Source organism: Mus caroli, unplaced genomic scaffold (genome assembly GCF_978045245.1).
Source record: "Mus caroli unplaced genomic scaffold, Mus_caroli_1 scaffold_19, whole genome shotgun sequence".
NCBI lineage: Eukaryota > Metazoa > Chordata > Mammalia > Rodentia > Muridae > Mus > Mus caroli.
The window spans coordinates 23,432,747-23,721,104 of NW_028227274.1; the positions used below are offsets into that span (position 1 = coordinate 23,432,747).

At 38.8% G+C, this 288,358-nt stretch overlaps 2 long non-coding RNA genes across 4 annotated transcripts; both read left to right on the plus strand.

Annotated features, from left to right (window-relative positions):
• The first annotated feature begins 345 nt into the window (after positions 1-345).
• On the plus strand, positions 346-121,073 carry LOC115029845 (uncharacterized). 3 transcript variants are annotated; one of them, XR_003835403.1, is made up of 7 exons: positions 346-451; positions 1,339-1,389; positions 2,324-2,471; positions 57,027-57,148; positions 57,658-57,724; positions 58,626-58,700; positions 120,749-121,073. It is a non-coding gene; the product is annotated as an uncharacterized LOC115029845 (long non-coding RNA). The 3 variants fall into 3 exon arrangements; XR_003835401.1 differs by lacking the exon at positions 57,658-57,724; XR_003835402.1 differs by lacking the exons at positions 57,658-57,724; positions 120,749-121,073 and adding an exon at positions 67,187-67,236.
• A 1,574-nt stretch (positions 121,074-122,647) lies between these two features.
• On the plus strand, positions 122,648-128,449 carry LOC115029861 (uncharacterized). The gene is made up of 4 exons (XR_003835419.2): positions 122,648-122,733; positions 123,564-123,615; positions 126,913-126,996; positions 128,322-128,449. It is a non-coding gene; the product is annotated as an uncharacterized LOC115029861 (long non-coding RNA).
• The last annotated feature ends 159,909 nt before the right edge of the window (positions 128,450-288,358 follow it).

A 288,358-nucleotide genomic window follows, 5' to 3' on the forward strand; every position in this document is an offset into this window, starting at 1 on the left:
TCTCTCTCTCTCTCTCACACACACACACACACACACACACACACACACACACACACACACACACTCACACACACACACACACACACAGACACACACACACACACAGAGAATGAAAAGGAAATGTAGGACACCATTTAAAAAAAAAACCTTCAAATTGTAGGCATTGATGTGTGGAAGGATTCTAAGACCTCATGAGTCATTGATGGGAGAAGAGTTACTGTTCAAAGCAGTCATCCCAAGTCTAGATTCTAGCTTTCAAACACTATAGAGCAGAGAATATATCTGGACCTTGCACTAGTGTTCAGATGCTCACACACTGTGCATTTCATTTCCAGGACTGGCCAATATCTCAGCTGACTACAACTGAAGGGCAGAGGGACTATCCTGCCAAATGTTCCAAAGGCAGATAGATAGAACTACTTTACAGATACTGGGACTGGACACCACAGTGGTGAGTAAGTTTCTTGGGAAGCAGAATAGTTGACAGTGATTTTAAATGTTTATCTTCCTATCACAAGGAACTGGCTTCAATCGCCATTCTTTCCCTTTGTATTTAGAATCATCCAAGAATTTCCACTCCCTCTGTGAATCACAGACTGACTACTCAGAGTTACAGCTTTTTTATAGGGGAGAGAACTTTACTTTCCAGCTAATCTAGCAAACAGTGACATATCTCTGAAGAGAGTCTGCTGTGGCTCGAATGTGCTTTAGTGGTTTGGGTATTCCAGGGGTTCATTGTGATTGTAAGCCTGGTTTCAAGTGTGGTGCTGTTGGGAGATGGTGGAAAGTTTGTAAAGTGAGGCCTTCTGGGAAAACATTGTGTCACTGTGTGTGTCCTCAGAAGGACTTGTTGAAATTCAGTTTTCCCTACTGATTTGCTGCTGGGCACTAAGCTCTCTCTCACACATGTTCCTTTGTCATGATGTGGCTATAGCTTGAAGGCTTTCAACTGAACTGAATTGATAAAGACATTGTGCATTTGAATTCCCCAAATCAAGAGCTAAATAAGCCTCTCTACGTAAAGTTAGCTACCTTAGGCATGTTAATTATAGTAATAGGAAGTTGATTCATACAGGTTCCATAGGAGTATCTCCAGGAAAAGGTCTAAGAAGAACTGGGTTTATGGCAGGAAAGACCTAGAATAACATGCTCCCTTTGTTTCCTCTGCATTTCACATGAATTTGATGCTTCTCTTAGTAACACTTAGGAAAATCCAAGTGGTGCTATTGAAATAATGTAAAACCATGAGTGTGTTTTGGACAGGACACAGATGTTTCTACAGCAGTGCATCTGAACTCCAAAGCATTCATTCTTGTGTCTGTACTGTGTTGTACTCAGCTATTTCTTCTTGAAGGACACCCCAATGGCTTATGAAGGCTGATGCTGGAGGTAAGTTTTGGGATGCATGCTTGTCTGTGGAGCTGTGCCCAGTGTTCATTCATCATTCAGCTGATCCTCCATGACTAGTCAAGCATAGCTGGCCTCCTTCTGTTTACAAGCCTCATCCTTGGTTTGAGTCCAATGTATTTTGCAAAACAAACTAAGGAGGTTTTAGGATATCAGAGAGTCCCAGATTCTTAAGGTTTTTTTTTTGTTTGTTTGTTTTTTGTGTGTGCTTCCCTTTTGTTTCTTGGGGGTGGAGGGACAAGGCTCTTTCAGAACACACTGAGAAACTGATGCAATCTGCAGCACTTACCCCACGCAAATGTGGATGAGGGACAAAGACCTTGATTACAGCCTCATTAGCTTTATGCAGAACGTCAGAATCCAGTTTCAGCCACAGAAATCAGGAGAATAGACCCCAACAAGTCGGCCAGAGCTAGCAGGGAAGATGTCAGGTCAGCAACATGGTCCCACTGTTTTTATTGGGCATAACTTGTAAACTGGTAAAGGGAGATCTTGTGACTCCTGCGATCTTGTACCTACACAGAGGCCATTCCTGTCCTGTACTTTAATATTATGTATGTATTTATATATTATAACATCTCTATTTTATATATCATATAACATTTGTATGTTTTATGTTAATTTTTATACACTATGCATATATCTATCTACTAATTGACTGATATCCTTTTATGTCTTATTATATTTTCTTATATGATCAGCCTTATGTACCCACACATTTTTCATGCATAGATTCAGTCAACCTCAGCTCAAAATATTTGGGAAATACATTTGTGCTAGCTAGCTTTATGTCAGGTTGACATAAGCTAGAGTCTTTAAAGAGAAGGGAAACTTAATTGAGAAAATACTTGTAATATTGGATTTAAGTAAGCCAATAAATCCTTTCCTTAATTACTGTTTCCTATGGATGGCTCAGCACACCGTGGGTGGTGCCACCTCTGGACTGGTGATCTTGAGTGTTAGAAGACAGCAGACTGAGCCAGCACCATCTTCTGCCTCCAAGTTCCTACACTGTTTGAGTTCCTGCCCTGACCGCCTTCCACATTAGATTGTGATACAGAAATGTAAGCCAAAACCACTCTTCCCTTCCCATTGCTATTTTTCAAGGTGTTTCATCACAGCAATAGAATACCTAGCTAGGACAGTAGTGCACATGCACTGAAGGAACCTGCCCATGAAAGAAAGGCATGCACAGACTGTTTTCCCTTCTCATTAGTTCCTAAACAATGCAATCCAAACTACCATTTGTGTAGCATTTACATTGTATTAGATGTTCCAGGCTGTGGAGTGATGATTTATGTAGGATGATCATACTATATGCAAACCACATGCCAGTTTGTATAGACACTTGAGATTTCACAGCTTCTTATACTTTGAGATTTTCTGATGGATGATGATGGAGTGACTGCATTTACAAATTCATCTCTTAGGTTTTGTAAGTCCTTGTTGAAAAGTTCCCTATACCGAGCTCCATAGTTAAGCTGTCCTCATGTAGTATCCCCCGTGGGAAGGAGTCAATCAAAGCAAGTGTAAGGAGGAGGAGCAGTGAGTCAATGCACTGTGGTAAGGGTTCAGATGAATGTCTCATGTGGGTGGGGCAGGCAAAGTCAATGTCAGAAGCAGAAGCTGATGAACTCACTAGGCCTTGTTCCTTTGGAAGGGAGAACAGTAGAAAAGTCTCAGCTTTTTCTTCAACATTTATTTGTGCTAGACATACATGGCAAAGCCTAGAGGCTAAAAAGGGAGGTGTGTAGGTGTCTGGAATCCTCACCAGCAAAGATACCAGTTCATTAATTTAATTAAACATCTGACCAAATAGTAGCCATAACACATACATCTTCTCTAACAAAAGAATCCAAAACTCACTGCAAATTCCCTTGATTTATTAAACCAAATTATTCAACTCAATAAGTAGAGCCGAAAGGCCTTGAGCTAAGAGGAGAGGCATCTCTGCTGTATAGACTGCATCAGCTAGGAAAATTTAAAAGCTGGTTCATTAGGCTTAACACACACACACACACACACACACACACAAGCCTGGGAGCTAAAGGATGGTTAACAAGGGCCAGGGCTAAGGGCTGGATTTTCATATCAGCCACAACCCAACAGCCCTCTTTCATCTACCTGACACTGTACAGAGAGTAACAATGCACCATCTGGAAACTCATGCACTGATGTGAGCTGGTGAGTGTTGTAACACCACAGATCGTTGTGGTGTTAGACCATCTATGCCCTCCAAATGCTGCAGGTGGCATTCTGGTTTATTAACTTCAAGCATCACCTGTAAGAGGGCTAAATTTACCAGAAGTATATTTTTAAGAAGAACTTATTTGCTATTCCTTTGAGAAAAGTCAGGGCCTACTGACTGGAAACCAAACCAAAACCAAAAGCAAAACACTTGGCATACAGGACTTCTCAATATGTCATCCAAATAACAGGTTTCTTGAAGACAATCCATCAATATGTCAAACACATGTCTTTGCCAGCTTACAGTGAGAGCAACCTTGTGGACTTGTAGCCCAAACTGGGCACTTTGAAAAAGTGTATTAAAAAAAAGGAGGGAAGTGGAACCATTTCCCAGAGAAACCTGGGGAAGGAGGTCTGTGCCTATGATTTTTAGGACAGAGCTAGTCTAGAGAAAGGGGCAAGTGGCTCTCATCAGTTTCCTTCCTTGTTGCCTTTCACAACCTGTGAATTTGGAGGTGATCACATGGGTATCCTTGTCTGTGGGCTCCCCTCTCACCCCCATCAGCTGTTGTGCACCTGCAATCTCAGGATTGAAAGAAGCTAGGAATCAGGCAGCAGTGAGTAAGGTGGGTAGAACCCATTCAGGAGACTGTGATGGAGATAAGGGAGGCTGTGCCTGGGACAGCTCATTTATTAAAATAGCAGGGCTAGTTTATATGGCTTGAGTCTGGGGGAAGGGGAAGAAAAAGGACCAGGGAAGAGGTGTTGCAAGGAGAGAGGGCAATGTGAGGGCCTTGCAAGTGTACAGCTAGATTAGCAAACCACTGGTCACATGATTTCTGAGAAGCCAGTTCTCTGGCAAAGAAACAGAAGCCTAACCAGTTTTATGATAAGTTTAGAATGCCCAAGTCTGATTTGAGTAGGGTGTGGCTGCTTCCTGCAGTGTTCTCTGAGAGCTGTCAGAGGATGGGCAGTGCTCCTAACATCCCTCATCTGCCTTGGGAATCCACACTTGTCCCTCCCCTTGAGTGCATGAGAACACTTGTGTGATTAAATTAAATTTTGACAGGAGGCTAGCACCACCCCCAGTTGTGTGTGTGATACCAGAGTGCAGGGAGCTGTTTTAGTCTTGGCAAAATTGTGGGCATAGGTCTCTAAAGCATTTTCCTGGCCTCCTGCATTCTATGAGTAAGGTGAACATACAATATAATTTATGTGATAGCTAATTCCTCAGTGGTCCCAAAGAAAATGTGTCAATTACATATTCAACATAAATAAGTTTCAGTAGGTTCAATAGGATTATAAAATAATTTCTGCAGCTAGTGTTAAGGCACTGAGTCATCCTGCTGTCTTGCTTATGAAATCCCTTGTCTTTGCTGACTGCCTTAAATGTTGCTTAGTCTATGTCTTCTAAGCATATATTCTGGCTGTCCATGTGTTCAGATCACAGTAGGAAAATTTCAAGCATTTGAACAGGCATGTGTATTAAAGTCTTGATTCACAGCTTGTGAAACGATGCAAAGTTAAAAGGTAAGGTCTAGCTGGAAGTAGGTCACTCCAGTGTGCCTTTGCCTTCAAGCTCTTATATGGCTCTCTACTTCCTGTCCACCAAGAGGTGGTTATCTGCCAAATATTCCACTACCATTGCTGCTCGGCCTCACCACAGGCTCAGTATCAACAGGTCCAACAGAGAAACCTCCTGAACTGTGAGCCAAAAAGTAATAATTTTTTCCAATACGGTTCTGTGTAGGTATTGACTTGATATTTCCAACTTTAGCAAGTTATGTAAGTGTTCAGTAATGAAGTCTTGCGGTCAGTTTGTGTAGAGAAACATACAGTCTTGGCAACAGCCTGGGATGTTTAGATATTCCTGGGGACCCCTTTGACCAACAATTCAATTAGATATAATCCAATTTCTGTACTGTAAGCTTTGTTTGGTGACAAGAGATATTTGATTTGGGACTCTCTCTGTCACAATATTTGGCTATTTAATTTGGAAGACATTCATATATGTACGTATTTTGGGAAGTTTCTCCTGTATTGGGTTTCCATACTACCCCTCAAAAGCCCCTTAATTTTATTTATTTCTCCATTTATTTTCTTCCACAATCCTCTCTCTCCTCCCTGTCTCCACTTGGTGCTCTCTTTTCACTTGCCCCATCTTGCCATAGTTTTCTATTGTATTTCCCAATTTTAACAACACCCAGCTGTTCCCTATAGTATCTTGTTGTATACCTACACTCTAGGTCCTATAGATTGTGTATCTTGGGTATGATTGCCTTCAGAGCTAACCCCTACATATAAACAAACAAATACCATATTTATTGTTTTGGGTAGAGGATGACACACCCAAAATGATTTTTTCTAGTTCTCCATACCTGCCTGCAGATTTCATGATGTCATTTTTTTTTTAATGGCTGTGAAATACTCCATTGATTAGATACACCACAACTTGAGGTGTTGAGGGGTATCTAGGTTATTTCCAATTTCTTCATATTATGGACAGAGCATCAATGGACATGGTTGAGTAAGCGCCCCTTTGCTGGGATAAAGTGTTCTTTGGGTATATGTCCAAGAGTGGCATAGCTGGATCTTGAGCTAGATTAATTCCCGTCTTTATGAGGAACTGCCACAATGGTTTTCATAGTGACTCTATGAGTTTGTACTTTCATCAATAAAGTATGAGTGTCCCCCTTCCTCTCCTACTTCCTGACCTACATGAGATGCCACTTGTTTTGTTGATCGTAATTATTCTTGCATGTATAAGATGAAATCTCAAAATACTCTTGCATTTCCGTTACAGCTAAGGATGTTGAACATTTCTTTGTTTCTCAACCATTTGAGTTTCCTCTATTGAGAATTGCCTATTTAGATGGTATAACAATTTAAAAATCTTGATATCTAGTTAATATTGTTCTGCATATAATTTGGATATTAGTGCTCTATTAGATGTTGTGTTGGTAAGAATCTTTTTTTTCCTTTGGGAGGAAGCTGATTCATCCAAATGACAGTGTTCTTTGCTATGCAGAATATTCTCAGTTTCATGTGGTCTCATTTATTAATTGTTGATTTTAGTGCCTGTGGTAATGGCATTCTATTCAGAAAATCTTTTCCTGTGCCAATGGTTTTAAGGCTATTCCATACTTTCTCTTCTACCAGATTCAGTGTATCTGATTTTATCTTGAAGTCTTTGATCCATTTAAAGTTCAGTTTTGTACAGGATAAGTTTGGATCTCTTTTAGTTTCTTTTTTACAAACAGCCATCCAGTTTGACCAGTACCATTTGCTGAAGATTCTGTCTGTTCTTTCAATGTTTATTTCTGGCTTCTTTATCAAAAATCAGATGTCCACTGCAATTTGAATTTATATCCATGTTTTCAGTTTAATTCCATTGACCAATGTGTTTGTTTTTATTCCAATGTCTTGTGTTTTGTATTACTATAGCTTTGTAGTACAACTTGAAAACAGGAATGAGGACACCTCTAGCGCTCTCTCTCTCTCTCTCTCTCTCTCTCTCTCTCTCTCTCTCTTCTCTCTCTCTCTCTCTCTCTCTCTCTTCTCTCTTCTCTCTCTCTCTCTCTCTCTCTCTCTCTCTCTCTCTCTCTCTCTCTCTCTCTCTCTCTCTGTTTCCACATGAAGGTGAAAATTGTCCATTCAAGATCTGAGAATAATTATGTTGAAATTTTGAGGAAAATTGCATTGGATCTGTAGATTGCTATTTATAGAATACACATTTTAACTATATCAATTCTACCAATCCAGGAGCATGGGATATCTTTCTATCTTTTGATACTTCTTCAATTTCTTTCTTCAATGACTTGTAGATTTTATCATGCAGGTCTTTTACTAGCTTAGTTAGAGGTATCCTAAGATATTTTATATTATTTGAAGCTATTTTTTAAAAAGATTTATTTATTTTATGTATAGGAGTGCCCTTTATCTATCTTTAGACACACCAAAAGAGGCCATTGGATCCCATTACAGATGGTTGTGAGTCACCATGTGGCTCCTGGGAATTGAACTCAGGACCTCTGGAAGAGCATTCAGTGCTCTTAACTGCTGAGCCATCTCTCCAGCTATTTGAGGCCATTTTAAAAGATGTTGTTTCCCAGATTTCTTTTATAGATTATTTGTCATTTATATATAAGAGGGCTGGTGATTTTTGTGAATTAATTTTGTACCCAGCTCTTTGTTGAAAGTGTTTATCGCTCTAGGTCTTTCCTGGTGAACTTAAAAGGGAAATTGTAAGCATACATAATGCTCTCATGTTTTACAAAGTCTCTGAAACAGACTTTGAAAACAGAGCTCTCCAGTGCCCACTTCTAGCTGGATTAAAACTCAAAGCCTTACTATGGTTGCATTTTCATTATATGTTCTTATGGGTTTTGATGATCTCTGAGACACTTTAGAATTTACTTTATAGTGAAAGTACCTTAAGATATGTGTGCATTTTCATTGTGATGAAGCTTTTTGTCTGTACTCATGGACACTTAGATGGATTGATTTAGTTTACAAATAACTAACCTATATCTGGCTCTTGGTTGCCAAGGCTCAAGGCATGCATAGCCATGGAATGGAAATGTTTAAGACAATGGTAGGATAAAACTCTTTATGTGTTCAGGAGAGCTGGGGCAAGATTTAATAGACAGGTGGCAAGCAGAGCTGAGAGATATAGATTTCTGTATAATATGCACTTCTAAATTTTGTATACTTGATATGTTGGCCTCTGTATTTGCTCCAAATGTTCTGTCATGCACAGTTACTGAGTAGACAACTTTGTGTGATGATAACAGCAACTATGCCTAATGCTGACTCTAATATTGGTCCTAAGTCAGCATTGTGAACTGATGCCTCCAGCCCACATTACAGAGGTGGTCATGGATCTCATGTGAGAGTAAGCTGATATATTTTGTGCATTCCAAGTCTCAGTGTAGCAGAAAGTAGATTTTCAGCAAGCTGGTGCCATTGTCAACAAAGGCTTAATGCTGCCTGAACATGTTTGCACTAGCTCTTTAATATAGCCCCTCTGTGCTGGCTTAATGGCATCCCCGTTATCCCTAATATTCACAACATGCTTTTTGGCATGAGTCTCTTTTTTGTTCCCAGCATTTAAGCTGTGTCTCTTTATGAAGTGGAACTGGACTGTGGTTCAGAGACTGCCCTGAATTATTTAAGGCCATCCTGATGAGCTAGCATCCTTCTTTTGGGAAAGCTATAGTATCATGGGTACAAGTTAAAGGGACTACCAGGTGTCTGGGATGTGACACCAGTGATACCACCTCCTCTGGCAGACATTTTGATGCTTTATATATATTGATGTGTTCATAGCTTCTGATTCAGCGTTTTCCTTCTAGATTTAGCTGCATGACATGGACTTGTGAGTGTTATGGATACCTCTAGGAGCAGTTATGGTTGACTATAATTTAGCCATCTTCATTGTGTCAGTAGGCATTGTCTGAGGATCATTTGAGATCTTGATTAACATGCATTTATGAATTAGCATCATAGGCTTGGCTTGCTTAGGGATCATACCTCCCTATGGGCTTCTAAGGGGCTCATATGATTATGGATAAGTTAGCATAGAATAAGCATGTGTGAGTGAATGCATGTGTGCATATGTGAATGTGTGTGTGTGTGTGTGTGTGTGTGTGTGTGTGCGCGCGTGCGCGTGCATGCACGCTTGTGTGTGCTATAAAGAAAAAGTTCTGGGAGCCAGTCAGCATTGCAAGCAGGGACAATACAAAGATAAATGAAAACATCCCTTCTCAGGTTTGCTTAGGAGCATTGTCAGCATAGTGAGCAGCAGAAACTTTGTGCATTGAGTGCTGGTGCTAGTACTAATTCCATTCATTGGGTTTGAATTCTAGTATAATGTTCCCTATCTGGAGTCTTTCGATAGCTATTCAGTCTCATGGGATCTCCTTTTCCTCTCCTATGAAGTTAGTAGATAAATGCTTATTGGAAAACCCAACATAGAGAAAGAAGCCAGTATACCATCTCAGGTATAACAGGTAGAGGATGTGCTCACAGAATATTTTTTTTCTGTACCTGGTATGAATCTATCCCTGAAAAAAAAAAAAACAAAAACAACACAACAGGATTGGTAACCCATGGGCAATGAAAAAGAACGACCCTTAGTTCCCTCTTAGAGATTATTTGTGACCTGAATCACAAGAGACCCTCGAGCATGAGCAGGACTGCTACATCTGCGAAAAGACTATGGGATTTAAAACAAGTCTGAGACATGAGACAAATATCCAGGGTTCAATGCTTTGCTGCTCTTCCAGAAAGTGCCTTCTCCTCTTCAGCAGGAATGGGCAAAGAGGGAGTAGACTCATAGGAAATCAAGTGTGTCTGTGATTGTGTCAGTTTTACCCATAAATCAGCATTTATAAAGTTCTGATGGTTATTGTTCTAAAAGTCATTGACAGCCATCACACAGAAAGGGTTATTTCTGATCAAAATCACTCATAGCAGATTAATAGTAGACTCATTTCCTGGTTTCACTAACTACTGTAATGTAATCTAATCTTTCCTAATCTCTTATATTTGGAGACCATCTCTATATCTTTCCTTTTGGTGCTCCCATATCTATTCCACAGCTCACTGGTTTTTTGTTTGTTTGTTTGTTTTTATTTTTATTTTTGTTTTTGTTTTTTGTTTTTTTGACAATTCTTTTCTGTAAGAGACTCATCTCAATTCCTCTGGGTCTAGGATTAAAACAGTGTCAGGAACCAAGACGGTGTGTGTCTATCAGGCAGTGTGTCAGTGTCAGATTCTTACTTTTTCTTCTCTGATGTCATTAAGGATTTCTCTGGACAACTTCTAATGCTAAGAGATTCTAAGGGACGTTACAGGGTAACAGAGTTGAGGTGCACCGTTAAGCAGTATAGAAGGTCATAGCTTGTCTTATTGGCACAGTCTAGTCTGGATCTGAACTCTTCTTTTCCAATGCCTTATAATAGTCATTTAGCTATGTGTTCTTGTTTCGCAGATATGTACTACTTGACCAAGTTGTTGCAGATATGCTACAAGTACTTAAAGAAGGAGTCTAAACTTGGGAAGTGTTAATAGCTCCATGGTGTCCAAAACATCTGCTGCACAGGAAATGCTCTTGAAAAGATTTACAAATCAAACCACACTTACTGACTGCTTTTGTTCCATCTATACCAGAGACTTTCAAATTCCCAAACGAAATGCTGCATGGGGAAGAGTTATATTATCTGACTAGACTGGTGTGCTGGCCAATGTGAGCCACTGCAGGAGCCCAGCTATGTGCTTGAGTCAGGAAGACTTTTGCCCTGTCTTTCATGTCCTATAACATAGCTCCCCAACCACTAGTGATGCAGACTGATGAAATCCAGGTGATTGAAAAAAATCTAATTAATATGGTCTTAATTATGATAGCAATAATACCCACCTCTCAGCATGAGAAAGTAAGATATTAAGTTAGTAATACTAAATTTCCCAAGGGTGATAAGACCCTTTAAGATGAGTTAATTTGAAATTTACTGATATGATAGAGCAGAAACAGGCATATTTGAAAGATTCCAAAGGGGCCAGCAAACATCTCTATGTCAGCTAATTGTTCAGCCGAACAACTGGCAATCCAAGAAATGATGTTAAGCACTAGTTATAGGAAAGTAGAAGACTGCTGTTTTTTTTTTTTATTTCATATATAAGGAAGAATTACAGGCAAAATCATAGATTCTATTGGTCTCTCCCAAGTTACATTACAAATACTACTTTAGGATATTATCTTCTCATTATTATTCATGCTTTACTACTTTTTTCAAACTTGATTACTATGGCTGACTTAAGAATGTGCTCAGCTTCTCAGGTGTGTAGTCCTCTGAAAAGCAGAGTTTTTCTTATGTGTCTCTTCATGTCACCTCAACACAGTATTGGCATTTACTTTGTACCCAGTGATTTATTTTCTCACAACTGTATAAGAATTACCAAATTCATCACCATGAGGATTGATGCTTTTTTGAAAGAAGAAAGAACTTGCCAAAGGAAAGTTGAAAAATTAAAGGCAGAGGTGAGAAGATAGAATTGGCTTGTTTCGGGGCACCCAAGAAGTTAGGAGAATTTACTGTTCATTATACAGGAGATGGGGGAAGAAACAATATTATGGCTACCCTGGTGGAGGCAGTTTCTACTGTTCTAAGAATATTATACTAAACATGTTATTAAGATGTATAATGGGTTCTCTCCAGGTGGAACTGTGTCAGCCATTCAGCAGCATCCTCACAATTATCCTACTTACTGCTAGCTCAGCTTTGCTTAGTATTTCCAGGAAATCACAAATGAAGGCAAGAACTCTATCTGCCATCTTCCTCAGGAATATAGAATTGCCCTCAGTCAACATACATTTGGAACCATGGTCCAAATGATCATATATTATACCAGACTGTCTTCAGTTATCGTCTGTATTCTGCACCTAGAGCACAAACTATTATTATTTGGTTGTCTTATTTCCCATTCTTCCTCTAGTCTCAGATCTGAAATTCAGCGATGTAATTCAAGTCCTGAAATTAATTTTAAATATTATTAAAATTCTCCTCTAACAACTGTAGGTTTTGCAGAATCCTAAAGGGCTAATCATGAATTCTCCTGCCTTCATTGATTGTGACCATAGGAATATGGACCGCTGGGGCTTTCTGACTCTGAACCACCAACCAAAGAACATACATGGGCTGGATCTAGGCCTTCCTCCACATATGTAGCAGATGTGCACCTTGGTCTACTTGTGGATCCAGGACAACTGGAATGGGGGCTATCCCCAAAGCTGTTGCCTGTATGTGGAATATGTTCTAGCTGGGTTTAGTAGGAATGATGGTAACAAGCTGGTTCCTTTATTAGCAATACTTACTACTCTCTACCTGTTTTTCACCTGGGGGCCAACCCATGACATTACTCAAGCCAACCAGTAATATCTATCTGTAGAAACTACAGATTATCACTCCTTGTTTATGATGATAAAAATTGTATTTCCTACAGCTCCTTCTTATTTAGCTTGTTTCTGAATACAGGTCCTCTGTACCCCTACGTAAGCAGTCTTATTTTCCTTCTCCAAAACTGTGAGCTTATTTATTTTAATAAATTACTACCAATCTCTTTTATCCAGGGTGTATCATGCATGTTTTTTGGCCATTTATTATTACTGGGTCTGAGGGATCACTCCTTGACGAGTTGTATGAATAAAAAGAGTTCAGAGCCAATGTCACCCTTTTCTAGTGTTTTGATTGTGATGACTTTTCGTAACTTTCTGGCAGAGGAAAGTTGGTAGGATTTTTCTACTTGTCTTGATATCTATCTTCAGTTAGCATGGATCTTGTGTTAATGATTACTTTTGAGTGACCCTTACCTCAACTCCATGTTACTGGGATAAATGTGATATCTGTATGGAAACAGTCTATCCTATTCTGAATACAACTGTCACTCATTCAACCATGACTTTTATCCAGCAACTATAAAACCACAATTTTAAACATGCAAAGAAGTGTAGAGCATATTAGCTTGGTGGTCCCCACATTCTGGAAGGAAAACAGACAATAAGAGCCACGATTTTGATATAGAGATGTTAAGCGCTCTAAACATGAAATGGCTGCAATATATAGAAGTTCTCTAGAGAAATATTAAAAGAATCTCAGAATTCACTCAAGAATGTAAGATTTAGACTTCCAAGAGGATATTTTGAAGATTGGAGTAGAAAAGAACATATATAACTGGGCAGAATATTCTAGACCCTTGAAATACCATGTACTGGTGTTTGGACCCTTCTTATAAACTTTCTTGCTATAACCCTTTTTCTTTATTTCCCACCTTTTGAAATTATTTAGTTTATCAGCACAAAAGATTTATAGAATATAATGAGTTTCATTACAGCATTTTCTTTATTTTAATTTTTTTTACTTATTCATATTATATCACTCTCATTGAACCCCTCCTGTTCACCCTATCCCATGATCCTTTCTCCATCTCCCCTTCTCTTCTGAGCAGGTGGAGACCCCTGGGTATATCCCCACCCTGTCACTTCAATTCTCAGGGAGGTTAGGCACTTCCTCTCCCACTGAGGCCAGACAAGGCAGCCCAGATAGAAGAACATATCTCACACACAGGTATCAGCTTTTGGGATAGTCCCCAGTCCAATTGTTAAGGACCCTTATGAAGGCCAAGCTTCACATCTACTACATATGTGTGGGAGGTTTAGTTCCACCCCGTGTATATGATTTGGTTGGTGGTTTGGCTCTAAAAGTCCAAGGGGCCAGGTTAGTTGACACTGTTGGTCTTTCTGTGGAGTTCTTATCCCATTCAGGGCCTCAATCCTTCCTCCTATACTTCCATAAGACTCCCCAAGTCACATCCACTATTTGGCTGTGGGTGTCTGCATCTTTCTGAGTCAGCTGCTGGGTGGAGCTTCTCATAGGACAATTTGCTCCTGTCTGCAAGAATAATAAAGCATAATCAATAGTGTTGGGGATTGGTGCTTGTCCATGGGAAGGGCTTCAAGTTGGGATGGTTATTGGTTGGCCATTCCCTCATTATCTGCTCCATCTCCTGAGTCTTTACTCCTTGTTGACAGTATACATTTTGGGTTTCATCATGGCATTTTCATACACATACCTCACATATTTTGTTCATATATTGCTACTTTGTCCCATGGTCTCTTGCCTGTATCACTGGAGTAGTCTTTTGTGTCCTTGTTTATGACATTTCTTATATATGGTCTGCTTTATTCCAGTGGACAGAGGCCAAAGTACACATTCTAAAATCTGTAACTTAGAGCAGGTTCCTCTCTACAAGTGTTCTCCAGTTCATTCAAAGTGATGCCAAACTTTCAATACTTCAAGTTCTTATTTTAATTTTTCTTTAATTTTTTATAGTTGTCTCTGATGTCCCCTGGTTACTAATTCCATGTTGCTTCAGTAACATCTAGATGTCTTTGAGTTCCACTCCTTGTTAAGGGGATTTGCATTATCTTTTATTTTCGTCATTTTGGAGAGGTCTAAGAGGCTCCCTCCAACTGTTTCAAGTCTTTGATCAAATATTCCATTCTCTCTCTCTCTCTCTCTCTCTCTCTCTCTCTCTCTCTCTCAATGGTACAAAGCACAATATGATTTATTCTTTTTTCTTAGATATTTTCTTTATTTACATTTCAAATATTATCCCCTTTCCTGTTTTCCCCTCCAAAAACCTCCTAGCCTATCCCCAATCCCCCTGCTCAACAATCCACCTACTCCTGCTTCACTGTCCTGGCATTCCCCTACACTGGGTCATTGAGCCTTCACAGGACCAAGGGCCTCTCCTCCCATTGATGTCTAAAAGGCCATCCTCTGCTAACTATGCAGCAGGAGCCATGGGTACCTCCATGTGTGCTCTTTGGTTGCTTGTTTAGTCTCTGGGAACTCTAGGGGTACTAGTTGGTTCATATTGTTGTTTCTCTTATGGGGCTGCCAACCCCTTCAGCTCCTTTCTCTAGTTCCTCCATTGAGGATCCTGTGCTCAGTCCAATGGTTGGCTGCAAGCATCCACTTTGTCAGGCACTGGCAGAACCTCTCAGGAGACAACTACATCAGCCAACAAGCACTTGTTGGCATCCAAAATAGTGTCTGGGTTTGATAACTGTATATGAGATGGACCCCCAAGTGGGGCAGTCTCTGGATGGCCTTTCTTTCAGTCTCTGTTCCACACTTTGTCTCCAAATGTTCCATTCTCAATGTGAATGTTATTAAGTTGTAAACCATCAGAGTTTCCTCCACTTTACTTTCTTTTGCTTTTTAAATCTTTATTATTATATATTGTAGAAATCATTAGAGTTTTACTATTTTCTCTGCCTTTCTGCCTGCAGTGTATTGTATGCTCAAAGATGATGATCTTTTAGGTTTTCTTCACAACCATAGCCCAAGGCACCTTACACAGAGCCTAGCACAAGCAGACACTCAGTAGGTAGTTATTCGTCGAGGTTAATAACAAATTAACATGTACTGGGATGTCTCAAGGAGCATCCAACTAAAGGTTTTCAATAAAATAAGCTGAAGAAGTGCTTATCATTAGACAAGGATCAGATCATGAAGAACATTGTGTGATCTGCAGAAAAATTTCTGTCTTCAGCCTATGTAATTTGGAGAAAACTTTCCATCTTCATCCTGAGAAATTATAGAGGCCCTGAGGACATTTGAACAAGCAGATGGAAGAACAACTTCAAATATCAATCCTATTAATCAAGGCAGAGAATTCAGGGGGTCAGCACTTTAATGAAACCCTGATATTTCAATGTTGAGTTTTATGAGATACAATCTGAAAGAGTTTGTAATCCTCATGAGAAGGTTGACAGACACGTTGGAGAGATGATAGTACTCAGGAGTGGACTTGGATGGCAGACAAGCACATCCAAAGCAGATGTCTTTATGAAAAGGAGGAAACAATAGCAAGAAAGTATGCTCTATCAAGAAGAGCAACAGTGGACATTAGAGTTCCAGGAGATTACAAAATTACATCTTTGTGATTAGTTTCTATTTGCTTCATTCTTTGGATTGGATTTCATTTGTTGTTGGATGTGTGAAAAAAACCTGTAGACTCTCCCAGAAAGATCACACCTACCCATCTTTCTAATACAGGCCTTCTTCTACCATAAAGGGCCAGACTAGGTCTCTTCTTGTTACTCCCATTTGTTCTTTATACCAGGTGACTTAAATTTTCTCTTCTTTTTTTTCTTTGCTTTGCTTTGCTTTTTTTCTTTTGTTTTCTTTTCCTTTTTTTTCTTTTTTTGCCATTGAGCTCTGCAAGTTCTACGTGGTACTACAATGAAGGCTCTAGAAGGTTCTAGAAAAGACAGAAGGATGCTTTAGATGGGATACGAGATATCAGTGTGTTTTATTGAGAGAAGGTAGGACAAGAATATCCATTGAGACCCTCAGCCCACAGGCAGAAATGGAAGAGTCACAGTAGCTTTAGGAAGGGGGTGAGTGTAAAACTGGGATAATGAATCTACAGGTGTTGATGGGAATTATTAAGTCTCCATTAGACAGATGAGAAAAAATTCAAATGAGAAAGAAAATGCTGAGATTCTGGAGAAACGCCCATTTTGAAGGATGAGCAAACCAAAAAAAAAAAAAAGAAGAAAGAAAAGAAAAGAATTTAGGAATTTAAGATTGCTCGAGTAGAGTTCCAATGGAGCCACTTTAGTTCTCATTAGTAAAGTTTATAATTTGCCTTTTTCTTCCCCACATTTACAAACAAAATACTGCTCTCAGATTCAAGTTTTCGACTTCTGAATCATGGCACAACTCATTTTTCTGTACAAGTAACATATGTTTTGTATCTTTAAACACAATTACTTTTGTATAATAAAAGTGTTGATTTGATGATGCGACATTTTCTGCAAGTGTGTTTAAGAGAGTTTATGTTTTCATAAGTTGCAATGAAACTCAATTATGTATGTGTAATAAGGCTTCTGATTGTTACACTTAGACTTTCTGTATAATGAAGCCAGCAATTAGAATTTGCTTGCTCTATGGCTTATGAAAACACACTTGTTTTGGAGACAAAAGACTCTTAATGAGCCCCCTTTTTTGTTAATTTTTTGTTGTTGTTTAAAACCAGTCTATAACTCAAACATATAATTAGATTTCTTAAAGGTTTGGATTGTTGTTGTTGTTGTTGTTGATATTTTCTTTCCTCTAAACACAAAACAATGTAAGAAAAAAAAGCAATATTATCAAGGCAAGCATCATTTCAAAGCTGTGATCTTGCTAGGATATGCAGTATTACCTGGGAAGCATCTCCAGTGTTGATAGAAGTGATTCTGGACTTAGGAAGTAGATGCCTCCTAAGTGGGTACAGCAGCTGTGCAAGCTAAAAGAGACATGCTCCTTGCACATCTTGTTTACTACTTGGTCTGGACTCTACATTCTGCTTCATCCCAGTCTTACCATCTGTTTTGGCACAAGATTGGAATTCTACCTAATTGAGAGATGGCTTAGTCAGTCAAGTGTCTGCCACTCAAGTACAAGGACCAGGGTCTGAGTCTCCAGAACCTAAATGAGAGGCTACACAGGGCTGTGCGAACAGAGACAGGCAGATCTCTGAAGCTAATTGGCCATCCGCCCTAGTGGAATCAATGAACTTTAAGTTTAGTGAGAGACACTATCTGAAAAGGCAATGGTGGAGAGTGATCAAAGATGCCAGACCCTGACCTCTGGCCTCTGACCTCAGGTGCCCACTCTTGTAAATACACGCTCAAGTGCAAGCAATCACACCAAGGAATATATACATCACTCAAGACCCATTCACAAACAGCAGAATTCCACTTCTATCCTTGCTTACTGATTTCCCATTGAGACCTTCTGCTTTCCAAATGGACTACTAGCTGTTCTCTGTGGTACCTGGCAAGTGATTGTAGAATGAACTAGAAAAAAAAAATTCCTTGTCTCCTCTTTGTCTATCTCAGGGTCTGTACACATGTGGCAGACAATCATTACCTCCTCTTTACTGGTGCTTATTTGTTTCCTTGCTGGGCCATTTGTGCTGTGGGCACAGAAGGCATTTTCCATTTTAATTGATCCAGGTGTGGGAAAAGGACCAGGGACCAAAGCATCCTATTTTGAATGTTATTTTGAAGAAACATCTCATCTATATTAAGGGATTCTTCCTTTCAGCTTCTTAAAAAGACCTTAGTCTGAAAAGGATGCTTTGATATTTTACTCATGAGCCACTAAAGAAACTTTATCTATATAACTTATATTAAATTAGAGAAGGTTTTCTGGAAAATACTATTCAGTGTTCAGGAATGAAAAGAGAAAACTCCAGGGATTTCATATGGGTGTGGATTTAACATAGGCACTTGGCCACACATAGGTTGGAGCGATGGCAGGAGAAATTGACAGTGAATTTGCAGCCTGCAAATGTATTCACTTGTGCTGACAGAGCTTGAGCTGCACAGCAGGCAGACTTTGCTGTCATTGAGTCACCATCCTCCTCTGTCAGCAGGAACCCACAGGCTCCCATACTGGATAGTGAAACCCTCAGCAATATTGGCAGAGCCTGCAGTTACATCCAATTCCCCATGGTTGTTGGCAAAGCTGGGAGGAACACAGCTTCTCCATGCCTTATGTTTTCTACTCTCCAGCAAGCATTTTTCAGAAGCAGCTGGTCAGGGACTCTGGGTATCAAGGTTTCCCAACTCCAAGTCCCAAGGACGGAGAACAAAGCATGGTGGAAATAGTTCTGAACACGGGGCAATAGTATCTTGTGCACTGGGAGTGCATGACAAGGGGTGTAAGATGACATCCTTATCTGAGGAGAGTGAACCTCCCAGGAGCATTGCATGAAAATTGGGCAACATCTATAAGTCCACAGGTTAGGAGCAGACCATCAAAGGGGTGACCAGGAAGCCTCAAGTTGGAGTCTTTCTCCTGCGTTTAACTGGCTGGGTAATGTCAGGCAAGTCCTCCACATTTATGGGATTTATTCTTTGATTTTAAATTAGAAAAAAAGAAAGATCAGCAGCTTCTTAAGATTCATCAATAGGTGGAATTTCCTTGAGTTGTGACAATCAAATAAAAATATTAAAGGATTTTTGGGGGGTTTATGCTATATACATTTATAGCAATTTCCTTCTCATAAAAGGGAGTTCAATAAAATGGTAAGGACTATTTAAAAGACTTAGCGAGTACACATGTCTGTGTGAAAAAAACACGATTTTTGTGTTTATGTACATGGAATTATATATGCCAATATACAAATGCACAAATGTAACTGTCAAAGCATATGAAAATTTGTGTTTGTGATGTTTGATGGCATATCAGTATAATTACTAATGTCACCTGGGACATATGCATTTGAGCTTCTCATTGGAAGTGAGGTTTAGAATTTCACATAGGTGTGTGGATTGCTCCTCAAATCCTAAGGCTGATTTTCTTCTCTGCAGGGTGTATTGTGTGGTCTCTGTCCCATGGAAGTAATCTCAGGCAAAGACTCCTTGAAAACCTCAACTACAGCTGTGGATTTCATGTTCAATCAACTCTCTGAGTAGCAGAGGAAAGAAGCACAGTAAAGACATTCTGTCGGGAGTTATCAATATAAACGAATGACAGGTCAGGTCTGATCGCTGGAATTAACAATCCCCACACCCGAGAAGTATTTGGTTCAGCCTCCTCTCAGAGGCAGACTTTTAAATTTTAAACAAAGGATCCAATTAAATTTGATCCAATTTAAATCCATTCAGCTCAGAAACCTTTATTAAATATCTAGGATGGATGGTGCCCTGGGCTAGATAGTGCAGGAGTTACGCCTTTGTGGCTGGCAGGCAGGAGTGTTGCTGGCTATGGATTTCAGTAGCAATGCACTTCTGCTTCACAGAACTTTTAGTTTGGGTTCCTTTGTTATTTAATTGCACAGACTACATATTGCTTTGGGAGAAGCACTACCATCTCTGTGTTTCATATAAAGGTAATTTATGTAGAGAATTTCCTGTGTGAGAGGAACTATGCTAAGCACTGTCTCATTAAATTCTACCAGGATTCTGGGATTCAGCTATCACCGGAAGCTTTCGTGTTCTACCATCTTTAGGAGATGTAGAAACGTAATCTCTGTCCTAGCAAAAGCAGCCACAGGGTTGTCAGCAGGGACTACTTAACCTCAAGTCTTGTGGTCAGAACACTAAGGCAAGCAGTGGCCAGCTTGGTTGTTCTTGAGTCTCATAACCATCTTTGGCTTCTGTGGTCCCCGGTGATGAATAAGACATCAAGTGAAGAATATTCCCTATTACCTTTGACTACCTTTGACTTTCATGGATGCTTTCTGACTTGTTTAATCTCATAATTTGTTTCACATTTATTCCTGGTGGGTATTCTCACCAAGTGATTGTACTATTGTCTTCCACAAATGCTTGTACTTTCTTTTATATTTGGCCTGTATAGACTTAAGCCCCAAGCCCAGCCTCCTCCAGGTATTCTACTCTTATCGCACACCAATATTCACTGTGCTTTTGCCCTCCTCTGTGCTCCTTTCTCACTTTTTTCTCTGGATATTTAACTTTCTACCTAAACATGATAGTTCACTCACTGGGCATTCTTGTTAGCTTCCTGTGTGTGTATTGTTTGTCTTTAAAGTATTTGATGTTGGAAAGCTATGGACTGTACATATGGTTTTGAATTTTTGTTGTGCTTAACATGGAGTGGAGCACACAGGGGCATTGTTAATCATTGGTTGGTGATGGAAGTATAGAGTTAGCTTGATATTAGTGACTGACTCAGCCTAGGGAGGGGCCAGCATGGACTCATTAGGAAGGGAATCCCTGAGAAGGCAGATTCTCCATGTGGACTTTTAAAGTTTGAAACTCTTTCAGAAGGACATATGTGATTCAGGACAGATAGTAAAACTAGCATACCACAACAAGGAAGATAGAGAGAAAATAGCATGGTATTTGGCAGAGGCTGCTGAAAGACCAAGTCAGGTGAAGCATATAAGAAGACAGGGTGTGCAAAGGTAAGTTTGGGATGCTGAGCACACACACAGTAAGAGACTGGCATCAGAGATGCCTCATTAAATCTAGAGTTGATCAGCACTTTCTCTGTGCAAGGGAGATAAAGTTGAAGAAGGAAGGAATGGCCTCTTTCTGATGACAGGAGAGTTTGTATCTCTCACATTCAGCATAATATAATTTATGTCAACAGAAGAGATGTTTTGGGGAGTTTATTATTGCAATCTTTATACCTCATAGAATGGGGTACATACAAGACACTGGGAAAGGAAACTGGGCACATATCTCCAGAGCTTAACAGCTGTCTTACTGTCTGTGAATTCTTTTATTTCTGTCTTCTGTCCCCTCATCTATAAAATTGGACTAATAATAGTGTCTAAATGTAGGTTATTGTGAGAATTAATTAAGACTGTGAGTCTGAAGTTAAGGGCAATGGATGAATCTAACTTATAATGTTATTTTATCTATTATTAGAGGTTTATTTCAATGCATGAGATGATGACCTATAAGGGGAAGGCTCTATAGAGTATCTTGTGAATGTGTTCTATGTGGTAGACTTTGAGAAAATTTAGGGCTTAGCAGATGAAGACATGGAGCTGCCAATGATATGAATGGCAGATGACCTGAGGGGCTCAGTAGGGGGTTAGAGGTGCCTGGGTTCTGTTGAAGAACAACATGTAGCCTGGGGGACATTGAGAGAAGATAATAATTTGGAAAGATAGTAAAAAGTATACAGGGCCATATATGCTAGGGTAGTATGGGTACTTTTGGTGGAACAAGTGAAATGATGACTAAAGGTATCATTCTGGTATTGCTATGGACAGAAGAGTGACAGAAAGCAAAGTCCAAGAAAAAGTATGGGACAATAAAAGGGCAAAGGGGGCTCCATCCCTCTGGCCATCAGTTGTTAACCTATCAAGGAAAATTCACATTTTTTTGAAAGTCAGTCTCACAGAGAGAAAGACACGTGAATCCAAATATCCGGGCAGCAATCCCCAGAGGCACAAAGGTAATGAAACATCGGTATCTGCTGCTCCTATCTATTATTGCTGATATTCAGATAATGATGCCAATACCCAGCTTGGTAGGAGGAGGAGGAGATGCTGCCTGTCCAGCAGCCTGCTTAGCTCATCTCCTGAAGCGGCAAGAGGCAGTCAAGGATGAAGGTGACCCCAGAAAAACAAACCCTCTTCATTCTGGCCAAGTAAGTTATTCTATTTTCAAGACCACATGGAGAATGTTGCTGGCCGTGGTGCTTAAACTAGGGTAGTTGTGTATCTCTTGAATGACATTCATAATTTCAGGGGGTTTTTGCATGAGGTATCTCATTTAATGTTCAGTGTGAAAAACTCAGGAGCTGCTTAGACAAAGGGGCTCCATTCCTGTCTCATTTCCCATTATAACCCTTCATGGAGGATCAAGGCAAGGTAGGAAAAATGGTAGAATGATCATTCCCTAGAATGTATATACAAAGAACATATGAGGGATGAGGGGCAATGTGTCAAGCCTGCCTTTCTTAGCACTTCCACATCTATGTCAGAAAGTGACAATGGGGCATAATGAGCTTTCTCTAAGCTCAGATGAAAGGAGTCCATCTCTGGTTGGTTAAAGTTAGTGTTGGGGATAAAATCCATTTCAGTTCCCACATCCAAGTGTTGATCATAGTGCATCCTTGCTAAAGCATCAACACTGATAGGATGTAGGTGGATGAAACCATCACAAGCCTCTTGCACCTTCATATCAGTTCATTCATTAGATCATTATTACTTGCCATTAGCTGCACTGAAATGGGCTAGCAAAGTTTTCCTAGGAAGGGATGTAGGGGTAGAGTCAACAGCAATAACTCATCCTGCCAATTTTTCTTCTACCTCACAGTCTCTTTAGATGTACTGTCTCTACTCAAGACATTATTGGATGAGGCCTTGGGCTTAATCCCATTAGGTCCTATTTCCTCACCACAAAACAAACAAACAAACAAACAATAAAACAAAACAAAAAACAAACCAAAACCTACAACATCTACTTACTATATGTCTTAGAGGAAAAATGTCTTGGTGTAGTTTGTACATTATAAAGTATCATAAAATTGCAAGGTGTGATCATGTTGACTAAATCACGTTAGGAATAGATAAACCCTAGACCCCGGGTAGAGCATGAATGGGAAGGCAAGAGAGGGTGAAATAAGGTAGTATTTATTTATGGTGTTCTCCACTGTCATCTATCTTAAATGTGTTATCCCATTTAACTTCCACAATTCTCCGAGAGGATGTTATTTCCAAAATATAGTATTATAATAATTATTCATTTTTTTAGATATAGTTTTGAATTTAGGTGTATGTGAACATGTTTTGGTACATTGAAACTCAAGGATTCATCCATGTGTACTCTTCCTCTTGTCTTGAATTCTGTGCAGAATGAGACAGGTTGAGAGCGTGCTGTGCCCTGTGACAAGATACTATGCAGATAGGCAAGCCTGGCTAGAAATTTGAAGATATATGGAAAATTATGCGGAAGCCATAAAGGGACAGTCAGGGTGTTTCTTAGTGGCATGGACACAGACAGAGAATGACTTTGGGCCAGAGCATCAGGGAAATATTTGTACACAGGCAAGGCTGGACCTGTATGGAGCTAGAAAATAGTTGCTAGGAGTTAAGGGATGTACTCCAGGATGTACAGGAGTGGATTTCCTCTGAGAAGCAGCATGAATTAGTACTATGGGTTTGAGTGTAAATCCTGATTGATTTATAAAGTTCTTTGCAAACATGCTGAGCAACTTCAACATCTCTTTCAGTTATTATTATATTGTGAACACACATGACTGACTCAAAGAGTACATATTCACTGATATATTGAGTGGTATGCTCGCAGAAACATCTGTCACTTTTCTAAAAGAATTTTAGTTTATCTTTTGTATGTTGGAGGCATTGCATGGAGTTTGGAATACTTTGAAAAGCAAACATAAACATTTTCTATAGACCTTGTGTGTGACTTTGTAAGGTTTGATAGTTTGGGATAAGTGATGCAAATTAAAAACACCTTTATGCATTCCCAAAAGGCAATTGTGGTACAAGTGAAAAACTTGTGGCAGTATTAGATTTCCATGCTTTATGCCTAACGATGTAAATGAAAAATCTGTTTTGCATATTGGACCAATAACATGGGATATGTTTTTTCATATGCTGCTTATGCCATTGCTACCTAAGGCCAAAGCTCACATTATGAAGGAATGAAACACAGTGAAGAGTGGCAAGGGGATAGGGAATGTCTCCTGTCCTGCTGTTTTTGCTCCACACGAGGGAGAGAGAGCCAAGAATCATTATCCAAAGAGGAACTAGGTACAACTTGATCTTTCTGTGGCACAGAAAGTGGCATCAGCAGAAAGGTCATCTCTTTTGGATTTCCTGTCCACGTACAGATTTGTAGTGCTGCTACAGGAAAGCTCTGGGAAAGGAATTTGAAGGCTATAGGAAAGAAGAGCTGGAGTCCAAACAAGAAAAACAGTAGTTGGGATGGGCTGCTCTTGTCAATCATAACTTTAGAACAGGAAGTCTAAAGAGACACTGACTATGTGGTGTCAATAGGATTATACCTGGTTCAGCAGAGGTCACCATGGAAAGGAGTGTTTTGATTCATTATCTGCTACATCAAAGCAGAGTGCTCCAAACATAGAATAATTATACGGAAGCTCTTAACATCCCTGCATTCGGAGCAGTGGTGGTATGGGGCAGGCTTACTGATGGGGGTGGAGTGACAGTTTCCCACACTTAACTGCAAATCAGGATTACCTGAGAATTTTCCACTCCCAGTTGGAAAGGTACAGATGCTTAGTCTCTAGATTGAGATTATCTTCTTTGTAGGAGATGAAACAAAAAGTGAGGTCATACATTTTAGTAAGAGTCCCAAGTGACTTTTGTTTTGTGACATTTGTAGTAATGCTTTATGAATATTGCTTAGTGATTACATATCACGTTTTCCAAATACAGTCCCTCTCTGAACTCTAAATTAGTGAGAATTTGCTCTAAAATTACTCTGAATATTTGCTCTATGACTGTGGTCACATGAAGTATTGGGGCCTGCTTATATCCAATGTTTCTCCCTCAGATACTGTCCCTGTTTGTGGCTAAACTTGACCCCACCTCTCTAACTCCTTTCCAGGCTACCGCTCATCACCCCTTCTTTAAGAGAAAACTCATTACCACACATACTAGTACATCCACTGATAATTTCTATTATTTCTATTACTCAGAATTTTATTCAAAACCCTAATAGCTTATTAATGAACCACCAATGTAGAAAACAATGTACAATTTAATATTTTGTTATTATTAGTAATAAATTGATTACATGATTTTTAAAATGCTTTTGTGAAAGTATTTGTTTTGGTTTCTTCTGTAATTGCATAAAAAATTCTGTCCCTGTCTATGGTTGCTTTCCCTTTGTCACTTTCTCTAAACATGGAAGTCACCTTACTTTGCATGTATTTGTTTGATGGAGCCTAGTAACTTAATCCTTTTGTCAGCATATGTATTCATGTACAAAATAAATATCATGAGCTGTTTTCCTGAGAGATGGCTGAGCAGTGAAGAGCATGTTCTGCTTTTGCAGAGGACCCAGGTTCAGTTCCCAACATTCACATGACAGCTTTTGACTATTTGTAAATCCAGTTCCAGGGCAGCTTGATGCACTTTTGGGTTTCCACAGGTACTGCACACTCTTACTTCATTTACACACATGCAAACAAAACACTTATGCACATAAAAGTAAATAGCTCTAAAAGAAGAAAAAGAATGGGAGAGTGCTCTTTCATGATTTAATCATGTAGAATGTTATATCCTCCCTGGGATCACAGGAGGGACTCTTAACAGGACTCCAACATTCAGATAGAAAAACAGCATTGATCAACACCTCCTGCTGGAAAGACTTTTTGTGTTCCCAGTAGACAAGACTATCCTAAGTGCCATGAATGCCTCAGAGTTTCCTCAGCCAAACTCTGTAGAAATAAGAAATAGAAAGACAAACCTTTTGAACCATGGGTATTGCCTGGCAAAAGCCAACAAGAGAGAGAAATGAGATACAAAGAAGGAGGGAGGTAGGAAGGGGGAAAGGGAAGGGGGAAAGGAGGTAAGGAAAGATGATGAGTTATCCAGCATTAATTTCCAAACCCTCAGGCCCTAGACACTGGCAGCAGCAGTAGTGACAACAGCCAGATATTCAAACACTGAAGGCAAATGAGAAGCCAGCTGCACACCATGGGGAGCCTCACAGCTGGAGAGTCAGGTGGCTACACCAAGGCAAAGAGCAATTGACAGAAGTGGATGACAGCCATGCACAGTGTGAGAAACACCCCTTTCCCATCCTATTAGTGGTACTTGGAGAGAGAATAGAGCCAAGATCACCACTCTGGAAGGGGACATGCTGATTCTATCATCTTAAGGACAATGGGCACTTAGAAACTAGTGAGCATCACCGCAGGGACAGTCAAGGTACATGTATGATTGGTTCACCTCATTGAAGATGGCACTGGGGAAATCATGATGATAATGAGAGAGAGATGGTTTGACCTGAGAAATGAAATAGCTTCGGAAGGGTAAACATAACACATCTGAGTCAAATCATAATGAACATCTTTCCTGCTTTCCTTATATAAAACTCAATAGATCATGATTAAGTCAGTTGCCCATATATACATACATGTATCTGTATATGAAATGGCAGATATTTAAAAAGTGAAGCCATAGGCTTTCAAATTCCAGAGCAGATTCATTCCTTTATACATATACCTTTGTCTGAATTTCTTTGCTCTTCCTACATTTCATTTCAATATAACATTTACATTACAGAGTTATTCATTATGGTAATTCCATGAATTTATCCTTAATGTTGGCTCCTTAAAGCTACTGGAATATTTGATTGATCTTTTTCATATCCTGTCCATCTTCATGCTCTCTGCTCTCCCCTTTCTTATTTTCACAGTAATGACTTTGACTCAGCCTGTCTCCAGGAAAGTACGGGTAGTTACAGACACTCAGTCTACTTTGTTGAGAAAGACTGAACTGAAGTTCTGTGATCTGGGTGTCATACATAAACAGGATCCTTTCTGGAACAGTTGATGGTGCCACTGTTAATACTTGGAGCTTACTTTGAGCTCTCTTCTGACATAAAGATTGGAGAACAAGAACCTAAACAGCCAGACAAAGAAACATTTAGGCAAGATGTCTGAGAAGACAGATTCCAGAAAGTTCATGAGGGAGCAGGGAATAGGCAGGCATGGGAAGGATTGACTGGATTTGAAGTAGGGAGAGACAGCATAGAAGGATGATTTTGGCTCTCTAAGCTAAATATGTTTTCTAGAGTCTATGGGCAAACAATCTTGTTGTATGTGGTGAGTAAATCTACCCTCTAGTGCTTGGTTCTTTCACTTACAAACAGTGCAACAAAATTTAGTCAGTCTTTATTGTTTGATTGGGTCACATGCCAAAGCCTCAGCAATGAGTCAGATGCCTGGCAAGCATTGCTCTCCAGCAGTCAGCCCTAGTAGAGTTCTGTTTTGAGTTTGCAATGGGTTGGGCATTTTGGTTCTAAGAGGACATTGCCATGTCTGTTTTTACATTCTAGCTATAGCAAGTTTCTTCTGTGCTGCTTCTCTTGATGCCTTTTACATGAGGTGAGTCACTCGACCTCATACTAAGCTACTCTGATACAGATCATTTTATACACTCTCGTGTTTTGTGGGTATAAATTCTATGCAGCAGCACATCTAGTTGCAGCACTAATTAAGCATGGCTCACTCAGCATTTGAAGTGACAGAGGAAAGAGAATTTGATTACTCCAAGGGCACCAGGACCTTTCAACCAATAATAATTTACTGTCTCTACTAAGTAAATTTTAGATGTTCACTGTAGAGGGGACACCATATTTTATATACAAGTAGTGGAGTCAATTCCTAGTAGATCATGTGATCACAGAGTCAAGTATCTGATGGAAAACAGAGGGAGGCTAAAGTTTCCCATTCCTGACAAGGTCACAGTTTTTTCCCCCTCCTTTCAGAATATGAGACAGGACACATGGGAGGTAGCTGTACTCAATGAGGTTATAAGGAGATGGGTGGAATTGAAACAGAAAATTATTGGCTACAGGAAAAGGAGCTGAAGACTAAGGTTGATATACTCAGTATTAGACAGTTAAAGCTAGACTGTGCATGGATGCTTGTGTTTTTATGTGTACATACTTGTGGGTAGGAGTACATGTGCTTACATGGTACTTTTATATTTATGGGTATGAGTGTGCATGTGTTTCCTGCAGGTATGAGTATGCATATATAAAAAGCATGTGTGCACACATATATGTTTTGTATTTATATTTTATCTTATATCAATTAATTCTCTGACTTTACTTCTGAGCTATTATCTATCACCTGTTTAATATCATTTATATGCCTGTCTATCTATCTATCTATCTATCTATCTATCTATCTATCTATCTATCTATCTATCTATCTATCTATCAACTGTCTCTCTGCCTATATATCATCTTGGTCTCTCTCTATATATCTATCTGTCATCAATAATCTATCTATCTATCTATCTATCTATCTATCTATCTATCTATCTATCTATCTATCTATCTATCATCTATCTATCATCAGTCTAAATTTATTCAATAGTTACATTTTATTGAAAATCCCATATGTCAGGGACCTAGTAAATAAATTTGATCTATGTAACAGTCCACTATGATTGCTTTTATTACCTCAGATTAATTTGAGGAACCAAGATTTAGGAAGCTGAGTAATCTATTTAAGGTCAGATAACTTGTGAGAGGCTCATGAAGAGATGTACATGAAGCTGACATAGCTTTCTGTACTGAGTCTATGTTTCTATACATTTATATAATTTGCCTTAAGAAGCATTGTGCACTCTTTCCAACATTTTTTAAAAGATCAAATCCATGACTCCAGTCTCACTCTCATTCTGTGGATTGTCCAGACACTACCCAGACTACTGTTGGGCTACTTTTCCTTTTCCAGTGTAGCTCCCAGATACAAGGTGAGTGGCCATTTCTGCACAGTACTCACTGTCAAATTCCTTGACATAGTAAATGATTAAGACTCACAAAACCGTCCCCAATATAGGAAGCTTCCTCAATCTCTTGACCTTATCTTTCTTCTGTTTATAGTTCCTAAATAGTAGCTTTGATCACATACTCTACCCATTGTTCTTTCACATTCCAGGTGGAAGTCCTGTCTCCTAGATCATGATTTAGCTCTGATGGGGCTAAGCAGCATGAATGCCTTGACAGATATGTGATTGTATACCTATCCCGCTCTGCCTTACCATATCTTTTTTATTATGTGCTTCTCCTCTATGGAGATGAATTACCAAGCATCTTACAGTCAGATATCATACCTTCTGAGGTGAGGAACACATCTATACCATGTGTCCTAATGTATCTAAGTGGTACAAGAAGAGGGACCAATAGCTTATCACTTACCATGTCTTTCAGCTCTCACTGGAGTAGCTGACCTATATTTTCTACTGTGTGCCCTTACAAGTATTCCTGGTTTCTCTATTAGACATATACTTCATTTTATGCTTTGATCATCTGTGAAAATGTAGGATCCCAGAAAGAAGGAACATTTATTATTTTCACACCCCAGAAAGAAGTGAGACTATAAGAAAATGCCAGGTAGGAGAGAAAAGAGCTGTGAGAAACAGACAACATTAAGGAGTGTGGTGTGCAGATGCCTAAAAATACATTGCCTGTGTCTCCAAATTTCCTGCTGTATAGCCCTCTCCTGTGTCTAGAAAGTATTCATATCTATGCCTTTCCTTTCATCCCCCTGAGCCAAGGCTACAGGAACAAACCCAGTGACAGTAAATCAACAGAGCTGAGAGATCAGCCAGTCAGTCAATCTTGAGAGCATTCTTGGATTTGTGGATGCCTTGAGAAGGATGCTTAGAGAATCTGAGGATAGGGTAGTTATTAAAAGAGATTAAAGGGTATTAGCTTGTGCCTCGGTAAGTTATAATTAAAAAAGAAGCTGAAAAGAAGCAGGAGACTAATTTTTCCAGTCACTGAAATTTCAAGGAGGAATGAGCTGGCCTGTGAACCATTACCAGTTTATATTAATTCTCATGTATGGTTCAGACTAACCCAAATACATGTCTTTTTCAGTTTGAAATGCCCTAGTCAATTTCACCATACAATACTAAGAGGAGACAGCCTGGGAGACCAGGAAGCCATGATCACCTTCCATCTTCAATGTCATTATTCTCCAAAGTATTCTAAATCCTACTTTGAAAATAAAGATTTTTCGGACACACATGACATGAAGAAGGAAATTATCCTGGTGTCCATTTGGGGAATTTGAGTCTATGAGAAGTGGAAGAGTTGATTCCCCTGAGAATATTTGACAGTGAATCATATTACTAACAAGCTGTCCTGAAGCATGCATTACCATGTTGTAGTTATGTATGGAAACCTAGTCCTCTTCAAAAGTCTCTTGTGCTTCACACAATGTCCCCAAGATTCTGCTTGTGACTTAAGACCTCACTGTTTACATGTGAACAGTTTAGGTAGTGCCATATTTAAATGTGCCTTTTTTTGCAGTAAGACCCAGGTTTTTGAGAACATACTGTGGAGAAAGAAGCCCAAGGCATCAATCAGGCTGTCTGACTGTAATGTATGAAATAGATGTGACAAGTTGGCCATTGTCAATGTTGAGCAGAAGTTTAAACTTTGATTATGATTACATGAAGTTTTATTACTTTGAAAAACTGGAAAATACTTTGTACAAAGCAAAGCTTTTGGTGTCTCCCAGAAGGAAAGAAAAGAATCTGTTTGCTTTGTTAGTTTTTGTGTATGTGTGTGCTGGTGTGTATGTAGGTCCACATGTGTGTTTGTGAGGACACATGAATGCATGTGCATGCTGAGGCTGAAGGACACCCTTGCTGCTGTCCCCTCAGATTCTAGTCATCTTGTTTATTGAGGCAGGATCTTTCCTTTGGAGCTACAGAGTCAGATAATAGTCTGGCAAGGGAGCTTTAGGGGTCTGCTCTCTCTGCTTTTCCAGCTTTAGATTTTATCTGGGTTCTCGGTTCTATCTCAGAGTCAAGATAGAACCAGTGACTATAAAATATGCCTTTGCTGACTGAAGTCTAAAAACAATATTTTAAGTACAGGTATCCTAAAGTTTACTTAAAGCAATCAGGTTGTTCTAATTTTTTTCACAATTAATGCATTCATTTAAGGACTTCATGAATATGGTGCATTCTCTCAGTAGCTCCATGGCCTGACAGCAGGATAGGCAGAAATGGCAATATCAGACAGTGGCAGCTTGATGGACTAACAGAAATAGAAAAGGGAAAATTACAAAAACAAGGCAAACTGTTTTGGGGGGATGCAACTATGATATACAATAGAGCAGGTCCGAGTATTGCTTCTGGTGTCAAGACTCCCTCAAATATCAGTGACCTTGTATTGAAACATTCATGTTTTCATAAGGCATCACAATGCAATAGGGCCCATTTTCCTCAGAATGGCTTCCTTGCTTGAGGTGAGAGTGAGTGCAGGCAAGGGGAATTCTGCGTATGAGGGCTCTCAGCTGAGGTGGGTGACCTATGCATAGAATTGCTTTAATTCCTCAACATTGCTAAGCAATAGGTGTTAATGTCTTCAGTTTGGAAAATAGGAAAACAGACCTTAGAAAATTAATGGCCAGGTTCACTGCCTTTTTTCCCATCATATCTTCAGTAGGGTGTTATGATGATGTTATTGTTATGTGCCCATCATAATGATTATTTCTTCTTGCACTTCTTTTGGGTTTTTATTCCCCTAGCTCAGAATCTCCCCTTGTTTTGCCTGTACTGACAGATTTCTCTGGGGCTGAGGTAGGTCTAACTCAAGCTGCATCTTTTCACAAGACCATTTTCACCACAACCATATTTACATAACTCATGTAGCATCTGCATATTCTTTTTCTTAAGTAAATTTTTTTATTTATTTTTTTAAATACATTAGTCATTTGCTTACACGTGTGTCTATGTAAGAGTGGTGGATCCCTTGGAACAGGAGTTATAGACAGGAGTTGTGATCTGTCATGTGAATGGAACTCAGTCCTCAGGAAGAGCACAGAATATACTTAACCAGAGAGGAATCTCTCCAGCCCATATTTGTAATGGTTCTTTACTACACATACTTGACATTTATCGTGCTTTGTTCTGTACACCATTATGCCTGCTTTGTTGCCTTAAGTAAACTTGTGTCTCACACTTTCACCTTCTCCCTTTTTAAAATTCTCTATTCCATAAGAGACACAGTTCAGAATGTACAAAACTAATATTTTTCTGTACCTGAGTCATTGTGACCATCAGAGTCCCTGATTGTGAAGCAAAAACCTTAAAAACTGTATTCAGGATAGGTTTGACAACCTTTCCAATCTTTAGCTCGGCATAAGGACCTCATATTTTCATCTCTAAGTCCCCAGTGCTAGTAAATATGTTGAACATGGAAGATATCCGTTGCTGTTGTTCCTGAACTCCAGCAGAACTAATACAAAGCATTTCACCCATATTATAGATTGAAGCTGTGCTCCCTTTTCTCTGTCCATGTTCTCTGTAAGAGTAGTTCACCCGCTTAATGTTTACCCATGTTCCATACTCTCTCCCCAAGTCGAATGTCTGTGCTCTTACCTGCATCTTGTGCTAACCCCCAAAGCCACTGTCCGTTGCTAGCTTTGACCCTTTACTCCCTTCCGTTCTCTGCTGGTAAGGTCAGTTCGTCAAACCAAAGCTCATTAAGGGAAAAGGCAGAGAGGTGATTCAGCACCCTGACCCCAGATATTGTATCTGCAAAAGCCCTTTTGCCATTTATATTTCAACTTGAATAGGTGTGTGACTCAGTCGGGGAAGGATTTGTAGCTGACACTCAATAGAAGCTGCTTTCAAATTTTGACAAATCCCATCTTGAGCCAAGAAGAGAAACAGATATTGATCCTAAGTGTACCTAATTCATCTCTGCACTTGTAATCCCAAAAGAAAATGCTTCTATGACCAGAGGGCAGTCAATATTTTTTCCATCTTGTAAAATAAATAGCAGTTATTTTGGTGTGTCTTCATGCATCCCAGGCACCAGAAGTAAACAAAGAGTTGATTCTTCCTCTTTCTACAGTGGAGTTATAATAACTACAGAGCCTCTGGTTTGGGTTAATTAAAATTACATCAAATAATTGGGATTGATGAGTAACTAGGGGCAATTGTATCATTTGGCTACATTAATAGGGGATCCTCAATCCTCAGGCTAGGAGTGGTATATCTGCAGAGACTCAGCTGGAGACATACAATAAATTGCAAGAGAATACATTTCTGAGACTCTCACTTTGGCAGTATTACAGTTTTAGCCATACCAGGGAGGTGTTCAGACCAGCCAGGGGTCTACTTACAAACACGGTTTATTTATTGTCCTTCCTCTCCTTTACCTGTGAGACTGGAGTTAGAGATGGGAGAACCTCCAGGCGGTCAACAGGTCAGGCCAGACGGAGAACTGCTCTGTTTCCACAATCATTCTGTCTATTCTCAACCCAGATGGAAGGTCACAAGTTGTTGGAAATACTGAGAAACTGATTTGTGTCTATATTGATCCAAACCTCACATCATTTCCCCAGCACCCCAGGTCACTTCCAACCAACAAGCACAAAATTTCTTTGAAATGAGGCACGTCAAATGCTGAACTTACTTGTGGACATACCATCTGCTCAATTCCAGGTTTTTCTATCTGTTAATAATTGTTTTGGTTATTATATACGACTGGTTCACTGAGACAAATCTTGCTTCCTTGCTTCTTGAAGATTAAGACAATATCAGAGACAAAATTTAGATTAGTTAATATCTTGATTGGGTATTTTTTTATGTTACAAGACATTTTGCTTTGAATTTCTAGAGTTCCACACATTTTCTTTCAGTGAACAATAAAAGTTCTATTTGAATGATATATGAGCCCTATATAGATAAACAATTTTGGTTTTCTCTCCCTGTGTCAAGTCTCTTCTGCGTTGGGCAAACACATCATGACACGATGCTGAAGTGTTTTAGAGATGTGCACATTCCGGTTTCTCCTTTGTTCCTCCAAGGAAACCAAATAATCCCACTTGCTATTAGTGGTATCCTAAATGGTTTTTTAAATCTTGTCTTTCAGAGACCCACAGATTATGTATATAGTTCTGATGAAGGGTGAGAAGCCCTTATAATTGTCTGTAGCCTTGGCCTAAAGTAACTTTGTGTCCTTTTCTAATTCATTTAGGATTTCAGGGTTTGAGGGCCCTCATTGTTAAACAGAAGGGGGTAGGATTAAATGGCCTCCAGACCCCACTGAGGTTGTAATATTCTCTCAGTCTCTATCTCAAAGGCATGTAAATAAGCCATTTGGGGGATTTGCATTGTTTTCTTTATAACTGTAATGCAGAAATTGAGATATTGGGTTTATCTCAGCATGGTTAAAAGTTGAGAAATATCAAGCTTATGTTGAGAATCTCCTTAGTGAATCAAAGCATTTACCAAGACTCTTCTTCAACACTTTTCATCTTCTAAGGTCTCAGGGATAAAAATTTAGTGTATATTAGCAAAGCTTATATTCTTACAATGTTATTGTCTGTGGCATTTATTCTCATATCACAGGTGACATGCTGATATGTACATGCATTATGCATGTATATTGATGATCTCAAGTTTTCCCATATATTAAAAATAGCAACAATAAAAGGGACAGAAAAGAAATTAATGATAGTATCCTCTGCTCTCTTTGAAAACAGATGAGATTACAAAGCTCCAGTAAAGAGAAGTTGCCTAAAGCCACCTAAGTAATTAAAAGGAAGCAAAACCTTGAAAATGGAGGAGCATAGCAGCTATTTTTTGGACCTTTTGTTTGTTTATTTCCTCTGACTGCTCCATAGGATGTAGATAGTGTAGGCATGAACATTTGATATTGAGGTAATGTATAATCATGTCTCTATTTCATTTTTTATCCCTATTATATATACCTGGTGGTAAAAATGCATTTTAGATACCTGTAATGGATTATTAAATGCTATCCAGATCTTCTTCTCAATTTGCGTAGAAACTGACACTGCTGGTTTTTTAGGCTGTACTTTATCCAAAGTCACAGAATGAGGTCAATCCAAGTCTGGCTTGTCACTAAACAGATTTTCATAGCTGGGTACAGAGCAGGTATTTATTATGCTCAGACTGCTTTGTCTCTCAAAACTAGGTGGGGTCTTTCCCCATCTTTTGTTTTCCCAACATCTCCTTGGTATATCCTTGAATACTTACCATAGACGAGGTTCCCTGTGGAAATCAGAAATAGCCAGTTTTGTTATAAGAATGTTGTTCCTGAAACCCTATAATTCTCCATTCTAATCTGTCCTCCAGTACTTTCTGGAATGCTTACCTATACAATGACACCTATTACATAGTGGAAGACAACCGTGATGTTCCTTCTATGCTTATCCTCTATCACCAGAGCTCAGCTTTCCAATTCTATTCCTTCTTTCATTCATCAGTGTGTCCCTTCCTCTGTATTTCTCACTGTCCTTGGGAAACATTGAACCCCAAATAGAACACGATTCCCCACATGTTCTCTGATCAGTGTACCAATGTAAGGGAGATGCTGTCTACCAAGAGCAGAATACCACCTTTCCATCAGGCAGGGAAACTCATCAGCTTCCACTTATTGCTTTGTTAAGGGGTGATGGATTTGTTCAATCCTCTCCTTGGTTTCTTAGCAGAAGGCAGGCAGAGGAGCAGTGGGCTTGATTTCATGAATCTCTTTCCTGCTAGAACACAGAAGAGCCAGTCAATATCTTTTCTAGGTGCATTTTGTCAAACCAATATTCCAATAGACAGCCATTAGCACCTCACCCTGTGCTTCAGTGTCACATTTGGAGGAATTTACTTTGACTGATCACAGCTTGCAGGGATCATTTGCTTCTATGGATCCAATCTTATGTTTCAAAACCATTTTCTATCAGAGATGTGTATACCCCTTGCTCACACTGATTTGTAAAGAGCTGAATAGAAAGGAGTCCTTTGATTTTCTTTGAGTCTTATCTACAAGAAAGAACAATCTCTTGCTCCAATCCTTCCCCCACATCCCAATAAGAGCCAACCACTGAAGATAAATGATATCACACCTCCTAAGGAATCTGATGAAAGGAAATTGTCACCCCATTGACATACTGAGATGGCAAATTGCACAGCACACTTTCCTGGCCCCTGTGATATGGATGATTTTCCTTCTAGGAAGGTATTTGATTTGGGCAGTATATTGTTCTATAGATTTAAATGCAGTGATCAGTCAGATAAAACCATCAAAGGCAGCGTAACTCTGATGTGGATAATAAGCTGAGGATGTAGTTTTATCAGGGCCCCGAAGAAATAAAATTTCTAAGCAGTGGAGATTCAAAGACATAATTCTATTCCAGTAGAAGAACAGTGATAACATATGGGAAAATACAGCTTAATAGACCAAAGGAAACAAAATCCAATTGGTGATAATAACAATAGATTTTACAGGAAAATATGTGATAAGAAAGAAACCTTCATTGTTTGGGACACCTGTAGTTAATTATTTCAGCTAAAGACATTAAAATCAGTTTCTTGGCTCATATATCTTCATAGAGTGTTTGGCAATATTAAATGACAAAGGCTTAATAATCAAAAGTACTGAGTTAGCAAATGTTTTCTAATTTTAATAACTTCTTGTTGTAATTACCAAGTCTTAGAGTGAAATGATTTAATTAGAAAGTAATCAAGAAGTGTCTACAGTTAATTGAAGGAATTATAAAAGATCTACATTTTTAATATATTTCCGGGGTAATAAAATTAGAGTTTACCATAATTATTTTTAAACCTACCTGATGAGGAATGTTTGATGTGAGAGCAAGGAAGTTAATATTTCCAATAGTGACATTACCCGTCACTCACAGGGTGAAATATCAGAGCTTCTTCTCATCTGGGTAGAAATGATGGTGATAATAGTAATAATGATATGGTGATGGGTACAGTAATAATAATGATGATGGTGATGATAATAGTAATGATGATGATGGTGCTGACTATAAAGCCAAATGTTTTCTGGGACTTCACTGTCTGTCAGAAATAAGTGATTAAAAACAAAATTTTAAATCTGTTGATAATAATTTTTGTGCATATCATGGCCACCAACCCAATAAATAGTTTGAAATCACATTGAATGAATTCCACAGAATCAGAAAGAAGAGTGTGTACCCTGCTTTTCAGTCTCTGTTTAGTTCCCTGGGTCCCTTACACTTGTCCTCAGAGCTCTCTCATTGGACTGTGGCCTCTTGAAGTGTGTGGGTTTATCAGTACAACCCATGAATGCCAGAGTTGCGTGATTCGTATTTTCTTTTCACATCTTTATCTCAATGTTAAAGATCTTTCCTGAGACATTAGAGCACATGCTCTAATTGTTCCTTGTTTATCACCAGGAGGGCCAAGCATTCAAGTGCCCGAAATTAGTAGGACTTTGCAAGGTAGAAGCTGAAGAGAAAGAATTCCAAGGACAAAGGAGGGAATGGAGAGATACACAGAGAAGATAACAGATTCCATGACAGTGGGTCCTCTGACTACTACAAGGTTAAATATTCTAGATTTCACTGCTCTGTGCAGTTGAGAGGTAGAATTTCTTTGAGTATTTAACTATAGATAGCAGTCATTATTGGGGAAACTGGAAAATTCACCTCTTAACTAAACCACCCATCTCTTGCTGTCCCTCCCAGGCCCATATCTATGATATTCCTACATCACTATCCACAGTCTTTAGCTACAGAGAATTATCAGGGACTTAATAGTCATCTGGGGTTTAATGACTCTTCTGTGCGTCTTGGACCATCAACTCCTCCCGGACTCTCATTAATCCCAGGGGCAATGGCTTAGACTGTGATCATTATTGCTTTAACAAACACTTCTAGTAGATGAGAGTAACTCTCCATTTATCTTCCATGGAAATTCATCCTGCTGGACTGACACTGTCAGCTAGACACACACGCTTTTGTCTTGAAGTTCAAAGGAATGGTATTATTGCTCTCTGCATTTATTATATTGAAAGCACAAGCTAATTAAATGTTAAAGTTCCTGGCTGCCTAGTGACAAGGAAAGGCTGGTCAACTTTCTTTTACAAAGTTTTGTTAATATTGTGAGGAGACCTTTACTGTTGGGAAGATTAGAGGCATGTCACAGGTAAGCAGTAGGGAACTGACACCTTTAAAGTGGTAGTATTTCACATAATGAAGATCTTAACAGTCTAAGCAAATGAAAAATACTAATTAAGTAGCTTGCATATATTCTTTAAAATTCCTTTATTGTCATTGATCTTTAGTTTCATATTTATAGACTTAATCTAAAAACAAGTTGATGTAAAAACAAAAAAGTAAAGTTGAGTTCATGATTTACACACAACGTAGCAAAAACTGCCTGTCATGTTCATTTCAGGTGATTCATCAATGATCCAGATTACGGTGAGAAACTTCATAGTGTTTATTACAAAGTAACACACTGAATTGAATCATACACATTACATAAATAAAGATTATATTCAATATAGACTCTGAGGGTAATTTTTGAACAAGGGGGAACTCCAGTATAGAATCACATACTTATATACCAGTTTCTAGTATTTATTCTTAAATATTTCAGCTCTCTAGTTTCTTTTTTTAATTAATCATTTTATTCATTTACATATTAAATGATATTCCCCTTCCCAGTTACTGCTCCACAAACCCTTGTCCAGTCCTCCCTCTCTCCCCTCCTCTTTGCCTTTATGAGGGTGCTCCTCTACCCACTTACTTACTCCCCCCTAACTGCTATAGCATCCCCCTTTGCTGGGGCATCAAGCCTCCACAAGACCAAAGGCCTTCCCTCCCACTGAGATCAGATAAAGCCATCCTCTGATACATATGTATCTGGAGCCATAGATCCCTCTATGTACACTCTTTGGTTGATGGATTAGTCTCTGGGAACTCTGGGTAATCTGTTTAGTTGATCTTCTTCTTATGGGGTTGAAATATCCTTCAGTCCTTCCCCTAGCATTTCCACTAGGGTCCAATGGTTGCTGTGAGTTTCTGCATCTGTATTGGTCAGGTGATGGTAGAACCTCCAAGGGAACAGCCATACCAGGCTCCTGTCAACAAGCACTTCTTGGCATCAGCAATAGTGTATGGGTTTGGTGTCTGCAGATGGGATGGATACCTAGGTGGGGCTGTCTATGGATGGCCTTTCCTTTGTCTCTGTTCCATTTTTTTGTCCTTATCTTTCCCTTGGGCAGGAATATTTCCGGGTTAAGATTTTTGAGCTCCGTATGTGTCCCCATCCCTCAACTGGGGGCTGTGCCTATCTATTGGAGATGGTGTCTAAAGGTTCTATCTCCCCTTTGTTTCATATTTCAGCTAAAATCAACCCCACTGGGTTTGGAGAGTCTCTCATTTCCCTGGCATCTGGGACTTTCTAGTGGTTATCCCCAGTTTTCCATCCCCCACAGTTACATATAGCTATCGATTTCCTGGCCCTCTGTACTTCTCTCCTGTTCCTTCCAATAACTTATCCTGCCCTTCTTTTTCCTCCCCTCCTCTCTCTCTATCCCAGGTCCCTCCTTGCCTCTACCTCCTGTGATTATTTTGTTCCCTGTCTATGTAGGATTGAAACATCTACACTTTGATCTGCCTTCTTTAGCTCCATATGGTTTGTGGGTTGTATCATGGGAATTCTGAGCTTTTGGGCTAATATCCATTTATCAGTCAGTACATACCATGAGTGTTCTTTTGTGTCTGTGTTACCTCACTCAGTATGCTATTTTCTAGTTCCAACCATTTGCCTTCACATTTCATGAATCCATTGTTTTTAGTAGCTGAGTAGTATTTCATTGTGTAAATAACCTTATTAAAAATCGAGTACAGAACTAAACAAAGAATTCTCAGCTGAGGAATCCTGAATGGCTGAGAAGCAATTAAAGAAATGTTCAACATTCTTAGTCCTTAGGGAAATGCAAATCAAAACAGTCTTGAGATTCCACCTCACACTAATCAGAATGGCTAAGATCAAAAACTCAGGTGACAGCAGATGCTGGCAAAGAAGTGGAGTAAGAGGAACACTTCTTCATTGCTGGTGGGACTGCAAGCTGGTTAAACCACTTTGGAAATCAATCTGTTAGTTCATCAGAAAGTTGGAAATATTTCTACCTTAAGACTCATCTATACCACTATTTGTCATATACTCAAAAGATGCTTTAATATATAGCAAGGACACATGTTCTACTATGTTTATAGCAGCCTTACTTATCATAGCCTGAAGCTGAAAACAATCCAGATGTTCCTCAACAGAAAAATGGATACAGAAAATGTGGTAGATTTACATTGTGGAGTACTACTCAGCTCTCTTGTTTAATTCAGAATCTGACTATTAGGTTTTAGGCTGTTGCTACTTCATTGGGCACCAGAATAATCATACCCAGGGTTACAGTTGAACCTCAAGTACTATTTGTTTTTACTATCTTATAGTGGCTCGGTCACTGGTTAAAAGAAGAAGTCTTGTTTCCCTGTGTTTTCTTTAGCACATTTCTTTCATTGTATTGAAGAAGCAGGAAAAATATCTGAGTCTAGTCTGTTATTGCCCCTGCCCTCATATTCTCTGATGTGTAATATATAGGAAAGTATAACCTTTGTGTCTGTCCCTGACTTGAAGGAATCTTGAAGAATATACAAAAGGGAATTCAAGATAGCATTAAAGCATAAGGATTTTGCAAGAGGAGGAAGTAACTTTCTATTAGGCCTCTAAATTTGTCTGTTTGTTTGCATGCTTGCTTGCAAAAAGCATACATCTACCACAGCATCTGGTCAGATCATCAGACTATGGAACTTGTTTCTCCCCTTCTACCATGTTCGTCTTGGGAATTGAACTCAGGTCCTCAGGCTTGACAGCAGGTCCCTTAACCTGTCAGTTATCATTGACTCTACTTGGTCATTTTTTTGAGAAGAATCACTCTCTTATTCATTTGCTAACATATCAAGAACAATTCCACGATTTTTCCTTTATATGACATCATGTCTTAGAGTCAATCATTCATCATTCAATATTGACATTGAAATTTTAGAATTTTTTCCCAGCTTTCCAATAAACTGAGAGAGCTATTTTCAATATTTTGAGAATAGCCCTTTTTTGGTCAAGTTTGTGGAGACTGGATTATTAAGTCACTAATCTTATCTGACAAATGGTGTTGTCAAGAGTGCCAGGACAGCCGGGGCTACACAGAGAAACCCTGTCTCGAACAACAAAAACAAAACAAAACAAAACAAAACAAGTCATCTATAAGAACTTCGTCTTTCCCTGTTGCTTCCGTGTTTAGAGGGCTTTAATTAGCTGGTGGATTGTATTATATAGTAGTTGTCTGTTTTTTCCATGCTATTTCATTGGAGACCCACCTGACTTCCACCAGATTATTGACTAAGAATGCAATGATTAAATTTACTATCTACTTAATGTTCCTATTATTCCCATGCAGAGGAAAGAAATACTAGACCAAATAGCCCTATGACTGCGAATTTGATTGTCTCTCATCTAGTGTTTTGAAACGTGGCTGAAAATAGACTCTAAACCTCATTTCTATTTTAAAAGCCCCGAAGGTCTAAGTACCCAAGTAAGAGCCTGCCATTTGTCAGATCAGATTGGTGATCTGCCCAAGGTGACAAAACTCATCATGGTCAAGGCATATGTTTCCAGTTACTTTCTTTGACTTTGGTTCTAAACCCAAACATTGGGCAAGGCACTGAAACACTCACTCATTTCATATCAACTGCTTCTAACCATTGTTACATTCCTGTTACATATACCATTTCTTTCCACATCTGTTTCTGTAATAGCACCTTCTCCACCACTCCTTTCAATTTTTGCTATAAACTATTGTTTTTTCATTACTTTTCCTTAAAACTAATATTCATCAAACTCCTCTAACCTACTCTATATTGACCATCCTTTAAAAGTAGTCAATATGGTACTCTGATTCCATGGTACATTTGGCCAAGATGTTGCTTATTCTTCAGTGGAACCAGTATACCCACAGGTTTGTTTTCTCCAAGAGTCCTCAAATCAAATCAGATGAAGGTCACAGTGTCTTCGATTTTGATTGTATTGCAGTGTTTGTGATCAGTAATGAATATATATGTGCAAGGGTAACTCTGCTATTTTTAAATTTCTGGACAAACTATCTATGAAAACACTTATTAGAAGAATCACTTATCTTGGTTTATAACATCAGAGGTTTGGTTCATGGTCACTTGGCTCAATTTCTTATGTGTATGTGGTGATATAGACATCATAGCTAGGGGCTTGAGTAACGTCACTCACTCCAAGTAACAGAGAGTCAACAGAAAAGGGGGCTAGGGATTTTCCGGGCATACTGTCAATACCTTCCAAGTCTCATGATGCTATCAGATCACAAATACATTCACTTTCTATTGGTAAAGACAGCCTTGTGATAATTGGATCTCCCACCTAGGAATCAAGGATTCAATGAGCAAAACTTTGGGATTATACTACATATTCAAAATACAAGGAAGAATCGTTGTAAAACTTAAATTGATGGCTGAAGACATGGCTCAACATGTATTTTGTGCTATGCCTGAGGACATATATTTAATCTCTTAAACTCATAAAGTGCAAGAAAAAAAAAAAGAACCCTGAAAATTGGTTCCTCCAAGTTGTCCTCTGTCTTCCAAGTGTGCATTGTGGTAGACACATGGCACACCCCACACCTGCTTCAATAAATACATCCAAAATATGTTAGGATAATTATGCCTGACAATCATTGGAGAATTTCCTCTCAATCTTTCCAGGTATGGTAACAAAGAAATTTTCCTTGAATTTTGACACAGTAAATATAAACAACAACTTTTTGATATGTAGAAATATTTAGATACAAACTGAGTAAAGTTTCCTTTTGCAACAAGAAACATCTATAAAGTGATATATATAGTATATATATAATATATATTATATATATATTAATATATATACATTAATATATATATTACATTTTTGAAGGAAGATTAGGAACCGAGAAGGAACCAATCCTTTCCTAGAGGCAATGCCAACACTTGTGACTTTCCGGCACACTTTAGGAGACCACACTTGCAGGGGCCAGTTTATGCTTGGATTCAAGAGCAAAAGGGACCCGGAGAAGCAACTGGCCTCAGCGTGTTTTTCTCCTTGGGTGAATTTTAGCATAATAAATGTGAGAATAACCAGAGAAATTCTCTGTTAATGCTTGGTGATTTCTAGTTGTACTTATTTTTGGTTAGTATCTCTTCATTTCTTTCATATTAAATGTGCTTTTGTTTTTTGTGCCTCAAATCTAAGAATATATACCTTTTCTTTCTCTTACAGTTTTTTTTTCTAAAGAGATTTTTTTCCCACCTTGTGGGATTAGGTAAACTCTTTGTCAAACATCTTCAAGTTTATCAAGGAAAGCTGTTGTGCAAAACACAACACAATTTTAAAACTTTTTGCAATGAAATTGCTGAAATTATCTCCCTCTTGTCTAAGTCCAAAGTGGGATGATTGGTGTTTCAAAAGCAAAGCATGCTCAGCTGTCAGCAAAATGTTGCAGTGTAATTGCCTCTTTCAGAGACATGTACAATATATGGTTCTTTGGGAACATACTTTGGCCATAATGAAAAACATTTCCTTACATCTCAATTTTCCAAGAAAAAAAAAAAACACTTCAAAGAAATTTGGAATAATCCACAGCTTTTTATAAAGCTAGCAGATTTAAGTAGCTGTATTCCAATACTGTGTGTGAATTTAAAATGACCATGTACAGTTATAGGAATCTACATAATTTGGCTTAAACACTTATCAACCCTCAGACAGCAAACCAAGGCCCACTAATTTTGGAAACAGAAATTGACTGTATTCCTTCCTTCCTTAAGTTTCTGATCTTCGTGCTCCAGTTAAATATTTGTGTAGGGTGAACCACACAGAGCAGAGGACCCTTGCCTCCTGCTGACAGTGAAGCAGTCAACCTGAGGAAGTCATTTACCAGATGGTCATGGTGGTTGGTATGAGCATCTGATTGTCTGGATTCATCATGGCCTGACCTAATTTAATCACTGTGGGCAAACTCTTAAACTTGACTTCTACTCTGTTTTTTCCAGCGAGTAGACACACAGCTGCAAATATACTTTTAGAAATGAAAGGTTAGTGTAACATTTTTGTTGTCCCAAACACTTTCTATTTCCCCATTTATATTAGTCATTTACCCCAATTCAGTGCAGGTAGTGGCCAAATTTTTTTTAATAGAAAAAATCACATGTTCTGAGAACCCCAACTGCTTTTTGACCCTAATGAACATAACTCACTTTCTCCAACAAAATAAAACATGGTTCTGTTTTCCATCAGAGAGCTTTCTGAAGTTTAATCAAGCCAATGATCTTAAAATAACCTCCAAGTGACCTGGACCTAAAACAGATAGAGGCAAACTGCTCAGTTAGCAACCCAAGGACCAGTAGCCCCCGCCCTAGATAGTGAACTGTCTGAAGAAAACTCTAGGCATACATCTGAGAGCTGCAGTTGGGATATCATTGTCTTGATTAAATGTCAAGAAACCCTCTGAAGGAAAATAGAATTATGTTTTATTTTGTTAGAGAAAGTGAATTTCATTCACTAGAAAATAGAAGACATCAAGTTTAGCGAGTTTTCTTTGCCTGGGAACTGGCTTTTTTCATAGAGGACGAACTCCCCACACTCTCCAGCTTTGGTGAACATTACAGTTTCAATGTGAAATGTGCCCCATAGGCTTGTATGATAGAACACACAGTCCTCAGCTGGTGATGCTGTTTTGAGATGCCAAGGAAGGACTGAAAAGATTGAACAGTGCTTAAGAGCACATACTGCTCTCTCTTGCAAAGGATCACAGTTCACTTTCCAGAACCAGTTCATAGTCATCCTAAGCTCCAATTCCAGGGAAGCCAAGGACCTCTTCTGACCTCTGTGCTCACTTGGTATACTTGCGATTCATGTACAGAAACATAGGTAAAACACTCACACACATAAAATAGAAATTAAACATTTTAAAAGAGGTTGTAGAACTTTGAGAAATGGTGCCCAGTTGGAATAAGTGTGTTTTTGAGAATGGAAGTCTTAGGCATTACAACCTAGGCCAGCTTACATCTCACAGTTTGCTCTCTTTGTTTACTGGTCCTCAGAGAGGTGAACCAGCTGTCATAGAACCACCTGCTGCCATGATTTCCATCTGCAATGACAGAATGTATACACTCAAAATTGACAAACCCATCTTCCATTAAATTCCTTCCTGTCTTTTTAATTTTTCTCATTATTTTTCTTTTTTCTTTGTGATTTACTTTTTACTCACATTACATCTAAAACACAGCCCCTTTCTTTCTCTCCTCCCAGTTCTGCCCTTACAAATCCCTTCCCCTTTATCCCCTCTCAGAGAAGGGTAAGTCCCCTTGGGTATCACCCCATCCTGTGACATCTGGTCCTGGCAGATCTAAGCACGACTTCTCCCACTGAGACCCAGCCAGGCAGTTCAGGTAGGGGAAGGTGATCCAATGGAAGGCAATAGACTCTGAAGGTCAGTTCTCACTCTAATTGTTAGAGGATCCCCCATGAAGACCAATCTGCATATCTGCTACAAATGTGAAGGCAGAGGGCTAGGTCTAGTTCCTTCTTATCAGGTATTAATTTTAGAGTGATAGAAAACATCTATAATCCAATGTGGGTAACCTGGGAATGAGTATTTTTAATTAATTCTTTTATTTTTTAATTATGTATTTTGCCAAAGATGAGTAGCTTGAGATTTATTGAAAGACAATTCACTCAATTATATAAGGTCTTACATTTGCCTATAAGGGCTTTCTCACCTCAGCCCCCAGAACTGCTATCATTATGGTCTAGCCAGTGGTCCACAGTATAATGCAAGGCTGTCTTTAGCATCGCAAGATGCTTCACAGCAGCCATGACATTTACTTAGTTGATGCTAGTGATGCTGCCTCACAGTATTGACAACAGGAAAACATCTCCACATCTCCAGACCTTACCAAATGTTTCTGGGATGTGGGGAGACAGAAAGAAGTGGCAAATTGATTGTTTTTGAGAATCACTGATGTGGATCTTTTGTTTGTCCAAACACTTCTTTGTCACACTGGATTCTTACAACAAAGCTATCAGGACATGTCTTGTTATCTCCTCTGGACAGAGAAAAGAATTATAGATGCAAAGAGTTTTAGGCCCTGGGCTCCATAAAACACTTTATTGCTGGTGCTTGGGGTGCAATGCCTTTCTGTCTATGTGTGCTGAGTGGAATGCAGACTCACCACACTTCATAACTTTGTCTGGAGGAAAGCCTAGAAAGATAAAAGACAGAGTGACTTCAATAAGAAGACACAGAAATAATTTTCTTTCTGTTTAAGACTAAGTCGGTATTCCTCTTGGTGTACCAGATGTTCTACATTAAAAACCTTATATACTACTTCTTGGTCTTGTCTAAGAGAAGGTGAATTATTTCTTTGTTGTGATTATTTCTGAGACAATTAAAAGCACAAGACACGGTAGCAATGTCTCGTTGCAGTATATAATTCCCTTTTATATGCTTTAAATACACAAATACAAAGAAATCTATGTGCAGTGTAGAAGTATCATTTGTTTCCATTCGACATCCTTGCCAGTGTCACTTTTTGTACAAAGAGTGTCCTACAAGCTGTGCGTCTGCTCACTGTGTACTTATGTGTCTTTCCTCTACAAATATCCATCTGTAAGGATAAATCCACAAACCATGCAATTTATAGCTCTGTGTTCATTTTGAAATTTACAGAAGGACAAGACATTTTGCTTTATGTTTATAAAATTTTAAAGGTAACATGATTGTGAGGTCTGTCATCTATGAATTATCTATGAATCATGTCTTTGTATGATCGTCTGTCTATCAACTGGTTCTTTTTGCTTTCATAATATTCAGTTGAAGAATCATGCCACATTTTGTGAATTTTTTCATTAATGATCACTTTGCATAACTTTAATGTTATGGTATTTCAGTCTATGTTCCACTGTATATTTCTGAACCCATGTTATGAGATAAACATTATAGGTTTTCAAAGGGACCAAACTAGGGTTATGTGACCTGGGAACCTAATGTTAGGAGTAACTAATAAAAAGTTTGAAGTGTTAGTGTGGAAGAAAAAAACACATACATTTTAGAAAGAATGTACATTAGTATGTACAGTAACATTTGGCAATATCACAGAGTGTCCAAGGAGAGAAGATCAATACTGTTCAATCTTTGAGAAACATGAGAATCACAATGCATAAGAACATATGACTTAATCCAGTTGGCAAAATATCTGCACAAATACATAAAAGAATCATGACTGTTGTGTTTTATGAAAAGGGAGCCAAGGATATCTTTGTAGAGGCAGGTATATTGAGGTTGGCAAGGTGCCTTGGCAGGCACATGCTGAGGTATCCCTTCCCCCTGAGGTACCAGCGATATGAAAGGTATAGTGTAGAGTAGTGTTTATTTGAGGCCTGGGAAAGGGGAGTTGAGAAAGGAGTAGAGGCAGAGAAGGACAGAAATAGAGAAAGAGAGGGGAGCAAGGGAGAAAGAGAGAAGAGATCAGGGAATGTAAAAGAGTACAAGAGTAAGAGAGTAAGAGAGAAAGAGAATGGGTCAAACAAGCCCCTTTTGTAGGAATCCAGGTTTATCTGGCTTGTTGCTAGGTAACTATTGGGTGGATCCTAGAAGGAATGTTAACAATGGCTAATGTTTTTATATCAAGAAAGCAAAAATGGTTTATTATTTCCAAACTAATCAGTGTAATATACTACACTAACATTCTAAGGAAGTAGCACATTGACATTGCAATTGCTGTAGAAAATAAGCTTGTATAACCATCTACCTGATTTAAAAAAAAAACCCCACATGCACAAGTGTAGAAGAAACCATCTTTAGTTGAATAAAGTGATGTTATAAGAATCCTACAGATTACTTTATCTCAATGATGAAAATTGAGTGATTTATCTTTAAGACTTGGAGCCAGAGGATATTTACCTTATCTGTCTTATACATTATCATATTTGGAATGTTTTCTATTGCAGGTACAAAGACACACAGGGACACAGACATACAGACACATAGGTACACAGGCACACAGACACACAGGTACACAGAAATGCAGACACACAGGCACAGAAGCTCACAGACACACATGCACAAAGGCACACTGGCACACAGACATGCAGCAACAAAAACACACAGGCACACAGTCACACCAGCACACAGACATAAAGGCATTCAGGCACACAAAGACTTAGGAACACAGACACACTGGTACAAAGACACACTGGCACATAGGCATATAGACACAGACAAAAAGGCACATAGGTGTGCATGTGCATGTGCACACACACACACACACACACACACACACACACACACACACAGTGGAGAGACACAGGATGGAGAAGAGAGATAAAGAGTAACCTACACAGGGCCAAAGAGTAACAACAAAGGGTACAGGAGGAAGAAATTGCTATGATTAGCAGATGATATAATTGTCAATCTAGAAAAGTCTCAAGAACAACCCCGAAAACATTGAAAAAATTTAAGATTAATAAAGGTATACAATACCTACCTATTGGTTCACATGCTAACAAATTAAATTTGCATGTATCAGCAACATGTGAATAGATCCTGACATTTAAAAAGTAAGTTTTATTTAGAGCCATCAACAAAAGAAATTATTTTGTTGTTTGTTTTGTTTAAGTTGAGGTCTTACACTGTAGCCCATGCTGTTGAAATCTCACAGTGGTCCTCCTGCTTCAGCCTCCTGAGTGCTATGAGAACAAGAATGAGTCACCATGCCTGGCAATAAAGGAAATCTTTATAAGTAAATGTAACAACAACTAGTACAGGCTCTGAAGGAAAAGTAATGAAATCCTAATGCAATATGCTAGTGTTGATAGACATAATTAAATAGAAAAATGATTTGAGCATAGGCCAGAGGTTTGAAATTATCAAGACATCAATTATACCAATATTTATCAAAATCTGCCTTGGTTATTTTGTAGAGGGAGGCGTTTTAATTGGTTATTGATTGTGTCAATAAAGGAGGTGGAAGCCAGTTGCTGGGCGGAGGGGAAAGGTGGGACTTCTGGGTCTCAGGAAAAAGAAAAGGGATGCAGAGAAAGAGGATTCAGACTAGGTGTTGTAGGTGGAAGTTGCAGTCTTGTGGGCACCTAGAGTTTGTAGCCTCCACCACCAGTAGGAGCCAAAGAGGATGGAGAGAGCTAGTTGTTAAGATTAGGGCAAAACATTTTTCACCTAGCCATTGAATTATCTGGTTCATTTTAAAGTAATAAAGCTGTCTAGTGTTTTCTACTTGTGGGGCTAAGGTGGGTGGGAGGAGAAAGAGGGCAAGCCGGGTGGTTGTTGGTGACTTGGCAAAGCTAGCCAGGAGGAACAGGCAAATTAGAAATGAGGCCAGTGGCATCCAATTTTGGAGCTAAATGGGGAGAGGTCAGAGCAAGGCTCAAGCTCCCAGGAAGGAGATAGCTTGGGCTGGCAGGAGCATAATCTCGGAGCTAAGCCAGGAGTGCAGGCCGAGCTCCTGGGAAGGTGGTAGAGTGCTTTTAAAATTACATGCAACATATTTTATAAAGATAATGACAGTATAATCATAAAATATATAAAATACAATGTTAAAATAGTTAAAACAATTAGAACAATAGCTAGATTAGTTACACTATCATATTTAAAGATTTAATATTAATTTCTGATAATTAAAATACTATGATACATTGGTAACACAGTCAAAATGTTGGTAAGCGGTAAAAATAAATTATACAAATAGCTGCATAAAATATGACCATTTAATATTTGACAAAGGTACAGAAGATTTTCAGTGGAGAAATATGTCTTTTCAATAAACAATTTAACAGAAGAAATTTATCATTTTCTATAGAAATGGTTGGTAACATAGTCACTTAAGGTCAATGCATTTATGTTAGCTTCACTGTACAAATTTTTGTTACATTTACTTGTAAAAATTTCCTTTATTAAGTTTTTTTTTTAAATTCATCATAAATATGCTTCAGGGATGAAGTTTAATCCAGATGTGGTACATTCATGTAATCCAGGCCCTGAGAGGTTTAAACAGGAAGATTGCCACAAATTCAAAGCCAGGCTGGCCTGTCATGTTATATTTTGAACAGGCAGAAAACAAACAAACAAACATGAAGCTTCGGGTCCTTGAGTGGGTGGTCCTGCTATCTTCCACCATCTGCATACTCTAATCAAAGTTTGCTGCTAAAATTTTAACATTCTCTTTTAGAGTGACTTTTCTCTCCAGTGGAAGTGAGATTTGTTTGTTTGTTTGTTTTACTCTTTCCTGAGACAGGTCTCAAAATGCTTTTCTTCATAATTTATTTCTTGTTAGTTACCAAAATTAAATATATAAATTGGGTGTATATTTGGGTCTTATAAAAAGTTTTTAGTCAAATCTTCTGTGAATGGAAAGGAGTGAAAAAAAAGAAGGAAGACCAACATGTGGATACTTGGATCCTTCTTAGAAGGGGAAACAAAATACCCATGGAAGGAGTTACAGAGACAAAGTTCAGAGCAGAGACTGGAAGGAACAACCATCCAGAGACTGCCCCAATTGAGAATTCATCCCATAAACAACCACCAAACCCAGACATTATTGCAGATGCCAACAAGTGCTTACTGACAGAAGCCTGTTATAGCTGTCTCCTGAGAGGCTCCACAAGTGCCTGACAAATACAGAGGTGGATCTTCACAGCCTACCATTGGACTGAACACAAGGTCCCCAATGAAAGAGCTAGAGAAAGAACCCAAGGAGCTGAGGTCTGCCTTTATATGTTACCTGAACTTTCTTCCTTACTGATTTTCTTTGTTTTGTGAGTTTGGTGTTTTGATTATTAAGTGACAGGAGGAATTTCTTTTCTTACTTGGTGTTCTGTAGGCTTCTTGTATGTTCATAGACATCTCTTTCTTTAGGTTAGGGAAGTTTTCTTTTAAAAATTTGTTGAAGTTATTTACTGACCCTTTAACTTGGGAATCTTCACTCTTTTCTATACCTATTATCCTTAGGTTTGGTCTTCTCATTGGGTCCTGGATGTTTTAAGTTAGGATCTTTCTGCATTTTGTATTTTCTTTGGCTGTTGTGTCAGTCTTTTCTATGGTATCTTCTGCACTTGAGATTCTCTCTTCTATCTCTTGTATTCTGTTGGTGATGCTTGCATCTAAGGTTCCTGATCTCTTTCGTAGGTTTTCTATCTCCAGAGTTGTCTCCCTTTGTGATTTCTTTATTGTTTCTACATCCATTTTTATATCCTGGATGGTTTTGTTCAATTTCTTCACCTGTTTGGATGTTATTTCCTGTAATACTTTAAGGGATTTTGTATTTCCTCCTTAAGGGCTTCTACCTGTTTAGCTGTGTTCTCCTGTATTTCTTTAAGGGAGTTATTTGTGTCCTTCTTACAATCCTTTATCAGCATCATGAGATATGATTTTACATCCACATCTTGCTTTTCCAGCATGTTGGGGGAATCTAGGACTTGCTGTGGTGGGAGAACTGGGTTCTGATGGTGCCAAATAAACTTGATTTCTGTTGGTAAGATTCATGTGTTTGCCTTTCCCCAACTGGTTATCTCTGGTGTTAGATGTTCTTGCTTTGTCTAACTGGAGATTGTTCCTCTTGTGGGTCTGTAAGCCAGTGTTAGTACTCCTGGGATACCAGATCTCCTCTGGCAGGACCATCTACAGTGGTCTGTGGAACTGCCTCAGCTCACGGGTGCATATGGCATACCAGAAAGATCCTGCCCTTAATGGGTATTTTGGCTTGAGTATAAAATATCCCCTAAACTCATGTATATGAACAGTTGACTGTCAGCGCTGGTGCTGTGGAGGGTAGGGGAAATTTGGGACATGGAGTGTAATTGGATGACAGTCTATTCTGAAGGCTACTTAAGGATTAGAGCCTGCTCTGCTTCTGGTTTTATTCGTCACTTCAAGATCTAATAGATGAGAAACAGTTGTGGTATAAGCTTCCACTGCCAGGGACAAAGCAGGTCCAACAAGTGTGTGTTCTTTGTTACAATGCACAAATATGGTTTCAAATCATCCTTCCCACTGTAGACAGTTTCTGTCAATTAATTTGTCATAGTAATTAACAGAGGAGAAAGTCTGAAATCTATAACATGGTATGCAGATATCAAAATGGGACATGATGTTAATGTTCTTGACACCCAAATTAGGGAATAAAAAGTAAAACAAATAGGAAGATTGGAGGTACAATCATAAACTGATTAACTGGAAGAACATAGATAAGAGAATTCACCAAACTTGATGTGTTTCACAGAAAGAAATGTTTCTGGTACTGAAAATACTGGAAAATACACAAATGAAGTTTAATCCACATAAGAGCATATATGCCATGTTTTATATATGTGTGATATGAGTTTCTTATTCTAATTAATCTGAAATCTGGCTTAAGAACTGAACAAAAATGAATACTTTTATATACATAAATTGTTGGCAAAAGTTTCGACAAGAAACAGTGTGTTATGTGTTAAATAACAAAATTTCATTTAACTATGAAACAAGCACATACACGGGAAATATATTGCCAAAATACTTCATACCTATTACATAAAAGTAACTTATATAGATAAAGAGTGGACAATGAAGAGAAACACTGCAACATAAGGTGCCAAGGTGGATTGATATCCACTGGAGGCCTCCCTTCTCTGAGGACAAAGGGAGGAGGCATATAAGGAGGGGAGGAGAGAGAGTGGGATTGGGAGGAGGGAAAAGAAGCTCTGATCAGGATTTAAAGTAAATAAGCAAACTAATTTTAAAAAGAGATACTAAACTCATTTTAGGTGGCTAATGTAAATTTAACACTGGATGAACACAGCATGAGACAGAAAATGTATGAGGCTAAAATATACATGTGCACCTCAAATATAATATTAGGAAATCAGACTGGCCAGTGTATAAAGCTAGCTCTTACTGTCACAACCCTTGAAAAAGCAACCACAAAATGTTGTCATAAGATGTGGAAATAGTTTAGTTATAAAATATCAAGGTAATTCTTCACATTAATAGTTAGAGTAAAATCTCTACAAGATCAACTCAATAAATTAAGGAAAGAACTGAATAAATTAGAAGCCTGTTTTCAATTTTAAGCATGAACAATGACAGTGGAATTAAACTTTTTACATCTATGGTGATATTATGTTGGGGACAAACTGTAAGTCACTGTCATTGAATTGAGAGAAAAAGGAGCTATCACCATCCAGTCCTATTTAAAAGAATAGCAAAAAGAAAAAGGAAAGGAAAGGAGACATAAGGATTTGAAAGATATTGCCTTTATTTTACATTTCATAATTATCTATGTAGAAAATTAAAGAAAGTTAAAAGGGAACTGGTGGTGAATGAAAATGACCTCTATAGAATAATATATTTGAATGCTTTATCACCAGTTAGTGAAACTGTTTGGAAAGGATTAGAAACTATGGCTTGTTAGAGGGGATGTATCAATGGGAGTGGGCTTTAAGATGTATAAACCCAGTCTCCCTCCCTACCCCATCTCTTTGTGCGCGTGTATGTGTGTGTGTGTATGTGTGATGAGAGATATTAATCTCATTTCATTCTGATAAGTGTGAATATTCAGTTTTACTAGAATTTTTTTTAAAGGCTATTTTCCAATGTCTGACATGGATACTCTTTTCCCCAAATTTTTTTCTGGGTTTTCAATTGAGTCCCCTTAGGGTACATATTTGTTTCTCTGCCAGCTTCCATGCTGGTTTTGTTACTTTGATCATCCTGTTGTAGAATTTAAAATCAGCTACTGTGATACCTCTAGTAAGCTCTTCCTACCTAGGTTGGTTTGACTATTTGGGGTGTTCGATGTTAAAATCCAAAATTTAGAGCTATTTTCTAGTTTGGTGAAGAAATTTTTCTCTGGCATTCCAGCTATCTCATTTTCATTATTCTCCAATACTGAGGAGCTATGAGCTTGTTGCAATCTCACAAGAACTCTCTCATCTCCCCACCCCCAAATACACACACTGTTTGAGTGGATGCAAAGCAAAGTCTATCTTAAAAGCCTATTCCAGGGAGAAACAATTTGAAGCAACAACAACAAAAAATAAAATAAAAAAAAAATAAAAAACCTCGGGTAAAGCACAAAATTCTAAGTAAAATAAAAACATTGATTCTATAATCATAGTCAATATTTCTTATTGGTATAAGTACATTTTTTTGCCTCCTTACTCAGTGTCTTACAGGGAAGAAGTGGGATTCTAGTACAATTCAAACAACCTAATGATGTTTTGTTTTGAGGCTTTGAGGTAAAGATGGAAGCCTTCTTTTATTCTGCTTAACAATCTCTTGATCTCTTCCTGGCTGTTGAATTCATTCTGACCCCGGGGAAGACTGTTTAACACATATGTCATGGCCCAGGGTATGTGTGATTTCTTTTCAAGATATTCCCTTCATATGCTGCCTAGCCTTGGGTTCCCACGTTATGATTCTGCTAATGTCTGCACAGCCTGGGCACTCCTGCTGCATCTCCAGCCACAGCTTATCTACCCCACAGATCCAGATCTTAGCCCAGGCAGTATCTCTCTGCTAGTCTTACTATGCTAGTACATGGAGGGTAGTACCTCCTTGGCTGCTGCTGTGACCCTAGGCCAGTGACAACAGTGAGGGACTGTTGTTCCAGGCTGCTTTCTCACTGTGGCTTAATTCTGTCCTTAAAGTTTCCAACTATAACAATAGAGTTTAATATTGATATCATCAATTTTTTTAAAAGATAGGGTCTCATGTAACTCAGGTTGACTTATATCCTAGTGTGTAGCTAAAGATGATCTTAAACTTGCTAATCTCCATATACCTCCCAAATGCTGGGATTGCAGGTAAAACTACCAGAGCAGCTCAGTCTATAGTCTTTTTGTGCTCATTCATCCAGTGTGTAAGAGGCAGCTTTTTGTTTGCCATCAGACTTAGGAGTCCTGTCATTTGTTCTTACTGTAATGAGTTGGCCTGGTCTACAATGTTGAATAGAAACACAAAAACATGTTTCACTAATTTTCTCTAGCATTAATGAAATTGATTCTAAACCTTTATAACTAAGTTATTTGCAAGTGGTCTGCCTTTGATAAACAATATTTGTCAAGTTAAGGACAGCTCTCATTAACCCAGTTAGCCATAAGTGTTTTCCAAGATGAATAAACTCATGGATTTTCTATGGGGACTTGGTTAGACTTTTTCTTTTTCATTAAACTATGAATATATTAATACTTTCACATTTAAGATTTGAAGATAATTTTGAACCTTTTACATGTTACTGGCTAATGATATAACATTTTAAAATTCACGTCAAATTCAAAGTTTTAAAAATTTGTGTTGTTGATGCTTTATATCTATTCTAATAAAGAAGTTAATCTGCAGCTTAACTTTTCAAATGTCCCTGGTCTGTTCTCCGGCAAAATTTACATTAGGACAATATTTTTAAAAAATAGCCCCTTCACTCTTTTTGGCTTCTTCAAAGCAATTTATGCACAATTTATTTTCCTTGGTTGCTGTGTACTTTCTGTCTTTTATACTTTGTGTTCATTGTTATAACATTTTTAACTATTATTTTATTATTATTATTCTTTTGTGAATAAATAATGCTTGGATTTTAGTGTATGTGCCTGTTATTCTTCAAAATATTTTTAAACTAACCTATTATTGTTTTAATTTCATATATCTGTTGATTAACTCTCTTATTAATTAGCAATGTTGTCTTTTAATTATTTTTGTCTATTTAAATATTTATTTCTTATTTGTTCAAGTTATTTCACTTTTTAATTTTCTTCTAAAGAAACACTTTCTTAAAAAAAGTTGTTGATTCTCTCTATTGCTTCTTTGGTTTTTCTGCTTAATTATAAACATTATGAAACAGCAGCCAATTGTTTCATTAATTTCTGATCTGATCAATGTTATTTCTTTCGACTTTCAGTTTCTTCCTTTGGTTAACAAGGATTTGAATGGAAACTTAATTCATTCAATTTCAATCATTATTTTTAATTAATACCTTCATAGTTAAATGTTAGTTTTTAAACATGTTATAATTTCTATTGTGTTTTCCTTCTTCTTAATTGACAAGTAATTTGGCACTCTTTAAAGGAACTTTTGAACTCTTTTTTTTTTTTTTTTAAACGTTTTGTTCCTGTGTGGCAACATGTCCTGCCATCATCATCAATCAATATGGAATTAATGGTGTTGAGTATTTGAGGCTTTATAATAGTTATTTTCATTTGTATATCATAAAGTTAAACATGTTTGGAATGCCATTGAAAATGTATTGTATTTTTACTTATTTTACAAGGCAGAATTATACCAATGCTGATCAAATAAATATTTTTACTTCATTGTTCAAAACTTCCATGTTGTAAAGATTTACTGTCATTTGAATATGTCAATCCATGGCAGATCCACCTTAAAATTTCCTTTCTAATTATATATTAGTCATTTGTTCTGAAAATCCTGTCAGTTTTAGCATGGCATATTTCTTCCTGAACAACCCTCCATTCTAATTATTAATTTAAATGATACTTTTAGTTTCTAAACTAAAGGTTAACTTTGTTTATTATGCATAGCTAATTAAATCTACCCATTAAAAAAAAATCTACTTCTATGCCCATCCTAGTAAGTTTTCTGTCTAAGCCAACGGTGTTGCTGATAGGGAAAACTTTATGAGGTTGTGGGGTAGTAGACTCACTCCATGTTTCTGTAACTGAAACTGCCTTACAGAAATAATGAAGACTTATCTACATATTCTTCCTTTTCTCTTCCCCAGACTTATTGACTTCTCTCCAGCCAGACTTTGTTTACATCACTATTGAGTCTGCTTTTAATCAAGTCAGCAATATGTCAATGCCCAATCCAATGGAAATTGGTGGTTTTCATCTTGACCCATAGGTAACATTTGACACAATGCCCATGGATGTGTCTCATGACTCATCTTCAAGTTACAGTTCTCCACAGTGTTGTTTGCACACTCCCATCTTTCTATTTTCTTGGCTTGTTAAAGCAACCTGCATTGATGACTAGGAGACACATAGTTCCAGATAGTTTTCTGTAATGTAGAGTATCCTTTAGCCAACCACCACGGGGCAGGCCTAGAATCTTAATCTTATAACTGTAAGAAAATGAATTTGGACATGGAAGGATGTCTCAGTGACAAAGTACTTGCTTACCATGTTTCAACTCCAAGTACCACTAGGGGGTTGATGGGGGGAATGGGTTGGGTAGGGACACATCAACAGCTTGAATAAAAGTAGAAGTGGATTCTGTGTCTATTGAGTCTTTATGTAGACACCTATCTCCTATTAGCACCTTGTCTATAACTTTGCAGATGACGAACCTAAACTACAATGAGTCTGACATTCTTCTATGAATTAGTCACATATTTTTGTATTATGTCATAGGATTGGGAAAGTTGTTTAAACAAAGGAGATGAATAAAATGACAGAGCAGTGGTGGCCTCTTCTCAGGGTAACACACTTTGTATTGCTTGACTTCTTTTGATCCATCTAATGCTCATACATCTCAACTGTACTGTTGTATGGGTAATTCACTTATTTTTACTCATAGGTATGTAGCAATTTATGCTGCAAGTATATCACACTTTTAAAGATTTATTTTTAATTTTCAATTATGTGCATATCTGTATGTGGGTATATGCACAGAAATAAAGTATGCCTTCTTTTTCCAGAAGAGGTTTTTTTTGGTGCACTAGAGCTGTGTGATTATAGGAACTGAACTCAGGTCTTTTGCAAGAGTCATACCGTGCTTTAACCTCTGAGTTATCTCTCTATCCCTGACATTAAAAACAAAACAGAAAAAACAAAGCATTTTACTTAGAGTTCATCCATATGTTCATTGTTTTCAGCTTGGCTACCCTGAATAAATCTGTGATGAATAGTCTTCTATATATCTTAGGTAGACATCACTATTCATTTTTATTGAGTAGGTATTTATAAATGGGATTCTTGATTAATAAGTTACAGCTTTAAAAGAGATCACTAAAGTGATTTTTGATGTGATTACAAGGGTTTGCAATCCTGTCTATTAAAATAGCATCTTATTTCCTTCAAATCCTTGTCCAACTTTGAAACTGACAAGAGCTGAAATTTTACTTTCCATGTGAGTAGTCTTATCCATCCAGAAGTTTCAATCAGTATTTCCGTGTTAACTCTTGTTATCATGTTACTGAAATACTTGCAACAAAATAGCATTTTGATGTCCATTTTGGTGATGCACTTGTTCATATCTTTTGCATACTAGTTCATTGGTCTGTTCCCTTGATTACTTTGAGAAACTTAAAAATTATTTTGAGAAATACTTTATGACCATTCATACTTCAAATATTGATTTTATGCTGTTTTTTCACTAGGGTGAAAACCAAAACTGCTGATTAGAAGAAAAGTATGTTCATGACCTTGAACTGGGCATATAGTTGTTAAACACGGTAAGTCAGCAGCACTAAGAAAATTATTGATAAACTGATTTATATAGCTATTTTAATAACTCCTTGCAAGTCTCAAATAATCCCCTTTGCTTTTTCTGTTCTTGCATGTACTCGTTCTTTCTAATGAAGATTCAAGTGGATTTTAGTTTATAATTATTATCTATAGTTTTAGAATTTGTTTCCTGCTGAGACCCAGTCTTTTTTGTATTCTGGAAATATCCTTTAATAACAGAGTCATATTTTGTAACTTTGAGTCTTCACTTACTATGGGTCAATTTTCTACTTAGTCATAGTTTTGGGTCGTTATCCCACACAAATAAATGTGAAACCTATTTATGCCTAATGCAGAATTGAGTATCTAATATAATTTGAATGATGATAGCTTAAAGAAAAATAGCACTTGATTATTTATTTTCTACCCCTTGGGCTAAGTAATTCTTTAAATCTCCATCTAATGCATAAAACAGTGTTCATCCAGTGCAGAGTGGATGGCAAGCTCACAATTCTGATCAGTTCAGTCTATGCTACAAGGTTAACAACACTGTACAAAATAAACACTGTTTATGCCTGCATGTGATAACATTTCTTGAAAATATAATTCTGGGCCTTGGTCCTTTCTGTATCCATGTTCCAGCATATTGCCCCACCCATAGTTCATTAATTGTGTAAAGAAATGAAGTTTATGTCTAATCCAGACTGAAGTGTGAGGAAGGTGTGGTTGGAATCTAATGGTTCTGAAGACTGCTTTAAACTGATGTCATTCTCGTCTATGTAAGTTATGAGTATTTGGCAAGAGTCTATGAGAAAAAGACTATGATAACCCTTTTGTCAATACCAAGGAGGTGTCAATAATGCAAAAAAAAAAAAAAAACTCTGCTCTGCACCCTGTCCTGGGAATGACAAATCAGACAATACCTATTATCCACGTGTCATTTCCTGGTTGAGGACATAAAAACAGATCAAGGCAAAACCCAGTGCGTGTTTAAATTAGCGGTGCAGATCGATGCCCATATTTCTTAGTGTCATGTTTCATTATGTTGAACTCTTTATGTCATCGTAACCCAAGGCATCTTAATGTAACCTGACATCCAGGCTATGTTGCATTAGACAGATAAGAAGCTCTGCATTTGGTTAATGGTTGGAAGTCTGCTAGTGCTCTTTATTTACCAAGCAAAAGGTTATCACCTGCTGTATGTTGGTGGGGTCATTGCTGTCTCTCATTTAAGACACCACAGATTTAAATTTCTCAGTAAGATTCCCTTAGGTAGACTTCTCATCTTTTTATTTTCCCCTGATCTTCAATTTTGGTTTTAGGTAGTATAATTGTGCTTTATGAAAGCATCCTGGTGTGATTTATTGAATTGAGGCTATTACTTCCAATTTTTAAAATAGAATCATCAATTATCTTTTAAGATTTTGTTTAAATGCCATGACTTCCAATGTAGTTTTGCTTTTCACCATTTACTTTTATACTTCCATGATTTTTCATAGCAAATTATATGTGCTTCTATGTAATAGTCTGCATTCTGATAACAAATTTTGATGACATGAGGCTTAAGTTTGTTTAAAAAAATCTATAATCTGTTTTAAGATCAGAGATTATTGTGACAGATTCTGTTTAGCAATTCTGTAATCTGAGGCATCTATAAAACTCATTTGAGAAGCGCTCATGTTTATTACCTTGTTGTTCTGCCAGTCTACAAAAGGTCTGGGGTAATAATCAGTAGTATGCAATTATAAGAAAAGTCTGTGGGAAAGTAAACGGCAATGTATTACACTACCCCACTCTCTACTGAACTACACTACACTCTACCAGTGGACAGTCTAGTCAAAGTGGCTTATTCAATGTTGGCAAAAATAGCACCTTAAATACAATGGGTCAGTAGGAAAGGTGGGTGAATTTTCATCAGAAGCAATGATGAATATAAGACAATATAATGCCCAAGTTTTTATAACAGAAAGAAAAATGACAGAGAATCTGCTAACTAAGAATTTGTACACAATGTTAAGATCCTTAAAAGCATCAGAATCAGAATCTAGAGAAATGGCTCAGTAAATAAATGCACTTGCTGCTCTTCCAGAGGATCTGGCTTCAGTTTCCAGTACCTACATGGTAGCTCACGGTTGTCTGTACTCCAGCTGCAGGGTATCCAACACCCTCTTCTTGCCTCTGTGGATACCAGATATTCACATGTCCATCTCCACACCTAAGAAAAACACACATGTGTAAAATGAAAATAATTTTTAAAATGTCAGAAGCTACATTCATAAGCCAGTGTGACTATCTAAATGTGAGCTAAACAAACACAAAGCAACAAAACACATGCCACAATGGATGGAAGGAAATCAAGAAGCCTTAACCCTACACAAAGAGCCATGGGGAACTAAGGAATTATAAGAGCAGAATGATAATAGCCTTCCACAAGGAAGTGCACACAAGCACACCATCAAATGATCATCCCTGAATATATAGAAACAAGTAACAGCACACAGACTGAGAATGATGTAGCCATGTAAGAATTATCTGTGGCTATGAAAGATGTTAAGGAGGAATATATGGGAGGAATTTCAGGGAGGAAAGGGAAAAGAAAAATATATAATTGTATTATAATCTCAAAATCTCATTATGAGTTTATATTATATTATGAAAATTTATATATGATACTATAACCTCATAATCTCAAAAATAAAAATAAAGACAAATAAAGATGCTGCATATGAAGTAAGTTTGAGAAAATGAATTGCCTAATTTGTTAGTATAAAGATGAATTTTGTCACATTGAATGAAAGTAGTTCTAATGGAAGTCTGGGTCCACAAAAAGAAATGAAAGATGGTAATGTGATTAATGCAAGCATTCATGTACATAATTTTACAACTTTTCTTGTTTTTTTTTTTTAAGAAGGATGAATGAAAGCACGGATGATATTGCAATGTAGAGTATAAACTGGTAGCTATAAAAGATAGAAATAGACAGTACTAAGCTTGCAAAGTTCATAGTGGTTATATATTATGAGACCTGCTAATATGAAAATACTAAGGAAAAGCTGATAAGTCAAGGGTACAGATTTTAATTTTAAAGCAACAGTAAAAATAAGAATGACAAATAACATACTTTGAAATCATATAGAACAGAATATTAAAAGTAGTGAATTAACAAAATAAAAGACCACCAAATCAGAGAGAAAAAAAGAAAAAAGAAAAGAAGACACCAAAATGAATAGTAATACTTAAAGTGGAAAATTAAGCCACTAGGTTGAATGTAGATATAAAGTACATATTGTCTATAAAAGAAAATTTAAAAATAAATAAATAGAATGAATTTTAAAAGATTGTAAATACTTAGAAATGTAATCGCAGGTGAGTGTTAACATATCCTTTCAGTAGTTAGCATTATATACGTATAGATTATCTAAGCAACAGCATTTTATTCAAATTAATAAATTATCTTATTCCACTTGATAGCTCCAGAATACACATTATTTTCTACTGAGCATAGATTTTCAGGTAAAGAGTAGTCATTTATTTTCTAGCAAAGTGCATTACTGTCAAGAAACTGAAATCTTTTAAAGTATGTTTTCTGGAAAATAGCACTAAATTTAAAAGTTAATGAAAGCAGTTGTAAAGAAAATATACAAATATTTTGAAATTAAGGAATATGTTTCTAAAACAACCCATAATTGAAATATGAGATAAGAGAAATTAAAAGACATTTTGAGTGAATCATAATAACAATACTAAAACTTGTACTTATGGACAAAATAAGGCTTAACCATCGAAACTGTTGGCCTTAAGAAATGAAATTCAAAAGTTTGGTAATTTAAACAAGGATATTGAGATGCTGACACTTCCAGGTATCATTGGTAGAGCTATAATTAATATAACATCTTAAAAGCATGTCCCTTGTTTTAAAGATAAACATAGAATTATGCATGGCCAGCAGCCTCCATCCTACTTATTCAAGAGGAACAAAAGCATTATTTATTCTATACATGAATTACATAATGAAGTTCATAATGGTTTTAGTCACATTAGTTTTAAATTGCCAATCACTCAAGAATGTATACAAATGAATAATGGTGTGTAATATAGTGATAGAGAACATGAAACCAAAAGAAGTGGAAAACCCAGGATAATGGAAACACATTCTCAAAAATAAGAGAACTTCTGCTCTTTTCCAGTGTGTGTGTGTGTGTGGGGGGGGGGGGCGCTGAAGACAGCATGTTCAACAAATGGTGTAGAAGAATGCAAATTGATCCATTGCTATCTCTGTGTACAAAGTTCAAGTCCAAGTGGATAAAGGCCTACCACGGACCAGGCCTAATCGCCACCCACCCTCAACCCGTGGGAATCAGGGGTTCACACAACTGGGCATAGAGTCAGCAGGAATTGACAGACAGACATAGACAAGAGAGAGTGCTGGATCTGAATGTAATTTGTCAACTCGAGCATCAAACCTTTTATACAGAAGAAAATAGGGAAGTTATGTAACACACCTGCAAGGTACAGAGAGGTTAATGGATTCTTACACAAAACAGAGGAATGCAAACACAGAAGGACTGGCAGGAACCAACTGGGATAAAATTCAATATTTAACAACTGGGATCAAAAACAGCTCCACCTAAGGTCCACTTAATCTTAGAAGCCAGGGTCAAGGGCTTCGTGCCCTTGCCATAGTTCCTATAATAGTCTATTGTATAGTCCACCTTTCCCCTAGGCCATTGTAAATACTTGTGTATGGGTGTAACTCAGCTATCTATAGTTCTAAGGATCTACTCTGGTTCCTTCTTAGATCACAAACTTCCTTCTTCCTAGATAATGGTAAATCCCTGTATAGGGCAGTGACTTAGCTATCCATACCCAAGGTCAGATCAAGGACTGCCTAGGATCTAACTTAGCTATATGTCAAAAAATGAATCCTTTAGGAGCACTTGTAATAAAGCAATATTAAGGGAGAGCACACAGATCTGTTTACCAACTAAAGCAAGGACATTGGAGCATTCTTTATACAGGTTGCCACGATTCCAGGAGACTAAGTTTCCATGAACTTTTTGCCTCAGGATAGCGCCCAGGTTTTCAGGGCCTGTCGCGCTTGTCATTACTGGAGTGAATGTAGTAAAGGACCTCCACATACAACCAGTGACACTCAAACTAATAGAGGAGAAAGTGGGGAAGAGACTTGAACACATCGACACAGGGGAAATTTTCCTGAACAGAACACCAATGGCTCAAACTCTAATCCAAGATCAACTATAGACAAATAGGATCTCAGAAAATTGAAAAGCTTCTGTAAGGCAAAGGACATTGTCTCTTACCAACCTACAGACTGGTAAGAGATCTTTACCAATCCTACATCTAATAGAGGAGATAAAAATTTCGGGTGACAGTAGATGCTGGTGAAGATGTGGAGAAAGAGGAACACTCCTCCATTGCTGGTGGGATTGCAAGCTGGTACAAATACTCTGGAAATCAGTTTGGCTGTTCCTCAGAAAATTGGACATAGTACTACCTGAGGGCTAAGCTATACCATTCCTGGGCACATGCCCAAAAGATGCTCCAACATATAACAAGGACACACATACTCCACTATGTTCATAACAGCCTTATTTATAATATCCAGAAGCTGGAAAGAACCCAGATGTCCCTCAACAGAGGAATGGATACAGAAAATGGGGTACATTTACACAATGGAGTACTACTCAGCTATTAAAAACAATGACTTCATGAAATTCCTAGGCAAATGTATGAAACTAGAAAATATCATCCTGAGGGAAGTAACCCAATCACAAAAGAACACACATGGTATTTACTTACTGATAAGTGGATATTAGGCAAAAAGCTCAGAATACCCACAATAAAACTCACAGACCATATGAAGCTCTAGAAGAAGGAAGATGAGTGTGGATGTTTAAGTCCTTCTTAGAAGGAGGAATAAAATAATCATGGGGGGTTTAGGGAGGGAAGGACCTGGGAGGATGAGAGGAGAGGAAGAGAAAAAGGAGGGCAAGATTAGGTATGGAAGGAGAGTGAGGAAAAGTATAGGTATGGAAACTTAATGGAGGTGTGTAGCAGTCAGGGGTGGAAACAAGGGTTATCCACTAGAAAGTCCCAGATGCCAGGAAAGCAAAAGGCTCCCAGCACCCAATGGGGATGTCATTAGCTGAAATACCCAACAAAGGGGAGAAAGAATCTGTAGAGACCATATCTAGAGGTTAGGTATGGCCCTAGTATTGAGAGATGGGGCCACCCACCCATCTCAAAAATATTAAATCAGAATTGCTTCTGTTTAAAGGAAATGCAGGAACAAAGAGTAGAGCAGAGACTAAAGGAAAAGTCCATCCAAGAGACTGTCCCATCTTGGAATCCATCCCATCCCCAGATACCAAACCCAGACACTATTGCTGATGCTAAGAAGTGCTTGCTGACAGGAGCCTGGTATGTCTGTACCCTGAGAGGCTATGCCAGAGTCTGACCAATACAGAGGCAGATGCTCACATCCAACCATTGGACTGAGAACAAGGACCCCATTAGAGGAGTTAGGGGAAGGAATGAAGGAACTGACGGGGTTTGCAACCCCATAGAAAAAAACAATAATATCAACAAACCAGAACCCTCCAGAGCTCCCAGAGCCTAAACCACCAACCAAAGAGTACACATGGAAGAACCCATGACTCCAGTTGCATATGTAGCAGAGAACTGCCTTATCTGACACCAGTGAGATGGGAGCCCATGGTCCTGTGGAAGCTTGATGCACCAGAGTAGGGGAATACTAGGGTTGTGAGGTGGAAGTGGGTGGGTGAGGGTGGGGGTGGGGGGAGTACCTTCATAGAAGCAGGGGGAGGGATGATAAGTCTTGTGGAGAGGAAACTGGGGAGAGAGATGACATTTGAAATGTAAATAAGTAAAATAACCAATAAAAAACTTCCCCCAACCTTTTTTCTGCCTCATTTCTTTTGAAATCCAGTTTAACACAAAACCCTATTCCACTAAGCTTGATGGTTAGCATTTACCTAGTAATGTTTTCCCCTTCTTGAAATCTTGCTGTGTGCTGTATTCTGCCTGGCTCTTACACACACACACACACACACACACACACACACACACCACTGTATGGTTATTTCTTTCCCATTTGTTCCCTTCTTTCCTGTAATATTGCAAACACTTACTGAAAACATTCCTTCTCTTGTAGCTAGCTTTTCTTTTCCATCATCCTAGTTAAAAGTACAACACTCTGTAATACATTTTTATATTAAGAGCACAGGCTTTGCAGTTAGATAGGAATTTGAATTTTAGTACTGCAATGCACACACTATATAATATTGGCAAAGTAATTTTCATTTATGAAAGAGATTAGTAATTCTTCTTCCATTAAGTTATTTGTGGATTAAAAATCTCTTAGCAGAGTACCTCTTAAGCATCAGTCATGGTTGTTGACAATGCTGTTGGTGATGATTTTGTTATTGGGCAGCTACAACTTTGTAAGTTATGTTTATAGCCTTGTTATTTGAGACTAAATGTGAATTTATAAGTTATATAATCTAATCAACTTTTTAAGTGCAACTAAAATTCTCATGTCAGAAAGAAATTAGCCTATCATTATTTACTTTGTCTTAAAAACATCAGGGCTGGCGATGTGGCTCCATGGTTAAGAGGACTTGATGGTCATACAGAGGATTAGAGTCCATTGCCAGCAGCCATGCTTGATGGCTTACAGCCACCTGTAATTTCAGGTTAGCAGTTTCCCACAACCTTTTTTGGCCTTTTCAGGCACCCATACGTAAATGGGTTTATGGACTCACAGCTAAGGCATATACATACATACATACATACAAATAAAATCAAAACAAAACTAAATCTTTCAAAAAGGACAATTTTCAAGCTTCAAAGTTTATGATTTGAATTATGTATCCTCAGCCTCTAATGGGCCTCACTGAATAGACATTTACCATCAGGCTTGCAAACCCGAGTCTGATTGCTGTGATGGGCATGTTGTGTGAAGAGACTCCACTCTTTAAAGCTATCTTCTGTCTTTCATGCATACACGTGGCCTTGTTGTACAAATTAATAATTTAATGTAATTTAAATGATAACTAACATATACTACATTACAATTTAACAACACATTGCCTCTGTATATAAAGTATTTCACTATGTATGGAAGTATAGTGTATAAGGTGAAACTCAGAGTTTCCCAATTAGTTTTTTTCTATTTGCATGTGCAGTACAGAGCACATCTGTTCTTGTATACCCTCACATGTTCATTCCATTACAGTTTAAAGCAAAAACACCTGACTTAACTGTTGTCAGTCCACTGGGTACTATGACCTCAGCACTCAAAGTAAAGGGCCCTTGTCACACATTGATTGTGTAATTTCTGTGTCCCTTAGTTCTTGTCTAGTAAGCAAAAAAATCTCAACTAGAAAATGCCAGTCTTGACCTAGAAGCTACCCCAAGACCTCACTGAGTCCCTTTCTTCTTTGCTCTCAAGGATGAAATGCAATGCCATGCTGAGAAGTGTGTGTGGGCTTCTGCAGATGGTAAGAGAAAAACATCTGAGACTTGGAGTTTGGAAAATTAGCTCCAAAATGCGTTTGCATTACAGGATAATGGGGTCTGTGAGGGTGGTGTTTTCTGTGGCAGCTGTATTGTCTTTGCTAAAATCCTGTCCTGTTCTGAGGCACACTGGGTGGTGCTGGAGTCTCTCCTAGCTTGTCTTCTTTCTCCTGCCTTAGGATCCCAGGGCATCCGTGGTTAAGTGCACTAAGAGCTGCTGTTCATTGGGATTTCCTTTAACCAGTTTGAGACACATTCTTTGCCTTTCAATTTTTGATGTCAGCTCCTAATGTGTTGGGCCAAACACGTTGGAACTTGTTAAGATTCTCCAAATAGCTTCTTTGTGCTGGTGAAATCACACCAGTGACAGGCCCTCACTCCATCTCCCTGGAGCTTTTATGCATGTGTTATGCCCCCTACTGTCTTCATCACTCTGTCTCACAGAGGACCTGACATTTCCGTGCCAGAACTCAGACACCAGTAACACTTATTATTTTTTAAAACTTCACTTCTCATGTATTTCCCCCTTATTCCAACTCAAATGCCCAACACAATAAAGTTGCCAAACTCTGCCTTCATTGGAGTGAAAACCATTCATTTGTTGTCTCAATTTAAGATTCCTGAATCCAAAATAAAAGGGCATTCTCTATGGACTCAATGGAACATTTAGCAATTCATTCACTTTCTTCACATGCTACTTATTTAGGCACTCAGCAGTTGGTGGCTTTGATGTGGAGTGGTGAAATTATAAAGACATTATGTATCATAAAAATATAAATGAAAGAAAACACAGACCCTATTTTATATCAGGCTAAATTGATTGCTGTCATATTAAGGGTATTTTGGTTTATAAATTATTCCTGTTTCAACATATATTCTTGTGTAAATCACTACTTTGTCTTTTATTCCTGTTGCCTGCCTGCCTTCCTACCTTCCTTTCTTCCTTTCTTCCTTTCTTCCTTTCTTCCTTTCTTCCTGTCTGTCTGTCTTTCCTTTTAAAAAAATAAAAATGAAACAAATTTCACATTTCAGCACACTGAAGGCAAGAAATCTTAGGGTTTTAATATTTAAATCAGTACCACACTTTTTCCAGAATTTGGAAAAGGGGGCTTGTAAAAGATTAACAGCATGCATGATTAGGAAGATTTTATGCTGGGTGTATCTAAACGTTCTTGGAATACAATTAGATTTATAAACTATATTATTCAACATTTATTTTTTGGAAAGGGTCTACAAGTGTAGCTATGTCTTTGATATTTTCTGTAAAGCCAATAATGTTTTTTAACAATGTTACAGATTTTGTCTACCTCATTCTGTGTTTGTCCACTATCTGTTTTTTTTTTTTTTAATTGAGTCTCAAGGTTTGCTCCCTGATGAGTTTCTGACCTGTATGTGGGGAGAAAAGGCAGCTTCAAGATGAAAAGTAGAACCTTTCAGCACCAGGTTGTGTTAGGAACCAAGGGTAATCCTGGTGGGACAGTTAAGAGACCTGGTTTAGTTATTAAACTTAAATTGAGACAACAAATGAATGGTTTTCACTCCAATGAAGGCAGAGGAAGTGCATTCCCTAGTAATCCCATGAAAGTAAAGCTGTTGGAGGAGCCCGAAAGATGGAAAATTATTGACATCTAAGTAAAAATTTTCCAAGGAAAAGAATTCATTGCGAATAAGGGTGCCTTCTCCAACAGTGGGAATGAGAATAATATCAAAGTTGGGAGAAAGTGAGAACAGAGGCAGTGAGAAATTTGGGGATCACTCAGACTATCTATCTATCTATCTATCTATCTATCTATCTATCTATCTATCTATCTATCTATTAACTATTATTACCTAGATTTAGCCTTGTTTGTTTAGACAAAAAGAGATACCTAGAATGAGCTGGGATCAGGTGATTTGAGCTAATACCACAATACAACTACCAAGAAAAGCTTCTTTTGTTGCTACATTAAGTAAAGACCTACTGTCTTCTCAGTCTTCTATTGTCCTTTTTGTAATGGACCACTGCACTTGCTAGACATGTCCGCATAACCCTTGCCACAACATTTAATTTCTTGGTAACTTATGACTTCTTTGGCATTCTTTAACACACACTGAGCAACTTTCTACTAATTAACAACAGATTGTCAGCTAGCATCATGGCTCTTAACTCATGGCTTGAGCTATATTCCTCTCTCATACAACCTTCGGCTCAGACTAGTATACCTCAGTCATCCTTGCCCCCTCTGAAGTTGCTCCCTCCTGCCTAGTTAGAGCTTATCCAGGAACCGTGGCAATGATTTGCAAATTATAGTGTAATAAATTCTTAATCCAGTTTTATTTTAATATCTTCATTAATTATGTGGAAGACTGAGACAACCGCTTGCTAATTAAATTTTCAGATGTTGCTAAATTGGGAGGAGTTGGAAACCCAGCCAAGAGCCAAAATGCAATCTTGGGAAAGCTCTGAGGATACAAGTAGGAGTAGAAAGATAGCAAGGCCATTTATGAAAAAGAGTTCCATTATCCTGGGGAGAGAAGAAGCCTGGAGGATCCAAGCAGTCATGAACTGTGCTAAAATGGTGACAGGGGACTCAAGATGGGCAATGACATATTTTCCTTCTTTGAGTAAAAAAGTTGTTGCCTTCACTCTGGTTTAGTTCCCATGACTACCAAAACCAATAAAGAGCCCCAGGAAGTCAGTGGGTATACAAACCTTACTTTTGGCAACCCCTAGCTCTTAGCAACTGCTGGGGCTCACAGAGATCACTCTTGTGTGACAATGATTTAGATGGAACAGAAAGCACTATGGGAATAGAGAAACTTGTTGCCTTTCACAGGGTGACGATAATTATTACCAATCTCTGTTAAGTTAAATTTAATTGCAGTTGATTGGGGGTGGGGGTGGCCATGGCATGTGTGAGAAAAGAGTAGAAGAGAAATGGCAGCCAAAGTAGTCGACACGGGCTTCTCCCCCTACATGGACTTAGCCCAAATCATGGAAGTGGACCTAGTTTGGGGGGGATTTTGAAGACCCTTAGAGTCCAAGTCTTGTGCCAGAGGGAAGAAACACCTCCCTGGCTTCATTAACTCCTTCAGGCCAGGTTACAGGGAAATTTTAGTTAGAGGGAATGGAGTCTGGGTGCATGGCTGTGCCTTGAGTTCAAGCAGTGCTACCATCAAGGGAAGAATGCATTTTTCTGGAGCTTTCTTTGAATCCCTCTTCAGTAACCTCGTTGTTCTCAGTCTTAGCCACTAATTTGTAATCCCAAATTCCTTGCATATTTTTCTGCCAACTGGATGTTATCTGTAATGGATGCAGTTGATGTGGAGGAGGAGGGGGCTGAGAGATCAACATTCAGGGCTCACCATCCCCAAAGCCAAATAAAACCCCAATAGTAATAATGTCTGTCTTGCTAAAAGAGAGGAGGAAATTGCATCACAATAGTAAAAACTAACCAACTAACCAAAACAAGCAACAGCACCCGCCCACACAGTCACACTAAACACAGTAAACAAACAAGCAGGAGGAGCAGCAGCAGCAGGAGCAGGAGCAGGAGCAGGAGCAGGAGCAGGAGCAGGAGCAGGAGCAGGAGCAGGAGCAGCAGCAGGAGCAGGAGCAGCAGCAGGAGCAGGAGCAGGAGCAGGAGCAGCAGCAGGAGCAGCAGCAGGAGCAGGAGCAGGAGCAGGAGCAGGAGCAGGAGCAGGAGCAGGAGCAGGAGCAGCAGCAGGAGCAGGAGCAGGAGCAGCAGCAGGAGCAGGAGCAGGAGCAGCAGCAGCAGCAGCAACAGCAACAGCAGCAGCAGGAGCAGCAGGAGCAGCAGCAGGAGCAGCAGCAGTAGGAAAACAAGCTTTGGAGAGCAGCATTTTATCTACATTTTTTTTTCTCAAACAAGATTTTAATTGCCAGAGGTCATAGACAACTGTCTCTCTTTCCTGCACATTCCACATCCAACAAGTGGTCAGCACAAAGCTAGCCCCCAATCACTAACAGAAAACATCAACAAACCACTATTTCTCCCCATATAATTAGTCTCAGACATCACAAAACATGGGAATAAGTGTTTTTTTGTTTTTTGTTTTTTTGTTTTTTTGTTTTTTTGTTTTGTTTTTTCTGACAGTCTAGTAAAGAAAGGCAGAGGTTGGCCATGATATAATTTCAGTCTAAGGAAACTCAGGTATTTCTTTTACCAAAATGTATCTAACAACTCCTCCAAGGAAACACTGGATTATTACCTCCTGGTTGCTATCTGGTGACTCTCTTAGCAGAAGACTTGAAAAGAGCCAACCAATAAGTTGAGGATTAAACGAGAGAGGCTAATAGGTTTTTCACCTTATTTTTCCTGTCATTCCTTCATGGATTAAGCTAAGCCTCCATCTATGTTTCACCAGGGAGTCCTTGGGATTACAGTTTGCCTTTCTGTCTATCATGCTGACAGCGCTTCAATGTTGACTCGATTTTGATAAGCCCTACCACTCATCATGTGGCTCTTTTTAGTCAAAGCAGGTATATAATTTATGGTGCCCAAAGCAGTTGTTAGTGTGAAAGAATTAACTAGGAGGGAGGCATGTTCACTAAGACAGTCACTGAATCCTTAAGTGGCTGCTCCTGACTAGTTTATGAACATTAAGATTTTTCAGCAAGGGGCAGACACATTTGTCATTTATATATGTTTTTTCCCTGATTTAGTAAGAAAAAATAAATCTAAATCACTACAGGTTCCATATCAGGGTCTAAATGGATACAGGGGAATTATGGTTTGCAGAATCTAGTGTACACTGGCACCAAGAAGATGTTGGTGAGGTAAGAGTAGGATTTGAAACAGCAAATAGAATAAACAGGAGTCCAGATCCCACCTGGACAGTGAAGGGAATCTTTCTCTGGAAGTTATAGCTCATGATGGAAAAAGATACTGAGCCGGTTTGAGATGCTTGTTCAACCAGCCTTTGTCAATGTATTAAGGCTCTACTCTCTAGGCTAGGTTGTCATATGCTAACTAAGCTTCTGTTGTAGTTTTCCTTCTAGTGCTGGTCAAAAATCAACTTGGGGAGAAAGGGGCTTATTTCCCCTTACATTTTAGATCATAGCTTATCACCGAGGAAAGGCAAAGCAGAAGAGTGGAGGCTGGAACTTCACAGGGGCAATGGGAGAGCACTGACGACTGGCTTGCTCAGCTACCTTCCTTATGCTGGCAGGGTCTACTGCCTAGTGATGAAAGCATCTAAAGTGGGCTGTGACTTTCTCCATAAATTAGCAATTAAGACATTGTCTTACAGACATGTTCTTAGGCCAATGTAATGGAGGTAATGTCTCAATTGGGGTTCCCTCTCCTGAAGTGTATCATGTTGACAACCGAAGCTAACTGTGATAATCAGGTGTTATTTCTTGACTTATGTCCCATCCAAAAACGTTTCAGAGTGTTAAGGTCATGACCATAGTATCTCAAAAACAGAGTCTTCATAAATGTAATCTAATGAAAACTCATATCCTTAGGGTGGGAGTTACTCTAGAATGAGCAATGTCCTTATACAAGGGGGAGTGGCATAAAGACATGCACATGAAGCGTGAGTTAGAGGCAAGGTCACGAAGAGTCTTTTATAAACTAAGGAGTGCCAAAGATGGCTATGCATCTAGAGGAGATACATGAAGTAGGTTTCTCCCAGTCTTTGAAAAATGAGCCCTGGCTTTATCTTTATCTTAGATATTTGCCTTCCAGACACTAGTCCACTAGGTTTCCTTTGTGGTACTTTATTACCTTTTGGGATGTCTCACCTAAACAGACCTGCTGAATGTTGTCAAAGAGTCACTAGGTTGCCAAGGGGACTATTAGAGAATATTTGAATGCAGGATCACTGAAACTCCAACTTGTTCTTTATTACTCAGTGGGGATTCGGGCTTGATCTTTAACTAGAGTGCAAGAAAGGTTAAGACATTTTCTCTACATCCCACAGAAAATGAAAGGATGGGCTGTGGTTGGTATGCAGAGACTTCCTTTTAAGCTTTCCTATTCTAAAGCCATATGGGTCATTAGGTCATTAGATAGGTGGCCCAATTAGAATGCATTTAAGGTTCTCAGAAAGTTTGTCTTTTCTTTGTTCAAACCTTCTACTTCAGCTGTTTCCATTTTTTTAGGTTAAATTTTGTTGTCTTTTGTCTGCAAGCCATAATCTTTCAACTGTTTTTATTTTTTCCAGTGTTTTGATCTCAAGGCAGGAGTGATTTTCCTGTGTAACAACAAATCATTTGTCTAGCTTCCTCAGGGATGAAGCTTCCCAAGCAAGTCGATTGGCCAGGTTTCTGATACTGATCCTTAAAGTTGATCTACTGATATGCACAATTTTAACAAATTCCAATAGAATTTTGTCTAAAACATATCACTCAAGTTTTTAGCAGTGTATCTCGTTTTATTAAATAGCATTTAGGCCATCATTATTGCTTAATGTCATTATTATTAACATCAGTTGGTACACTGATATAATTCAAACTGTGTTAGGGTTTTCCTGTCTTAATAGGGACAGACAATGTTACTTTGTAAGATTTTCATTTAAAAGATAAAAATTTGGTTATCCATTTTCATAGTGAAGCATCATCAAACCTAGTGACTGGAAACCCACAGTTTATTATTTTTATTAATACTGTAGCTCAGCTACTCAGGTGGAACTCAACTAGGCAGATCTTTCACATCATTTGATGTGAGCAAGGCTTATTCACACAGCAGACTTTAGTGAAGGACTTGGCTCTATAAAGTGTTTAAGGTCTGTCTTTATGCTCTAAGGTAAGTGTCCAAGAATAAGAAGGCTAGTGCTATAATTTCTCTGGGCTCTAGTATGCTAGGATAAACTTATGCCCCATTCTTTTCATTAGAACAGTTCTCAAGGTTCTCACAAGCTCAAGAAGAAAACTAGTATCCACTCTTGGACATAGAAAATGCCACGGTTTATAAGCAAATGGAGGATTTGTGTAGCCACTTTTGGAGACTGTCACAGCAGTTGTTTAATAGCACTAGATGGTGTAATAACCAGAAATCTACACTCACAGGTCATTCATCTGATTCCTTTCTCCATCGTGGTGACTAAACTCACCTCTTCATCTGTTCCTCTTCTCAGTGTCGCATTGGTGAACTCTCCTTCCTCCAAGTTCACCAGCGCTAGCTCTTTAAAAAGTGTGCTGGACCAATAAGTGGCTGAGGCTAGCCTCTTGGGGTTGTTGGAACCAAGCTGGTGAGGTTGAGGACCAGAAGAGAACAGAAGCAGCACCATGTTGTCCCTTTCATCTGCTGGGTAGCTACAAGCCATGAACTCAGAGAATGAGACAGAAGGTAACTTGGATAGTTCAAATGAGAAGATGGAGGAACAGAAAGTGTTAAATCCTTTTATCCATGTCATTGTTTTCTAGACTCCTCTATAAGATTTAGTTTGTTTTACTTTTCTCTAATACACTGCTGTTTCTGCTATGAGCATTTAATGCCTCAGGTATATACCAAAAATGTCAATAAATTACCTTATTTTTGTTGAAATGGCTCTTTCTTGTGCTATCACTTTGCACTGAGACTAGAAAATTTGTCATTTCTGCCTTATTTTTCAAAGTTCCAGAGCAGTGCTGAGGAGGAAGCCTGTTACCTGTTTGATATGTAGCCTGTTTCATACATTACTATCTATAAATATATAGTAATATATAAAAGAATAGGTATAAATTTGGGTTCCTTCTCAATTATTTAATCCTACTCTGAATATAATTTTATAAAATGTGTTCCAAACACACATAAAATTATAAATTAATCTCTATGCATTAGAGTCACTTATACTTAGTACAAATGGGAAAGGCTTGAGCAATGACCCTGTTAAAAGGGGCACTAACAAATAAAATACATTTGTGTCAGAGTTTGTTCTAGTTCATCAAGCCCAGTGCATCATTCAGTGTTGAGTCAAAAAGAGAGAGAACATTCCAGTTACTTCAGAAAGACCAAGAGAAGTTGAATATATTCCTTTACTTTCTGGTGTCACAGTAAAGACATAAGAGTATGGGATGAAGTGTCAAGCTTGGGATGAGAGAGATTCTATGGTGTAACTCTTCCTTCTGCTTCTCAGCCTCCATACATAACTTTTTCCCCATGGATAATTATTTTTTTGTCAGTTCAGTCTTTACTGAAGCTTGCAAGATTCACAGCTGGGGAAGATTCTTACTAATAACTACCACCACCACCACCACCACCACCACTACCACCACCGCCACCGCCACTGCCACTGCCACTGCCACCAACCCAGCTATCACAAATAGCACCTTCAGCACTATTAAACTTAACCAGTAGGGATGAAGCCTCCAGGTAATTATTAGCTTGATTTTTCTATGTTCTATGACTCAAGTTTGTAGTTATTTAAGCAACAGGGTCTTGTCCAACATCTTCAAAAAGAGGTAACCATCCTGGCACTAGGCATTTTTGTCTTTTAGCTATCTAGTAGGCTAACATGTATATCCACTATAGGATGACTTCTCTTTTATTTTATTTTATTTTATTTTATTTTATTTTATTTTATTTTTTTTTTGGTTTTTCGAGACAGGGTTTCTCTGTGTAGCCCTGGCTGTCCTGGCACTCACTTTGTAGACCAGGCTGGCCTTGAACTCAGAAATCCGCCTGCCTCTGCCTCCCAAGTGCTGGGATTAAAGGCGTGCGCCACCACGCCCGGCTGACTTCTCTTTTAACTTAAAAATCATTAATGGGTCATCAATTGTGGAGACTCACACTTCAGTATCCAATCACACGTTTAAGAGTTCTCTTCCAGTGGCTTCCTGTTTAGGCTGTTACTTTGGGAGAGGGGTTGGAATGGGAGTAGGGATTGTGGTAGAAGCCTTCCATGTCACTCCTTCTCAACTATGCATCTGCAGTCATTGATATCACAGTAAAAGTAGCCTCCTTATTCTTCACAGTCAGGTGGGGCATGGACCATGGGCCTCCACATGGTTTCTCATGACAACCAACATGGCTCCCAGCTGTACTATGACCATAGACCCAGAAAAGACCCCTGACATCAGCCCAAACTACAGACATCAACCAGGCTGCAGGTGTCAGTGCAGGCTACTCAGATCAGCATGGCTCCTTGCAGCAGTAAGGCCCACAGATATCAACATGGATTTAGGCTGTAACACATACTCTGGGCTGTTGGGGGTAATATGGGCCACGGACATCAACATATACTCCAGTTACAGCAGAACCATAGACCCAGACATGGTCCTTGGTGGCAGTACAGACCCAGATATCATCACGGATCCAGGTAATAGCGTAGGTCTCTCATATCAATATGGTTTTCTGAGGCAGCAAGGCCCACTGACATCAAAACAGCTTCAGACTGCAGCACAGACCATGAACAACCAAATGCACTTTGGCAGTAACATGGACCATGGATGACTAAGTTTTTATATAATGATAAGATAATTTTGCCTTCACATAGGCGACTCAAGCGATCTTTTATGCTGACAATGGTTTTCCTTAAAAGCAAACACACAAATAATCATCAAATCATTGTGTTAGTTAAATTGTTAAATGGGACTAGGCATACTCAGGCTTGGATATTTTATAACCTGAAGATAAAATCACCAGACTCACCATCACCATCAATCCTTATAGATAAGTAGAGATGAATATGGACACACAAAAGAAGAAGGATTTCAAGTGTTATCACTCTCAGTTATGAAAAATGCTCATAAGTCTATAGTGGATATTTATAATTTCCTCTTTTTATTGCTCATACACTCCAAGTTTCCTTTGGCTTTGTCTGAGATCTCAGTTTGTAAGGGTTATTCCCCAGTGGCTAACCTACATTTTCTTTCCAATAAGTCTGAGTCTTTTGTAGTCTAGATTTGATTGGCTTGCTGCAGTTTTCATTTACCATTAGATGTAGATGCATCCCCCGAGGCTTGAGAAATGTTGCCCGTACTTAGAAACCCTGATTCCCGACCCATACCACATTCCTGAGTGGAGAAGGGGAAATTCCCTGTTCTGGGGGTTTGTGGCCCCTGATTTCCCTGCCATCCCACCATGTGATAGGCTACTTCTTCTCCAAGTAAGGATTTTGAGCTGCAAGCCATTTGCCATGATTTACAGTAGTTGTGCACTTGCCAGTCTTACACAGTATTTTTCTTATTACTTAATTGTTTTAGCAGTGCTCCAGCCATTAGTTTCTGAGTTCTGAAAACAGGAAACAGAAGTCTTCTATTATAGACGCCTGCCTAATTAGCTCAGAGGCTGTCTAATGGGGGCTATTAAAAATGCAAATGAGGTGTGATCAAACAGTGAAAAGTTGGGTCTTGACAGAGTACACTCATGCATCCACCCCTTGGAAAACCCACCACAATACTGTGTGCAGAATCCTCTGTCTCTTTTACCGTTGTAGACAACTGTCTTGACTGCTCTCTTCATTCCCTCCCTCATCCAGATGACAGTTTGAACAGGATTGGTAGTGAAGGCATCCTCATTTCTTGCCCCTTAGTCTATGTATATTACCTTGGCATATATCATTATGAACTGCAGGGATTACTGTACCTTCCAAGTCTACACATTGAGCTTCTAGTTTACTAAGTGCAAGGAATAACAGCCATTCCATCAAAGTCTTAGTAAAGGCAGATGGGTGATATGGGGATACTCAGTTTGAGCATCACTGATCATGCCTCTATTGTGAACTCACAGTTTCTCATTTTACTGCCTTCCATGCCATCATGCCATCATCCTATGGTACTTCTTTTTCTCATTTCTAAAGAGTGAATACACTGTCTTATGTATGTTAAGTATGCCCATGCCCATTGATCTGCACCCAGACCCACTCTTGGCATTTTCTTAATAAACAATGTAGTGTTGTTTAGCTAAGCCAGAGAATGACTTGGTGTAAGGCTTCTCTGGGAAAATAAAAACCTAAATCAGTGTCATAAACCCATTCCTTTTGATTACATTAATGTGCTGAGCAATAGGCATAGATATTGGTTTTATAATCTGAAATATGTAACAGGATATTCTCTTTCAATAGAATTCAATATATATATATATGCTGTGTAAAGACCTTAAAATTTCATAGTTATTTATGCCCACATCCCTTTATACCTATTTATTTCTGCAAAACCCTTACTAAATGAGTCTCTATGGGCTAGGGTAGCATCATTTGTGCTTTCAAGGTACCATATCCAGCTCAGGCAATGCTTGCTGACTCAACCAGTTTGTCTGAGTAGTAAGACCCTTTTCTATCTTCTAAGTGTATGCTTTTTCTTCATGATCAGAAGAACTTTTTTTTTAAAGTCAATCATGTGTGTGTGTGTGCATGTGTGTGTGTGTGTGTGTGTTATTTCCAAGTAATTTCCCTAGCTGGTAACAAAGAAGTTAGTGAATTAGTGAGTGCTTGGGTGACCATTCTCATTCAGATAAGCACATTAGAGTTTTCTAGATTTAAGGAGAGATAGATGGATGTTGCTTTTCTGTGTCATTATCAGTACATTAGTGAATGGAAGATACTCCATTGGCTATAGATTTTACGAAGGAAGTCCAACTGTTGTCAGTATTTATATTCTACTTTTTTATTACGTATTTTTCTCAATTACATTTCCAATGCTATCCCAAAAGTCCCCCATACCCTCCCCCCAACTTCCCTACCCACCCATTCCCATTTTTTTGGCCCTGGCGTTCCCCTGTACTGGGGCATATAAAGTTTGCGTGTTCAATGGGCCTCTCTTTCCAGTGATCACCGACTAGGCCATCTTTTGATACATATGCAGCTAGAGTCAAGAACTCCGGGGTACTGATTAGTTCATAATGTGGTTGCACCTACAGGGTTGCAGATCTCTTTAGCTCCTTGGGTACTTTCTCTAGCTCCTCCATTGGGAGCCCTGTAATCCATCCAATAGCTGACTGTGAGCATCCACTTCTGTGTTTGCTAGGCCCCGGCCTAGTCTCACAAGAGACAGCTATATCTGGGTCCTTTCAGCAAACGCTTACTAGTGTATGCAATGGTGTCATCGTTTGGAGGCTAATTATGGGATGGATCCCTGGATATGGCAGTCTCTAGATGGTCCATCCTTTTGTCTCAGCTCCAAACTTTGTCTCTGTAACTCCTTCCATGGGTGATTGTTTCCAATTCTAAGAAGGGGCAAAGTGTCCACACTTATATTCTAAAGAGAGTCCTTGTTCTAAAAGACCCTGGGTGGTAGCTACTATGTTTTATGTTTCGTTATATTAGATGCTTCTTTATGGAAGGAATGCAAAGCACGATATAGTCATTGCAGACCAGAGCCAGAGATATTAGAATTCTCACAGAAGCCTTTGCTCCAACTCATATTGAATTCTAAGGAAGAATTTTTACCTTGTCACTGATTTTCTTCAACGTCATTCACAAATACCTGGAACTGAGATCTGTCTGCCTTATGTTCTGCCTTTTGCTGGATATTCTGTCTCTTTGTTTGGAGTGGAACTGGTACATTGGAGTTCATGCATTTCTTCTCAGAAGCAGTATTTCACAGATGGTCAAGATATATTTCCACAGCCCAGGCAGGGATTCTGCATCACTTTGTGCATTCTCTCCTCACTGATCTGGCCAAAGGGCTGCCAAGCACAGAGGAATAGGAACAATGCAGTTATTGACAATGCATCCACTGTCCCCCAAGATGCCACACTTAGGATCACAGATTTTCACTGCTTTTCTCAAATGCCATGGGTATCACTTGTGGACATTCTATTCACATCTAATTTCCAACCCTTTGAAATCAGCCATTTTGTAATTGGACTCTTCTGTTTTGTGGTATTGTGGATGGAAACTAGAGATTTTACAATGTTCTAACCCTAGTCCATGCACATCTATATTGAACAAGATTTATCTGTACTTGACAGTTAAATAAAACCCTGCATTTAAGATGAAGAGAAAATAGCTATTTTATGCATGAAAATTTAAGGACAAGGGGTTTTGTTTTTGCTTATGGTGTGGTGATAGCATATCTCTCACTCCAACATGCAGATGAGATTCCCTATCAGTGACTGAGATGATGTCCCGGCCACACTGCAAGCAGACAGTGGACAGCATACTGTGGCTGTTTCTGTCCATGAGATAGATAAAGATTGATTTTTTTCCTGGAGTATTATTGTCCTTCTGAATTTACTTTCCTGATTTCTTTACTCATGGCAGATTTTCTTTCTGTGGTCTCTTGCTCATCTCAGTTTTCTGGGCTGCCCTGACTTTCTATGCATTTGATTTCCTGGTCTCTTAGCAAACATTGTCAAAAAGTGACAGTCCCAGGGGTATATATCCACGACAAAGCAGAATGGCAGAGTAGAGACCCCCTACCTGAATGGCTGGAGGATGTTGACAAGGAGAGACCCTTGAGACCCTAGGAATCATCTTCCTCAAATGATTCCAGGGTGAAAAACACTGGTTTGGTGCCTCTGACTAAGGCTTTAAGAGTTATTTTTGTCTTTGAAGTCTAATAGTAGGTTATTGGTAATTATAGGAAAAAACGAAGTGGAAATAAAGGGTTTTAAAGTTTTTTTTTTCTTTCCAGTTTTAGTGTTATATTTTGAATTTCCTATTCTGTTGGATACAACCTCTGGGATATTGACCCTCATGATTACACAGAACAAGTCTCCCATGGGTCAAGAGCCTATGATTTACACTGTTATGAACCCTTTAACTGGTAGATTGCAGAGAGCCCACAGAGAAGGGATGTAACCTGCTTTCTTGGCCTGCAGGACACCCTCTCCAAGAGATGGATTCACTTTAGGTCAATGAACCCAGGGGTCCAGTAGATCTCCCTTTGCTATTCCTTTTGTTGTTGTTGTTGTTGTTAATCATTCCATTCATTTACATCTCTAATCCAAGCATTGATGATAGTTCCTTCATCCCAAGGTTGCTGCAGCTCCATGCCCCCAATAGATGCAAAGTTTCCCTCTTCATCCATTCGTTTTCCTTTGCCATCAGGAGCTCATTGTATCTTATCCACCATGTCTAATTCATTCATGAAATTCTCTATTTATTTCATAAACATGAATTCATTATCTGTTCATTGGATTAACATAGACTAACAATTTCAAATATCAAATATCAGATGAGAGAGGAAATAACAAACTACAAGAAGAAATGCCTGTCTCCAGTTCATGGACATGAGAAGGGAGAGTCCATTTCACCCCAAAATTGGTTTGAAATATAGAAAAGGAATGTTGCATACAGAAATTGGACAGAGCTAGAGATAATATACATGTGGAATAGGCCTTTGTGATGGAGACATACTTGCTAAGCACACAGACATGTAATGTCTACATAGACATACAGAATCCATCAGCTGGACATAGGTGGCTAGATAAAGGGTAGATATGGGTAGGCACAAAGACCAAGTATGTCTAATAACACAAAGCCTACAGGAGGCAAATATTTACAGATGATCTGTGTGTGAGAGTCCTGAAAGTTTTCTCTCTTTACTTCTCCTTCTCCCTCTCTCCCCCATCTCTACTTGTTTCCCACCTCCCTGTGGGGTGTGTGTCTGTGTGTGTGTTTGTGTGTGTGTCTGTGTGTATGCAGGTATTCACCCTATAACTGGATAACAAAGAAAGATTACTTTGAGTATGTTAAGCAGTAGACATCTATAAAAAGTCATTTAAAAAATGTTGACAGCTGAATGGGTAAAGATACTTGCTGACCAGCTTGATGACTGGAATTAAATTCTAGGCATCTACATACTAGAAGAACAGGACTCACATTCTCTAGTTGTTTGCTGTTCTTCACACGTACACACATGCTCATAAATACAGATACTAAAGCATGCAAACAGGAAAGACCAATATTCTATAGGAAATCCAATTGATTGATTTAGTGAAGACCCATGAGCACAGGAAGGGCTCAGCAGCACCCTTTTGTAGGAACACTGGAGACATCATTATAAAGATTACTGGCTACACTAAAGAGTCACAGTGGAATAATAAATCAGGGGCTACCAGAGTTGTCTCACACCCCAGAAAACCATGCCATCCCTGCCTTTTGGGGCTTATCTTTATCTATGACTATGCCTGTTGTTGGTTTGCTGGGAACAGGGGCAGTGTCTTTACTTTTGTAGGCATGGAGCTTCAGAGAAACAGACCACAGCTTCCAGTTGTGCAAAAACCCTCCCTTCACATATCTGAGCACACAAACACAGGTAGATCAGCTCCAAAGGTAGCCTCATATAAGCCTTATTTAGAGGGTGCCTAGCTTACTTGGGTTTTGTCCCTTATTCAAAGTTGATTAGCAGTTGTAGCAGCATCAGTTCATGGCAGAAACTCTGCACTGGTAACCAACCAGTCTCTTCTCTCTCAAAATGCTGTGCATTACCTAATTAAACACAAATATGTCATTTGTTATTTGGATATCAGTAAACATTACCTGTAAAATGTACCAAAAAATCTGGCTTCCAAGCACATCTTCTTAGATGGGGGCATCAGAATGTAAAGAACCAAATCCATGCTAGAAATAAGAATCCTTAGAAACTCACCCTGCAATTGGCAGAAATCAAGTATCCATAAAAGAGGAAGGGTTGGTAATGTTAGAACAGCCACAGACTAGACGTATATTGATTTGATCTCAGTTTTGATAATTACAGAGCAAGGCAAGTGTACATTTGATGGATTATTGGAAATAAGAGAAACCATACTTTTTTATTTACAAAGAAGCACACAAATATACACAGAAATATTGTATCTACAGAATTACAGACAGAAAACCAAAGCAGAACCCAGACTTCTGAAAGTTGATAGATGTTGAGATAAGTAAGGGAGGGTACAAGCTACTTAAAAATTTACATGCCTCTTCATTCAATATTCAAATTGATCACTTCTCTGTTAGATTAATAATAAATTCAAGAGAATTCCCTAAACAAGATGGCAAAGGAAACAAAAGTTAGGAAAAAAAATCAGTGACTAAAGATAAACAGAAAAACAGCAAGGAAACAAATTACTCCACCAATATATGCATAATGAAAAAAAACTCGCATTATTTAGTGGTCAGAGAGGGTTGTAGAGATTCCATGTGCTTTGACTATGTCTTCTAGGTAATTATAATGGAGACTATTTCTCTCCAATGCTGCCTGTCATCATCTGGATTAAATGATGGTAATAACGGTGGTGAAAATGTTAGTGGTTATTACTGGTAATAGATAATCGTTCATTTTATTTATTTGAGTTTTCCTACTTTTAGTGTACTTACATACAGATTATTGCACTGAAAGCCCAGGAAACAGGAAAGGCATGAGGTAGGGGCCTTACCCTGAGTCACTAATCAACACAACTTCTATCAGTGTTGGAGTCTCTCACTCTATGACAGTTTTAGTTCATGAGAATGTAGGTCTTTTCTCATCTGCTTATGAGATGGATTCCATATTTGAGCATGATTATTTCTCCCTTTGTTTCTTTCTATCTCACTGCATCTCTCACATAGAGAGACACACATACCCAGTCATCGTCTTATGTGTTTCAAAGCATTTTCCAATGAAGAGACTTGATCATCCTTGGCTGTACTATGAAAAATATTGACAAATTCATCCCAGCCTTTTGGTTCTTTGGCACCTTCAGAGTAAGAAGGGGATGGAACTGGCAGCAGATTAGACTGGCAACCTGGATGTAGAAAGGCTTGTGTGTGTGTGAACGTGTGTGAGGTGCCACCTTCATGGCACCTTGGCTGGCTGCTACTTACTTCTCCTTGTCTGGGGTGGGCCTCAGGGATTATGTGAGCAGCTGTGCCCTGAGATGACAGCCAGATGGAGCTGGATCATAAACAGAGCAGGTGCATCTTTCTCAGCAGCACAGCTTCAGCCAGGGCTTGCTTTCTTGAGAGTCTGGAAGGTCTGACCTGGACTTGCTTTATTATTATATTTTTCTAGAAGTCTTCCCAATGATCTCTACCTACTGTGGCTGATGGGCAGCCATTTCCCTGCTTGTCCCTTTTTTTCCTGGCTGCTTCTCTTTATTTCAGCTTGAGACAACTTTGGAATCTCAGAACCTGTGAATTCACACCGTCCCTTAGGATGGGTTACCAGGAAGATTATCTACGTTATTTCTGTGCAGTTACTAACTGTCTCCTCTGGGTAGGTCTGTTGTGCACATCTACTCTATGAAAACACATATTCAGGAGAACACAAAGGGCTGAAAGTAGAAGGAGAGAAATAAAGATGGTGTTTCTGTTTTAATCACATTCTATGTTTGGTCTCTTACAACCTTCCCCCCACTTCAGATAAAGCAGTTTTCTAGAACTCTGCCTTCAGGGATACTCTCAAAACCCACTGCTTGCAAGTACAAAAAGATTGCCCTTTGTGAGTTGTTCAAAGTAGAGGTAGCAAAGTGTTGGCACCTTGAGAGAAGTCCTCTACTTCCTTTTGCAGGATCAGGCAGGCAAGGGGCATGCTGAGCATTTTGCTGAAGTGGGGTCAACTGTGTCTACCTTTACATTGGATGTAAACGTTTGAAATCCTTGAGTCTGTCCAAAGTGAACTCAGTGTTTAAAGAGACTAGAGACACAAGAGTGGCTGAGGAGTCCTGCTCACTGTGGCTCAAGGTCCCAGACCTGCCAGGATGGTCTATTTCATCTGTGTAGTCTCAGTCCAGCAATATGCCCACATTGTTCTCTAGCCATAACACTCAGTGGCTTCCCTTAGCCCTTCCCTCCAGACACCACAATATAACAGTTGGTATTCGGAATAATGTTGGTGAGTCATGCAGAGGTGGTGACAGAGGAAGGCAGTACTGCCTCAGTTACTGCCATCCTCCACAGTTGAGGATGCTGAGAGTAAAAGGATGTGTAGAACCCAATCTTTCAGACAGCAGAATGCTATGTACTAACATATAAGAAACCCTGATTTTATTCTAAACTGCTTCAAAAGTAAACATTGTCTTTCATTTTCAGTCATATTTAATGTTTTGTTCTTTTTTCTTCTTCTTAGTAAATACATGAAGGAAAAGATAGCTTGCCATTCTTTGGATGATCAAAGGCCCTGCTGGGCAAGGATCATTGTAGTACAGGGAAGCCTGCTGAGAGATGGAGATGCACCGTGGGTTTCTCCTGTGGGCCTCCTCTGGGACTCTGCTCATTCCTTCAGTGGTTGTTGATGTCACTGATCTGTAATCAGAAGGACACTGCTTTCATGTAAGGAGCCTCAGGGCATGGAGTAGGGCAGGACATTCTTCACGTCCAGAGAAAGGTCAGTGGCAGATCTGGGGAAGTAGCTTTCATTACTGTGTGTGCTAGCCTTATAGGAGTCTAGATGCCCATAGGACTAATTCAAATCCCTGTTTTTATTTTCAAGGGTGTGTGTCTCTAAACCCTTCAAGGTTGGCATAGAATTGATTCATATAATTATGGAAGACCATCCTATCTTTGAGCCCTTTGTACATTATATTCTATAATTGATTATTTGGTGAGGGATAATACATTTATAAGCAATCTCCAGTCATACTCAACAAGTACTCGGTGTTCGGTAATTGAAAAATACTTGGCTAGAATCACATATACTTTTGTTGAATTTTTTTCTCTTGCTTTCTGTTTCTCTGTGCCTTCTTCTTCTTCCTTTCCCCTCTTGAAGAGCTCCTGTTCTTGGTGTTAATTCTACAAGGATTTTGCCTTCTGCTTTGCTGCCTGGAGAGTCAGGAATCTGGAGGCTGTCAATTTCTTCCTTCCCTTTGTCTGCAGAACTGAATATACTAGATGGGTGATGGGGATTTTGTTGGCCACTTGAAAAACAGAGGCTTTTGCTAAAACATATAATAAGGAATTTGTCCCTTAAGATCATAATGGAAGCCACAGTTACAATATGAAATGGTGTGCCACTTTCCTAGAGAGCACAAGCCCCCTTGATCATGTGTCTTTTCTGCTGAACTCATATGAAGAGAAGGAATCATTCAGCCATAATATCTGGTGGTAGGGTGGGGCGGTTTTGTAATAGGAGACCCCAGCCAGATTGAATTTAATTCCTTTGTGCTTTGATTTGGATGAGTTGTTAAAGAGAATCTTATAGGAGTTTTATTCTCCTAAGTGCTTATCAGATGTATGTGCTTAGTTTACGGATGAAGGATCATAACTTCTTCAAGTTTCATTCCAGGTCAAAGGCAGCAAGAGGTCACATGAGGTTTTAATCCTCATAGTCTGAAGCTCATGCTTGCACTTCTAGATGGTTCTTGCCCTCTGTTCCTATTCATCAATTGTTTGCTAATTCAGAATTTGAGCTCAGAAAAAAAAAAAAGACGAGTTTGCAATAGATCTAAGTTGAACCATGAGACACAGAAGTCCCATTTGTTGTAAGGGATGTTGTCTAGATTTATTGCAAGTTATTTTCTTAGGACTTTGGAATCAAATGATTTTCACGTTCTAACTAGTTTCCCATTGATGTATAAATTTTGACTTATTTGTAGGCTTTCAGAGAGACTAATGTTTGCCCTTGGACCAGTAAGTTATCATTCAACCCAGTTTTCCCATCATAAATTAGCAGGTGTGCCTTACCAAGTCATGACATTGAGCCTGAACAGATTTTTCCTATTATTAAATAGGAATGATATATATGACATTGGACTCGTATGTGTTGTATGAAGAAGTGTAGCAGATATTCATGGCTCCTACTGCTGCTGTACTATTTATCAACTTACTGGTTTCTAGGAAACTCTCTTTTACTAGTTAACTTCAAAGAAAATCATGACTTTGTGTCTCACAAAGGATTCTGTGTGATGTTAAGGCACAACTATAAAATGTAAGTGTATGGCATGACAAGCCCCCTTTAGATGACTCAGAAAGAACATAATTAATGCAAATATTTTTAACTGAAGTACATTGCATGATATACATAAAGATTGGTAGTGAGATATATATAATATATACCAATTTATGCAATGTTAATAAGTTAGCATGATTGCCTCAGACTTGAAAAGAACATGTAGAAAATTGTTGCAACATAGGTCTGGGGAAAAGGCAAGTTTGAAGAGGTATCTGAATGGGTATTTAAAGGGAAATGTTTGTCTCATGTAAATGGTCAGTAAAGGATGACCCCAGGGATATAAGATTTCTATAACTATACATTTAGAATGATCTGTTCTGACTAGCTGACTTATTTTCCCAGCCACACCTGTCAGTATCTAATATGTTCATCAACAAAATGGCCATGGTGGCAAGGATGCAGAGAATACATAGGTACAGCGACATGTGCTCCCTCTCATAAAGCTGACCTGGCTACAGTCACTGCTGAGTGGCCAATCTGCTCGCAGCAGAGAGCAACTCTGACATGGCACCAGTCCCCAGAGTAGGCAGCCAGCTACCCGGAGGCAGGTTGATTGCATTGGCCTGCTTCCACCTTGGAAACGAGGGCTCATTGTTCTTACTGCAGAAGATACTGCCTGTATGGATTACCCCTGTATGAGACATAGCCTCCAAAACAAATTATAAGCATCAATTACAGAAGTCGTAGATTTGATGTAGATTTGATACATTTTGATGACTCTGGCCTAGAGATACAAGGTTACTTACAACTATAAACAAGGAAATACAAGATTTACTATTTTATGTTGAAATGTATGAACTATCAGAAGGTTCAAATTTCATAATGGTGGAGGAAATCTCTGGAATGTAGAAATAACTACACATCACTTGCAAATAACCACAAAGTCACATTGCTTCACCCTCTTTCTCTCCAGATATTTCCATGGATATTCTGGATAGCAAAGGAATTGGCTTTGGAATATTGCCAGTTATGACAGCAGAGAAAAGGCCTCATCAGGTCTTACACTTTTCACTACCCATGGCATGCACAGAAAGTTCAAAGCATCCAGAGCCAGAACACTGTGATCACAATGAGAACTTCAAAAATGAAGGATGGTAATATCTGGCAGAGTGCTTTCACCTCAACACTAAAAAGTGGTAGCTCTTTTTGAGGGAGGAAGCAATGGATGCAAAAACAATATGAACCAACCAGTACCTGCAGAGCTCTCAGGGACTAAAACACCAACCAAAGAGTACACAAGGAGGGACTCGGGGCTTCACCTGAATATGTAGTAGAGAATGGCCTTGTGGGACATCAATGAGAGGAGAGGCCTTGTGGAGGCTCAATGTCCCAGTGTAGGGGAATGTAAGGAAGTGGGAGTGAATGGGTTAGTGAGCAGGAGGAGGGGAGAATGGGATAAGGGAGTTTGGGGAGGGGAAATGAGGAAAGGGGTTAAAATTTGAATTGTAAATAAAGAAAGTATCTATTAAAAAAAAAACAAAGAGAAAGAAAAAATATTGGGCCACTTAGTTTAGGTGCATATGGTAAGATCCATAGTCCTGAACCAGTCTCAGCTCCTTGGCACAATATAATAATCTGGGCTCCAATCATCCTGATCAGTAAAATTGTGCATACTTTGAGAAGGCTCCATATTATAAAGCACATTTTAGAATTATTTCATGCCAAATCCTACAATGTGGATATTTCCTGTGAAAAGAAACAGTGTCTTCAGCTATTTATTTAGAAAAGACTGATAGTGGAGACAAAATGGAGCTGTCATTTGCTTGGCTTCCATCCCTTACAATCTCTACACCATGCTTAGTCCACAGGAAACAAGTAAGTAAGTACAGCTTTGTTGGAGAACATCCTCACATATAAGCATGGCAGTTGGATGTTTCCGGCAGCTCTGAGGATAATGTGTTGGGGTGACATGCCTTCCTGGGTAAGATTGTTTTGAACAATATGAGAAATCAGTGGCATTCAGGCCAAATTAAATCTAATTTACTCTACAAATTGCCAAACTATCAGTCCTATTAAATCTGTTTATTAAAAGGCAGGAGAGCCAGCCTGGGTCACAAGCTGTGGCTGGGATAATAAGACAACGAAGAAGCCCGCTAATGTAGATAAATCATGTTTGATTTGCAGGCTAGCCATAGCCAATGGAAGGGCTTTCACCTCCCCTCTCCTGTCACTGGAGGTGTCTGCAAGCCAGTTGAAATGTCCCTAGAGTCAGGCTGTCCTGATTGATTCCCATGACACTGGAAAGCTCATGTCATTGTCCCTAACCTGAGGTCATTAATAAAACTAACTTTATTTGTCTCTAGTTATCCATTCTACAAAGTGCTACTTAAGCAGGTCTTCATGATTTATGGATGAGTGGGTTCAGTGAGGTAGAGTGTCACAAGATGGGGATAGTGGCAGAGGGCTGGGAGGAAGGGACTGGATAATCTATGAATGCTGAAGTATAAGCAACAAGGTAAAAATATAACTTCACAGGCAAGTAATTTGGAGGTGCCCTTAAAAGTTGAGGCTTTTATATTTAAACTCACATCTTGATGTTTAATATACAAGGAAGACAAGGGCAGTGTAAATAAAGGCTTTGTGTCTAGAAACCCTAAGCCTTAACTTTAAGTTTTTTCTAGCTTGTATGTCATCTTTCAGGATCTGTACCTCAAGTTCGATCTCATTGGAAGTCCAACCTCATTGGAAGCCCACTCTCCTCTTGAGAACCTCTCATCTGATACTCTAGCTCATCTTTTTCGAACTGATGCCATGGTATTAACAGCATATGGATTGAGAACAGTGACACACTTCACCATATCACACTTTAATAAGCTGTTCTTAGACATTTTCTTGAGAAGTTCAAAACAAAATAACACAACTCAGTATTTTTCTCTAGACCACATCTCTGATTGCCCCAAAGTTCTACCTCAATATTTTAGAAGGGCATTTTGTTCCTGAAGAGAAGAGATCTCATTAGAGATGTGAGTTGCAGTGGGGTAGGGACTGGCTTGCAGAATCAGGACAGTTTGAATTCCTCTCTCTGGAGGCAGGAACCTCAACATATTAGATGTGTAGGCAGACAGGGTATGTTGAAGGTTCAGGATTGGGATTTCCAAATCAGAAGTGTTTTAAGTGTTGAAATGCATTTTGGAGACATAGTTTATGGAACCATATCAATGCCTTCTGTTTTCTGCTAGTACCCCACCACCTCAAACAACTTTACCATAGTTTTCCTAATCTAGGAAGGGGAGATGATTGAAAGTGAGAAGACTCGATTGAACACGGAGTCTTACACCCCAAATGTTAACCTGTGGAATAAACTTTTGGGCTATGGTCATCATTTTGCACAATCCAGTTCTGGGTCTTGGGAACCTCTGAAGAAGTACTGAGGTTGGAGCAGGAAGGGATGGAAATAGCTCACAGTAATCCAAGGGCTTTATTAGACTATAATTAGGAGTGATGGGGGAAAGCCAAGTGAAGGGAAATTTAAGCTGAATTGCAGGAAAAAACGAGTCTCTCACAATGAAGAGTATTCAACTGTGGAGGAGGATGACAGAGACAGAGCAGGGGCAGTCACTCATAATTTCTTTATTGGTAATTTGGTCTCTATATTTCGATGAAACACGTATCTGGGAAGCATGCCAAGCCATGCAAGGGATGCCCTTTAACCGGAATTCAGGGTGATAGCACTAATGGCTCAGAGAGGAAAATGAGATCATCTCAAGAACCAGCTGAGAATGAGAAGTCAAAAGAACAAGATGTTCTTGTAGGTTTGTGTCCGGGTGCCACGAACATCATTTCTGATATTCAGAGCTGAGAGCGCAAGCCATCAGAGCAGAAACTAGCCATCTTTCTCACCAATATTTCTACAGGGTATCTCTCACTGTTTCCCACTGCAAATAATTCTGAGTTTTCAGAAAAATCAAGAGTCTATACAATGAGAATTTAAGATGCCTCTCTATCCCATGCAATACACTCATTTACACGCAAAAAAAAAAAAAAACCCTGAGATGATAAAAATGAAATAAAACATAAACAGACTTCTCTGCATCACTATGGTACTTAAAACTTATTTAGGAAAACAAACCTTTGTTGCTTCCGAGCTAGTGTCTTAAATAGCAGCTTATTTTTCTTTAGTCTCTCAACCCAGGTGGATCTTTGAAGGCTGCTATTTTTATGTCTTCTCACTTTAGTCTTTCCAAGGACTTTACAATCTGTTCTCAAGTAACCACTGCAGCCATTTGTAAGCTAATCATCTTCTACTTTGCTTTTCTAACATGCTCAGAGTTTTTCTCAACATATAGGTATGAAACATGCAACAAAGTGCCTGCATATCCAACATATGTAGATGCACCTATACAATAAAAGGGAATGATTTTTTTTTATTTGCTTGGCTTTTAATAGCCCAAGAATCTAGTGTTTCGAGAACATATTTTTTAAACATGCTGTTTTTGTTTTTAAACTCAGTCTCCGTATTGTTCTTCAAGCTCGTTTCCCACCTCTGCTAAAATAGCACATGCACAGCAATCCTATTCTTGTCCTACCTAGAATCTTTCCTCTCTCAAGCCACTGAGCCACAGATCCAGCTATCCTATAAAGTCTGAAGAGTGACACTTCTCACCCAAACTCTCCTTTGCAGAGGGAATTCACCTTTCTGAAGCCTGTTGAGGGGTTCAAGACTGGCTTGTGCATCTGCCTTCTGCAGAGGCCTTTGCATCTTTGCCTTGCTCCCTGATTCAGCTGTACTTTACTAAGCTGAAGATTGTATTTCACATAGCTTCACACTCCCTGAAGCACAAGAAGGGGTCTATCTTACCCATTGGGTGATACTTTTAGTGGGGAATTTCGCAACCAGAAGACGGATCTTTTCACTGCATCCTTCATACACTTATCCTGTGCTTGATCTTTCCTTCAGGGTTGCTCTAGTCATCTAATCCCATTAGTAAGGCTAATTGTCAGCTCTCCACTGTCATTGACAAGTTCTCCCGGTCTACCTGATCTGTTTTTTCCACTTCTCTACTAGGCCAGCTAGTGCTTCCATTTCTCATGACTGGCTCCCAAGGCCATCCAAAACCTGACTTCTCTAAAATTCTCTCTGGGCATCAAGCTTCATGTTTCCCCAATCACACATTTTATCCTTTAAAAATAATAGTTTGTTTGCTATAAGCCAGACATTAATTGAAAGATATAAAGAATGTGATAAAAATGAATGATTATACCCTGGGTTAGAATCTGATGAGAGGCTCATCAGTTTGGGAAGTTGGGCAAGTATAGAGCACCTGTTTCTTGAAGACTCATTTACTTCATCTGTAAAATGGGAGCAATGCTGAAAATGCTTCACAGAATTACATGAAGATCCAATGGGTTGATACATAAAAGGCACATAGGTCAGTGAGAGGTGCAAATGGTGGCATATGTGTGTTGATGACTATCAGTACTATCAAAACACTTCTTGTTCTCTATATTCTCTTGCAAGAGCCTGGAAGAATCCTGTAATTTTCCAATTCATAACAAATGCATTCAATTAAAGCAATTTATTTAAAAAATGTTTACTATGCACCTTCAAGGTATAAGGATAGTCATAAGGACAAGAAGAGAGCAAAGAAAGCATTGTTCCTTTATTACATTAAGGAACTTAAAGTTTTATTTGGTCGAAGATAAATGATAAATAAATACATATAATTGCATGTAGTATAGTATACAAAGTCATGTAGGTTACTGCAGTACTGTATTGATTAGCCAATATATACCCAGTATATGAGAATATATAACATATAATGGTACAAGCACTCATATATTATATACAGAGGAATACAGGGCTGAAAAATGAAGCTAAGGTGTCTATTTTGCAAAGGGTCATTAAGGAATGGCTCTCTGCTAAGAAACAGAGCTTGCTTTGGATTTTTCTTACAGGCTTTTGACTTCACTTAGTGATATTTTCTTTAACATACACATGATCTCTTTTTGTAAATTTGGCACAAAAATATACACAAAGAAGGAACCTTGTGAATAACTGAGAGGAGGAAGGGTATTTCAAGAAGAAATAAACAGAAGAACAAAAATTGCAAATTCTCAAATATTGCAAAGTATTTTGTTTTGTTTTGTATTGTATTGTTTTGTTTTGTTTTGTTTTGTTTTCTGTAAGAAGCCAGTGTAAAGCAAGCATGTGAGATCTGGGGAAGAAGATAATAAGCAGGAAAGTTAGTGTCTGTTGGCATGCTAGGCTAGGTGATCACATTACAAGTTACAGAGCAAACAATCACAGCATTGGCATTTTAAATGGGAGCCACTTGCATCACTGTATACAAGTTTCCATTAACAGGGGAGCAAAAGTCACATACCTGATGTCTTGTCCTACATCTTGTACTTAGAAACCTGATGATCTTTGTGGTCCTCATCTTAACACAATCATCTCTTTCTAAGTGGATTCGTGTATACCAGTAAACAACATGGGCCTTCTCATGGCCACCTTCCATGCTGACCAGTGGGCTTCTGGAGTCAGGTGAACATGTCTACGTTGCAGCCTTGGTTGAGAGTTGTTGTGTTAGTCCTCACAGTACCATTGATTTCAAGTTACCAGTGGTTTAGAAGCCAAGGTGCAACGTGGCCAAAAACTTATCTGACTGTGATGCTGCCTTCGTCCTCACAATCGGCCACAAAATTTCCTAATTCAGAATAATTCTATTCCTATGAATAATATTCTTGCAAGTTTTTCACCCCAATTTCTACCTGTTCTTTCTGGGCTGCAGTTTTTATCTGTTGATAATCCCTTTCATATAAAAACTACCTAGTTTGTAAATGAATGTGTATTTCTGGTTTAAGTGTGTTCACAATGAGAAATCAGGGGCTATTTTAAATTTTTCAAAGACCTCTTATTTGTGTTGTTCAACCCAGAAATGTTCTCAAATAAATGTTTTGTGATTCTTATGTATGAAATCAATCTTATTCTGTTAGAAAAGACACATCTGCATTTATTTTCTGTTTCGATAAATCTGTATTTGGGATATGCTATGCTGGCTGTGACACATTTAGATTCCTAGATACATATGTTCTACTGCAGAAGATCTCTCTGGTGTCAATGGTGTCTTACAAGTTTTAACAAGCCATTTTTCAGTCATATCATTCCACACACACACACACACATACACACTGACACACATGAATAAAAACATAAAAGTATAGATATACAAAGTTATTCACACATACATAGTACATATAAACACATACACACAAAACAAACACAATACATACAAAAACACATACAACATGCAAAAATTCACATGGCATACACAGATAAATATAATAATATTGTACACAGCATGCACATACACAAACATATACACCATTGAGAAACATGTACAACATGTAAAGAAAACACACTCAAATATATGTAGTACATACAAACATGAGCATATACAGCATACACACACACACACACAAATGTACAGAGCAAAGAAAGGACACATACACACATACAAAACATACTCGCAAATACACACCATTTTCTTTCTCATACAGAGAAATGAAGTATTTTTTTTTTTTACCATTCTGTTGTACAACTTGCTCCATATGTCTTTAATATGTACTGAAAAGTTATTCTTATCTACATTTAATTCTACATGTGCATAGTTTGAAATATTCATTTTACATTTTCACAGATTATCCAGAGGCCTTCCTAGAAATACAAATCATTAAGCACATTTTCTATTTTTCAATTCCTGGTTAAAATAATTTTGTTAAAATTTTTGTATTGTGTATTTTAAAACTTTAGTCTCATGTTCAATCTACAACACACTTCCCAGCCAACACAACGTACTTTAAAGTCTACAATGAAAGTACACCATTCCTGCTATAAATTTTTCTACCAGTTATATATTTCTATCATCAATGCTCATAATCACATCTGTTTGCAGTAACATCACTTTGTTTACTGCCAGTCTGTGTTCTAGATCAGTAAATATTATTACTGGTTTAGTCTTGGCAACCCATGGTGTCTATAGTACCTTGGCAACTTAGAGACATTTTTTTCAGGACAGATGAACATAGATTACCTGGAAGTTGTCTATAGACATATCTCAGCATTCTTCTTCACATGATATCAACAGCTTATCAAGAAGAAAAGAGTATAAGAATGTACGTTAGTAAAATACTTAAATTTCTAACTTGAAAATCCATTAGACATCATCACTTTTCTCATTGTTGTTGCTATTTTATAAATGAAGAACTCTTGTCCACTCTGACCTTTATATAATCACATTCCATGTAGAATAGGCAGAGAGATACTTTACTGACTTAAATAATGCAAATAGTCAGCTTAAAAGACATGTACTTTTTATCATTGTTGTGAGAAAGACCATTTGAAATTAAGTGATTCACATATCAACATATCAGTTGCATGTTAACATTTGTTTGTTTAAGCCAGATGGATGGTTTTCCTACAGATTTTCCCATCATGGCTCTGCTGTATCCATCTGCTAGCTGGTGAACACTAGGTGGTCTTTGATGGCCTCTCATACCTGGATGGATAGTTTGACTGTCATGTAGGTTGTATATCTCCAAAAAATTGTCCCTTAACATAATATTGAATGCATTGTAAGACTGTGGGCTTCATTTCCTCTGTTTCAAGCTCCTGCTTGTGCCGCATGTACAATGTTATACTGCTAAAAGAAAGTTATTTGTTAATATAACAGAAAATATGACATTTAGTATGAAAGGGTGGAATTTAGATGATTTATAAAACTTTTCCCTCATGCCTAGTAGGTCATGTTTTTCTCACATGAAAAGGTAAACTCACTATTTCTATGCTACCAACAGTTTGATTTAATCATAGAACATGCTTAACAACACCATGGTACTGGGATCTTTGATTGGGTTTCTTTCTTCCTTCCTTTCTTCCTTTCTTCCTTTCTTCCTTTCTTACTTCCTTCCTTTCTTCCTTTCTTCTTTCCTTCCTTCTTTTCTTTTTCTTTCTTTCTTTCTTTCTTTCTTTCTTTCTTTCTTTCTTTCTTTCTTTCTTTCTTTCTTTCTTTCTTCCTTTCTTTCTTTCTTTCTTTCTTTCTTTCTTTCTTTCTTTCTTTCTTTCTTTCTTCCTTTCTTTGATATATTGTATCTGGAACATTTTTGAACAAGAAAAATACAAATCAAACAGAGAACTTGTGTGTGTCTTTAGAAAACATGGATTATAGAAGATACAGTACAGGAAAGACTCAGGGGAAAGATGAAAGTGAGGGAATGTAGACATCGGCAGTCATTAAGAAGTCTACATGACACTGAGAGATTTTTCTCGTGAATGGTTGTACACTGTGGTGTGAATGAATCCAAGGTGGAGTAGCAGAATAATTTGCTATAACCTAGAGAATGTGGGTCCTTTTTATTGGTTTATGTTAATCGTAAATTAAAACTCTTTCCCCTGGACACCTTGGAGGCAGCTTTCTCTAAGTGTATTACTCACATGCACTTGATTTTCTGAAAGTTTTGGATATAAGACACATTGACTGTCATGAGATAGTGTGTGCTGCTCTGTCTATGAGCATACTGTGAGAAAGATAAAAGCTGCATAGACTATTTTCAAAGCTGAGGAGAGGGTAGTGGTGGTGAGTCTGTATATGAAGACATCCCAGCTTAACAATGTTATAGGAAAGGTTACTCTAAGATACTTCAGCTTTCCAGAAGAAACTGGATTACATCTGAACATATTCAAAGGAGCCAGAGAAAATTTCAGAATGTGGGTGACTGCATATGCATAGGGTGTGGAAAGCCGTGCAGCGTGCAGCGTGCAGCGAGCAATCGCTGTGGAGAGCCGTGCGCGTGCCGCGAGCAATCACCATTATAAGATGGCGCTGGCCTCCGCTGTGACAAACTAGTAAACAAGCCTTGTGCGCAAGTGCGAGAGTGAACTCACTCCTAGTCACTGCCCATTCTCGGGGTGTAATAGTGGTGTGATGAGCGAGCAACAAATCAAGAGCTGTCACGCCACATCAGGTGCTGAAACGTCATGACTGAGTGCTATATAAGGGACTCCATTTTCTGGGATCGAGATCTTCCTGAGAAGTAAGCAATAAAGCTTTGCTGCAGAAGATTCCGGTTGTCCTGAGTGTGTTCTTGCCGGCGGGGACAAAAGCTCGGGATAAGTGGTGCCGAAGACCCGGGAACTACCATCACACCGGCGCAAGGAAGATCCCTCGTTCGCGGGGCGGAATCAGAACTGCGGGACACTACAGCTCTGCAAGGTAAGTATTGTCTTGAAATTTCTCCAGAGTTAGATGCCCTTTTGATTGTTTGCACAGCGATCGCACTTTCCCTTTCAGTTTCGTTTTGTTTCCACCGCTGGAACTGCTGACTGGTTCCCAGTCGCAGTCAGGCTCGGACAGCACCTGGACAGTGCCTGGACAGTGATTAGTTTCAGTCACGGTCAGGACTGGATAGCGGCAGAATGGGAATTTCTCACTCTGTAGTAGTGGCGTTAAGGTTGGTCCTGAAGCAGTGTGGCCTAAAAATCGCCACTAAGAGTATAGAGGCATTTGTCAGGGAGGTAGACCGTGTGGCACCATGGTATGCTTGCTCAGGTTCGTTAACTGTCACTTCTTGGGATAAACTGAAAGGAGATCTAGTTAGGGAACAGAAGAACGGCAAACTTAAAGCAGGGGTCATGCCGTTATGGAAATTGGTGAGATCGTGCTTAACAGATGAGGATTGTGAGCAGATGGTAGAAGCAGGGCAGAAGATTTTGGACGAAATTCAAGACAGTCTATCAGAGGCAGAGTGGGGAGAGAGATTGAAAGTTGGGAAGAAACAAGGTGCACCGAAGAATTTAGGCCTTTCCACGGGCCTTGAGCCCGAGGAAAAGAGATACAAAGGAAAGAATGCCTTGGGAGAGATTAGAAAAAGGGATGTAAAGGGAGAGAAGAAGAGAGAAAGAACTGGAGAGGCACATAAGGAAAGGAGCCTCTACCCGCCATTAGATGAGTTTAAGGCACTAGCTGTCAGTAGCTCAGAATTGGATAAGGAACTTAGCTCCTCTGAGGAGACAGACTTAGAGGAAGAAAGATACCAGCCAGATGAAAGACAAGTTAATCAGTTACAGAATAACATAAAGAAAGCAAAAGTAGCTAGAGACAAATGTCAAATCACTATGCGATCTTCAGATCCGCAACCTCTGGGTCCTAGTACACCTCCGCCCTACGTGCAGAGGTATCAATCAGACTCATTCATTTCAAAAGAGGAACAGAGAAAAGTGCAGCAAGCGTTCCCAGTCTTCGAAGGCGCAGAGGGTGGACGCGTTCATGCCCCAGTGGAGTATATACAGATTAAAGAATTAGCAGAGTCAGTTCGTAACTATGGAGTCAATGCCAACTTTACTGTAGCCCAAGTCGAAAGGCTTGCTACTCTGGCAATGACCCCCGGCGATTGGATGACTGTAGTAAAAGCCGCATCTCCTAACATGGGAATGTATTTAGAATGGAAAGCTTTGTGGCAAGACTCCTGCCAAGCACAGGCAAGGGCCAATGCCAATGTTGAAGGGGACCAAGGAACATGGACTTTTGAGTTGCTTACAGGTCAGGGACAACACGCTAATAACCAGACAAATTACCATTGGGGAGCTTATGCTCAGATCTCAGCTGCTGCAGTTAAGGCATGGAAGGCACTCTCTAAGAAGGGAGAGGCAAGTGGGCATTTGACCAAGATCACCCAGGGCGCACAGGAGTCATTCTCAGATTTTGTGGCTAGAATGACAGAAGCGGCAGGGAGAATTTTTGGGGATCCAGAAACAGCTATGCCTTTAATTGAACAGTTGATCTATGAACAGGCTACCCAGGAATGCAGGGCGGCTATTACACCTAGAAAGAGCAAGGGACTGCAGGATTGGTTGAAGGTTTGCCGTGAGCTTGGAGGGCCACTCACTAATGCAGGTTTAGCAGCTGCCATTCTACAAGGGCAAAAACACCCTGACATGGCTGAGCTCAAACTCTGCTATAATTGTGGCAAACCAGGACACTTAAAAAAGGACTGTAGAGCCCTTGTCAAAAGGAGAGCACCAGGACTGTGTACTAAGTGTGGAAAAGGATATCATTGGGCTAGAGATTGTCGTTCAGTCAGGGACATTCGAGGCAGGCCCCTGCAGCCAGGATTCCCTCAAGCAGTAGATAATGAGACCATTCCAAAAAACCAGTACAGGGCCCTCAGGTCTCAGGGCCCGAAAACATATGGGACCTCGACAGGCAAAAGGTGGACCCCACAGTCCGCAGGGCAACAGAAGGATCAGCTGGGTTGGACCTCCGTACCACCACCCGATTCATGCTAATGCCCCAAATGGGGGTACAGCCTATTCCTACTGATTATAAAGGACCTCTGCCATCCGGGAGTGTTGGCCTAATATTGGGCCGGGCCTCCCTTACCTTACAAGGTCTTATTGTTCACCCTGGAGTCGTAGATCAAGACTATGAAGGGGAACTTCAAGTTCTCTGTTCCTGTCCTCAGGGTGTCTTTTCTATTTCACAAGGGGATAGAATAGCTCAGTTAATAATTTTGCCAAGCCTACATGGCTGTTTTCCTTCCTCTGGTGTCCCTCGAGCTACCAGAGGGATTGGTTCTACTGGAAATGATTCTGCTTACTTAGTGATGCCTCTTGACTCCAGGCCATTCTTAGAATTAGTTATAGAAGGAAAACAATTTAAAGGGATTTTAGACACAGGAGCAGATAAAAGTATCCTGTCTTCCCAATGGTGGCCAAAAACTTGGCCCGTTACTCAGTCATCACGTTCTTTGCAAGGTTTAGGTTATCAGTCCTGTCCCACTATTAGTTCCCGTTCTTTGAGCTGGACAGCTCCTGAAGGTCAAACAGGACGATTCACTCCCTATGTTTTACCACTCCCAGTAAATCTCTGGGGGAGAGACATTTTACAGGCACTAGGACTGACCTTGACTAATGAATACTCGCCACAAGCTGTTCAAATAATGAAGAAAATGGGCTATAAAGAAGGAAGGGGATTAGGGAAAGGAGAGCAGGGTAAACTTGAACCTATCCCTCAAAAAGGTAATAATGGGAGACAAGGTTTGGGTTTTTTCTAGGGGCCGTTGAGGGCTCCATGCCCATACCATGGCTTACAGAGGAAGTTGTATGGGTTCCTCAATGGCCTCTCTCCTCTGAAAAGTTAGAAGCAGCTACAAAACTAATTTCTGAACAGCTACACTTGGGTCATTTAGAGCCCTCTACCTCACCCTGGAATACACCTATTTTCGTAATTAAGAAAAAATCTGGCAAATGGCGCTTATTACATGATCTTAGAGCCATTAATGCACAAATGCGTCTATTTGGACCAGTTCAGCGAGGGCTACCATTGCTTTCTGCCTTACCCAAAAATTGGGAAATTATAATTATAGATATTAAAGATTGCTTTTTCTCTATACCTTTATGCCCTCAAGATAGGCAAAGATTTGCATTTACCATCCCAGCCATTAATCATTTAGAACCGGATCAAAGATACCAATGGAAGGTCCTACCTCAGGGGATGGCGAATAGCCCCACCATGTGTCAACTGTATGTGCAATTGGCACTTAAGTCAGTTAGAGAGCATTTTCCATCATTACAGGTGATAATTTATATGGATGACATTTTGATTTGCCATAAAAATTCAAAGTTATTGCAAGATGCATACCCTATATTAATAAAAACGTTAGGGCAATGGGGATTGCAGGTGGCCACTGAAAAGGTGCAAGTTGCTCGAATGGGAGCCTTCCTAGGGTCACTCATTTATCCTGACAAAATTGTTCCTCAAAAATTAGAGATTCGCAAAGATCAACTACATACCTTGAATGATTTCCAAAAATTGCTAGGAGATATTAATTGGCTAAGACCATTTTTGAAAATTCCATCAGCAGAATTAAAGCCCTTATTTGACATATTAGAGGGAGATACCCACATCTCCTCCCACAGAGCACTTACCCCAGCTGCATGTCAAGCTTTACAAACGATAGAAAAGGCCTTACAAGATGCTCAATTACAACGCATTGAGGAGTCAAAGTCATTTGAATTGTGCATATTAAAAACTGCACAGTTACCAACAGCAGTCTTATGGCAAAAAGGACCCTTATTGTGGGTCCATCCTAATGCTTCCCCTGCAAAAATCATTGAGTGGTATCCTAATGCAATTGCTCAACTTGCACTTAGGGGGATAAAAGCAGCTATTACTTATTTTGGGAAAGAACCTCATATGCTAATCGTACCTTATACTTCTGCTCAAGTTCACACCCTGGCAGCAACAACTAACGATTGGGCAGTCTTGGTTGCCTCTTATTCAGGACAAATTGATAATCATTATCCAAAACATCCAATTTTACAATTTGCCTTAAGCCAAGCCATAGTGTTTCCAGTAATAACAGCCAAACACCCACTTCCGGATGGGGTAGTGGTGTATACAGATGGATCCAAATCTGGCATAGGTGCATATGTAGTAAATGGCCAAGTAACATCTAAACAATATAATGAGACATCACCCCAGATTGTAGAGTGTTTGATAGTTCTAGAAGTCCTTGAAACTTTTCCGGGACCGCTCAATATTGTATCTGACTCTTCATATGTGGTCAATGCAGTTAATATGCTTGAAGTTGCTGGCTTAATTAGACCCTCTAGCAAGCTTGCTCACATTTTTCAGCAAATTCAGTCAGCCTTGTTACATAGAAGACATCTTGTGTATATTACTCATGTTAGGGCTCATTCTGGCCTTCCTGGCCCCATGTCTCATGGAAATGACTTGGCAGACAAAGCTACTAGAATAGTGGCTGTTGCTCTGTCCTCGCAGTCAGAGGCTGCAAGGGAGTTTCATAAACGCTTCCACGTGACGGCTGAAACATTACGCCGCCGTTTCACTTTAACTAGGAAAGAAGCTCGTGACATTGTCACCCAATGTCAAAACTGTTGTCAATTTCTGCCTACTCCTCATGTAGGGGTAAACCCCCGAGGCATCAGACCATTACAGGTCTGGCAAATGGATGTCACTCATATTTCCTCCTTTGGAAGAAATCAATATTTACATGTTTCCATTGACACCTGCTCTGGTGTTATGTTTGCTACACCTTTAACAGGTGAGAAAGCCTCTCATGTTATACAGCACTGTTTAGAAGCATGGAGTGCTTGGGGCAAGCCCACAATTCTTAAAACTGATAATGGGCCAGCATATACCTCTACTAAATTTCAGCAATTTTGTCATCAAATGGATGTCACTCACTTGACTGGCCTTCCTTATAATCCTCAAGGACAAGGCATTGTGGAACGTGCTCACCGTACACTTAAGTCTTATCTCATAAAACAAAAAAGGGGAGTTGATGAGACTCTGCCCTCAGTGCCAAGAGTAGCTGTATCTATGGCACTCTTTACACTCAATTTTTTGAATCTTGACGAGCAAGGTCGCTCTGCAGCTGATCGACATAGCTCAGACCCTGATAGACCAAAAGAAATGGTCAAATGGAAGGATGTCTTAACTGGTCTGTGGAAAGGCCCGGATCCTATTTTGATAAGATCCAGGGGAGCTGTTTGTGTTTTTCCACAGAGTGAAGACAACCCATTTTGGCTGCCGGAACGACTCACCCGCAAGATATTCATCAAGGATGGTGCAGAAGATGCTGACCTCCCGAGGACTGCTCCTGATCCTGACAATGCTGAACTTGTCTCAGGTTCCTAGTATGAGGGGCGAACAGAGATGGGCCATTCTCTCGACTTTCCCTAAACCAATGCCAGTTCGCCATAATGCTATAGTTTTTCCAAAATTCTTTACTACTAATAAAACATTAGATTTGCCATATCTACCCTATGATCCCACCCGAGCACCATTAGGGGAAAATCGCTCTTTATTAGAACAGGGTTCTTTATGTTTTCAAATGAATGGACCAGGAAAATGTATCAACCTCACAGCTCGAGCTTTGGGGAAGTTTAATGAGCACCGAGGAGGTTGGGTAAGCACAACCCAAGATACTTCCAATGCAGATATAACCTTTACAAATCGGACCTTTTGGCAGGAGGCAATTTGGGTTAATGGTACATTTCTACCACCTAACTTTTCAGACAAAGAACGTCCCCACCAACCAAAAATAGCCCCTCATTGTAGCTTGGAAGATGAAGGGCTGATATTGCCTTGGTCTGATTGTCAATCCTCCATCACTCGTTGGGCAGATCAGAGTAAAACCTTTTCCTTTTCTCCCAACATGATAGATGATCCAGAGAAGGAATTTGTTATGAAAAAGGGACTTTTCATACAGGACTTTAGAATGCATCCCTTTCACAAGTGGGTGCTTTGTGGAGTCAATGGCAGTTGTACAGAACTCAATCCTTTGATCTTTATCCAGGGAGGAGCAGTTGGAAAAGCTTCTTTTAATGGCATCTCAAGATTTGCTCAGTATTGGGGAATACATGCTGCCTCCCAGGACTCTTATGGATATACTAATACCAGTGTAGAGATCACTGGGTTCAATAAAACTTTGGTAAACCAGATTAATTATCCATCTACCCCAGTCTGTGTTTACCCCCCTTTCTTGTTTATTCTTTCAAATGATTCATTTGAAGTCTGTTCCAATGATTCTTGTTGGATTTCTCAATGTTGGGACATAACAAAGAACACCCGTGCCATGGTAGCACGGATCCCACGTTGGATCCCGGTTCCGGTGGAAACACCCTCCACCTTATCCCTGTTTCGACAAAAAAGAGATTTTGGAATTACTGCTGCCGTGATCATAGCAATTTCAGCCAGTGCAGCTGCTGCTACAGCTGCAGGGTATGCTATGGTTAGTACGGTTCAATCAGGCACAAAATTAAAACAGCTTTCAGCAGATCTGGCTGATGCCATCACTGTCCAAACTTCTGCTAGTACCAAGTTAAAGGGAGGGCTGATGATATTGAATCAGCGCCTTGACTTGGCAGAAGAACAGATAGGAGTTCTATACCAGATGGCCCAGTTGGGTTGTGAAAGAAAACTGGAAGCCCTGTGTATTACCAGTGTCCAATATGAAAATTTTACTTATGCAGCTAATCTGTCTAGACAGCTTTCCTCGTATCTTGCAGGAAATTGGTCTGAGGGATTCGATGAGACTCTTGAGGCCCTGAGGGTGGCAGTTTTAAAGATCAACTCAACGCGAGTGGACCTGTCATTGACAGAGGGCCTCTCCTCCTGGATTTCATCTGCATTTTCTTATTTTAAGGAATGGGTGGGGGTGGGTTTATTTGGCGTTGCCACCTGCTGTGGACTTGTGTTCATGCTCTGGTTGGTTTGCAAGCTCAGAACCCAACAAACACGTGACAAGGTTGTGATAGCTCAAGCACTTGCTGCCATTGAGCAAGGCGCCTCCCCCGAAATCTGGCTATCTATGCTCAAAAATTAGTTGACATTGGTGGCTGGCCTCTTTTGTAGAGTTCGCCCTAGGTCATTTAGTAGTTACTGTCACATAGCACTGCGGTATCCAGGGACGGGCAACTTTCCTCATGCACAGATCATCCTAAGACACGGGGCCCAGTGGCGATAGGGTTACCCTATGACAGGAAAAGGCTGTGACATTGGAGGAACGACCTAAGACAGGAGCCACAGCGGATGGGCATAATTACACAGACCTAGTCCAGCCTCAATTTAATAAAATAAAAAGGGGGAGATGTGGAAAGCCGTGCAGCGTGCAGCGTGCAGCGAGCAATCGCTGTGGAGAGCCGTGCGCGTGCCGCGAGCAATCACCATTATAAGATGGCGCTGGCCTCCGCTGTGACAAACTAGTAAACAAGCCTTGTGCGCAAGTGCGAGAGTGAACTCACTCCTAGTCACTGCCCATTCTCGGGGTGTAATAGTGGTGTGATGAGCGAGCAACAAATCAAGAGCTGTCACGCCACATCAGGTGCTGAAACGTCATGACTGAGTGCTATATAAGGGACTCCATTTTCTGGGGTCGAGATCTTCCTGAGAAGTAAGCAATAAAGCTTTGCTGCAGAAGATTCCGGTTGTCCTGAGTGTGTTCTTGCCGGCGGGGACAAAAGCTCGGGATAATAGGGGTGGTTCAATATCCTTATTCCATTTAATTCTATGGTGTTAAATAGCAGCTAGGGAACTGGATATTTATTTTCTGCCCATCTCAGAGCCTTTTAAAATTACCCTCTGCCTTAGTCTATATGGGATGCAATGACAGAGATAGGAATTGTGAGCTCACCAGATTGTGAAGTTAGAGAACTTTTGGGGGGGAATGTCGCATGAAGGGCACATTTTTTTTACTGCAGTAACTGACAATTATCTTCAAAGAGGTTTCAAAAACTGCCTCATAAATGTAACATCCCAATCACATCCTGATTATTTAATGGGGAGATATGAAAAATCAGTTGACAGACCTGACACTTGCAGAAGGGTATTTTCATCTGGAATAGGCAGAAAATATATTGCTGGGAGAAATGGCCTCAGCAAGTATACAGCACACTGGTGCTCACAGGGCTAATCCTGATCTATTCGGCCTCTGTACCCCCCCCCTCCACCCCATCTCAGTTACACACACACACACACACACACACACCCCAAAACAATTGTTAATTGATCTGGAACTATTTTTTTCCTGTTAGCCTTGCAATGTCCAGTCACAGCTAATAAGACACAGGTAGCTTGTTCCCTTACTAATAAAGAATTCTCCATCCCCCTATCTACATGGTCGGGATTGAACCTAGAAGTTTATAGCTAGGCACTATATATACATATTTCTGAGTTTTATGCTCAGCACCATATCTATTTTATCTAATTCTTATGGCAATCAAAATATAACCCAACAAACCTCACATTTTAAATATTCTATTGGTATCAGTAACATGCTTTCAACATGACATATATTATATTCAAGTATACTTTGAGTCAGAAGAGTCTAAGAGACTCTCCAGAGAATATACCACCATGATCAGCTTCCATTAGACTTGAATGGAGGATTGTATTTCTCAAGACATCTGACACCTCAGACAAAAGAGTGGGAGGAGTTAAGTTGGAACTGACCTGAGGACAAGCTCTCACAGTATCCAAAGTTGCTAGGCAAACTGCTAAGGGAGAAATGCAATCTATAATCCCAGATGTAAAGCCTATGAAGTGCAGCAACAACCAGTTCTATAACATATCTCCAGTGATACAGCAGTTAAAATTCTATCTTTGTGGTATTCCTTAACTGTCTCATTGGAATTAAGGCCCACTCAAAAGGATGAAAGTCTTGCCTGGTACTACAAGCTGAGTTTACTATGTATGACTGGTGAGGTTACAAACCTTAGGGGTGAACTGGATTCTGCCACTTTTCTTAGCATAATAACTAACGTTATTTTAAATACCAACCCTCATACCCATCGGTAAGGGTAGCTCTCACCCATCATTAAAGAGGCTTCTTTGTGAAGTACGTGAAGACCATTATAGAGATCCTCAACTGATAAAAATGCAGAGAGCAACAGACTAGGTTGTGCCCAACTGTAATCAATACATCTACAACACAGCCTGAGGCCCAGAGTACATTGCAGAAGAGCACATGAAATGATTTTAAGACCAACAGGACAGAGATGTCAGCTACAAAATAGTGTCTTCTATGTATGACATGATAAGATATGGAAACATCAATCCTAAGTCTCAAGCATGTGGTCTCTTAAACAACACAAGTTGACATGTCAGTGTAGATAAGGAAAATCTCACAAGGCCTCATCGCAAGATGAAGTATTTCAGATAGTTAATAGCTGCTAAGAGAGAAGGAGAATACATATTCTCCATGAATGAGTCCAAGATAACATCTTCAAGTCCAAATGGTCAGCCATTTACACATACCTTTGAGAAATAGGCTCATCAGGTTGTATTTACACCACAAACACATACACACACACACACACACACACACCACCACCACCACCACCACCACCACCTCCCCCTCACCACAATAGTAATAAATTAGAGATCAATAACTTGAGAAGAGGGAGTAGAGATACAGGGAGAACTAAGAAGAGGGGAAGGGGAAATATGGAAGTTATATACATATAAATATGGTACTTAAATTCTCAAAGTTATTAAGAATTTTCAAAGGTTATAAAAGTAAGCACTTTTCTGAGAAACTTTTGTAACATTTTAATCATGCATTTCGAGGTTAGTCATATTCAGGTCATGGTCCCCTTTATTGGTTCTGTGTCAAAGCAACAACTTGCACCTACATATCAACATGTATCTTTGCCGATGAATATATCTCTGACTTTATTTTAGTCACTCCAGGAACAATGACTTTGAGTAAATTGAAATCTAAAATGTAAAATTCATACTAAAAGTTGGAGATAAGTTTGTATATTAAAATGGGGAGAGGTGATCAGGAAATGCATTGGGAAGGAAATTATAGAAATAGCTGATACTCTTCATCTGGGTTTCTGTCCTTTTTGTGCAAAGTTTCTTGGGATGCTTGGCACACAGCTTTGGACTTATGGGCACACTGACTGTGTCTAATGAAAGGGTTTCAAATGGTCATATCATCATAATCTATGGCTTGGGTATTTGCATCAAATTAAAACTCCTTTGTTTTGAGGTGTCATACCACCAACACAGTTACTATTTCTCAAGTGATTCTTTAGCAACAGAGGGTGACTACCAGAGTTAGAGTAAGAAAAATTAGAACTTGCATTGGTGAGTGAGTTGTTAAATGTTTTTTTTTTTTTTTTGGTTTTTCGAGACAGGGTTTCTCTGTGTAGCCTTGGCTGTCCTGGAACTCACTCTGTAGACCAGGCTGGCCTCGAACTCAAAAATCTGCCTGCCTCTGCCTCCCAAGTGCTGGGATTAAAGGTGTGCACCACCACGCCCGGCAAGTTGTTAAATGTTAATACTCAACTTGCAAGTTATTTTGAAATCCCACTCATTGCTTTGTCAGGTGGTCATTGCGCAGAGAAGACTTGAAGCTTTTGGAGGGTGAGGATTCAGTAATGTAAAGAGTTTGTTGGGGGTGGCATAGATGGTTTATTTTTACATGTTTGTATGTGGAGATGTAAAAAGATTTCAGAAGGAAACTGTGTTGAAGACATCATCAGGATTGTGGCTTTGTTATAGTGGAGGCAACACTTTTCTTCCTTGTACTTATTGCCAGGTATAATAAAAGTTAGGTCAAGATGTCTCTATTCTCTGTCAATACATTAGTTATTTTCCTCTTTGTTGTAACAAACTGTATAACAAGAAAAAACACAGTGAAGGAAGAAACTCAGTGTGTGTAGTCTGTCTTGGTGAGGAAAGCATACTGGATAGAGCATATATCCTGTAAGAATATGTGGTTAGCTCTGGAAGCAGAGATGAGACCCAAAGCAGGATGAGTCCATAACTATCAAAGCCTACTCTAATAACCTATACTTCATCAGAATGGTCCTGCGACACAAGTGGTTCCATAAACTCTCAAAACAGCACCACTGCTGGAGGCCAGATGTTCAAACAGGAGCAAACTGAAAGTCAGTGAGCAGGAAAGGGAACACTGTTTTCAGAGTGAGGATATATAGAGGATGTTTCAAGGCCACTGTGACATCTTAGCAAAAAAACAATGATAGAAATATCATAATTGCATCTTGGAAATACCAGGAAGAGTAATCTAATCTTCCAGATATTGAATAAACACAAATTTATTAAGCAAAAATCCCAGAGATGCTTGTTCCATGGAAACATGAGAATAAAAGTTGATTGTGAAATGAATGTTAGAGAAATAAACTGCTATTTGTTTAGAGAGGAAAGAGAAAATCGTGGACTGAAGCAAGTTAACTGACAAGACTGGATTCATTCCTGGGTCTTTATGGGGAAATCTCTCATACCTAGAACTGGAGTAGAAACCCAGAAAATCAGTGAGGCCCAGAAATCAGTTTATCATGAGGTGTCAGAAATGTGAAGCAGCTACAACCTCACAAGTTCTACTGAAACTATTACTATTATAAATAATTTCAATTTCATCAATAAGACTCACATAAAATTATGACTACATAATTAAATAAAATTGTAAATTTTGCTTATTTCATTGCTTTTTATTTCTAGAATTTATATCTAACCTTCACTTTTATTACAAATGTAGCATATTAATTTATATGTATTTGTGTGTAATGAAAATTGCTGTTTTTACATAAAACGGAAGCATAGAAGAAGAAGCATATGTGAGTGCATGAGTGTATGTGTGCATGTGTTTGTGTGTGTGTAGGTGTGTAGGGTTTTGTGTGTGTGTGTGTGTGTGAAGAACTGCTGAGGAGCACTGGATTCAAAGCTGAAGGTATGCAAAGGATTACTTAAAACATGCAAAACTGCTTTTGTAATTATTCCACATAGTAGATGAAGCTCTCTGCGAGGCAAGTACGAAGATGGTAACCAAACTACTCACTTGGAGGCATTAGCAATTAGCTGCCAACAATATGTAACCTAAATGACACATTTCAGTCTTTTAAAAGAATGCAACCCAAAGTTCTGCTCTGTCCACCTCAAGACCCTGCTGCCTAACAGTTTCTAATGTATTATATATCCCATGTATTATATATCCAAATGAGCTTTCATTTCCACCTGGATAAACTTCCCGTGTTTTGCCTCCTGAACAGAGCAGGATTTAATTCACCTGGACTTCTTCTCCTCCGTGGTCTATCTGAAATGTCTTGTTTTACCCTCTTGACCTCTTTATGGTGTCCAGACCATAGGCATCCTTCAAGACCAAGGTCAGCTCCCCTCTTCTTCAATCTTCTTGAAACACCTCATCCCACAATTTCCTCTTTCCTTTCTAAACTAATAGCAGTTTCTTTTTCTGCCACTCATTTGACAATCAAGTATATAATGCATTGTGACAGTTCTGATATTACATTGTGCCATATCATTATTTCCCTCTTCTGTTTTTAGTTTTTTATCTATTTGCGGTCGCATTTGACTTGATAACTGTAGCTTCACTCAAACACCCTTTATGGCTAGGACAGACTTCCCTTCTTTTGTTCTCTTCTTCTTTAATCTGTACTCAGCATACAATTAGATGCAGAGAAAGGGTTTGATAACTATTACTTGTTAAAATATAGGCCAGGGAGTGCCATTTGATGCTACATTTCCTCACCAGCAATTAGAATACCTAAATCCTGTCATAGGGCTGACACATGAATTATATAAAGAACACAAATAAAATGAAGGGTGAAGCAGTTGGTACTTGGTAAATCTTTGTAAACTCATAATGCCCAGGACGAGCTCTCTAATGAAGACTTATATCAAAAGCTCTGTGGTTGTTTTGATTCAGTAGCTGGACAAGGATGAATGATTTATGCTGTGTTTTGTTCTTTTAATCTCTTAAACTAGACATTAGTGAAGGAGTTGTATATTTTCATTTTGTGGACCTTCTTTGATTAGTATATCAATTATTAGTGTATCTAAAGTGTTCTTATGATCCAGAGAATGGGTAATATTTTCTTGACTCATTTGTAATTCATGTTAATAGTTGATAGTTTCTGACAATTCAATATACTGACCATCATGGAGAAACAAAAGAGGAGAGAAGTAGGCAGATACACCTGTAGTGGCCTTAATCAGACCTGAAGCTTCCTGCTGACAGATATTTAACTCATTAGTTCTGTTTGGCTGTTGGTTTGACACCATCACTATAATACAATATGAAGTGCTAATTATCACAAAATCCAATGATACAATTTACCAGGAGAGGAAAACCTTTTCCTCTTTTTATTGGAAGCTGCCTGCTCCTCTATTAAATTTGATCAGCATTTACTGTGATGGGTGAGAAGACCACAGCTCCACATTTGCCATCAGCCCTAGCTAATGCAAAGGACAATTCACTCTCAATCCATGTTATTTTTCAGATAATTCAGCACATCATTGCCTGCTTAAGAGTTTCTGTTGGTAATCTAAGGAGACAAAACAGATCTGAGATGCCATGTCTTTTCCAATGGGGAGTCTGGCTGAGGCTGTTGAAAAGTAGGCAGGGGCTGGAGCCTCAGTCTGTCTGTTGGCTCTAAATCCATTTGAGTGTTTAGCCCTGCGTACTTGCCCAACCATTCTATCCCATTTCCTAGATTAAATGAGCTGGTCAGTTTCAATATTCTACCCAGGTCCAGATTTCTTAGAAACAAAGTTACCATTATAAGAGGAGAGAGAGAGAGAGAGAGAGAGAGAGAGAGAGAGAGAGAGAGAGAGGAGACACAGAGAGAGAGACAGAGACAGAGATACAGATACAGAGACAGAGGAGACACACACACACACACACACACACACAGAGAGAGAGAGAGAGAGAGAGAGAGAGAGAGAGAGAGAGAGAGAGAGAGAGAGAGAGAGAGAGCTAATGTCCTCTCAGTCTAGGCTATGGCTTCTGAGCTCGCCTTTAAGGTTTTTTTTTCAAACCTTTCCTCAAAATCACTGTCTTCTGAATCCAGTCCTGTGGAGGCTTCACGTTGTCAACCCATCATTCTTGTGATGCAGTTAATCTCTCCTAAGCCCTGTAAGAGACACTCTTTCTTCTAGTCAATAAATACCTGAACATATTTGTAACCCACAGCATCCTTTACTCCAACTCATCCATTTCAGTTTTTCCCATCAGGCCTCCCTATGGGCTTTTCTTCTGTCTCTCCTTATCCACCTTACTTTGGCATTGGTATGGTAAAAAGCCAGAATGTCTTCACTAGGGATAAGGTATGGGGACACACTCTTGATATGTGAGAGGGTGTGGATTGGTGTGAGGAAGTAGATGAAAGGACAGAGCTTTCATGCTATTTCTGTGATGAACCCCTCATTTTCTAGACCACCAATGTACTTGTTTCTATAGCATCTTCTTTACTTAAATACAATGGGAGAAGAAAGACATTGCAAAATTTCAGTGTAGAAGACATCTTTAAAAAGTACACTTTAGCCACATGCACTGAATGAAATATTGAGTAATTGGTATATTATTTTTAAAAGTGACATTAAACAACACTGCAGGACTGACTGCTTACATTACCATGTCTGTCTTCTCATGTGTCAGCAACAAGTAACACTGAAGGAGGCCTAATTATCATATTCACAGGGGTAGAGGTAGTAAAACAGCTATGTTGTGCATTGCTCAGGATGCTCAGAGCTGAAATAGATAGACTATGTAGGAGACTGGTAATAGGTAATTATTCTCTACTTACATATTCAACCTCATAATTCTAAATTAAGGTAAGTGGAAAAAGCTTATAAAATATTCAAAGCTCCTTTATCTTTCCTCCTCCCTCTTATTAGAAACTGTGCATGAATTTGCATAGAATAAACTGAGCTCATAAATCAAAGAAGAAACTGCAAGAATGCTCTTTGTAAGTTATAATTTAAGGTTAACTGTAGCACATTTTGCTTACTGTATTATTAATGACTTTCGTTCACTCATGACAAGATTACATATTAAAAATTGTTGGTAGACAAAACTCAGCTCACAATCAATTTGCTTCTTAATGTGAGCAATCTGTGTGCATCCCCACAGCGGAAGCAGTTTTAGCGAGGATAATGGAAGGAGTTCCTTGGGAAGATCCTGTTCACACCACTGTGCTCCCTTAGGGGTGTGATTGACAGGTGGCTCCAAATGAGAAAGGGGGCACTAAGGAGAGACAGATCTTGAATGAGTTTTCTCTGTGGCTCAAAGTGACTATACCCACATGTGCCCTATCTCCCCTTTCTCAATATTGAATGCTTTATGATTTCCACACCTTTGCCTGCAACTTCATCTCTGAGTCCTTACAAACATCTTTCTGTCCCATACCTAACCCCAAATTATTTCTGAGTGGTTTTTTTTCACATCAAATTCTCAGGGACTCTGCTCATTTCACTTGCTTTCTCTTCTTTCCTTCTGCATGTGTCACATGTCATTCTTTGTTGCAGCATTTCTGGTTCTCTTCCTTCCAGTCAAACAGTGCCAATGCTGACTCTAGTTGCAGCTTCTGACTGACCAGTCCTCTTTGTACTTCCTTTGTCCATCTGAGAGGAAAGTTGTTCGGAATAATACATTTAGATATTTGTTGCTTTTTGTGGCAAACATTGTCCCAGTTTGGTTTCTGTTACTGTAATAAACATCATGACCCAAAGAAACATTGAGGGAAGAAAAAGGCTTTCTTTGGCTTACATTTCCACATCACAGAACATCTTGGAGTCAACATAGCAGGGACTCAAGCAGGAATCTGGAGGCAGGAACTGAACCAGAGACCATGGAGGAACAGTATTTACTGGATAACTTCCTCTGTCTTGCTGTTTTACCTACCTTATACAGCTCAGGACCACCTGCCCAGGGATGGTACTTTCCAAATGAAATCTTCCCTTCTCCATCAGTTAGCAATTCTAAAAACTAGCTTACAGAAGTGGTCACAGGCTGATCTCATGGTGACAGTTCCTTCGTTCAGTCTACTTCTTTTCAAGTATGTCAAAGTGATGACTAAAGCCAGCTATGACATACATAAGGACACCCTTCCTCACTTGGAGAATCAGAGAGAGTATTCACAAGGGTGGAAGTTAACATGAACAGTTTTGATACTGTACATGACTGAGGTTTGTGTTGTATACCTGGTCCTGCGTAGGATACATTTTGATTGGATTAGATTATTCTGAGTGCCTTTTGATGTTCTGAAACAAAAAATGTCATATCAAAATATTACTTTGCCTTACTTAGTGATTTAATCATAGTATTATAAATTCACACAAATTATCATTCATTTGTTAGGGAATGTGTTGAAGTTATGTCAAAACTTTAACCATATTTGAAACATTTGAGGTTTCTACTTGTAGGGTAATCTACCTTTGACTTCAGAATAATGACACTCGTATAACAGCTAAAAATTTGACAATGGATCCTACGATACCACAGAAGCAGATCCACACAGACAAGTTTCTTAACTGATGCAAAATTTTTAAGGTGACTACAGTTTTCATTTTAGTCCCCATAGTCAAAGATCCCAGTTCTGCATTGTTCTTAAGAACATCACCAGAGAAAGCTGGATATTTGCAGAGTAACTTGATGCATATTCATAAGAGAGAGAAAATGAGTGTGACAGGGTATGAGGTGAGCATGGACACATGAAAAGATACTTGACTCATCCTGAATGACACAACCCAAGACAGCAATTAAACTTTGATAAAGGTGTTGATATGGGAAGGCAATGGCGATTCTGTATTTTCTTCATCATGAGTGCTTTTGGGTTCTCATGTCACCATTTCAATGGCCTTGAGCTTCAGCTCTGTAGCAGAATCAGTAGCTCACAATCCCGAGTCCCTTGCTGAAGCTCTGAGCATGTGTTTTCAATGTTTTCCTTTCCATACCCAAGGTACCTCACAATTGTGATGTCCTGAGCAGATCTAGGTTTTTAGCACAGCCGAATAAACCCTCAATTTTTCTTTCTCCGTGCATGACACTGACATTCACTCAGCCCTTGGAACACCATTTGAGTCACTGCAGCCTCTGGGCTTCAGAATCCAAAATTCTAACCAACATCTCCCAGATCATCTATCAGTACAGCTGCTGGGTCTCTCCCAGCAGAAGTTTTTGGCCATCTGCCTATAATCTCTACTGCTATAAACTCAGCTATCTAAATCCAATCTTTGTTCATAGCACTCTCCTAATTTTAAACCTTTCACAGGCTCTTTATATGTTATAGCATACTTTCAGTATGTTATGAAGAAGCCTTCATGAGTTCGTCATGTCTGCCTTTGCATTTCTTCTTCTGCTTCTACTATACGCTGATTGAATTAAAATCTTTCTCTCATTTGTTTCTCTTTCTCATTTCTCTTTTCTCTTCTGCCTCTTAAATTTTAGGTAGCAACTCTATTTTACATTCAGCCAGAGGCATAGCTTTTATTTCTGTGATGTTACTAAAAATGTTAATTTAATTCATTAAAAATGTATTGTGCATCTATTATGAAATTCTAGGAGTTAGGAAATTGGGAGAATGAAGACAGCTGAGTAAAAGCCCAGAGGGTAGGAAAACAGAGATGACCCTGAGGACCCTGGGAATTTTTAGCAGTTCCTTTCCTTTCCAAGAGCAGAAGTCAGTAACCCTGGGGACCAGTTGTACTGAACAGAGGCCACTCTGCCCTGGGACCAATTGCTGGCCTGACCTCCTTTGAATGGAGACCAAGTAATGGATGCAAGCTGATTGACTAATATTTAAGAATTATTTCCCCAAATTTTACAACACAGGCCACAATACCCAATACCTAGAATCAACAATTGAAATGGCATTCCTGTTATTACGATGCTAGCTTTTCATATGGTTACATAACTGTAGCTGAGTTTGACTGTGAGATTTTAGGCTCTTTAATTTGTGGAAGTCATTTTGCTATGGGCAGGTGTTCAGTTACTCAATTGTCATGAGGTCCATCAGAGAAAAAACCTTTATGATAATTAAAGTGCTATATTACCTTTGTACCTTGGTGGAAACTGAAGTACATCAAGCTTGGAGAAAGAAGAATCCAGGCTGTATACCTAGAGAAGGATTTTGGATTCTTACTCTGTAGACCAGTGACCAGAGAAAAGAGGGAATCAAAGAAAAACACATACATAAAGAGGAACCTCAAGAAAGAGAAGGGACTCCTCTCAGTCTCCCACCTGTTAAAGAGTCAAGGTAAAATCTAAATATTATAACAGGGGAAAACCATATTATTTGAAAGCTACTCTCAAAAGTCACAAAATCATTCATTATTAATGATCAATTGATTAGAGAAGTTCTGAGAGGGTCAGATCAATGCAGACTGGGGAAGCACAAAGGGACTGGAGGAATAATGCTGAAGTGTGAGAGGGAAGACAAAGCCCTTGTCAAAGCAGGAAGGCAAGGGCACCCCTGCATTTTTGACATTCATACTTTCTGAATTGCCTCCCTCAGTGCATATGCTAATGGATGCCTGACCAGAGGATGTTCTGTATATGTGCATAGGCACATTGTACCTATACAACTCAGGGTTGAGCCGAAGTCCCCTGGGTTAGGTCTTCTGTTTCATGTTTAGTCATTTATATGCTAAAACACATTGAGGACACCTTCATTTCCCCTCCTCCCTAATTCTATTCCTCTAGAAGGTGTGGGTTAGTAGCTATGGCCATTTTGGTTAATTCCTTTCAAGTTCTCTTCCTATGCTGTCATCGGAGTAGATCAGATCAATTAATGTGGATATATTCACTCATGCATATTTGAAACTTAAATGACATCATTTGTATACATATAGGTGACCCCTGATTTATGATGACTTGACTTATGATTCTGTGGCTTTGTGGTGGTGCAAATGTGATACTCACTTGGCAGGAACTCTTCATTGAATTGTTACCTTTGTCTTCCCTAGTGATATGTGATATACTCTCCCGTGATGTGTTCCACCAAGAGTGAGTGAAAATTTCCAGTTCATGAGGTAGGGAAGACTCTGAGCTGGGATGCTTGCTTGGTTAGGTGCATTAAGTAGGCATCATGTTGATGGAGAGCCATGGTGTCTGTGTGTTCAACTTAGGATATCTTCGGGGATTTAGAGGGACCATCATGCCTTATATATTATGGCTCTCTTGGGTTGCTTATTTGTTGTGCGTACACACAATCTTGGTAATGCCTCCTTCTCACTTCCTATCCTTTTATCTTATGATGTCTGGTAATAAGGAGGTCTTGATATATATAGATAAATTTATACAGTATATTACTGACTCACATCGATGTTTACAGCTGCTTTTTCTATAATAGATAGTAATAATACATAAACATTCCAGTACTTACAACTTTGGACAAAGTATACTTTTTAGGTAGGACAGGTTAGCGAAAGTATGATTTTGAAAAGAGCAATTTGTTTGAATAATATGAAGATTCAGTTTGTGTTCCACTAAAATTTGGAATGTATATAATTCCCAAATCTTTAAACCAAAGTTATCATTTTTTGTTTTTGAAATCTATGTATAACACTGATATGTTACACTACTGTTTTAAGATATATCCTTTTTGGGTATCAGCAAAATTCAGCATAATTTGGGTAATTGCTCATTTTATTTTTCAAGTTTATTTGTATTGTTCTCAGTAATTCATTTATCTTATTATATATATTCCTTATTTTTAGAAGTAAATCAGTTTGAATTTCACTGAATTTTTTCCCTAAACATCAGGGACCTAAGCCAAGAGACACAAGTGTGAAGTGAGCTAAATAATCAATTAATCAATACTATTCACCAGGCAATTAACGTCTCTGGCCTGTGCTGGATGTTATTGTGGATACAAGTCTGACTTTTAAGAAGCTTATGTGATCTCTAAGAGTGATAAGACTCAAACTGCGATCAATGACATCACCACTGCTTATTAGACCAACAGACTAAGCCACAGAAAAAGGGAGGCTCTGTAGTCTGAACAAGCTGGAGAGGGATTATCAAAGAAGAGATGATTCTGCTTAGAGAAGGATGCTGAGAGATGCAGGGTCATTTTAAACTTAGAAGAATGATGTCGGTCCAAGTGTTAAGAGGCCTGCAGACGGCAACCAGTTTTGTCATCCAAAGGCAGAAATTATGAACACAAGATACCTGGGTCTGCTTGAGCTACTGTGAGGACTGTCCCAGACCCACTTCATCATGGGGTACTCACCTCTGCCATTTGTGTCTTTCTTGACTTTGGGAAGCTGTGTCAAGGTTCAGGAAGACAGATAAGGACAATGCACTCTTTTACTCTTCTGACTTCGCTAGGTCCCCCAGGAAGCTACTGGATCTGGGACCTGCCTGATTGCAGCCCCCCACAGCCTCATCATTTTGTCCAGAGGTGCCATTGCTGCAATTACAATCCAAACTCAGAGTCAATTACTCACTGTGTGAAGCACCCCCAAAAGATTGCTTTTTCCTTTTCTGTTACTATCACACATAATTGCACTCTGTGTGATTGCTAAATTCTTATTCCTGACTATAATGTCTACAAGGATCTTGGCTGATTATGAAGTTCTTCCATATCCTGTCACTGACCTCATTGACACATTCCGTAAGTTTTTTTTCTATTTGATTCATCAGTTGTACACTTATTTTCTCCTATCAATTATTCAATTCCTTGTGAGCAAAGAATCACTATGTTTTCCCTGCTGAGTTTTCCATATGTTCATCCCTTCTTCCCTCTTCCTCGTCTCTCTATTAATGTGAAGTTAGTACCTCCCATACCCTAGCTTTGTACTGATGTTTTATTTTGCTGGCATTGCTTTGTGTTTCACACCTGCTGTCCCTTGAGCTTTCTACTTCTTGGACCTCAAGGACATTATGAGCTGATCCAGGGCATGGACTTTTGTTTGATGCAACTTGAAGCAGAAGTTCTGATCCCTGTGCTTTTCAATGTCACTGTTCTGTGTACTACTTACCCTTGGGACCTATTTAATGAGATCAATCAATCAATCATCAATAATTTTCCAGCTGTTAAGTAATGTAGAATGAGATGAAAATGATAAGATTCAATCTGAACCCTCAAAGGCAGCAAGAAATGGAAACAAGGATAAGAATTTGGGGATAGCATAGACTATCATCTGGAGCATCACTTGATGAAGGGAGACATAGTGCCAGCTTCCAAACATTTTCCAAAAAAATAAAAATGGCTTTATTCAATACTTATGTCAGAACCAATGTTCTATAGGCTTGGTCTACTAAAAAAGATTGAATTGTGAAGAAGTTGGAGCATATTTCATGAAGTCAGCATCTACTGTCTTTTTGGAAAATTCCACATAAATACATCTACCACCATTGCAAAACACAAGTGTAGATAATGTATGAACATTTCAAATAGACAGTGAGACTTTAGCTTTATGCCTTAGGGACTAACTAAGGAAACTAAGCCAAGGTCTAGTCATTTGTGCTGAGCAAGCACAATGGGAACAAACAGGAGGAACTATATGGGATATATGGTTACTTAAGAAATACTACCCCATAGTCTTGAGTATTTATAGACATGAACCTCTAAATAAAATGGTAGTCTTGTCTGCTTCTGGTGCAGGAACCACTCCATGGTAATCTTAGTGTCTAGATTTTTCAGAGCTAATGTATCTATGTTATGTTTTGAGAAGAGCTCTGCAAGCCATAAAGCTTGAACGTAAGCAGGGTTCAATATAAGAAGTCTAGAAGACTAACAGTTAAAACATACTCCTCACTCTCTGAAATAGTTGGAGTTTTCCAATGTATAAATGTAGTGTGTGTGTGTGTGTTTGTGTGTGTGTGTTTTCTCTTGGTAAATAGATACTTTATGGCCTTTTTTGAAGGGAAGTGAAACAGAAGTGATGATATTAGAGACTGGATTGTAAATAATGAGGAATGTCTAATAGCACAACAGAGATGGCAAGAATTATTTTTTTTTATGTACTCTGGCCAAGAATGATTGGACTTTTAAAGGGTGGGATAAGAAGTGATTTAAAGACTGTTGCAGAAGAAGGAAAGAATCATGCTCATATTGAGAAAACAGCATGTTAGGAAGGGATGTTGGAAGATGCGAGGTCTAGGGATGGGCTAGATAGTTCATGTTTCCAAAGTAAAGGCAGTCTATGTAAAAATAAAGACTTCTGTTAAGAATGTGTGAGAAATGTCATGTGGTTTGCACAAGAAAAAATTGGCAGTACTCCCTGAGCTATGGGAAGTAACTGGGTCTGTCCTGACAATGCCTGGAAGATATCCTCCTGGTGACAAAGACATCATTTTACACATACTCTCAGGGCTATGCATACCTCAGTCATACCTTTACAAACAAATAAATGGTTGGTATAACTGTACCTTAATGTAATTGTATAAGCATTTTTGATAAATCAGAATTTATTCTGAAGATTGAGTTGAGGGTAGATCATGTATACAATCTCTAATGTTGTGTGTGTGTGTGTGTGTGTGTGTGTGTAAGGGAAAATTAATGAATACCATTCATAAGGATAATGATGATAATGTAATGCATAGAACATTTTATAAGAACTTTCAAACAACACTATTGAGTTCTCAGTGATAGACTTTATATAAAAACTTTACATAATTTAAAGATTAACCATCATTTTTTATGTGATTGAGCATTTTGTGTTTTGACTAACAACAGTATAAATTAAGTATTACTGTTCCAATTATTTTATTTAAGGTTATAGGAGCTTAAAGAAGGTAAGTAATTTGCCCAGGGATGCATAGACAATGAATGGTTGAGCTGGATTTAACATCACATCTGATGGGAGCTACTAAGCCCTTCCCTGCATCAGAAACCCTCACAAGAAGTATGATAAGGATTGGCCATTGTAGACTTATCAAAATATTTAAATGAATTTTCCAGTAGTAAATGGTCATTGGATTCTATTATCTCTGAGTCTCCTTTTTCAACATTTGCCTTCAGCTGAGAGGCCTGCTGCTTATTTTGTCTTCATGAGCCATATCGCTGCCTTAGTTTGGATTTTTCATTTTGGTCTCTGTAAAGTGATGATGAGTCTTATGAATAACAGCTCTTAGTTTTATGACTTCTCTTTCTCTGATAACCAATGCCTCACTTTAATTTAATAGGGCTTGTTGTGTTTTGTTCTTTCCAAATTGCCTGCATCAAATCTTTCCAATTTAGATCTCATGAAAGAAATGACTATAACTCTTTGTATACATATTTTATTGGTTGATATATTATTTAATTAAAATGTGTCATTATAATAATGTTCAAATAGAAAAACCATCTTTGGTTATAATCAGGCTGAGTTAATAAGTATGGAATTTGTGAGTTGACAGAGAAGTATGTATGACTAGTAGCCAGAGAATTCACTTCAAATCAGAAGCACAAAGGGTGAGCTGAGCATGATAGAATACCAACTAACCATAAGTGTGAGGAAGCCTTTGATACTATGACTCACTGTTTTTCCTCCTCCATAGAATTTGAAGAATACAATTTCATAAAGGATGAAGTCTCGAAGGATCATTAAAGGGATGCTACTGAAAGGATAAGTGTTGCTTAACCTTTTATATTTGTATAGTATAGTCTATATGTAAGCATAAGTATAGGTATTTTGGCAAACAAATAGTTTATGACTCTTTTCTTTTAAGGCAAATGAATCCAGAGTGGTAAAAACCAGATTGCAGAGAAGTCAGGGGTGTCTAAATGGCTCAGCAGAGACAGCAGGTGCAAGCTATTCTTTTAAGGAATTAGGTGCCCAGGTAGAGGAGAACTGGGAACTTAATGAAGGAGCAAGGAGAGATAAATGAGGCTGCAGTGCAGAGACAATGAGACCATGTTAATAATCTGAAAGAAGCATGCTGAGGGAGAGTGTTGTCAGGAGAAAAGGGGGAAATAGGATATAGAGAGGGTAGAAAAGATGTGCTATAAAAACAAAGTTAAATTTGATAAATACCAGCCCCCTGAAAGAGCAAATTCTCTGGGACAAAGGCTAAGTGTATTAGCCAGCTCTGTACTCCTTCGATAAAATGCTCAGGTAAACAGTTCAAAGAAGAAAAGGTTTAACTTGACTCATGGTTTCTGAGGAATCATTCATTATTCACTTGACTCTGTGGACTTTGAGGAAGAAGAATAATAAGGTAGGGGTTATGGATAGAGCAAAGATGTTCATTTTTTTCTGGATGTGAAGTATAAATTCAGAGTCAGGAGGGAGAGTCTCAATGTGCCCACTAGAGACTGAGCACTGGGTCCCCAATGGAGGAGTTAAGAGAAAGGACTGAATGAGTTGAAGGAGTTTGCAACCCCATAGGAAGAACAATATTAACCAACCAGACCCCCCAGAGCTTCCAGGGACTAAACCACCAACCAAAAAGTACACATGGGGTGACCCATGACTCCAGCTGCATATATAGTAGAGGGTAGCCTTGTAGGACATCAATAGGAGGAGAGGTCCTTTGTCCCATGAAGGCTCAATGCCCCAGTGTAGTGGAATGTGAGTGGGGAAGACAGAAGTGTGTGGGTGGGTGGCAGAGCACCCTCATAGAATCAGGGGAGGGATAGGATAGGGGATTTCTGGAGGAGAAACCAAGAAAGGGGAAACATTTGAAAGGTAAATAAATAAAATAAAAGATTTACTGTAATGACCTGACTGTTCACATTATAAGATCAATACAACAAAACAGGGACCAGTGACTACTCCTTCAACCCTTGGCCTTTGGGGTATATTTAAGATCCAAGACTTAACATGGTGTTGTGTAAAATATACTAAGAGATTATCGAGTTATGACTAGGATGCTGTGAGAGACCTGACAGCATCAACATTCTTCCCAGGATTTTAGTTCCATTGCTCAAGTCAGGAATACTCACTGTTATTAAAAAGACACAAAGGATCTGAGGCTCAGAACCCATAAATGCCATGCTTCATAGTAGAGGTCCCAGGATAATTCTCTGCAAGTATGTTTCTGATCTAGAAAATGAGATGGAGCCCAAGCATAAGGCTATAAAGCTCAGGTTAGATTCAATGTAAATTAAACATGTGGTATGCATGTGTGTTGTAATGTGGAAGCCAGAGGTTGGCAGGTTGACATAAAATGTCTTCTTTTGTGATTTTCCACTCTCTTAAATGCATTATTATTATTATTATTGTTGTTGTTGTTGTTGTATATGTGTGTGATAGATGGAGGGCATGAGAACAGCAGAGCACAAACATGTACAGGTGCAAGCATAGCAAAGCTGGTGATACATACAGGTTAGTCAACAGTTCTCAAAAGTCAGTCTGTCTTCTGTGTGTTCTGGGAATTGAAGTCATGCCATCAGGCTTGCATGGCAAGCACTTTTACCCACTGATCCATCTTTCTGGCTCTTCCCTTTAGTCTATGCTTCTCTCCATGAGCCTGCAGCTGGATGTTTCAGCTAAGTTCTCTGCCTGTCAATCCCCTGACTCACCCCCATGCTCATGTTACAGGTATACATCTCCAAGATTTTATTTTTAAACATGTGTTCAGGGGAGTCTAAGCTCAGGTTCTTTTGCTTGTGTAGCACAACCCACTGAGCTATCTAACAAGCTCTCAATGAACTATTTTTAATTTTCAAAAGGGAAAACAATGGAAGAAAATACTGAAGAAGTGTGTCTGTTGTGTCTGACTGAAAGGATAAGAGAAAAGTTACATTTTAGCTATTCTTGGAAAAGGTGAACTGATGATTGTTAACCAAGGCAGGCTAGAGATGTTTCAGAGGAGGGGGACAGGGCCGAAGATTTCCTGTAGTGTCTAAATCTTCTGTAAGTTTTCTTAAGTTTCTGGGTTGTCTTTTTCTTTTCAACATCGACCACAAGGCTTTGGTTTTTGTTTTTTTCTAGGAATGGGTGGTAGGATATCTAGCTGAATTGAAATTGACAAAACTGGGTAGCTCAGACAGGGCAGCCTCGGGAGCGGCCTTTAACCACAAAAGAGATATTGAAGGCAATATAATCAATAGAGTGTTGTGGATGCAGGAGGAAGATGATGAAACCCATCAAATTTGATACTGGGCAGAGGTCAGTGTCAGCTTCTTAAAGAAGGCTCACTTAATGTTACCCTCCACTCAAAGCCTTCCACACCTATGCTAATACTGTAGGCTGCCTGGCTTGCACTGCCTTGAGCAATTGGGAACCTCTGCGTTGTAGATGTATACATTTCCTGAACTTCTAGGTTTTAGAACTTTCATTTCAAGTGTCCATTTTAATCAGTCATTACTCACCTCTCTGAAGGCTCGTTCAATCACTCATTAGTTTGTTCTGCTGTAATTTATCCATAGCAACTTTTGGGAAATCTGACCAGAGGATCCTTGCCACTTTTCTTCTCAAGAGGTAGAGTCTGTTTCCCCATCTTAACTCCTGATGTGTTCTAAAAGTACAAGGCTATGATCCTTTAAGTCATGGCCAAGTTCCAGTGTTGACAACAGCCATGATGGCTAGAGGAGAGAGAAACTCAAGTGAAGTTAGCCCCAAATACTAACACACTGTTGTTAGCAAACAAAGGAGCTTATAATAAACTTTTAATACAAACATTTTGCGAGTCATTTATTATGTAATGCATGTTAATGATCAAATAGCTTGCAGACAAATACAGGAAAGCCCTTAGCTGGAGGGAGAGTGAAATCTCTCCTTCTGAATCTCTCAAATTTTCAAGAAGGCCACCATAAGAGTTTTAAAGAGGTAATCTTAAAATCATCTTGGTAAACAACTCATGTTGGAAGGGTCTCAGTTAGTCAAGTGCCTATTGTATAAGAAGACAAAAAATTAAGAACCTACATAAAAATCAGGGCACTTGTATTCCAAGCTTTGGGTAGACAGAGACAGAGCCCTACAGCTCTATGGATAGCCAGCCTAGCAAACTGGGTGTGTTTCAGGCTCAGTGAGAGAGCATATCTCACAAAATAGTGATAAAACATGATAGAGACCATTGACATGGATTTCTGGTTTGCAGGATCACAGAGACACATGTTGACACACCCACATACATGCATTTATATATCCACCATAACAAGCACATGAGCCCCACATATACACAATGCATCACATATACACACTCCAAAAACTCTCATTGACTATCAAAACCATAACATTTAGGCAAAACTTGTGGAAATGTTGGATGACACTTCAAAAATACCCATCAGACAAGTAAGCATTCTGTAAGCAGGCAATGGTGGTGGGAAGAATAATAATGCTCAAGACAGCTCAGGAGCAAAGGAGCACTCTCTGACACTGGGAGGGTATGGTAGTCCATGCAGTGGTAGATATACATCTTCAGCAGAGAGGATAGTCTTGGTGTAATCTTTGTCACAAGTTTGAGACTACTTATGTTCCCTTGCAAATGATGTATGAATTATAATTTGTCTAGCTGACTCATTTGTCCACAACTTGAGCACATGCTTATCCATAAATACTGACATTTCATCTCCTTAATGTTCTATTTCTTTTTGCAAGTGAATGAGTCAGGCTTCTGAGTTTTATAGATTGTTCCTCTAAACTTGATGAATGCATTGGGTGTATTGTTAGCCTGGTGTAGAGATCTGTGAGTTAACCAAAACTAGCCCTTTATTCCTTGAGTTCCAGTCTGGATATTCCACCACACTGATATTTGACCACACTGGTATCCTTTCACTAAATTGCAGCACATCCCAGAATCCCAGAGCTCAGACTCTCAGTTCAGTGCTTTTTTTTTTTTTGTTGTTGTTGTTCTGTTTCAAAGTAGCTAATTGAATGGTGGCTAATATTTCTTGAGGGCTCACTACTTGTCAGGCCTAGCTGTGAGGGATTTATATGGACCCCATTAAAATTAAGAATTTAGCATCTAAAGAGATATTTTTGCTCTTATTAAAGTCACAGAGAGAGAGAACAGAAATGGGAATCAGCCCTGATGGGTGTGACTCAGAATACCTTCATATTTCCACTAAGATAACATGTTTACCCAAGAAGGCATGGTCTTCCTCATCTTATATCTTCTATTTTAGTCACTTTTGAGTTGCTGTGATAAAATACCCTGACAAAAGTGACTTTAGAGAAAAAAGGTTGATTTCAGCTCATGGGTCCTGAGGGATGAAGCCTATTATGATGGAAACAGAATGGAAATATGCAGTTAGGCATGAGGCTGTAAAAGAGACAATGCTAGCTGGTCACATAGTAACTACATACAGAAAACAGCAAGTGAACAGGAACTGGGGATGGATTACTAAGCCTCAAGCCCCACCTCTGGTAACCTACTTTTGCCACTGAAACTTTGCCTTCTAAATAAATAGTCCATACCTGTCCTAAACAGCATAGCCGAGGACCAAGTGTTCAAACACACGAATCTGTAGAGGGCATTTCACATTGAAATTGTGTCTTCTGTTTCAGCACAAATAGAGAACATCTTCAAATATCTGTGTTTGAGTCCCAAATCCTTGCATCTTTCAAGGATCCACGTAACCTGATCTCAACCTATGGATAAGACTTTTACTCCTATGTTTCCCTTAAATCTAATAATCAGTTACTTTATGAAATACTTTATATTCCAGAATCAGCCTCTGGGGTGATAATCAAAGATGAGTGAAAGACTGTGTTACCCAAGTGTCAGAAGAAACACAAATCTGTAAAATATAACTAGCAAGATCATGCAGAGAGGAAATGATACTGTGAATATTTACAGCAGACGACTTCACTTCTGAATTGGAGACAGAGGTGACAAGAGGGGAGATAGAGTGTAAGGACATCTTGATGAGGACTGTGTTAGGACTGAGAGGAAGGATAAAACAATTCATTACAGATAAGAAGGACAATATAAGCAAAGACAAGATCTTAGAAGAGCTTTGGTTATTATGGGAGCAGAAAATGAGAGAGTCTGATAAGAGTAAAGAGGGTGACTGCAATTAAGGTGAAGAACATGCATTTCTGTTACATGGTGCATAGGTTAGAGGGGTTCATTAGTAATGATTGGTCTGCTCTGGGATGAGCAAGTATATACTACGATTTTAGCAACTTTGTAACTGCTGGAGTTGAGAACTATGGGGCTCTGCAATCAAGAAGGCAAAGCAGTTACTGAACACTAAGTTTTTGGCTTCCTGTCAAATTTGATAGAGAATAGTGGGGTTCTTAGCCACTAACATGTGTTTCCTAAGGGGCTTTCAGTTACTGCATTAAACCTCAGGTGTGTTTCATTAACAACTTTAAATTCATTTCAGTGGATGACATCCAGGCTCATACATGTTTGCATATAAGCATATATACCTTTTAAGTATTTGAAAAACTCAACACATTTTTAAAGACACTGAAACTTTCTGATTATGCATGCACCTTGCACCTTGAAAACACACACACACACAAACGCACACACATACACACACACAATGTTTATGGAAGTATCTGCAGAGGTTAAAAGAGGACATCAGTTTTCTAGAAGTGGAGTTAAAGATGGTTTGAGCTGCCACAAAAATGCTGGAGACTTAACTCAATTTTCTAATGGACCAGGTAGTGTTCTTAGCCACTGACCCTTCCTCTGCAATCTCTTCTGGAACACTATCAATATAGCATAGTTTTATGTTCCCGTCTTTGGAAGCTTTGGGAATTTTCCATCTAAGAAATCCTCTTACTAAGTAAACATCTCTGTGTGTCTTGTCTTCCCATTAGAGAATATTATGTAGACAGAGCTCAGACCTAGCAGTTGGAAAAATGACCTCCATCCCTTGGAGCTGACTAAGAAGATGACCCCAGGTGAATAACAGAGTGTCATCAGCATTTTCCCTTGAGTTGAGTGAGGCTCGTGGTGTTTGACTTGTTTTCTAAGATCATCAGAAGGAACATGTTGAACTGGTTTGTAAGCTGATGTTTTTATCTGAGTACTGTCAGGACCATGACAGCATTGCAATTGCATAATTTATTTGTGCCTTTGCCTTTGGACACATGTGATCTGAAATAGAATGTCTTTACAACTTCCTCTAGTCTTAAGAACTATGATAAAAAAGAACATGTTTTAGGAATATGGAAACAGAGTCTAGTCACTAGCTGGCCTAGATAAACATGCAAAATAGCTGTTTAGCTAGGGGATTAAGAGACATTACCCCTGATCTGTGACATTGGCCTATTGAATATTTTGAGTTAAATCCAATGAGATGCAGAAGATATAAGAGGAAGTCATCTCATCTTAGTTCTGTCTAAAGGTAGGCCATATGTTTTCCTGTGCAGAGATACCTTCCTCCCATGTGAACAATAGGAGAACAATTTTCCTTGCTAGGGATAAAACAAGTGTTCATAACATGCTGAGATAAATAATCTTTATCCATAATACAGTCTATCTTTTACCACTTCCCAAATCATCAGCCCATGGAGCTAACTGCCTCTGCAGGTGGACATCACTTTTCTGGGTAGCGTCCAAGGAGATAAAAATGTGATTATCAGCAAACATGGATTATTCTTTTCATCAGTTTAATTGACTTGTACAGAATCAGAAACTCCAGAAAGGCAGGAGAGCTTTTGCCTTTGCACTTGTATAGAGGTCTTAAAATGAGAACTCAGGTCACAAGGTGCTGATGTGAATTCAGGAGTTGAATATATTGCCCAAGACAAGTCCTTTCCCTTCTGTTTGCTACTACTTCACGGTCTTTGGAAGACATATTTTAGACTAAAGTGAGATTTTATTCTACAATTTATTGTGAAAATCCTTTCCATGCACACATGCATTAACGTGCTGATGATTGTAAAAAAGAAGGGACACAGGAAGGAGTGATAGTAGTTTGAAATCCTAGTGCATTCCTTACTACAAGGAATTCAGATTCAGCATGAGAGAGTGGCAGGAGAAAAGGGGAGGAGGCTTCATTGTTAGTTTCTTGGTAAGTTTATCTTTGGAGATCTGTAAGGTGCTTACTTGATTCATTGTTTAATTTGTCCACTCTGGTTTTATCATCTACCTTACTATCTGTTAGTGTCTTAAAATTCCCTCCTAACTTCTCCAGAAATTGAGGAGTATTGTCCCTTATCACCATGAAACCCAGGATCAATCCAAAGAATCTCAAATGTAAAGACCCTACCTTTTCTTTCAGGTCTTCCAATTTAAAATTTCAAGAGGACAATGGTTGAGGATGGCAGAGGAAAATGGAGACGTGGCACTGCACCCAGAAGAGAATGGATCCAGGAGCAGAAGTATTGAGGGGGGCGTCTGCTTAGAAGAACTGTGTCTAGCTCAATGTTAGAGATAAATCTATTCTTTGTTATGTCTCTATTGGGACTGAGATACCTTTTTTTGTTTGTGAAGACAGTTGGTGAAATCCTGGAATCCCAAATATGTCAAAAAGGAACCCTGTTTCCTTTATCAAATAAAATATTAAGTGGGCTTTAAAAAGCCAATGGGAAGTGACCTGAAGAAGGTGATGAAAAATTAATTTTAATGCATGGGAGACTAAGTAATTCATTTATTCACCTCTATCAATTTTAATATTTTAGTATTTAATGTGAATAAGGTGCCTTTCCAATAATACTTTTAGGAGTTGCTTCTTCCTTTTTGGCTTATACACTCCCATCCCTATTTTCGGGGGAGAGAATTTCTCCTAGTACCTTGATGGTACAGTTTCTTTGGATCTCAGGTCACCTAAAACAGGAATCTGCCTTCTTCTAGCCTGATCAGCTTTAAAAGTTGCAAGATTATTAAATAACAAATGAAAGCAGTGGAGGAGACTGAATCAGCTTTGCAACTGATTTTTTTTTTTTTGAGAGGTCCCTGAATTCCAAGAGCCTCTCCAGTCTTGCAGGCAGACCATTGTGTGGAGAGGGAAATTGAGTCATTTAGTCATTAGTTCCTCAGATATCAGCCTGAGAGGAGAAGCTGTCTGCCTTTTTCCACAATTTAGACACTTATCTTACAAATTCACCAAGCTTGGTGATTTCTGAACAATGCCAGCTGTTAGGGAGCCATTTCCCTGGCATTTTCCCCATAATTTGATTTGAAAGAGAAAGATTAAACTCAGTCCGACCCAGAACTGTCAGCCCAATGCCTTCAAAGAGTTTGACAGGGGAGAGAGAGAGAGAGAGAGAGAGAGAGAGAGAGAGAGAGAGAGAGAGAGAGAGAGAGAGAGAGAGAGAGAGAGAGAGTTTTCTTGGATTCTTTCAGATGAAGAAAATACCTTTCCAAGGGCATGAAGCTTGAAGGAGAGACAATAAAGCACATTCCACAGGGTACCAAAGGATCCACCACAAAAAGGTCTTCTCCAAAAAGGCAAAGCTAGGGTTAATCTCATAATCTTTCTCCATGATCAAATTTTGCATAACTTTAGGGAAAAACAGGGACTAAGAAGATGATTCAGAGGCTGTAGCCCTTTCTATGCAAGTGTGGGGAGCAAAGTTCAGATCCAAAGGATCTATGAAAAGCTAGAAGCAGATGGAAATGTCTGTAATTTCAGTTCTTCCACACTAAGATGGAAGGTGGGGACAGGACTTGTGGGAACACTAGATGTATTTACCTGTGGTCACCCATAGTAGCATAAATATAAATATATTCAGAAAGGCACATGCATAGATATGTTACATATGTGTATGCACATAGACACACATACACACACACATATCTACACACATGATTTACACGAAGAAGACAAATTAGACACTATTTAATTGGTAATTAGTTGATATGATTGTTTTACTTTATGGATTGATTTGGAGGCTCATGTCTCAGCCACCAAAGTGCTAGTATTTGCTGTCCTGCACCACCACCTACTTTATGTTATTGTTTTAAAACTTGTTTCTTAAGTGTTAGCATATCTCTTTCAACCTAACAACAAATTATAACATTTATTTGTATAAAATCAGAGTTTTTAGATTGTATATTTACTCAATCCATCAAAAGACTCAGTTGGGATATTATTTATTTGCAGGTTTGTTCAAATCAATAATTCCTGAAGACTTTAACTTTTCCAAAAGAAAATACACAGTCCACTGGGTCATTACTTACATTTGACTGCTGGAACACTTGTCTCCACACAGTGCATGTCCCTACAAAAGACATGCAGGAAAATGTGTTACAAAAGTAGATGCAATAATTTGGGATTTTTATTCTGTTACCGGAGTTTTGAACATGTGACATGATTCTAGAAGTCCAAACAGGCTAGTCTGGACTACTCAGTCTTTCTATGCACCTTCTCAAAAAAGAAAAAAAAATGTACTGAAAGAAGATGTCCCAACCGGTAAGAAGGACACATGCTCCACTATGTTCATAGCAGCTTTATTTATAATAGCCAGAAGCTGGAAAGAACCCAGATGCCCCTCAACAGAGGAATCAATACAAAAAAATGTGGTACATTTACACAATGGAGTACTAGTCAGCTATTAAAAAGAATGAATTTATGAAATTCCTAGGCAAATGGTTGGACCTGGAGGGCATCATCCTGAGTGAGGTAACACAATCACAAAAGAACTCAAATGATATGTACTCACTAATAAGTGGATATTAGCCCAGAAACTTAGTATACCCGAGATATAAGAGACAATTTGTAAAACACATGAAACTGAAGAAGAACGAAGACCAAAGTGTGGACACTTTGCCCCTTCTTAGAATTGGAAACAATCACCCATGGAAGGAGTTACAGAGACAAAGTTTGGAGCTGAGACAAAAGGATGGACCATCTAGAGACTGCCATATCCAGGGATCCATCCCATAATTAGCCTCCAAACGATGACACCATTGCATACACTAGCAAGATTTTGCTGAAAGGACCCTGATATAGGTGTCTCTTGTGAGACTAGGCCGGGGCCTAGCAAACACAGAAGTGGATGCTCACAGTCAGATATTGGATGGATCACAGGGCCCCCAATGGAGGAGCTAGAGAAAGTATCCAAGGAGCTATAGAGATCTGCAACCCTGTAAGTGCAACGACATTATGAACTAACCAGTACCCCAGAGCTCTTGACTCTAGCTGCACATGTATCAAAAGATGGCCTAGTCGGCCATCACTGCAAAGAGAGGCCCATTGGACATGCAAACTTTATATGCCCCAGTACAGGGGAACGCCAGGGCCAAAAAGTAGGAATGGGTGGGTAGGGAAGTGGGGGAGAGGGTATGGGGGACTTTTGGGATAGCATTGGAAATGTAATTGAGGAAAATACGTAATAAAAAAAATTAAAAAAAAAAGAAAAGACTCATTAGATGTGGCTGCCCTGAAAAGCAGGATAAATAGAAGTTTCTAGATATGTTTTTGGAACACCTGCATGTGCTTTAGAGTAAACAAGAAAGAATAGGGAATGAATAGGTAAGAAGAGTATGATACCCTGGTCAAATGTATTCTGATCAATTTCTGTATTAGTTGCTTTCCCAAGAGTATTTGAAGAAGTTCTGTTAATGTCATCACTTGGGGACATCAGTCTGGTTACTCTGTGGAGATTCCTTCTATTCCAAGATATAGCATCACCATCATGAATAAATGCCCTTAGTTAGCATATGATACTTGTGCTCTGACATTCTGCTATGTTTGTCATCCAAGTTGTCTGAAGAGGAAAGATTAAAGACAAGCTATCACTGTACCTTCAGCCAGAGTATAAGAGGAAGAAAAGGAACAATGACAGAGATAAAATACTATGATTCTGCTTCCCATTATCTTTTGGACCCAAGAGAAAAATCTGTAGTTCTAGCAAAGGAAAATCTAAATACGTACCTCAACACTAATGCTCCCTCTTTCAGAATGCAAACACTAATAGCCTGCTTGGGCAGAGCCCCATAGCCACTTTTCTTGGGTAACTTTGGGTTTTCAATGGATATGCAAGAGAGAACAAATTTCCTCTGCTAAGTCAACTTAATCTAGGAACAATTTCCAAATGTTTCTAATTTACTTTGATAAATAAGTCAGCACAGTACTCAGAATACCTCCTTTCTATTTAGAAAGAACACAATCCCTCTCTTTAGACAGGTAAAAATCTATACACAGATATTAATTTTCAAAGTTTCTCACTCTCTTTCTCTCTCTCTCTCCACACACACACACTCACACACACAAGTATACACATGTAGACTCACATACATGTGCACATATGTACACACACAGACACACATGCACACATACTTCACACACACCTGCACATACACTGACACACATACACAGATATGCACACACATGCACACACACATGTACCCACATTCACACACATGCACCCATATTCAGCCACATTCACACACACTCACACACATGTACCCACATTCACACACATGCACACACACTCACACAGACATGCTCATATATGCACACACACATGCATACACATGCATACACATACACACACAATGCACACACATGAACACACACATATATCCACACTCACACACACTTACACACACAGTGTACCCACATTCACAACATGCACATATGTGTATATAACATGAAAAGCACATAACTGATTTTGCTCTCCTCCCAGCTTCACTATATTTTCAACATTTCATGTCTTTTTTGTTTTGACAATTATGCCTCAAAAATCCCTCCATTCACTGCTGTGCCTACAATATACATAAGACCAAACTGTCATTAAAATTTTAATAATTTATCATTTGTGCAATTAATTCTCATGTGCTTTGGATATTACATTCTTCAGTATGTGATTTTTGTCATTTTTTTTTGTTCTTTTAAACTGAGGTGTTATCTTGTGCTTACATATGAAACTCATATCCCAAGAGCAACTTGGATAGTTTGGAATGAATGGAGTTCTGTTGTAGTTCATTTGTAGTTAAATTTTCAATGTTAATGTAAATATTCAATTTCAAGCTGGGAGAGTGGCTGTCCCAGGATTTGGGAGAAAGATGCAGGAGGATATGGAGTTGGAAGCCATTTTAAATATAATTCAAACCCAGAGTAAGACAAAAATATATAAAATGAAAAGCAAAAGGAACCATAGATGTTCATTACTTTATTTTCATTTTTTAAAACATGAAATGAATTTATTTTTTATTAGATATTAACTTTCCTAGTTTCCCCTCCAAAGACTCACTATCCCTTCCCCCCTCCTCCTGCTGACCAACACACCCACTCCTGCTTCCTGGCCCTGGCAGTCCCCTATACTGGAACATATAACCTTCACAGGACCAAGGACCTCTCCTCCCATTGATGGCTGACAAGGCCATTCTCTGCTACATATGCAACTAGAGCCATGAGGCTCACCATGTTTTCTGTGGTTGGTGGTTTACTCCTAGGGAACTCTCAAGTTACTGGTTATTTCATATTGTTGTTCCTCCTATGGAGCTGCCAAACCCTTCAGCTCCTTGAGTACTTTCTCTAGCTTCTTCATTGGGGACCCTATGCTCGGTCCAATGGATGGCTGTGGGCATCCACTTCTGTATTTGTCAGGCACTGGCAAAGCCTCTCAGGAGATAGCTATATCAGGCTCCTGTCAGCAACCTCTTGTTGGCATCCAAAATAGTGTCTCTGAAGAAAGGAATTGAAGAAGATCTCAGAAGATGGATAGATCTTGCATGCTCATGGATTGACAGGATTAATATAGTAAAAATTCCAATCTTTCTGAAAGTTATCCACAGATTCAATGCAATCCCCTTTACAATTACAACTCAGTTCTTCACAGAGTGAGAAAGGGCAATTTGCAAATTCATCTGGAATAACAAAAAACCTAGTATAGCAAAAACTATTCTTAAGAATAAAAGAACCTCTGGTATATTCACCATCTCTGACCTCAAGCTGTACTACAGAGCAATTGTGATAAAAATTGTATGGTACTGGTACAGTGATAGACAAGTCAATCAATGGAATAGAATTGAAGACCCAGAAATGAACCCACACACCTGTGGTCAGTTGACCTTTGACAAAGGAGCTAAAACCATCCAGTGCAAAAAAGACAACATTTTCAACCAATGGTGCTGGCTCAACTGGCAGTTAGTATGAAGAAAAATGCAAATTGATCCATTCTTATTTCCTTGTATAAAGCTCAAGTCTAAGTGTATCAAGGAACTCCACATAAAACCAGAGACACTGAAATTTCTAGAGGAGAAAGTGGGGAAGAGCCTCGAACATATGGGCACAGGGAAAAATTCATTTCTTTTTTTAAATTTAATTTATTTAATTTTTTACTTATTCACTTTACACCTCGCTCACTGCCCTGTTCCCAGTCACCTCTCCCAAAATCCTTCCCCTATTCCCCTTCTCTTCTCCTCTTAGTTGTTGGAAGAACACTGGGTTCCCCTCTCACACCCTGGCACTTCAAGTCTCTATAAGGCTAGGCACTTCCTCTCCCACTGAGACCAGACAAGGCAGCCCAGCTGCTAGAAGATATTCTACATACAGGTAACACCTTTGGAATAGCTCATGTTCCAGTTGTTTGGCCCCCACATTAAGGTTTAACTGCACATCTGCTACATATGAGCAGGAGGCTTAGGTCCAGTCTGTGTATGTTATTTTGTTGGTGGTTCATACTCTGAGAGCCTCAGAGTCTGTTGGGGTCCAGGTCTGTTGACTCTGCTGGTCATTCTGTGGATTTTGGTCCCTGAAGTTGATTTTCATTTCTTTATACCAAAATATCTCCCAATAATAAGGTTAAGTGAAGCTATGGCAAAGAACAGAAATACTACATTTGAAAACCTTGTGTCCTTGACCTTTTAGATGAATGGTGAAAGAGATGATCTGGCATAGGAAGATGCTAAATTGGGCCTTCAGGGATGATGCATGTGTTTAGCTTCAAAAAAAAAAAAAAAACTTGCTCAGGGTCATGTAAAGATTAAAATTTTCTTTCTGGGGCCTCAGAGATTTAAGGCAGGCTAAACAAGTCAGGACCATACAGTATAAATGTTTTCAAATAACAGGAAATACACATGCACACAGTGTCACTATCATATATAAACAATAGTAATGATAAGGTGTGTGTATCATTTAATTTAATTTTTTTTAAAATTTTTAATATTTTTTTATTACGTATTTTCCTCAATTACATTTCCAATGCTATCCCAAAAGTCCCCCATACCCCCCACCTACTTCCCTACCCACCCATTCCCATTCTTTTGGCCCTGGCATTCCCCTGTATTGGGGCATATAAAGTTTGCAAGTCCAATGGGCCTCTCTTTCCAGTGATGGCCGACTAGGCCATCTTTCCATACATATGCAGCTAGAGACAAGAGCTCCGGGGTTCTGGTTAGTTCATATTGTTGTTCCCCCTATAGGGTTGCAGATCCCTTTAACTCCTTGAGTACTTTCTCTAGCTTCTCCATTGGGAGACCTGTGATCCATCCGATAGCTGACTGTGAGCATCCACTTCTGTGTTTGCTAGGCCCCGGCATAGTCTCACAAGAGACAGCTATATCTGGATCCTTTCAGCAAAATCTTGCTAGTGTATGCAATGGTGTCAGAATTTGGAAGCTGATTATGGGATGGATCCCTGGATATGGCAGTCTCTAGATGGTCCATCCTTTCATCACAGCTCCAAACTTTGTCTATGTAACTCCTTCCATGGGTGTTTTGTTCCCACTTCTAAGAAGGGGCATAGTGGCCACACTTTGGTCTTCATTCTTCTTGAGTTTCATGCGTTTAGCAAATTGTATCTTATATCTTGGGTATCCTATGTTTTGGGCTAATATCCACTTATCATTGAATACATATTGTGTGAGTTCCTTTGTGATTGTGTTACTTCACTCAACATGATGTCCTCCAGGTCCATCCATTTGTTTAGGAATTTCATAAATTCATTCTTTTTAATAGCTGAGTAGTACTCCATTGTGTAAATGTACCATAATTTCTGTATCCATTCCTCTGTTGAGGGGCATCTGGGTTCTTTCCAGCTTCTGGCTATTATAAATAAGGCTGCTATGAACATAGTGGAGCATGTGTCCTTCTTACCTGTTGGGACATCTTCTGGATATATGCCCAGGAGAGGTATTGCTGGATCCTCTGGGAGTACTATGTCTAATTTTCTGAGGAACCGCCAGACTGATTTCCAGAGTGGTTGTACAAGCTTGCAATCCCACCAACAATTGAGGAGTGTTCCTCTTTCTCCACATCCTCGCCAGCATCTGCTGTCACCTGAATTTTTGATCTTAGCCATTCTGACTGGTGTGAGGTAGAATCTCAGGGTTGTTCTGATTTGCATTTCCCTGATGATTAAGGATGTTGAACATTTTTTCAGGTGCTTCTCAGCCATTCGATATTCCTCAGGTGAGAATTCTTTGTTCAGTTCTGAGCCCCATTTTATGATGGGGTTATTTGATTTTCTGGAGTCCATCTTCTTGAGTTCTTTATATATATTGGATATTAGTCCCTTATCTGATTTAGGATAGGTAAAGATCCTTTCCCAATCTGTTGGTGGTTTTTTTTTTTTTTTTGTCTTATTGATGGTGTCTTTTGCCTTGCAGAAGCTTTGCAGTTTCATGAGGTCCCACTTGTCAATTCTCGATCTTACAGCACAAGCCATTGCTGTTCTATTCAAGAATTTTTCCCCTGTGCCCATATCTTCAGGGCTTTTCCCCACTTTCTCCTCTATAAGTTTCAGTGTCTCCGGTTTTATGTGAAGTTCCTTGATCCAATTATACTTGACCTTAGTACAAGGAGATAGGAATGGATCGATTCGCATTCTTCTACATGATAACAACCAGTTGTGCCAACACCATTTGTTGAAAATGCTGTCTTTCTTCCACTGGATGGTTTTAGCTCCCTTGTCGAAGATCAAGTGACCATAGGTGTGTTGGTTCATTTCTGGGTCTTCAATTCTATTCCATTGGTCTACTTGTCTGTCACTATACCAATACCACGCAGTTTTTATCACAATTGCTCTGTAGTAAAGCTTTAGGTCAGGCATGGTGATTCCACCAGAGGTTCTTTTATCCTTGAGAAGAGTTTTTGCTATCCTAGGATTTTTGTTATTCCAGATGAATTTGCAGATTGCACTTTCTAATTCGTTGAAGAATTGATTTGGATATTTGATGGGGATTGCATTGAATCTGTAGATTGCTTTTGGCAAGATAGCCATTTTTACAATGTTGATCCTGCCAATCCATGAGCATGGGAGATCTTTCCATCTTCTGAGATCTTCTATAATTTCTTTCTTCAGAGACTTGAAGTTTTGTTTTTTTTTTTTTTTTTTTTTTTGTACACGTGTGGGAGGTTATATTGGCTCCCTTAATTTTTGTTATTTGTTTGCTTGCTTTTGAGATAAAGTCTCACATTCATGACAAACTCATGACCATTATCCTGCCTCCGCCTCCCAAGTGCTGAGATCACAGGCATGAGCTACCACACCTGGCTCAGGTTTAATTTTTTTTTTTGATTTTTAATATTTTTATTACATATTTTCCTCAATTACATTTCCAATGCTATCCCAAAAGTCCCCCATAGCGCCCCCCACTTCCCTACCCACCCATTCCCATTCTTTTGGCCCTGGCATTCCCCTATATTGGGGCATATAAAGTTTGCAAGTCCAATGGGCCTCTCTTTCCATTGATGGCCGACTAGGCCATCTTTCGATACATATGCAGCTAGAGACAAGAGCTCCGGGGTTCTGGTTGTACATCATGTTGTTCCAACAATAGGGTTGCAGATCCCTTTAGCTCCTTGGGTACTTTCTCTAGCTTCTCCATTGGGAGTCCTGTGATACATCCAATAGCTGACTGTGAACATCCACTCCTGTGTTTGCTAGGCCCCGGCATCGTCTCACAAGAGACAGCTATATTTGGGTCCTTTCAGCAAAATCTTGCTAGTGTATGCAATGGTGTCAGCGTTTAGAAGCTGATTATGGGATGGATCCAATTTGTATCCCTTTGATCTCCTTTTGCTGTCGAATTGCTCTGGCTAGGACTTCAAGTACAATGTTGAATAGGTATGGAGAAAGTGGACAGTCTTGTGGAGTCCCTGGTTTTAGAGGGATTGCTTCAAGCTTCTCACCATTTACTTTGATGTTGGCTATTGGTTTGCTGTAGATTGTTTTTATCATGTTTAGTTATGGGCTTTGAATTCCTGATCTTTCCAAGACTTTTATCATGAATGGTGTTGGATCTTGTCAAATGCTTTTTCTGCATCTAACTAGATGATCATGTAGTTTTTGTCTTTGAGTTTGTTTATATACTGGATTACGTTGATGGATTTCTGTATATTGAACCATCCCTGCATCCCTGGGATGAAACCTACTTGGTCAGGATGGATGATTGTTTTGATGTGTTCTTGGATTTGGTTAGCAAGAACTTTATTGAGGATTTTTGCATCAATATTCATAAGGGATATTGGTCTGAAGTTTTCTATCTTTGTTGGGTCTTTTTTGGTTTAGGTATCAGAATAATTGTGGCTTCATAGAATCAGTTGGGTAGAGTATCTTCTGTTTCTATTTTGTGGAATAGTTTGTGAAGAACTGGGATTAGATCTTCTTTGAAGGTCTGATAGAACTCTGCACTAAACCCATCTGGTCCTGTGCTTTTTTTGGTTGGGAAACTATTAATGACTGCTTCTATTTCTTTGGGGGATATAGGGCTGTTTAGATCATTGACCTGATTTTGATTCAACTTTGGTACCTGGTATCTGTCTAGAAACTTCTCCATTTCATCCAGGCTCTCCAGTTTTGTTGAGTATAGCCTTTTGTAGAAGGATTTGATGGTGTTTTGGATGTCTTCAGGATCTGTTGTTATGTCTCCTTTCTCATTTCTGATTTTGTTAATTAGAATGCTTTCCCTGTGCCCTCTAGTGAGTCTGGCTAAGGGTTTATCTATCTTGTTGATTTTCTCAAAGAACCAGCTCCTTGATTGGTTTATTCTTTGAATAGTTCTTCTTGCTTCCACTTGGTTGATTTCGCCCCTGAGTTTGATTATTTCCTGCCATCTACTCCTCTTGGGTGAATTTGCTTCCTTTTTTTCTAGTGGTTTTAGGTGTGTTGCCAAGCTGCTAATGTGTGCTCTCTCTAGTTTCTTTTTGGAGGCACTCAGAGCTATGAGTTTTCCTCTTAGAAATGCTTTCATTGTGTCCCATAAGTTTGGGTATGTTGTGGCTTCATTTTCATTGAACTCTACAAAGTCCTTAATTTCTTTCTTTATTCCTTCCTTGACCAAGGTATCATTGAGGAGAGTGTTGTTCAGTTTCCACGTGAAGGTTGGCTTTTTATTATTTATTTTGTTATTGAAGATCAGCCTTAGTCCATGGTGATCTGATAGGATGCATGGGACAATTTCAATATTTTTGTATCTGTTAAGGCCTGTTTTGTGACCAATTATGTGGTCAATTTTGGAGAAGGTACCATGAGGTGCTGAGAAGAAGGTATATCCTTTTGTTTTAGGATAGAATGTTCTGTAGATATCTGCCAGATCCATTTGATTCATAACTTCTGTTAGTTTCACTGTGTCCCTTTTCAGTTTCTGTTTCCATGATCTGTCCATTGGTGAAAGTGGTGTGTTGAAGTCTCCCACTATTATTGTATGAGGTGCAATGTGTGCTTTGAGATTTACTAAAGTTTCTTTAATGAATGTTGCTGCCTTTGTATTTGGAGCATAGATATTCAGAATTGATAGTTCCTCTTGGAGGATTTTATCTTTGATGAGTATGAAGTGCCCCTCCCTGTCTTTTTTGATAACTTTGGGTTGGAAGTCAATCTTATCAGATATTAGAATGGCTACTCCAGCTTGTTTCTTCATACCATTTGCTTGGAAAATTGTTTTCCAGCCTTTCATTCTGAGGTAGTGTCTATCTTTTCCTCTGAGTTGAGTTTCCTGTAAGCAGCAAAATGTTGGGTCTTGTTTGTGTAGCCAGTTTGTTAGTCTGTGTCTTTTTATTGGGGAGTTGAGTCCATTGATATTAAGAGATATTAAGGAAAAATAATTGTTGCTTACTGTTATTTTTGTTGTTAAAGTTGGCATTCTGTTCTTGTGGCTGTCTTCTTTTAGGTTTGTTGAGGGATTACCTTCTTGTTTTTTCTAGGGTGTGGTTCCCGTCCTTGTATTGGTTTTTTTCTGTTATTATCCTTTGAAGGGCTGGATTCGTGGAGAGATAATGTGTGAATTTGGTTTTGTTGTGGAATACTTTGGTTTCTCCATCTATGGTAATTGAGAGTTTGGCTGGGTGTAGTAGCCTGGGCTGGAAATTGTGTTCATTTAGTGTCTGTATAACATCTGTCCAGGATCTTCTGGTTTTCATAGTTTCTGGTGAAAAATCTGGTGTAATTCTGATAGGCTTGCCTTTATAAGTTACTTGGCCTTTTTCTGTTACTGCTTTTAGTATTCTATCTTTATTTAGTGCATTTATTGTTCTGATTATTATGTGTCGGGAGGTATTTCTTTTCTGGTCCAGTCTATTTGGAGTTCTGTAGGCTTCTTGTATGTTCATGGGCATCTCTTTCTTTAGATTTGGGAAGTTTTCTTCTATAATTTTGTTGAAGATGTTTGCTGGTCCTTTGAGTTGAAAATCTTCATTCTCATCCACTCCTATTATCTGTAGGTTTGGTGTTCTCATTGTGTCCTGGATTTCCTGGATGTTTTGAGTTAGGACCTTTTTGCATTTTCCATTTTCTTTGATTGTTGTGCCAATGTTCTCTATGGAATCTTCTGCACCTGAGATTCTCTCTTCCATCTCTTGTATTCTGTTGCTGATGCTCGCATCTATGGTTCCAGATTTCTTTCCTAGGGTTTCTATCTCCAGCGTTGCCTCACTTTGGTTTTTCTTTATTGTGTCTACTTCCCTTTTTAGGTCTTGGATGGTTTTATTCAATTCCATCACCTGTTTGGTTGTGTTTTCCTACAATTCTTTAAGGGATTTTTGTGCTTCCTCTTCAATGTCTTCTACTTGTTTAGCAGTGTTCTCCTGTATTTCTTTAAGTGAGTTATTAAAGTCCTTCTTGATGTCCTCTACCATCATCATGAGATATGCTTTTAAATCCAGGTTTAGCTTTTCAGGTGTGTTGGGGTGCCCTGGACTGGGCGAAGTGGGAGTGCTGGGTTCTGATGATGGTGAGCGGTCTTGGTTTCTGTTAGTAAGATTCTTATGTTTACCTTCCTCCATCTGGTAATCTCTGGAGTCGTTATAGTTGTCTCTGTTTAGAGATTGTTCTTCTGGTGATTCTGATTACCGTCTATCAGCAGACCTGGGAGACAGGCTGTCTCCTCTGAGTTTCAGTGGTTAGAGCACTCTCTGCTGACAAGCTCTCCTCTTACAGGGAAGGTGCACAGATATCTGGTGTTTGGACCTCCTCCTGGCCGAAGAAGAAGGCCCAAAACAGGACCTTTCCCAGATGCTGTTTTGCTTTGGTAGGTCACAGAAGCTGTCTGCCTCTGTGGTGCACACTCTCACCTGTGCAGACTAAGTTCCTAAGTTCGGCAGAGTCCCGGATCCAAGATGGTGCTCCCTTCTCCTGAGGCAGAGGGCTCCCGTGCAGGGCGGGACCACTGTCCTCCGGCTGGGAGGGTGCTGGATGTCTGCGGCCCCAAAAGGGTGCTGCCTCAGCGGCTCTGTGGCTCCCACCTGTCCCAGAAGCTGTCTGCCTCTGTGGTGCACACTCTCACCTGTGCAGACTAAGTTCCTAAGTTCGGTGGAGTCCTGGAACCAAGATCACTTAATTTAATTTTATATTTATCTTTCTTCTTGAAAGAATACAAGATGGCTTCCTGAGGATCAGAAACTATAGTATATAGTAGGAATGAAAGAAGAATACACACCAGAAGATATTTTGAATACATCTAAGAATTAAGTATGTCTAAATATGTATCTATTAAAATATCTATTCATATAGGCTAAATACTCTCACACTAAAATGGCCTGGTATCTACAAGCCCTGTAAGTTTGTACTAGTTTTTTTAGTGAATTTGGATAAAATTTTGTTTATGTTATATTTGTGTAAACACAAAAAATTTTCATTGCTCAATGGGAACTAGCTGTCTAGGTAAACAAGGTCCACCAAAAATAATCAAAATATATTCTTGAAAACATATTTACCATTCTTGTATAGTACTCACATCTCTATCTTTTCATCTTTACTTTGATCAAGTGTACTACTACTCCTTGCCAAATCGTGCCTATCTTGTGGAATATCTTATCACTCTCATACAAAACATTCCTTCAGAGAAATTACAAAGTCCACTTATATGGTTGCAGACCACTTCAGCTCCTTGGGTGCTTTCTCTAGCTTCTCCATTGGGGGTCCTGTGTTTCATCTTATAGATGACTGTGAGCATCCACTTCTGTATTTGCCAGGCACTGGCATAGTCACATATGAGACAGCTATAACAGGGTCCCTTCAGCAAAATCTTTCTGGCATGTGAAATAGTGTCTCGGTTTGGTAGCTGATTATGGGATGTATCCCCGGGTGGGGTAGTCTTTGGATAGTCCATCCTTTTGTCTTAGCTCCAAGATTTGTCTCTGTAACTCCTTTCATGGGTATTTTGTTCCCTATTCTAAGGAGGAATGAAGTATCCACCTATTGGTTTTCCCTCTTCTTGATTTTCTTGTGTTTTGCAAATTGTATCTTGGGTGTTCTATGTTTCTGGGCTAATATCCACTTATCAGTGAGTACATATCTAATGACTTATATTGTGATTAGGTTACCTCACTAAGGATGATGAACTTGTGTCTCTAGCTGCATATGTAGCAGAAGATTGCCTGGTTGGCCATCACTGGGAAGAGAGGCCCCTTGGTATTGCAAACTCTATATGCCCAAGTACAGGGGAATGCCAGGGCCAAGAAGCAGGAGTGGGTGGGTAGGGGAGCAGGGTGGAGGGAGGGTATAGGGAACTTTCATTTGAAATGCATATAAAGAAAATATCTAATAAAAAAAGAAATTACAAAGTCAGGGTATCACCCCCATGATCCCTTATTCACACTGAAATTGGAATTGGATGCTTAGATTAGGCAGTGAAGCAAGAACACACACACACACACACACACACACACACACACACACACACACACACACAGATGGGTAAGAGCCATGCCTAGATTAAATACCGGCTGCTGGAAATAAGGGTTGGAAGAGCCAGGTGGAAAAGTACCAGAAATACTTATCAGCAAATATAAGGCTATATCAGGAAGGGGGAGGAAGTATGAAACTCAAAGGTTAGAAGGAAACTGTATGTCTTAGGTTCCATTGGAGCTCATTCATTGGGCAACAATCTCCAAAAATACCTCATCTCTGCTAAACCATAGAGTCTGCCAGAAGCCTAGCACACAAAAAGCTCAGTGTGGAATTTCTCAGATCAAAGAAGAGACAGCAGGACTTTCTGAAAAGCTTTATTAGATTGGCCTTATCTGGCATCAATGGGAAGAGAGGCCCTTGGTCCTGTGAAGCCTCGATGTTCCAATAGGGGAGTGCCAGGGCAGTGAGGATGGATGAGTGGGTGGGTAGGAGGGGGAGTGGTCATGGGATAGGGGTTTGTGGAGGGGAAAACAGGAAAGGGAATAATATTTGAAATGTAAATAAATAAAATATCCAATAAAATTATATATATATATATATATATATATATATATATATATGTAGTAAAATTTTAAAAACAAACAAAAAACGTGATATGCTGGTTAAGAGCAACAATTAGCAAATGTCCTATTGTGTAGAACAATAGAAAATATATTGTGGGCACTGTGGGTCATATGATGTCTGTTACAACTTGTTTCTGTTTTACTACCACAAGGCAATATGTACATAAGTGAATGTAGCTTTGTCCTAGTGACAAATGTTTATCAGACCACTGTGTTCCAATTTGGCCTGAAAACAATGCTTGCTGATTTGGGGTTTAGATCAGTCAGTATCATCCTTTTCCCCAACATGGCAACATAATCCATCTTGAAAACGAGAAGGACAAATCCTTCAAAGTAGTATACACATTGCATTGAGTCACCTGCAGTTCTATAGATACTATTAAGAACAATCTATCATATCTTTGTGTTCAATTGTTGTGGAGAATGGGTACAGAGAGTCATGGTGGAAATTGACTCAAAAGGATTCTGATTTTTCAGGATCTTGCTAACATGCCTGCTCTAGTGTTAGAAATTTGACCTTCACTGGGTCAATTTTCATCTGTAACAAAAGTATGTTCCTTCATACTAAATTGAAACAGATGAATACTTGTTCCTTCTTTTACAGGTTAGGGCAAACATTTCCTAGCAATCTTTGAATACTCCAGAGAAGTTAAGCAGCCTTTGTTGAGAGCACAAGTGGCTTGAGAGAGAGAGAGAGAGAGAGAATGATGTCGAAAGATAATTCTGCCAAAGTGTATCAATAACATCTAAAAATAATTGTTTAAAATGTCCTTTGCAGTGAGGCAGAAGGTTTCCTGTATCATAAGGTGGAATGAACAACCTGAATTTCATGTACTTCATGTTTACTGGAGATAGGAGTCTCCCTATCCTCTCAATCTATCCTCCATGGAATGATACATTGGCTGTAGGACTTGAGACCTAGGAACAGCTAATTGGGTAAACCAATTGAGGAGAAAAATCTTTTCAAGTTATTTGGACTTTTTCAATCATGATATTTGCTTTTTATTGAGGGCTTTGTACCCTTTACCCACAAGAATTGGCTAATTGAAAATTTCATTAGGATATGATCTTACCCATTTGGAAATATTTGCGAACAGAACGCCATTGCTAACAAAAAGTCAGGAGAGATGGGCTTTGGTCCTGTCTCACATTTCTGACTTAGTTATAAAATATATTCCCATTATGGATCTCAACTTTCTCATTTTATGAAATTATAGTTTGGAATTACATGATTACTACTTTGCAATCCAAGATAAGCTAATTTACACTGAAGTATTAATAACTGACAGTTGCTTAGTTTGTTAAGCTTCTCAAGTACAGTAGAAATTAGAAAGCCCTCACACCTCAAAGCTTTTTCAATATTTTCACCTAGGTGATGCTGATCATGCACAAAGCTTCCAGAATTTTCTTTAAATTACATTCAAGGGATTGCAGATTCAACTGAAGTTGACAAAAGCACAGACCAGAAACTTCAGTTGATAACATGAAGATAATTATAGATAATGCTTCCTATAATTTCACTGGGGGAACCTTTGAGCAAAGAGGAAGAATTTATGTGCTGAGATGTGAATGAAGAGTGGTGATGTGAAAGAAGGTGGGATAAGCAAGTGGTATGGCCATGTTGAAATCACAAAATTAATATTATAGAACTTGCTCTAGTCCCCTTTCTACCACACATATCCCTCACATTTCACTTAGTGGTTTTTCTTTCTTATTTAGACAATCGCACTTTACCTACAGTGCCTGCTACTGAGAGGACACTGCATAATTCTACCTTCAGTTTTCATCTCTGTAATGTGCACACCATCAGGTTTCTCTTCTTTTCTTTTGTACATTTTAAAACTGAAAATGTATACTTCATAAGGTGATGATCAAGTGAGTATAAAATTCTGTTAATCTAATTCAGAAATTTGTATCCTGCTATCTTCCTGACTTTCTTATACTCTGTAGGAAATTTCTGGTAGAGTCTATGGGGTCTTTTATGCATAAAATCATATTTGCAAAGAGGGATAGTTTAAGTTCTTTGTTTTCCATTTAGTATTAATTTTTCTGTGGACTTGTAGTATTGGCATTTTTATTTTGAGATACATCCACTGAGCCCCTTAGATTCTCCAGGATATTTTGTGCCAAGTCTATTATAATGCCACACTACCATATTTGCTTTTGAGTTCCCCCTTTTTGCCTCCCTCACTTCCATAGTCAAGCAGGCTTACTTTCTCTCTGTTTCTCTGTAGCCTATGCTAAATAAACTCAAACAAAGCCAAAGAAGAGCTTGAACTTCTACTTCTCCTGCTACCTTAGTTGTGTGGTACCAAGAATAGTTCATGTCATGCTAGGGATTTGAACCCTATCCTTCATACATGCTAGACAGACATTTTTTTCAGCTCTTGTACATTTTGTTCATACTTGACTACTGAGTTTTCACCATGTGCCCCAAGTGAGTTTGGGATCTTCCTTGTAATGACCCTGAAAAGTAAACATTTAGAAGCTCATTTTGCAAATAAAAACCTTGAAGCCTCAAGAGGCTGGAGATTTGTTCAGGGTCGCCAGACAAGTCAAGCAGGGGTGAAGCCTGAATTTACTTCTGATTTGTCTAGATCTGATACTTGGACTTGTAAGTGTTCTGGGTGCCTGAAAGAAACCCAGAGAGCTAAACTGAATGCTATACAAAGAAGATGAAGGGAAGGAGGGGAAGTCAAGGGCAGTTCATGTGTTGTGCTGGTTGGTGGCAAAGCTATTTTTCTTTCTGGAAGGAAGAGATGAAAGTCCTGATATTCAAATGCTCACCAACCAGGCACCCTTCAGAATTCCCATCCATCAGCTGGCAAATGGACACATTTTAATGAGCACAATCACAACCAAGCAAGTTCTGGCAACAAAATATGCCTCCACTAATGATATTCAATTGTTGTAAGAAGACAAAATGGTCTGAAGTGTAATGAGATGCCAAAGACACAGGCGCACAAAACAGGCTGCTCATATTTAAGTCCTTATGTTTCTTGAAGTGAAAACTCATTTTAAGAAGACTATGGTGCATATATTATAAAATGGGATGATATTCCACATTCATGCCCCACTGGGGCCTTGACTGTATTAAAAAAAATGAAAACAAAACCAACAACAACATTTTGTTCCCACACAAGTACTTTGCTAATAGGACATGTGATGTGGTAGTCATTTGTTTGGGTTATTTTTATTGCAAGTTTTCTGGATGCATTCACTCTTTTGATACACAGTATGTTCAGGGAATTTTTCAGCTCGGCTTTTAGGAGGTGTGAATACTCAGGAAGCAAGGGGCAGACTGCCAGGGCCATAGAATCAAGCCCCAGTTGATTAGAAGAAATTGGAGACAGGAAGAGGGAAATTTGGGTTCAGATGATGTGTTTTCTCTGCCTTCTGGTTAGAACAAAGGGGTGTCTACTGAGGCAGGGGACTGGTTTTTACTCTTTATCAAATTCTATTTAACATGTTTACCAGTGGCAAAAATCCATTCATATCAAGCAAAAGTCTTTGTTCTGATGAAATCCCTCTGAGAAATTGGAGCAAAGCATACAGAGATGGAAATGCAGTTCAAGGGAATAGTCCCTCTGAAAGCAGAAGGTTCTGGTTATTCTTAAGTATGCAGGAACTTGGGTTAATACTGTTAATGTAGGCACTCAAATGTCCAGGAGAGACAGAACGAGTGAAGGAAATCATTGACCAGCAGGTGAAGAAAACATCCTACTTGGTTGGAAAAGACAGAGGCTAGGAATTGGGAAACAAGCAATCACTTTCTATATGCACGCTCACGCCGTGCAGAGGGGAAGGAGGATGGACAAGTGTGCTGGGCAAAGGCTACATAACCAGAGATGACTTCATGAAGTGGAGCGTCACAGCTGTGGTGGTTTGTCAGAGCTGAAGGCAGGGCTTTCGAGACTTCCTGAGGTACCACAGGACATAGAGGGAAAACAAAGATACCTCTCTTCCTTACTCCCACCCTTGATTTTATTAATCCCGCAAGGAAGCTGGTTGGGAAGACCCACACTAACTCTGGCCTTAATGAGCACATTTGAGAAAGGACAGGTAAGACACTCAGAAGCAGAAGTCAATAACTGACCCAGGCTGTTTATTCATGCTCACATACCTGGAATCAAACCAGGTAAATGCCAGGCTTCTGCTTAATAAAATCTACTTTCCCTTGACACTTTTTGGATAAGATCCCTTTTTACCTCAGCCATCTGGGTATTCTATAATTAAAACACTGTATCAGTTATTTTTCTCATCCCTGTGATAAAATACCTGGAGAAACAAACAGCAGCATAAGCAAGTGTGTCCTATAGCTCTTGGTTTAAGAACATAGACCACCATGATGGGGATGTAGGGCACAGAGTGGGTGAGGCAGTTGGGGTCCATTGTGTCTGCCAACAAAGGGATTCACCTGCCTACATTCAGAGTGGGTCTTGCATACTCAGTTCTTTGGATGTATGTAGAGATATGATGTGTCCAGGGGGTGTTTTCCATGTGACTAATTAAATGAGGTTGACAGCCAAAATTCCCCCCATAAAAAATTGAAACTATCCCATTAAAGTAAACCATGCATATTTTATATAATGTGATAGGCAGAAAGAAGAGGAAAAATGGGTATTTGTGTGTGTGTGCACATGTGAGTGTGCATGTGTGTGTGTGTGTGTGTACATGTGAGTGTGTATGTGCCTGTGCGTGTGCGTGTGTGTGTGTGTGTGTGTGTAACGAGAAGGGCTAAGGACATCCTGGTGCCTGCTGCAGCAGCTGTTGATGTGCTATCTTATGACAAGGGAAATGCTGGTTCTTTGAACTTCTTCCTTCTGTTACCTGTCCCAGGTTTTCGTTTCCTTCATTCACAATCTTCACTCATGAAAATACTTTATCTTTTAGGGTGATTCACATGCTTGCTTCTGAAGGGCACCCTCAGTGCACAGGGCCACACCTATATTGGATTGCTATGGCCTTCTATGACATTTTTATTTGATTTCGAGTTTCTTGGAGGTAGTAAGAGATTCCCCTGGGTTGCAGGAGCAGTATTTCCTTACTTCATCATGTAATAACCTTGTTTCACTTCAATAATCTAATTGGACAGTCAGTAACCTCTTCTATGTCTCTTGAATTAATGATGTGAGAAATCCCAAATGACCAGGTAGTAAGTTCACTTTCCAGCTCCAAGAAAGTCTTCTGATGGTCATTATTAATAGCATTCTGAGTATTAAGGAGCTTAGATGACTATAGACCAAGTTTATGGTATGAGAAACAGTCCTAAGGATGGTGGTGTTTATTACCTATGGAGGAGGGAGCAGATATACCACTTTTGCTACTCAATTCTAAACTCATGAATTTCAGCTATGAAAGAAATAGTACCATATTGATCCTTCATTCAAAGCGCATATTGCTTTCTAAATACAATCTTTCATTGGTCAATTCATTATTTATATTATCCAAGTATATCTACGAAATGTATAAATGATGCAAAGAAAAAAAGAAAGAATGTTGGGGAATTAGTTCATCGCCACACTATCAGGTTAAAATAAGTCATTCTATTGGAATGTTTATTTTTAAATTGTAGTGTGAGGCATTTCTTAATCTGTAAGTGATGGCACGTACATAAAAATATTAGATCAGGAAAGAAAAGCATTACTGTCATATTAGTGGTGTAGCACTGCTTTGAATACTGTAAGTAAGTGACAGGGGTGGTTCTGATGGTCCATAAGGGCCAGGGATAGGCTAAGGTGCTCATCATTGAAAGAAGCAGGTACTTGGTGATGTAATGAGGCATTCTTGATTTATATATAATTTTCTTTTCTTCTGTTATGTGTGCCTGGATTGGGCCCTTTGCAAAAGAGTAGGTGGGAAGGCAAGGAAGCTGATATGTACTCACAGAAAGGGTCAGCCGGTCTACCCAACCTTTGGGAACACATGACTACCCCATGCCAATCAGTAACAGAATAAATATGTCCTATTTTGTTATGACCCTCCAAATGTGAGCATAGTAATTTTCTCTCTGAACTCCTTTAATACTTAAACCTTTAACTCCCTATATATTGGAGTCCAAAACCACACTTGTGGAGTGTTTTTGAGTGAGTATAGATTTGTATCTTTGGTCATATTTCCTTAATTGCAAATTGGACCTGATAGGAAGATAGAAAGATTTCCCATCACCACTGTCTTCCATATACAACTTTTTATGTACTGTCTTTTCTCTTCTCTTCTCTTCTCTTCTCTTCTCTTCTCTTCTCTTCTCTTCTCTTCTCTTCTCTTCTCTTCTCTTCTCTTCTCTTCTCTTCTCCTCTCCTCTTCCTCTTCCTCTTCCTCTTCCTCTTCCTCTTCCTCTTCCTCTTCCTCTTCCTCTTCCTCTTCCTCTTTCTTCCTCTTCCTCTTCCTCTTCCTCTTCCTCTTCCTCTTCCTCTTCCTCCCCTCCCCTCCCTTCCCCTCCCCTCCCCTCCCCTCCCCTCCCCTTCCCTCCCCTCCCCTCCCCTCCTCCCCTCCCCTCTCTCTCTCTCTCTCTCTCTCTCTATCTCTCTCTCTCTCTCTCTCTCTCTCTCTCTTTCTTTCTTTCTTTTGCAAGCCTGTCATTTAGGTTGTAAAGGGACAAAGGAAGCATGGAAAAACAGGTAAGAACCTGGGAAGTTCCAGGACACCAGAGCATCTGGTCCTGCAGATCCCTTGAAATTGAAATTTTCTTTTGGTATGTGGCTTCCACTTGCTGATGGAGTGATACTGCATATCCCTAAATGATTGGTTAGTAAATGAGAAAGCACCCATTTCCGGATGAATTTACTATCTGTAATCAGATATTAAGTGTCTATCAGAACACATATCTTAAGCTAAGATTTTTTTTCTTGGTACAAATGGCATTCTCAGAAGGCTGCATTTCCACCCCCCCCCCCATAGATACTACCTGGGTTGTGTCTACTGATCCCATCTAGCATTTCTTCTTTTATATTTGTCACATTTAAATGTTTTCTTTCATACAATTTATTTCAATAATGTTTTCCCCTTTGCCAATTCCTGACAAATCCTTCCCACCTTCCTGTCCATTCGATTTCAAGATCTCTCTCTCTCTGTGTGTGTGTGTGTGTGTCTGTCTGTCTGTCTGTCTCTATCTCTCTCTGTCTTTGTTGGATTCTGTCTCTGTCTCCCTCCTCTCTATCTCTTGTTTAACTTGATACTTAAGACTCCATAGCATGACAGTATTTGCCACATTCTGAATCAGCTTCGGAGGCCCTCACAATGGAAAGCCAGTCATCTGTACAACTGAGGACAATGCCCTCAAAATCCAAAAGAGGAAATTTATGTACACCTATTTCAGCATGTTTTTTCTTGTATACTAGAAGTATTAATGTGTCATGTACTTGTATTTTAAGGGTTTTCACCTTAACAGTGTTACCTTTAATGCTTGCAAATCTTCTGCTGTTCTTTCAAATTCCTATTTGTCAAAATCAGTTCATTCAATTCCATCAGAGTAGCTCTACCATGGCATAGAGCTTCTAATATGGAGATATTTACTATAGTCTAGAGGACAGAATCCCAAGGCAGAATAGTAGGAAACATAAGATAAAGTCTCTTAACTTGATCTTTTGTTTTGTTTTGTTTTGTTTTGTTTTGTTTTGTTTTGTTTTGTTTTGTTTTTGAGAAACAATTCTTATACCAAATGATGTATAGTTGATACCAGGAGATGTTCTTACCCCTCTTTTTAAGGAAAAATACCACATCAGGAAAAAAGTTGCATTCTGAGCTACAGGCTGACTTATTTTGCACTAATTCAAAGTCACTTACCAGTATGTAGTTATTTCTGGAGAGTAGGAAGAGTAGTTAGATGGCAGCATGCTGGAACTGTTGCTTCCTGCAAGTATCAACTTTCTTAGTACAAATGTTGTTATCAGTCAAGATCAAAGGCTACTACAGAGACATGTGTATTTCCAAAGATGCTACAGGAATCATAGGGAAGTCCTGTGAAAATATCTCTTCTTCCATGGCTCTTTTTATCTTTATGGCTTGAGGGTCTGAACCGTAAGGGAAGTGCATGAACAGAGAGTCTGGACACTTCCTCAACTGCAGTGTCTCCAAATGTCCCTTTAGCCAATTTTAGTGGTGTTACACAGAACTTCCCAATAATAATAGGTTTAGAAAAGGAATAGTCACATCTAATTTCATTTTAGGAAAAGTAAATAGAAAACTGATTGGCAGAGGAAACTGGAAAATTTCATTTATAGTCACCAAACCTGAGTCTTACAGAGAAGAAAGGAACACCAAACTGTGGTAGAAAGACACTAACTATATCAGTAACTAGAAGTTATTCTTTATACAGTTTGTTAGCACTTTGAAAAGTCCTTATTATAAAAGTTCATCACTTATACAAAGAGGACAGTGAAGACAGAGCATATGCCTGAAAGATGTGAAAACTCTGTCATGCAAGTCTTGGGAAATTTCATTCTTCTAATAGGGGGTGAGAACTATTCAATACTTAAATAAATTTGAATTAAATCATCAATAATTATTTTTAAGAGAATCCAGTGTTCTTTAGAAACATAAAAATACAAATAAATGTATATTTATTTCCATTGTGCCTTTGAAAAAGGCATAAAGTAAGAGAAAAAATGCAACGTCCGTTAGTGATGGTGTGGGGAAAGAGGAACATATCTGCATAGCTGGTGGGAGTACATAATAGCTCAGCCACTATGGAAATCATGAAAATTGAAAATAGAGCTATTATATGGCCCAGTCATGTTGTTCCTGGCCATGTAATAAAACTAAATCAAAGCTGGAGAGATGGATTGGCAGTTAAGAGCACTGGCTTCTCTTCCAAAGGACGTGGATTCCATTCCTAGCACCAATATGGTAGCTCACAATAATCCATAACTCTAACTTTAGTGGATCTGACACTATATACAGGTCTCCACAGACTCTAGGCATCTAAGAAGTCTACAGACATACATGTTGACAAGACTCTCATACATACAAAAGAGATTTTATAGCAACATACCTTAGGAAACTTTCACATACACATTTATTACTCTGCCATTCATTGCTGTTAAAAGATGAAAACAGCTGCAGTCTACATCAATAGATAAACAGATAAAAGAAAATATGACATTTACAAAGTGGAATTTAGGTGAAAAGACAAATAAAATGATAATATTTCCAGGAAAGTGTATGGAACCCAAACAAATCATTGCTTTAAGCAAAATAACCCAGAATAATAAGGAAACAAACTGAGGAAACTCAAATGGCCAAGAAGCACCTAAAGGAATGTTCAACATCCTTAGTCATCAGGGAAATGCAAATCAAAACAACTGAGATTCCACCTCATACAAGTCAGAATAACTAAGATCAAAAACTCAGGTGACAACAAATGCTGGCAAGGATGTGGAGAAAGAGGAACACTACTCCACTGCTGGTGGGATTGCAAGCTAGTACAACCACTCTGGAAATCAATTTGGTGGTTCCTCAGAAAATTGGACATAGTACTACCTCAGGACCCAGCTATACCACTCCTGGGCACATACCCAGAAGATGCTTCAACATGTAATAAGGACACATGCTCCACTATGTTCATAGCAGCCTTATTTATAATTGCCAGAAGCTGGAATCAACCCAGAAGTCCTTCAACAAAGGAATGGATACAGAAAATGTGGTACATTTACACAATGGAGTACTACTCAGCTATTTAAAACAACGACTTCATGAAATTCTTAGGCAAATGGGTGGAACTAGAAAATATCATCCTGAGTGAGATAACTCAATCACAAAAGAACACACATGATATGCACTCACTGATAAGTGGATATTAGCTCAAAAGCTCCAAATGCCAAAGATACAATTCACAGACCATGTGAAGCGCAATAAGAAGGAAGACCAAAGAGTTGGTGCTTTGGTCCTTCTAGAAGGGGAACAAAATACCCACAGGACCAAATATGGATAAAAAGTGTAGAGCAATGACAGAAGAAAGGCCATCCAGAGACTGCCCCACCTGGGGATTCATCCCATATACAGTTACCAAACCCAGACACTGTTGTGGATGACAAGAAGTACATGCTGAAAGGAGCTTGATATGACTGTCTCCTGAGAGACCCTGCCAGAGCCTTACAAATGCAGAGGAAGATACTCACAGACAACCATTAGCCTGAATGCAGGTTCCCCAATAGAGGAGTTAGAGAAAGGACTGAAGGAGTTGAAGGAGTTTGCAGCCCCATTGGAAGTACAACAATATCAACCAACCAGACCTACCAGAGCTCCCAGGGACTAAGCCATGAACCATGGAGTACACATGGCTCAGGCTGCTTATGTGGCAAAGTATGCTCATGCCAGGCATCAATGGAAGGAGAGGTCCTTGAAGGCTCGATAAATGCCCCAGTGTAAGTGAATGGAGGTCGGGGAAGTGGGAGTGGGTGACTGGGTGGAAGAACACCCTCATAGAAACAGGGGGAGGGAGGATGGGACAGGGGGTTTATGGGAGGGAGGAAACCGGGAAAGGGGGACAACATTTGAAATGTAAATAAAGGATATATCCAATAAAAATGCAAAAAAGAGAATCAAACTAAAAATTTTACCTAAATGGTTCCTAGAGTTTATTTTTTATATATGTGTGCATGTGTATAGTCATGAAACTAGAAAGGAGGTTGCAGAGATAAAGGTGAGAGTTGTAATTAAAGATGATAACTGAAGGATATCAGTATAGAGGACCATACTGAGGAAAGAAAGGGGACCACTACTGGGGATAATAGGGAAGAAAAATAAAGTGGGGAGTGAATGTCAGCAAAAGCTCTATATAACAATTTCTAACATGAACCTAATTGTTTTTTCATTCCATTTAAAAGTAGAACAAATTGATATTCATGGCATTTAATCACATGAGATGGTCAAGATGTAAACTATACCAGTAAGAAGAGACTCAAGAGGTTACATACAGTATAGGAATGAAAGGATAGGCATTGTTGAATTTAAAACATACAGTGTTTTAGGTGATCACCTACCCAACAGCAACTGTGAGCATGTCCTGACTTAATAAACAACTCTTGTATACAAAAAGTGTTTGAAAGGTAGTTATTCTGTATCATCACACATGCCAGTTAGATCTGCCAGTGCTTTAGTTTTCCCTTTTCAGGACAATGTGGGCAATTGTAGTTCAGCATACTCAGGAGCCTAGAAATCACCAAAAATCTACATACTAGTTAATGAAAGTGAGAGGGTCTTAGATGGAGAAAGGGCAGGTCCCTTTTCTGTGAACAGAGATGTCCCCCTTGCCACTCTGCTGTCTGGAGTTCCTCTTTTGTTTTACAGAATGCTCCTTCATGAATCTATTGGTGCAGGTGTTCATCTGCACTTCTTCAAGCATCTGTAGAATTTGACATTATGATTTTGAAACTTTCCCCTTAGAAGGCCATTTTCATTCAGCATAGAGTTTTGAGTTGCCAGGTCTTCCTTCTGGCACTCCCAGGTCACATCTTATATGTGTTCAGCTACGATGTTTTCCAGGTCAGGGCTCATTTTACTGGTTTTTATTCAAAGTTGCTGCCACCATAATTTCTGTTTGTGTTTTTTGGTCTTTGGTTTTCAGAGTTTTTCTATACCCAGATCTTTGTAGTTTTCCTTCTGTAGAGCTTCTAATTATGGCTTCATTGTTTTCTCTTTTCTTTTTATTAGATATTTTCTTTATTTCATTTCAAATGCTATCCCCTTTCCTAGTTTTCTTTCTGAGAATCCCCTATTCTTTCCCTCCTCCCCCTGCTCCCCAAAGCACCCACTACCTCTTCCTGGCCCTGGCATTCCCCTATACTGGGGCATAGAATCTTTGCAAGACCAAGGTCCTCTCCTCCCATTGATAGCCAACTAAGCCATCCTTAGCACACAAGTCTATGTGTTTTCTTTGATTGGTGGTTTAGTCCCAGGGAGCTCTGGGGGTAATGGTTAGTTCATATTGTTGTTCCTCTTATAGTGCTGCAGCCCCCTTCAGCTTCTTGGGTATGTTTTCTAGCTCCTTCATTGAGGACTCTGTGCTCCATCCAATGGATGACTATGAGCAACCACTTCTGTATTTGCCAGGTACTGAGAGAGCTTCACAGGAGACTTTATTTTTTTCCCAGAAAACATTTAGCAATTCCACCTCTTGCATCCCTTCTCCTCCCTCTGCTTATTCCACTCCCAATGTCCCTTTCCTCATTTCTCTCTCTGTATTGTATATTTTTCTATGTTTTTTATGGTTCTCCCCCTCTCTGTCTCCTTCTCCCTCCTCCTCCCCCTCCCCCTCCCCCTCTCCCTCTCCTTTGCCCTCTCCCATTTAGCTCTGCCTCAATTATTTTGTAGTAAGCATATTCTCTCTTTCTACACTTCACTCTAAGCCTTAGTAACTTAATAGCTGTTAACCTTATCTATAGAATTCTTAATTTTACATATTGGACCATTTCCAAAATGTACATTGTGTTGTCAGATTTTTGAGTTCTGTAATGAAATGCTTCAAATTGTCTTCTGTCTCTCTGAACTAATCAATCATTTGTCTTCATACACCTGACTGACAACTGTTGCATCTGTGGTAACTACGGGTTTATCACCATAGCTGTATTTGCTCCTCCTCTGCTTCCATAGACTGCACAGTAATTTTCAATGGAGTGATTAACTTCTAAAAGCAAACATTGTGAAGGCTTTTGGATTTTGGCTGTCCTCTTCACAGATGACAAGCTTCATGCATAAGCATGCAGTAAAATATTACACATGAGTACAATTTTGTGATCAGCTGGTCCCACTCAATTGTATGTTTTAAGATTTTCTTAGTCTGGACCTATCTCTTAACTGCTTTCTCACACATAGTTGTAGCAACTCAGGAGGTGCTACTGAGATCCTGAAGACACTCAGGAACCTGTTCCTAGGAAAGTTGGGGACTCCACTTTTACTTCATAGAGGCACATTCTGCTAGATGCTCTGTTGAACTTCTTAGTTCTCCTCCTAAGTACAGGATGCCAGACTATTCTATCCACCATGCTCTTAAGAACCATAGGCAACGAAATCCAGCTTCTCTCATAGCTCATATCTAGATTTATCCTTTCCTTCTCTGTGCTGTAGCTCCAACCCTGGCCTTCTGTGGGCAAGATATACTGCAGTTCAAGTTCATGTTCTCCTACATAGATAATCAAGATCTTGCATGTTTCTAAGCTCTGTTTCTAGTTGAGATCTTGGCCTATTATGTCTTGTGAGCCTCAGAAGATCTCAATATATTCAAATAGATATTATTTGTTAGTATTTCAGCGGGATTTTCCAATTGCGTTTCGGGAAAAATTGTTCTAATACATGTTGGCCTAGCATAGTAAGCTGTAGAACAGAGTAAGTCTTCTATGAGCAGATGTGTGGGGACTGTGTGAACATCTGAATAAGGCTATTGGTGACCAGGTGTACTGGTATTATGATGAAATGCAAAGAGACAGACTCTATTAATTGTTTCCTTATCTTATCTTAAGTTGAGAAATGCAACTTTTGAGATGTTGGATCTATGATCTATAGTCATTATGAATGTGCAAAGCCATGTGTAGATGGCAATTATAGATGATTTTTAACGTTATTGAGAGTCTACAGTTATAATTTCAAAATTTGGTAAATATTCATTTAATATGCCAGCGAAATGCAGACTTTCAGAAAGCTTTATATAGTCTTGCTGATCCAGAGTCAATAATTCCATTGTTTGTAACTTGCAAATTCATTTAGTTATCAACCTGTCCCAGTGATAATTGTAAAGCCTGTGTTGAACTATAGCATACTCAATTGTTTCATCTTTTGTTCCTATCACTTTAATAATTTTTCTTTGGAAAATAATGTGTTCATTTTTTGAGGATATGGATGGGCATATTTGGATGGGGATATGGATGGGGATTTTCTTGTGGACATATTTATTTTCTTTGGTTTTGTTGCAGCCATGTCTCAAAATAACAATCTCCAATATAAAACCAATTGATGTGTAACATATAACACAGTGTTTGATGCATATGTGAAATTTTATATGTATATGATTCTATACGGTCTGACAAATTTGTATAATATAATGCATAATATAAATCTCCTGGTGTGTATATGTATGTGTTTATATATGTGTATGTATATTTAATATATGCATATTTATATTATATATACTTCTTAGTATCAGCTATATTAATCTTTTATTATTTCAATTTCTCTTTTCTGTCATTTTTTGTCATACTTGTCAGCTTTGTTTGTCTTTTTCCAGTCTGATCTCTTTCCTTGAAGTGACAGTACTGACAGAGAACAGCGCAGAGACTTTGTTTGCTGGGGTGAAGTGTTAGACCCTGTCCATCATGGTGGAGACTGGATCTGCCTTAAAAGCCACTGGGAATAAGAAGACCTGATCAAATACTGCATGTGCCTATAGTCATAACTGACATGCAAAGTCATGATTCCAAGCCTAAATGTGCCTTACCTCTCCCACCTGACTCCATCACTCTTGGATATTTAGGTGCAAACCATGGCTCTTTAAAGAGTCATCTTAAATCTGACATTTTCCTCCTGTGCCCCTGAATTACTGTGTCACTATCCATCACCGCTATTTATATCTTTATCTTACTTCCTAGATTTCACTATGAAATTTGCTAATCCAATGTTCATCTATCATATTAAGAATTGATGAAATTGATAAAGTGAGCAATAAGGACCTGAGTTCTGGAATTCAGTACTCATGTAAATAATTGGATTCTGTGGGATACACCTACATTTCATGTGCTTGAAAAAGCAGAGAAAGGAGAATCCTTAAGTCTTCCTGGCCAGGCTAACCAAATTGGTAAAAAAAAAAAAAAAAATTCAATGAGTGACTGTTTTTAAAAGAGAGATGAAAAGAAATTAAAGATGATATCTGACTTTAATCTCTGGCCTCCATACAGGTGTGTACACACATGAACATACCACACATACACACACACACACACACACACACACACACACACACAAACTACAAAACAGATTATCAATGTGTATGGTATGTGTGCATATGTGTATGTTTGTGTATATATATATATATATATATATATATATATATATATATATATATAGTGTGTGTGTGTGTGTATGTAGGTGCACATTAGTAGAGATTCTGAAACTAAATGCACATTTTACACAAAGCTGGGGCACTCTCACAACTTTGAAGATGCCACATTTCTGCAGTGTGAAATAGACCCAAAATCTTTTACCTGAAACTGTTGATGCCACACAGGCAAATATTCATGCATAAGCAGTAAAACTTTGCAATGAAAATTTGAAAATTCACCCCCTCAGAGTAGCCTAATGTTTAATTTGTTTGGCTTTGCTATCGAGTGAGTGAGTGTAAGTCTATACTAGTGGTTTTCATGTGCTAAACTGGGTCTTGGGTCACTTTCCAAGAAAATTCAATTGCCTATCACCATATATACATGGTGATATATCAGAAAATATATTATTGGGCTTTTTTGCTGGGTTGTAATAAATTATGGCATTCAATTGCCTATCACCATATATACATGGTGATATATCAGAACATATATTATTGGGCTTATTTGCTGGGTTGTAATAAATTATGGCATCTTCATATTTATCTTTGTTCTTTCTATTTTTTTCTTTTCTTACCAGATCTGTAATTCCTTCTTAACAATAATGGTTTTAGTTAGCACTATTAAACTTTCTTTTGGATTTTAATGTGTGGGGTTTTTGGTTGTGTGTGTGTGTGTGTGTGTGTGTGCATATGCAACTTCATCTAAGTGTGATTGTGATTTAGGTACACTAATACCTCATTGAATGACAAGGATGTGATCTGAGAAATGCTTTGTTAGATATTTTCACTCTGTGAACCTCAAGTCCACTTCACTGATGCACACACAGCTACCTGAATTCTCTGTATTGTGGCCATCCACTACTGTAGATGTTCTCTGTCATTGGCAGGAGCATATAGTATATAATTACATCTTAAAATTTACTGATTGGGAGTTCATTGGTGGCTTTTAGTAAATGTGTGCCACCATAAAATTGCTATTTTTCTAAAGGTTAAAAAAAATCTTTTCTTTTTCAAATCTTGTCTACATTGCTTCCAACATCCCCTATATTAATGTCAGCCTTAGCCCAAGAATTATGGGTGTCTGGGTTTTTTTCTTGTCTTAATATTTTTGTCTGTGTCCACATCTTTAGCACATCTGTGTTCTTTTATTAATATTGAGTGACATGTTCAAGTGTTCAGCAATTAGTGGATAAATCAGGAGGAGATTTCAATGACGGGAAAGTTTACAGCAATAAAAAGTTCTTGTACAATGAGTCTGTTCTTCAGCCTCCCAGCCTCCGAATTTTTGTTTAACATTAGATGCTTTCTCAGGTTATGTGTCCCTACAGTTTCCAACTGGACAACTAAGGCAGGTCATACAGCACCCAGAATACCTTAGAAAAATAGCTGCCCTCACTATGATTCCCATTGTCACAAATGTGGCCTTCACAATTTATACCAAGGTTTAGAAACATTCTGTTATGATTATTACTTTGGTCCACTTAAGTCTAAACCTCAATGATTTTTTTTTTATTGTGTTCCGGAAGACTTTTGGCCAATATATGAAATTCAGAGTTAGATGAATGCCTTGACTGAGTTCATAGAGGGGTTAAAACTGGATTGGAAACCTTACATAAAGTATGTTTCTCATTTATATAAACAAACACCCCCATTCTACCATATTTGATGCTAAAGTAGGTTGCTATCTCTAATAACAGAATTTGGAATGTGTATTTCCTTTACAATGAACATTGCTGCATGAGAAGTGGTATATACATCTAAAGGAGTCAGAAATAGCATTGGAGAAGACAAGAATGAAGGGTCAGTAGGTTGTGGGAATGTTATACAGACTTACGTGTTTCTGGAACCTACCTTAGTGTTGAGGCTTGTGTGTAGATCACTCTGTAGAATATTTGCCTACATGCAAGATACCCTGGGTTTCACCCTCAGCCCACAAACCAAACAGAACCCAAACACAGAACCAACAGCATTAAATAAGGAATGTCATTCTGTTTTACTACTGGCACAGACTCAGTGACAAGATGTCTTGTCCATATAAGAGGCCATTCATCACACAGTGAAAATGTCACTTTGGCAAGGTAAGACCTTAGCAAGTTGCTTTTAGAGGATTGTGTGGGGTTTCTGAGAATAGACATAGTCATTATTTATGCTTCACAGATAGAGAAAAGCTTGGATTGATTGGGGATAGGCAGGACAGGAGACGGGAGTGCCCTTCCTCTGAAACTGCATTAGGTGTTTTGGCCTACTTATCTTGATCATTTTATTTGACATTAGGTTACTGCTTCATTTTCTTGCTCTGGAAGAAATATGTAAATTTATGTTTCCATTTTTACTAATCAGAAAATAGAAATACTAGTTATATTACTGTTATCATATACGATTGTTATGGGCACGCAGTTAGTTCTCACATGTAAGACCTTTGAATACGGGTGACAAAAGACAAGGTTAGGGTGGATTCCTCAGAAACAGGAATACCTGAAGTTTAATGGGGAAGGGGGAACAAGCTGTGAGCATACTTTGAGCAAGTCTCAGTTCTTTAGATTTGAACCTACAGTATGATACTGGACTTTGACCCATTCAAATACAGGACTTGAACAGTGGTTAAATGGCTGTTAACAGAATACAGAGCTAAAAGTTGGTTGCTATTAGAATAGAAATCTCACTCTTTCGCAGTCTGTAAGGAACTCTGTTGGAATTTAAATGGGAATTGCATTGAATCTATAGATTGCTTTTGGTAAGATGGCCATTTTTATTATGTAAAACTTACCACTTCATGAGAATGGGAGATCTTTCCATTTCTGATATTATCTTTAATTTTTTGTTCAGAGACTTGAAGTTCTAGTCATACAAGTCTTTCACCTGCCTGGTTGCAGTTATACCAAGATATTTTATATTGTGTGTGGTTATTGTGAAGGGAGTTATTTCCCTAATTCTTTTCATAGGCCATTTATCATTTGCATAAACTAGTTTAAGTTTATTTTTGTATTCAGACACTTTACTATAGTTGGCTATCAGCTGTAGGAATTCCTTGGTAGAATTTTGGGCTTAGTAATACATACTGTCATATCATCTGTGAATCTGATTGACTATTTCCTCTCCAATTTGTATCTCTGTGATCTCCTTAGTTGTCTTATTGCTCTCTCTGGGATTTCAGGTACTGTGTTGAAGGAATAGGAAGAGAGTGGACAGCCTTGTCTTGTCCCTGATTTTATTAGAATCATTTTTAGTTTCTCTTCATTTAATTTGATATTCGCTTGCTGTATATTTTCTTTATTGTTTTTAGGTATGTGCCTTGTATCCCTAATCTATCCAAGACATTGTCAATAGGACAAAACAGCAGTTTACAGAAAGGAAAAAGATCTTCACTAACCCTATATTTGATAGAGAACTAATATCCAAAATATATAAAAAACTTAAGAAGGTAGATACCAACAAACCAGATAATCCAATTAAAAATGGGGTACAGAGCTAAACAGAATTCTCAACAGAGGAATCTCTAATGGCTAAGAAACACTTAAAGAAATGTTCAATCTTCTAAGTCATCAAGGAAATGCAAATCAAAATGACCCTGAGATTATACCTTATACCCATCAGAATGGCTGAGATCAAAAACTCATCAACTGCTGGTTGGAATGTACACTTGTATAATCACTCTTGAAATCAATTTGGCAGTTTCTCATAAATTTGGGAATAGCTCTACCCCAATACCCAGCTATACCACTTCTGAGCATATACTCAAAAGATGCTTTACCATACCACAAGGAAACTTGCTAAACTATGCTCATAGCAGCTTTATTTGTAACAGCCAGTAACTGGAAATAACCCAGCTGTCTCTCAACTGAAGTATGGATAAAGATAATGTGGTTCATTTACACAATGAAATACTATTCAGCTATTAAAAAACAAGGACTTCATGAACTTTGTAGGTAAATGGATGGAACTAGAAAATGCCATCCTGAGTGAGGTAGCCCAGATCCAAAAGACAGGCATGGTATATATTCTTATAAGTGCATATTAGTGATAAAGTACAGGGTAACCATGCCACAATCTATAGGCCCAAAGAAGCCAATAAGAAGGGCTCACAGGAGGCTGTTTGAATAATCCAAGACAGGTAGATGAAGAGAACTAGTGGGATAGGGGATGGAGAGAGGAGAAGAAAACATAGGATCAGGTGCAGGGAGAGTCTGGAAGAGAGAAAGAAAATTGGCAGCAAGTGGGGAAGGGGAAGGGAGGCATCTCTGGGATGTGCTAGAGACCTTAGATGGGGGCAGGTCCAGGAAGTCTATACGGGTGATTCTAGTTGAAACACCTAGCAGTAGAAGATAAGCAGTCTGATGTGGCAACCTCCTGTAGCCATTCAGGACTCCTAATGGAAGAATAAAACCTTCAACCCAAAATGTGTCCTGCCTATAAGATGTACAGGGACGAAGATGTAGCAGAGACTGAGAGAATGGACAACCAATTACTGGCTCAATGCCAGACCCATTTCATTGACAAGAATCGTTCCACAACACTATTAATGATACTCTGTTATGCTTGCAAACGGGAGCCTAGCATAACTGTCCTCTGAGAGGCTCCACCTAGAAGATGATGGAAACAGATGTAGAGACCCAAAGCCAAACATTTGATGGAGCTTGTGGAGGCTTGTGATAAAGCTGGAAGAAATAGTGAGAGACCTGAAGGGACTAGGAACTCCATAAGAACACCCATAGAGTCAACTAGCCTGTAATCTCCAGGAGATTGAAACACCAACCAAAGTGGAAGCATGGGGTGGATCTAGCTCCCCTCCCCCCTTGTACACATATGTAGCAGATGTGCAGTTTGGTCTTCATGTGGATCCCTCAACAACTGGAGAGGATCTGTCCCTAAATCTTTTGCCTGCCTGTTAATATGGTTCCCTAACTGGGCCTCCTTTGTCTGCTCTTAGTGGTAAAGGGTGTGCTTCATCCTGTAGTGAATTTATGTGCCAGGGTGGGCTGATATTCAGGGGGTTGCCTCTCTCTTCTCAAAGGAGAGAGGGACTGCAGTGAGGGAGGGGCTTTGAAGGAACTTGAAAGAAAAGGGGGATCTTCAATCAAGATATAAATTAAACTAATTAATGGAGAAAAAATAAATCTGACTCTACATAAAAGCAGACACAGTACAGATTTATGGTTCTCTCCATGTGTGTGTGTGTGTGTGTGTGTGTGTGTGTGTGTGTGAGTGTGTGTTTGTTTTCATTTTTCTCTCAAACAAGACTGCTCTAACATCTCAGTTACTTCTATAAACCACTTAGGTCTTAAAGAAGAGGTATGGGATGTGGAGCAGCCAGAGGTTGGATTGGGAGAGGGATAAAGGCTGGACTGTTAAAAACAGACTAAATGATAAAAAAAGAGGAGGTTAATCCTTTGGTTCTAATGAACACTCATCTGCAGATAAGACAAGTGATCTTAGCACTCATTTCTTAGCTGGTTTAAAATCCAATGACTGTATTATCTAAGGCAACAACTGGAGGTCTAGTTGCACTGGCTGCTTGAGGGTTTCAGAGATCTTCTGACCTAGAGAATTAAACAAATTTTAATGCACGGAGTTTGACAGGGCCAGTGTTACCAGATTTTAGCATTCCATACAGAACCAGTAGTAGCTCCAGAATAAACTGGCAAAATTAAACCCATTCTGTGGCAAGATGAGCTTTACTCTGTGTCATTTTGAGCTCGAGAATGGACATAGTTATAAATTCAATACTTCACTGAGGTGCTATTGAAAATTCTTCTTCCATATTCCAACACATATTTGCATGGATGTTGGGGTGAGAGTAACTCTTATCTTTATGCAAAGCCCTTAGTTTACTGAAGTATTGTATTGCAATCAAGCAGATGGGTTATTCTTACTATCACCATGTAGACCATTTTGTATATAAGTCTACAGAAAATAACAGGAAAAAAATAACTGGACACATCAGAAAAGAGAGGCCAGTTCTCATTTATAAAAAAAAAAAAAAAAAAAAAAAAAAAAGCAGGCACATGCTTCCTGTATGTAGATATGAGGATCTGGAATAAGTTAATAGAGACAAGAATATATTAAAACTCACCAGTATATTCTTTTATTTTTTTGGCATGTAGTAGATTTGTACCTTAGATAGACTAGGGTTTCTGTGACAACATTGCTATCAAGCAGAACACAGTCAGGAAAAGATGTTGAAAGTTCCCACTGAGTGCTATCTCATGATTCATCCACCACTGTGCCAGAGAGTTCTGTCAATGGCTTTGCTTATACCCCGTTCAGTCTCCTATTTAGTAAGGTAATATAATTGCCTGAAGTCCTGACATGATTACTGGTCACCATAGAGGGGAGGTTTCCAGATTGACCTGCAGAGTGTTTGACCCAGTTGCCATGGCAATTAGATAAGTAGGAGAATTTGTGAATAGTTCTATGTTGACAGTAATGGATCTACTAAGAATCTCTATTAAGAAGAGAGAAAGAGAGACAGTCATAGACCAGAGATTCTAGCCATCACTTTTTTAGACCTCTATCAATTGCATGGACAAGGGATGAAGAATGCTATCTGAAGTGAGACTCCATGATACCTCTTTTGTGAGGTTTTCCTCCATTCTATGTTGGATGTAGCTGTTTCTGAGTCATCCATTCACTCAATTCATTCATTCAAACTGTCTTAGTCACTTCTTTATTGCTGTGGAGAGCTGCTATGATCTAAACAACTTATAGAAGAAAGTTTATTAGACATTTACTTACAGTTTTGGAGAGTTAGATCCATGTGTATGGCAGCAGGCATGCATGCATGCATAGTATTGGAGCAGTAGCTAAGAGCTTATACCTGATTCACAAACACAAGGCATAAATAGAGCTAACTGGAAGTGATGTGTGCTTTTAAACCATTCAATATATTTCCTTTAACATGGCCACACCTACCAATCCATTCCAAAGAGTTCCACCAACTTGAGATCATGCTGTCAAAGATATGACCCCTGGGAGGGGGTCAGGGATTCCTACTCAAACCACCACATTCATCAAGTTGGACCTTTGCGAAATTATTTCTTCATTCTGTCATTGGTGAACAATGTAGGAAAAATTGGCCTTTTTAAATATACTGATATATATTACATCACTCTACATGATTTTCAGTGTTCTAGAAATGCAGATAACTACTATGCTTCCTTAGAAGGATCCCTCAGAATGTAGGTACTGGAATTTTTCTAATTTTGACAATGAGGCTGCTTTAAGGATATCATTCTTTGTACCTGGAATTTTAATTGACAAGGCTGAGAGGCCCATTGCCTGTATTTCTGAGACTTCAACTTCCCTGGTTCACTGGTTTTCCATAGCTAACTTCTATTTGACCACAGAAGGAATTGTGCTCAACATGGCCTGAGAAAGGAATATGAGGCACTTAGGATCATCTCCCTGACTCTCATCTGCATCCCATCTCCTTACACATAGAAGTATTTAGGGAAAATATATTTAGATGCCTGGAGCTCTGACTCTTGAGGACTCCTACATAGATCTCTGAGGGGAGTCTATCCATTACCTAGCAAAAAAGGAAGGAAATGAGAAGAGAAGAAAGATAGGATAATTCTGCACAGTGGATGGGGTTTTCTGTATGCAAGGAACAGGAGGCTCCCTTATGCTCTGCCATCAGGGGTCCTGGCTATATCCCCCTAACTAGTAGTACCTATGATGGCTTGTTGTGGACTCAGACTCTTGCCTTTTGATTACTAACCTTAATTTCCTTTTCACATAAGGATGACTTAAATCACCAGAACTATCCTGATGTCTGTTTTTGCACAATATTCTGAGTTGCAATAACTTTAAATGATATTCTGAAAAGGACTTCATCCAGTGAAAAACAAGTCTTCTGTTTATGTAAAGAATATGATGCCTAGCAAACACAGAAGTGAATGATCACAGTCAGCTATTGGATGGATCACACGGCCCCCAATGGAGGAGCTAGAGAAATTACCCAAGGAGCTAAAGGGAACTGCAACCCTATAGGTGGAACAACAATATGAACTAACCAGTACCCTGGAGCTCTTGTCTCTAGCTGCATATGTATTGAAAGATGGCCTAGTCGGCCATCACTGGAAAGAGAGGCCCATTGGTCATTCAAACTTTATATGCCTCAGTACAGGGGATTGCCAGGGCCAAGAAGTTGGAGTGAATGGGTAGGGGAGTGGGGGGGGAGGGTATGGGGGACTTTTGGGATAGCAGAGTGGGGGGGGGAGGGTATGGGGGACTTTTGGGATAGCACTGAAAATGTAAATGAAGAAAATACCTCTCTTCCGGTCAGAAAAGCACCAGGGCAGCTGGGGCGCAGGGTCTGCTGACACTCGCCAGCTACCCACAACACCCGCCACAGGATCTTAAGACTTCTGGAGAGTGGAACACAGCTTCTGCTCCAATCCAATTGTGCGCAGGACCTGAGACTGCATTAGTTAGGGAAGCAGAAACCAGCCTGAATAGGGCCACAGGCCTCATCCAGCCCGATCAGCTCCAGGGTAGCTGGAGCGCAGGGTTGCCTGACACCCGCCAGCTACCCACGACCCGCGCCGCAGGATTTTGGGACTGCTGGTGAGTGGAACACAGCTTCTGCTCCAGTCCAATCACGCGGGACCTGAGACTGCTCTGGTTGGGGAGAGAGAAATCCGGCCTACATAGGGCCACAAGCCTCTTCCGGTCAGAAAAGCACCAGGGCAGCTGGGGCACAGGGTCGGCTGACACTCGCCAGCTACCCACAACACCCGCCAGAGGATCTTAAGACTTCTGGAGAGTGGAACACAGCTTCTGCTCCAATCCAATTGCACGCGGGACCAGAGACTGCATTAGTTGGGGAAGCAGAAAACCGGCCTGAGTAGGACCACAGGCCTCTTCCGGCTAGACTAGCACCGGGGTACCATCAGCTACCCACGACCCCCGCCACAGGATTTAGAGACTGCTGGTGAGTGGAACACAGCTTCTGCTCCAATCTTTAAACAGTGACAACGACAACAACTAACCCCAGAGATTACCAGATGGCGAAAGGTAAACGTAATAATCTTACTAACAGAAACCAAGACCACTCACCATCATCAGAACCCAGCACCCCCACTTCGCCCAGTCCAGGGCACCCCGACACACCGGAAAAGCTAGACACGGATCTAAAAGCATATCTCCTGATGATGGTAGAGGACTTCAAGAAGGACTTTAATAACACACTTAAAGAAATACAGGAGAACACTGCTAAACAGGCAGAAGACAATAAAGAGGAAGCACAAAAATCCCTTAAAGAATTGCAGGAGAACACTGCTAAAGAGTTACAAATCCTTAAAGAAAAACAGGATAACATAATCAAACAGGTAGAAGTCCTTACAGAAAAACAGGAAAACACATCTAAACAGATGATGGAAATGAACAAAACCATACTAGACCTAAAAAGGGAAGTAGACACAATAAAGAAAACCCAAAATGAGGCAACACTGGAGATAGAAACCCTAGGAAAGAAATCTGGAACCATAGATACGAGCATCAGCAACAGAATACAAGAGATGGAAGAGAGAATCTCAGGTGCAGAAGATTCCATAGAGAACATCGGCACAACAATCAAGGAAAATGTAAAATGCAAAAAGATCCTAACTCAAAACATCCAAGAAATACAGGACACAATGAGAAGACCAAACCTACGGATAATAGGAGTGGATGAGAATGAAGATTTTCAACTCAAAGGACCAGCAAACATCTTCAACAAAATTATAGAAGAAAACTTCCCAAATCTAAAGAAAGAGATGCCCATGAACATACAAGAAGCCTACAGAACTCCAAATAGACTGGACCAGAAAAGAAATACCTCCCGACACATAATAATCAGAACAACAAATGCTCTAAATAAAGACAGAATACTAAAAGCAGTGAGAGAAAAAGGCCAAGTAACATATAAAGGCAAGCCTATCAGAATTACACCAGATTTTTCACCAGAGACTATGAAAGCCAGAAGATCCTGGACGGATGTTATACAGACACTAAAAGAACACAAATTCCAGCCCAGGCTACTATACCCAGCCAAACTCTCAATTAACATAGATGGAGAAACCAAAGTATTCCACGACAAAACCAAATTCACACATTATCTCTCCACGAATCCAGCCCTTCAAAGGATAATAACAGAAAAAAACCAATACAAGGACAGGAACCACGCCCTAGAAACAACAAGAAGGTAATCCCTCAACAAACCTAAAAGAAGACAGCCACAAGAACAAAATGCCAACTTTAACAACAAAAATAACAGGAAACAACAATTACTTTTCCTTAATATCTCTTAATATCAATGGACTCAACTCCCCGATAAAAAGACATAGACTAACAAACTGGCTACACAAACAAGACCCAACATTTTGCTGCTTACAGGAAACTCATCTCAGAGAAAAGGATAGACACTACCTCAGAATGAAAGGCTGGAAAACAATTTTCCAAGCAAATGGCATGAAGAAACAAGCTGGAGTAGCCATTCTAATATCTGATAAGATTGACTTCCAACCCAAAGTCATTAAAAAAGACAGGGAGGGACACTTCATACTCATCAAAGGTAAAATCCTCCAAGAGGAACTATCAATCCTGAATATCTATGCTCCAAATACAAAGGCAGCCACATTCATTAAAGAAACTTTAGTAAATCTCAAAGCACACATTGCACCTCATACAATAATAGTGGGAGACTTCAACACAACTCTCACCAATGGACAGATCATGGAAACAGAAACTAAACAGGGACACAGAGAAACTAAGAGAAATTATGAATCAAATGGATCTGGCAGATATCTACAGAACATTCTATCCTAAAACAAAAGGATATACCTTCTTCTCAGCACCTCATGGTACCTTCTCCAAAATTGACCACATAATTGGTCACAAAGCAGGCCTCAACAGATACAAAAATATTGAAATTGTCCCATGCATCCTATCAGATCACCATGGACTAAGGCTGATCTTCAATAACAAAATAAATAATAGAAAGCCAACCTTCACGTGGAAACTGAACAACACTCTTCTCAATGATACCTTGGTCAAGGAAGGAATAAAGAAAGAAATTAAGGACTTTTTAGAGTTCAATGAAAATGAAGCCACAACATACCCAAACTTATGGGACGCAATGAAAGCATTTCTAAGAGGAAAACTCATAGCTCTGAGTGCCTCCAAAAGGAAACTAGAGAGAGCACACATTAGCAGCTTGACAACACACCTAAATGCACTAGAACAAAAGGAAGCAAATTCACCCAAGAGGAGTAGACTGCAGGAAATAATCAAACTCAGGGGTGAAATCAACCAAGTGGAAACAAGAAAAACTATTCAAAGAATCAACCAATCAAGGAGCTGGTTCTTTGAGAAAATCAACAAGATAGATAAACCCTTAGCCAGACTCACTAGAGGGCACAGGGAAAGCATCCTAATTAACAAAATCAGAAATGAAAAAGGAGACATAACAACAGATCCTGAAGACAACCAAAACACCATCAGATCCTTCTACCAAAGGCTATACTCAACAAAACTGGAGAACCTGGATGAAATGGAGAAGTTCCTAGACAGATACCAGGTACCAAAGTTGAATCAAGATCAGGTTAATGATCTAAACAGCCCTATATCCCCCAAAGAAATAGAAGCAGTCATTAATAGTCTCCCAACTAAAAAAAGCCCAGGACCAGATGGGTTTAGTGCAGAGTTCTATCAGACCTTCAAAGAAGATCTAATCCCAGTTCTTCACAAACTATTCCACAAAATAGAAACAGAAGGTACTCTACCCAACTCATTCTATGAAGCCACAATTACTCTGATACCTAAACCACAAAAAGACCCAACAAAGATAGAAAACTTCAGACCAATATCCCTTATGAATATTGATGCAAAAATACTCAATAAAGTGCTTGCTAACCGAATCCAAGAACACATCAAAACAATCATCCATCCTGACCAAGTAGGTTTCATCCCAGGGATGCAGGGATGGTTCAATATACGGAAATCCATCAACGTAATCCAGTATATAAACAAACTCAAAGACAAAAACAACATGGTCATCTCGTTAGATGCGGAAAAAGCATTTGACAAGATCCAACACCCATTCATGATAAAAGTCTTGGAAAGATCAGGAATTCAAGGCCCATACCTAAACATGATAAAAGCAATCTACAGCAAACCAGTAGCCAACATCAAAGTAAATGGTCAGAAGCTTGAAGCAATCCCTCTAAAATCAGGGACTAGACAAGGCTGTCCACTTTCTCCATACCTATTCAACATTGTACTTGAAGTCCTAGCCAGAGCAATTCGACAACAAAAGGAGATCAAAGGGATACAAATTGGAAAAGATGAAGTCAAAATATCACTTTTTGCAGATGATATGATAGTATATATAAGTGACCCTAAAAATTCCACCAGAGAACTCCTAAGCCTGATAAACAGCTTCGGTGAAGTAGCTGGATATAAAATTAACTCAAACAAATCAATGGCCTTTCTCTACACAAAGAATAAACAGGCTGAGAAAGAAATTAGGGAAACAACACCCTTCTCAATAGTCACAAATAATATTAAATATCTTGGCGTGACTCTAACTAAGGAAGTGAAAGATCTGTATAATAAAAACTTCAAGTCTCTGAAGAAAGAAATTATAGAAGATCTCAGAAGATGGAAAGATCTCCCATGCTCATGGATTGGCAGGATCAACATTGTAAAAATGGCTATCTTGCCAAAAGCAATCTACAGATTCAATGCAATCCCCATCAAAATTCCAAATCAATTCTTCAACGAATTAGAAAGTGCAATCTGCAAATTCATCTGGAATAACAAAAAACCTAGGATAGCAAAAACTCTTCTCAAGGATAAAAGAACCTCTGGTGGAATCACCATGCCGGACCTAAAGCTCTACTACAGAGCAATTGTGATAAAAACTGCATGGTACTGGTATAGTGACAGACAAATAGACCAATGGAATAGAATTGAAGACCCAGAAATGAACCCACACACCTATGGTCACTTGATCTTCGACAAGGGAGCTAAAAACATCTAGTGGAAGAAAGACAGCATTTTCAACAAATGGTGCTGGCACAACTGGTTGTTAACATGTAGAAGAATGCGAATCGATCCATTCCTATCTCCTTGTACTAAGGTCAAGTCTATGTGGATCAAGGAACTTCACATAAAACCAGAGACACTGAAACTTATAGAGGAGAAAGTGGGGAAAAGCCTTGAAGATATGGGCACAGGGGGAAAATTCCTGAATAGAACAGTAATGGCTTGTGCTGTAAGATCGAGAATTGACAAGTGGGACCTCATGAAATTACAAAGCTTCTGCAAGGCTAAAGACACCAACAATAAGACAAAAAAACCACCAACAGATTGGGAAAGGATCTTCACCTATCCTAAATCAGATAAGGGACTAATATCCAATATATATAAAGAACTCAAGAAGGTGGACTCCAGAAAGTCAAATAACCCCATTAAAAAATGGGGCTCAGAACTGAACAAAGAATTCTCACCTGAGGAATACCGAATGGCAGAGAAACACCTGAAAAAATGTTCAACATCCTTAATCATCAGGGAAATACAAATCAAAACAACCCTGAGATTCCACCTCACACCAGTCAGAATGGCTAAGATGAAAAATTCAGGTGACAGCAGATGCTGGCGAGGATGTGGAGAAAGAGGAACACTCCTCCATTGTTGGTGGGATTGCAAGCTTGTACAACCACTCTGGAAATCAGTCTGGAGGTTCCTCAGAAAATTGGACATAGTACTACCGGAGGATCCAGCAATACCTCTCCTGGGCATATATCCAGAAGATGTCCCAACCGGTAAAAAGGACACATGCTCCACTATGTTCATAGCAGCCCTATTTATAATAGCCAGAAGCTGGAAAGAACCCAGATGTCCCTCAACAGAGGAATGGATACAGAAATTATGGTACATTTACACAATGGAGTACTACTCAGCTATTAAAAAGAATGAATTTATGAAATTCCTAGCCAAATGGATGGACCTGGAGGGCATCATCTTGAGTGAAGTAACACAATCACAAAAGAACTCACACAATATGTATTCATTGATAAGTGGATATTAGCCCAAAACTTAGGATACCCAAGATATAAGATACAATTTGATAAACGCATGAAACTCAAGAAGAATGAAGACCAAAGTGTGGACACTGTGCACCTTCTTAGAATTGGGAACAAACACCTAGGGAAGGAGTTACAGAGACAAAGTTCATAGCTGTGATGAAAGGATGGACCATTTAGAGACTGCTGTATCCAGAGATCCGTCCCATATCAGCTTCTAAACGCTGACACCATTGCATACACTAGCAAGATTTTGCTGAAAGGACCCAAATATAGCTGTCTCTTGTGAGACGATGCCGGGGCCTAGCAAACACAGGAGTGGATGTTCACAGTCAGCTATTGGATGTATCACAGGGCTCCCAATGGAGAAGCTAGAGAAAGTACCCAAGGAGCTAAAGGGATCTGCAACCCTATTGTTGGAACAACATGATGTACTAACCAGAACCCCGGAGCTCTTGTCTCTAGCTGCATATGTATCGAAAGATGGCCTAGTCGGCCATCACTGGAAAGAGAGGCCCATTGGACTTGCAAACTTTATATGCCCCAATATAGGGGAATGCCAGGGCCAAAAGAATGGGAATGGGTGGGTAGGGAAGTGGGGGGCGCTATGGGGGACTTTTGGGATAGCATTGGAAATGTAATTGAGGAAAATATGTAATAAAAATATTAAAAATCAAAAAAAAGAAAAAAAAGAAAATACCTAAAAAAAAAAATGAGTAGGATGATTCTGGCTCAGATAATGCTTATGTATTGGCCAAATTCCACTGATAATGGTAGAGAGAATTTCTTCCTTTCCAGAGCCTCTGAGACTTTTATGTTTTTCTCATGATTCCTTTTCTTTTCTTTCTTTTTGCTTTTTCTCTCTGCGTTTTATATATTGATCAGCCTTTACAATAGCAGAGAGAATGCTAGGTCATTTCTTCAGACTGATCACCCAAATATCATCTTTAATAGCCAGAAGCTGGAAAGAACCCAGATGCCCCTCAACAGAGGAATGGATACAGAAAATGTCATACATTTACACAATGGAGTACTACTCAGCTATTAAAAGGAGTGAATTTATGAAATTCCTAGGCAAATGGATGGATCTGGAGGGCATCATTCTGAGTGAGGTAACATATTCACAAAGGAACTCACACAATATGTACTCACTGATAAGTAGATATTAGCCCAAAAACTTAGGATACCCAAGATATAAGATACAATTTGTTAAACGCATGAAACTCAAGAAGAACGAATACCAAAGTGTGGACACTGTGCCCCTTCTTGGAATTGGGAACAAAACACCCATGGAAAGAGTTACAGAGATAAAGTTTGGAGCTGTGAAGAAAGGATGGACCATCTAAAGACTGCCATATCCAGGGATTCATCCCATAATCAGCTTCCAAACGCTGACACCATTGCATACACTAGCAAGATTTCGCTGAAAGGACCCAGATATAGCTGTCTCTTGTGAGACAATGCCGGGGCCTAGCAAACACAGAAGTGGATGCTCACAGTCAGCTATTGGATGGATCACAGGGCCCCCAATGGAGGAGCTAGAGAAAGTACCCAAGGAGCTAAAGGGAACTGCAACCCCATAGGTGGATCATTATTATGAACTAACCAGTACCCCAGAGCTCTTGACTCTAGCTGCATTTGTATCAAAAGATGGCCTAGTAGGCCATCACTGGAAAGAGAGGTCCATTGGACTTGCCAACTTTATATGCCCCAGTACAGGGGAATGCCTGGGCCAAGGGGTGGGGGTGGGTGGGTGGGGGACTGGGAGGGGGAGTGTATTGGGGACTTTTTGGATAGCATTGGAAATGTAATTGAGGAAATTACCTAATAATAAAAAAAAAGAGAAGAAGGTGGTAAAAGTACTGAGACCAATGGCTCAGAAAACACTGGAAAGGATTTTTATCTCATACTAAGGAATTCAATGTTTGTCTTATTAATGATGAAGGATTTTAACTATGAAAGAGATGAAATAAAATATGTCCCACAGATTACCTTGATTTCTGGTAAAACATATGTTGACTAACCATTCTTCAACTAGTTCGTGCATATTTGCTGATGGTAAATTTATGACAAATTTTAGAAATGAGTACTTATAATCACTGGGAGCACTGAAACAGAATCAAAGCTATGTCATTGACTTGGTAAGATTATAACATCTTTGTGGTCCATTTACTTGGAAAAAAAAACAAACACAAAAAACAAAAACAAAAACCAAACTCTTCGTGGTTCTTCCATGTAGAATACTCAGTCGTTTGGAAGTGCTCGTTATTTATTTGTGCACATACTTGTAGTACACATCGTATATTCTTGGTTTCTATTATGAATAGTATTTGTATCAGGTGCAACATTCAGAGATACCAGGAACACAGGTACAGCATTTGCTGCACAACTTGTCTCCTAAGTGCCTTTATACAGCAGTGAATGAGTAGGAGGCTATAACTGCAAATACATGTTAACATTTGGTACTTGGTGGGGACTTCATGAATGTTGGAATTAAGAAAAAAAAAACAATGACCCCCATAGACTCATTTATTTCAATGCTTGATTCTTAATTTAATGCTTGATTGGTTATATTGTTTTGGGAGATTGCAAAAATCTTCAGAGGTGGGGCCTTTCTATAGGAAGTATATCACATGGACTGGGGTTTGAGAGTTTATAACTTACGTTACTTCTGGTTCATTCTCTGCTTTGTGTTTCCATCTGAAGATTTAATCTCTCTGCTTTCTGGTCAGGCAATCTGCTGCTATACCTCCCCTAGACACCCCTCTCTCTCTCTCTCTCTCTCTCTGCAATTTAAGCCAAAATCAACTTTCCATTATCTATAAATTGTTGTTGCTCTTAGTATTTTATCATAACAATCCTGAAAGTAACTAACATACAATGTATAAATTATAAGCCTTGAGAAACATAAGGAAATTTTTAATATGAATATACATTAGAGAGTGTTATTATTCAATAATTATTTGCTTATTTTTTATATATGAAACTAGCTTTAAAATCTGATAGGGCAGAGAACGAGTAAAAATCTATATCCATGGATCTAGAGGAAAAAGCTCACCAGTGAGGAGCAATGGCTGGTCTTGTAGAAGATGTGGATACAGTTCTGAGTATTCATGTAATGACTCACAGTCATCTATAACTCCAGTTTCATGTGACCTGATATTCTCCTTGGGTATCTGGAGGCACTGCATGTACATAATGCACATGCATAAATGCAGACATAACAGTCACACACACACACACACACACACACACACACAAACACACACACAGATACATACATACACATTTAAAAATAATTCCTAGCAAGAAAATCATCTTAGAATGAATTATTGAGATTACAATGGCAGCATTTAATTTATTCCCCCACTGGGCATTAGAGAAATAAAGAATCATCCAAAAGAGAAATAGCAAGTTATTTAAGAATTTTAATAAGAGGTCTTTTCTCTTAAAACATCCTAGATTTGAATATAATTCAGTCAGAGAAACATGGTGGTATTCTTGCTGTTCCTGGGAGTTATGCAATTACCTTGATATTTCTTTGCACCATTAAATATGAAAAAATATTCTTGTTTTTTCTTTTGGGGACTGGTTTTAGCATCCTGAATATCAGCTTTCATTTTGACTGCTGCTTAACAGAATTTGATTTTAAAAAAATGGTAAACTAATTACAACGGAAATGCAGCCCTGTGAAGCTTTAAGAAAAACACATTATTTTGTTTTAGGGTTCAGTTACTATACATTCATTTATCATCTTTATAAGAGATGTGCAGGCGATGATGAATAGAGCCGGGCTTTGAATCAGGAAATGTAAATTCTTCTTCTTTCTTTTCTGCCCTCCCTCCCACTTCAGAAAATAAGAAATACTAGTGAATTCAATGTTAAGGGATGAGCCAAGAACTCTAGGATGATATAATACCAGTAAAGCAATGGAGAGTTGACTATTGCATCAATAAGCATCCCATGGCTGGAGGACAATGAAAGCCACCAATCACAATGGAGATAGAGAAAACAGCCCTGGTGTACTGAGCTAGAAAGCCTGGTATACTATCTGGCTTGAAATCTAAGGGAGATTCTGGAGGTGTAGGCCGATCTGTGCTTGCAGTTTACTAGCGTCTCCTGTCATATCAAATCCCCTTTGCCTTGGGAAAAGAAGCAAGTGTGCATTCTAAGCTCTCCACCATCAAGGTACTGTGAGTAAGATATAAGGTTTGGATTTTTCTCCTTTCTCTACAAGTATTATTATTCATCCAAAGGTCTCTCAGTTATTTGCTTCACTGGAAAGCCTCTTTAGTTGTTTCACATGACAACTTGACTTCAATTACTATAAATATTTTCCTTTCTGTGTTTTAAATTTTACTTTCTTTTGTGACAATACATCGATATGATCCATTTTGAACCTGTTTACTCTCCTTTTTTCTTCTCTTTTCCTCCTCCCACTCCTGATGACCCCTTTATTCCTCTCACCCAGATCTGTGATTTCATGTAATTTTTTTTATGAGCCACTGCATTTACTTAGGGTTCTTGGATGTTTATATGTATTTACCAGTACTCCCAGAGTTCGTGGCTCTAACTGCATATGTAGCAGAAGATGGCCTAGTCGGCCATCATTGGGAAGAGAGACCCCTTGGTCTTGCAAACTTTATATGCCCCAGTACAGGGGAAAGCCAAGGCCAAGAAGTGGGAGCGGGTGGGTAGGGGAGCAGGGGTGGGGGAGGGTACAGGGAACTTTAGTGGTAGCATTTGAAATGTAAATAAAGAAAATATCTAAACAAACAAACAAACAAACAAACAAACAAATGCGTTGTGGGGTGTTATGCCTGGAGCACAGGCCACTTACAAGCAAAATCACTAAGGAAAATGAGTCTCCATTCCCTAGCAACCATTAATTACCAGTAGTTCCTTATGGAGTCCTGCATCCTCCTATCAGTCTTTAATGAGATGTTAACAAGCTCCACCTTGTGCAAGTCTTATCCAAGTATCCACAGCTTCTAGGGGTTGATGGCTGCATTGACCCTGTCACATCCAGAAGACAGTCATTCCCATCTTCCTGGGCCAACAGTCTTTCTGACTCTTCTTTTACAGTGTTTCCTCATGGAAGCAGGTGATGTAGTTTCAGTTTGGGATCTGATTCTTGTAAATAGGACAAGAAGCAATATTCTATTTTCAGCAAGGAGCTCAATGTTTCAGGACAGACATAATGGCTTTCAACATTTGGTTAGGAGAGAATGTGGCAAGTGGGTTTCCAATGAAACAAAGGACTTTCCAGCACAGAGTGGGTATGGGAGTGAGGTACCAGGTGGTCCTACATGTGCCCAGGAAGGAGGTTTCAAGAAAATAGGACTCAGAGTGCTCATCACAAGAAAAATCTGAGTGTAAATTGTACTTATCACTTGGTATAGAAAAACAAAACTTCCTGATGTGTGAAAACAGTAATATGAATGTTAGCTTTATTTGGGCAGAAAGTTTTGCATGCTCATTTCCATTTTCAGGAGTTTTATGGTATTTACACTAACATGCATATACTGTGTTTAAATTATCTGCATGCATTCTGTAGATTGAATTTAAATCTGTAATTAGTTTAAGTTTGGGTGGCATTTACGGGTAAAGACATTACCCATAGACATTATTCACAGATAAAGTTATGTTTACACCATTAATTCCCATCTTCTTTGTAAATTAAATCAATTTGATAGTCATACAGTAATGTTACACATAGCCTATCTGAAAACAAAACTGAAGTAAAGCTATTCACCAAAGCCTTGGAAAAAATAAATAAGGCCAAAGATGGTGCCCTGCCACTTTAAATGAAGTCCATTCACACCAACATATTAAAAGTCTAAATATTTTATTGTCTGGGCACAATCTCATTTTTATTGCCCCAATCACAGCTCATTGGATAGAATATGCTGGGCAGAAGAGTGAGATGGTCAGCTAATGGCTTCCCTGCTGTTAAAATTAACTAATTGTTAAAGTAATAACCAAGGACCCTCATGACCCATTTTAATAGTCATTGGCAATCTGGGAAATTATTTTGCTCCTTTCATTTCAGTCAGGCCTTCTATTGGCCATTTGTACCTCTCTCTGTGGTCTTAAATGTCCTCTTGATGAGAAATATTTCAATGAGCATCTGCAGGGAGCTCTGACCAGTCCCTCTGAGTTGCAAATGGAGCTCATGTTTCCTCCTGTGAGCAGGAAAACATCTTATGATATAGTCACTCATCTGCATATAGAGGTGAACAGGCGGCCAACCTCTTCCAGCCTTGTCTCTCCTTTGTCCTGTGGGCCTCCCAAATCAGTGAGATCAGTGAGAGTCACACCTTCTTCTCTCTATTCAGTGTTCAAAATATGGCTTCCACATTTAACGAAATTCAAACCACAAGCCTTTATGGATGCCCCACTTTACAACAATGGCTTAGGTAGAAACCCAGACACTTTCTATCCCAGGACAGCAGTGTTCCCAACATTGACTTCCTCTTCTCCAATGGCCTTATCTGTATGGTTATACCACTTTGATTTTGAGTTTTTCTTTCTCCTTTCCCTGATAAATTCTTTTAGAATTGCAGGTTCTTCATTTTCGGATAAGCTTTATATTTACCACCACCAAACTATGTCCCAATTTTCGCCTGTATTCCTTAACTAGAAGTTGTGTTTAATACTTTCTATATTCTTTAGAATTAGATTTGGAGATTTCAAAGTTGTATTTGCTATTACATAGATGGCCCATGAGGATGCCTTATATCCTCCATGCCTTCAGAGCCAACGGTAAGTGCTATCTACTCATTTATTGAGACTAAATTTTAATGAATTTAGTTATTAGTACATCATTAATATGAGCTTCATAGATTTAGAAATGTATTGACATAGAATTTTTAAAAGCTTCAGATAAATAACAGTAAAAATGTGCTCTGAAGTAATTATTTTTTAAATCATTTTCTTTATTTTTAAGACTATAATAAATTACATTGTTTACATCTTCCTTCTCTTCCCTCAAAATACTCGGATCAAAGCAAATCCTTTGCTTTCTTTCAAACTCATGGCTTTTTATTTCATATATTGTTGTTGTCGTCATGTGTACATGTGTGTGCATGTGCACACCTATACAATCGTAAATACATAAATTCAACCTTCTCAATGTGTGTATATTGTTACTTGCATTTGTACTTTTTATTGGATAGGCAATTAGTGTCTTCTCTGGGGAAGACTATTTCTCCATCCCCAGTTTTACATAGATGCCAGTAATTCTTTGTGTAGGATTGAGTTCCTGTGGTCTTTCTCCCCCTCAAATTTAGCATGTTTATTATAGTTGGATTAGTTCAATTCATGCTTGGATACTCTCAATGGTGAGACTTTACAGATGTATCTTTTGACATTTTCAGGTAATTTTATAGCAAAATTCCTACTCCCTGGCTCCTACAATCTTTCCATCTCCTCTTCTGTAATAACTCCTGAGCCTTAGGTGCAAGGGTTCTATTGTAGATAATATCCACTGGTACTGGGCTCTATAAGCCTACAGTTTTATTGGTTGTAATTCTCTATAATGGTATGTTAGAAATAGGCATTTCTTTGAGGAAAGGTGAGGACTACACTTACCTGTGTGTATAAGAACAAATATATAGACTGCAATTAGAAATTATGTTGCTTTTTTTGCTAATATCCACTTATTAGTGAGTACGTAAGATGCATGTGCTTGTGTGTCTGTGTTACTTCACTCAGGATGATATTTTCTAGTTCCATCTATTTCCCTACAAAATTCAGGATGTCCTCATTCTTGATAGCTGAGGGGTATTCCATTGTGTAAATGAACCACGTTTTCTGTATCCATTCTTCTATCATGGGAAATCTGGTTTATTTCCAGTTTCTGGCTATCACAAACAAGGCCAGTATGAACATAGTGAACACATGTCCCTGTGACATGGCAGGGCATCTTTTGGGTATATTCCCCAGAGGTGGTATTGCTGGGTCTTCAAGTAGATCTATTTCCAATTTTCTGAGGAACCTCTAGATTGATGTCCAGAGTGGTTGTACCAGTTTGCAGTCCTACCAGAAATAGAGAAGTGTTTCTCTTTCTCCACATCCTCACCAACATGTGCTGTTGCCTGAGGTCTTGATCTTAGCCATTCTGATTGGTATAAGGTAGAACCTCTGGGTCATTTTGATTTCTATTTCTCTGATCACTAAGGACTTTGAACACTTTAGTTGTTTCTCAGCCATTTGAGATTCCCCAGTTGTGAATTTTCAGTTTAGTTCTAAAACACATTTCTTGATTAGGTTGTTTGGCTTTTTGGTGGTTAGCTTCTTGAATTCTTTATATTTTTTGGATGGTAGCCGTCTATCCAATGTGGGATTAGTAAAGAATTTTTCCCAATCTGTAGGTTGTTGATTTGCCTTACTGGTTATGTCTTTTGCCTTGCAGAAACTTTCCAGTTTCATGAGGTCCCTTTTATCAATTCTTCATCTTAGAGCATGAGCCATTGGTGTTCTGTTTAGGAAATTTCCCCCTGTGCCAATGAGTTCAAACTCTTTCTCACATTTTTTTCTATTAGATTCAGTGTATCAGATTTTATGTTGAGGTCCTTGATTTACTTGGAACTGAGCTTTGTTCAAGGTGATAAATATGGGTCTATTTTCATTTTTCTACATATTGACAGCCAGTTAGACCAGCACCATTTGTTGAAGATGCTTTCTTTTTTTCCACTGTATATGTTTGGCTTCTTGATCAAAGATCAAGTGCCTGTAAGTGTGCTGTTTTAGTGCCAAATACCTGATACAGCCCTCAGAACTCAAAAAGGTCAACAAGCTGAAGGACCTAAGTGAAGATGCTTCAGTCCCACTTGGGAGGGAAAAGAAACCAACCCCAAGGAGAGAGGGAGGGACATGGGACAGAAAGGGGATGGGGGGACACATTGGGGAACATGATCAGGTATTGGGTAGGAGAAAAGACTGAAATCACTGAGGACCAGCAGAAAGAAGGGAAACAAGCAACCTTGGGAGGTAAGAGGTTGGGGGCCCCTCCAGACTATACTAGAGACATGAGATTCTCAGGACTCAAAGTGAGGGACTTTAGATACAATACCCTACATGGGGGAGAGGGAACTTGTACAGCCCATCTTCAGCAGAAAGGCAGGGCATCAAGTGAGTGATGGGGTTGCCATCCCACAGTCAAAACTCTGACCCATATTTGTTCCTATATGAAAGAACTGCATGGATGAAAATGGAGAGGAGCCTAAGGAAAAGAAGGGCCAGTGACAGGTCCAAAGTAGAATTCAGCTTAATGGGAGGCCCTAAGACCTGACACTATTATGGAGGCTATGGAATGCTAAACAAAAGGGATCTATCATGACTGCCCTCCAAAAGACCCAACAAGCAGCTGAAAGAGTCAGATGCAGATATTTGCAACCAACCAATGCACAGAAGCAGCAGAAGAAGACCCCTGTGATTGAATTAGGGGAAAGCTGGAAGAAGTTAAGGAGGAGGCTGACCCTGTAGGAGGACCAGCAGTCTCAATTAATCTGGGCCCCGGATATTTCTCAGACACTGGACCACCAACCAGGCAGCATACAGCAGCTGATATGAGGCCCAGAACACATACACATAAGAAAACTGCTGGGTCTGGATTTAGTCAGAGAGGATGCACCTAACCCTCAAGAGCCTGGAGGCCCCAGGGAGTTTGGATGTCTGGTGGGATGGGGGGGGGGGTGGGTGGTTGGAGACATCCTCCTGGAGACAGGGGGTACAGAGAAGAGGTATGGGATGTGAGAACAGTTACAGAATGGACCTGGAAGACAATAAAATCTGGACTTTAAAATAAAAAATACATTAATTATAAAAAAGAAAAAGAAAGAAATGACATTGCTTTAGTAGCAGAAATGTAATTCTTGAAGAAAGTGTGTGTGTGTGTGTGTGTGTATGTGTGCATGTGTGTGTGTGTGTGTGTGTTGTACTGAAAACATGTTTGAAGGATGACATGGAGAACAGGCTTTAGTACAGAAAGACATATTATTCACTGTGACAATAAGAGGGCTTCTGCTAGACAATTTTAGTCTGAATACTTACAAAGGATTTTAATAAACTCTATTTGATACAGACACTAATTTGTAAAAGACTTATGCATTTTGTCTCATTAATTGTCAGTGTTTTCTTTTGTGTTCACTGACACATGATTATTATCAATTTTCAATCTACATGTACAACAATGTGGTATTTACACTAACTCTTAAGCTACCTAATTAGAACAAGAGACTAAAAGTGACTATGGGTATGCAAATCTATGTGAGCCATGGTACAGCCTCTTAAGACACTGTAAGGAAGCTTTCTGTGGTTATAGATGTTTTCATCATTGAGTGGCTAAAAATCAGTTCATGGACTAGAACATGTAATGTCTTTACTTGCCAGCATCTTATCTGGAAACATAACTATAATATGTACCAGCTTCATTTCCTTAGGGGTCAAGGATAAGACTGTCAGTTCTTTTTAGCTAATAATTATCTGGGAAAGAAGAATGATACCAAATGATCTTCCTAAGAGCCAAACATATGTCTGTTGCTTCAGGGGACTTTTGAAATCTATTCTGGTTGTACATATATCTTTTATTCTACCTTAACTCCATGTTTTGTCACTGTTAAAAGCAATTGAGCTGGAAGAACACTTCTGCATGTATTCCCCCTTGTCATCTTCTTGTGCTCACACAGGGAGGTGGAGATTAAGAGCAGAAAGCTGGGAGTTAGCCAGAGATGCCTTCAACCCCAGCACAGACAATTATTAGCTATATAATCTTGAAATTCTTAGCAACCTCTCTAAGCCTGAGGTTATTCATGTTAAACATGCGGATAATAGATATACCTTCTTCACCAGGATGCTATGGGGATTCTATGGAGTAATACAGCAAATGCATTTAGCATAGCACATTACACAGAGTAACAATAGGCATTTAATTAATACTAGATATGATTCCCAGGCTATTACAATGAGGACTACTCAAACAAGTGACACTTTGGCACATAGCAGGCACTAAAAGAGAATCTGGGCAGTGAGGCTGTGACTCCCTGAAAGACTTGGCATCTATAGCGGCCCGCGTTTTTGGAAGAAAAGAAAATGACCAAAAAACCCTGCCACCTGCCAGGGGCTCTGAGGATAAGCAATCACTTTCCAGGAAGAATCATGACTGTCTTTCCTCCAGGAGCCCAGGTTTGCAGTGTGAGCTTGAAGGGGGTGGATACAGGGAAAGAGAATCTTGCTGTGACACAGAAGGAACCTGACAGTGTCCAGATTCTTTGTATCCAGGAATGAAGCCCCAAGCTGTTGTGAGCTATGTAAATCCCAAATCAAACTCTACTGCTTTTAGAACCTTGGGGGAAGTGAGTAGATTCTGAAGAGCACTGCTCAACAATTCTGTATCAGATAAGTTTTCATTAAGATATATATATATATGAATAATATGCATATATGTATACATTTATAATTTATAAAATCACAAATGTATATGTATACATATGTACTTTATATATTTATATGTATATGTATATATATATATATATATTTATATTTATACACACACACACACACACATATGTGTGTGTGCTCTCCCACATGTGGCTATGTGGGTGAACCCACTTGTTTTCAAGGACTTGTTCAACTTTTGCTCCTTTGTGAGCTCCGAGGAGTATCTCTCCTAACCTCTGTCCCTCGTAGTCATATAATGCTTATGACCTTTGGTTGGCAACTGATCCATCCATAGCTCTAGTAGATCCTCACTCCTCCTCTCTCCTCCCCTCCCGACTCTTCTGGTCTTTTGGAGACAAGCTCTCACTTTGTAACCCAAGGTAGCTCTGAACTGATCCTGATGGTAACAATCAGCCTTCTTCTCCTGCCAGTATCCTTTTACCCGCACCTGCCCAACCACCCAGTACTCACACAGCAAGAATTCTTAGTATGCACTCATTTTAGCTCAGGCAAAGACTGTTTTAAACAAGTAAACAAACCAAAAAAGGAAGTGTTGTGAAGTCTGTGCTGTGCCTGGTGGTGTTCCCTTCTCCTGGAAGGTAAAGCTAACTTTGGGTGCTGCGGAGGAAGGTGGCCCATCTGGTTCTGTGACATTTTTTTTTCTGGAAATATCATTAAAAGGAAAGTGAGAAAAGTGTTATGAACTGAACAGTCATGATCCCCCTCGCACATCTGAAAAGCAGAATTCTGGAGTAATGAGCATAAATCAAGAGTGTGCTTGTCCTGCTTAAACTGAGGCAAAATAGGTTTGGCTAAAAGAAAAAAAAAAAAAAACATCTGCCATAAGGGGATTTAAATCGAGGATTCCTGTTTTTAGCAATAGAAAAAAGTCTCTATTCCCTCACAGGATGTCAGCGTTGATCACTAATCCCTAGTGGGGGAAAAAAATCTTAAGAGTGTCTGAGATTCACAGGGGCACTGCAGGGCTAGAATGGTTCCATGAGGGAGAGGGTCGTTGATTCTTAAGAAGATGAATTATTTTAGAAAAACAAATATAAGTCCCGGAAGCTCACGGCACTGATTCCTTCTGTGATTTTCCCAATAGCATAGCCCAGCGACACTTCTTCTGCAGGTCAGCACTTTTCAGGCTACCCCTCTCCGGGCCAATGGCATTAATGTGCGTTTGTCAATACTGAATTTCATTTGCTGCAGAGGGGCTTAGAGAGGGTTGCACATCGTGTTGCATTTTCCTTGCCTCTGGAACTGGAGTTTCTGGCTCTCCCCAGCTTTGTGCTGTCAGCACAACATAACGCGTTTACAATCGGTCTCTTGATCTAAGGTAATTACCTCCAAGAGAAATGGCAGGGATAAGAACCTAACAAGAGGCGCTGGATGTCGTCTCGTGGTGGGCTGCTGTCCTGAAAGTATATCGGACTTGTCAAATTGGTTCAAATTAAATTGACACGGTGCTCTTCCAGGCACCAGCACGTTATTATACATCTCAGAGCCCTTTTGGGCTATAAACGTCTTCAGAGTTAAGACGGAATGTGCAAGGAAATGGACTCATAGGAGCTACCAGGAAGGACAGACAGGGTCCCCAGTAGGCTGCCTTAAAACTAGATATGAACGTCCTGAAGGTTATTACTGCAGCTCCATTTTGGTCTTCTCTCAGCAATTTCTACTTCCTGCTCATGACAGAGTTGTACCTAGGTTTTAGAAAGAAGGCCTTAGTACCATCTTTCCTGCTGTCTCTGATTTTATGTATTTATTTACTGTAACGTTTATGAGCACTGTCTGGGGATGCTGCTGGTTGCAGCGGCAGCAGCTTGGACTGAAGGGAGGCAAGGGAATGCTCAGCCTTTCTCTGAATGGCCTGGTGACCTTGGCCTAGTCACTTAACCTCCATACTCTGGGGTCTTCTCCTAGAACCAAGCAGGGATGCAAATGGGGCCTGGATCACCTCACTGGGGCGTCAGGAGGAATAACTAATTAATGACTGTAAAGCACTTTGCAAACAGAAAGCGCTGTACAAAATGCTTAATATTAATAATAAAATGCACTCACTGCAAGCCTCTAGGCGTATGTACAGAAATAACGGCAGCAATTAAAGTAACATGCTAACAAAACTCATTAACCCCCAAACCCCTTTCTGATTGTAATTGGCTGTTGGAGCTTCATTGCTTTCTTAAAGCTGCCAGGTGCTAAGAGGGGAAGCCTGGGCTTGGTGCTGCTTTGGAGAGTTTCTACTTCGCTGGCCAGGCACATGCGCTGTCCCCTGCTCTCTGAACCAATGTCCCTGAGAAGAATCCTCCCCCAATAACTTTGTGACATTCTAGACCTCCCTCACACGGCCATGCTTCTTCTCTCTGTGCATAAGCACCCACTGTTCAGGCTTTGATGTTTGCCCTAAGTGACCATTTTAACCATATCACAAAATGGCCAAGGCTGTAAACTTTACAGAGAAATAAATTACAACAGCACAGCACTGGTATATGAAGAGGGGTCTCCATCTATATTAAAACATTCTGGATGCCATAACTTATCTTAATTACTTGAGTAGATTTGGAATCACCTAGGAGGCATGACTCCAGAAGAACATACACACCCTGGATGGAAATGATAGCATCTTGTGAGATGGGTTGAGTCTTAGAAGAAAGAAAGAAAGAAAGAAAGAGAGAGAGAGAGGGGGGGGAAGGAAGGAAGGAAGGAAGGAAGGAAGAAAGAAAGAAAGAAAGAAAGAAAGAAAGAAAGAAAGAAAGAAAGAAAGAAAGAAAGAAAGACAGGAAGAAAGGAAGAAAGAAAGAAAGGAAGAAAGGAAGGAAGGAAGGAAGAAAAGAAAGACAGTAAACTGAATAAACTGAATGTAACACACATACCTTTCTCCTTCTTAACAGAGGACAGGCTGTTACCAGACATCTGTCACATCCACCACCATGCTCTCTCTGCATGGTGTATGGCATTGTATCCTGAACAATAAATCCTAAAGTCACAGAAAAGCTACCTCCCTAAAGTTTCTGTCATGTATGTCATCACATCAATGGGAAGCCAGTGGGACAGCAGACAAGAAGTTGAGCACCTCTCTGGTAACGGTAGAGACGGAGATGCACTAGTCTATGTGTGTAACAGTAAGTCACAGGGTTGCTTCCCACTGAGCCCCTTTAGTGCAGTAATAAGCTTTAATGTAGGGACTATGATCTGTCTGGCCATGTGTGTTCTTGGATCTGATAACAGTGCCAGGTTTGAAGGTTCAATTTCTCCAGTAGGCCTGAAATCTAACCAACAGTGTTTGGTTATTCCTCTTAAGTCCTTGCGCTATTTTATCAGTAAGCATGTCTTTGGTCATTGTTGTAGATCACAAGGTTCACACACCTGAGTGAAACTGATAATTATTTTTATTCTCTGATAGCATGTATAACCACTTTATGCATTAGAAAGGTATCTAGTAGGGAGAAAACTTCAAGATGACCACCAGCACTATTTCTCCATGTGCTATTATGATTCAAATATGCAGTGTCTCCAGTAAGAAGGTCTTATTGTCAAGTTATAGATAGTGATCAATATCTTTGGCAATAGCTTGTAATGTTTGAGAATCTGAGGGATCTCATAGGTCAACCACTTCAAAATAAGTAGCCTATTCCAGACTCTGACCATTTTATTTGCTAGCCTATGTTGTGTGTTGTCTAGCAGGAAGATTTTAGTCACATTACTGATAAATCAAACATTGTGAGTGTGTGTGTGTGTGTGTGTGTGTGTGTCCATCTGCTGTAGGGTAGAATTCAGGGAAATATGCACAGCTGGAGATTTCTAAGTGTTCAAGGAAATCACGGGATTGGATAGTTGGTAAGATAAGCACATACAAGAATATTGTTTTGCCTTTTTTCTTTGTAATTATGAATGTTAACGTGAAAAAAGTTTTCCTTAATTCTTTCTCTTCTTACTAAAATGTCACTTTGCTTCCTGTTTCTCTTTAACTTTAAATTTCATATCTCACCTTGCTTAGAGTACTGTCTTCTGTCAGAAATTTTGTGCTGCAATTGCATCTTTTACAGAAAAATAGAAGTGGAGTACAAACAGAATTCCTGAGGCATGAGGAGTCAAAATGTAATCTGATTTCTCCATGGGTGCAATATTGTAATACAGAGTTGTGTTATGAACCTCTGCCTTGATAATCCAAATAGATTTGATAAAAACATGGCCCTATATACTATGAGGAAACTACTACACATAATGGAATAGAGGAAATGTAGCACAGCTTTTACTAGCTGTCACATAAAGCAACTACGCAAGTCAAGAAAAGTTACATATTCTACCTAACTTGATTATTCAGACCTTTGAAAAGAAGCTTGCTAGGACGTAAATGGGGTAGAGTTTTAGAAGAAAGAGTTCCCTACCTTCTAGGTAGAAGAGGACAGCTTTGTAAGCAAAGGGCTGGAGAGGATTTTGTGTTGTAGAGTTGTGAAAGGTTAAGAAGGTGTAGTGTCTGTGAGGACAATGTGTACTTGCTGGGAGGAGAGAGGTCAAAAATGGAAGGAAACTGCTAGTTGTACATAGAACCAATGCTGACTGACTCTCAGGTGTCTAGAGAAGGATGTGGTATGAATGAATTCAAAGATCAGGCAAAAGCTGAGTACAGCTATCCTAAGAGCTATCCCAGAGAAGTCATGTGGTGAAGATCAACTTTGATTTGGGACAGCCCTTCCACAGATGATTCCCTCCTGTGGAGAGCAGAGCAATTGTGGGCAAGTAGTTTGTGAGATTGCAGGTCTGGAGATGATTTCAGAAGAAGAAAAAAAATCCCCAAATTACAAGAACAAAAGAGAAAGAAAGAAATGGTATTGAGGGGCAGAAGCTTACATTTCACGGGCAAATAAAATCTCTCTGACCAGGACATTGATACTCTGCTTCACATAGTGTTGCTTGAAGTCTGGCAACAGCTTATGGAAGCGACAGCAGGAATGGGTATCACTGCGTGTCCTAGGATCCAGGCTGTGAGAAATGTGCAGTACTACCTCTGAGGACCACTTCATATGAGCCAGCTCATTTTTATCTACAAAGCAGACCTCTTCACTTACACTGTTGGCAGAATCATTTGGCCTCTCTTAGGTGATGTGTTTTATGATGTCAGATGTCCAACCAAGGCTTAGACACCCAATGGCTGAGAAGTTGCCTTGGGTGACGTTGCCCTTTCATTGAAGCCAGTATGCTCTGAGGGTTTTATTCCAATGGTTTAAAGAGATCCTCAGGGTCCATTTATTTTTTGCAGCTTCAATCCTTGGATGAAAAGCTGCCCCTAATCCTGCTCTTGAGGAGCTCACTGTCCAATTAGGGAATCACACTGACAAAGGAAAAGAAAAAATCACAGAGTGTAAGATACGTTACGAGATCCTTGTGCTCATTGTCAAGAAAGACTTAGACTATAGACTTAGAGAAGCATGTGCTTTCTGTGGACTGAATTTATAGGAGCAAGTGAGGTATCTGAGCAGCTCATTGTGATGATGACATACTCTCCCATATACACCAAGCAGAGATCCAAGTCTGTCGAACAATAGAGACCTCATCGAACTTGTAGAGGGCCATGACAGTGGTCACATTATGTCCTAGAACTCAACTGAACTAAGTTGTTCCAAGAAGTGAAAGGTTAAGTCGGGGGGAAGCACTGCACATGGCCCCATAGAGCTGATGTCCAAAGCAAGATGCTGTAAGCCATTCTTTCAAACTCAGAGTTTTGCAAAGGTTTGTTTTATTTCTCAAGTTTTATATTATCCCCAGGGATTTTTTTCAATATGTTCTAGTAGAATATGGTTATAATAGCAAGATTGGAAGCTAGGTCTAAATCTGAAGAGCCTCAAAATACATTGTATGAAATTCTCAAAGAATCAATAAAAAAACTTCTTTTAAAAATAAAGCTATATAAAAACAAATATGGGGTTAGAGATTTAACTTAGTGGTAGAACCCTTGCCTAATAAGAGCAAGGCCCTGAGTTAAATACTTAGCTCCAGAAAAGCAAATAAACAAACAAAGAAACAAAGAAACAAAGAACAAATACAAAATATACTTCAAGAGCCAACAAAGACATTGATTAATAAGAGACCTGGAGTAGGAAAATATGCCTTCTGCAAGGGAAGCACTTGTCTATTATTTACAGATAATGCTGATGTCATCTGTAATTTCCACTAGAGAAGTTCCTTCTGGAATTTTTTCCTACTGTGGCAAAAATAATAAAAAGGATGGTGATGATGATGATGGTGATGATGATGATGTAAGTATATGTCACTAGAGACTGAGTAGGGAACTACTGACAGCAAAAATAATGCTACCTTGAGAGCTTCAAGTATGTTTACCTGAACATACAACATCACCCATCATTTCCAACACACTGTCCATTCTTCTTTCCACATTTGGAAACTGCGTTGATGAAACCTCACCAGATTTTATTTAAGCAGAAACATAGCATGCACCAAATAAGATGGTTGAAAGAGGCAAATGCACACGATGCCAAGCCTGATGTCTTGATTTCAATCTGATCAGCCTGGAGGAAAGAAGCCAAGAACCACAATGTGTTGTCATCTAACCTTTCCACTCACTCTCACACTGAGGTATGCTCAAGCACGCGCGCCGGTGCACACGCGCGTGCACACACACACACACAGGAGAGAGAGAGAGAGAGAGAGAGAGAGAGAGAGAGAGAGAGAGAGAGAGAGAGAGAAAGAGAGAGAGATACACATAAACACAGAGATACACACACATATAAATACAAACACATGTGAAAAATATTCAAGCATATAATAAAATGAAAAACACAAGGTATAAGAATAGTACCCCGGAGCTCTTGACTCTAGCTGCATTTGTATCAAAAGATGGCCTAGTCAGCCATCACTGGAAAGAGAGGCCCATTGGACATGCAAACTTTATATGCCCCAATACAGGGGAACGCCAGGGCCAAAAAAAAATGGGAATGGGTGGGTAGGGAGGTGGGGGGAGGGTATGGGGGACTTTTGGGATAGCATTGGAAATGTAATTGAGGAAAATACATAATAAAAAATATTAAAAAAAAGAATTGAAACAAAATCTCAATGTCACAAAAGCAAAGCTCCAACCTATCTATAATGTCGGATGAGTAATACAGGTACACACATACAAGGGGAGTTTGTGTTCATATACATCCCCTAGCTAATTAATTCTTCAATCAGGAGTCTTAAGTATAGCTTTTGCTCATGTATATGTGTGAACATTTGAATCTGTCAGTTCCTGAGGGAAGGTGATTCTTGGATTATGATGCAAAAAAGGGTTGGGGGAAGAAGAGAGTGCTGGAAAGAAGGGTAAGAACTGGACACACACACACACACAGGAACACACACACACACACACACATGAACACACACACACACATGAACACACACACACACACATGAATACACACACACACATGAACACACACACATCATAAGGTATAACTGTAATACAGAGAGAACAGCATTGCAAAATGGCTTCTAGATAGCTACAGCCCATCAGTGGCTCTGTTACATGGAACATTGGTTTTCTGTCTTTCTTTCTTACAAACGATATCAAGAGAGCAATATGATATCTGTGCATGTTGGCATGAAGGAAGTAAACAATCAGAGTTATTTTAGCATATTTGGAGCAATAACTTTCCCCTTTGAAGATAGTGGCAAGTACTATGAAAAGTTTCAGTCTTTAAAATTAGCTATTGCATTTCAAGAAATACAAAGGCAGGCTTTCAGTGTTTAAAGCATGGGGGTGGGGCACCAAGCAGGCAGAGAGCACTCCCCACCAGTTGGGTGGCATGACAGGAGAGCCTATGTTGCTGACACAGCACAGCTGTCAATGATCAGAGAACTGTGTTTCCATTTGGAAGTGATTAAGGTCTTATTGCTGATGTCTTAGATATGAGAGACTTGAAATGCATCCATTCTATGCTACTAAGGTTGAATGACAACTCGATACATGGAGTTAGCGAAGTTCATCGGGAAGGAAAGAAGAGCCCTGCCTTTCAGGAAAGTTGAACTGTAACCACTGAGTACCTTGATTGAATTTGATAGCTCTTAATGGGAAACTGTACTGAACTAGGGAAAAAAATATATGGAATGGCATTTGGTAAAAAGAATAAAACTCAAATTTAGTTTTTTTTTAAACCCTCAAAATTAATCTTGCCCATTTTGTGCAGCTAATAGCCAAAATTATTGTACATGAGAAAAGACAGTGTCAGAAATAGCAGAGTATGATTTTATATGTAGAATTAGAGCAAGGTGGCAGAGGAAGCTCATTTTCTTCTGTGCCAAATATCTCCAGAAATCATGTCTTGGAATCAATTGAATTTTTTTCCATGAACAATGAAGCAAGGTAGATTTCTGTAGGAATATGTTGCCTGAGAGTCATTGTGAAAATATGTGTGACCAGAAGAAGAGAAAGCATCCTGGACTCTGCCCAGAACAGCCAGTGTTGTCTCAGGTGTTAAATGACTGGAGTCGAGGTTGGTCGTGGAAAAGGACAGACTGTGAAAGAATGTAGGGCTACAGACAGCCTTTTCGGGCTTCCAGAATTTGTTCTTGACAGGGTTTTGAGAAGCAGGGGAAGAGTTGTCTATTGGTGATGAAGGCCTGTTATCAGTTCTCTCTCTTGTCAGTGTGATCAAATTCCAGGAGAAAAAAAAAATGTAAGAGAGGGAAGTGTTTGCTTTTACTTGTGGCTTTACAGGCTCAGGCCATGTTCAGTTAATTCCATTTACCCAGCACAGCAGCATCTTGGCAGAAGAACATGGTAGAGCACTGCTGTTTACTTTGTGCTGGCAGGAGAAGACAGACAGACAGACAGACAGACACACACACACACACACAGAGAGAGAGAGAGAGAGAGAGAGAGAGAGAGAGAGAGAGAGAGAGAGAGACATGGCTCTTAGTGACTCACTTCTTCCAGGTAACCTCCATTTCTCAAAGCTTCCAGAACCTTCCACAAATGCATGAACAGAAGAAAAACATGCATGTAAGATATGAAGGGCATTTCACAGTAAAGTGAAAAGAAGACCTGAGCTGTATCTCTTGACGGGCCACACATGTTCATGTGGCGATACCCTATGAATAACTTTTAGACACTTATGCCTAGTTGGGGTCTTCATTTTCTTACAGGTTTAATTACTTTTTAAAGTAACAACTGATAGTGAGGAGTGGTATTCATTATCTAGTTTTCAGAAGTCATCGTGGCTTCCTATGGTAACAGCCATGACTGCTGGACTTGGATGAATTGTCATCTCCAGGTAAGACCTGTTTGTTTTGTTTGAAGTAACAAACCTGTAAAACTGCTCTGTCTCTCTACTTCATCTGTGATGATTTCCTGAGAAGCAAGAAGGGCAAAGGCCCATTGTGGCTCACTGAAAAGTGCATATGGTATTCCTCCTGCAGAGAACAAATATGGAACAGGAGAAAGGCAAAGCTGCAGGCACGCCATTTGCATTTGGAATGTAAATTCTAGATACATATTGATTTACATGTATAATTTAGTATCCAAAAGAAAAAAGAAAGAAAGAAACCCAGATAGTTAAGTAAATATGAATCCCCACCTCAAGCTGAAGGCTGGCTTGTGGCTGTGCTTGCAAATGGCACGGGATGGCAACAAGTCCCCTGCTTGTGTATGTGTACAAACTGATGACTGCTGCTAGGTTAAATACCACCTTTCCCAGGAAGCACATTGACAGTGCAGCTTGAGCAATACACATTGGTCTCCAGGGCAGAAGGCCCTTTTCCTCCACAATGCTTCTCTCTGCTTTCCTTGATGGAGTCTGGCTGCTTGCTGACACCTTCCGGCATTTACAAACACCCGTTTCCTGTGGTTTGGTCCATGCATGGAAGCCTTGCCCATGTGACTCTTCCCCACTCCTGGGATACATAGACGTATCCTTCTTATCCAAATTTACTTATTGTCTTCAGTAATCACTCCCTCTCTTCTGTCCCCTGAAGTCACTGCACATGGAGGGAAAATTCCTCACTGTTGTCTAGAAAGCTAAATTTCCTCTACTGTACTCATGTGAATCCATTGTCATCTAAAGGAATGCCTTTCCGTCCATCAAAACTTGCTTAGGCCTCAAGATAGGCTTGGGTTTGGTTACCTCTGGGAAGCTTTACTGAGAGCTGTAGCTACCGCAGTTCTCCCTAGAGCTGTTGTTTTTGAGCCTTGTTCAGAACACCCCACGTGGCTAAGGAGTGGACATATAATAATGCTGGTGTCTCTTTCTGCATTGAACTGAAGGAATAGAGCACTTCCCCGATTTAATTCTGTGGTTACTATGCCGGGATTTGCAGTCTGTAAACTTAATCACAATGGCTGTTGAGGAATAACTCGGCAGAGCAGGGCCGTGGGCACCAGGAGAGGAGCACGGAGAATAAGGATGCTCTGTTGTTCCTGCCTCACTGTGCTGCTCCAGCTTTTGGTAGTCAATTCTCTCCTTATACCTTGTGTGTTCAAAGTAGCTGACTTAGGTTGTTAGACAGGACAGCATGGACCATTTCCTGCTCAGCCAACTTGACATCCCTGAACAGAATCCATGTACTCATAAAAATCAACAAAATCCCAGTTTAGAAATAGGACGACTAATACAATGAAGTGAGAAGTTTATTTAAGGCCACACAGCTGGTGTGGAGCAAAGTTGGGACTCAAACCCAAATGCTCTAGTTGTAGAGTTTGTGCTTCATACTATCATGGATTTTTACCAAGGTGAAGGTCAATCTTTCCTGGATTAATTGGCTTAAAATGTGAACGGAATTTTTGTAAATTTCTACCAGTTCAAGAATGCTGTTCTGAGTATTAACTACAAGTCATTCAAGTATCCACAACTCTGGCCTTAACAACAGGTCCCATTGCAACCCTGTCATTGGCTGGAACTTGGACATATGCCCTCTCTAGGTACAGGCTGAAGAGCTGCCCATCTCTGGGACACATTTCACCCACCAGAGCTGAATTAATCTTCCCACTGGGGAGCATTTCAGACTGACTGTCTGTTGTATTTTCATGTGCTTTTGTATTGTCAGGGTATTCTAGCTCATAACCTCTAGTACACCTTTGCTTCTACCTGCACTAAGGCTAAATTCCTCTGACAAGGTTGGGACCTATCATGGTCCCACTGTCCCCAAGAAAGACCATCATCTTGCTATCAGACAGACATTATTACTCCTACCCTGACTTCTGCATGTCCAGCTTCTCTACCTGCCATTTCCAGGGACAGCACAAGCTCAATAACTCCTGTGCACTCCCAGCATGGATAGCTCTGTTTACATTCCCCACCCCCATTAGCACATAACCATGTCTATACCCGGGGATGAAGTCTTAGAATATACATTAATTTTAATGTTTTATTCTTGTCTCCCCAAGTAGGCTAAATAGGTCTTGACAGGGGTTTGATTTTTCTTTCTAGATAAATGTGCAATAAACAAATAAACATGTCAATCCATGGTCATTTTTCAGTAGTGTTCATATTCTTCTTTTCATGATGGGAACCAAGCCATGTTCCTCTCTTCATTGAAAGCTGAGCCATACCCCAATATCTTTCCCTGACTCAGTAGGAACGGTTACCTTCAGAATGCACAGTGTCTGAGAGGAGGTAAAGCCAGCTCTCAGACACAAGTAGCAAAATGCTCTTGCTTTCCTTTAAGTCAGAGATAGTAATATGCTTATAATCATAGTTTTTAAAAGGCAAGAGACAAGAGAATTACTTTTGAGTTTAAGGCTAGCTTGAACTACATGGCAAGTACAATGCCAGAGAAAGGCTATAGAACAAGACTCTTTCTCAGTAAGTAAGTAAGTAAGTAAGTAAGTAAGTAAGTAAGTAAATGATTACACATCTCTCCTGGCTTTAGAATGCATTGTGCTGGGAAACAATATTAGAGACATGTTTGTGTCATTGAGATGGGAACTGGGGAGTGGGGGAGCTGGAGAGATGGCTCAGTGCTTAAGAGCCCTGGTTACCCTTCCAGATGTTCAATTCCCAGCAACCAAATGGTGGCTCAAAACCATTTGTAATGGGATCCGTTGCCCTCTTCTGGTGTGTCTGAAGAGAGTGACAGTGTACTCATTTACATAAAAAACTACGAGAACTGAGATAGCTGCTAAGCTTAAGCTTATAAAACCAGGAATTAAAACCCAGCTCTGCATCTGGTATTTACTCTACTGGGTGATGATGGTGGGGTGATTGATTTATTGTTCATCATCTTGATGTGTCCAGTGTGTGACATCCCTCTTGATCATAATGTACTTAGGCTAAGTACATGTCAGGGATATCACCCTTGCTGTATAAAACTTCTAGTGATCCAAATAGTTAAAGGAGTTACTTGAGAAAAGACCAAGATACAACAAATTATTGTAAGTCCTCCTATCTGCCCCGCAACTCACTTTAATTTTAGAGGTAGCATAATGTAGGTGAAAAAGTCATCGGTGCTATATGTATTGGAATATGTAACCTACAAAACAACTATTAATTCAAAATGCTGAGATGCTGTGCTCATTGTTTTTCTGAAATCATAATCAGTTACTTTTTAAATAGTTAAAATGCATTGAAGGTTTTCTCTCTAGGCATCATGAGAACAGTTTCTTTTAATGCTTCAGGTTTTTACTTTTCTCTCATGATGTACATCCTGCTCCCAGTTTTCTCCTCTACTTCTACTACTCCAAGCTCCTTCTCTTCTTCACCTCTTCCCCAGAAAAATCCTCCTCAATTTACCTTTAAAAAGAAGGAAAAGGAAGAGGAAGAGAAGGAGAAGGAAGAGGAGGAAGAGGGAGAGGAAGAGGAGGCCTTCCAGGAATATCAACTGCACAAGGCATAACAAGTTTCAATGAGAGTAGGCACAAACCAAAAACCCTGATATAATTGCTGGGGAAGGCAACCAAGTAGGAACAAAAAGACCCAGGGAGCAGGCAGAAGAGTCAGAGAAGCCTAATCTCATTATTAGGAATCCCACAAAAACATGAAGATAACAGTCATAACATATATGCAGAGGAACTATCATAGATCCATGTAGGCACAATTGTCACTTCAGTCTCTGTGAGACCTTATGAACCCTGCTTAGTTGATTTTGTGGGTTATTTTCCTGGTGTTCTCAATCCCTCTAGGTCCTACAGTTCTTCCTATCTGACTTCTGCAGGGTTCCCTAGCCCTGAGAGAAGGGAACTCAGTGGAAATCTCTAATACGGGCTCTTTCTGTGCCTAGCTTAATGTTTGGCTGTTGGCCTCTGCATCTGCTCCCATCAGCTGCCAGAGGGAATCTCTTTGATTAAACCAGTCGCCAATCTATGAGTATAGCAGAGTATCATTAAAAATCATTTTTAAATGGAAGAAAACTTTTATAAATGGAAGAAACTATTCTCATTTAAGAATTCATTTAATTAAAGTGTGTGTGTGTGTGTGTGTGTGTGTGTGTGTGCGCGCACGTGCACGTAGTTGCCCATATCATGATGCCTGCATGGAAAGTCAGGGGAGAACATTTGGGAGGTGGCTCTCTCCCTCTATTTTTGGATACTATGGATTGAACTCAAGTTGACAAGTTTGGCATGTAGTGACTTTAGTCACCAGCCTTTTCACTGGCTCTTGAGGTTTAATTAAAAAACTATTACAAAGCCAAATGAGCATTATTTTACATGTTTTATAATGGCCTGTGTATTCTGAGTGAACAACTTAGTATTGGCCAGTTATATTTCTTATGTCTATGGGTGGGAAAGTGCATATATTTTTCTGTATTACTTATTTACCCACTGTTCATCTTTATTTGGAACCTTTTTGGAATATTCCACTTTTGCTATTCCTTACAGAAATCTCCATATGTTTAGTTAGTTCTGCTCTGTTATTTTTCATTGTTTACAGTGACAGTTCAGTTAATAACAAGTCCTAGTTAATGAGTTATGACCCACAGTAGCACCAGTAGATATTTCATGTTTCTCACCAGTTATTCATTTCATTGGGTCTTGCAGATGAGACCCTAGGATTTTCTGAACTTCAATACCTTTGTTTTTGGACAAATCCAGAAAAACAAATGAAATCATGTTTTACTTTAGGGCCTCACTCAGTCCCACAACCATTCTTGAGAAGTTAATTTTTATGTTAAGATGCAAGACAGTACTTGTACTACTAGAGCTAAGAGGACATTTCATATTTTATTTTCAGAAAGATATCTATGTTCTTAAAATCTAGTACAGCAGCCATGGGAACCTGAAACATACTTTGATCATGTGATCTTATAAAATTTCTTCTAAGAGAAGATGTATAAGAATAAATGTACTAGAAATCTAAAGCTAGAGAAGTATGGTTGTGTTCTGATATATTGGAATACAACGAGCTCCATGAAGTCTGTAGCATGCATGTCAACCTTATTAGAATTTGGTCATTATGACCTTGTGAGCATAATGGTTTAGATCAGTGGTTCTCAACCTCTGGGTTGTGACTCCTTTGGGGTAGTTGAATAACATTTTCACTAGGGTCACATATCAGATATTCTCAGTATCAGATATTTACATCATTATGATTCAAAATAGTAACAATGAAATAATGTTATAATTGGTGGTCAGCATGGCATGAGGCACTGTATTAAAGAGTTACAGCATTAGAAAGGCTGGGAATATGGAAACAGTGAGAGACTCCCAACTCCTCAAAGCCTTTAAGGATTGAATTTCACAGTCAGTAGTTAATTTCTTTAATTAAATTGGAGGGAATATAATAACCAAAGCATTCACTCATTCACCTAAATATTCACAAGAAGGTATTCAATAAAGCCACGTATGAGAAATATAGATCAAGACAAATAAATACAAGTTACAAATAACCTTCGAGCCAGTTGGCTAAGTCAAATGATTAGAAATCATAAGCCTATGTGAAGTACAATTTAGAGGCGTGATTTCAGAGATACATAGGTCTGAATTACTGTCAAGAATAGTTTCTTTTGCTTTTGAGGGAATCAACAGATGATAGCACAGATATTTTCATATTTTACCTTATGCTAATTATGTGACTATTTATGTGCCTATAATCATAAATTTTATGAGGCCAGCATCTGAGAACACAGTATATATTGGTTATTTTAAATTTGCTTGTGCCCTCTGTCTTTTCCCAATTAATTTATGAATAGATTATATGAATATAATTGAGGAAAATATAGTTTTAGAGCTCCAGCTGAACCATGGATCTAGACATGGCCCCTGATGGCAGAGCAGGCAAAATCATTTCCACCAAGCCTTCTGATTTTCATCTTCTTCTCTCTCTTTTTATCTGTTCAACTGAGGAGGCAATGGCAGGCCAGCACTCACCTCTCCTCTATAAGCCACGCCACCATTTCTTAAAAGCTTTCTCCTGAGAGTCTCTGCCAGTGCCTGACTAATACAGATGGCTCACAGTCATCCATTAGACATAGCACATGGTCCCCAATGAAGGAGCTAGAGAATATGCCCAAGGAACTGAAGGGGTTTGCAGCCCCACAGGAGGAACAACAATATGAACTACCTAGTAACCCCAGAGCTTCCTGGGATTAAATCACCAATAAAGAAAACACATAATGGGACTTGTGGCTCTACCTGCATATGTAGCAGAGGATGGCCTAGACGGTCATCAATGGGAGGAGAGGCCCTTGGTCCTGTGAAGGTTCTATGCCCCAGTATAGGGGAATGTCAGGGCCAGGAAGCAGGAGTGGGTGGGTTGGGTAGCAGGGGGAGAGGGGAGAGGTAATAGGGGATTTTCAGAGGGGAAACTAGGAAAGGGATAACATTTGAAATGTAAAAAAGAAAATATCTAATAATAATATTAAAAGGTGCCTGAGACCCATGCTACTACCAAAAGCCATGCATATGATCATGTTCTGTGCTGCTGCATGAAGGCATGTTGAAGTCTGTGGCCTGTCCTGCCACTGAAGACCAGCCTGAAGTCCATTGTATGCGCTGACACTGTAGGCAAGTGGATGTCCAGGGTCCGTGGTGTAGCCAGATACTGTGTAAAAGTCCATGATTTAAGTAAGTTCTGGCTGACTGTAAAGGACAAGGAAGCTTCCTCCACAGTGATATAGATAACTGTAGACTCACAGTTGAGAAAGAGAGATTTAGAAACCTCTGTCCTCAACTACCCAAAAGTAACAACTTAAAAATAAAGCCATTGAAGAGAACTCTTAAAAATTGTGATAAAGATGTTGAAGTGTAGTTTTCTGAAATAGAGGGCTACTCAAGGGGTGGTGGTGGGGAAGGCCTCACTTTTCCTTAAGTGGCTGGCCACTTGGAGTTAAAAAATGCTTTAGTGGCAACACATATTGGATTTTTTTAAAAAATATTTTTTTGGGAAAGGCCACAAGTGTGGGGAGGAGCAGACCTGGGAGGACTGGAAATTCATGGTGATAGGGAAGCACTAGGTGAAATTCCTTAATAATCAATAAAATATTATATTAATATAGAAATGTCTAAAGATACCTGGGCCACACATGATGATAAAGACACAGTTGATTGGATTTAAAGTATTAGGGATCTCAGAAAAGTAGTAATAAGCTGGGTGGTGGTGGTGCAAGCCTTTAATCCTAGCACTTAAGAAGCAAAGGCCTTTGAGTCTCTGTGAGTTAGAGACTAACTTGGTCTACCCGGGGTATTCTAGGATACAAAATTCAAGGCTACAGAGAAAAACCTTGTCTTAAACAGAGAGAGATAATAAAGAATCTGGGATACACACCATACACAGGCTCATAAGTTGTTTCTTGTTTCTCTGCCTACTTCTACCTACCAAGCTTTAGTTAAGAAAATAACTATAAGCAAAAGAGAGTAAATTTCTCCTTTGGTGGAATACATTGTAGAGTTGCAGGTTTGCTAGTGATATCATTAAGTACCCATCAATGGAGAAGCTAGAAATAGACCAAATATGTGTTCTGGTTGGTGATTGAGTTCTACTTAGGAATCTAGAACAACTTTTTTATTTTATTCATTTATGAATTAACTCATACACACCAATGTTCATCAGGCACCACACCATGGCCACCATGAGACTGAATATAAGGGAGGGTATGGCATCTATGCCACAATTAGCTCACAGCTCTATAATTTTCACCATCACCTGGTTGACAGTGGTTGAGAGTAGAAAATCACCCCTCGATCTAGAAAACCAATGCCCCAGAGAAATGCTAGAAGTGGATACAGAGTGCCTCCATCCAGTAGATTTCCTGTCAAAATTAAGAACAATTTTCCCTTGTCACATACTGCAGAGTTGCAGGTCCTTCAGGGTTGATGCAGAATTGGAAGATCACACAGTCACCATGAGTTCATTTATGAATCTTATAACAATGCTCTGACCGGAGGGGTAAATATTCCACCCTAATCCTATATTTTTCTTGCAGGTAACCACTCTACCTAACAAAATTGAGGATTCTTACATCTGAGTTATCAATGGAAAACAAACTTGTTTACCATTAATTAATTATCTAATTAATTTATTTATTATTTGCTTCAACATGGATATAATTCATGTTGAATATCTTCTATGTGCAGAAGCAATACAGAGAAAATACAGATGATTGCAGTGACTCTCCTTTAGGCAAATTTATGGAAACAGGATAAGATGATCTTAAATATTGAGGAGCCTAGAGTAATAACACAGAAGACAGTATGTGAGATATAGTCCATATTCAGGAAATACATAGTGGGGAAAGCATGACATATAATACGCATATGAAATGTGGGCACACTATCATGTTTACTCAGAAGTCCGAGGCATCACAGCTGACTGGCAGGGCGGTTATATCAAGGAAGAGCCTTGTGCATGCATGGAAGACAGATGGATTGGAATGAAGCAATAGGCAAGGAAAGGGCCTTTCAGAGGTGGAATGATGAGCCACAATGAAGAATTTGTGATATTTGTTTAGGATAAAACACAGGGCAGAGCATAGAGGCTGCTCTGCTCATATCATCTAGGAAATTGAAACAAACTTAATGACCTTCAGATTGAAGAACATATAATGAAAATGAGTTACATATACACAGTAGAATTCCATTTAGCTGTAAAGAAAAATGAAACCATAAAATTCGTAGGTAAATAGATGGAACTGAAGAATATTATGAGTAAAGTAACCTAGACCCAGAAAGATGGCATTCTGATGTACTCAAATGGTGCAGATTTCCGAGGTACCATATGATATTTCAATAAATGTATTAATTATTTTCTTGAAATACATAGTGGATTATTGTATCATTTTAATTTTCAATAGAAGAGCTTACCTCTCCTGTTCAAGTGTAACTCACTACATTTTAAGGAAAATAATCTTTATTCACCTTTTCCACATTACTACCTGGTAGTTTCTACTCTTGAGTTCTGTGTGATCCAGTGTTTTGATTCCACATGTGTCCAAGATCCTGCCATACTTGTCGTTTGGAGCCTGGCTTATTTGAATTAGTGTAATGACCTTGAGTTCTAGCCGTGTTATTGCTAGTGACATATTTTTATTCTGTAATTCAGAGTCAACTTACAAAATCAATGAAGATATTTACAAACTATACATGTGTTAAGGAGTTTATATCAACATAAAAAGGAACAACTCAAGAACAAAAGGGCCAAATAATTTAACTGAAAAGTAGTCAGTAAACATAAACCCACATCTCTCAGAAGGCAGAAAAATGTCCAAGAAGTACATGGAAAATGTTCAGTATAAATGAACTGCTGAAATACAACCCAAAAGGATAATGAGCTATTACATTACTCCAATTAAAATGACTAATATAAAAAGTCACAAACATACTAACCAGAACATGGAGAGATAGTACACCTATATACTGTTGGTAGGAATATAAATTTGATAGCTGTTATAAAAACACAAAAGGATGTATAACATACAAGAAATTAAATCACAATGTCACAAATTCTCACCCCATATCTACTGTAGAACGCCTCAAAATACAAACAAAAATTGAAACATATCAGACATCTGTTAGCTGAAAAGTGAACAAAATGCCTATGCATAATTAAATAATATTCAGTCATAACAATGGGAAAATTCATTGTTTTTCCATTTGTTTCTTTATTTAGTTTTGAGATAGAACCTCACCATGTAACTCTGGATGGCAGAGTTACATCTACAACTAACTATAAAGAGTTTGAAATTGACTAATATCCCTGGCTTTGTCTGTTACATGCTGAGATGACAGGTGGGATTGTGCCTTTCTCACTCTGCCTTTCTTACTTGGTATTGCTATTATTCCACTCATTTGTCGCTTCTACCTCTTTCATACTCCTAGGACACCTCTGCACCTAGCAATATTTCTGTAATAAAATCATTAGTCACTCTAAAGTGTGTCCAGTGGTAAGTCAGTTTAAAGATATACATAATGAGAAACTTGTATTTCAAACCAAACCAAAAACTGTAAGAAAAATCCCCTTGACAACACAGGATTGTGTTTCCTAGAGACCCTGTGTATGCTGAGATGATTGGCAGCCATTATCTCTGAGCTGTATATAGGCAAACACTCTTGGAAGAGTCATTCTTTGAAAAAGGGTTTTGCTATCAGATTGGAAGAGCATATCAGTCAGTCCTTGTCAATCAGGATTTTGCATTGGGTTCCAACTCAGTCATTTTAGATTCCTACTCTTCTTGTATCACATCCTGGTGATACCTCTCAGTAACCAATGTAGAAGCACCTGTGATGTAAATATGCCAACTATAGGCTGATAAGCAGCCAAGGTCCTTTATTGTTGATTATGCAAGACATTTTGGCTTTACTTTATCTTTAGTTCCTGATGTGTGTGTGTGTGTGTGTGTGTGTGTATGTACATTTTAATTTATTTTGTATGTATAGTGTATGCAAACATCAAGCATGTATATATAAGGTCAGAGAGAAAACTGTGGGTATTGGTTCTTAGCTTCCCTCATGTAGGTCCCTCAGATCAAACTCAGGTCATCATGCTTGGTGGTAAGTCCTTTATCCATTCAGCCACTTCTTCAGCCCAGTAGTAAGTATATTTTGTGACATTTTTTTGTGTGTGGGGGGTAAAGAGGTCTGTGAATATATGTTTGCACAGATGATCATGTACGTGTGTGTGTGTGTGTATGTGTGTGTGTGTGTGTGTGTGTGTGTGTGTGTGTGTGTGTACTTGAAGGCTGCAAGTCAGCCTCAGGAGAGGTTTCTCAAAGCATCATCCATCTTATTTTTGAAGACAGAATTGTTTCACTTATCTAGAATTCATTAATTTTGACATTCTGGCTAGCCAGCAAGCTCCAAGGATACCCAGCCTTTTCTTCCCAGTATGGCGATTATATATGTGACCCTATGCCTGCTATTTTTTTAACCCAAGTTCTGGCTATAGAATGTAGACCCAGATGAATGAGAAGCAACTCACTGACTCGTTTGTCTTCTCATTTCTTGTCTTATTTCCTATTTTAATTTCTTAATCAAAACTCTTTTCCTTACTCTCATGAACATGTTTCAGTAACATAGTTTTTAAACAGAATCATCTGTATTTATTCTTAAGTACTTTCTCTGAAATGTTAACTGTACCAGAAGACAGAATACAGAAGTTATAATGTCAGCCTTAACGTGTCTAGAGAATATGTCCTGGACAATGCTGAAGACAAGAGTGTTGCCTGGACACCTACTTTCTGCTCTTTTCCCTAAATCTATTCTGGGACCTAAAGGAAACACATTTGCGATCTGGCATACAGATGGGCTCTAATTCAAAAATAACCATAGGGAGGCCCGAATACCCCCAAAGCCACAGGATTACACCTTGTCTTGAACAGATGGCACAGCAGAGACATGGGAATTCCTGAAAGGCAACCAAAAGGAACATGTTGTCTTAGTACAAATGTGTTAAATATCAGCATTGTTATAGAGATTCTCTTTAGAAGCATATTTCAATATTGACACGATGCAGAATGATTAGAACCCCAGAATTCCTCATGCTGAAGTGGAAATGTGTAATTGTCCTTTGAGGGGAAAGTACAAGCCTTAGACAAGTACAGGGCACAGGAGCTAAATAGTACAAGCACAAAGTGAGCCTCATCTCCTCCAGGATCATAGGATAAAGATTGTCTAATTCCTTAAGCAAGCTAGAGTCTTTTGTGGCTTAACCTCATTGCTTTGTGATGTCCATCCTGGACTCTGCACTAGGAGAACAGACAAAGGAAGGGCCCGGGGAATAAGACATCATCCTCACTTTTCACAAAGTGCAACTGGGGTCTTAATTGGAGATAAGTAGGGGCGGAGCTTTGTCTCACGGATCTGCACCAATTGAGTGTTCGTATTTGCTTCTCTGTAGTGCTTCCAGGTTGATATGATTTTCCAGTTTTCTTACCTCATACATTGTTCCTAATCCTCAGTACCCTTCAAATCTCCAAGATCTCCTCACAAAACACTTGAAATACTTCTGACCACCAACTCTTTCACTTTTCATTTATGGACTTTCCCATGATTAGAAACATTCTCTTGGCCCATGATCTGTGGCTTATCTCACATGTGTTTGCTATCTATACACATTATGTTCTTAGTTCAAGAATACAGAAAAAATGTATTTTCTTTGATACCAATCTTGGTTTTCATGTTGACATGTCTGGCAAGAGGGAACCTCAATGGATAAGTTGTCTCTGTCAATCTTCACAGTGGGTGCATCTGTAGGACATTTTCTTGATAACTAATTGATGTGAGAAGGTCAATCCCTCTTTGGCCAGTACTCCCAGCAGGCACACATGTGGGCTTAGGGTTTATAATAAAGGTAGTTTACAGGACCCTGACTGCAAGAAAGCTGTTGGTATTTCTCCATGGTTTCAACCTCATATTCCAGCCCTTGACTTCTTTCCATGATAGACTATAATGCATAGGGTGAAATAAGTACATTTCTCTCCTAAGAGTTCAGCACACACACACACACACACACACACAAACATACCTAAAAATAAAAAGCAATACAATTCATTTTCCTGTTCTCCAAAATCCAGAGTCCAAAACAAAAGATAAATGAGAAGATTTTGTTTCTTTTTCCCTGATTTCTTTCCACTGTTTTCATCAAATATCTCAAGACATTTTGTATGTAGCCATCTTACTATTCTTGAGCAACATTTTTTTGAAACTTATATTACTCTTAATTCTATAGGCCCTAATACCAAAAAGAAAACAAATTGAACATGTGTGTACTCTTGGTCTAACAATATTTAGTGCCAAACCTGTCAGAAAAGAAGGGTTGATAAAGCCCACTCTTAATGTGCCACAAATACTGCATTTAAATTATTTCATTTATTTGTATGTGTGGAATACTTGTGAGGGTGCATTGTTCATGTGCATATGTGTGAATGCCAGAGATGGAATATCTTCCTTTATTTTTCTCCACATCGTTTATTAAGAAAGTCTCCCATGGAACCTGAAAGACTGATCTAGTGAGCGTGGCTGTCCATGGAGCCCCAGGATCATCTTCCCTCTGCCTCTGGTGCTGAGGTGGCAGAAATGTGCCTCCAAGCCCAGGGATTCCCTGTGGGTCCTGGACATCCTAAGTAAGGTTCATGTGGCTAGGTAGTTGTACTGGCTAGTTTTGTGTCAACTTGACACAGCTGGAGTTATCACAAAGAAAGGAGCTTCAGTTGAGGAAATGCCTCCATGAGATACAACTGTAAGACATTTTCTCAATTAGTGATCAAGGGGGAAAGGCCCCTTGTGGGTGGGACCATCTCTGGGGTGGTAGTCTTGGTTCTATAAGAGAGCAGGCTGAGCCAGCCAGGGGAAGCAAGCCAGTAAAGAACATCCCTCTATGGCCTCTGCATCAGCTCCTGCTTTCTGACCTGCTTGAGTTCCAGTCCTGACTTCCTTTGATGATGAACAGCAGTATGGAAGTGTAAGCCGAATAAACCCTTTCCTCCCCAACTTGCTTCTTGGTCATGCTATTTGTGCAGGAATAGAAACCCTGACTAAGACAGTAGTCATCTCCACATGCCCTCTCATCAAAGTTTCTTATAAATGTTTTGGCTCAGAAGTCCTCTTCTCTCCCTCAATGCTTGACTGTCTTCACACAGAAAAGGATGGACAATGACTACCTTGGACCGTTTTTTGCTCATATTATGAAAGAATATTAATATCTGTAAAGACTGTTATTCTTCTCATCCACCATTTCTTGGGGAGTGATGAGATGAAGGCTTGACCAGGTAATGAACCTAGAAGAGAACGTGAATGAACTAGAATTCAGAATACAAACACATTTATGGCACCACCACACCCCAAAAGAATCCAGAAACACACACACACACACACACACACACACACACACACACACACACACAATGCTGAAGTATTTAAACAAAGGTTTATGGTTGTTTCCTTTTTCTGAAATGATTTCTTATTGATTGGATTTGTTCTTTGACAATTTTATTTTGTTTGGATTTCCTTCTCTTTTTGTTTGTTTTTGATGGAAGTTAAGAACTTCCATAAAGGAAGAAAGAAAGACTAGAGACAATGTAAGGATCCAGTGCCTGCAGGAGATGTGTATATAGCCACTCTGCTCTTCCAGACTGATCCTCATTGGAAATTATACACAGTGCCAGTTGCGTACAATGCAAATGCTGTCTCCCAGTGAGCTTTACACGTATGCATTCTGTGGGTCACCCTTTCTCAATAGTAACATCATAACCAAGGATAACACTTCTGTAGGCCTGATTTAGAAAACCATAAAGATTTGAGCTTTGTAAAAGGAGATAAGAATGGATCGATTTGGGATTTGCATTCTTCTACATGCTAACTGCCAGTGGAGCCAGCACCATTTGTTGAAAATGCTGTCTTTTTTCCATTGGATGGTTTTAGTTCCTTTGTCAAAGATCAAGTGACGATAGGTGTGTGGGTTCATTTCTGGGTCTTCAATTATATTCCATTGATCTACCTGCCTGTCACTGTACTTATACCATGTGGTTTTTATCACAATTGCTCTGTAGTACAGCTTGAGGTCAGGGATGGTGATTCCATCAGAAGTTCTCTTATTTTTAAGAATAGTTTTTACTATCCTGGGTTTTTTGTTATTCCAGATGAATTCGCAAATTGCCCCTTCTAACTTGGTGAAGAATTGAGTTGGAATTTTGATGGGGATTGCATTAAATCTATAGATTGCTTTTGGCAAGGTGGCCATTTTTACTATATTAATCCTGCCAATTCATGAGCATGGGAGATCTCTCCATCTTCTGAGATCTTCTTTGAGAAGACGTTCTTTCTTCAGAGACTTGAAGTTCTTATCATACAGATCTTCCACTTGCTTAATTAGAGTCACACCAAGGGTTTTTATGTTATTTGTGACTATTGTGAACGATGTTTTGTTTTTTGTTTTTTTTTTTCTTATTTTTTTTTTTTGAGACAGGGTTTCTCTGTATAGTCCTGGCTGTCCTGGAACTCACTTTGTAGACCAGGCTGGCCTAGAACTCAGAAATTCGCCTGCCTCTGCCTCCCGAGTGCTGGGATTAGAGGCGTGCGCCACCACGCCTGGCTTTTTTTTTTTTTTTCTCTTTCTCAGCTTGTTTATCCTTTGTGTATAGAAAGGCCACTGATTTATTTGAGTCAATTTTATATCCACTTACTTTGCTGAAGTTGTTTATCAGGTTTAGGAGTTCTTTTTTTTAATTTTTTAAATTTTTAATATTTTTATTACATATTTTCCTCAATTACATTTCCAATGCTATCCCAAAAGTCCCCCATAGCGCCCCCCCACTTCCCTAACTACCCATTCCCATTCTTTTGGCCCTGGCATTCCCCTATATTGGGGCATATAAAGTTTGCAAGTCCAATGGGCCTCTCTTTCCATTGATGGCCGACTAGGCCATCTTTCGATACATATGCAGCTAGAGACAAGAGCTCCGGTGTTCTGGTTAGTACATCATGTTGTTCCAACAATAGGGTTGCAGATCCCTTTAGCTCCTTGGGTACTTTCTCTAGCTTCTCCATTGGGAGCCCTGTGATACATCTGATAGCTGTCTGTGAACATCCACTCCTGTGTTTGCTAGGCCCCGGCATCGTCTCACTAGAGACAGCTATATTTGGGTCCTTTCAGCAAAATCTTGCTAGTGTATGCAATGGTGTCAGCGTTTAGAAGCTGATTATGGGATGGATCCCTGGATACGGCAGTCTCTAAATGGTCCATCCTTTCATCACAGCTATGAACTTTGTCTCTGTAACTCCTTCCCTGGGTGTTTTGTTCCCAATTCTAAGAAGGGGCACAGTGTCCACACTTTGGTCTTCATTCTTCTTGAGTTTCATGCGTTTAGCAAATTGTATCTTATATCTTGGGTAGGTTTAGGAGTTCTTGAGTGGAATTTTTGGGGTCACAAGAATACTATCATATCATCTGCAATTAGTGATATTTTGACGTCTTCCTTTCCAATTTGTATCCCTTTGATCTCCTTTTATTGACTAATTGCTCTGGCTAGGACTTCAAGTGCTATCTTGAATAGGTAGGGAGAGAGTAGGCAGGCTTGCCTAGTCTCTGATTTTAGTGGGGTTGCTTCAGGTTTCTCTCCATTTAGTTTGATGTTGGGTACTGGTTTGCTGTATATTGCTTTCACTATGTTTAGGTTTGGGCCTCAAGTCCAACTGGATCAAGGACTTCCACATAAAACCAGATACACTAAAACTTATAAAGGAGAAAGTGGGAAGATCCTTGACTATATGGGCACAGGGGAAAATTTCCTGAACAGAATACCAATGGCTTGTGCTGTAAGATCAAGAATAGACAAGTGGGACCTCATAAAATTGCAAAGCTTCTGTAATGAAAAAGGCACTGTCAATAAGACAAAAAGGCAACCAACAGATTGGGAAAATATATTTACAAATCCTACACCTGCTTTAGGGCTAATATCCAATATACACCAAGAACTCAAGAAGTTAGACTCCAGAGAACAAATAACCCTATAAAAATGGGGTACAGAGCTAAACAAAGCATTCTCAACTGAGAAATACCAAATGACTGAGAAGCACCTAAAACAATATTCAATATCCTTAGTCATCAGGGAAATGCAAATCTAACAAACCTGAGGTTCCACCTCATACCAGTCAGAATGGCTAAGATCAAAATGTCAGGTGATAGAAGATGGTGGCAAAGATATGGAGGAAGAGGAACACTCCTCCATTGCTGGTGGGATTGTAAGCTGGTAAACCACTCTGGAAATTGGTTTGGCAGTTCCTCAGAAAATTAGAAATAGTATTACCTGAGGACCCAGCAATACCACTCCTGGGCATATACCCAGAAGATGCTCCAACTTGTAATAAGGACACATGCTCCACTATGTTCATAGCAGCCTTATTTATAATAGCCAGAAGCTGGAAAGAACCCAGAGTCCCTCAACAGAGAAATGGATATAAAAAATATGGTATACTTACACAATGGAGTACTACTCAGCTATTAAAAACAATGAATTTATGAAATTCTTAGGCAAATGGACAGATCTAGAGGATATCATTCTGAGTGAGGTAACCCAATCACAAAAGAACACACATGATATGCACTCACTAGTAAGTGGATATTAGCCTAGAAGCTCAGAATAATGAAGATACAATTCACACACCACATGAAATTCAAGAAGAAGGAAGACCAAAGTGTGAATACTTTGATCCTTCTTAGAAGGGGGAATAAAACACCCATGGAAGGATTTACAGAGACAAAGTGTGGAGTAGAGACTGAAGAAATGATCATCCAGAGACTTACACACCTGGGGATCCCTCTCATATACAATCACCAAGTTCAGACACTGTTGTGGATGCCAACAAGTACTTACTAACAGGAGCCTGATATAGCTCTCCTGAGAGGCTCTGCCAGTGCCTGACAAATACAGAAGTGGATACTCACAGCCATCCATTGGACTTAGTATAGGGTCCCCAATGAAGGAGATAGAGAAAGGACCTAAGGAGCTGAAGCATTTTCCAGCCCCGAAGGGGGAACAACAGTATGAACTAACCAGTATCCCCAGAGCTCCCAGGGACCAAACCACCAACCAAAGAGTACACATGGTGGGACTCATGGATCCAACTGCATGTGTAGCAGAGGATGGCCTAGTCAGATATCAATGGGAGGATACCTGTTACCTGATATAGGCAGAGAGATCATCTGGGAAATATCCTCCATTCTATCTTACATGTTATTGATTTCTGGTTACAGTTGATGAGAGTCAGGTTTTATTTTTAAAGACTTAAACAAATATGTATTTCTTTTGAGAAAAATTATCAGTCCTAATTTTACAAACTAGCTACAATTTCCCTTGAGGAAATACTGGCTAATATAGTGTCTGAGAATTGTTAGGATTTTGTTCTTTAGTGACTGTTCTGATAATAATAAGAGAAACATCACTTTCAGGATACCAGGTTTATCAAATATCCTCTGAAACACCCAAACTGTAGATTTTGTACCTTATTGGAATAGATAAACAGGATTCACCTTCAAGACAGAAAGAGAGTTAGGCAGTGAAGGGATTATTTAACCCCTGCCAACATTTATTCTTCAATAATTTTCTTTCTCAATTTTCCATTGGCAGAAGACAATATCACCATACTTAGGCTACTTTTTCTCTCATGGCTTCTCTCATGGCTTCTCATAGTTTAGCGATCAGAAATATTGTTCTGTGGCTCCAGTAGAAGCCTATATAATGGAACACAGAGGGTCATTTTGCTTAGAGAACACATAATTTTTAATTAAAAATTATTTTACTGCTTTTGTTAAGTATGTAAAATTTATGAAGTGATTTCTCACAAATATTTATTAATATTAAGTTGTTTCTGGCACACAGCAGTAAATAGCAAGCAATTGTTTCACTCTGCATATGTAATTAGAGTGACTAAGTAATGATATTTTTCTTTTAAGTGCAGTGGACACTCTCACATTTTTCAAAGTTTTGATTCATTTCTGTTTTCATGAGTGAATGTTCCATAACTTCAAGATAAGAGGCAACGGTGAGAAAGTTACTTCTCTAATTGAGATTTTGAGAAATACAAACAAACACTATGTGTCACATTCACATTTTTACGTAGGCTGTTCCTGTCAGTATTTTACTCTTCCTTCATCTATTGGGCCTGCGCCATGCCATTAGTAAATGTTTGTATTTAAAACATTTAAGAATGTATATATTTTGACTGCAATCTTATGCAGTTAGACTGAATTTAAATTGAAGCCCACAGTAGTTGTATCTGTTCACTACATTAGTTCTGCTCTGGCCTTGCCTTATCCTTCTGTCTGCCTTTCTCAGACATAATCAATGGGGTTTTTTTACTCCTCTTGATCATTAACAAATGGCCTTTAAGAATTCCCAGTGTACAAACTTCATGCCATGTACAAAATTCATTCCATGAATTTGGGTTTCTAATCCTCACCCACTGGGAGCTCAGCATCAGATAGAGGGAAATCTTTCAACATAATGGTTTCCCCCAAAGATAAAGGAGAACAGAAGAGGAATGCATGTGAAACAACACACCCAGGGAAACTGCTATTTTTTCCATCACACTGAGGAAGGTTATTGCTCCTGCAACAAAGGGTTGGTCATATGCAATGATGTTAAGTAGCTGTGCAGCATGCTGAGGGAACTTTCCTAGGGACTGTCTCAGACCATGAAGACAGAAAACAGGAGTTCAGTCTAAGTATCATATTCTGATAAGGAAACCTGCCATGCTTGCTGGAAGCAGCAAAGTCAGGGTGAGCTCACCTGGTTGCTGTTAGAAACAAGGTTGTAGAAGGGAGCAAGTTTAGGCTAAACAAAGAATGACACCACAGCTCTTATTTCTCTGAGTCAGATATTTTAGCCACATGAAGTAGCATCCTCAGGTATAACAGCACACCTTTTTAAAATTACATATGGATATTTTATTTTATTTTTAATATTTTTATTACGTATTTTCCTCAATTACATTTCCAATGCAATCCCAAAAGTCCCCCATACCCTCCCCACTTCCCTCCCCACCCATTCCCATTTTTTTGGCCCTGGCGTTCCCCTGTACTAGGGTATATAAAGTTTGCAAGTCCAATGGGCCTCTCTTTCCAGTAATGGCTGACTAGGCCATCTTTCGATACATATGCAGCTAGAGTCAAGAGCTCTGGGGTACTGGTTAGTTCATAATGTTGTTCCACCTATAGGGTTGCGGATCCCTTTAGCTCCTTGGGTACTTTCTCTAGCTCCTCCATTGGGGGCCCTGTGATCCATCCAATAGCTGACTGTGAGCATCCACTTCTGTGTTTGCCAGGCCCCGGCATAGTCTCACAAGAGACAGCTATATTTGGGTTCTTTCAGCAAAACCTTGCTAGTGTATGCAATGGTGTCAGCATTTGGAAGCTGATTATGGGATGGATCCCTGGATATGGCAGTCTCTAGATGGTCCATCCTTTCGTCACAGCTCCAAACTTTGTCTCTGTAACTCCTTCCATGAGTGTTTTGTTCCCAATTCTAAGAAGGTGCACAGTGTCTACACTTTGGTCTTCATTCTTCTTGAGTTTCATGCGTTTAGCAAATTGTGTCTTATATCTTGGGTATGGAGCTTTTTTTGTTTTTGTTTTTGTTTTTAACAACTAACAGTGATCTCTGTAAGATGAGAAATTATGAAGTAAGCCTCATGTATTAGTGGAATTACTCCTTACATGTCAGGGTATGGCTTGAGGAGGAGGGCTTTAGTGGATGGACTCCATTTATTGTAGAGCATGGGAAAGATGGGAAAGTTTGAAGGGAGGATTAATTGGGAGCATGCCAACCTAGAGAGAAAAACCATAGATGACAAGCTTTGAATGATAAGCCCAGCAGTAGTGACTAGGTCCTTGTGAGGAAATCATTCACGGCCAGATAAAGAACTCAGAAAAATTCCTGAAGGCATGAGAGGTCTGAGCTGCGTGTCTTGAGATTTCCTGTTCCTACCAGCCCAGACAAAAGCTTCAGAATTTATGTATCTGTGGATGTGTGCTCAGAAGAATCTTGCTTCAGTAAGCAAGGGAACTAACCTTGACCCCTCCAAAAGCTACTGTGCACTTGCATAGAATTTCTTGAGAGTAATTCTAAAACCATCAAGATGCTTCATGCACATACCCCAAAGTTCTAGAAAGCATGTCCCTGGTCAACTGAAGAAAAACAGTCAACATTGTGGAATTGTTATGATATAAGTGACAGATGTCATAAAGTCATACCATGTAACAGAGCTCACGTGGGAGGTTTACTGAGGGAGAGCATACAGAGACTGCCTCTGTGCAAAAGTGGAGATCACACGACATGGCATAGAACATAAAAAGAAAAGGAAAAAATTATACTCAAATGAAGTGTGTACATGAGCATCAAGGATGAGGAAAACTAAGGAGCACATATGTGGTGGCTATGATTGCTTGTCAACTTGAGTATATCTGAAGTTACCTAAAAACCCAAGGCACTGGGTACAGGTGTGAGGTATTCTTTTTACTTAGATCATCTAAGCTAGGAAAACCCTCTGGAAAACCATATTTTTGAGGTTGAAAGACTCTTGTTTAAATTGGACCACACAATCTTTTGACAGTCTAAGGAACAAGAGAAAGGATCTTTTGCCTTGCAGGGAATGTCATTAGTTCTCTGGCATCAGAGCCTACATTATTTGGGATTCCAGCATATTCTGAAGATCATCTGAGATATCCAACATTGTAGACAGAACAACTGCTGTATTCTTAGACTTTCTACTGATAGACAGCCATTTTTAGATTAGCTGGACCACAGCCTGTAAACCACTCTTATATATTCCATCGAAACACACACCATAGATGGGAAAAATGAAAAGATGGCTTTGAATGTAAAGCATTTCTTGTCCCTGAAGGAAAGGAAGTAAACACTAGTTTACAAAACTCAAAAGATTAAGAAGACTTTTCTTTTTTTTTCTTTTCTTTTTTATTCTTTGATCTTTTTTTAGAGTCCAAACTTTATCCCTCTCCTGGTCTAACCTCCAACTGTTCCACACCCCACACCTCCTCCCCCTTCCCTCATCTCCAAGAGGATGTCACCACCCCCACCCCACCAAACTTCCACACTCCCTGGGGTCCCAAGATTCTTAAGGGTTAGGTGCATCGTCTCTGACTGAGTACAGACCTGGCAGTCCTCTGCTGTATATGTACTAGGGGCCTCATATCAGCTGTTGTATGCTACCTGGTTGGTGGCTCAGTGTCTGAAAGATCTCAGGGGTCCAGGTTAGTTGAGACTGCTGGTCTTCCTCTAGGTTTGCACTCCTTCTTAGCTTCTTCCAGCTTTTCCCTAACTCAACATCAGTGGGCACCAGTTTCTGTCCATTGGTTGGGTGTAAATATATACCCACCACAGGGGCAAGTGCTCCACTATCTTCATAGCAGCTTTATTTTTGATAGCCAAAAGCTAGAAACAATCCAGATGTTCCACAACAGAAGAGAAGAATGGATACAGAAAATGTGGTCCATTTACACAATAGAATACTACTCAGCTATTAAGAACAAGGACATCTGTTCAACATCCTTAATCATCAGGGAAATGCAACTCAAAACAACCCTGAGATTCCACTTCACTCCAGTCAGAATGGCTAAGATCAAAAATTCAGGTGACAGCAGATGCTGGCGAGGATGTGGAGAAAGAGGAACACTCCTCCATTGTTGGTGGGATTGCAATCTTGTACAACCACTCTGGAAATCAGTCTGGCAGTTCCTCAGAAAATTGGATATAGTACTACTGGAGGATGCCGCAATACCTCTCCTGGGCATATATCCAGAAGATGTCCCAACCAGTAAGAAGGACACATGCTCCACTATGTTCATAGCAGCCTTATTTATAATAGCCAGAAGCTGGAAAGAACCCAGATGCCCCTCAACAGAGGAATGGATACAGAAAATGTGGTACATTTGCACAATGGAGTACTACTCAGCTATTAAAATAAATGAATTTATGAAATTCCTAGGCAAATGGATGGACCTGGAGGGCATCATCCTGAGTGAGGTAACCCAATCACAAAGGAACTCGCACAATATGTACTCACTGATAAGTGGATATTAACCCCAAAACTTAGGATACCCAAGATATAAGATACAATTTGCTAAACGCATGAAATTCAAGAAGAATGAAGACCAAAGTGTGGACACTTTGCCCCTTCTTAGAATTGGGAACAAAACACCCATGGAAGGAGTTACAGAGACAAAATTTGGAGCTGTGACAAAAGGATGGACCATCTAGTGATTGCCATATGCAGGGATCAAGCCCATAATCAGCTTCCAAACGCTGACACCATTGCATACACTAGCAAGATTTTGCTGAAAGGACCCTGATATAGCTGTCTCTTGTGAGACTAGACCAGGGCCTAGCAAACACAGAAGTGGATGCTCACAGTCAGCTATTGGATGGATCACAGGGCCCCCAATGGAAGAGCTAGAGGAAGCACCCAAGGAACTAAAGGGAACTGCAACCCTATAGGTGGAACAACAATATGAACTAACCAGGACCCCGGAGCTCTTGTCTCTAGCTGCATATGTATCAAAAGATGGCCTAGTCAGCCATCACTGCAAAGAGAGGACCATTGGACTTGCAAACTTTATATGCCCCAGTACAGGGGAACCCCAGGGCCAAAAAGGGGGAGTGGGTGGGTAGGGGATTGGGGGGGGTGGGTATAGGGGACTTTTGGCATAGCATTGAAAATGTAAATGAGGAAAATACCTATTAAAACTAAATTAAAAAAAAAAAAGAAAAACAAGGACATCATTCATTTGCAGGCAAATGAATGGAACTAGAAAATATCACCCTGAGTGAGGTAACTCAGACCAAAAAGGATACACATGGCATGTGCACATTGATAAGTGGATATTAACCCAAAATGTACAGAAGTTTCAGGATACAATCTACAGAACTCAAGAAGGCTAACAAGCCAAAGGGCCTTGTAAGAATGCCTCCATCCCACTTGGGAGGGAGAGAAAGCAATCACAGGACTGGGGGTTAGGGGGAGTGAAGGAGGGACTTGGGTGGAAAAGGCAACAGGGAGAGGAAGATGAAAACAAGATCAGGTATGCGGGGAGGGGGAAGAATAGGACTAAAGCCCTGAGGGCCAGCAGAAAGAATGGAAACAGTCAACCTTGGGAGATAGGACTTGGACGGACCTTCTAGAATGTACCAGAGACCTGGGAGTACTGAGACTTTCAGGATTCAAAGGGAGAAACCTTAAATGAAATGCCCAACAGTGCGGAGAGGGAAGTTGTGAAGCCCACCTCCACCAGAAATACAGGGCATCAAGTGAGGGATGGTAACCCACAGTAAAAAAATCTGACCCAGAATTGTTCCTGTCTGAAAGAACTGCAGGGACAAAATGGAGAAGAGCCTGAGGGAAAGGAGGTCAAGTGATAGGCCCACATTGAGATCCAGATCAAGGCCAGGCCGCAAGGTCCTGACACTGTCCCTAATGCTCTGGTGTGCTTACAGACAGGGACCTCTCATGACCACCACCCTGAAAGTCCCCCAAAGAAGCTGAAAGAACACTTTCAAAAGCAAAAGTTCTCCATTTTATTCACTAATTTGTTGACTTTCCAGAACAAGCTGGAAACTGGTCTCTTCCAGAAAGCTGCTGACTCACTCCACCCTGAACTTGCTGCCTTCTTATGGCACAGATGGGTATGTGCTGCGATGCATCTCGCCTCTAATTGTTAGGCTGCCTTTTGCTCTTGTTGTTTTTAGTTGGGTAGTTAAGCAGTTTTATGAGGAGCAGGGCTGCATCTTTCTGGTTTATAGTCCCTTCTGCATTTTGCTGTGGACTCTGCTCCAAGCCAGTACAGTGGAAATTATGGCACAAATGAATGAAACGCACATTTTCTTTGTGCCTTTTCAGAGCAGTGGCCTCTGGGTGCTGATTTGGCAGTGCAGTTCTGTTACTGACGTTGCCACTTAGCCCTGTGTTACTGACTTTCTGTTGCTCTCTTGAAGGTAAGTGAATAACTGGAGAAGAACAAATATTTGGTCAGGGCATTGGAAGTTAAGATTTACTTTTTGTTTCTGTGTCCCTATTGCCAAATATTCTAAGTCAATTAAAGACACAGGTACTGACTTAGAATTCTGGAGAAGGAACCAGGCTCTTCAGTCCCAGTGTAGGCCTGATGCTAGTTTATTCTGCTCCAGCTGATAAGTCAGTGTATTTTTGCTCTTCTGTGTTTTGGAGCTAACACAGTTCCTGTCTGGTTGTAGACACTTAATAATTATGTTTAGAATGAACAAATAATTAAGCTCTGCTTCCTCCTAGGTAAAATGAGGGGATGGCACTCTCATGGTCTCTAACTGCTGTTGCCATCATAAAATGAGAATGTCGCTGTTTGCTCCTGATTGGTGAGCATGTGTGCTATGCGATTCAATAGCAGCCACTCGGCAGAGGCCTGTTGTTTTTATGGAAGTTGTGTGTCCCACACGAGCTGTTTACCCGTTCCATGTAGATTTTAATGTCCATCCCAACTTGCACAACTTCTGAGAACAGGCAGGCAAAAAGTCCAGAGGGCACACTGAAGGATTCTTACAGAAGCTTATAGCCTGTCTCCTTTGGCTAATTTGCAAAAGCATTTTTTGATTTAAAACAGAAGGAGGGAGAATCCCTGGGAGAAAACGCAGATCCACTGATGTTCCTTCTGGAGTGAGTTATGAGCCGGAGCCCCAGATGGATTGCAGATGAAGGTTAAACTTGGAGACACTAATTTATTGAAAAGGTAATGATAGTGAAAGGACAGAAAGTGCCCCGAGTGCCACGTCCGTGTGTCCTTTCTTAAACCATAGTTTCCAATATTTTAAGGAATAGTTCTCAGGAAGGAATTTGTTCATCTATAGAGTCAATGTCACATAGAGGTAATGCCAACCAGCTTTGTAAGGAAAACCAACCCCCCTTGGAAACAATAGAAACTACATTTTAATTAGATCCTGTAATTAGACAAAAATGGATAAAGTTTAAGGAATACTTTTCATCCTGAAAAACTTGCAGGGTAATATAACTGTTTGGGGAGCATGCAATGCAGATGCTGGGTGTGTTCTGGAAACATATTTTTGCATACAGTGAGCACAGTTATTACATCAACTGAAATTCACATTTTAGCATTTCTGGAATCATGTCATAAACGATAGAAGACAATAAGTGTTGTGGGTCAGGAGAAACACAGGTCCAACGGTTACCACAGGCACAGATGCCCACTTGGTTATGCTTCTTGTGGTGTCAGTTGGCAAACAGCATGTCTCTGAGTTTGACTCAGTGCATTACAAAGGACTGTGAGTTATGGTACTCTTCTGAAAACCCTTTGTTGAACTTACCTGATATGATACAGTTTTTCAGCCATGCTTGAAGACAACACAGTGATGGGTGGAAGCTCCTGCAACACTCAATTCAGAAGTGCTTAGGGGGAACAGGGAGGCAGCATGTGCAAATCCTTGTGGATTTCCTAGCTCTCAGCACAATAGATTCTATTTTCAATTCTCCAAATTGTGGCAGGCAGAATGTTTATACACAGAGATCTCGCTTGCTGCTGTTGTTTTGAGGATTTGATGAAAGGGTTGTGGCAGATGAGACTTGCAAAGGACACTTTATACACCATTACAGGTCGCCAGACGATGTTAACCAGAAAAGTAAATTATGGTGGGTGGAGGATGTAATGGACCTACATGATGGCTTCTCTTTCTTGAAACCCTACTTGTTGTTGCTTTATAGCAGGACTTGAAACTGGTTTATTTTGTCATAGGACTTATTTTGCATTGTGATCCACTCTAACCAAAGAAAGGGAGGGTTAAAGATGGCATACTACTTCTAAGACTAGGCTTTGAGAGGCTGTGTAACCATGTATCTGATGTCACAATCTAGTTAGTTGTAGGATAGTCTGATGAAGAGTGAATGACCACATGGAGGAGAGCTAAGTCACCTCAAATGTTCTAAAGCACCTAATCATGGGCAGTAGAGTTGACTCACTAGGCTGAGCCTAGCTGAGCCCAGATAAAGACAAGACAATTACCCACCCAAACTGTAAACAGGTTCTGAGCAACAATAACAAAAATCTTGATGCTTAAACCACTGAAATGTGTGTGATGGGGTGATTTCTTACACAGTAGAAGCTAACTGATGCATGGGGGCAACATATGCTTCTGACTTAAAGCAGGTCAGCCTGAAGTCGACATTCTGATGTTTTTTCTTAAGTGATCTAAATCCCCGGAATCCCACATGTTGTCTATTTCTGCATTTCCTTGGAGAAGAAGCACTGAAATTCTGTATGACAGGCTGCTCCTGAGATATTTTCAACTTCGTTGGAATCAGAGTTTGCCAGAAATGTCGTGAGACAGCTTGTTTAAGTGAGATTTCCTGCTCAGTTTCTTTTCTTTTATTTTTATTTTTTTAAAAGGAAAAAGCAAAGGGAAAAATTAATGATTTTTTTTTTTGGATAGAGTTTATCTGTACTGGACTTGTTTGGATATGAGTGCGGTAGAACCAGTATATGTAAGTCATGAAGTTCCTAAGACATTTTGGCAAAATCCGGAATAACCCAAGAATTCACTAGCTTGAATTTTGATGTGTGATTCTAAGTTAAAAACTTGGACATCGCAGATCAATCTCTTGTTCTCCATAAACATTCTGTTTATAGATCAGTGCCTTCCTGTGGCTGTTAATTACTCGGAGGGAGAGTGTCTCCATGTCTTTCCAGGCTCCCATAGAGACTCTGGTTCTATGTAGCTTAATGAGTTGGTTAATATTTCAGATTTTAGGTTTTCCAACTCAAAACAAGAAGCTAGAGAAGGGTAGGAATAAATGTTAATCTATAGGTGTGCATTTAGAGAAAGGAGAAGAGGATGAATATGCATGAATCTCATTTTAAATGCCATTTTTATAAGGAGAGGAAAATAGTGGAGTCTTATTCTCCATTTACATATTTTCACAACACCCCATGGACTGAATGAGACCAAGTGGAAGTCTCAGTGTGCCGGGTATGGTGGATGTGTGTGTCAGTGAGGAGACAAGTTGGTGCTGTGATTCCTTTAGGGTTAGTGGCTAGGAAGACCATTTCTTTCCTATTGTGGGGGCTCAACAATATGGAATAGCACAAATTCTCTTATGAACTGTTTCTGTGCTTTCTTTTGTGATCAGTAGTGTGGATCCAAGGTTACAGGCCACCACTGCCACTCAGTGGATCAAAACTTGGGCTGACATTTGTCACTCTAGACCTCCTCTGAGCCTTCAATTAAATCTAGAGCTGGTGCTTTGAAATGCAGAGAAAGACCTGTGCAAATGACTGGCTACAGGGGTCTTAATTCAGTCAGCATTTAGTTCTGTCATCCTATTTTCCGGTCTACCTCTATTAGACCCTGGGAGTTTACAGAAAGAAATGGAAGATGATGGAGCTTCGCTAACACTAGAACTTTACAGCATGTCTAAGCAGGAAGATCACACATGCGCATAGAAAATTCATCAGAGGACAGAAGTTCTAGCTGAGGGAGGCATCTGTCCTGTTATACTTTGGGTGTCCCTACAGTTTAGCAAAACATGTATGTTTAAGTTTTTTTATTTTTCACAAGTGACACATGTGCCCTATAATTTAAGATTATTTGCTGTCACAATAAGCCAACTAGCCAAACTATACCTTTCTACCTTTTAAAGTTCATAGAGAAGGATTGGGTTGGCAGGAACAAAATAGTTCTCTCTAAAAAAAAGTACCAGGGTGTAGGGAGAACACAGGTCATGAGGGACCTGTTATCTTGTTTTATGACACATCCATTTACTCACAGAACTAAACACATTAAAGTAGTAAAGTAAATATATTATTTATTAACACATTACTCTAATACTTAGCATAGAATCAAACACATTCAGAGTTAGCCTTTATTTTCCAGTCAAAGAAAAACTCCTTTTTCAGTAAACAGAGACATGTTCTTTCTATGTTCTATGGTATTTTCCTTGTGTCCTTGTGTCTTTCGCACCTTTCTTCACCTCTCACTCCTCAGACTTTCTCCATTCCATATGTGGCCATGTTCTCTAAGGCTACCTACCCTTCCACTGCTCATCCTCTTTCTGGACGTATTAACTCGTTCTCATAGGAGCAAAGATGACCGCTAGCCGAATCCGAATCACTATCTCCATTACTAGTTCAGGCTTTATTTTCCATTTCAGAAAGGTTTGTCTCCTTGTGCTTCCCACAGTTTTGAATTCAAAATTTCTAAACTAAAATCTTTTCTGTTCCTGTATCAAATGGAATGAGATGTTCTCCTTGACGTCTGATTGTGGGTCAAAGAATTTTCCATTCTTCAGTTTTGCCTTCTCAGCGACCCAGTGCATTCTTTTGTTTTCTGTGATTCTCAGGATTCCTTACAGCCATGCATTCTTCCTTGCTGAAATCATTTGAATATTTGCTTTTTGTCTTTGACTTTCTTAGTTTTAATCTATAGTAACAAGTAGAATGAGTGGCTGTGTAATTACCATTTATATCACTGGGGCTGGTGATACAGGCCTAGACTCACAGCTACTGAAAGACTGAGGCAGGAGGATTGCAAATTAATGGGCTGTTGGATGAGTTGAAGAACACACTGGGAAATTGAGTGAGAGCTCTTGTCAAACTAAAACATAAAACAAGAGCTCACATTATACTGTCTGATAGGACAGAAAGCAAAGAGAAGCAATCTCTGTCCCAATTCTTCTATCATAGATACATGTTCTAACAAGAGACTGCTACCTTTTGGACCTGATTATGCTATGAATTCAGCTCTAAGTCTATCACATCAGAGACTCAACTCCAATGTGTGAATTCTGGAGAAACATTCTGTCCTTACAATTTTCCATGTGTACATTTTCTTTTCATATTCGCTCAACTAAATTGCAGCAAAATAAAAGTTACTTCTTTTCCTAAGTGAATGTTTATCTACTGGTGTTGTCCGATTTATGATGGTTATATATGAATTGCACATTTTCTGCTTTTCTCTTCTTATGTTTATTGTTCATGTGAGACACAGAAGACAGAGAAAGCACAGAAATTTCAGAAGAGTTAATTAATGAAAGGAATCATCATTATCTCAAAGTAATATGATATAAGTACAAAGATATGCAAAAAAATCCTGTTGAACCAAATCAGGGGTGCCGTTCCTGCTTGTGCACTTACACAAATGTTAAATAACAGTTTCTCTATGTCATACACTACTCTAGGAGCTGGGGATGGGTCCTGAAGTCCACAAGTAGGTCTTGTGGGTAACTTCTGCCCAAGTTCAGGGAAATAGATTACCATCAACAGGCGAGCCAACAAAGAAATTGTAGAGAGCGAAAACTACTAAGAAAGTCCTAAAGCATCATATGAACAAAATGGTGTATGGATAAAATGTAGCTATCAAGGTCAGGTTTGATTCAGATGTTCTTTGTCTCTTGACATATACTAAACTGAGAACATGGTCCCCAGTATGATGACTTGAGGACAAATGAGACTTTCTGGGAAGGCTACAGGTTTTGGCAGTCTCTCATTAGAAGGGAATGCTGGCCTCAGAATAAGTTGTTAAAAACATTCTGAGTCTGAAGTTGGAGGACATTATGACAAGTGAATTAAGTCAGGTACAGAAGACAAATACTGCATGATCTCAGCTTCTGTGAGCAATGTGAAAGAGATGATCTCAAACAAACAAACAAAGAAGAAAGAAAGCTGCCAGAAGCTGGGGGAGAATGATGAAATGGTCCAGCTTTCAGGTAACCTGGAAGGATAAGTTTTAATCATCTGTTCTATTACATTCTGTCCACTGGTAGTGGTAATGAATATCACAAAATTTCTGAAAGAGTAGATATTTTCATATTCTTCCTGTCAATTGGTGGGATGATGAATATGCTAATGTCTTGACCAAACTTTCCTTTAAAGTATATATAGATCAAAAATCACCTTGGATACCACAAATAAACATGATTTGCAGTTATAATTTAACAGCAAAATAGTTTTATTTTTAAAGCCAAATCTGACCCTATCCATCTTTCTCTGACTTCATGTTTGGATATATAATGTCTTCTCACACATGTTCCAACTGTTGTAAAATCATCTGTCATCAAGGGCTGATGGTTGGCAGCCCTGGGGCCATACACTTTAATTTCCTGAACCATGATCTACATCATAAAAATTTGCCTAATTTCTTTATAAAGTTACTCTGTCCTGGGTATTTTATTATAACTGACAAATTGACCAATAGAATAAGGGAACTTCTCTGCTGAAATTGTAAAAGAAGCCAACTTGAGTCAAAGGATATTTAACAGCTCATCTTGGTTATGATCTTCATAGAGGCAATGAGTTTTGATCTACACAAGGAGTACTTTCTGAGCAAAGTATGTCCAACAGAGCACTCTGCTTCCTCAACACATATATTCCCAAGGACAAGCACTTGAGTCAGATGGAGAAGCAAAGAACTAAAGAGGAATTTGCCTGGGAAGAGAGGAGCTAGGTGAATCTACATTTTCCTAATTGGTTTCCAGAGGCATTTGTCTATGCGAGAATGAGATGTTTGATATTCTAACTGAGTGAGTTCTTGATTTCAGGTCATCAATTATGATAATAGAACAAATCAAAAAGTTTGCAGCAAACAGAAATTCTTCATTTCCTGGCTTCTACTCAACTTTATTGATTGGACCATGGAGTATAACTATAATTTTCAAGTGGAAATGTTTGCAGTTTTTTTTTTTTTCTGGGATACTCATTCTTTCTAATTTCAAACAGTTCAAAATGCCTGAGCCCAGGTAAGATAAGTCACTCAACCCTCTCCTCTTCTTGTGAACAGGGCCAGGACCTTCATAAAGCCAGATTCTCTCTTGGCACAAGGCAAATGCCTACCATACTTTACAAAAGAAGCTGCTGTATATAACTTATTTGTTAAACGATTTCTTCCATTTTTCTTGAAGAATAATGCAATTGTAATGACTACAACACATTCCTTAGAGTCATAAACATAGGGTCCATTGTGCAGAACTTCCTTTACTAAGAAGTAAAGGAAGGCTTGTTGATATGACTTGCTCATCTCTAAAGCAAGTCCATTTTAATACACAAAAAGATTCAGTAGGCAGTATTTAAAGTTACAGAAGAGCTAAGACCCAAGTTCACGTGTGGCCAATACTTAAAAATTTGTGCTGGTCAATTACTTAACTTCTATGGAAAACTGTCTTTCTCTCTGGTTCCAGAATTCATCCAATGTTGGACTGAGAGCGTGTAAAAAAAGGCAAAAGCAACTAATAAATGTATGCCCTTATAAATATAGCCAAGAGGTTTAGTAGACGGCGACTTTTAAGGTCTATTTTCCTGATTATTTTGGCAGGTGCTAGAATTCTGAAAGAACTTTATAGAGCAAACTTCATAAGCTTGGGATAAATTTGAAACACAGTATAATATTGTTGAGTGGGTAGTGTGTACTAAAGAAGATACTAAGTGGCTTCTAGGCTTTTATTTCATCTTCAAATTAGCTGTGCTGGATAGTTGTGACCAGAGTACAGTGCTTATTATCAATTTATTGATTCCTTCTATGGCACCCATTGGTTACAAGTAGTTTTCAGTGCCTCTATCAGTCACATTTATTTGGTGTGAGCATTGTAGTCGCCACAGTTCCTCAGTGCTGGGTTTATAAAGATTATACAAAAGGAGAATAAGAGATAAGAGCATGTACTCATTTAAGGAGAAACACCTAACTCTGTTCCCCTCTCCTCTCATTTCTCTTTCAGGCATTGCTTTCTGATTCTTACCTTTTGTGTTCAAATAACCTTTTTTATTGCACATTGTGTTACAGCATTTAAAATATCTCCAAGTTTCCATTTTCTAAAAAATTCTTACATGGAGGAATCATACTGGCTTTACCCCTCATTTTTAATAGATCCTGGTAAATGTCATGAAGCATCCTTTGATAATATTTACCATTGCCCAAACTTTTGGACTCGCTCCTTAACTACACTTCTAACAGTGTAGTCTCTTGTTTTCTAAAAACACACCAAATCCAGATTGTGACACCCATATACCCTTTGATTTGTGGCCTTCCACAAGAGAATAGTCAACCCATGAAGATCCAACCCCTTATGGAAAACTGCCTCTCCCTCACCCAGTAAGTATCAACTACCAACAACTCATTACATAGGAGTAAGACTTTGTGTCCGGCTCCCCTTTCCTTGTCTGGCTTGAGCTTATACAAGTCTTGTAGATTCTGTCACAATTGGAGTAAGTTCATATGTGCAACCATTCTTTTTTTTTTTTCATATTTTCAAAAGCTTTTTTCCCCCCAATTTTTTATTAGATATTTTCTTTATTTACATTTCAAATGCTATCCCGAATGTCCCCTATACCCTCCCCCTGCCCTGCTCCCCTACCCACCCACTCCCACTTCTTGGATCTGGCATTCCCCTGTACTGGGGTATATAAAGTTTGCAATACCATGGGACCTCTCTTCCCAATGATGGATGACTAGGCCATCTTGTGCTACATATGCAGCTAGAGACAGGAGCTCTGGGGATGGGGGGTACTGGTTAGTTCATATTGTTGTTCTACCTATAAGGTTGCAGACCTCTTTAGCTCCTTGGGTGCTTTCTCTCCTTCTCCATTGGGGGCCCTGTGTTCCATCTTATAGATGACTGTGAGCATCCACTTCTGCATTTCACAGGCACTGGCATAGCTTCACACGAGACAGTTATGTCAGGGTCCTTTCAGCAAAATCTTGCTGGCATGTAAAATAGTGTCTGTGTTTGGCGGCCAATTATGGGATGGATCCCCAGGTGGGGTAGTCTCTGGATAGTCCATCCTTTCGTCTTAGCTCCAAACTTTGTTTCAGTAACTCCTTCCATGGGTATTTTGTTCCCTATTCTAAGGAGGAATGAAGTATCCACACATTGGTCTTCCTTCTTCTTGATTTTCTTGTGCTTTGAAAATTGTATCTTGGGTATTCTGAGCTTCTGGGCTAATATCTATTTATCATTGAGTGCATATCAAGTGACTTCTTTTTGATTGGGTTACCTCACTCCGGATGATATCCTCCAGATACATCCATTTGCCCAAGAATTTAATAAATTCATTGTTTTTAATAGCTGAGTAGTACTCCATTGTGTAAATATATCACATTTTCTGTATCCACTCCTCTGTTGAGGGACATCTGGGTTCCTTCCAGCTTCTGGGTTATTATAAATAAGGCTTCTATGAACATAGTTGAGTGTGTATCCTTATTACCAGTTGGAACATCTTCTGGGTATATGCCCAGAAGAGGTATTGGTGGATCTTCCGGTAGTACCATGTCCAATTTTCTGAGGAATCACCAGACTGATTTCCAGATTAGTTGTACAAACTTGTAGGAACCAACAATGGAGAAGTGTTCCTTTTTCTCCACATCCTCGCCAGCATCTGCTGTCACCTGAATTTTTGATCTTAGCCATTCTGACTGGTGTGAGGTGGAATCTCAGTGTTGTGTTGTTTTGCATGTCCCTGAGCAACCATTCTTTTATGTGTAGAAAATAGTTTCCTCATAGTTGTATACTGCCTTTTGTTCTTATGATACGTGTGCTTCTTCTGCAGTAATCCCCTAGTTGTGGGAGAAAGAGACAAAACATGTAGATGGGAGGAGCCTTAATATGCATATTAATACACAATACATATTAATACTGTACATTCCACCATATCTATTCTTTAGATACTGATCAGTACATCTGTGTAGACAGGTTATAAGACCTATAAGTGAATCTATTTCTATTAGTCTACTAAATCATCATAGTATTAATGTGTTCCTAATGACTTATTGCTATATCCACATGCTAGTGGATCTCTAAACCCTCATCCAAGAGCCTTTTTCTGCAGTAGATGTCTTGTTATCTTCTCTATCCTTACTCTCTATCCTTACTCTCCAATGTCATTCACTATTTGTTGTTTTGATTGCTGTTTTAAGTTTTGAGACTATAATTTAATTCCATTATTTTTCTTTTCTCTTTCTTACCTGCAAATCCTCCTGTAAAACCCACCCCAATCTCTCTCTCTCTGTCTGTCTCTGTCTGTCTCTGTCTGTCTCTGTCTGTCTCTGTCTCTCTGTCTGTCTCTGTCTGTCTCTGTCTGTCTCTGTCTCTGTCTCTGTCTCTGTCTCTGTCTCTGTCTCTCTCTCTCTCTCTCTCTCTCTCTCTCTCTCTCTCTCTCTCTCTCCCTAACCTTATTGAGGCAACAGAATATTATGTAGCCCTCTGTGGCTATTCTAACTCCTTTTAGAGTCAAGGATAACCTTCCACATCTACTTCCTAAGTGATGGAATTATAGATATGTACCACTTCATCTTATTTTTGTCATGCTAGGTATCAAATATTGGACCTCATGCATGCTAGGTAAGCACTTTACCATCTACACTACATACCTGGGCTCATTTTCTTTGTCTTTGAGCCATTTATATTATTCTCCTGACACTCTAAGTAAGCTGCCACTTACAAGTGAATGATTTTTCTAAGAACCAGAAGTGGTCTTTTCCCATAATTCTATTTCAGATATTAGCCCAAGTCTGGGAGTACAGAAGCTAATGGATAAATATTCATAGATGGGTTGTATTAAAGAGGCTAGAACTGTGAATTAGCATAAATGCCTCTTTCTTTATATCAAATATTAGATTTACTTTGGACCATTGTATGTCTTCAGAACAATTCCATATTAGAATTTTATGCAGTGCTGAAAGGAATGTGAACATGTATGAGTGGAGAATTTTTGACACTCAGGATATATGCGTTGTTTCGATATCTTGAATTTTGTCCCTGTTCAGACGACTGAGTGAAGATTTCCTTCCTACAGGGGTATAAACAAGCTTAAAGAAGTACATTTTTCTTTAGCTGTGTTGATTTCTCTTTCTAGAAACATTTTCCCATTGCATTTTGTCAGAAGCATTCTCACACCTTAACACTCACCTTAGTTTGGATACCATCTTATTATGAACTCTTAATGAATGGTCTCTCTCCCTCTAGTCACAGTAGCTGCTTATAGAACCCTTCTGTTCTTTAGAAATGAAAACTAATATTTCTCATGATTGCACTGATCAGTCTAAGGTGACAAAACCCACATCTTCTTGCCTTCCTTTGTCCAGAAGGTTCTACAAGGTCTACTTACCCTGTGAAGAGTGATGAAAGTCCAGTTTTCTTCTGGGAACCCAGTTTGAATATGTGTGCCCAAACATTTCCATCATTCATTTCTAAACCCTTGTGTATTTTAAATTGGCATTATTCATTTCATGTTCTTAATTAATTGGAATGTTTTATCTTCCATATTAATAATTTAAAATCCTTAAATATCCAGGCAATGGGTTGACTTCTCTGCATTTCTTGTGGTACCTTACAGTGTCTGAAAGAAAAGTGTTAGTTTTCTAGTGAATTCTGAGGACCAAATTGTATGCGTCCTCACATGAATCTTTCTCCCAGGGACTACATAGCCAAATGGCATTTATAATTTGTCCCCTGGTGTTTCAGAAGGCTTAGTGGCTCTTTAATGGATAATTGCTGCAGAAATTACTTTTGTTTCTTACAACCACCATTTGAAAAGTCAAATTTAGAGAGTAGAATGCCTGTCTGTTCTCAGAAATGTCTTTCTTTTACTCAAGAAAATCCAGGCTCTTAGTTCTTTCTACCTGTGCCTGGAAATATGCCCTCTCTCACTAATAAAAATGATTGAAAAGCACCTTGAAAATATGAAGTGTTATATAAATGCTAACTGAGGCAATAATAAAACAGTAATAATAACTATTTGCAGATAAACGTCACTTTCAAGCCCAGGGGAGACGTTTTGCAGGAGGGAAGCAGAACAGGTCCCGTATGTATCCCTGGGCCATGCTTCACTGTGAATCACACCCTTCTCCTTCCATTTGGATAGAGCCATTCACCATAGTCATGAAATAGTACTGGTATGTAAAACGATTGTCATCACCCACAGCGTAAACTGCAATGCCTTGCCAAGCCATCCATTCCCTGACAAGTGCCAGGGTGACTTTACTGGAGATGATCATTTAGAATATAAATGGATTTAGGCTAGAATGCCTGGGATTATTCATCTCCCTTTGGCCTTAGCTCAGCCCCTCATGTAGCTGCTCCATCCACTCTATCCTTGGACTAAGGTCTATCAAAGAGTGGATTCACTGGGGACCGAGAACAGTTATCATCAAATATGGGATGTGAGAGTCTCTGAGATGTCTCTTTAACATGTATTTTCACTTTACCCCATACATAGTGAAAATCAAATCAGAGATAGGTGCTGGGTTGCTGAGTAGAGATTAGTAGAATAGTGAGGGGAAAAAGGTATTACAGAGGTAAAAATGCAAACTGACCTATGAGTACATACATAAGACACAGCCATGCTGGAGTTGGTGAGTTGTTTACCAATTAAAGGTTATTATTGCCAAGCCTAGGATCCCTGAGACCCACATGGTGGAAGGAAAGAGCTGAATCAGGCATGTTGATCTCTGACCTCTATACATATACTATGCTTAAAATCTAAAAACAAAGAATCAAGCAAACATAGAAATGGTATTCTGGGACAGCAGTAATCCTATGAGAATTATAGGTTAAATATTAGGATTAGGGCCTCCTGGAACATTGTACTATGGTATTTCAAGGTGAGGAAAGAGATGTGAAAAAGAATCCCAAGCATGTCAAGGTTTGGAATGTTCCTGATAATTTTGTATGAAATTGTCTATTGTCAGTAAATATTTAAGCCAGATAAATCACTCTCTCCCTTTGTGGTCCCACTTCTTCTGCTGAGGTACCATGAGGTAGTCTTTATATTTTTCTACATTGCTCCTAACACTGTCTAACTGCAGGCCTAATACAACCTACATCACTGATTTACAAGGACTAATGACTTTAAACTTCCCCCAATGTGTTTTTTCCTTGATCCATTCTGTACATTTTCCATATGCATATACATACATATATATATTTCAAGAAATATACATATTTCATGTAGTTACAGTGGCTAATGTGTTTCTTCATTTTCATTTGGTAAACTGAAGATAATCAAAGCCCCTGTAGTTATTCAAGAGTTTGAGAACAACTGGTGATGGTTGCCCACCATAACTAAATGGTGGGATCCCACAGGTGAAGACGTAGAACATGTTGGTTATAGAACAGAGAGGAGTAACTGGAGCTGCTCTGGAAATATCCTTTTTTTTCTGAATAGTTTTCACACTGCTGGAGGATGTTCTACAAGTGTTGCTCTTGAGAAAGGGAGATACATAGCACTATCCATCTGTGGACAATGACTTCTACAATACAACACTGCCAAGAAATATGTGAGCACCAGCTCAACAATGGCATGAAGCTTACTGGGACAAGTGACCACTTACATATTGGACCTAAGGTCTGCTCACAGAATTCATGTGTTGTGTTATAAACCTGGTTAAAAGCCTGTGGTTCAGGAGGCCAAAGGCCCTAGGTGGAAACAAATTACTAAATTAATGTGCTGACAGACCATCTTTTAAACATTCATGTTTATGTCTACAGTCTAGTGCTATTCTTAGCCTTTACTAACTGATTTTTTTTTGCTGTCTTTGACAATGCAGAGACTCAAACAGATTAAATTGCTAAGTATTAGTGACTCAAATATACTTACCTCTAAATGTAAGGTCTTTATCATCCCCCAAAAGATGCATGGAATAGTGAGAGAATCTGAGATTCAGAGGACAGGTAGGTATGTTGTGAAATGAGGTCATTTTGATATGGTATGGCCATTGTACTAGTGAACTGCCTGTAGCTATTGTTACATGCACAATGTCAGCCCAATGGTATCAGTCAGCATTATAGCAGGTGGCACCAACTGAACTTAGTGCTTCTAAAAATAATAAATATGGTAGGGTAGTGGACATGTTGAGATGTCAGGGGGAGAGAGAATGGAGTTTGTAGTGGATCTGATAGTTATTAAGGCAGAGTATATACACACATGATGTTGTCAAAGTGTAAGTAATTAAAAGATACTTTATAAAAAGTATGTATAAGAAGCAGGGACACTGAGGTTAAAGGAAATTAACACCTCTGCTTCTTTGATCAGACAGGATGAAGATTCAATCTTTCCATTTATTTTCTATAAAGGACTTCAATCAATTGTATATCTACTTTACTCAGTCTAACAAGTCATCTCAAGTTTCTTCTAAAGACTTCCTTGCCTAGGCACAGAAAGAGTGTTGAGCCAAACCAAGTCATCATAATGAAAATGGCCTCTCATAGACATTTTGAGTTCCTCTTCTGCTTTCCAGTTTTAGATGTGTATCTGATTTAACTATTTGTCATGATTCTGTGGCCAAATCCTGGACAAGAAGCCACATAATGGAGGGACACTTTATTCCCACTTACTGTTCAAGCAAATGCAGTCCATTAAGGTAAGCACAGAATGACAGTGGGAACAAGAGGCAGATAATTACATTGGAGCACAGTCAGGAAGCAAAGGGAGAGTGAGGGAGAGAGAGAGAGAGAGAGAGAGAGAGAGAGAGAGAGAGAGAGAGAGAGAGAGATCTCATTTATATACAGTCTGTGATTTTAGCTCATGAAATAGTACTGCCTCATTTAGACAGTGTCTTCTCAGATCTACATACATACCACCATGCCTAGGTTTTTACAAGGGTCCTGGAGTTCAAACTCAGGTCCATATCAAGTACAGGACAAGTACTTAATTAGCTATGATTTCTTTCATCTCTGTCCTGACTTATCTAGAGACATGCCAGTTTTTTCAGATATCTTCTGCACACCTGAAACTGTTCTAGATCCAATGTTGGCCCTCAGCTGATATTTGTGGAATGAATAAATGACTGCTTTGAGCTCTTAGATACAGCTCTAACAAAAATAATTCTGACTCCTGAAAAGTTTTAGCCACAGGAGCCAAATACAATAGTTTCTCTACATACAAGTTTGAATTAAATTTCTTACCTTGCAAATATTAATTGGAGAGCTATGCATAGAAGCCCATAACTGATGTATATTAGAGTTAGACATCACTGGGTCATCCAAACTCCAAACCATCCCCTTTCTGGATAGCAGCATTCACCATTAAATCTGATCCATTTGCTTCATGTCACTTTAGTGTCAAGGATTTTATGAAACTTTTTTTTCTCTCCGTGACGATAACACATTGGGTATCTGGATAAGAGGTGATGCTTAAAAGCTTGTAATAAGAGACCACAAATAATTGTTCTTTGGTATGGTCAGGATATGAAGTATTTTATAACACTCCTTCATATTAATTCATTCATGTTTTAATTAAATCATGTTTTCATGGCTATCACCTATTTTATGGGGACATTTAATGATTTATTAAGAGTTCTTCATATTTGTTTTCTGACAATTAGTTTGTAAAAGTAAAACTAAAAACCACAAAGAACCAAGTAGGCTGAGGAGGTGACCATGAAATTTTTATTATGCTTCTCTGAGTGTGAGAGAAGGTGTTGTCACGGTCTACTCTTTCTGAGACTGGGGTTATATGCCAAGAGATAGATTATTCCATATACATTTGAAGTAAAATATATGACTAAACTAAATTTCAGTTATGGATATTGGTTTTATTGACTAAGCTCTCCTCCTACAAACTTCTTGGTTTGTCTAACAGAAATGTGGCCATTTGACCAGGATAAACTGATATGAGTCTAGAAGCCCCTGTGCTGAAAGAATTAGATGGCTGTTCTCCTCAGGGAATGCGAAAGAAGACATCTGACTTCTATGTACCTACCACTGCTTTCCATTCAGCCATTTCTCTGCTGGCTTCCTGTCCCTATCTCAGTGTCTGCTCTTTGGTACCTCATTTATACCAATACATGAATGGCCCAAATCAGTCCAACCCAGATTCCTCACAGGAGAAAGTTACACTCTCATTACAAAGAAGAATTACACATGACCTCAAAGTATACATGCCAATGGGAAGATTAAGAAATAAACTGGAATAGGACAAGTCACACCAGAGCTGTTCTTGTCTTTGAAGTCATCTCATGAAAATAGACTTCAATTCAGTCATCATCCTAGACAGAGAGGTTGAAAACTCAGTTCTCACGGGACTATGGATAGCACTTTAGTGATTTTGTGCCTAGTAGTATAAAGGCTTCAAGGTATTTTTGTATACCTGGAAGCTGCTGGAATATTTATGTGTGAGTTCAGAATGAAGTAGAGGAGGTCCCTGTGTTGGGATGACATCACTCATTCAAGATAAAGCACAGTGCTGATATGCTGAAAGTAAGGGTTGCAGAGCCCATTTGTACCACTTCTAAGAGGGACAACCTGCTGGCACTCTTTCTGGGATTTATGATGGTAGCTAGAAAACCTGTGGTTTTATTTTATTTTATTTTATTTTATTTTATTTTTATTTTTATTATTATTATTATTATTAATTTTTTTTTGGTTTTTCGAGACAGGGTTTCTCTGTGTGTCCCTGGCTGTCCTGGAAATCACTCTGTAGACCAGGCTGGCCTCAAACTCAGAAATCTGCCTGCCTCTGCCTCCCTAGTGCTGGGATTAAAGGCATGCACCACCACTGCCCGGCTCAAACCTGTGGTTTTTAAATTATTTATTTTTGAGATAACAGAATTCCATCTTATTACCCTTTCTTTTCTTCCCTCAAATCTGTCCCATATACCACCCTTTGCTCTCTTTCAAATCTTTTTCATTAGTTGTTGTTACTTGCCTATGTGTATATGTATATACTTATATAGTCCTGAAGACAACCTGTTCAGAATGTATGATGTTGCCTGTATGTATGTTTTCAGGGCTGACCATTAGGTATTGGATAACCATTTGGTGTTCGGTTTACTGGGGAAGGCTATTTATCATACTCAGCCCTCCTTATGGTTCTTTGTCTAAGGTTAAGGTCTCTGCCCCATTCATATTACAATGGCTATTGTTGTTTTGTTCAGCTCATGTTTAGGGAGTACAGTTGGGATGAATTTATGGATATAGTTTCTGACATTCCTAGAAGACAACCTCAGAGCAATCTCCCTGTTCTGGTTCTTAACAACCTTTCTGGCTTCTTTTGGGCAAAATTTACTGAGCCTTAGGTGTGGACGTGTTTTATAGATGCTTTCATTGGGACTGGACTCCACAACTCTGTATTTTGATTAGACATAGTTTTCTGTAATAGTCTCTCTGTGGAAAGAGAAGTTTCTTTGATGAGGACTACAACTATCTGTGGATATAAGTGTAAAAATTTTAAATTATGTTGATTTTATTCTCTCTATCTAGTATCTTTCTTCCTGGCTGATCTTTGAAGACTATTCATTCAGGAACCATTCTTTCAATCATGCCACATACCTAGACATATGCCTTCTGCCTATTGATTTTTACATTGTTGCATCCAAAGAGTCTTTCCATTGTGTCTTCTTTGCCTAGATTAATTAAACTACTTCTCTTAATATTCAAAATAATTTACATCCTTACTCCTGTCTCTCTTTCATTCTGACAATGCTTATCCTTTCTAATCTTTTATATAATAAATGGAATTACTAAGGAAAACGAGACCATGAATAACTGTTTTGGGAAATGAGTTGCTTACTACCAGTAGATCAGAATGTACTCCTGTATGTCCTTGTCTGTATTTGAGGTATAAACATTCAGTGGGTGGTAGCTCTTGGTGCCTGGGGATAGAGACTGTTCTGGAAACTAACAACATTGGGTTTTTTATTCTCCCTTCCCCCAAGTCCTCTGTACACATCTTTTAGCCTTTTTTTTTTTTTATGCCAAAGACCAAAGAAGGGAAACATTACGAAACATTACAAGGTAATGAGAGTGTAGAGTAGCATTCTTGGTGTCATATTTCTTAGTAGTCAGGTGACTGTACCAAGTTTCAGACTTTTCTCTGGGGCTTCAGTTCTTAATATTGAGCACCATCTTGTTCTTTAGGAAAAGCAAGATAGAGTTTGGATTTTTCTTTTCTTCTATTCTAGAAAATATTGTTCTCTAGACCTAACAACTTTTCCTAAAAACTGCCCATTTTTGCTAATTTGCAGCTTGGCTTGGCAGATAGGAAGACAAAAGTATATCCTAGAGTTACATCACAAGTGCCTCTGTCCAGGTTTCACTGAACATGTAAGAAATGGGGTCTCAGGAACATCAACAGCTACCCACAAGTGGGAACATTTTGCCCATTGTGATTTTCTTCCACTGTGTGTTTGTTCCAAACTCATCAGTATGGAATTCCAGCTGATGATTTCTCTGTATGTGGTAATTCTCAAACCTGATGTTTAACTTTTCTCTTTAAATTTCTACCACCTCCATCATTATTCCCTCCACCATTATTATGTCAGCCAAACTGTTTCTTCTTCTTCCCAAGGTAATAAAGTTCCTTGATTTGCATTTTAAATAGATCATTCTGGTGACAGCATGAAATTAAGAAGGGAAGCAATAATCCAAATGATAAATGATGAGAGTGTGGATAATTGATAGCAGAAAATAGAATGGAGTGTGGCAGGGCATAGATTGGTGGGAAATGAGATTCAGAAGAGAGAGAGAGAGAGAGAGAGAGAGAGAGAGAGAGAGAGAGAGAGAGAGAGAGAGAGATAGTTCAAGAGTTGGACACCAAGATAAGATGGCAGTACTGTTTGTAATGGCCAATCAGAAAGAAGTTGCATTTGGAGGTGAATTTACAGGTCATTGAAGATTACTAGACATAAAATGATACTATGACATAGATCAAGTGTGGCTTAAAATGTTGAAATAAATGACTTTATGAGCAGCATGTGCTAGGTGCCATATTGTCTGCTAAATGTACATGTGGTTCAATGTTGCATTTCCTCCTCTGCGCTATCAATTTTGAATCTATAACTCGTTTTGATTACTATTATTTTGATAAACTAATGAACAGATAGATATTAAGATCCATCTTGCACTTAGATTTCTTTTGAATTTCAGATGTTAGGTTTTGTTTTTTCAGCAGTGTTTCCGAACAGCCTACTCTTCAGAGACCTGAGATTTAGCAGTAAAAATTTCTAGTTCCAATTAATATATTGGTAAAGTACTCAAACATTTGACCTTAAATAATATTTGTGTTTATGTGTAGAGATACATGCTCTCAAGATTTTGCACTATGTTTTCATGAGGGGTTACCTGCACTGTCAGTCGTGGGAAGATTCTGTTGTGCCTCTCTCTGCATTCCTCATCATCTTTGTATGAGCCCAGCTGAGAAGCAAATATGTTTATCATCTTTTCTTTTTTCTCTTCCCTCCCTCTCCTCATTTTCTTTTTTCTGGTTGATTTTGAATAATGACAGCACTAATAATATATTTTTAATTAAACATTTGGTGTTCTTTCCTTGCCTAACAAATCTCACTTTTTGTAAGTAATTTAAAAGAAATATATAATCTGCTTAAATAAGTATGATATATTTGTATTTTCTTTGAATGCATTAAGCGGCCATTGATTTTTTGGTTAGTCAATATCTGCATTTATTAAACTGGCATTACTGTTCATCAGTCAACTACAACCTTCCAAATTAAATTATTTAAAAAATATTAACTATAAATTTGTCCCTGTATATATTCAGGAGCTTGATTCTATTAGCCAGAAATCTATGCTTAGTTTCAAAGAACAAAAACATTCATCCAACATGGCCTGTAAATTTATAGATTACTACCCATAGTAGCAGCATTCTTTGTTTGTAAAGAATATTTCAAGGTATGATAATTATACACTTGCTAGAGGTAAGTATTGGAGACCCATGGCCATCAACCTTGTCCTAAACATGACAGACATTCTCTATTTTCTATTGTTTGGAATGTTGGCACAGACTTCTCAGATACAAAGATTTTTCCTATCTGATAGTAATATTTTTGCTGAATTTTTATAGAACCATTATTGTGAAGGATCTCCCAACATCTAAAGCTCTCCTAACCTTCTATAATAGTGTTTCTAACCCTTTCTTTTGCTATGGTACTTTAATACAGTTCTTCACGCTGTGGTGATCCCAAACAACAAAATTATTTTGTTGCTACTTCATAGCTGTAATTTTGCTCCTGTTATGAATCATAATGTAAATATCTGATAGACAGGATATCTGTTATTCAACCCCTGTAAGAAGGTTATTTAATCCCCAAAGGGGTTGTGACCCACAGGTTGATAAATACTGTTCTAGAACATTTTTTACCCAGGCATTTACATGATAAACTTGCTATCACATAATTGTGTTGTTGGGGCTATAGATCCAGGAATTTCTCTTTTTGTAATCTTTTATAAGCAAAATTCGCATATGAGGTATATCATTTTTCTTTATTTTAAAACATTTTCATTTTTATTTTGTTCATGTAAGTATTTGCCTGCATATATGTTTGTGCACAATGAATATAAAGTGCTTGGAGAGACCTGTAGAGGGTATATCAATGCCCTGAAATTGGAGTACAGGTGGTTGTCGTTAGCTACATGGGTTGTGGGAATCACATCCAGTTCCTTTGCAAGAGCAACACATTCTCTTAACTATTGAGCTGTTTTAGCAACTTGATTTCTTTTTCTTGGAAATGTTCAGGGACACAAGAAACTAAGAATACTTTTTAGAATGAGAAAGGAATACTAGAGACAGAATAGTTTGTTCAGGGAGAATAAGAATGTTGATAGGAGAATGCAGGGAAAGAAGATAAGTTACCCAAAGTAAGTTATGGAGAAGAATCTACAGGGTTGCAATTATTTTGCGATCAAAGTAAAAGCTAAGTTAAAAGATGACATGTGGTACTAGAGAGTGGGAAATAGATTCTGGGCCCTAAAGTTTTAAGTATGAACTGAGGCAGAGAGTTGCAGAACATAAGATGTAAATCAGAGGGTTTATTAAAAGGTCTCATCAAATTACACTTGGTCATGAACTGATAAAAGAAAAAAAATTTCAAAAAGCAGGAAGTATTCCAGATAGACAGACAATACTGCTCGCAAAATTCAGTTATTAGATGGAAAAATCTCAGTGTCCAATACAAGTTATTTCCGTATAAGTTATTGGTCAGAATGCCTCAGAGACACACAACACAACAGCATATTGTCATTGCTTCTGGTTGTCCATCATCACTATACTGTAATATGCTGTTGCTGAGGACACCACAAACTTCAGTTGCAGGATATAGAGAAATAAATCTTGAAGTGGCCATAAAAGTCTCTACTTGCTTGCTAACTTTCATAGTTCTAGAAGGTGCTATTTAGGCTACCAGGGACAAAAAGACATCAATGGTTTTACCCAGTGAAGCACTATGCATTCTACATTATGAGCTTGCTAGGTCATATGTACTCACTGGTGTTAAAAAAAAGGTAAGACTATTTACAGGGGTACCCATTCACCCTGTTGAGTGTTTCTGAGGCTTCCTCCACAGGAGAGAATTTAAGGCTGAAAGTGTGAACATGGTCAAAAGTCTTAGGCCCTAGGGGAAAACCTACTGATGCTGTTTAGCTCAAAGGTCATGGAATCAAACTCCATTCTATGTTTATATTTATATTCATATATTTGTTTTATTCTGATCTCTGACCAGAGAAGTTGCTTATTAGAAAGGGTGAAGGTTATGTAAGGACTCATACCTGTTCAAATTTATGAGAAAAATTGATTGTGACTATTCTATTGTAGGCGGAAAATCTACATCCGTTGCTACCACCAGGCCTTGAGGATACATTGGAAGAATTGATGAAAGTATTTAAGACTGAGGGAAAGGAATATTGTAAAATGCTGTACTCTGCACATGAATGGCTATTAAATACAGGAACACACAGTATCACAGCAACAGTGGTTACCCGTGGAAGAAATCCAGATGTTCAAGAGAGTTAAAAACTCCTGCATGGGTGAGGGGCTCCTGATGTTTCACCCCTGCCTGAGGAGGAAGGCAAGATTCCTTTCGTGGATGGCAGCCATCCGTATGTTGCTCATAGCCCAATAGATGGCCTTGTACACATGAACATATGGGCAATGTAAATAGGACTAGGTGTATCATAAACAAAGTCATAAAATTGTGAAGGATATGGAAGACATGTTGGAGGAGAAGTAATGGGGATGGACATTGACAAGATACATTGTGTGTATGTACAAAATTTTCAAAAAAATTATAATTGTTTTTGTCAGAAAGTGATTCCATCTCTGGAGAATAGTAGGAATCGAGGTAGGATCTAGGGAGAGGAATGATGCATAGGGGATATTGTCTAATCCATTGACTTTTCAACCAAGTTCTAATAATCACATGGATTCCCATGTCTTGGTTACAAGATAGAAGTATTTGGAGAGTAGGGGCAGTATGATTCCCCAAATGCCATACATATGAAATATCAGAGTCTATAGTTAAACTATAACAATGATAAAATTTACAACATTATAAATTTTGCAATAGTAAAATACTATAAGTATTTTCTCAACAGGAAAATTGAAATGATAATCATTCCCTTAAGGAGTGACATGTCAGCTCTGCTTCACACTATATGACTGCAATCATTTCTACTCCTTTTGGCAAGTGTTGCTCTTCTTGCTCAGATGGGAAGATGTCCTGGGACTTGGAAGCTCAGGAACTACAGAGCTCTGAAATTGGACACTGTCCCAGTGGAAGAGTATCCTGAGACACAGGAGCGTGGGAACCACATAGCTCTGAGACAGAACCATGTACCAATGGAAGGGCTTCCTCAGACATGAGGACCCAGGAACCACATAGCTCTGAAAGGAATCCACCTCAACAAAGGGTTGCAGCTCCCAGAAGAGTATATCTACAGGTGAACCAAGGAGCAAGGGCGCCTCATCCCTGTCCTCTTCATTTTGTCCCATCCCTTGTTTTCTGCATTGTTTTTTGGCTTCTTCAGATGAGAGAGTCACACCAGGCAGGAAATCTCATGAAATAGATTTATTTAAGGATTTAGGGAAAGGAGGGACTAATCAAGGGATGGATGCCCCCTGCTCCTGGAAGGGAGAAAACATCAAGGAATTGGACAAAGGGCAGAGTTTCCACAGGTTTTCTTGAGGGGCAGCGCTTTCTAGGGCAGAGTTCTCTGTGGTGAGGTTTGGCGGTGTTTCTATGTGCTGAGCTTGGGGGAACTCTGGGATTAGTTGGTTTTCCTATTTAGAGATTGGTGGGTTTTCTTGCTCAGGAATTGGTGGGTTTCTGTGTGAAGATCAGGAATTGGTGGGCTTTCCTACTCAGGGATTGGTGGCTTTCGTTCATATTTTTTACATAAAATTAGCATAATCTGGGAAGGGTTCCATTGAGGGGCTGGAGATGACCTTTGTGAAAATTACAGAGGCTGGAAATGCCATTACAGTTACAGAGGTCTAGGAGAGGGGCCTGGCTCCTGAAGCTCCTCAGATCGGGACCTGGTCCCTTTCTTGCCCTTATGGTTTAAAAATTTACAAAGTACACAAAGTTTACAAAGAGAGCCCATGGCTGGAAAGGCTTTCCCTGTCACTTGAGTTGCATTAATAGCAAATAATAAGGGTGGGATATATTATCATGGCATACCATTGTGCTAAAACCATGTCTAGAGTAGTTTAGCTATAACTACAACATTGTGCTTTAAATATGACCTATACATAATAAAAGGAACTGTGGACAGTTATTTTACACAAATTCGATGTTAGAAATGTATGGTTTTGCTGCTAAACCAGAGTGTATGTACTATTTGATGTCATTAATATTATCAGCATAATCAACATCTACATCAATATCATCTCCTTCATCAGAGTCATCAGTCAGCATTGTCAGCATCAACAACACCTCCAATAGCATTGACATTATTAGCATCACCATTACAATATCATCAATATCACCATCAGTAGCATTGGCACCCTCATCATCAACATTATCTGTAAGTATCAATTAGTATCAGCAGCATCACCCACCTTCAGCAACATCCACCACTGTGATTTATCCTTCCTCTATTTTCATTTTTTCACATTATCCTCTCACCACTACTCATGCTAAAGAGTTCCTTGTTACAAACTTGTATGCAGATATAGTTTTTGCCATTTTATACAGATACCTAAAACCATTCTTTTATTCCCTGTTTCCCCAAATAGTCTCAAAAACAGGTTTCTATGTCCTATAACTTGGTTTGCATAATTTTGTGAACCCCTTTGTGTGTGTGTTTGTGTGCATCTCTCTCCCTCTCCCTCTCCCTCTCCCTCTCCCTCTCCCTCTCCCTCTCCCTCTCCCTCTCCCTCTCCCTCTCCCTCTCCCTCTCCCTCTCCCTCTCCCTCTCCCTCTCCCTCTCCCTCTCCCTCTCCCTCTCCCTCTCCCTCTCCCTCTCCCTCTCCCTCTCCCTCTCCCTCTCCCTCTCCCTCTCCCTCTCCCTCTCCCTCTCCCTCTCCCTCTCCCTCTCCCTCTCCCTCTCCCTCTCCCTCTCCCTCTCCCTCTCCCTCTCCCTCTCCCTCTCCCTCTCCCTCTCCCTCTCCCTCTCCCTCTCCCTCTCTGTGTGCTGGAGTCAAGGGAAGGGAAAGACTTAGAATAGTCAATTAGCTTATCTATGCTATCTGTCCAATGAGCCTCAGTGATCATCTTATCTCTATCCCCCTGTCCCCCAGTCCTGAGATTGCAAATGTGTGCCACTATATCTAACTTTCTTACATAGAGGCTGAGGGGTTGATCTCAAGGTTTCATGCTCACACAACAAGCATTCTCGGACTGCATTTTTTCAAGTCTTGTTTGCTTTGGCTAACCTTCCTTGAGCATTTCTATTTTTGCATATTGCTTCCTTTCCTCAGTAGAACATATCTATCTGCTTTTGACTACACTGTAGCTAGACAAGGTACTTACCTGGTGCCAGAGTCTTTCCTGCATTGAGAGACAGAGAATATCTTAATGAGATTAAGAAATCTGAGAGTGTTCCATAACTTAAGGAATATCCAAACAAGAAAATGACTATTGTCATGAGATTCAACAAGTCAAGTGTAGACCTATCAACCGCATATTATGTGTGAATGTCCGTGCAACAGAAGTAGGAATGGGAAAGGCAGGTACAGAGTTAGTTAGACTGGTGTTTGGCTAGCCATTCTGAATGATTAGCTCTTTAGGGATGCTGGAACATTTTTATTTCAGGAACCAGAAACCTGAAGGAACAGGTGACAATGACACATAATGGGATCGAAATTATTTTACTGTGGCCATTTTGGATCCATAAACAGCAAAGCCTATGAAAATATTTGTTTCTTTCTTACAACTGAGAACAAACATCTAATTTTTAATCACACTTTGGGGTATGATTGATATGGGAGAAGGTATAAATAATTAATGAATACATAATGGGGTAAGTAAAAATTTTCACTCATGAAATAATCACATTTTTTGGTTACTCTTGGTTGTCAACTTGACTATATATGAAATTACCTATAACCCAGAATGGAGGGGCAGTGTGCTGAGGTCTTTTTACTTAATTTGAAGTAAAAAGATCCATTTCTAATCCAGATCTTTGTGGTAGGAAGACATACCTTTATTTTCCTTATAAAAGACAACGTTTAATTGGTCCTGGATTACAGGTTCAGAGGTTTAGTCCATTATCATCAAGACAGGAAACATAGCAGTATTCAAGCAGGCATGGTATTGTGCTGGAGAAGATAAGAGTTCTATGTCCTCATCCAGAGGAAGCCATAAGTAGACTGTCCTCAGGCAGTCAGGAGGAGTATGTCAAAGCCCATGCCCACAGTCACACATTTCTTCCAATAAGACCAAACCTCCTCCAACAAAATCCCACCTCCATATAGAGCCACTCCATTGTTGCTGTTGTTCTTCATGGTCATTCCATAGTCCTGACATCTCCAATATGTTTGGATTTCCTGCTGTGAAGACATACCTTTTATACCAATCTTTTGAGATGAGAAGACCTACCTCGTACCTGAGTGACACCTTCTGCTGGAAGACTGTATAAGGAGGAAAGTTTTGATCTTGGCCTGTTGGTTTTTATCTCACTAATTAGTTCATTCATTCACTGGCATTAGAACAGACTTCTTCAAGATTCTGGAATATACTGAAGACCAGTGGAAAAGTCTAGCCTCATAGACTGAATTGGCTTCTTGGACTGTCTTACCTAGGCAGCCATTGCCATTGTTGGATTATTTGAACCACAGCTTTAACTCATTCTGATAAATCTCCTTTATATATATATTTATATTTATATATATATTTATATAAAGGTTATATATATATATTTATACTTATATTTATATAAATGTTTTATATATATATAAATTAAAGTGCAAGCATGTGTGCACTTGTGTGTGTGTAAGCTCATGTTTGTGATTGAACATGTGTGTGTATTCAGGTGCACACAGTTGTATGTACATATACGTAGAGGTCTGTAGTTACCATCAGTCATCCTTCTTAAAATGCCATTAAAATTATTTTTTGAAACAGAGCTCTTTCACTGTCATGGAACTCACTAAATATCCTTGAATGTCTGCCTTGGAGCCTAAGAAATATGCCTGGCTTTGCTTTCACAGTACTAGGATTACAAATATCTTTTCCCAGGTCTGGCAATTTTTACTTGGGTTCTGAGGATTAAACTCAGGTCCTCACATGTATAAATTCCCCCATTTAATTTTCTTATTCTTTGAATCATCTTTGTATTTTTAGGGAATGAAATATACCTTAGAAGCATCTTCCACTTACTGCCAAGACTCAGAGAAGGTTCACAGTGTACTAAGGCCACAAAGCTTGGGCAGCTGTGTGGTTATGTCTGGTCATAAATGACATTTTGTGCACACCTCTCAGCCCCAATATCAAATCGCCTGACTAAGTTGTGTAGAGAAATTTTGAATATTTGAGTCAACCCAAGAATGTGGAGTAGGTTACTAAGAGTTGCTATATATGCTATATATGCCTTTAGGACCAGATTCACCTTTCTTGTATTAAGATTTATTTCATTTTGGTTTGAGTTTTGCAAAATCTATGACACCATTGATTCTGCAACACAATGTTCATGAATAAAATGGCTATTTAAATGGAGATTTGGTATTTTCAAAGGGGAGTAAATCATTCTTCTCTAACAACAAGATCAGGCCCAGCTCCCTGCTACCTCCACACCTCCTGTGTCAGAAAGGCTTATTCAAGACACACAATTCAGGATGGATCTTAGGGACTATATTTGTATTATTCAATATTTAAATTTCATAATTTCAACATACTTAACTTCATAGATTTTATAATACAGTAATATTCAATCAAAAAAACACCCTAAATGCAGGGGATTTAAGCATTTCATATGCAATTAGCAAATATTTAAAAACTTTAATATTAGCATTATTTTTATGTCCCAGTGAGTGACATATTATTTAAATTGAGATGACATAAGAGCATATAAATAATTCCTAAGTGTAAATTTAAGCTATAATTTCAGACAGTTTGAAATCAGTAAGTATTATCAATTCCCTGTTTCCCAGCATATCGTTTATTACCAGCCTGAAGAATTTTTTTTCTCCAAGAGATTAAATTAACATTACAGCAATGATAAACATTATAAATAAATACAAAAATTTTTACTCTGAAAACCTAGTTGAAATAAAGTATATAGATTTGTGCACTATCTAATTCCTCTTTTCTGGAAGAATTCAGGTACATTAGTAATACGCTCGCATTTCTTTTCCAATGAAAATGAAATTCATTAAGGCTTTAAAGCGTCACGTCCTTATCTACTCTTCTAGATACACAAACGATGATGTAAAGACAACAACAGCCTGAGAAAAGATCTAATGAACATCACACCAACAGTGGATCAAGGCAGGATGAAATCCAGCTCTGCTGGAATACTACAGCTGACACTTAGACATGATCACCTCTTTTGGCCTTTCTACCGAGAGAAGCTAAAAATAGACCTCCCTTTTGCATCCAACCATCTTCACAGCTTCTGTGAACCTAGTGTGCATCTCATGGTTTTCTGATCTTCAGACTAAACTTTTCTAGTCTAACTTATTTTAGAATGAGCTCTACAACATAACACAGTTAGGATATTGAAGATAAAAAAAATTGAATCAACTAGGGTACTCCCTAATCTGTGGGAAATGAACAATTTTTCCTACCTTGTGTCCAGACCTCAGTTGTTTTCAGGTCAACATGAAAACATAAAAAGGAATAGAATAAACCCTAATCTAGATTATCTCTGGGGAATAACAATGTCCAACAATTCTGTCAATAGTGTGCATCCAGGAATACCCTGTTTGGAAATAAATAAAAAGAGGTTAATAGACTTATGAAAATATCTGTGTTCTCTTTAAAATGACAAGCTGTTGTTTAGTAGAGACTGACTCTCACAATCATACTGGGGTGTGGCTATGGTAATAGAGCCGTAAGTGGCATGACAGAGGAAAGATGGGGATGACCATGTGCTTGGTGAGAGGGACTGAGTAATTAGGGTACTATTCACTCTCTAAAGCCCTAGAATAGCTCAGAGCCAGTAGGCCCTATGCACAGAGAAACATGCCCTGTGGTCAGAAAAACATTCAAACTCTGTCCCTTTCTACTAGTGGAGATGGACTTCTTCATCTACAGCTTCTCTCCTACTTTATGTGGCAAGGAACTCAGTTTTAATCTTTGGCCTTTGGAGAAATTCATCAGACAGATAGATGTGAACACTGAAATGTCCAATAGAGCAAAGTCCAAAGACTTTAGAAAACTGATTCGAAAACTGAATGCCTGGAAGCTGGGGTGAGAAACCCTCGCCATGTTTCTCCTGCTTCTGTTTCTGTAACATGAATTGCCTTATGTCCCCAAGTAGGAGAGCAGAAATATCCCCCCTTGGGGGTGAGGGGAGACAATGACCTTTAATCATTATGTTTGCAACTTGTCCAATTTAGTCCAAAGATTTCTCATAAGAGAAGCTCCACATAACAGCCAGAGAGTTTCATAGATCAAATCTTCCCTTTAGTATAAATGCAGTCAGAAATGTCCAGACATGAGAGTTTTCAGAAATCAAGAATATGAAGAAGTAACAATAGAGTAACCAATATACATAGTACAACCTGAACTCAACATTCACTGGTGTCAGATAGAAGACAAGTGTATGTTCCATATAATTTAATAAAGAGTTGCACTGTAAAGAGATAAAGAAGAGAGGGAGATATTGCGGAGCCAACCCATTCCTTGTGAAGGATAACCACACCTATGACACATTGTAAACAACATATATAAGTGCAGAGACACATTAATTACTGAAAATATGCATGAAAATTAAAACTTGCAATAGGAAGTCATGAACAGTATTTCAAATATATAACATTAACAATATATATGAAAGAGTCTGCATTATTTTTTTCTAGAAAACGGGATTTCTGCTAGGACAGAGGGAAGAAATTCGAGCTAGTATTTAAGGGTTTGAGATAGCTTATATTTTAAAATTATCAATGTGTATTTCTAATATTAATTCATAAAGAGTTAAAAACAATTTAGTCTCCATATTTTAAGTCAACTTTGTGGATGTCTCAATGCTGCAAGTGTTTATCAGAACCCAAAGTTTTCTTCATGGCTGATCTTCTTATCATTCCTCATGATCCCTATTCTTATAGGCCTTTATGTTTTGGCAAAATCTAGCATTTGAGCTGAAAAAAAGAGACACATGATTACTCATACCTGAATGGAAGGTCCATAAATTACATCAGCTCTGGCCATTTTTCTTAGATGTAGGCCCCCATATATAAGCATTTCATCAGTTAACCTGTAGTGCTTTGAATGTGCTTCAGAACTCAACCTGAGGCTTCTAGGCCTCACAGGATATTTCTACATGGCTACTACCCCCCATATGCCCATGGGTCAATTTTTACTTTTGTTATTAGGGCACATTTTCATATTTAAACTACTTGGCAAAGTGATGCTGGGGCACCTTTAAGTTCTCTCAGTTTTTGATGGCTATGATCACTGGACTTAATCCATGGCCAGATTTTTTTTTCCTCAGACAGCAAAATATTCTTCAATGCAATTTTCAGATGTAAGAATATTAAGTTCAGGGACTGAAGAGATGGCTCAGCAGGTAAGAGCACCTGACTGCTCTTCCAGAGGTCCAGAGTTCAAATCCCAGCAACCACATGGTGGCTCACAACCATCCGTAACAAGATCTGGCGCCCTCTTCTGGTGTGTCTGAAGACAGCTACAGTGTACTTATATATAATAAATAAATAAATCTTTAAAAAAAAAAAAAGAATATTAAGTTCCCAGTTTTGAACACCTTTAACTAATTTAATGTTAAAGGCATAGCCCCTATGATGCTCGCTATTTTAACTTCCTCTGAAACACAGTCAACATTTTCAGGCCACCCTCTTCAATTTAGCATGGGCCAATTTCTCTTGCATGGCTGATTAATGTTCTGACATTCCTAATGCCTCCAAGTAGAATGCTCTCGAAAAAACACAGACTTCACTCATTCTTTCTTTGTTCTTAAAATATAAACGCTTTTAAAATGGAAAAACTAAACAAATACTTTATGTTTAAGGCACAGGACATCTAATTTTGCAAGTTAGAAGTCTGTGGATAGTAATAAGCAATGAGCATCTTATTGGAAATTGTTGGATAGTTTTCATTGTATTCCGTGTGCAGCCAATACCTATAATACTATTTTTTTCTTTATTAGTATTTATAAAAAATTTCCATCTGCACATAAAGTAGAATTCTCCTGTAAGCTTCCGACATCCCATTTAACCTTAGAAATGAAGAGAAAGCAATTCAGGAGGTGGTTAAGAATATGTCATAGGCACAAACTCAGCTTAAGGCATTATGAATTTTCTGTGGAGAAAATGCATTTATTCATTCTACTCCAAGTCAAGATGGAGGAAACCCATTATCTTAAAGTTTGAAAAAAATCCCCTTTGGGATGTGAATAGCCCATGAAATATTTCAGTCAAAAATGAAATTTTTGGATAAAGTGAGGGTCCAGGTGAAACTGGTAATAGAGTTTAGGCTTATAATCATCAAAGCTTTCTCTGAGCCTTCAAGATAGAAAGGAGCATGGAGAGTTAATGGGTGATATTATTCTAATTATTATTGTATAGCACGAGGGCCAATCTATTTCTGTAGAATAATAGAGCTAGGATGAAATTCGACAGCATCTGTCACAATAAATGCAAATATATAGAGAATTGACAATGAGCCCTGATCTCATAAGTGATTCTATTTTCCATCTGAATGACATCACTACATTTCATGCTCAGTTGGCAGATACCTTCACAGCTCTCTGGAGCAGCAGTGGAGACCCTTCCAAACTGCATTTGCAGAGGTGAAATGCATTTGAACTTGGACTTTTATAAAATTACTTATGTCTCTAGAGAATGATCTAGGTGCATTTTAAACTTAGATTGCGAAAGCATTCTCTCTCTCTCTTTTTTTTTTTTTTTTTTTTTTTTTTTGCTGGCATTTATTAGTTTTCATCTACTCACTTTTAAGATAGCATCTTAAAGAAATTTAGAAGGCATGGTTTGTACCCCAAAGGACCTTACAGTCTCATTGAAGGTGACACATCTAGAATTATCATGTGACCTTAGCACAATACAGGTGTTAAACACTCAGCTGTGGTTACTCTGGTCATGTCGGTACTGCCTACACTAGTACTGATGGGCTCAGTGAAGAGGTGGTAGAAGACAGGGCATAGATGCTACAATGTGGCATAGAATAATCTCAGATAGACAGGGTGTGGGGGAGAATAAGGAAGTTCCAAGGCCTGATACTATTACTGAGGCTATGGAACACTCACAAAACGTGATGTATCATGTCTGCAATCTGGAAGACCCAACAAGCAGCTGAAAGAGTCAGATGCAGGTATTTGCACCCAACCAATGTACAGAAGCTGATGACTCCTGTGGTTGAACTAGGGGAATTCTGGAAAAAGCTGAGGAGGAGGGCAACTCAGTAGGAGGACCAGCAGTCTCAATTAACCTAGATCCCCGAGATTCCTCAAATGCTGGACCACCAACCAGCTGATGTGAGATTCCCAACACATATACAGCAGAAGACTGCCAGGTCTGTGTTCAGTCAGAGAAGATGCACCTAACTCTCAAGAGACTGGAGGCCCCTGGGAGTTTGGATGTTCAGTTAGGTGGGGGTTGGGGAGTGGGAACATCCTTGTGGAGAATGGGGAAAAGGTATGGGATGTGGAACAGTCAGAAGGTGGGTTGGGGTGAGGGTGGGGATAAAATCTGACTGCAAATAAATAAATAAATAACAAAAAAAATTAGATATGCTAAACAAGTGCTCCACAAGAGTTGCAGAATACTGAAAGACAGATGTGTATGGAGCATCCACAGAGACACTGCAAGGTGAGCTTCTGGACTGTCCAGAACACTTGATCCTGCCCTGATATACATACCTTGGTTACTATAAGTCTTTGTTAATATTTTTTATATGCAACCAAAGAGAATATTTATTTTTTAAAAATTTTATTGGATAACTTATTTACATTTCTAATGCTGTCCCCTTTCCCAGTTCCACCCCAGACCCCCCCTAACCTATTCCCCCTCCCCCTGCTTCCATGATGGCATTCCTCTGACTCACCTACCCACTCCCACCTCCTCTCGCTCACATTCCCCTACACTGGGTGTACTGGCTATTTTTGTGTCAACTTGACACAGCTGGAGTTATCACAGAGAAAGGAGCTTCAGTTGAGGAAATGCCTCCATGAGATCCAACTGTAAGGCATTTTCTCAATTAGTGATCAAGGGGGAAAGGCCCCTCTTGTGGGTGGGACCATCCCTGGGCTGGTAGTCTTGGTTCTATAAGAGAGTAGGCTGAGCAAGCCAGGGGAGGCAAGCCAGTAAAGAACATCCCTCCATGGCCTCTGCATCAGCTCCTGATCCCTGACCTGTCTAAGTTCCAGTCCTGACTTCCTTTGGTGATGAACAGCAGCATGGAAGTGTAAGCCAAATAAACCCTTTCCTCCCCAACTTGCTTCTTGGTCATGATGTTTGTGCAGGAATAGAAACCCTGACTAAGACACTGGGACATCAAGCCTTCAGAGGATCAAGGGCCTCTCCTCCTACTGATGCCAAGGCCATCCTCTGCTACAGATGTGGCTGGAGCCATGGGTCCCTCAATATGTACTCCTGGCTGGTGGTTTAGTCCCTGGGAGTTCTGGAGGGTCTGATTAGCTAATATTGTTGTTCTTCCTATGGGGTTGCAAACCCCTTCACTTCTTTCAGTCTTTTCTCTAACTCCTCCATTGGAGACCCTGTGAGCATCTGCTTCTGTATTTGTTAGGCTCTGGAAGAACTTCTCAAGAGACAGCTGTATCAGACTCCTGTCAGCATGCACTTCTTGGCATTCACAGTAGTGTCTGGGTTTAGTGGTTGTTTATGGGATGGATCCTCAGATGGTGCAGTCTTTGGATGGCCTTTCTTTCAGTGTCTGCTCCACAATTTGTCTCCATATTTGCTCATGTGAATATTTTGTTCCCCTTTTAAAGAAGGATCAAAGCACCCACACTTTGGCCTTCCTTTTTCTTGAGCTTCATGAGGTTTATAAATTATATCTTGGGTATTCCAAGCATTTGTGTTAATACCCACTTAACATTGAGTGCGTGCCATTGGTGTTCTTTTGTGATTGGGTTGCCTCACTCAGGATGATATTTTCTAGTTCCATCCATTTGCCTGAGAATTTCATGAATTCATTGTTTTTAATAGCTGAATAGGACTCCATTGTGTAAATGTACCACATTTTCTGTATCCATTCCTCTGTTGAAGGACATCTGGGTTCCTTCCAGCTTCTGGCTATTATAAACAAGGCTGCTATGAACATAGTAGAACATGTGTCCTTATTATATGTTGGAGAATCTTTTGGGTATATGCCCAGGAGTAGTATGGTTGGATCCTCAGGCAATACTAGGTCCAATTCTCTGAGGAGCTGCCCTACTGATTTTCAGAGTGGTTGTACCAGCTTGCAATCCCACCAACAGTGGAGTATGGAATAGAATGCAATCAGTGGTTTCCTTTTAAATGTGTGATTATGGCCTAAGTTCATTATTCCATCGCATTGGAACATATTAGGAGGGTGGGGCAGGAGTTTCCAGAGAGGAGAGAGATCTGGGATAAGCTATGTTTGATAGTATCCAGGAATTACATGTCTATTCTAGGCTAGTGAAAGGTCAATTAAATATATATCGGCTCCTCCCTTTCCTGACCCTATAAGATCACGTATGTTTGCTCATCTTGTCTGTTTTCATTGTTCTCTACTTGGGTTTTCTCTCTGGAAATATTTCTAGCAGATTTTATTCTTTTAAAATCTTTCAAAAGAATCACACCTTGCTTTTGTTTTGTTTCACAGTTATTTATAACAATATCTAGACAAAAATTATATTTAGTTTTGAGGCTTAATAACTTGCTCCATACTAGGACACATGCAATGTGCATCTTAGCTCATTGTAACTCTCCGTAAATAGATAGAGTTTGTGATCTTCAGAAGGGGCTTTCCTTTTTCTAGGGTCAAAAAGCTGAAAAATGGTCCATCACTCCTAGACTCTTGAACTGCTAAGTGAGTGTTTTCCTTAGAGGAAAACACATGTACCAATGATGGGTTAGTTAAAATAGTCCACAGAGCTGAGAATATATTAGCCACACCGACTGTATTGGCTCCATTTCAGAAGGATCTAAAGAGCACGACATAGCTCAGGGTGTATATCATCTCTCTATGTGAAGTTATTGGAAGTGTAACTCAGCTTCAGTCCCTCAGCAGACCTCGGTCATTATTGCTCCCCTGCCCTTCAATTTGGTAAAAGAAAATTGGACTCAGCTGAGATGGATGGGAATGGCCAATTCCTTGTATCTGTGGAGGGAATGAGATGGACAAAAATCCAAACCAATAACATCAACCAAAATTACCAAGGCTTCATGAAAAATGGAAGAAATGCTTGGTTTCTGGAGGGCACAAAGGGACACAGAAACATGTCCTAGATTTAGGTGTCAATAGAACTGAGTCTCTCACAGGAACTTTGTCTATATAGGGGATTATTGTAGACCTGGTAGTTTACATGTAGTAAACCCATTCAGGATGCTGTTAGTTCTAGAAGTTGTTTTTATTTTTTTTTCCTTTTCTCAGAATTTGTTTCTTACTTATCTGAAGATGAATCTTAGAATATTATTTCCAACATGGACTAAGCCTTCCTGGATCTTTGGTGGGTCCCTGGGAGGATCAGGGATGTTTCATATTTTCATCCTTTGTGCTCTAGCATCTCCAGGTGGGTTCTGATATTTCAGGTTTCATTTCTTCAAGAATCACTGTACATTCCGGCCCCAAGCTTATTTCTTTCTTTCCTGACCTATTTCTCTCTGATGAAACAGAATCACTAGCTTGTTTTTTAAAAAGCAGATAAGAATATTAGTGTTTTCACAACTGTAAGCTCGTTTCAGATCTTCCACAGACTATTAATACATGTGACATTAAAGGAAAGTTTTGTGAGTAAACTTGTTTGGGAGTAAGTAGCCTCTGAAGAAGGTTGGGAAGATTGTTTTGAGTGTTCAATTGCACCAGGAAAGCTTCGATACTCATGAAAAGCATCTTAAACAGGAAAGCATGGTGTTACTTAATCTGAAGTGTGGGTTAAGGAGATTGTTTTTAGTATTATGCACATCTTCATATTTAACACCTTTCATACTTAAGACTCTTTACCTTAGGATACTTACCATTTGTTTGCATTTTGAATCTTCAAAGAGGGTACTGTAGCAGCTGGCGTTTTCTAGTTCATTGACCAAGAACACTTGCAGGAAGGATGGTGCTCAGAACCCTTTCTTCTCTAGGGCATACGTTATGAAGACCACCTAGGAAGACATCTATCTTGTTTAGCTTTCTGATTCCTATTCTAGTATATGACTAGCCACCCAGTTGTCACGCTGAGTATCATCATCCCAGAAGGTAATAGAATGCATATGACTTTAGAATCTTATCAAAGTCAGTTCTTGCCACTCATGGTTTCCTCATTCAAAGGGCTATGTCTCCTTACCTCCTAGCCTACTTGCTTTCTGAGCACTCTGCATTTGCATTTATTTCACAAGATGAGATGATTGGCATGTCTAAAATTTAAGGTGAATAATGTATCTTGCCTCTGTTTCCTCCTTCTCTACAGATACTTTGTAATTCCTTAACTAAGGTTGAGAACCTTCATACATACTTAACTTTTCCTTCCAGAGATGTTTTATAACCTGAACATATTTTAAGCATATAGAATCTATAATAAACCTAGTCTTCTAAAATAGGAGAAAAAATTATATTCTTATGGAATTCCTCTCTGTTAGTTTCCTGATCTATGTTGAAAGAATATTAGACATAAAGTAAGACATTTAAAAGTCATATACCAAAAAAAAAATCTTATAATTAAGTAATGAGGATTTGTGAAATGTTCTCAAATGTACTTTAGGAAATTAGGAAGTATATACTGAGAACTAAACAAAGTGTCAATACCCAGAGAAAGATGAAAACTTCCTCTAATGAGTTCGGTAGGAGGACAGGGTTTTAAAATAATTTCTAATGCTTACTGTATGAATCTGATAGTATACATAATACTTTTACCTCAAATTGACTATATGAAAACAAGTTATCAATTTAAACAACTGCCTTTTGGTCTTTAGTAGACCAAAGATAGAAATGTTGAAAGGCTTTTGATTTTTTTTAAGAAATGTTGATAAATAAAATTTGATGATCACTTTTCGCAGTTTCTTAAGATTATGAAGTTGGACAGGTGATGGCAAAGTCATTGCTCTGAACATTCCTTTTGTAAATGGCAAAGCCATAAAACTTTTATAGAAATCTTCACAGTTCATTTTTTTTCACCAAAACTCTTTTCTGAAGGGAGACGTGGTTAAGAGGATGGAAACACAGGTACATTTAGTAGACTATTTGGAAAGCCAGACATTGACACATTCATGTCATGTGGACTCTACACAAAAAGACCTCCATACCAGTCACCACATTAACTCAAGCCTGATCTGTGCCCTCACGTGTACGTAGGATGGATGGGTTGATGCTACTGATGCATACCCCTGTCTTCAATACTGGATGCCTTACTGATGAGCATCTCCCTGTTCATGATGAGTTAAAAGGAGACAAAACTGTGTTTCTACAGAAGCTTAGTCTCTGATGCACTGAGTCCTTAGATGTGCGGCCTTTGTAAAGTGGTTGAATAGTCAGTTTTCTGCCCTCCTTAGTGCAATCAAATGACAGCTTCAAATTTTGAACAAAAAATTGGCAGGGGGTGGAAACTTAAAAATTGCTGTCTGTGTAGGGGAAACATGTCTTTGAAAGTTTTTTGGTTTTTTTTTTTCTTTTTGTTTTTTTGTTTTTTGTTTTGGTGTGTGTGTGTGTATGTGTGTGTGTGTGTGTGTGTGGTTCTCCCTTATCTTTCTTGGCTAACACAGGCTAACAAACAACACTTGAGTCACTGTGATTGTTGTGTAATGTTGTTTGTTAGTTGAAAAAAGCTAGAATCCCCAATGAGACAAATGTCTGAGCACACCTGTGAAGATTGTGTTGCTTACGTGATTTATAGAATGAAGACCCAAACTAAATGTGAATATAACCTTCTCAGAAACTGCTCGATTACAGGGGAATCTGAAAAAACAAACAAACAAACAAACAAACAAAAACAAGGTCTTTTGAGATTCTTTTTTTCTGCTTGTCTTATATCTTATTCTGGTATTTGTCTGCCCTGTACTGTGACATTATGACACTGCCATTACCATTCTTCATGGACCCCGGAACCCATCTTCCTCAGCCGGAACCCATCTTCCTCAGCCATCCAGGAAGGAATGAAGACTAGTGGCAATCTAGAAACAGATTGTGACTGCTGTGTCACCTAATTTTATGGTGATCATTCACTGAGTTCTCCTGGCTTTCCAGTCTCTCTAGGATGCAGACAGTCATTGCTGGAATACCCAGCCCATATCATGTAAGCTAATCTAATATATCCTCCTTTGATACATTTTCATTTGATACATTTGGTTCTCTAAAATAACTTGATCAATACAACCATGTTTTCCTCCACTGTGATGGAGAAGCTATACTGCCAACTAACCATGGACTGAAAACTCAGATCTTGTGAGCCAAAATAAGGTCTCCTTTCCATGAATCATTATCTCAGATATTTTGTACCAGAAATTGAATCCTAAGACAAGGCTTTTGTTTAGAGAGGGAAGTGGCTAGGCATCTCAGGCTTAATTAAGTTGTGTGGTAGAACTTCACATCTCTGGGACACATTTGTGGATGGTAGGAGATGGAGGGTGTTTATTATTCTTTTCCATGGTGACCTACAAAGAAAAGATTTGCTAACATTAGCCTGTTGATATGAAGTGGTCCACAGATGGCTCTGAATGAAAGTTGCTGACTTAACTCACAGCCTGTGCTGTCATCACTTTATTTCTTGTTACTTTTTAATCACACTGACTCTAAAGTCAAGGGAATCAGGGGTAGTTTGCATTAACCCAGATTCAATTAATTTATAGTAGAAAATGGCAGGCATTTGATAAAATTCTTAGTGTTTTAAAATCATATCGAGAGTGAGAGTTGCTAAAGTGTATTTGGGGATGAGACTAATTCCCCTACTCTGTTGCACATTTTCCTTGTGTGCATACATGTGAATGTGCATGTATATATACTATACACATGTGTCGATGTGCATGCTTTTATAGATGTATATATGCATTGTGCATGTAGAGGCCAGCAGTTGATTTCAAGACACCTTCTTTAGTTTTTTATTTTTTGAGATGAGGTCCCTCACTGATTCATTTAGCCTAGTTCACTAGTGTTCTCCTGGAATTCTGCCTGTTTCCCATGTACTGGGATTATAGGAATGTATTACCATACTCAAATTCTTGTGTAAGTCATGAAAATTTGAACCCATGTTATCATGATTGTCTGGTAAGTACTTCATTGGCTGAGTCATTTCCCAGACCCCTCTAACACATATATTATCTTTGTCTCAGATTCCTTTCAAACATGGAGTAAAGTTATGAGTTGGGAAGATCCTGCTTATAGTTAAATCTGAGTTGGAGCATGGCTTCTTTGTAAATAAAGATTTATTGGAACATAGGTTTGAATGTCAGTTTTATGTTGTCCAAGGTTACTTTCATAACAGAATGCTTGGGTTGGTAAATCATTATAGAAAGTGTGTAGTCCAGTCCACTAAAATAGCAGTGAATCTCTGACTCAAGAGAGATATAATAGCTGGTGTTGGGAAACCAGCACCGGGCAGGGTAGCGTCTGCATTTTCATTACAATATCCACTGGCTGTTATTTGGGTTTCATTTTAAGTTTGAGTCAATTCACTCAGAAACAAATGAATAGTTGGAAGACTAAGATTGAGGTCTTTCGAACTCTCCATTCACCTTGCTTCATCCTGAAAACATATCCCTTTTTACAACAGAAAGAGTTGTGTTTGGAAAGATAATAAATAAGAAAAAGAAGGACTCAGAAATTTTAGTCAAATTTCTGGTTTAGAGTTTTGGTGTTCTTTACAATAGAGCAATTTTTAAGAGTCATTATTATAATATGTCCATTGTTATTTAACTATTATTACAACTCCATTACCCTTAGATCTACTTTTAAAAATTTTAGAAGACTTATTCTTTTATATGGATGCTGTTAATTATTTTTACAACTTCTAATACTGAAGTTGTATTATATTTTTCTAGGTACAAATACATTGAATCAGAAAATGTCCTTGTAATATTATGCAAGACTCTTAAGTTGCTGGGCGTCAGTTTTTTTGTTGTTGTTTGTTTTCTTTTCTTTTTAACTTATGAATGGGTAGTAAAAGTAACTGTCAAGGCTTAATAGGTGGCACAGTGGTTAAGAGCACTTGTTTCTCTTTCAGAGGACCTGGGTCAGTTCATAGCATCCACATCATGGGTTATAACCATCTGTAACTCCAGTTCCAGGGGATTCAAGTTCTTCTGACTTCCAACGGCACCACCAAGCCTACAGATGGTGGAAGACACACATGCAGGCAAAACAGACACAAAATAGTAACAAATGGAAACAAAAGTTAAAAAAAATGTAAGTTCAATGTTATTGGGAAGATTAAGGTTTGCCACAAACATAAACTCACGGATATACTTTTATCCTGGTTCTGGTTTCAATTGTGCACAGACAGACAAGAGTGTAAACTAAATAGTGAAAATATGAGCAACCTGAAGGCATCAAACGGAGGGAGGGGAAGAGGGAATGTAGTCCTAGAGATGTGTGCTAACGATAGACTTAAAGAGCTACCATTGAGCATATCATTAAGAATCAGCAGAGAGACTTAAAGCAGCATAGCTATGCGTGAAATCATGGAGTCAGCTCTGAGCCATCCATGGGAGTAGAATTTTGTTTCAATATATTTGCCATTGTAGAGTTGGCATGATGGTAAACCTGGGAGAGGCCCCAGAATATAGGTTCATAAGACTGACATTTTATTTCATCGAGCCCTTTCATACTCTCAGATTTTCTCAAACACTTTTGTCTCTGTGTCTACAAGTATCATTTGTTCCCATACTGTCATATTTGTAATGAAAAAAATCTAATTGGTAGTCTAAAGTCCATTGACTCTAGACATCTTTCTTAGGAACATACTCATTTAATGTGTAGCTTGCATACCCTAGCATCCTACCAAGGATATTTTTCCTTTGTTCCAATCTTAGAAAAGATATATTTGCCATTTTTTCTTATTGGGAAAGGTTTGCATCACTCAAACAGTTGTCCTCAACATGTACTTTACACAGAAATAACCTTGAGTCAATCATTAAACCAATGCCATGTCACTGCTGCCAAAACCCATGCTTTACCTTCTTTGAGTTACAGCATATACTTTTAAAAGTAATGAAAATATTTGTTCTTGACAAGCATATTATTCAAAAACCTCTCCATACGGACTGAGCTCCCTCTGATGACTCTGAATCAGTGAGATTACACAGTTTTACCTCAAGTGTCTGTTCTGCCAGGAAATTCACTGATATCTAAATCTCATTTAGGGAAACAATTCAGAATCTTTTGAGAGTGAGAAGTGTAATAAAAATAAATAAATCTCATTCTTTCCACAGTTTACCTTATGGCCTATATGTTAATCACTCCAAAATGTCCAGGAGCACATAGAGAAACAAGAACTTATTTAAAATCAAAGCTGCTTGAATTCCAGATGGCTCAGAGTATATCTTAATCTATCTTCAGCAAGTCCCCTAATTTTGCAAGAACAAATGGTGGAATGTTATTAAAATGTTAATTAGTTAAATTTAGTCCCCAAAGAATAAAGAAAACAAAATTGCACCTACATGATTTTATTTTTACTAATGGGAGAAAGAAATTCTGATATATAAAGAAATGAGGTTGAGAGGAAGGAGCTATACATAATGTGAGTTTAAATAAAAATATCCAGGAGTGTCAAGCAAGTTTGAGTAAAATTATTGGGGTGTATATATAAGCTATTACATGAAATTATTTTTGAAGTAAGCCATTTTTAATATTTTATGGATTCCTTACTTTTCTCAAGCAAAATTAATGAGATAGGAGTGTTAGGCAATGACAGAGCCATAGATATGGCATAACTTGAACCATTTCTTTTCTATTTTTCTATGTACTAGAATTCAAAAAGTACACAAAGGTTCCTGAAATCTTGTGGTCTATTGTAGAATATCCCTTCTCACACAAGGAGACCATCACTCCTGCCTAAATCTCTAAATGAATGGCAGAAAATATAGTTCCTTTAAGCATCTTTAGATTGTGAGTATGTAATTTAAAAGGAGTCAAACAACAAACTTCAAGATGTACTAATGCATCAGTGGCAGTCTTAAGGGCATGCCAGCTGGCCAAGAGCTCAACTTTCCTTCAGTCATTTGATGCTAGTAAGGAAGTTGTATTTGTGTTTATAATTGGTTTAACTGCTTTATTTTACTCATATGCTTGTACTTGGTTTATTTTTTAGAAGAACAGTAAAACTCCTTAGCTTGTCCTGTAGAAAACAGAGGCAAATTGGTTTCTCTATAGGATGATCCTTTCATACAGCCTTGGGAATAACTGAGCACCCATTATCTAGTTCAAGTCATGATAATCAGAACAAAAGAGACAATCACCAGCAAGACCACCAAGACAATATGCATCTCAGGGAAAACCCATATGTCTATTGGCTAAAAGTAGGTATAGAGAAAGACTGAGCTGAATTGGGGGCATTCAACTATCCACTAGGAGCAGCTCTTAGAGAGCAGCAACTTTCATTTTTTTTTTTTTTAACAAGGCTAGCATCTTTTTTTTTTCTCATTTTTTTTAAATTAATCTTTTTTATTAGGTATTTTCCTCATTTACATTTCCAATGTTATCCAAAAAGTCCCAATACACTCCCCCCCCCTCACTCCCTTACCCACCCACTCCCACATCTTGGCCCTGGCATTCCCCTGTACTGGGGCATATAAAGTTTGCAAGTCCTATGGGCCTCTCTTTCCAGTGATGACATACTAGGCCATCTTTTGATACATATGCAGCTAGAGTCAAGAGCTCTGGGGTACTGTTTAGTTCATAATGTTGTTCCACCTATAGGGTTGCAGTTCCCTTTAGCTCCTTGGGTACTGAGAAAAAACAACTTTCATTTTTTATTTGCCCATTTGATCCTTGATCACCATATATTATTGAACTGGGGAAGACAGAAAGATGAACAACAGAACTATGGTCTACTTTTCTACTTTCTATTCCATTTAAATTATTAATGTGAATTAATGGTACACCAGTAACTTTATTCTGAGATTTGAACAGTACTCAATGTCTAATAGGTGCTGGTTTTTGAAGGAGGGAGAAGAAAAAAGCCTTTCAACTCCTCCACTATGCATCATATTTAAGTACTATTTCTTCTAATGATTTAGTTACCTAAACATATTTTTGAATATCTGTTGAATATCTAAGAACACATATATAATATTGACTGGTTAATTGTTTCTTGAACAACAGTGACTTGATGATATTTATTATTGACGAGGAGAACCTAAGTAGAGGCTATGCTTATTGGCAAAATGAAGAGTTTTATCTTTTCTGAATGCAGCACCCCATTGTAGAATATGAGCCAATTAGACAGACAAAGGTAGCAGACAGACATTAATTCTTGGAAAGATGGACAGAAGACACCAATTCTAAGAAGATATTTTAAAATGTGTAGATTTGTCTTCATTTGTATATATATGAGACAGAGCAGATGGTGGATACTGAAGAGAGGAGCTATGTAGGCCTCACTGCCCCAGTTTAGCCTTAATTCTGGCCAGCCATTGTAACAGTAATTTTTATCACTCAGAATTTTTAACTTGAAGCATTGGCTGCCACAGAGAAGGGAAGTGTAAGGAATACTCTCCATTTTCACTTCCATAGCAAATAGTGCCTCAGTACAGTCTAGTTTTGATGAGGGTCATCAGACAAATTAGGTCATTCATATGTGGATAAAGGCATGAAGAAGATTCAACAAAGAAGACCTAGGGAAGCCTATGGATTTCTCTGTTATGTTATAGCCACATAATGTGACATAGTTGCCCCATCCATGACTTTGCATGGAGTCTTAAAAGAAGATAATACTGGAAGTTCCCCCATATACCAGTGACCCTGGAGGGAAGGACAAGGGATTGACTGCTTCCAGTTCAGAGCTTTGTTTTTCCTTGAGCAGTACTCAGCTTTCCAGTGACTAAGAAGGTAAACAGGTATCTGTTTAAATTTTTGTGGTTTGCTGTTCTGTTATACATCTTTATTAATGCATCCATTGGTAGAATGTACACTAGCACCTTAGCAAATGCTTATCTTCCCATAAGTGCAAAGGAATACTAGAGTGGTTATTTGAGACTCCTCTTTCATTAGGTGTCTGTAATAGCAGTGTCATAGAGTTGTGACTAATTTCATTACTCCATCCTATGAAATCTTTTCTAACATAAAAGATATAATAACAGAGGCCATGTTCAAGAAACTTGTGGTTTTCATGTTAAATAAATCAATGATAGATAGATAGATAGATAGATAGATAGATAGATAGATAGATAGATGCAGTTATCTATGGATAGACATCCTCTTAAGAAATTTTATAAAATTATATTTTTTCATAGAAATAATACATGTTTATTTATTTTTCAGTTTAGGTTTTTATTAGATATTTTCTTTATTTACATTTCAAATATCCTCTTTCCTAGTTTCCCCTCCTAAAATCCCCTATCTCCTACTCCCTCCAGTTATAATGTTAAGACTTGTTACTCAGTTATCTTGGAGAATACAATAAAGAACCTGCAAACTATAGCCGTTCTTCCTGAACTCATGTCTTGGTGGTCAAAATTAATAACCAGAACTCTGGGTTTGTTACAGTTAAAATAATAGTTAAAATAAATTACTCTTATAATAACTTATTATACCTTCAGGCTTTTAATGACTTTTTGCACCTTCAGAAATATTATCTGCATTTAAAAACATCCAAGTTTGCAAGTTTACCAATACCTCTTAATTATGCATCTTCAGTTTCTCTTCTGTTTGTCTAGTTCATTTTAGTGAAGTGATTATCTTACATGGATTCTTGGGCATGATACAGGATGTAAGCCTTAAAGTGGGGATTCAGAACATAGTCTTTGAATTGTAGAAAGCCAATTGGATTCTGCTTAGCCTTACTGTTCTTTATATGGGATATATTGCATATATGCTGGACCTGAGATCCTTAAAACTGTGTACAACAACTAATTGAGCTACTCTCTTGATCCCATTCGTATGATAAGAAACACTAGCTAACCTACACATAATATTCACTTTGAACCACCTTGACTTTGCAGAGTAAGTTGTCTCTAATCTTGCAGCCCCCTTCCTCACTCCTGTGTGTGAATATACTTACATTCTTTTTATGTGTGTGGTTGTTTTATGTACTCATGTCTATGTACCACATGGGTCCCCATATCCAATGGAGGCCAGAAAATGACACCAGATCCACTCTAACTAGAGTTGCAGATGGTTGTGAGCTGCCATGTGGGTGTAGGGAGTCAGTCTCAAGTCCTATAGAAGAGTGAGGGCTTTTAACTACTAAGTCATTTTTCCATCCTGTATTCTTCTTGTCAGTTCTCTCACTAATATCACTAATATCAACATATACATTGCCCTACTTCAAGTCTGTCCTTTTCCCAGTCAGTTATCTTCAGTGGATTCAGGGTAAAATACTTTGTTTAGTCTGGAACTTGTTGCGCCCAGCAGGCACCTTCTCACGCACAATTTTGTCTAGTCTATGAATGTTTTAGACTCCATCAAACGTTCTACGGTAATCATGAGCAAGATTTCTCATGATGTGATGAGAATGAGATAGAAAATCCTTTCCCTAAAATTTGAACTGAATATCGAGATGAATTTTATATATTATGTCAAGAAGTTTAATACTCACATGATAAGATTCTCTTGAGATCATATTTCCAAGCTGCTGTGACGATGCTTTGAAAATACATTTAAAAATTAGTTTTGGGTTTATTGTGGTTGTGGAACAGAAATGTTACTATGTTGGGATATTCATTGCTTGAATATTCTATGGAGTCCAAAGAAAAAGCAAATGTCATCTGATTCAGATAAGGGGCAAATTAAGAAGAGGGGGTAATGGAGATGAAAGTTCATATCAGTCAATGATAAGAAAGAAATCATTAATAATAATAAGTAAGTAATAAATAAGTAAGAAATCATTACCTTCTTTAGTCATGATTGTAGTTCTGTTGTTCTTTGGAACAATTTCCATTGTTTGGCTTCATATCTGTGACTTAATCACCTTTAAAAGACCAAAACCATAAGAATAAGAAGTGACCCTAGGATGTAGAATGTAGCAACCACCTTGGCCAATTCACACCATTTCAAGGAGCAGATATAAAACAGAAAATATCTCAAATATCTCAAAGGAAACATTTTAAGTGAAAGATGGACTAGATCCTTTAATAAGAACGTAATTCAGCAAAAACAAAGAGATTGTGTCTATTGTTTGTCCCAAAATGTTGTCACTATAGTATTCTTGAGATGTAATTCTTTAACAAGAGTGTCCAAAAGCCATCCACCCAGTTTTGTAATTTGTCCTACGGAGTTCCTGTGTGTCAGTTCTTGTGCTCTCAACCCCACAAAATGTAACTCAGAAGAGAATAAAAACACAAGACAGTCAAAGCTCCAACTCCCAAACCTCTAATCTGTGTGTGTAGAGTGACATACATGTATGTATGCAAATGCACAGCACATAAAAGAGAATATACTCGTTGGACAGGGAAGGGAAAGACAGACAGACAGGTGACCGCACTGAGATCACTTTCTTTGGAAGGATTATCTCACCCATGGATGAAGTGAATTTGGAGGATTTTTAAAAATTGGATATTTATTTATTTACATTTCAAATGTTATCCCCTTTCCTGTTTTCCCCTCCACAAACCCCATATCCCATATCCCACCCCACACCCCCTGCTTCTATGAGGGTACTCCCCTCACTCATCCACTCTCACCTCACTGCCCTGGCATTCCTCTATACTGGAGTATCGAGTCTTCAGAGGACCAAGGCCTCTCTTCCCATTGACACCATATAAGGCCATCCTCTACTACATACGCAGCTGGAGGCCTGAGTCTCTCCATGTGTACTCTTTGTTTGGTGGTTTAGTCTCTCGAAGCTGGGGGGGGGTGGTCTGGTTAGTTCATATTGTTGTTCTTCCTATGGGGTTGCAAACCCCTTCAGCTCCTTCAGTCCTTTCTCTAACTCCTCTATTGAGGACCCCATGCTCAGTCCAATTGTTGGCTATGAGCATCTGCCTCTGTATCAGTCAGGCACTGTCAGAGTCTCTCAGGAGACAGCTATATCCTGCTCCTGTCATCAAGTACTTTTTGGCGTCAGCAATAGGGTCTGTATATGGGATGGATCCCTAGGAGTGGCAGTCTCTGAATGGCCTTTCCTTAAGTCTCTGTTCCACACTTTGACCCCATATTTCCTTTAGGTAGGTTCAATTCTGTGTTAAAAAATTTGGAGGTAAGTGGGTGGCCCTATCCCTCAACCAACGGTCTTGCCTAACCTCTGGATATGATCTCTACAGGTTCTCCCTCCCCTTTGTTGGGTATTTCAATTAATGTCAACCCTGTAGAGTCCTGGTAGCCTCTTGCTTTCTTGGCATTTGGGAATTTCTGGTGGCTACACCAGTTTCCTATTCCCTAAGGGAAAATACCTTTTAATGCTGAACAATCAACAGGGAAAGCAAACAGGGGCACTGCTGGCAGAGATTAGACAGTAAGAGTGGAACAGGAAGGGGAGGCTGAGACGTCATAAGAAGCACCTATTCTCTTTGCCATATGTTAATTTCAAAGAAAAAATTAAATTCTCTAAGAAACATTTCAATATACAGATGCATTGAAAAATTCACACCAGCACACTTTCACCCATTTCCTCTGACATTAGGGGAGATATGTAATGGTAAGGCAAGGACCAGTGTTTCCTTGGACTTTCTGAATTAATCCTTGTCCATGGATAAGCACTTAACCATGGTCCCCAATGGAGGGGCTAGAGAAAGGACTGAGGGAAGGAGTGGAAGGGGTTTGCAACCCCATAGGAAGAACAACAGTATCATCCGACCAGAGATCCCATGGACTAAACCACCAGCCAAAGAGTAGACATGGAGGGACCCATAGCTCTAGCTGTATATGTAGCAGAGAATGGCCTTGTTAGTCATCAATGGGAGGAGAGGCCCTTGGTCCTGTGAAGGCTTGATGCCCCAGTGTAGGGAATGCCAGGGCATGGAGGCAGGAGTGGGTGGATGCATGGGGGAACACCCTCATAGAAGCAGGGGGGTGATGAGATGGAGGGATTGGGGAGGAAATCAGGAAAGGGGATAACATTTGAAATGTAAATAAAGAAAATATACAATTTTTAAAAAAGGCACAGAAGGTATTACCCAATTTTTCTATTTGTCTTATTTTAAGGATTTACTCAAATTACTGAAAGCAAAATTCTAGGAGAAATAATTTTTATTTCAAAAAATTTGACTTACTTTGAGCCTTTACTTAGGATGTTACCTCAGAAAATACCTTAAGCAGCTTGACCAGCCTGATGACTGACTGGGTAACTAAAAGCAATGTGGTTCTAATCCCATCACAAATGCTTAATAGCTGAGAGTCTTTATGGAAATTATTTCTCTGAGTATAGGAGTTGCATGAGAAAGCTATCATGTCCATTGCATGTATTAACTAAAGCTAATGCATACTGAGCACTGACCCTGTGCATACACCATTGAACACATCTCATGTGTCCTTTCATATGCCCATTGCAAACATTCAGATAAATAATGTTTTAATATGATACCTCAGATGAAATATTCAGTATAAATATACAGAGCAATTATTAAACCAGGCAAACAGATATGCAAGTTAAATTTTAGTTCACACTGGAGTCCAGCCATAACTCTCCACCACTGTGCTAAAGTGCTTTGCCACAACAGTTTCTACACATGGTGATTGATCTCTTTCTCTACAGCACACACATAATAGTCCACAGTGAAATGCTACCTGGGAAATTTCCAAAAGAAATGACTCTCACACAAATTATACTCTTCATCAAATGCAGAATACTAACTCAAGTTTCCCTTATATAAACTTCATGAAGTTATCATGAGAGGTTTATCAATCCCCTAAGAAATTTAAAAAGTATATAAACATGACAAATATATAATTTTACATGTTATCTGTTAACGGACAGATTTATGGTATATTTTTTTTCTGTTTTACCATTTTGAATTCTTTCTTAGAATGAAGTAAAAATCCTTTAAATGAAACTGTGGTTTTAAAGGTTTTGCCTAGCTGCCTGCATATAAAGTGGATTTTTTAAAAACTTTTTATTTTTCAGTCTTAAAACTGACATTAGCTGAGACTAACTCAGTTTTGTATCTTTACTGACAAATCCATATTAATAACAGCATCAATACTGCATTAAACCTGAACTATAGGAATAATTTGTAATCATGCCAAAATTAATAACATTGTATCACCCTAGAGTCTCTTTGGTAGCAGAGTGAAATGGTTATTAACTTGGGTTATCATCACAACATTATGGACATTTAAATAGGCTATAACTCTAGAAATTTAAAGGTCAGTTTGATTTATTCAATTTAGTTTTGTCGTATGTTTGGAAAACTAATTAAAATCACAAACAGCATGGCTTTGGCTATAATATTCTGGCTATCAAGTGAGAAGCCTGTGCTTTTGACTCACCATCACGAACGATTTCCTAGGCATGGTGACCTCTGTGTGTTCATGGAACAGTGTGTTTATAGCAAGGTTCAAGAAGGCAGGCTCTTAGAAAATCCCATTTTTCTGGATAAATAGCTTTCTTTATGTGAGTTTGTTCATCACAACACCATGCCTTTGTTGACTATGAGATTAGTTTTAGAAAGAATACAAAGTCATTTTATATAATTTAAAGATCTACAATGATTCTGAAGCCCCAAATGCCTGTGTTCCCATTTTTCTCACATTCTTTCCCGCTGAAAAACCATCCCTTTTGTTATTAATCAAACTACATATTTTGGCCAAATAGCTGTAAAGAAGTCCTTAAATTATTTGGATGACAATTTTATGATCCTCAAAGCAGAAACTTCAGCCATATCAATGTCTACTTGAGTGTGACTTCCTGACAACAGGAAGGATCCAATAAAAGGAGGAAAAGGTAGAAGGAATGAAGGCAGGAGTAGATTTCTTTATGCAATACCATGGAAAACTGGTAACCCTGTCACTGTAGATACAGTTTCTCCAGAATTTATATTCACTAAAAATGAATCTGTAGCTGCTCTCTGAAAAATTCTCCTATTGTATTGGTTATGGACAATATATACTTACACATTAAAACTGCTCCCCTTTAATCCACATATTTAAAGTGAGTATAGAAGAGACAATGGAAATGAATAAATACAACATGAGACTTAAGACTCATCAGGAAACATTTAACACTGAATCAAAACATTCAATATGAACTTAACATATTTTTAATAAATATTTGAGCATCTTCTAAGAGTAGTATTATATGGCTCTGATTTTAGGGCTAGATAAATTAAAGAATGAAGCTCATGAGTTCTAGGCAAGCATAAGCTGCATAGTGAGACTGTGCCTTACCCAATCAAGTACCTTTGTGTATTTGTATTTTTGTGTAAGTAGAATATAAAATGCAAGCCAAATTGCAAAGGAAAATAACTGCTACCCCTTATTCAATGTCTGATAGGTAAAAAATGAGACCACTGGAAGTGGGAGGACTTTCCTTTCTTAAAAAACTCCTCAACATCTCAGATATGAAAGAATGATCAAATTAATTATTGATAATTTAGTGGAAGATTATGTTAAATTGTACTGAATGTAAATAAAAGTAAAAGTTGACTCTTTTAAGAGGTCTTTGGAGACAATAACCCAACACTGTAGTTAAAGAGTGAAAATCTCAATTGCCATCTAAAGCTTTGAATAGTAGTAGAAGAAAGAGTAGAAGCAAAGATGAGAAAGTCCTTAAAGATTGTAATCTAGAGAACTAGAAAATTGGTGGTTCATTGCGTTCTGACTACTCTTGTATACAGTCAGTATGTCAGGTGCTGTATGATTCTTTTTCAGAAGTTTATAATGTAAGATAATCATGTCAAGTTGTGAAAGGTACAACAATACAAAGAATTACACAGTATTGGCATGACAAAACCAAGAAGTGGATCATCAGCAGAAAGTAGTGGCAGTTTTGAAATTGTATTTGGCCCCTAGAAATTCCTGAGCAGAAGCTTTGGTCAGTTGTCCTAGACAGTTACGAAGAAGCATCCGAAGTGAGAATGTAACAAGATGTGCACTTTCCATTGACACTTTCTAAGACATTATAGTATAGGAATTTATTTCTATCTCTGATTCATAAGATAATGAGGATTACAATGTAGGTATTTGTTGCAACCCTGAATCTTATACAGGTATTCAGGGAGGGGAATGTGAATAGAAAAAACACCTTCTAGTGGACTTACTGCTGTTAGATATGCAACATCTCTTGATGGGCTATTAGTGTACCTACAAAACAATCTTACGTTTATTATCAATAGGTCTTGGAATATGGGAAACTGTCCTAATTATTGATAATGACTGTGACAGACTAATTGCTCACATGTGTTTTAGAAATTGTAAAAAGTTGTGCTAGCAAGCAGATTACCTTAAACTTTATATGCACACTCTAGATTTTTAAGGTTATGAAACATTTAGTCCCTTGAGAGGTTTGCTTAACAAAACATTGTCATCTCCCACTTGAATTGCTCTAGGGTAAAGCAGTTGCCATCTTCTATCCAGTCAGCACATGGCTTCACAAGTAGTTGTTAAAAGTATTAGTTCTAGGAGGCGATCTCATTGTCTGGTAACAATGTCCCTTATTGATGTGCTTCCAACTAGCATGAAAAGAGCACTTAGACAAAAATGACAACCATGAGTTTGAAGAGTGTGTGTTCTGATCATAGGACTTTTGTTTTGTGAACAGGGCCATTTGTCTTTTGGCGAAGTTACAGACTTATGGTACTAAAGACATGGCTCAGTGTTTAAGCACACATTCTGATTTTGCAAAGGACCTGTGTTTGGTTTCTAGTACTCATATGGTGGCTCAAAAACCTTCTGCAGCTCCAGTTCTGGGAGCTCCAATGCCCTCTATTGGACTTTCCTGGAAATTGCATACATGCTGGTTGTGTACATACAAAAAGGAATTTAAACATAAACAAAAAGAGATTTTAAAAGTTACATTTATTACAACCAAATTTTAGGAGAGGCCTTTAGTATACAGATCATATAGTAAGGATATTCTAAGAAATACTATTAAATAAACATTTCCTAGAAATAATGCACACACATACACACATCACTACACACACACACACACACACACACACACACACACCCCACAATTTATCATTGGTAAAAAGTGGGAGGGAAGAAATTTGTGTCAAAATACAATATCAGTACATCAATGAAGGTAAACATGGAGTTGTATTTGGATGGAATATCCTGGAGTACATGCTAAGGAAGTCCTACTACAGAGGCTGAAAGTAAAATATAAGATTTTCTGAGACAGAAGTAGTGCCAACACAGAAGGACTGTGCTGATGGAATCACCTCGTCTTACTTTTCTATAGCTATTATAAAATATCATGGCCAAGACAAGGCAAGCCAATTTATACAAGAAAGCATTTAATTTGTGGCATACAATTTCAAAGGGTTGGTGACCATGATCATTGTGTCATGGAACAAGACTTTAGACATAGAATCATGGTACTGGAGCTTCAGCTATCTCTTGTGAGGCTATGCCAGTGCCTGGCAAACACAGAAGTGGATGCTCACAGTCAGCTATTGGAGGGAACACAGGGTCCCCAATGGAGCAGCTAGAGAAAGTACCCAAGGAGCTAAAGGGGTCTGCAACCTTATAGGAGGAACAGCAATATGAACTAACCAGTACCCCCTGAGCTCGTGTCTCTAGCTGCATATGTAGCAGAAGATGGCCTAATCAGCCATCATTGGGAGGAGAGGCCCTTGGTGTTGCAAAGATTATATGCCCCAATACAGGAGAATGGCAGGACCAGGAAGCGGGAGTGGGTGGGTTGGAGAGCAGGGCAGGGGGAGGATATAAGGGACTTTCGGGATAGCATTTGAATTGTAAATGAGGAAAATATGTAATAAAACTTGTTTAAATAAAAAACAAAAAAAATAGTTCACATATTCAAACATAACTATAGGTCACGGGGAGTGAAGAAACATGAGAGGGGTGGGGAAGAAGGAGGGTATGGTGGAACTGGGACTGGAAATAGTATAAATATTATGAAACCTCAAAGCCTACTCCCAGTGACATGCCTCTTTTAACAAGGTCCTTCCTACCTTCTAATTCTTCTCAAACTGTAGAACAAAGATTCAATTATATGAGCCAATGGGTATCTTTCTCATTCAAACTATACCACATACCTACAGGCTCATCAGCCGGGTGCTTTACAGAAGCAAGTTGGTTGGTCACACTGCAAAATCACCTAATCTTAGACATCAGTGAAATTGCCTTGTGAGCACTGAAGCTTAAAAAAGGAGAAAATCAAATAATGAGTACATGGGAATGTCTAGATAGAGTAAAAAATACCTGTCTGGACATATGTTGCTCAGAAGCCTGATTGTTAGATATATAGCAATGTTATAGGTGGTAACTAACTGCTTCCAATACTTAAATACATTTATATACCACTAACAGTGGCCATCAAATTCTACCATAAAGGATGAACAAACAGAGACCATTTCCATCAATGCCTACTTTATGCCAGTTCTGTCTCTTTAGTGTCCCTAGAAGCAGACATAAGAGTTAGTGATCACTTAGTTCCCTTCATCACTCATTATTTGCTAAATCTCACCATTGGAAGAGAAACACATAGGAGACCAGAGATTTGATAAAGAAAGACTGAGTTTTCATGTCAACATAGGTTTTCTTCTTAATCTCTGTTTTCTTTTATGGGACCACCAGGACTGAAGTCTTCTAAACAAAGGATTCCTGTGGAAGAGTTGTCTCAGGTTCACTAGTTTTTAGTAACTACCACTTTATTCCCTACATAGCTTCCATCTTTTTTTCTGGGTGTTTGGTCATCTCTTGTTGATACTTAACCTTTCTGACAGCACAATATGCCATTGCTTTTCTACAGAGACCCAATAGAGTTATTGGTGCTGTGTATATTACTATCATCCATACTCTAAAAGATAAATTCTGGAGTAGATTTGTCCACAGTTTTCAGCAATATAGATAATTTCTGTGAGGGCACTGCATATCTGTAATTTTAGTTGCTCATATCATGGGTGAAGATGCAGTCAACTGCGGGTAGAAGGTCAGTTACTAAAGAGTCAGTGGATGAGGTTACAGTAAGAATGAATTATGATTGCATAGCATGGGCAGATGCTCAACTACCCTGAAAGGTCTATAATATAATAAAAATTTTAAATATATGCATAGCTCTCATTTAAGGCTGAATAGAAATCTGGAAGTCCTACCATGCCATCTTCAAATAACGTCTGAAGGGACATGTTTTAGAGTTGAAAAAGACCCCACAGCTGGCTTATAAAACAAAGCCAGGGCACTGACTGGGCAAGAACATCATCTGTAGTTTCTTTTAAAGATTTACTTATTTATTATTTGTAAGTACACTGTAGCTGTCTTCAGACACACCACAAGAGAGCATCAGATCTCATCACAGATGGTTGTGAGCAATCATATGGTTGCTGGGATTTGAATTCATGACCTTCAGAAGAGCAGTCGGCACTCTTAACTACTGAGCCATCTCTCCAGCCCCATCTGTAGTTTTAACGAAGACTTCTTGGATGGGCAAATGCACTTGAAAATTCAGAGCCATTGTAAATCTTTGGACAAATATATTTTCATAATCTAAGTGATCCAGTCTTCCCTTTGAGTAACAAAGAAAATCGAAAAGACATGCAGTTGGTGGTGGGGCAGGGGTGGGGGGGGGCAGGTGAATTGTGGATTATTGGAGGAGTTGGGATGTGAATGAGAGGCATATATGGTCATATTTTATTGCATATATTATGAAATGCTCAATAATAAGGTCTTCTAAAAAGCAACTGGTGAAAACCATGGAAGCAGACTATAATGTCCTATAATGTCTTTCTTCTCTCAACCCTCTCCTACCAAGTTCTTTTGCTCTAATGCTGTGGCACTTTGAATTCTTTTTATTGGTTATTTTATTTATTTACATTTCAAATGTTATTGCCTTTCCCAGTTTCCCCTCCACAAACTCCCTATCCCATCCCCTCTCTCCCTGCTTCTAAGAGGATGCTCCCCCCCCCACCCACTCCCACCTCACTGGGCTAGCATTCCCTTAAACTTGTGCATTGAGTCTTCACAGGACCAAGGGCCTTTTGAATTCTAATCATTGTATCAAAATATGGTTGTAAGAAGAGGCAATAAACAGATCAAATGAGCCACAGGAATACTGGACTTTAGAGGAATGGATTGGGCCAATAGGTATATACAGGGCCATTCTTAGGATTACATATATATCATGTTAACTCAAACAGCAGAGAGAGTTGCATGTTTTCTATGTTGGTGGCTTAATATCTTGTCAAGGCCAAGGTGTGGGGCTTTGGACATGTGTAGGACAATCTTAAGGTTTAAGTGGAGAGCTGGTGGAACTCTCTGTCTATCTGTCTGTCTGTCTGTCTCTCTTACACACACACACACACACACACACACACACACACTCAGCAATGTTTCAAATTAAGCTCTTAGTAATTCTCAATTTTACTGTCAAGGCTTGTATTTTATTTATTTATTTATTTTTTATTTTTGATCTTTAGAAGGAGAAGTATGACCCCACAGAAGCTTGGAAAGGAATCTGGGGTTAAGACTAAAAGACGCCAGAGAAGATTGAACAGACAAAACATTTAAAAGAACTTATTTTGCAAATGGACTGGAGTTAGAATCCCAGCATCTGCATAAAAAGCTGGGTGTCCAGCTCATTGCTGTAACTCGACTTTTGAGAAAAGTGAAGACAAGGGATCACTGGGGCTTGTTGGTTTCCAGTCTAGCCAAGGAAATATAATTCTCAAATTTCAACAAATGTCCTGACTTAAAGGAGAAGCAGAGGCTGGTAGAAGAGAACACCTAACATCATATCCAGCTTCCTTGTATGTATATGAGCAAATATGTTTGCACACATAGGTTTACAAGTACTCACAGAATCACAGAAATGGACATATAGATGAACACGTACAAACACAAATAAGTAAATGATCCTTTTTAAAAGATCATCATAAAATTGTTATTACACCTAAAATATTTGTTACCAAAAAGTTTGTCAGTGGAGAAAAAGTAATGAGGAGACACTTAACAGGTACTTGTGATGTGAGAAGAGAATTAGCAAAGGATGCAGAGATCCCAGAAAGCAGGAAAGATGATCACATCTAACACTCTGGGGATGGGAAGATAGCATACATCAAAGGGCAGTGACTGTACTCAGTGCAGGCAGGAAAATCTGCAATAAGGTAGGAATGGAGCATGAAATGAGTCTTTTATGAGCCCAAACAGATGCTGATCTTTGACCTGTGCCTCCCATTTGACAAAGAATCTGGGGTCCAAGAGTGTAAATGGTAGAGGCTATAAAGGAGAGCAACTAAATGCAAATGGGAGCCTAGAAGGAGGCAAGATTGTGTCTAGCAAAGTAAATGAAAATGAGATATCTGTTCACTCCCATCTCAAGAGAGATCTAGAACATAATATGTTCCCTGCTATGTTTTTCAACATTTCAAAAGCAATTGTATACATGGTTGCTCTGTCCAATTTTTAAAAAGCAATTGTGTACATGGTTACTCTGTCCAATTTTTAAAAAGCAATTGTATACATGGTTACTCTGTCCAATTTTTAAAAAAACATACATTTGAAAATTTAAAACATAAATTTCTGGGCACAAGTGATTGCATAAATATATTTGAAAGTTACCCATTTAAATAACACTTTTTTTTTTTTTTTTGGTTTTTCGAGACAAGGTTTCTCTGTGTAGCCCCAATAACACTTCTTACAGAAAACTGTAATTGGTAGCTGCAGACTACTCAGTTACTGATCTGAGTCCTGCCTGTTTAAACAAGACTGTTTGGAAGCAGGTAAAGGGATGCTGAGAAAAGTTTAAAGATTGGAGCTAATGCATTGGAAGGAAAAGGAGGAAACTGGGGAAGATAAAACCGTCATTATGTTCAGGTGCGATGCTTACCTTTCTGAAAAGGCCATTGAACAAATACCTATAACCATCATTTTAAGCAAGTCTGACAATGGTTAATATAAGGTAAAATTTAAGCACTTGTAGAAATTTAATAGCACCTGCAACAGCCAATCAGAAATCATAGGTAAAGAGAAAAATACAACCCACAATAGTAATAAAACCTTTAATGTATGTAAGAATTAAACTTAATCATATTGTATTATTACTTATCAGAAAACTTAGAATGTCAAAAAGTATACTGAAGATAATCTCAATACATGAAAAACCTATAATTTTAGATGAAATAATTAAATATTATATATATATATGCTATTCCTTCATTTAGTTTATAATTATAGTTTTATTTCCCTTAAATATGTGGTTAGATTTTCCTTAACTGGATACATTTTATACAAAGTTTAAATGAAAGGAGAAAAAAGCAGGAAGAATTATGTGAAGTCAGAAAAAACCCTACATGCATTCACATGAGAAAATAAGAAATAACATAAAGCCATAAGCAAAATAATAAAATAATATGGTTTTCTTTTAAGAAGTACAAAATAGCCTGACAAAGCACTTTTTGTGGGAATCTCATCACAAAACATCAGAAAAAAGCTAGAAAAAAATGTTAAACTGGCTTATTATATGCACAAAAACAAATGAGAACATAGCAGAAGACAGCTGCTACATGTTTATTAACACATTAGGTGTACGAACGTAGCTCAGTGGTGAAAACTTGCCTAATATGTGAGGCTCTAGGCTCTATCTCTACCACCCATTTCTAAAAAAAGCATTTACAATATGCAGGTCTGTATACTGCTGGATTATATTTGACAGTGACTTCAGAAACAAGAATTTGAGAACATAAACCACTGTGGATAGAAAGAAAAAATATAGATTAAAAATAAAGTTATGACTGCATAGAGATATTTTATAGAAGTTAATGTTAGTTGAACATTCAAAATTATATATATGTATTACATAATAATTATATATTATATATTATAATTATATATTATATTAGGTTATATATAGTGATTATATATTATATTTTATATATAATTATCTATATACATATATATAGATAAATAGATAAATGGATAGATAGATATATAGATATTGCATTACAAATCTAGTATGTCAGGAATAAGAGATCATCCACAATATGAAAAATCCCCAGAAAATACAACAGAGGACAGCAAAGAATGCCATCTTCTTTGGACCTGATGTTTATATTGTAGAGAATGTACTAATCATTACTGTGTAGCATGCAAACAGAATAAGCAGCATTCAGATGAGAAAGGAAGGGGTTAAGCTGCCTGCTTACAGATTGCTCACTTACAAAATTCTAGAAACACACAAAAGCCCAGTATAGGAATTTTATCTCAGTCTCAGGATACTGCATCAATATAAATACCACATAGATTTCTATATATTTACTCAACAAAATATTAAAATTAAATCAATAATGAATCCTTAAAGTTACAAGGTTCATACTTCAGAAAAAATTAATCATATATCTGTAAGCTTACAAACATTAAAACAGATATAATATTAAGAATATATATATATATTCCATACATATGCATTTTGGCTAAATATACACAATATTTTCATATGTATATAAGCCTGAACAATGACTTCTATTTGTATACATGAACATATGCTGACATTGGACGAATATCCTGAGTAATGAACATAAGGATGAAAGACAAAGAAAATTTGAATTCCTAGGTTTGTCTCCTTAGTAAAGAGAATCTTGGCCTTTATGTCACAACACATATAAGATTTTACTTAAAATATTTTATAAATGTAAACCTAAGAGCTACAAGTTCACTGTTAATCGACAACAGGATGTCACATGACATGTTACTGTGGAGATATTGTCTAGAATGAACTGATTTTATAATAAAACTGCAAAAATATACTCTTTCCAAAATGATATCATTGAAATGTAAGCATATCCTGTAGCCTCCAGTGGCCACGGGTTACTGGGTTTTTGAAAAGAAAGCTGGGGATGGATGGGAAGGACAGCAAGAGAAATAACGAGCCAAGACAAAGTTCTCTGATCAAGGCCCAATGTTTAATTCTAGGGCCCGAATTTAAAGAGGGGAACCCATCCCCCACTTTACCAGGATCTTGTTGCTTTTTCAGGAAGACAAGCTCAGCTGTTCAGCAGGTAGTGGCTTCTTGCAGGAAGCTGCAGATGTGGCAGGACAATAGACTTCACCTATGTTGGAAGACTTCAACCTAGGTGGGCTCCCTACTGTAGCAAGCATGGTCTGAACTAGCCTGCTCAAGGCTGGGGGAGGGCACATATCCAGGTATAAATTTTGTAAATCCTCATTTATAGGACACTATCAAATCAAAACGAAGGGTCATAAAAGGAATGCCAGTGTTCCTCATTGTACCTCAGTACTAGATGGTAAGATCCTATCGCTGTAGCTACCCTGCACTTTTATCATAGGCTAAAGAGAAGTCAAGCTGGACCTGAACTGTAACTCCGTTTTACTAGCTATTAATCATTATGACAGAAGGCTACTATGAGAGAAGAATCACCAACAGTCTCAAGTAGCAATAGATCATTTACAAATAAAAAAAATTTCATTTAAACTATGTATCTTTTACTTGGAAACCTGTTTACATGTATTATAGGTTTCTTTTTAAGCCAGATTGTTAATAGCATGCTTTTTTTAAAAAAATATTTTTCCCAGACATTCTCACTGTTATTTTATCCTCCTCTCTCCTGGTATTGTTTTTATTTCCCTCCCCTCTGTAATTAGAATGCCTGTATTTTCCCATTTTCTTCTTTAGATTACTTGTTCTCTGATATGTCCTTCTTTGTTGCTTCTATACACCTCCATGGTACTATTGTACTATATTTAAATTAAAAAATACAGGATATTAAGCCTCTTAGGCTGGATATATATATATATATATATATATATATATATATATATATATATATATATATATATATAGAGAGAGAGAGAGAGAGAGAGAGAGAGAGAGAGAGTCAAATAACAAAAATAAAAGGACAATAGTGTTTGAGTTTGGTGATTGTATTGCAGATGCCAACAAGATCCTGCTGACAGGACCCTGATATAGCTGTCTCCTGAGAGACTCTGCCCGTGCCTGACAAATACAGAAGTGGATGCTCACAGCCATTCATTGGACTGAGCACAGGGTCCCCCAATGAAGGAGCTAGAGAAAATCCCCAGGGAGCTAAAGGAGTTTTCAGCCCCATAGGAAGCACAACAATATGAACTAATCAGTACTCCCAAAGCTCCCAGGGAATAAACCATCAACCAAAGAGTCTACATGGTGGGACTCATGACTCCAGCTACATACGAAGCAGAGGATGTCTTAGTCAGTCATCAATGGGAGGAGAGGCCCTTGGTCTTGTGAAGGTTCTATGCCCCAGTATAGGGGAATGTCAGGGCCAGGAAGAAGGAATGGGTGGGTTGGTGAGCAGGGGGTGGGGTAAGGGGATAGGGGATTTTCATAGGGGAAGCTAGGAAAGGGGATAACATTTGAAATGTAAATAAATAAAATATCTAATTAAAAAGAAACAGAAAAAAATAAAAAGCAACAAAATATATAAAAACCAATTGAAAAATGATCCATTTGAAAAAATGAGCCTACAACCTGAAGAAAGAGTTCTCAAATTGCTCTAAAACTCTTCATTGTCCTAGCAATTAGAAAAAAACACAGATAAAAACAATTTCTTCTTCCCCCATCAGAATGGCAGAGTGTCAGAATCTCTGACAACAGATGTTGGAGGGGATGCATGGCATCACTATAGGTGGGCTTGCAAACTGAAGCAGCTGCCATGGAAATCGGTAAGAGTTCTCTGAAACCTGGAAATAAATCTCCCATATGACCTACCCAAGTATTCTACTCATTAGCATATGACCAAAGGATATGGCATCCTATCTGTGCTCATTGCTGCTCTCATTACAACAGTGGAAATGGAAACACCACAAACGTCCTTCTTGCAGTGAATGAATAATGAAAATGTGGTTCATATATTCTCTAAAAACTCTTCAGGTATAAGTCATGAAATTGTGACTTTAGCAGGGAAATAAATGGAACTTGGAAAGATCATATTGACTGAGATAACCCAGACCCAGAAATACAGTTCAGGCATGTTTTCACTTATCAGAGGCTTCTAACTCCAAATCTTCAGATGTGAGTATATATTCTGGAATGACTACAGAAAGCATGAGAGTAAGCTGAGGTCATTGCTAGGTAGAGGGGTTGGGGAGAAATTTTGAAGGAAATAGCAGGATATAGGAGACTTGATGTGGAAATGGGAAAAGGTGTGGCTCTTTAGGGATGGTGAATAGAAATAAACACAGAAAAAGGATAGGGAAAGGTAAAACAAGCATAAGGATGTTTAAAATTTTGATGAGGAATCATGCTATTTGCTGTTTATCTAAAAGTTACCTTTCATAATTCATGTTAGAGTATAAATATGTAAAGCTTAAATGAAATGTTTTCATCTGCACTGACATTGCCACATTCCACGAGCCAAAGACCACCTAACAAAAACCCCTATGCCAGGCATGAGAAACCAGCCCTCTTCTTGAGTTAGTAGAGTTGTCAATGGGACTCTCAAAACGTTATGCTGAGGCAACTGCACTTATTGCCCCACTATAGACCTAGATTGAGATGTCCTGAGTTGGAATTGACCTGATTTCTTCCTCCCCTAAGATCTAGCTTTTCTGGTACCAGAAGGTAGAATGAAAGCCTCCAAATGATGGAAACAACAATCATACCAATCTATGATCCCAACAAACCATAGTAATGACCAGTATGGCATGGCAACCCTAATGGTATAATATTGGTATGCATTCATTGGCAGTAACCACTGGATTTAAGACCCAGTTGAAAACAAGAAAATTATGCCTGATAACTGGAAACTTCAATAATGACTCTGAGCTAGTAAAGCCATTTATCTCTGAGGAGAACCGACAACCAGTATAATCTCTAACTATATTCCAAATATTTGTTCTTATATCCAAAGGTAAATGTAGTTATTATACATCATAAAGAAAACTACTCTTTGCAGCAAACAGAGATCATTACAGAAAACCACAACCAATAAAAATGCAGAGTTGTGGAGTCCAGTCCAAAAGTATAGATATGTATACCAAACCATCTAACACCTAAGTCTCAGGGAATTTGGAAAAGAGGAGGAGAGATTATAGGAGTCAGAGGATTAGGGAGTTTGTTCAGAGATTGTATCTTCACATAACATGAGAAGCTATACCCATAAAAGTTTCAAGTTTCACCCATATGACTGATCAAACGTGAGCTGAATAAGGACTAACACAGACATGATAGAGTAGCCAAGGAAAAGTCCAGGAGACCTCAAATCCACACAGAAAACCCCTGGAAATTGAGTAATCTGCATTCCCCATGGAAGAAACCATTTTCCACAGGAATCAGCACTCCAATTAGTTATCCAATACCAAATATTAAAATATACAGACCAACCAGGTTACAGATATATATATATCTGTCTGTGTGTGTGTGTGTACATACATATTTCCAAGTATATAACAAGTCATAAAGAATAAAAGGCTATGAATTTGAAAGAGTGCAAGGAATGGTATTTGGGAAGCTCTGGGTGAAGGAAAGGGAATGGAAAAATGATGTAATAATATTATAATCTCAAATATAAAAATACAAAACTGTTCAAAATTTCAAAATGAAAGACAGGTACATAAAGTGTTGGAATGATGTCTACATGATAATTCAAACAAAAAGCCAGATGCTAATAATATGTATTTAATGAAATTTAAAATTCTAATCCTATTAGGCAATGACAAGAATTTGGAGATACTACATATTCTAAAAGAGCTAAGTAATTATTAAAACACCCAGATTTATTAGAAGCAGTAAGTCTAAAATAAAACACAGAACACGAGCTATCATTTTAATCCTTATTGAATTAGTAAAAATGAGGAAAGCTGTATCATAAATGTTGGTTACCATGGGTATGGTCATGCAGGGCTTCTTTAGGGTTTAGTGACCAAGTGGGTGGTCGTATTGAGCAATCACAATTTTGTCAAAATGTTGCATGTGTCCACTGAATTGAAAGCAAGGGCATCCTGCTAAGAAGTTAATTTTAGCCACAGTTCATTGAATGTTGTGAGTGTATTTGTTCATTCATATGCATGACAAAAGAAAACTTTCAAGTTTTTCTGTGTTTCTTATGCAGCCACTAAAGAATGCTCAGTTTTGTCCCCTTTCATGGTCTTTGCCTTGAACTCAGCATATCTACTATTATGAACAATGCCTGCTGTGCAGGCAGAACCTTGAGACTTTGTCATCTAGAGCAAGAGGGTGTTTTCTGCTAACAATGAAAGTATTGAACTTATCTGGCTTCCTAAAAAGCCTCTTAAAATTGTGAGAGGTGTGTGTGTGTGTGTGTGTGTGTGTGTGTGTGTGTGTGTGTATGCATATGAGTTCAGGTGTTCTCAGAGGTCATAGAGCCTGTCGCATCTTCTGGATCTGTTAGGAGAAGACAGATGATGGGCATGGGTATAGCAAACAACACAGGCCCTCTGGCAGAGCTTCTAAAGCTTAGAAACATCTCTTCAGGTCCTCTGAACTTACTCTTTAAAAAAAACCAACCAAACAAACAAACAAAAACTTTACTGAGAGTAACAGATCCATTTTGGTCATTGATTTGCCATTTTATTTGTATGAACTCTTAATCATGTTATTTCTGTTTTCATTCAAATGTCCATGTGTTTCTTTATAGAAACAACAAAAATCTTCCAAGGCCTTGAAAAAGATGGCTTAAAAACATGGAAAGTCATTTTGAGGTAGAACTGCTCACAACCATAAACCCAAAACACTTTTTATGTTGAATTGAAACTTAACATATTGCTAATGGGAATACAACATGATTTGTTAACCACATGGGCTTTTAGTTTTTCATGAAAACATTAAGGGAAACAGAACAGTTTGAGACATTGCATTTAAAAAGCAGTATTTACAACCAGTCACTCTGGTGTCACTTTTAGTCCCTCTAGTTCTGGTTTCTGCAAACAGTTGGTTTGAGTACTTTTAAAGCAGTGTGTGTGTGTGTGTTTGTATGTGTGTTGTATACAAAGTTGTGACTGAGGAAAGATACAGATAAGTGCCTAAGTGTGAATATCTCTCTCTCTCTCTCTCTCTCTCTCTCTCTCTCTCTCTCTCTCTCTCTCTCTCTCTCTCTCCATCTCTCTCTCCCCCTTTGTTTTTTTTAAAGATATAGACTCTCTCACTGAATCTAAAGCTTTCTAATTCAAGTAGGATGGCTAGCCAATGAGATCCACAAATGCCAATGTTACTTCCCTTGGCTGTTCTTAGATTAGAGACATCTGGTGGTGGCCCTGGCTTATATGTGGACCTTGGAGTCTGAATTCAAGTTCTCTTAGGCTGGTGTGTCAAGGAACTTAGCAACTGAGTCTAACATATATTTTAAATTAATCCCTCTATCCTAGAAACTATATCTTTACTGTTTATATTATAATGATTTTAAATACTATCCAATCATTTTCTGCTACTACAAATGGGATTTAGAGTTCATTTTTATCAGCCTCTCTATCCTCCATTAGTAGTAACTAGGTATTTGAGGTCATTTGCCTGAGATTTTGATCTTAGCCATTGTGATTGGTGTATTCCACCTTACACCAGGAATCAGGAAATCAGGAATCAGGAAATTTGCTTGAATATCTCTGATCTCTAAAGGACTTTGAACATTTCTTTAGATGCTTCTCAGTCATTCGAGATTCTTCAGTTGTGAATTAAGGTTTATTTCTATACCCCATTTTTTGAATGGATTATGAGGTGTAAAAAATGTCAATTAAAAAAAATCTTCCCTGGCAACATGTGATGCTTTGCCTCTTATACTGTCAACTTTTTCATACAACCTCAAGAACAAATCGAGCATTTATTCTGAGACTGAAGACCCTTACATTGTCAGAATGCACCCTAAATGAGTCCACGATTCATCCATCGCATCCCTGAATGCTTTTAGTATCTCATTTCCCTATTGATTGGATAAAAACAAAAACAAAAATAACACGTTTATATTGTTTCTAGAGACAAACATCAGGTTGTTTGTGACATACGTAGGGAGAAGAATCGGGAAAAGGAAAGTCAGATGTGGAAATTCTAATTCATACCCTTGATAAACAGAACTTTATTCTTGTCAGCTCTATTTCTCCCACATGCTACAAAGTACTTAAGCACCTCTGAGCCTCCCGTTCTTTCTCCAGCATTGGATAAGTTGACCAGGTTCCATACAATGCATCCCCGTGTACTTTCACTCAGGCCATCTGATTTTACCTGTTAGCATTTTTAGGCAGTTTCTTCTTCCATAAGACTTTACATTCTCTGGTCTTTGATGTGCCCCTTCCTCATCTGTGTTGTTGACATATGCCTTGTCACACCCCAAAGCTTTCTTCCAGTGGAGATTTCATATAAACATGAAATGAAAATTTGCTGGCTATGCAATCTTATACAGCAATCTATAATGTCTTATTATATGGTGAAATAAGTCACCCCCAAATACTCTTCCTTTCTAATTTGTCTTGGTTATTATTTTTTCCATTATATTCAACCACATGGAGTTTAGAATCATTTTGTCATGTTCAAAGAAAAAAAAAATCCAATTGGAATTTTAATTGGAAATGCATTAAATTGATTAACTTGGCAATGATTGCTTTTTATTTTTAATTAAATTTTCAAGCACCACTTTTTTTTAGCTTTGCTAATTATAAATTTCTAAATTTATTGCATTTTTGTCAGAACCTGGCTTCTGAAATTTCTGTTTCTGAGCAGTATAAGAGATAAAGGCACTGTACTTAGCATCACCTTGGCCAAAGCTTCTCTGTGCTCAGGGTCCTGGACCATCCATATCAGCGTCACCTGGCAACTGCTAGAAATGCAAGCTATCTCTCCTTAACACTCCATTCCTGAATGAGAGCCTCTGGGTGTGAAGTCTGCAAGCCCACCATAGGACCCTGTTTGATAGCCAAAGAAATTATCTGTGACCATCCATGCAACCCTGGAGAAAGCATAATTGAAATCAGTGTGCTGTCATATATAAAACAGATAATAGCACAATCTCAATAAAAGTGTTGCTAGGAGAAAAAAATAACCTGATATACATAAAGTCTTTAATGAATTTACTGGTACACTCTGAATACTGACTGCTTACTGGTGATATGATAACCAATGTTGTCATTTTGTGGTTCTGCCCAATACAAATCACCACATTATGATTCTTAGTCATCGTTGGTTTTTACAAAGTTCAGTGTTTGTTTGAAAGCTAGCACATCTCCCTTTCTTGTGACTGGTATATGAGTACTTTTCACTGAAACAGATGTTATGATTTTTAGATCTTCTTTGTATTATTTTGCCCTTTGGATATATAAAAGATTGTGCATATTGTTAATCTCTCCCAAGACACCTGCATTTCTGTAAAATATTTCTTGCAATTTGGAAATTTGGTTGATATGTGTCAAAATCCTACTCTAATGCATATGAATTCCCCTCCAGTGTATCTTCAAAGTGAATTGCATTTTACAATAAAATAATCTCTTGATTTTGAGGTCGAATTGATTAATCTCACCCTTCCTTTCACTTTGTTTCCATTTACTACATATGCCTTTGCTCATCCTTTTAACTTCAAATACTTTCTTGCTTTTTAACAGTGATGCACCTTTTTTTATAAGTATTATAATACAAAATGCATACATTATCTATTTTCACGTAAAAGTTTTCTTCAGTATTATGATTACATATTTGATCTAAGTCAATTGTATTTAAATTCATTGGTAGTTCATCTAGGTTGTTTGTCTGTGTACTTTTCTATTTATTTGTTCTTGAACTTTGGTGTGTTATATATTCCTTCTAAGCCCTGAAAGCAAGCCAATAAAATTGCATTATGCAGATTGAGTAGGTTATATTTAAAAACAATTATATACACATATACATGCATGTAACAACAATTAATTAAGAAAGACCATGACTTTGAAGGAGAATAAGAATGGGTATGAAGAGAGGAAAGAGAAAACGAGAGATGTAACAACAATATAACCACAAAAACAAAATAATAAAAATTTTCATGTATTTTGGAATGTTTGAGCATAAATTATTGAGGGAACTTAGCCAAGTGGGCCCGACCACAATGTTAGCACATTCACCACTGATGCTTCCTCCCTGAGCCAACCAAGTATCTTCTGGCATGGCTAAATGTTGGGAAGGGAGTCCAAAGGTTTTCCCAGTTCCTGCAATAAAGGAACAATAAATAAATAACAGTGACTTTTATTTTTTATGAAATTATTATTTAATACATCTTATTCTATGGTATATCATTAAACAAGAAAAGGTATGAGTTATTCACCCCTTGGAAGTTATAAACTGTTTTCATTCAGTCTATTTTACTAAAGGATTTTACACTGGTACAGACAAAATTGTATTCTCATCAAAGTTATCATGTTTAAGTTCTAACTTCTCTTACAGCTGTATTCGTAGATAAGGCTTTTAGGATACAGTTAAGGTTAAATTAGGTCATGAGGGTAGGGTCCCTGTCTAGGAGGCTATTATACACATTCACATATAAGGAAGGAAGAGGTCAGTCTGTAACAGGAAGATATACTGCTCAACATCCATCCATACAGACTGTTAATCTCAGATTTCCACCTCTAAGACTGCAAGAAATTCATTCTATCATTTAAGTTACTTGGTCAGGTTTTTGTTAAAGCACACAAAATTAATCACACCTACTAAAGATCTTTTTAATATTGTTCATCCTATTATCAGTCAAGTTAGTAATATCAGGGATCTCTTTTGTTACAAATTCTAATAATTTCACTTTAAATGTCTTCCCTTTGCTTACTTTTTTACTTTCATTTTTTTAAAAAAATTTTGGTTTTTCCTTTCTTCCATTTAAAATCCCTCAATAGTCATATTTCTAAGTAGTGTTTACTCTCTCCAGAGAGGTGAAATGCTTGATTAACAGGGCATTTACAAATGAAAGAAAACCTAATGGCATGTGAATTTGGGGGTTCTCAAAAATCCCAGTAGTATGAATGCACACTTGTTACTCTATCTTTATCACTTTAGTTTAGAAATGATAAACTTAATGGCAACAAAAAACTGTATCTTTGAATGTTGATCATTTTACATTCACTACTATTCTTTAGTCTTATAACTAAGACACGTTGTGCTAGATGTGGATTTAAACATATTTTTTTCGCGATTTTTTTAAAAGTTGTAGACTGATAAAAGTACTTGTTTTTGTTTGTTTGTTTGTTTTTGTTTTTTCTGTGTTGATGGATGACTTGCCTTCCAGGTTGTATTTCATATTTTTAATCTGTGTTCATTGTTCTTTGCCTTTTAAACCTTCTTGGCATGCATGTGTCTTGGAATCTCTAAGACAAGGTCTCACTCAGATCTAATCACTGCCATCTGTGGCAGTTTCTCAAGCATCTTCCATCACATGTTGACTATTAAAGATCAATTATTTTGTTCTCATGCTGCACTGTGCTTTTTACCTTTGGTTTAGAACATAGTCATCCATATTATCTTATTAATCATTGTTCCATTCATTTTTTAGATATCTGACATTCTATAGGAAATGACATACATCTTTGCATCTCACGTAAAGTTTCATTCTCTTGATGGTGTAGAGGTGAGTTACAGAAGCCGTCAATCTTGGTTTCAGTCTCATCCTCACATTTTTTCTAACCTTTGAATGGTGAGGTTGGTGACATATTTTACTCTGACCACACCTTACTCATATTTCTCTTGGCTTATTTTGAACAGTTTCAACAGGTCTACACTGAATTAGGCATATAACTATGTCATATTTCTTCCATGATATCTGAATTTTCTTTTACCTGTGTTGGCTCGGGGACCTCCCAAGTTGAAAGACTGATGGCCAAAGGCAATTGCCATAAACCCATGTTTTACTCATAGTCATTACCTCAATAGACTGCACCATTTTCTACTCATGGATAAAATTGCTCTCTATGTTGAAATGTGCATGACTAAATGCTTAAGTGCATTCTAATAATTTCTGATTGGGAAATATGAACAAAATTAAGAGGGGAAGAATATTTTACATATTTCAATAATCAGTGTCTCTGTGAAAAGCCACCTTTATCAATGTGAGTCCTGGGATTTTAGACTTGCACCACCATGCCCATCTGTTCCCCTTTAGCCAATTTGTCCACTCTAACATAGAAGAGAACCTTGATGGCCTGAGGATTCTCCACAAGCACCAAAGAGAATTTTCTTCACAGGGACAAAGAAATCTCCCATTCTTCTGACCTCATATAAAATAGCAGCATGAGTCAATTTATGCTAACCCACAGTTTTCCATCAACTAGGCCTTCAGAGCAATGAACTTCTTAGCTACCTCTAATGCCATAATTATAGTAGCTCATGGGACTGTGTTCCATCCTGCCTTCTTTTAATACATCCTGTGTCCACTCTTCCATCTGATTTGCCACACCTCACTAAAAACTGTGGGTTCTTGTCCCAATCTTCTGTCCTTAGTGTCCAATCTTTCTATTGTCATAGTGAACTTGATTAAATTTTCTGCTTTAAAATCTAGCATCAAACTAGCCCCCTGGGAAATGTTTATATGGTAGTTGCTCTAGAGCACAAGACTTGAATAGCTTTTTCTCTGGGGACTACTTCCAGCAAAATTAAAATTTAATTAATAATCTAATAGGATCTGTGCTTCCCTCATGTTGGCTCAAAATAGCTTTTGTTTACCTTTTTGTTTCCTCTCTTACATTGACAATTTTTCATGGATATGAATATTTCTTGTGCAGCAAACGTTTTGTGAGTATTTCCTATGTGCTCGCAGTGGGCCACTCTTCTGGGAAACATAAAGGAAAAAGATGCCTAATCTGGTTCAAGTGCAGTGTGATGAGACAAACAGACCTCTACGTAAATCATCTAAGCCAAATCTAGGAGATGCTCCCATCATACTATACACTAAAAGAGAACAAAAAAAGATGGAGCAATTTAACTTTGGGGAGTGTCAAGCTTATTATTGTATTCTTTTCAGAGAACAAAATCCAGCAGGAAAGGCTAATCCCAAAGAACAATAAAGCCTTAACTCCCTGGGGACTTGAATACATATTGAGCAAACCTCACCTGATTCTGTCTGGGGGATGTTTAGGAATCTAAGGGCACCTGGACCTCAAAAGGACACCACTGAACTGTGACCAACAACATAGAAAAAAATGAACATTTTTTTCAATAATGAGAAATAAACCCCTTTCCTGTGTCCTTCTAAATTTACTTTGACTAGCTATTGAACAGTGTCTTGTAGATTCAATACATCACAAGGAATTAAGTGCTGCTCAGCTCCCGCCATTCTGGCTGCCCTGCTGTGGACCGTCTCTTTCCGTTTGCATCTTGCATGTCCTCCGTGCATATCAACTAAGCATCTCCATTTGAGCTCTCAGAGTGTGCCACACCACACAACTGAGATTTCCAGAACAAATATCAACAGTAGCTAAGCCAAACATATCTTGTCAAGAGACTGCCACTGCAGTGTAAAGATTGATTTGTCGAGGGAGGTCTTGCATATAAGTAGATGTGAAGGCAAGGACTGGAGGTTAACAAGTTTCCACTGTGGGAGTTT